Below are 224,713 nucleotides of genomic sequence, written 5' to 3'. Positions count from 1 at the left end.
TTTTGACCTTGTCAGCTCGGGGATTCAATCCAGCAACCTTTCGGTTACCGGCACAGCACTCTAACCACTAGGTTACCTGCTGCCCCCATATGCTATCTCATTCTAAAATAAGGAAGACACACATTGTCTATACCTGCCTGTGGGACAACACATTGAGAAAAACACTAATAGGACCCTATGAAATCCTTGTTCTATTTGTCCCAAATGCTGTTTTATTTTCCAGAATTCCGTGTTACCTAACGTGTTCAATCCATTTGGTTGATTTAAAAATACAGGATACATCTAATACCTATTATTCACACTAATGTTGGGGTACTGTAATACAAATATCCTGTGTATCCTGTCCGAGGGGTACCGTGTATTCTGTTTAAATTTCTGGATTCCGTCTTTGCATTGCAGAAATCATGGGGCCCTACAAGCACTTATGTGAGTTACAATGAAAACACACAGACATTTGAATATACTGACGTACCTTTCCAATGTATTCTGGAAAAAAATGGTCTGTCCGGTACTCAGGAACGTCTGAATACCTATACATAAAGAAGAGTTGTATTAAAATCTATAACAATGTCAGGAAAATTTAAAAATTGAATGACTTCAACTTTAGATAGCTAGCTAGCTAAAAAAAAACAGAAACATCGCAATCCAAGATGACTTGGAAGAGCTGCTTGTTATCTATCTTACAAGCCAGCCCAGTTATTTCATTCAGCTAGTTTGGCTGTTAGATATTGACTAGATTATTATATAGATTAGATAGATATTGACTGCACAAGGTCAATGTTTGCAGTGCTGCCTTTGAACGTGTTGCGAACACGTGCACAGCAAGAAGGTTTCTGCAAGGACAGGTGTTGCTAGATAACTAGGTGTAGTTAGCTAGCTAGCTACGCATTGTTCCTACCCGTCTCTGCCTGGGTAGCTTGCCTTGCAGGCAAACATTAAATTGCAGGGGCACCATGTGTTCAGTTCTACTGTAATGTTTGCAGAAGATGCTTTTTTTGTTGAGAAGCTAGGTAGCTAATATGTTACATAGCTATTTCGGTTAATATAAAAGTAACACAAAAATGGCAAAATGTTAAAAACAGCCCCGAAGCGAGTAAATGTACTGCTAGCTTACTAACTAGTAGCCTGCCCACCACTAGCTAACTAATACAGGCATCACGGCCGTGAACTAGTTTGCTTATCAACGTGCAAATATGTAACGTACTCTGGCAATATAGCTGGCTAAAGGCTTTTCGTACTTGAATAATGTTATTTAATGTTTTCCACAAATATTTTTGACATTTCGTCGAAAATAATGTGTAGAGAGATTCAAACTACATTCCAAGTTACAAAAAAAGGATTACGCCCGTTGAAATGTTCCCTTGGATTTTTATTTGCAAATGCCAGTCTTTTCCAACACATTTACATGAAGTACTATATTCAAAAATGTAAGTAAAACCAGAAACCTATTATTTTAAGTAAAAATCATTGATTTTCTTTTGCAATATGTACGAAGTCCGTGGGTAAATTTTTACAGTGTATATTTGCCTCACAGTTGGACCTTGTTGCTAGGGAGAGTGAGATAGGGGGGAGGGGTGAGAGACAGGGCTAGAGTGTTTCTCTTCAAGTTGAAGAGACAGAGAGGGAGTGAGAGAAAAAGAGCAGACATTGATCTGCATCAGTCTGTGGAGAATAGGCAGGCATTCACACACACACACACACACACACACACACACACACACACACACACACACACACACACACACACACACACACACACACACACACACACACACACCTGTCTCTGTTGTGGCACCCAGTCAGAAAGGCTCAGTCCCAAAGGAGATGAGAGAGACTGGCTGAGTGACCTGGCTCCTCCTATTGTCCTCTGTGACTGCCACAGTTACAGTTTGTCCTGAAGAACACCTGCTTTTATATCAAACCTTGAATCAATTATACTTGAATTAATTGTTTATTGACTAAATACGAAGAGGTCAAATAGTTTGACCATAGAGCACAGTGCATACAGTGAGGTCGTAAATTCCTGAGGAGAGGACAGTATAGAGAGAGAGTGAAGTTTCATAGAGAACAAAGGAATTTCTTCCACCTCACAGAACCTGAGGTCCGAACAACGTTTACCTTCCGGAGAAGGTATGAAAGATTGGTGAAGACTCCAGTTACGAACTGGTCCGTTTGTTACAACTTGGGGAAGCTCATGGGAGACGGTGTGGCCACATTACCATAACGCTGTTTATATAATAGCCTCAGATATGAGGTTTACATCTAATTGTTGTATAAGATGAATGAGTGAGTATGATACTGTTTGTAAAATTGTGTAATGTGATTTTGGACTGTTTAATGAAGGAAACTCCAATTCCCTTTTGAGTTGAACTAAATCAGAGGACCGCCCATGAGCCCAGTTAGGGCCAGGCATCCTGGGACAGCCCCTTTTCTGCAATTCTGAATAAAAACCCTATTTTGAGAAATTCTCACTAGACCATGTTTCTCTCAATCACGGGAGTACAAAGGTTGCAGACCATTGCTGAATCTTTTAACCATACCACGTGGTTAAACTCTTGGACTATCGATACCGACAGAATAAGAACAAGTCTTTGATATTAATTACTAGTCTGCAGAAGAACGACAACCCCCGAAACATCCATTCTACAACAACATGAATGAATGTCACTAACCATTATAACCACGACAGAGAGAGAGAGACGGACAACCTTATGGTGAAGCATGGTGGTGGCAGGATTATGCTGGCGGGATGTTTTTCAGCAGCAGGGACAGGGAAACTAGTCAGGATCGAGGGAAAGATGAACGGAGTAAAGTACAGATAGATCCTTGATGAAAACCTGCTCCAGAGCTCTCAGGACCTAAGACTGGGGGCGAAGATTCACCTTCCAACAGGACAACGACCCTAAGCACACAGCCACCACAACGCAGGAGTGGCTTCGAAACAAGTCTCTGAATGTCCTTGAGTGGCCCAGCCAGAGCCCGAAGTTGATCCTGATCAAACATCTCTGGAGAGACCTGAAAATAGCTGTGCAGCAACGCTCCCCATCCAACCTGACAGAGCTTGAGAGGATCTGCAGAGAAGAATGGGAAAAACTCCCCAAATACAGGTGTGTGAAGTTTGTAGCGTCATACACAAGAATAATCAAGGCTGTAATCGCTGCCAAAGGTGCTTCAACAAAGTACTGACTGAGTAAAGGGTCTGAATAATTATGTAAATGTAATATTTCAGTTTATATTTTTTATACTAAAAACTTGTTTTTGCTTCTTCATTATGGGGTACTGTGTGTAGATTGATGAGTGGGGGGGGCGAAAATGTAATACATTTTTGAATGAGGCTGTAACGTAACAAAATGTGAAAAAAGTCAAGGGTCTGAATACTTTCCGAATGCACTGTATCATAGGTTTTAAGATGAGATCTACTCAAAATAATGTTCCACTGTTGTTTGATACTTTCACTGGGCATGTGAACATTCCAACTTGTCTCAACATTCCTTTATCAGCCTGTGAACATTCCAACTTGTCTCAACATTCCTTTATCAGCCTGTGAACATTCCAACTTGTCTCAACATTCCTTTATCAGCCTGTGAACATTCCAACTTGTCTCAACATTCCTTTATCAGCCTGTGAACATTCCAACTTGTTTCAACATTACTTTATCAGCCTGTGAACATTCCAATATGTCTCAACATTCCTTTATCAGCCTGTGAACATATACACTACCAGTCAAGAGTTTGGACACACCTACAAATTCAAGGGTTTTTCTTTATTTTTACTATTTTCTACATTGTAGAATAATAGTGAAGACATCAAAACGATGAAATAACACCTATGGAATCATGTAGTAACTACAAGGTCGACCGATTATGATTTTTCAACGCCGATACCGATACCGATTATTGGAGGGTCAAAAAAACCGATACCGATTAATCGGCTGATTTAAAAAATATATATATTTGTAATAATGACAATTACAACAATACTGAATTAACACTTATTTTAACTTAATATAATACATCAATAAAAATCCATTTGGAGAAGTAAAAGTGCAATATGTGCCATGTAAAAATGCTAATATTTGACTTCCTTGCTTAGAACATGAGAACATATGAAAGTTGGTGGTTCCTTTTAACATGAGACTTCAATATTCCAAGGTAAGAGGTTTTAGGTTGTAGTTAATATAGTATTTATAGGACTATTTCTCTCTATACCATTTGTATTTCATATACCTTTGACTATTGGATGTTCTTATAGGCACTATAGTATTGCCAGTGTAACAGTATAGCTTCCGTCCCTCTCCTCGCCGCTACCTGGGCTCGAATCAGGAACACATCTACAACAACCACACTCGAAGCAGCATTACCCATCGCTCCACAAAAGCCGCGGCCCTTGTAGAGCAAGGGGAATAACTACTCCAAGTCTCAGAGCGAGTGACGTTTGAAACACTATTAGCGCACACCCAGCTAACTAGCTAGCCATTTCACATCGGTTACACCAGCCATTAGGCTGATAGGCTTGAAGTCATAAACAGCACTGTGCTTGCGAAGAGCTGCTGGCAAAACGCAGAAAGAGCTGTTTGAATGAATGCTTACGAGCCTGCTGCTGCCTGCCATCGCTCAGTCAGACTTCTCTATCAAATCATAGACTTAATTATAACATAATAACACACAGAAATACGAGCCTTTGGTAATTAATATGGTCGAATCCGGAAACTATCATTTAGAAAACAAAACGTTTATTATTTCAGTGAAATACGGAACCGTTCTGTATTTTATCTAACGGGTGGCATCCATAAGTCTAAATATTCTTGTTACATTGCACAACCTTCAATGTTATGTCATAATTACATAAAACTCTGGCAAACAAGTTCGCAATGAGCCAGGCTGCCCAAACTGTTGCATATACCCTGACTCTGCGTGCAATGAACGCAAGAGAAATAACACAATTTCACCTGGTTATTAATATTGCCTGCTAAACTGGATTTATTTTAGCTAAATATGCAGGTTTAAAAATATGTACTTATGTGTATGGATTTTAAGAAAGGCATTGGTGTTTAGTTAGTACAGTTGTCCAATGATTGTGCTTTTTCTCACAAATGCGGTTTTGTTAAATCATCCCCCAGGGTTGCATCGATTATATGCAACGCAGGACACGATAGATAAACTAGTAATATCATCAACCATGTGTAGTTATAACTAGTGATTATGATTGATTTATTGTTTTTTATAAGATAAGTTTAATGCTAGCTAGCAACGTACCTTGGCTTCTACTGCATTTGCGTAACAGGCAGGCTCCTCATGGGGTGCAATGAGAGGCAGGTGGTTAGAGCGTTGGACTAGTTAACTGTATGGTTGCAAGATTGGATCCCCCGAGCTGACAAGGTGAAAATCTGTCGTTCTGCCCCTGAACAAGGCAGTTAATCCACCGTTCCTAGGCCGCCATTGAAAATAAGAATGTGTTGTTAACTGACTTGCCTAGTTAAATAAAGGTATTAAAAAAATGTAATTCGTCAAAATCTGCGCCAAATAATACCGATTTCCGATTGTTATGAAAACTTGAAATCGGCCCTAATTAAATCGGCCATTTCGACCTCTAGTAGTAACAAAAAAGTGTTAAACAAATCAAAATACATTTTAGAATCTTCAAAGTAGCCTCCCTTTGCCTTGAAGACAGCATTGCACATTCTTGACATTCTCTCAACCAACTTCACCTGGAATACTTTTCCAACAGTCTTGAAGGAGTTCCCACATATGCTGAGCACTTGTTGGCTGCTTTTCCTTCACTCTGCGGTCCAACTCTTGCCAAACCAACTAAATTGGGTTGAGATCAGTTGATTGTGGGGCCAGGTCATCTGATGCAGCACTCAATCACTCTCCTTCTTGGTAAAATAGCCCTTACACAGTCTGGAAGTGTGTTGGGTCACTGTCCTGTTGAAAAACAAATGATAGTCCCATCAAGCGCAAAACAGATGGGATGGCGTATCACTGCAGAATGCTATGGCAGCCATGCTGGCTAAGTGTGCCTTGAATTCCAAATAAATCACTGACAGTGTCACAAGCAAAGCACCCCCATACCATCACACCTCCTCCTTCATGCATCATGGTGGGAACCACACATGCGGAGATAATTTGTTCACCTACTCTGCTTCTCACAAAGACATGGCAGTTGGAACCAAAATCGCACATTTGGACTCATCAGACCAAAGGACAGATGTCCACTGGTCTAATGTCAATTGCTTGTCCCAAGCAGGTTTCTTCTTCTTATTGGTGTCCTTTAGTAGTGGTTTCTTTGCAGCAATTTGACCATGAAGACCAGATTCACGCAGTCTCCTCTGAACAGTTGATGTTGAGATGTGTCTGTTACTTGAACTCTGTGAGGCATTTATTTGGGCTGCAATCTGAGGTACAGTTAAAGTAATGAGGGACTTATTCTTTGCTTCTTTGAAATGTTCTTGCCATAATATGGACTTGGTCTTTTACCAAATTGGGCTATCTTTTGTATACCTACCGTACCTGGGTCACAACACAACTGGTTTTCTCCAATGCATTAAATGAACTTTTAACAAGGCACACCTGTTAATTGAAATGCATTCCAGGTGACTACCTCATGAAGCTGGTTGAGAGAATGCCAAGAGTGTGCAAAGCTGTCATCATGGCAAAGGGTGGTTACTTTGAAGAATCTCAAATATAAAATAGATTTAGATTTGTTCAAAACTTTTTGGGTTACTACATGATTCCATATGTGTTATTTCATAGTTGTGATCTCTTCACTACTATTCTACAATGTAGAAAATAGTAAAAATAAAGAAAAACCTTTGAATGAGTAGGTGCGTCTGAACTTTTGACTGGTACTGTATATCTCATACAGCAAGACATTTAATGGTGTGAAAAACAAAGAAAGATAATTTTTTTGGAGAGGTTACCATACATTATATATAGTACATTTGATCAGGGGCTTGTGGGAACCATTTTAATACCATCAAACCTTTGTCACCCCAATGCGGACCAACTTTTGGTCTAGACCATGGACTAACTATCTAAAGTGCTAATTTAGAATTCTAAGAATATTTCAATTAGACTGTGATCCATTGACTTGGTTCCCTGATTTCCACAGTGTTAATTATGGGGTTTGGAGCACTTAAGTGTTCCTCCAGCACATTGATAGCTGAGTGATTAATGGCCGTTTATCTAGCAGGAAGCTTTGAAAGATCTGAGAGCTCTTGTCTCTTTTCACGTCTCTATTCTCTGCTGCCTCTCATCTGAGTCTTTGAGCTGCATACGATGATGTTTGTTGCTCATCTCTCACCCTCCTCTCTCATTTTATCTCTCTGCCTCTGTCTCTTTCACTCCCTCTTCCATTCTGCATCTTGGAGAAGGGAGGGAGCTGGCGGTGAAGAGAGTTCAAGGGTTCACATGTTAATGCCGCCTGCCAAAACCACCCTCTCTCTCACTCTCCCCTCTCTCTCGCTCTCTCTCTCCAGAATAGGAGGTTTCTATGGTTACCACAAATAGGGGAGATGTCTCCATGGCAACAGCCTTATGATAATCTCATTGTGCAGAGGTGGAGGGTGGAAACAGTGGGGGACCAGGAAGGCAGGATGGGCGGTGTTCCTTCCGTCTGACAATGGACTGTCAGAGTTCTCTCTCTCTCTCACACACACACACACACACACACACACACACACACACACACACACACACACACACACACACACACACACACACACACACACACAAACCTTTTCTCTCTCTTGTTGTCTACGTCAATGAGATGAGATGATTCCCCTGAACCCTCCTCCGATCACAGGTACACTGTCAAGACAAACTTCAGCTGCACTGACCCAGCACACCCTGTGTTCCAGAACAACACCAGACAAACATATAGAATCACAGACATCCTGGTCTGCACGCTTGGGAATAGCATCTCAACTCTCCCCAGAGCATTCACAAGGGGGTCCTAGCCTTCTTAATTTCTGCATTTTGTGTTATTTCAACTCTCTCAGCAACACAAACAAACAAACATACAAGCGAGGGGGAGGGGAGGGGGGAAAGAGTAGCCAGCAGCGTTTGGTCTGTAGAGTAGTGAATCGCTCCAGTTAATGAATATGGATATGCATTGTGGCAGAACTAACAGACCTCGAGCACTACTAGCAATAGACTGCTATACTAACAGGGGTCTCTGGTCTCTCTTCTACACGACTGTGATCTACTTATATGCCATCCACAAAGATAAATAGGAGCCAATTTAGTCCCACACAACATTATGATGAATACTAGGACTGGTTTTGAGAGAAGGAATGTTTTAAAAAAAGGTCCTGAGTGACTCCAACCCTTCAGCTCACTGCAAAAGAAAGAAAGAAGTGACTTAACCCTGAAAACGGAGTGAGGGAGATGAAGGAGTGCTGCTTAACCTGAAGTCAGGACGAGGTAAGCACTGGATGAGTGAAATGCAAAAAGCAGGCAAGGTTCTGCGCAGTGCATACTTAAATGACTGAAACACTTCATTTCATCATGGCTACCTCGCTGTCACTCCCACTCCGTTCAATGTAAGAGTTCATTGTTGCTTATTATGGCTTTTAACAGAGTATTTGGGACGTGAATGTATACCGTACCGGGTTGGAGTGTTTGGGTTTGAGGGATTGAGATGTAATGTTTCAGGGGTTAACGGTTTTGGGGTTTGTCATGTGGTGACAGCCAGCTCTCCTGCCGCAGTGACTCGTCAAGAACAACATCCTGCTGAGGGAAGCAAACAGGGTGGGTCGGAGACATGACCACAGCCAAGCAGACGTGGAGATGGATGTCTGTAATAAATCCACTCCGCAGCAACAACGCTTGCCAGGGACAAATACAGAGCGCCTAAGAGAGTGTGAGAGAGAGATAATGAAAGAGGGGCAGACAGGCATGGAAATTAAGTGACTGACGGTAAACTCACGCCGGGTCTGCGGAGAGGGAGCGGGCGAGGACAGCGTCAGTGTGTGCGGTGGGTGTGTGAAGGACGTGAAGCTCAGACAAAGAGCGTTACCATAAAGCCAATACAAATGGAGTGAGTGTGTGTTTCTGCAGCACTGATGAAAGTCGCAATGTGCACTTTTGATTTTAATAAAGCTCCATAAATATTCCTATGGAGTCTTGTCGTTCATCATATTGAACACGTAGAGTATTTCCCTACTCTGTAGCAAAGCAAGGTAGTGTTGCTGACTCACGGAGCTGGCAGTCACATCTGCCTCACAGTACGTGCCAGACAAACACCATGTCCCCATACTGCCCACACTACACAAAGCAGGCTACAGCAGCACAGCGCCGTCCATCTCTGATGACCAACCAACCGTCACGGTCACATTCACAGCCACACCGCAGAGGTGCTTTGTGTAGCCTGGCGTGTTTGTGTCGTCTCTTCCGCTCCAGGCTATGTGCCAGACTGTAGCTGGAGGGTCATAAGAGCGAGGGCACAGTGAACAGGGCACAAGAGAGGTCTTAAAAGGGCTGATTAGACCAAACAAAATGACTGCTGACGCTATATTGGCTGCAGTGGCCAGAGAGACTGGTCTAATGAGGAGTCCAGAGACGGCAGGCCTGAAGTTGATCAGATTTGACCATGAGTCCCCGTTCTCTATTCTCTCTCTCTCTCTCATATGTATAGCATAGTCTACTCTATAGAAGACATAACATGCTTTCCCACTGGGCACACACTGGTTGAATCAATGTTGTTTCCTCGCCATTTCAATGAAATTACGTCGAACCCAGGTGAAATAGACCTTGAATTGACGTCTGTGCCCAGTGGGTTCTCAGTGTTTCTTCATAGACCTAGATGATTTGGCTATAGATGCAAATCTGCCTACAACTGAAAAGCCCCTCCTTGCCTTGCACTGAGGAAAATGCGCAGGCTATGCGCCCCATGATGCAATGGGTGGACGACGCAACACACGCTTCTATCTCCCGGAAGCAACACTTTACAGTCACACACAAACAAACAGTTTACAGGTTGATAACACGCGTCTGCAATTCTGTATGTAATTTAGATACGCTTTATACCACCAGAATAACACGTTGCAACGCTGTTGTAGTGCACATTTAGTTGGAAGACCGTTTATCGCTCTCATCTGTTTCGTCCACATTGAGTCTTGCTGGCTCGCGCTGTGAGTGAAAGGCGCTATCTGCTGGAGAAACACAGCACACACGGACCTGGCAGGGATTATTCATTACGTCTTGCAACGGTGACCAAACGGAAGCAAACGATACGGGGATGGAACTATCTGAATTTGTTTTTCGCGTCTGCGTGCAGAACGTATTCTGTTTGGAGTAAACTGTGTCTGGTCCAAAACGTAATGAATAAGGCCAAACGGGGGGGGGGGGGGGGTTATAATGCGGTTATATTGCCTTCGTCTACAACCAATTCAAATACTAAGGCTAATCATTGGGTCAACTACAGTCGGTGCCTTCATTTATTCGATGTGTGCAGTTCTAAAATGACTCTCTGCATGCCGCTGTGTAGCATCAGCCACGAGCTACTTTCAATGAATTGCGCAGGCGTGTCTCTTTCCCTCCCTCCCAATCCCCTCAGGACAGCCGACAGTAAATACTATAATGCGAGCGCAGCAATTGTGAACTGCAAGTGTGTTAGCCTACACATCGTGTACAACAGGTCCGTGTCCGGCTTTTTCCCGTCAGTTAATTTGGTTGACATGCAATATCTTTATAGGTTGGGATTTAGCTCGTTTTAATCCACCATCTCTCTGTCACTACATTGGGCCTGGAATGGCAGCATTCTGTGGTATTCAGTGTCCAGGTTGGAAAACGAGGTTATTTGCTGACATGGGGACGAGAAGAGGAAGCGTGAGAGTATTTCTAGCGCTTCCCTTTGTGACCAATGTCCATGGTGCTGAAACATGCTGAAACATGTTGCTCTGTGTAAACAATGGCTTTGTTAATACAGATAAAGGCTTAGCAGATACGAAAAATATTTATCTGGCTTAAAGAGAAGGACTATAATATATATTGTTTACAGGAAACTCATTCAACAATTTTAGATGAAGTAGTGTGGGAAAAAGGACTGTGGGGTGGGGGATATACTTATCCCATGGGCAAAAAAACTCAAAAGGGGTGATGATATTAATTAACAGTATTTAAAAAAAAAATGTTATTATTATTTCATCTTTATTTAACCAGGTAGGCTAGTTGAGAATAAGTTCTCATTTATAACTGCGACCTGGCCAAGATAAAGCAAAGCAAACAACAACACAGAGTTACACATGGAATAAACAAGCGTACAGTCGATAACACAATATAAAAAAAGGAAGTCTATATACAGTGTATGAAAATGGCAGGAAGGTAAGGCAATAAATAGGCCATAGTAGCGAAGTAATTACAATTTAGCAAATTAACACTGGAATGATAGATGAGCAGATGATGATGTGCAAGTAGAAATACTGGTGTGCAAAAGCGCAGAAAAGTAAATAAAAACAATATGGGGATGATGTAGGTAGATTGGATGGGCTATTTACAGATGGGCTATGTACAGCTGCAGCGATTGTTTAGCTGCTCTGATAGCTGATGTTTAAAGTTAGCGAGGGAAATATAAGTCTCCAGCTTCAGCGATTTTTGCAATTCGTTCCAGTCATTGGCAGCAGAGAACTGGAAGGAAAGGCGGCCAAAGGAGGTGTTGGCTTTGGGGATGACCAGTGAGATATACCTGCTGGAGCGCGTGCTACAGGTGTGTGTTGTTATCGTGACCAGTGAGCTGATATAAGGCGGAGCTTTACCTAGCATAGACTTATAGATGACCTGGAGCCAGTGGGTCTGGCAATGAATATGTAGCGAGGGCCAGCCGACTAGAGCATACAGGTCAGAGTGGTGGGTGGTATATGGGGCTTTGGTGACAAAACCCGATGGCACTGTGATAGACTGCATCCAGTTTGCTGAGTAGAGTATTGGAAGCTATTTTGTAAATGACATCGCCGAAGTCGAGGATCGGTAGAATATTACCAGGGTATGTTTGGCGGCGTGGGTGATCCAAATGTGCAAATTATCCAAACATATCCGCAAGGTAGATGGATGATTTTAAATATGTTATTGGACCATTAGCAGATATGGTTCCTTAACCTTTACGGACCAAATAATGATGATCCACGATTCTTAGAAAATATATATAATAAATGATCAACCCTACAAGCAATACAAGACTCTATTATTATGGTGTGATATTATAATACTGTTTAAAATACCTCAATGGACCTCAAAGAAAATCACACTACAAACTATCACCCTCCATGCTCTTAAGGAAAACACAAATGTCATGGATATATTGGAACTAGTGGATATATGGAGGCTTAAATATCCTTACCTAGTGGGATACACATGGCGGAGGCTCAATCAAGCTAGTTTTGACTACTTTCTTATGTCATTCTCGTTGGCACCAAAAGTGTAAAAAGTGTTGATATGGGACGGTCGGACAATCAGATAATTAGCATATACATTGCTCGTACTGAATTTCCATGTGGGTGAGGATATAGGAAATGTAATCGATGACTAGGACAGAGAAATGTATAAACTTAGTGTTAGAGAATCCTTTGGAGCTGCAACGATTAGTCTTCATGCTCAATGTATTAATGATAACTCTCCACAATTTAATGAGCAGTTGATTCAATTTGAAATAGCAGGATCGGCAGATGTTTCAATTGGAAATAACATTGCATTTGCTATGGGTCATAAAACTGGAGAAATACGAGATTGAGTCAGTTGATTATGAAGAGGAGTCGTCATATGAAATGCAGGATAGAGAGACTCTTATTGTCATCCTGGCCGCAGGGGAAAGCCCCGACTTTTGTTTGATGGAGTGGTCACCATTCCCAGCGCATATCTCCGGAACTCTCCGCACCGCCTACCATTGATAACGCGTACCTGACGACGGAGCCACGCACAAGTCACTTCTATGTCCACTGACAACATGCTGCCCGCAGATCAGACTCTGAGAAAAACTCCAGCAGACTTTTCTGAAGAACTTGATGACACTGATGGGTCCCCGAAGGTAGGCCTTTATTGTAAATAAAAAATAAACTACATTTGTTTTCATAACTGAATGGAATAGAGCTATATTGTTATACAATTACAGGTAAGATGCTTTACAACATTTTCCTGGATAAAATCACCGTTCCCCGTGACTATGTCAATGCAGATTGTCTATTTAGCTGACTAGTTTGTTCCCCAGGTTCGATGTAATGTGGTTTGATTTGTGACGGCCTTTGTACTGTTTGGGATTGATTTATTGGATTTTTCACCTTCACGCAGGCAGTTTTGATTTCACAGGAAATGTGTTGATATAAGAGTTTTTGGCACTGTTGGAGTCTAAGCTTATTTGAAATGAGATTAGAAAAGAGTGAAATCAAAAGTATGTGGACACCTGCTTGTCAAACATCATTCCAAAATCTTGGGCATTGATATGGAGTTGGTCCCCCCTTTGCTGCTAAAACAGAAATAACTATTCTGGGAAGGCTTTCCGCTAGATGTTGGAACATTGCTGCAGGAACTTGCTTCCATTCAGCCACAAGAGCATTAGTGAGGTTGGACACTGGTGTTTGATGATTAGGCCTGGCTCGCAGTCTGTGTTCCAACTCATCCAAGGGGTGTTCGATGGGGTTGAGGTAAGGGCTCTGTGCAGGCCAGTCAAGTTCTTCCACACCTATCTCGACAAACCATTTCTGTATGGACATCACTTTGTACATGGGGGCATTATCATGCTGAAACAGGAAAGGGCCTTCCCCAAACTATTGCCACAAAGTTGGAAGCACATAATCGTCTAGAATGTCATTGTATGCTGTAGCATTAAGATTTCTCTTCACTGCAACTAAGAGGCCTATCCCGAACCATGAAAAACATTCCTCTTACACCAAACTTTACAGTAGGCATTGGGGCAGGTAGTGTTCAAATGGCATATGCCAAACTCAGATTTATCGGTCGGACTGCCAGATGGTGAAGCATGATTCATCACTCCAGAGAACGCGTTTCCACTGATCCAGAGTCCAATGGCGGCAAGTATTTACACCACTCTAGCCGATGCTTGGCATTCCGCATGGTGATCTTAGGCTTGTGTGCGCGGCTGCTCGGCCAAGGAAAACCATTTAATGAAGCTCGAGACGAACAGTTCTTGTGCTGTTGTTGCTTCCAGAGGCAGTTTGGAACTTGGTAGTGAGTGTTGCAACCGAGGACAGACGATTTTTACGTGCTACACACTTCAGCACTCTGCGGTCCCTTTCTGTGAGCTTGTGTGGCCTACCAATTCGCGGCTGAGCTGTTGTTACTCCTAGAAGTTTCTACTTCACAATAACAGCACTTACTGTTGACAGCGGCAGCTCTAGCAGGTCAGAAATTTGACGAACTGACTTGTTGGAAAGGTAGTGTCCTGTGACTGTGCCACACTGAAAGTCACTGAGCTCTTCAGTAAGGTCATTCTACTGCCAATGTTTGTCTATGGAGATTGCATGGCTGTTTGCTCGACTTTTTACACCTGTCAGCAACGGGTGTGCCTGAAATAGCCGAATCCACTCATTTGAAGGTGTGTCCACATACTTTTGTATATATAGTGTATTTACACCGCGTAGGCCTAATTAGCGATACAATGTGATGCTTCGAACACACCGACAATGCATTTTGCGCAAAATAGTACGCAGCATCATCTGGCTATGTATGCAACAAAAGTTCAACATTCACCTTCTGCTACCATTTCTGTCAAGCCGTCTACGCATACAGTTTAACGCATACGTTCGATAAATCCAACGTATGCACCACACCGAACGCACTGCAACGCAATGCTACAAGGCAAACGCAGCGTTTAATTGGAAATGAATGTAATTTTGGTGTACCAAAATGCCTACCCTTTCGGTGTGTTCGAAGCGTGAGAGTTTCTGGCGTGCAGCGGCCTCGCTATGTCCCTGTCCATGATGTTCAAATCTCATACAATCCATTTTTAAGCCAGTGGGGTTTACTCAATGATTCTGGACTCTTAGGACTTTTTTTTCCCACATTCTCTGCTTTTGTGTATGAGATTGTACTCGCTGAAGGACCTGCACTATAAATAGCATAAATCTAATATTTGCATCGTAGCTCATATTAAATGTCCGATCGCAGATGCGTTCCATTTTGTAAATGCATTAATTCTGCCTGATCCTAACTCATATCAACATAGTCCGGTTGATTAACAATTATGGATGTTTTTGTGGTTTTATATGCTGTTCTTTTCTTTGGTCATTTCCAATAGTTTCCCGATCAATTCAGCCAAGGCTATAGGCATTTTTGAACGATAATATGTGTAATATCTGAAGGGTACTCACTGTGTCGCTATTCACCAGCCATGGTTTTTATAGATCCAGTTCTCCACCCACTTGTGTTGTTACAAGGCTCGGGTGCCATTCAGCCGCGGAAGAGGTTGGAAACGGTCAGATTGCGTGCACATTTTGAGAATGTCATTTTGATCAAACTGTATGTTTTTTTTTGTGGAATACTATTTGTTAAAAGTGTACTATCTTAATTATATGGTGTGTTCACGTTTTAATCCCGTGATGGGATACAAAGGATTTTCGGTGGCACTGGTCGGCTGCGTTGCTTTCTTTCTTATGACGTTGCAGTCCGCCTATGGAGACGTGAGCTATTCTTTTCCGGAGGAGATGAAACGCGGGTCTGTGATTGGAAATCTAGCCAAAGATCTCGGGCTGGAGGCGAGCAGACTGTCCGCTCGCAAGGCCCGTATTGATACCGAAGGGAACCGTAAACGTTATTGTGACATTAATCTGACCACCGGAGATCTTATTGTTGCGGAAAGGATTGACAGAGAGGGGCTTTGTGGCAAGAAGGCTTCGTGCGTTTTAAATCAGGAACTTGTGTTAGAAAATCCTTTGGAGCTGCAACGTATTAGTCTTCATGTTCAAGATATTAATGATAATTCCCCACAATTTAACGAGCACATGATAGATATGGAAATAAGCGAATCGGCATCTAAAGGCGCTCGTTTCTTATTAGGGGAGGCCCATGACGCAGACATAGGACACAACTCAGTCCAAACATACACGCTAGAAAGGAATGAGAATTTCGTGTTGATTGTTGACAGTAACAATGTTGAGCTTGTTCTAGAGAAAGAGCTCGATCGAGAACAAAAGAAGGATCTCAAATTATTACTCACGGCGATGGATGGCGGCACTCCGCAGAGATCAGGTACTGTGGTCATACACGTCACTGTACTGGATGCTAACGATAACGCCCCAGTGTTTAGCCAGGCCGTCTATAAAGCCAGTCTCCAGGAAAACGCTCCTTTAGATACTGTAGTGGTAACAGTGAGTGCTACAGATGCAGACGAGGGCGTGAATTGAGAGATGGCTTATGATTTCGATCACATTTCAGATGAGGATAAGACAGTATTTTCCATGGACCGTAAGACAGGAATAATTCAAATTATCGGCGCTGTTGACTTTGAAGACGTTCCTTCGTTTGAACTGCGCATTAAAGCGAAGGATGGTTTAGGCTTAGCCTCATATGCCAAAGTGATAATAGAAATCACTGACATAAATGACAACGCCCCTGTAATATATCTCAAATCTCTGACCAACCCCATACCTGAGAACGCGTCACCTGGCACAGAGGTGGGCATCATTAACGTGCAGGATAGAGACTCTGAGAATAACCGACAGGTCCGTTGCTCCTTTCAGCAAAACGTTCCTTTTAAACTGGTACCATCCATCAAAAACTACTATTCTCTGGTGACCACGGGCGAACTGGACCGTGAACTAGTGTCTGATTACAACATTACAATCATTGCCACCGACGAGGGCTCTCCGCCCCTGTCCTCCTCTAAAACCGTTCAGTTATCTGTAGCTGACGTGAACGACAACCCACCTGTGTTTGAGGAACAGTCCTATAGTGCCCACGTGACTGAAAATAACCAACCTGGTTCCTCCGTGTGTTCCGTTACTGCACGAGACCCAGACTGGAGACAGAATGGCACAGTTATTTATTCCCTTTTACCCGGCGAGATGAACGGTGTCCCGGTGTCCTCATTGTTATCTGTTAACGGAGACACTGGGATGATCCACGCTGTGAGGTCGTTTGATTATGAACAGTTCAGGAGCTTTAAAGTCCACGTTGTGGCCAGAGACAATGGTTCTCCTCCGCTCAGCAGCAACGTCACCGTCAGTGTGTTCATAACAGATGTGAATGACAACTCTCCCCAGATACTATACCCCGCCCCTGAGGGGAACTCTTTCATGACAGAGCTGGTCCTCAAAGCTGCTCACGGGGGCTCTCTGATTTCCAAGGTGATAGCGGTGGACGCGGACTCCGGCCAGAACGCCTGGCTGTCCTATCATATAGTAAAATCCACGGATCCAGGACTTTTCACTATTGGTCTCTACAGCGGAGAGATCAGGACACAGCGGGACATTTCTGAATCTGACAGCATGAAACAGAACCTTATTGTGTCAGTAAAAGATAACGGAAAGCCCTCTCTCTCTGCGACCTGTGCAATGTATTTAATGATTTCTGACAACTTGGCTGAAGTGCCAGAACTGAAAGATATATCTTATGATGATAGCAATTCCAAACTCACCTCTTATCTGATCATCGCGCTGGTGTCCGTCTCCACCTTTTTCCTTACCTTCATTATTGTCATCATGGTCGTGAGTTTTTGCCGCAGGAGAAAGCCCAGACTGTTGTTTGACGGAGCGGTCACCATCCCAAGTGCGTATCTCCCTCCAAACTACTCAGATGTGGATGGCGCGGGAACTCTCCGCAGCACCTACAATTATGACGCCTACCTGACGACGGGTTCACGCACAAGTGACTTCAAGTTTGTCACATCTTACTTTGACAACACCCTGCCCGCGGATCAGACTTTGAGAAAAACTCCAACAGACTTTGCTGAAGAACTTCATGATTCTGATGGGTCCTCACAGGTAGGCTTGAACTGTAAATAAATATCAACTATAGATTTGATTGTATTTATCATAGAATAGATGCCCATCTTTTTGTACAATTACAGTTAACCAGCTTTGTACAATAACGCTTTTTTTTATGGAGAAAATTATGTAGCCTATTGAACGGGAGTGTGGGAATACCACAGCTTGTCTATAAGGCAACCTGTTCATGCTTTACGTTTGATGCAATTTGATTTGTATTTATGATGATTGAAATCCCCTCACAGTTGAAAGGGAAAATATTGATGCTACTGGTTTGAGTTGTGTGGGTTTGAGTATGCGGTTTGATTTGTGATTGGTTATGTTTGTGATTGTTCTTTGACATACACGCTGCACATGTTTTGAGGTTAAATGTGTTACGATTAGGAGTTTGGCCTGTTGGAGTGGAGGCCATTTTGGGAAGGGGTAACAAAAAACAAATACTTTATGTACAGAGCTATTAAGACAGTGACGAGGGAGTTGGCGTGATAGGGTCTGAAGGGCAGCAGAATTGCTGTGCCACTATCCATGGTGCTGAAATCCCATTTGTAGCTAGCAGGGTATACTTTTAGCTTTATCACTGTAATTGCTTTAATTCATTGCCATGCTCTCCGTTTTTTTATACATTGCATTGATGAGTGTTCACCAAAATACCAGCGTTAAACATCTAATGGTTGCAACGTACAGCTATAGCCAACCTAAACGCAGATGCCTTCCCCTCTGTAACGTATTTCTTCTAGCTAATCTTAACTCATGAAAATAGTATGCTGATGCTTGTATTGCCCTAATTCATGCTGTAGGTGTTTTTATTTCCGTTTCCTGTGTTTCCTTTTGGTTATTTCCATAAGCTTCCGGTGATTTCCCCCGGAATATTTACAGTAATCAATCATTCAGACGGCTATTTATCCAAACACAGCTGGTGAACAACGACAGAGTGAGTAGGTCTACTGTTTACACATTACACATGAACAAACATTATTCTAGATCTATATTTGGTGACATGTAGAATCTACATTTCGTGAAATATAGATTTAGAAGAATGTTAATATGTGTAATATCTAACGAGTACTCGCTGTGTCGCTGTTCACCAGCTGCGTTTGGGTAGAGCCAGTTCTCCACCCACTGGTGGTGTTACAAGACTCGGATCCCATTTAGCTGCGGAAAAGATTGGAGACGGTCAGACTTCTGGCACATTTTGTGGATATTGTTAAGATCATACTGAATATTTTGTGGAATACGATTTCTTTACATTGTAATATTTAGACTTGATGGTATTTCAACGTTTTTAATGCCAGGATGGGGCACAAAGGAATATTGGTGACAGGCCTGGTCTACTGCGTTGCTCTCTTTCTTCTTACTCTGCATTCCGTGTATGGAGCCGTGAGCTATTCTTTTCCGGAGGAGATGGAACGCGGATCTGTGATTGGGAATATAGCCAAGGATCTCGGCATCGATGTTCACAGACTGTCCGCCCGTAAGGCTCGTGTAGATCCAGAAGGGAACCGTAAACGTTATTGTGACATAAATCTGAGTACCGGGGAATTTATTGTTGCCGAGAGGAATGACAGAGAGGGGCTTTGTGGAGAGAAGGTTTCGTGTGCTCTAAAATTCGAATTTGTGCTTGAAGATCCACTTGAGTTGCACCGAGTCACATTGCAAATTCAGGATGTTAACGATAACACACCTATCTTCCCAAAGGAGTCTATCAAGCTCGAAATTAGTGAGTTGGCTGTCAAAGGCGCTCGCTTTCGTGTGAATGCTGCCCACGACGCAGATATAGGACAAAACGCAGTGCAAAACTACATGTTACAAAGGAATGACCATTTTCTGCTGAATGTTCAAACCAATACGGTCGGCAGTAAATACGGTGAGTTGGTACTAGATAAAGAATTAGACCGCGAGGAGCAGCGGGAGTTAAAATTATTGCTAACAGCAATAGATGGCGGCACTCCGCAGAGATCAGGTACTGTAGTCATACACGTCACTGTACTGGATGCTAACGATAACGCCCCAGTATTTAGCCAGGCCGTCTATAAAGCCAGTCTGCCTGAAAACTCTCCTTTAGATACTGTAGTGGTTACAGTAAGTGCTACAGATGCAGACGAGGGAGTGAATGGGGAAGTGACGTATGAATTCAGTCGCATATCTGACATAGCCAGAAAAATATTTGCATTAGATCAGACAACTGGAGAAATTAGACTAATAGGAGAAATAGATTACGAAGAAGAAGCTAAACATGAAATCATTATTGAAGGGAAAGATGGTTACGGTCTTTCATCTGACACTAAAGTGATTATAGATATCACGGATGTAAATGACAATGCCCCTGTAATATATCTGAAATCTCTGAGTAACCCCATACCTGAGAACGCGTCACCTGGCACAGAGGTGGGCATCATTAACGTGCAGGATAGAGACTCTGAGAATAACCGACAGGTCCACTGCTCCATTCAGCAACACGTTCCTTTTAATCTGGTGCCATCCATCAAAAACTACTATTCTCTGGTGACCACGGGCGAACTGGACCGTGAACTAGTGTCTGATTACAACATTACAATCATTGCCACCGACGAGGGCTCTCCACCTCTGTCCTCCTCTAAAACCGTTCAGTTATCTGTAGCTGACGTGAACGACAACCCACCTGTGTTTGAGGAACAGTCCTATAGCGCACACGTGACTGAAAATAACAAACCCGGCTCCTCCGTGTGTTCTGTTACTGCTCGAGACCCAGACTGGGGACAGAATGGCACAGTGATTTACTCTCTCTTACCTGGTGAGGCGAACGGTGTCCCGGTGTCCTCGTTCTTATCCGTTAACGGAGACACTGGGATGATCCACGCTGTGAGGTCGTTTGATTATGAACAGTTCAGGAGCTTTAAAGTCCACGTGATGGCCAGAGACAATGGTTCTCCTCCGCTCAGCAGCAACGTCACCGTCAGTGTGTTCATAACAGATGTGAATGACAACTCTCCTCAGATACTATATCCCGCTCCGGAGGGGAACTCCTTCATGACCGAGCTGGTCCCCAAAGCTGCACACGGGAGCTCTCTTGTTTCCAAGGTGATAGCGGTGGACGCGGACTCCGGCCAGAACGCCTGGCTGTCCTATCATATAGTCAAATCCACTGATCCGGGACTTTTCACTATTGGTCTTCACAGCGGAGAGATCAGGACACAGCGGGACATTTCTGAATCTGACAACATGAAACAGAACCTTATTGTGGCAGTGAAAGATAACGGACAGCCCTCTCTCTCTGCGACCTGTGCAATGTATTTGGTGATTTCTGATAACTTGGCTGAAGTGCCAGAATTGAAAGATATATTTATGATGATAGCAATTCCAAACTCACCTTTTATCTGATCATCGCGTTGGTGTCCGTCTCCACTTTTTTCCTCACCTTCATTATTGTCATCCTGGCGGTGAGATTTTGCCACCATAAAAAGCCTAGACTGTTGTTTGACGGAGCGGTCGCTATTCCCAGTGCTTATCTCCCTCCAAACTACGCAGATGTGGATGGAGCTGGAACTCTCCGCAGCACTTACAATTACGACGCCTACCTGACGACCGGGTCACGCACTAGTGACTTCAAGTTCGTCAGATCCTACAATGACCACACGCTGCCCGCGGACCAGACTCTGAGAAAAACTCCAACAGACTTTTTTGAAGAACATGACGATTCTGAGGGATCAGCCGAGGTAGGCCTTTCCTGCAAATAGAAATTGAAGAGATTTGCTTTGATGTGTTTAGAATATTATTTCATAGCAAGTTCTTTACAAAGAGAGATGAAATGCAAGGATTTAATGTCTTTCATTTCAAAGAAAACATCTTATTGATGTTGAAATGTTTGTGTTGTGACCGATTTATTGTGATTGATAGATTGGCTGGACACTTGTGCAACATGTACGCTGGTTGGTAGTTAGGTAGCCTATTGTGGTACAGTTTACACGTAGAACTGTTTGTATATAATCATTTAGCAAACAGTGATGAGTGATGAGATAATCAGCTATAACTCATCAGTTAAAAACAGCAGCAACTCTGAACGAGTAGCGCTATCCGAGATCCTTGGGGCGTCCCTAACCATTACCCTTATCTAACCCTAACCCTTATCTAACCCAAACCCAAACCCTAACCATAACTATAACACTTATCTAACCCTAACCTTAACCCTTACCGCAAACACTTTAAACGTGAACTTCAATGTGGTAGTGACGTCCCAAAGAATCTACATATCAAGGACCAACTCTGAACTAAGTGTGGCTGTCCGAGGTGCTGAAATCATGTATTCAAAAAGCGGTAAGACTAACTAGTCATTATTGATTGAAAGTTATCACTTTGTTTACGTCACTATTTTTTCAGATTTTACAGTCCTGAAATGCTACGTTGCGTTCTATCTTCTCATGCTGCACTCTGCCTATGGAAGTGTGAGTTATTCTTACCTGGAGGAGATTAAACGCTGACCTGGCGAGCAGACTGTCTGGTCGTATGGCCCGTGTTGATACCGAAGGGAACCAAAAACGTTATTGTGACATTAATGTGGCAATCAGCAGTTGCTAAATACATTTTTGACTGCTACGTTAATGATGTGTACCCATTGATTCTTGAAGAATATATCTTAAAAATGCCTCATGATCTTAGTTCAACTATCGTTCCCCAGTCAGAACCCCAAATATAAGACATTTGTTTACTCTATTGTTTGTAAACAAAGAACATGTAAACAAGCGCTATACAGCCTCAAAACATGGTTCAAATTATAATGTTGTACCTTGGATGATTAGTCCTTGCATCCATAGCTCTGTCTGGAATTGAGAGGGGTTAGATTTCCCCAGCTCCATCCCTCAGCATTTTACCGAGCCAGGGACGTGCGTACGCTACGTTATTGTTTATACTTCTTATTTCCGCTTTAATCTGAGTACCGTGGAATTGATTGTTGCCGACAGGCTTGACAGAGATGGACTTTGTGGCAAGCAGGGTTCGCTCGTTTTTAAAACAGGATGTTGAAGATATGAATGATAATTGTCCACAATTGAAAAACGACATAATTACAATTTAGATTATAGTTGCGCATTTTTCATTAGATGAGGCCCACGATGCAGATATCGAATAGAACGGGGTCCAGAGCTATACAATGCAAGCAAATGGCCATTTTGTTTTGAGCATTAATGCGACAAGTGGTGGACGCAAATACTGTGAGTTAATCTTAGACAAAGTGTTAGACCTTGAACAGCAGCAGGAGATACAATTATTATTGGCAGCTGTAGATGGTGGCATTCTGCAAAGATAAGGTACTGTTGTTCTACACGTCACTATACTGGATGCTAACGACAATGCCCCAGTGTTTATCCAGGCCGTCTATGAAGCCCGTCTGCCTGAAAACCCTCATTTAGATACTGTAGTTACAGTGAGTGCTATGTAGATGAGGGAGGAAATGGTGGAGAGACTTACGACTTTGACCAAGTTTTCAGAGGAGAATGTTGAACTACTCTCGTTTGATCCTAAGAAAGAGGAAATAAAGGTTGTTGGGTCAGTTGATTATGAAGAGGGGTCGTCATATGACATGCAAATTAGAGCCATGGATGGGCCTGGGTTAACTTCATGTTCTGTATTAATTATAAAAATAACCGACATAAATGACAACGCCCCTGTAAAATATCTAAAATATCTGAGTAACCCCATACCTGAGAACGCGTCACCTGGCACAGAGGTGGGCATCATTAACGTGCAGGATAGAGACTCTGAGAATAACCGACAGGTCCACTGCTCCATTCGGCAAAACGTTCCTTTTAATCTGGTACCATCCATCAAAAACTACTATTCTCTGGTGACCACGGGCGAACTGGACCGTGAACTAGTGCCTGATTACAACATTTCCAATCACTGCCACCGACGAGGGCTCTCCACCTCTGTCCTCCCAACCGACTTTGCTGAAGATATTGATGACTGATGGGTCTCCAAAGGAAGGCCTTACTGTAAATAGAAATAATTTACACTTGGTTTCATAATGTTATGGAATACGGCTATTGTTTTTTCATTGAATCACAGCTATAATGTTTTTTTTTTATTCCACTGAAGAAAATCATTCTCCCCACGGCCCCAGGGGAATGCGTAATTTAGCTTGTCTATTTAGGCAACTTGTTAGTTCTCCACGAGTGATGTAGTTTGTAACGCATTTCAATCCCCTTAAAGTTGTAGTGAGAAATCCAGGGATGCTAATATTATGTGGTTTGGTTTATCATGTGGGATACGTAGCCTCCTGTTTGTGATTTCATTTTTCACACACACACTGCATATTTTTTAGGTCACAGGAAAAGGGTTGATATAGGAGTATGGCTCCACACGAGTGAAGTGCTATGTAGCTCGTTTTAGGAAGAAGATAAATACTTTACATTGAGAGCTATTTTAGACAGAGTGATGAGAGTAGCGGCGTGAGTGTCTTGCGTGCAGCGGCCTCGCAATGTCACTCTCCATGGTGCTGAAAATGCATACAATCCGCTTTTACCCAAATGAGATCTACTTATTGTTTAGTGTCACAACTTTCATTTCTTGCCATACTCTGTTTTTTTTGTGTGTGAATTGCACTGATGCTTTTGTAATGGCTGAAGGAAACGCATTATAAATTACATCGCTTAAATCTGATATTTGCTTTGTAGCCTACTTCTCTTTTGTAGTATATTCATTCCACCTGATCTTAACTCATATCAATAGAATGCGGGTTCTTGGCAATCATTTATGTGTTTGGGGTTTTATATACTGTCGCTTGCTGTTCTTTTCTTTGGATATTTCCAATAGCTTATCAACCATTTCAGCCTAGGCTATTCATAGGCATGTTGAAATAGTTTGGCGAGATATAAACGAATGTGAGATAATATGTGTAATATCTGAAGGGTACTCACTGTGTCGCTATTCACCAGCTATGTTTTTTATACATCCAGTTCTCCACCCACTTGTGTTGGGACAAGGCTCGGGTGCCATTCAGCCGCGGAAAAGGTTGGAGACGGTCAGATTGCGTGCACATTTTGAGAATGTAATTTCGAGGAAACTGTATTTTTTTTGATGAAATACTATTTGTTTGCGTTGTATATTATTTTGGCTGTAAAGTGATTTTTGACGTTTTAATCCCACAATGGGGCACAAAGGATTTTCGGACGCAGTCCTGGTTTGCAGCGTTTCTTTCTTTCTTCTTCCACTGCACTCCGCCTATGGAGACGTGAGCTATTATTTTCCAGAGGAGATGAAACGCGGATCTGTTATTGGAAATATAGCCAAGGATCTGGGGTTGGAGGCGAGCAGACTCTCCGCTCGTAAGGCCCGAATTGATACCGAAGGGAACCGCAAACGTTATTGTGACATTAATCTGACTAGTGGTGATTTGATTGTTACCGAAAGAATTGACAGAGAGGAGCTTTGCGGAGAAAAGGTGTCATGCCTTCTGAGCTTTGAGTTAGTCCTAGAGAATCCTCTTGAGTTGCATCGCATATCACTTCAAATACAAGATATCAATGACAATTCACCCATATTTCCGAAGGATACAATTAAACTGGAAATCAGAGAATCAGCTGTCAAAGGAGCTCGCTATCGTGTGAACGCTGCTCATGACGCAGACATAGGGCAGAATGCAGTTCAAAGTTACGTGCTACAAATGAATAATCATTTTGTGTTGAGTGTTCAAACCACTTCTGCAGGTAGCAAATACGGTGAGTTAGTGCTTGACAAAGAATTAGACCGCGAGAAGCAGCAGGAATTACAATTATTGATCACAGCTGTGGACGGGGGCACTCCGCAGAGATCAGGTACTGTAGTCATACACGTCACTGTACTGGATGCTAACGATAACGCCCCAGTGTTTAGCCAGGTCGTCTATAAAGCCAGTCTGTCTGAAAACTCTCCTTTAGGGACACTAGTTGTTACTGTGAGCAGTACTGATGCAGATGAAGGAGTGAACGGCGAAGTAATGTATGAATTCAGTCGAATGTCTGATAAGGCAAGGAAAATGTTTACATTGGACCAGAAAACGGGGGACATTACAGTAATAGGGGAGTTAGACTATGAAGAGGAATCAAAATATGAAATGTTTGTAGAAGGAAAAGATGGCTATGGCCTTTCTTCAGACACTAAAGTGATAATAGACATTACAGATGTAAATGACAATGCCCCTGTAATATATCTCAAATCTCTGAGTAACCCCATACCTGAGAACGCGTCACCTGGCACAGAGGTGGGCATCATTAACGTGCAGGATAGAGACTCTGAGAATAACCGACAGGTCCACTGCTCCATTCAGCAACACGTTCCTTTTAATCTGGTGCCATCCATCAAAAACTACTATTCTCTGGTGACCACGGGCGAACTGGACCGTGAACTAGTGTCTGATTACAACATTACAATCATTGCCACCGACGAGGGCTCTCCACCTCTGTCCTCCTCTAAAACCGTTCAGATATCTGTAGCTGACGTGAACGACAACCCACCTGTGTTTGAGGAACAGTCCTATAAAGCCCACGTGACTGAAAATAACAAACCCGGCTCCTCCGTGTGTTCTGTTACTGCTCGAGACCCAGACTGGGGACAGAATGGCACAGTGATTTACTCTCTCTTACCCGGTGAGGCGAACGGTGTCCCGATGTCCTCGTTCTTATCCGTTAACGGAGACACTGGGATGATCCACGCTTTGAGGTCGTTTGATTATGAACAGTGCAGGAGCTTTAAAGTCCACGTGATGGCCAGAGACAATGGTTCTCCTCCGCTCAGCAGCAACGTCACCGTCAGTGTGTTCATAACAGATGTGAATGACAACTCTCCTCAGATACTATACCCCGCCCCCGAGGGGAACTCCTTCATGACCGAGCTGGTCCCCAAAGCTGCACACGGGGGCTCTCTTGTTTCCAAGGTGATAGCGGTGGACGCGGACTCCGGCCAGAACGCCTGGCTGTCCTATCATATAGTCAAATCCACTGATCCGGGACTTTTCACTATTGGTCTCTACAGCGGAGAGATCAGGACACAGCGGGACATTTCTGAATCTGACAACATGAAACAGAACCTTATTGTGGCAGTGAAAGATAACGGACAGCCCTCTCTCTCTGCGACCTGTGCCATGTATTTAGTGATTTCTGATAACTTGGCTGAAGTGCCAGAATTGAAAGATATATCTTATGATGATAGCAATTCCAAACTCACCTCTTATCTGATCATCGCGTTGGTGTCCGTCTCCACCTTTTTCCTCACCTTCATTATTGTCATCCTGGCGGTGAGATTTTGCCACCATAAAAAGCCTAGACTGTTGTTTGACGGAGCGGTCGCTATTCCCAGTGCTTATCTCCCGCCAAACTATGCAGATGTGGATGGAGCTGGAACTCTCCGCAGCACTTACAATTACGACGCCTACCTGACGACCGGGTCACGCACTAGTGACTTCAAGTTCGTCAGATCCAACAATGACCACACGCTGCCCGCGGACCAGACTCTGAGAAAAACTCCAACAGACTTTTTTGAAGAACATGACGATTCTGAGGGATCAGCCGAGGTAGGCCTTTCCTGCAAATAGAAATGTGCTTTGATGATTTGCTTTGATGTTTTAAGAATATTATATCACAGCAAGTTCTTTACAAAGAGAGATGAAATGCAACTATTTAATGTATTTCATTTCAAAGGGAAACATCTTATTGATGTTGAAATGTTTGTGTTGTGACCGATTTATTGTGATTGATAGATTGGCTGGACACTTGTGCAGCATGTACGCTGGTTGGTAGTTAGGTAGCCTATTGTGGTACAGTTTACGCATAGAGCTGTTTGTATATAATCATTTAGCGAACAAGAGTGATGAGAAAATCAGTTATAACTCAGCAGTAAAGACAGCAGCAACTCTGAACGAGTAGTGCTATCTGAGATCCTTGGGGCGTCCCTACCCTTAACCCTTACCGTCAGTCATCATTTTAAACGTGAACTTCAATGTGGTAGTTACGTCCCAATGCTTCCACATAGCAAGGACCAACTCTGAACTGAGTGTGGCTGTCCGAGGTGCTGAAATCATGTATTCAGAAAGCGGTAAGACTAACTAGTCATTATTGATTGAAAGTTATCACTTTGCCTACGTCACTCTTTTTATGCAGGCTGCTAACCTAAAGACCAACAGCAACATGCAATGGTTTATTTGTGGTGGTTTTATGTTGTAACCTGTCTTTCTATTTGGTTATTAATTGATCTAAAGAGATGAACGTATCGAATAGTTGATCAAGAATGCATGTAGCCTAGCACGTCTTTATTTGAAAAGCATTCAGGACGATGTCAGATGATTTGTGTAATATCTGAAGGGTCCTCACTGTGTCGCTAGATTTGGTGCCATTGCACTGCAGAAAGGAGTGGAGACGGTCAGATATCACACATATTTTGTTGATGACGTGGCATATTTTCATAATCTTTTGTGTAATACTAGACTTTTTACTAACATTGATTTATATATATTCATGGTGTTTCACCGTTCGTATTCACAGGATGGGAAACAAAGGATTTTCCGTGATAGTCCTGAAGTGCTAAATTACTTTCTTCCTTCTCATGCTGCACTCTGTCTATGTAGATGTCAACTATGTCAACAACTTACCGGAGGAGATGAAACGCTTATCTTTTATTGTAAATATAGCAAAGGATCTCGGTCTGATGGCGAGCAGACTGTCTGGTCATAAGGCCCGTATTGATACCGAAGCGAACCAAAAACGTTATTGAGACATTAAAGTAGAAACCAGCAGCTGCTAAATACATTTTTGACTGCTACCTTAATGATATGTACCCATTGATTCTTGAAGAAAATATCTTAAAAATGCCTCATGAGCTTAGTTCAACTGTCGTTCCCCATCAGAATTGATCTGACGAACTTGAAGTTCGTCAGATCTTACAATGACAACACGTTGCCCTCGGTACAGACTCCTACTTACTTTGCAGAAATTTTTGACGATTATGAGGGGTCCCCTGCGGAAGGGTTAATTTGATTATATACATATATGTGTATATATATATGTGTATATTATATTATACAGTGGGGCAAAAAAAGTATTTAGTCAGCCACCAATTGTGCAAGTTCTCCCACTTAAAAAGATGAGAGAGGCCTGTAATTTTCATCATAGGTACACTTCAACTATGACAGACAAATTGAGAAAAAAAATCCAGAAAAACACATTGTAGGATTTTTAATGAATTTATTTGCAAATTATGGTGGTAAAATATCGGTTGGAAAACCTTTAATCCTAGTGTTACGTGTAAATGAGTGAAGAGGTGTGGAGTCAGGCGCAGAGAGCAAAGGATGTGGGAAAAACAACACACTTTAATGTCCTGGAAACATAACATGTACAAAAGTGGAAACACAAATGAACAGAAATATAAACGGACAGTGTGAAACCCAAATGCCAACCAAAATACACTCAAACAAAGAAACAGGAGAACAAGCCCGCACGAAACAGAAGCGGGCTGAACAGACTATATATAACCCTATCCTAACAACCAAACAAGAAACAGGTGCTACCAATTAGACAGAACTAAACAAACACAGAACAACGGATCGGCGATAGCTAGTAGACCGGCGACGACGACCGCCGAGCGCCACCCGAACAAGAAGGGGAGTCACCTTCGGTAATATTCGTGACAGTACCCCCCTCCTGACGCGCAGCTCCCGCAGCGCCGACGCCGGCCTCGGGACGACCCGGGGCCGAGGCGCTGGGCGATCCGGACGGAGGCGATGGAATTCACTCAACATAGATGGGTCTAGAATATCCCTCACCGGGACCCAGCACCTCTCCTCCGGACCGTACCCCTCCCAGTCAACGAGGTACTGCAAGCCTCTCACCCGGCGTCTCGAGTCCAGAATAGCTTGTATCTTGTACGCCGGGGACCCCTCGATGTCCAGAGGGGGCGGAGGAACCTCCGGAACCTCATCTTCCTGCATAGGACCAGCTACCACCGGCCTGAGAAGAGACACATGAAATGAGGGGTTAATACGATAATACGAAGGAAGTAATAATCGATAACAAACCTCATTTATTCTCCTCAGGACTTTAAATGGCCCTATACACTGCGGACCCAGCTTCCGGCAGGGCAAGCGGAGAGGCAGATTTCGGGTCGAGAGCCAGACCCTGTCCCCAGGTGCAAACACGGGGGCCTCACTGCGGTGACGGTCAGCGCTCTTCTTCAGCCTTATACTCGCTTGGCGTAATGACTCTTGGACCGCCCTCCAGGTCTCCTTAGAGCGCTGTACCCACTCCTCCACCGCAGGAGCCTCAGTCTGGCTCTGATGCCACGGTGCCAGGACTGGCTGGTACCCCAACACACACTCAAATGGTGACATGTTGGTAGAGGAGTGGTTTAGTGAGTTCTGGGCTATTTCTGCCCAGGGAATATATCTCGCCCACTCCCCTGGCCGGTCATGGCAATACGACCGCAGAAACCTACCCACCTCCTGGTTAACTCTCTCCACCTGACCATTACTCTCCAGGTGATACCCTGAGGTCAGGCTGACCGAGACCCCCAGATGTTCCATAAATGCCCTCCAAACACGGGAGATAAATTGGGGGCCCCGATCAGAAACTATATCCTCGGGCACCCCGTAGTGCCGGAAGACATGGGTGAAAAGAGCTTCCGCAGTCTGTAGGGCCGTAGGGAGACCGGGCAATGGGATAAGACGGCAGGACTTAGAGAACCGATCCACAACAACCAGGATTGTAGTGTTACCCTGAGAGGGGGGGAGGTCAGTAAGAAAATCTACCGAAAGATGGGTCCACAGCCGTTGTGGAACGGGAAGAGGTTGTAATTTACCTCTTGGCAGGTGTCTAGGAGCCTTACTCTGGGCGCACACCGAACAGGAGGAAACATAGAATCGCACATCCCTCCTCAAAGTGGGCCACCAGTACTTCCTCTCAAGACCTCGCACTGTCCTATAAATACCTGGGTGACCCGCCGAGGGTAGACAATGAGCCCATCGAATCAATTGATCACGGACAGCCAGCGGCACGTACCTACGACCCTCCGGACACTGTGGAGGCGCAGGTTCCCCCCTTAGCGCCCGCTCGATGTCTGCGTCCACATCCCATACTACTGGTGCCACCAGTTTAGCTGCCGGAATGATGGGAGTAGGATCGATGGACCTGTCCTCAGTGTCATAGAGTCTTGACAGCGCGTCAGCCTTAGTGTTGAGGGAACCTGGTCTATACGATATAGTGAAACGAAATCTGGTGAAAAACATGGCCCACCTTGCCTGACGAGGATTCATTCTCCTAGCTGATCGGATATACTCCAGGTTACGATGGTCAGTCCAGATAAGGAAAGGGTGCTTAGCCCCCTCAAGCCAGTGTCTCCACACCTTCAGGGCCTCAACCATAGCCAACAACTCCCTATCCCCCACATCATAATTCCGCTCCGCTGGCCCGAGTTTCTTTGAAAAAAGGCACAGGGGCGGAGTTTCGGAGGCACACCCGAACGCTGTGAGAGCACCGCTCCAACCCCAGCCTCGGATGCGTCCACCTCTACTATAAACGCCAAAGAAGGGTCCGGATGTGCCAACACCGGCGCCTCAGTAAACATCGCCTTCAACTTATGAAAAGCTCCGTTCGCCGCTGCTGACCACTGCAAACGCGCCGGCCCCCCCTTCAGCAGTGAGGTAATAGGGGCAGCTACCTGACCAAAACCCCGGATAAACCTCCGGTAGTAATTGGCAAATCCCAAGAACCGCTGCACCTCCTTTACCGTGGTCGGAGTCGGCCAATTACGCACGGCCTTTATGCGGTCACCCTCCATTACCAAACCAGAGCTGGAAATGCGATAACCCAGGAAGGAAACTGATTGTTTGGAAAACTCACATTTCTCCGCCTTCACATACAGGTCATGCTCCAGCAGTCGTCTAAGAACCTTGCGCACAAGAGATACATGCTCAGTGCGTGTAGCAGAGTAGATCAAAATATCGTCAATATACACCACTACACCCTGTCCGTGCAGGTCTCTGAGTATTTCATCCACAAAGGATTGAAATATAGCTGGAGCATTCTTTAAACCGTATGGCATGACTAGGTACTCATAATGGCCCGACGTAGTGCTAAATGCAGTTTTCCACTCATCTCCCTCCCGAATACGCACCAAATTATAAGCACTCCTGAGATCCAGTTTAGTGAAGAACTGCGCTCCGTGAAATGATTCCACTGCCGTAGCAATGAGAGGTAGTGGGTAACTAAAACCCACTGTGATGGAATTTAGACCTCTATAATCAATACACGGACGTAAACCACCATCTTTTTTATTCACAAAAAAGAAACTTGAGGAGACAGGTGACATGGAGGGCTGAATGTACCCCTGTCCCAGAGCCTCGGTGATATAAGTTTCCATAGCCACCTTCTCCTCCTGGGACAAAGGATACACATGACTCCTGGGGAGTGCAGCGTTACCCTGGAGATTTATCACGCAATCCCCTGCCTATGGGGTGGTAATTGGGTCGCTTTCTTTTTACTGAAAACGATAGCCAAATCGTCATACTCAGCTGGAATGCGCACGGTGGAAACCTGGTCTGGACTCTCCACCGTTGTCGCACCGATGGAAACCCCTACACACCTGCCTGAACACTCATCAGACCACCCCTGTAGAGTTCCCTGTTTCCACGAAATCGTAGGATTATGAATAGCTAGCCAGGGAATCCCCAGAACAACTGGAAACGCAGGTGAATCGATAAGGAACAAACTAATTCGCTCCTTGTGATTCCCCTGCGTAATCATCTCCAACGAAATTGTGGCTTTCTTTACCAGCCCTGACCCTAATGGTCGACTATCTAAAGAGTGCACGGGAAAAGGGGGGTCTACTTTTACTAACGGAATCCTCAACCTCTGAGCGAGTCCGCAATCTATAAAGTTTCCAGCTGCGCCTGAATCTACCAGTGCCTTATGCTGGAGAGAAGGAGAATAATTAAGGAAACAAATTAATAGGAACATGTGACCAACAGGAAACTCTGGGAGAGTGTGGTGCTTACTCACCTGGGGTGACCGATGAGTGTTCTGCCTGCCCTCACGATTCCCAGATGAATTCCTCCAGCACCGACCAGACGTGTGCCCTCTCCGGCCACAACTGGTACAGGAGGAGCTTCCTCCTCCGATCTCCCTTGACGCAGTCCCTCCTAGCTCCATCGGGATAGGGGCAGGATGATCAGGAGGTAGAACTGACAGGACCCTTTCAGAACGTCCACGAGCAGCTAGCAGATGGTCCAACCGGATCGACAGGTCTATCAGTCCATCCAGGCTAAGCGTAGTATCCCGACAGGCCAGCTCCCTACGGACGTCCTCTCTCAGGCTACACCTGTAATGGTCTATCAGGGCCCTGTCGTTCCACCCTGCTCCCGCAGCCAAGGTCCGGAACTCCAGCGCGAAGTCCTGCGCGCTCTTCGTCCCCCTGTCTAAGATGGAACAATCTCTCACCCGCCGCTCGACCTTCTGGAGGGTGATCGAACACGGCCCTGAAACGGCGGATGAACTCCGGGTAGTTGTCCTTCGCTGAGTCGGGCCCGTTCCAGACCGCATTAGCCCACTCCAGGGCTCTACCGGTCAGGCAGGTGATGAGGACCCCTACTCTCTCCTCCTCCGAGGGGGCCGGCCGAACGGTGGCCAGGTAGAGGTCTAATTGCAGCAGGAATCCCTGGCACCCCATCGCTGCTCCATCGTAATTCCTCGGAGGCGTCATGTGCAGAGCGCTGGAACCGTATCCAGATGGGGGAGATGGTAGAGTTGCTGGTAGGAGGGTCGGTGGGGTAGTAGTAGGGAAACCATTCCTCTCCCAACGATCCATCCTCTCCATCATCTGATCCATCGCTGATCCTAGGCGATGGAGGATGGACGTGTGATGTTGAACTCGCTCTTCCATAGTGGGAAGAGGAGTGGTCGCTGCTCCTGCTGACTCCATAGAAGGTGCGGGCTTCTGTTACGTGTAAATGAGTGAAGAGGTGTGGAGTCAGGCGCAGAGAGCAAAGGATGTGGGAAAAACAACACGCTTTAATGTCCTGTAAACATAACATGTACAAAAGTGGAAACACAAATGAACAGAAATATAAACGGACAGCGTGAAACCCAAATGCCAACCAAAATACACTCAAACAAAGAAACAGGAGAACAAGCCCGCACGAAACAGAAGCGGGCTGAACAGACTATATATAACCCTATCCTAACAACCAAACAAGAAACAGGTGCTACCAATTAGACAGAACTAAACAAACACAGAACAACGGATCGGCGATAGCTAGTAGACCGGCGACGACGACCACCGAGCGCCACCCGAACAAGAAGGGGAGTCACCTTCGGTAATATTCGTGACACCTAGTACAAATTCCCTTTCTTAGGTCAATTAGGATCACCACTTTATTTTAAGAATGTAAAATGTCAGAATAATAGTGGAGTGAATGATTTATTTCAGCTTTTATTTCTTTCATCACATTCCCAGTGGGTAAGAAGTTTACATACACTCAATTAGTCTTTGGTAGCATTGCCTTTGTAACAGTATAGACTTTACGTCCGTCCCCTCGCCCCGATCTGGGTGTGAACCAGGGTCGCTCTGCACACATCAACAGTCACCTCAAAGCATCGTTACCCATCACTCCACAAAAGCCACGGCCCTTGCAGAGCAAGGGGAACCGCTACTTCAAGGTCTCAAAGCGAGTGACGTCACCGATTGAAATGCTATTAGCGCGCACCACCGCTAACTAGCTAGCCATTTCACATCCGTTTCACCTTTAATTTTTTAACTTGGGGCAAACGTTTCGGGTATTCTTCCACAAGCTGAATTTTGGCCCATTCCTCCTGACAGAGCTGGTTTGTAGGCCTCCTTGCTCACACACGCTTTTTCAGTTCTGCCCACAAATTTTCTATATGATAGAGGTCAAGGCTTTGTGATGGCCACTCCAATACCTTGACTTTGTTGTCCTTAAGCCATTTTGCCACAACTTTGGAGGTATGCTTGGGGTCATTGTTAATTTGGAAGACCCATTTGCGACCAAGCTTTAACTTCCTGACTGATGTCTTGAGATGCTTCAATATATCCACATAATATTCCTTCCTCGATATGCCATCTATTTTGTGAAGTGCACCAGTCCCTCCTACAGCAAAGCACCCCCACAACATGATGCTGCCACCCCCATACTTCACGGTTGGAATGGTGTTCTTTGGCTTGCAAGCCTCCCCTTTTTACATAACATAACTATGGTCATTATGGCCAAACAGTTCTATTTTTGTTTCATCAGATCAGAGGACATTCCCACCAAAAAGCACAATCTTTGTCCCCATGTGCAGTTGCAAACCGTAGTCTGGCTTTTTATGGCGGTTTTGGAGCAGTGGCTTCTTCCTCGCTAAGCGGTCTTTCAGGTTATGTCGATGTAGAACTCGTTTTACTGTGGATATACTGTAGATACGTTTGTACCTGTTTCCTCCAGCATCTTCACAAGGTCCTTTGCTGTAGTTCTGGGATTGATTTGCACTTTTCGCACCAAAGTACTTTCATCTCTAGGAGACCGAACGCGTCTCCTTCCTGAGCAGTGTGATGGCTGCGTGGTCCCATGGTGTTTATACTTGCGTACTATTGTTTGTACAGACGAACGTGGTACCTTCAGGCATTTGGAAATTGCTCCCAAGGATGAACCAGACTTGTGGAGGTTTACAATTTTCTTTCTCAGGTCTTGGCTGATTTCTTTTGATTTTCCCATGATGTCAAGGAAAGAGGCACTGAGTTTGAAGGTAGGCCTTGAAATACCTCCACATGTACACCTCCAATTGACTCAAATGATGTCAATTAGCCTATCAGAAGCTTCTAAAGCCATGACATCATTTTTTTGAATTTTCCAAGCTGTTTAAAGGCACAGTCAACTAAGTGTATGTAAACTTCACTGGAATTGTGATACTGTGAATAATAAGTTAAATAATCTGTCTGTAAACAATTGTTGGAAAAATTACTTGTGTCATGCACAAAGTAGATGTCCTAATCGACTTGCCAAAACTATAGTTTGTTTACAACAAATTTGTGGAGTAGTTGAAAAACGAGTTTAGGACCCTGCCTTTCAAAGGTGATTCATAAAAATCCAAATAACTTCACAGATCGTCATTGTAAAGTGTTTAAACACTGTTTGCCATGCTTGTTCAATGAACCATAAACAATTAATAAACATGCACCTGTGGAACGGTCGTTAAGACACTAACAGCTTACAGACGGTAGGCAATTAAGGTCACAGAAAACTTAGGACACTAAAGAGGCCTGTCTACTGACTCTGAAAAACAAAAAGAAAGATGCCCAGGGTCCGTAATCATCTGCGTGAATGTGCCTTAGGCATGCACATTCTACCATTCCAGTGTTTAATTGCTATATTTTAATTACTTTGCCACCATGGCCTATTTATTGCCTTACCTCTCTTATCCTACCTTATTTGCACATGCTGTATATAGATTTTTCTACTGTATTATTGATTGTATGTTTGTTTATTCCATGTGTAACTCTGTGTTGTTGTATGTGTCGAACTGCTTTGCTTTATCTTGGCCAGGTCGCAGTTGCAAATGAGAACTTGTTCTCAACTAGCCTACCTGGTAAAATAAAGTTGAAATAAGAAAACATTTCAAAATGCTGCAAGGAGGCATGAGGACTGCAGATGTGGCCAGGGAAATAAATTGCAACGTCTGTACTGTGAGACGCCTAAGACGGCGCTACAAGGAAACAGAAGCGACAGATGATAGTCCTCGCAGTGGCAGACCACAGGTAACAACACCTGCACAGGATCAGTACATCCGAACATTACACCTGCGGGACAGGTACAGGATGGCAACAACACCTGCCCGAGTTACACCAGGAATGCACAATCCCTCCATCAGTGCTCAGACTGTCTGCAACAACGTTGCCTATGGGCACAAACCCGCCGTTGCTGGACCAGACAGTACTGGCAAAAAGTGCTCTTCACTGACGAGTCACGGTTTTGTCTGACCAGGAGTGATGGTCGGATTGGCGTTTATCATCGAAGGAATGAGCGTCACACCGAGGCCTGTACTCTGGAGCGGGATCGATTTGAGGTGGAGGGTCCGTCATGGTCTGGGGCGGTGTGTCACAGCAGCATCGGACTGAGCTTGCTGTCATTGCAGGCAATCTCAATGCTCAATGCTGTGTTACAAGGAAAACAGCCTCCTCCTTCATGTGGTACCCTTCCTGCAGGCTCATCCTGACATAACCCTCCAGCATGAAAATGCTGTGCGTAATTCTGCGCGTAATTTCCTGCAAGACAGGAATGTCAGTGTTCTGCCATGGCCAGCGAAGAGCCCGGATCTCAATCCCATTGAGCACATCTGGGACCTGTTTGATCAGAGGGTGAGGGCTAGGGCCATTCCCCGCAGAAATGTCTGGGAACTTGCATGTGCCTTGGTGGAAGTGTGGAGTAACATCTCACAGCAAGAACTGGCAAATCTGGTGAAGTTCATGAGTAGGAGATGCACTGCAGTACTTAATGCAGCTGGTGGCCACACCAGATCTTGATTGTTACTTTTGATTTTGATCCCCCCCTTTGTTCAGAGACACATTATTCCATTTCTGTTAGTCACATGTCTGTGAAACTTGTTCAGTTTATGTCTCAGTTGTTGAATTTTGTTATGTTCCTACAAATATTTACACATTTTAATTAAGTTTGCTGAAATTAAATGCAGTTGACATTTAGAGGATGTTTCTTTTTTTGCTGAGTTCTTATTCTTATTCCATCCCTTTAGATTTGTGTGTATTAGGTAGTTGTTGTGGAATTGTTAGATTACTTGTTAGATATTACTGCACTGTCGGAACTAGAAGCACAAGCATTCCGCTACACTCGCATTAATCTGCTAACCATGTGTATGTGACCAATAATATTTGATTTGATTTGTACAATAACCTTTTTTTCCCCTGGATTAATTCAGTATTCTCACAGGAGTAACCTAAGTCAATGTCCCAGTTTGCCCTTTTCAAGACAACTTGGAACTTGGAAAATTCGCACATTACCTACTTGGAAACTCATTGTAGAAAGATGAGCTCAGAGTTTCCCACTTCGAAAGTATCAGAATCAACCAATAGGAAGCTCTACGCAAAAAACATACCCACATTTTTATTCAGAGGATCAGAGTTTCCGAGTTGTCTTGAAAGCCGCCATATTGGTTAACTTGTTTATGCTTTAGGTTTGATTATATTGATGATAATGTGTATATACCCTCAAAATTGAAGTAAAAATGTTTTATGCTAATCTATCTGTTTTTGTATATTGCACCTCAAATATGATACCTGCAACGTAGACCTATACCTTTTTGGATATATATATATATATTTTTTTTTACCTTTATTTTACTAGGCAAGTCAGTTAAGAACAAATTCTTATTTTCAATGACGGCCTAGGAACAGTGGGTCAACTGGTTACTAGTCCAACGCTCTAACCACTAGGCTACCCTGCCGCCCCAATGTGTTCACTTTGCAACGTATTTCTTTCAATCTATATCTTAACTCGTGAAAATAGTCTGATATGGATTGTAATGCCTGGTAAATCCATTTGAACTCAATCACTTTTTGACGTCACCCGTTTTGATTTGAACGAAACCTTCCATACATATTTGCCTGTTGTAGAGGTGTTCGGTAAGTGACTTTTTGGACAGGAATTCCAAAATATTCAAGAGATAAATGTGCTCAAAGTTGACTGATGTTACATACCACACCACACCATGAGACAACAATGTCTTCATCGCTGGAAAAGATCAACAAACGGTTTAGATTTATATCATATATAAAAAGCTTACAAACAGGATTGTTAAACTATATTGGGGGGGAGTAAAAAAAAATATATTTTTTCTTAAGCCTTTAACATTAATTATCTAAAAAACGCGTAAATTCAGAGTTTTTTCATGTTCACTTTTGTTGTATCTTAGACCCTATTTTGAATGTGGGTGTCATGTTTTGGCTGATAAATGTACAAAAAAAATTGCAATAACATTTACATTTCAACTTTGAAATAGTACCACAAAGATGGTTGGAGGCCCACACATCAGAGAATGTTGACTTGAATGGGAATTATCTGTTGTTTTAAATTATACTGCCAATTCTCAATATACTGTAAACCTATTGATATCATAGAAATATAGTTCATAGAATAAGACATGACCATTCAAGTTGACATTTGACAGTGGTTGATACAAGCTAAATTACTGTGGTCTGAAGGGATAGGTCAGTTCTATTAAATGTATGTCTATGATTGAAATGACACCCACCCAGTATTCAAGAGCATGTTGTATCTCAACCGATAGCGGGCACAGCGCAGAATAGGGTCTGAGCTACAACATATGCAAATATTAAAATAAAAAAATCACATTTGACACATGGTTAGATACTTGATGTTAAAGGTTTATATCTAACAACATCGAACAACTAAAGGCTATCCAAAACAAATATTATGGGTTATATTCTAGTCACTCAAAAATGCTATTTTACATGGGAATCAGAATGATTTAAAAGTATATATATATATATCTTTTTTAAATAATAACGTGGTTTGACAACACTGTTTGTAAGCGTTTAAATGATTTCCAACTCAACCGTTTGTATCTTCCAGTTAGGAACACATGGAACATGAGTCAACTTTGAGTATCTCCTGGATGTTATGGCATTCAGGTCCAAAAAGACACTTTCTGACCTCTTCTCCACGGGAAAACATGAATAGAAAGTTTTGTTTCAGGGATGCTGTCAAAAAAGGGATTGAAATCGAATGGATTTACCCTTCCGTGATTGATGTGTTGTGCGTTTTACTGCCGTTGACTGTTTTCCTATATATTTGTCTTATTTACGTAATTACAGTAGTAGTCTACCTATTCAATCATGCAGCCCACTTATATAGGCTACAGATTACTATGATGACTTTTCGTGAAATATACTGTAGATTTAGAAGGTTTGTTACCATATGTCATGTCTAAAGAGTACTCACTGTGTCGCTATTCACCAGCTGTGTTTTTATAGACCCAGTTCTCCACCCACTTCGTTCTGTTTCCAGGCCAGTGTGCTCTGGTGCCATTTAGCTGAGGAAAAGATTTAGAAACGGTCAGATTTCTGCCACATTCGGTGGATATTATTTTAATCAGACTCCATATTTTTGTGGAACACTATTTCTTTACATTCCAGTATCTAATCATATGCTAGTTTGCAGTTTATATTCCAAGGATGGGTCACAAAGGAATATCGGTGACAGGCCTGGTCTGCAGCTTTGCGTTCTTTCTTCAAACGCTGCACACCGCCTTTGGAGACGTGAGCTATTCTTTTCCGGAGGAGATGAAACTCAGATCTGTAATTGGAAATATAGCCAAAGATCTCGGTTTGAAAGCCAGCAGACTGTCCGCTCGTAAGGCCCGAATTGATACCGAGGGGAACTATGAACGTTATTGTGATATTAATCAGAGTACCGGGGATTTGATTGTTGCGGAAAGGATTGACAGAGAGGAGCTATGTGGAGATACGGTTTCGTGTATGCTTACATTCGAGTTGGTTCTAGAAGGTCCTTTGGAATTGCATCGTGTATCACTACTGATTGAGGATGTCAATGATAATTCACCCATTTTCCCGAAGGACACAATCAAATTGGAAATTAGTGAGTTGGCAGTCAAAGGGGCTCGCTATCGTGTTAACGAGGCACATGACGCAGACATGGGACAGAACACAGTGCAAAGGTATACATTACAAAGTAATGAACATTTTGTGCTGTCTGTTCACGATTCCACAGATGGAAGAAAGAACGTAGAGTTGGTTTTAGATAAAGAACTAGATCGTGAAGAAAAACAGGACATGAGTTTACTGCTAACAGCAATAGATGGCGGCACTCCGCAGAGATCAGGTACTGTAGTCATACACGTCACTGTACTGGATGCTAACGATAACGCCCCAGTGTTTAGCCAGGCCGTCTATAAAGCCAGTCTGCCTGAAAACTCTCCTTTAGGTACTGTAGTGGTTACAGTAAGTGCTACAGATGCAGACGAGGGAGTGAATGGGGAAGTGACGTATGAATTCAGTCGCATATCTGACAAAGCAATAAAGGTGTTTTCTTTGGGCCACAATACTGGAGAAATTAAGGTGATAGGTCCGATAGATTTCGAAGGCGACCCAAAATATGAAATGCGCATAGAGGGTAAAGATGGCTATGGCCTTTCATCTGATTCAAGAGTGATTATAGATATCATGGATGTAAATGACAACGCCCCTGTAATATATCTGAAATCTCTGAGTAACCCCATACCTGAGAACGCGTCACCTGGCACAGAGGTGGGCATCATTAACGTGCAGGATAGAGACTCTGAGAATAACCGACAGGTCCACTGCTCCATTCGGCAAAACGTTCCTTTTAATCTGGTGCCATCCATCAAAAACTACTATTCTCTGGTGACCACGGGCGAACTGGACCGTGAACTAGTGTCTGATTACAACATAACCATCACCGCCACCGACAAGGGCTCTCCGCCGCTGTCCTCCTCTAAAACCGTGCAGTTATCTGTAGCTGACGTCAACGACAACCCACCTGTGTTTGAGGAACAGTCCTATAGCGCCCACGTGACTGAAAATAACAAACCAGACTCATCATTGTGTTCCGTTACTGCAAGAGATCCAGACTGGAGACAGAATGGTACAGTGATTTACTCTATCTTACCCGGTGATGTGAACGGTGTCTCGGTGTCCTCGTTTTTATCCGTTAACGGAGACACTGGGGTGATCCACGCTGTGAGGTCGTTTGATTATGAACAGTTCAGGAGCTTTAAAGTCCACGTTGTGGCCAGGGACAACGGTTCTCCTCCGCTCAGCAGAAACGTCACCGTCAGTGTGTTCATAACGGATGTGAATGACAACTCTCCTCAGATACTATATCCCGCTCCGGAGGGGAACTCCTTCATGACCGAGCTGGTCCCCAAAGCTGCACACGTTGGCTCTCTTGTTTCCAAGGTGATAGCGGTGGACGCGGACTCCGGCCAGAACGCCTGGCTGTCCTATCATATAGTAAAATCCACTGATCCAGGACTTTTCACTATTGGTCTCCACAGCGGAGAGATCAGGACACAGCGGGACATTTCTGAATCTGACAGCATGAAACAGAACCTTATTGTGTCAGTAAAAGATAACGGAAAGCCCTCTCTCTCTGCGACCTGTGCCATGTATTTAGTGATTTCTGACAACTTGGCTGAAGTGCCAGAACTGAAAGATATAATATCTTATGATGAGAGCAATTCCAAACTCACCTCTTATCTGATCATCGCGCTGGTGTCCGTCTCCACCTTTTTCCTTACCTTCATTATTGTCATCCTGGTCGTGAGTTTTTGCCGCAGGAGAAAGCCTAGACTGATGTTTGACGGAGCGGTCACCATCCCAAGTGCGTATCTCCCTCCAAACTACGCAGATGTGGATGGCGCGGGAACTCTCCGCAGCACCTACAATTATGACACCTACCTGACGACGGGTTCGCGCTCCAGTGACTTCAAGTTTGTCAGATCTTACAATGACAACACGCTGCCTACCGACCAGACTCTGAGAAAAACTCCTACTGACTTTGCTGAAGCGTTTGATGACTCTGATAGGTCCCCAGAGGTAGGTAAATAATAATACATTACATTTGTTTTTGGCCTACATATGATAGAATAAAGGCTATACTTTCAATATAATAATTTAATTTCAGCTAAAATGCCTTGTACAATCACTTTTCCCCCTGGAGAAATTACAAGGCTACACCCACGAATTTACTCATTCCCTATTAGGTATCGATTATACATGCTCCAGGTTTCATACAATTTGTGATGTTTTAGATAATTATTTCTGCCCCATGCAATATAAATGATAACCTACAGCTTGATTTGATATTACATGTGTATTTTTTAATATTTGTTTTATTTCTGATGTGGTAGGCCTATGTTTGTGATTGATACACTACGTGACCAAATGTATGTGGACACCTGCTCGTGGAACATCTCGTTCCAAAATCATGGGCATTAATATGGAGTTGGTCCTCCCTTTGCTGCTATAACAGCCTCCACTCTTCCGTGAAGGCTTTTCACTAGATGTTAAACATTACTGATGGGAATTGCTTCCATTTAGCCACAAGAGCATTAGTGAGGTCGCAGTCGGCATTCCAAATTATCCGAAAGGTCTTCAATGGTGTTGAGGTCAGTGCTCTTTGCAGGCCAGTTAAGTTCTTCCACACCGATCTCGACAGACCATTTCTGTATGGACCTTGCTTTGTGTACAGGGGCATTGTCATTCTGAAACAGGAAAGGGCCTTCCACAAACTGTTGCCACAAAGCTGGAAGGAGAGAATTGTCTAGTATGTCATTGTATGCTGTAGCGTTAAGATTTCCCTTCACTGGAACTAAGGGGCCTGGCCCGAACCATGAAAAACAGCCCAAAGCCATTATTCCTCCCCCACCAAACTTTACAGTTGGCACTATGCATTCAGACAGGTAGCTTTCTCCTGGCATCCGCCAAACCCAGATTCCACCGTCTGACTGCCAGATGGTGAAGCATGATTCATCACTCCAGAGAACCACGTTTCCACTGCCCCAGAGTCCAAAGCCGGTGAGCTTCACACCACTCCACCCGACGCTTGGCATTCTGCATGGTGATCTTAGGCTGCTCGGACATGGAAACACATTTAATGAAGCTCCCAACGAAAAAGTTATTATGCTGACATTGCTTCCAGAGGTAGTTTTGAACTCTGTAGTGAGTGTTGCAACAGAGGACGGACGGTTGTTACACGCAATGCGCTTCAGCACTCGGCGGTCCCATTCTGTGAGCTTGTGCGGCCGAGCCGTTGTGGCTCCTAGATGTTCATAACAACACCTACAGTTGACCAGAGCAGCTGTAGCAGGGCAGAAGTTTGATGAACTGACTTGTTGGAAAGGTGGCATCCTAAGACTGTGCCATGTTGAAAGTCACTGAGCTCTTCAGTAAGGCCATGCTACTGCCAATGTTTGTCTTTGGAAATTGCATGGCTGTTTGCTCGATTTTATACACCTGTCGGCAACGGGTGTGGCTGAATAAGACGAATCCACTCATTTGAAGGGGTGTCCACATGCTTTTGTATGTATATTGTATATTCGGTGGATATTTCACTCATGCTTCACATATTTGAGGTTACAGAAAATGAGTTGATAATCGGAATTTGGTACTTTTTGAGTGAATGTTTGTTTGGAAAGGGTTTACAAAAGAGAATTGCTGTGTCTGGCGAGCTTTTTGTAGAATTATGAGCGAATTAGTGTGCGAGTTTTTAAAGTGCAGTGCCGCTGAAGGCCTCTCATTGTTTCTTGTCCATGGTGCTGAAATGTGAAAAATGTCTATAAACCAGTAGGAATCATTCATCATTGATTGACTGACGTGTCAACACTTCCCTTTCATGCCATCTTCTCTGTTTTTGTAGATTACATTGGGTGTGCTGGCTGTAAAACCAGGATCATACATCTTATTTGCCTTGCACCTTATATTTCAGTTGTGTGGTCCTAAACGACTCTTTTGTAATGAATGTATTTTTCTGCCTGAGTATGCGGAATCTATTCGTGCGACGATTTATATGTTGTGGATATACATAGTGGCATTTCCTATCCGTCTATTTGGTTATGCTTATTTCGATAAACGCAGGGTAAAAGTTATTCCAAAAAGCTATAAAGCAGGCTATAGGTATTATTCACGTTTTGTAAATCATTTTGAAAAATAGTTGCTGTGTGTCATTTTGAAAGGTATACTCAAAGTGTCGCTGTTCACCAGCAGTGTTTTAATAGATCCAGTTCTCCACCCATTGGTGTCGTCATAAAACTCGGGTGCCGTTGAGCTGACGTGTCTTAGCACTCAGCACATCGTATGCGATCCGACAACCTATTTGGTGCAGTTTGTCTGGCAAATGTGTGTCATGTTCACATGTGTAGGCTACATGTCTGTTGTTGAAGTGACAGTATAGACTTTTACAACAACTTGTTGACAACCTTACTTGTCGAACTACTTTGACATTCTCTTAGGACACAGTAATCAGAGGACATGACCTATCAGTAACATGCAAACACGATAGACATTTCTAATGCAACGTATTTTGTAGATCAAGTCACATCAGCAGATATTATATAATGCAATTATTATCTAGGTCTCTGGGTGACGCTATTTTATCGCGTTGGATTGGAATATGGCTTAATACAATCCAATGCTCTCCCTCCCCATCCGTGTAATTGTGTGTGTGTGTGTGTGTGTGTGTGTGAGTGTGTGTGTGTGTGAGAGAGAGAGAGAGAAAGAGAGAGGAAGAGAGAGCAAGACAGCGAGAACTTTGGTAGCCCAGTCATAGTCATAGTGAGAGTGAGTGCACGCGATTGGGGCAGGAGGAGAGAAATCCAAACTGACACGAGCAGGCTCCGGAGTAGGGCATGCTCTACTCGGCTCGAGACGAGTATAAGAAGGTCACTGCGTAGCTTTGATGCTATATTTATTTTCAACCAAACTATATATTTTATAACTAATCTTAGTCGTGTTTAAACATGGTTTTACTACTAATAAATCGTATTATCAACAAGGGATTTACCATAGAACAACTGTGCGTAAAACGGAGTAGCTGGCTGCGATTTTGGGGGATTGTGCTTCTCTTCGGCGCGTCGTTTGGAGATGTGCGCTACTCCGTACCAGAGGAGATGGAGCGCGGCTCGGTCATTGGGAACCTGGCTCTGGATCTGGGGCTGAAATTAGTTGAGATTGGTGCACGTCGAGCCCGCATCGTGGCGGAGGGCACTCGGCAGCTTTGTGAGCTTGACTATGGTTCGGGCTCTCTGTTGGTCAGCGAGAGGATAGATAGAGAGGAGTTGTGCGCGCAGGCAGCTGTCTGCGTCCTACAGTATCAGCTGCTGCTGGAGGATCCGCTCAAAGTGTACAGTCTTGTTTTGGACATTCAGGATATGAATGACAATAGCCCTGCTTTTGCTACTGGGTTAATTGACCTGGACCTGGTCGAGTCGACGGTGCCGGGGAGACGCTTCCCTCTGGAGAGTGCGCATGACCCTGATTTGGGAACCAACTCGGTTCGTGATTATAGACTGAGTCACAATGATCATTTTGCCTTAGAAATGAATACTCAAGTGAATGGAATAGCATACCCAGAGCTGGTTCTGAAAAAAACGTTGGACCGGGAGAACCAGGCCGAATACACTCTGACCATCCGTGGGGTTGACGGGGGGAATCCTGCCAGGTCAGGTACCGCGTCCGTTCACATCCATGTTCTGGATGCCAATGACAACGTCCCCGTTTTCAGCCAGAGGACTTACAGAGCCTCTCTGATAGAGAATTCTGCCACGGGCGTTTTGGTGACGACGCTGAACGCCACTGATTTAGATGACGGTGCATATGGGGAGATAACCTACTATTTCAGCCACGTGTCTGACAAAACTAGAGGCATCGTTGAAATTGACCCTGTGAGTGGGGAGGTGAGGGTGGCGGGTCAAGTGGACTATGAGGAGGCGAGTGCGCATGAACTTGATGTCCAGGCTAAAGATGGCGGGGGTCAGGCATCACACTGTAAACTCATCATTGAAGTGATTGATGTGAACGACAATGAACCAGTTATTGCAGTGAAATCAACCACGGCTATCATTTCTGAGGATTCTAAACCCGGCACCATGGTTGCTCTGCTTAACGTGTATGACCTGGACACTGGAAACAGTGGTCGGGTCAAGTGTGCCATCTCAAACGACATACCTTTCAAGTTGATATCAGAGGTTAAGAATTACTATATGTTGGTGACTGATGGTATATTAGATAGAGAGATGAACCCACACTATAACATCACGGTGACAGCTATCGACTCTGGTTCTCCCGAACTGTTCAGTAGAAACGTGATATCCATCACAGTGGGTGACGTGAATGACAACCCCCCTATTTTTACGCAGAGCGAGTACACCGCCAACGTTTGGGAAAACCAACACAGAGGCACGTTGGTGATAAGGGTGAGAGCCGAGGATCTAGACGCAGGACCCAATGCGAAAATACTGTACTCTTTATCAAAAGGCATGACCCCAGAAACATTCTCTTCCCTCTCCATTAACGCGGAGACCGGAGAGCTCTTCACCTCGCGCCCTTTTGATTATGAGCAGGCCAGTCACTATCAGGTAGGAGTGACAGCTCAAGACGGTGGTGACCCTCCTCTTTCCAGTACTTGCACTGTGAGGGTGTTCGTCGGTGACCATAACGACAACACACCTGTTGTTCTGTATCCTGTCCAATCATCTGGCTTCATCGCTGAGGACCTGGTGCCACTGGAGGCACCTAAAGGTTACCTGGTTACCAAAGTGCTTGCTGTAGATGCTGACTCTGGCAATAACGCGTGGCTCTCCTACCATGTGGTCAAAGCGTCACAGCCCAACCTCTTCACTGTGGGCCTGCACAGCGGGGAAATCAGGACTGTGAGGCCATTTGTAGAGCAGGACGAGCCTAAACAAACTCTTGTCATCATGGTAAGGGACAACGGGCCTCAGTCTCTCTCAGCCACTGCCACAGTCAATGTAGTCATTGGCGATGACATGCCTGTTTTAAACGAGCTTTTTGAGAACACGGACGATGACTCACAGGCGAGCTATAACTTGACGCTTTATTTGAAAATCGCCCTGGCGACCGTGTCTTCTCTCCTCCTTGTTCTGATCAGTGCGGTCGTGTACTTCAAGATGTGTCGACGCGGGTTTGTGTACCGTGCGTCTAGCCTTCCAGTCTTCCCCGCGGCCTACGGCCCCCCGAGATACGCTGACGTCAGCCGGTGTGGAACTGTCCTGAAAGATGACCAATACGACTCCTTTCTGACCACTGGCTCGTGGAAAGGTGACTTCCGTTTCGGGCCCTCCATAGACACTGACCCATTGAGGAAAAGCGGCATGGCCTATCAAAAAGGCACACTCAGACGCACAAGTCTCAAGGTGAGCCTTTGGGAATGGACTTCTGATGACGTAGTTCATTAAGTGTCAGCTATGGCAAAGCATTGCATCGGTTGAATGCGTTCAGTTGTGCAACTAACTGGGTATCCCCTTTCCCTTATATCTTATCTGAACTAAGCTCTGCTCATCTACCAGCAACTGTCTGGTTCAGTTGGTAGAGCATGGTGCTTGCATCACCAGGGATGTGGGTTTGATTCCCATGGGGGAACAGTATGCAAATGTATACACTCAAGTCGCTCTAGATAAGAGCGCCTGCTAAATGACTAAAATGTAAATGTGAGAGTGTCATCATCTCTTATGCAGCCTATCATTCTACTGCCCTGCCTGTCCTTTCTGTGTACTCTGTTTCTCTGTGTGTGGTTGTCTAGCAGGCTGATCTCTATGTTAGTTGGTTTGTTTTGGGAGCTAAAACCAGTTTGCAAGCTGCTATTTCTTTTATCTTGATATCATCACGTGGTTATGTCACACCTACAGTGGTTATGTCACACCTACAGTAGTTATGTCACACCTACAGTGGTTATGTCACACCTGCAGTGGTTATGTCACACCTACAGTGGTTATGTCACACCTACAGTGGTTATGTCACACCTGCAGTGGTTATTTTACACCTACAGTGGTTATGTCACACCTACAGTGGTTATGTCACACCTACAGTGGTTATGTCACACCTACAGGGGTTATGTTACACATACAGTGGTTATGTCACACCTACAGTGGTTATGTCACACCTACAGTGGTTATGTCACACCTACAGTGGTTATGTCACACCTACAGGGGTTATGTCACACCTACAGTGGTTATGCTACACCTACAGTGGTTATGTCACACCTACAGTAGTTATGTCACACCTACAGTGGTTATGTCACACCTACAGTGGTTATGTCACACCTACAGTGGTTATGTCACACCTACAGTAGTTATGTCACACCTACAGTGGTTATGTCACACCTACAGGGGTTATGTTACAACTACAGTGGTTATGCTACACCTACAGTGGTTATGTCACACCTGCAGTGGTTATGTCACACCTACAGTGGTTATGTCACACCTACAGTGGTTATGTCACACCTACAGGGGTTATGTTACACCTACAGTGGTTATGCTACACCTACAGTGGCTATGTCACACCTACAGTAGTTATGTCACACCTGCAGTGGTTATGTTACACCTACAGTGGTTATGTCACACCTACACTGGTTATGTCACACCTGCAGTGGTTATGTCACACCTACAGTGGTTATGTCACACCTAGAGTGGTTATGTCACACCTACAGTGGTTATGTCACACCTACAGTGGTTATGTCACACCTGCAGTGGTTATGTTACACCTACAGTGGTTATGTCACACCTACAGTGGTTATGTCACACCTACAGGGGTTATGTTACACCTACAGTGGTTATGTCACACCTACAGGGGTTATGTTACACCTACAGTGGTTATGTCACACCTACAGTGGTTATGTCACACCTGCAGTGGTTATGTCACACCTACAGTGGTTATGTCACACCTACAGGGGTTATGTTACACCTACAGTGGTTATGTCACACCTACAGTGGTTATGTCACACCTACAGTGGTTATGTCACACCTACAGTGGTTATGTCACACCTACAGTGGTTATGTTACACCTACAGTGGTTATGTCACACCTACAGGGGTTATGTTACACTATGTCACCTCATATGACCTCTCATTGAAACGGTGACAAGGTCAGAGGTTGCTACTCTGATGGCGTCTGATAGAGCTTCACTGTTGCTGTGTTCAGTTGTCCTGGTCAGTAGTGATCTGGCTGTACTCAGGTCAGAGGTTAAACGTTGTCATGGTTATCGTGTGTGTGTGTGTGTGTGTGTGTGTGTGTGTGTGTGTGTGTGTGTGTGTGTGTGTGTGTGTGTGTGTGTGTGTGTGTGTGTGTGTGTGTGTATGTGTGTGACTATGAGTCCTCAACGCAGAGCGGAGAGCTTGTCACATTGGTTAGATTTCCATGTGAACCCATGTGTGCTCATGTTATGGCTTCAGGCTCTGTAATGGTCCACATTTCAGTCATGGGAGAAGAAGATAAAATGTGAAGCATAAACAGCATTATGGAATCCCAATTTGTCTGCTATGCTGTGTTATACTGTAGCCATGGTCCAGCCAATGGGTTATGCAGTGCGTTACAGGGATTTAACTAGTGCCTAAGCCTTTTCCTGCTCAGGTCATCAGGAAACACTCCTGGGCCTAAGTGTGTGCATTGTGTTGAGTTGTGTGGTACATTTCTGTTTACTTGCTTTTGATATCTCCACACTCTGGTTTAGTGATCACATTCAGAAATAGTCCTATTAGATGTTGCATTGATCAGGAATCGACTGTAGTTCTGTTGAGAGCCTGTACCTGTGAATAAGGCCCCACTGTAGTGTTGGGGTCGTACAGATGCCCTGGTACAGAGACTATGATAATTCCTTCACAGAACACTGCTTTCCAATTTGTCTGGTCCAATTTTGTGTCGGTCAACAATATCAAATATCAAACGATCATAGGAATGTCTTCCTAACGGTTTGCTTTCCCCCCTCTCTTTCTCTCTCTCTCTTTCCCTCTCTCTCTTTCCCCCCTCTCTTTCCCCCCTCTCGTTCCCTCTCTCTCTTTCCCCCTCTCTTTCCCCCTCTCTTTCCCTCTCTCTTTCCCTCTCTCTCTTTCCCCCTCTCTTTCCCCTCTCTCTCTTTCCCCCTCTCTTTCCCTCTCTCTTTCCCTCTCTCTCTTTCCCTCTCTCTCTTTCCCCCTTTCTTTCCTCTCTCTCTTTCCCCCTCTCTTTCCCCCTCTCTTTCCTCTCTCTCTTTCCCCCTCTCTTTCCCTCTCTCTCTTTCCCCCTCTCTTTCCCTCTCTCTTTCCCTCTCTCTCTTTCCCTCTCTCTTTCCCTCTCTCTCTTTCTCTCTCTCTCTTTCCCTCTCTCTCTTTCCCTCTCTCTCTTTCCCTCTCTCTTTCCCTCTCTCTCTTTCCCTCTCTCTTTCCCTCTCTCTCTTTCCCCCCTCTCTTTCCCTCTCTCTCTTTGGCCTCCCTCTCCCTCTGAATGGACCTCCTCTACATATATGACAGGTGAGAAACGTTCACTTTTCTAATTCTACTTGCAACGCTCACACACAATGAGCAACACACACGGGCTCAGAAACAATGACAGTAAGTAAGACACCGTAGGTCGCAGGTCTCGCATATATTCACAACTAGGCAACGCTCTCTAAAAAAAAAGAGCCACTGTGACATTTTGGGGACATCTCTCTCTCTCCCCCCCATGTCTTTTCTCTCTCCACTTGTCTGTCACTTATCTGCCTTCAAAACGGCAACTACATTGTATTTTCTAAGTGGCTTTGTACTCAAAACAAAGCACGTAAGGTCATTTTATTTAACCTTCAATTATCCAGGGTAGTCTCACTGAGATAAAAATCTGTTTTTCAAGAGAGACCTGGTCCAACCGAGACTGCTACAGGGGGGGGGAACAATAACAACTTACAGACAGAGACACACCATGAACTACATGTTGATGTAGACACATACAATACAATTACAGAAACATACAAGCGTTGTAGTTTTTTAAAATTGATCATATGTACCACTGCATCAAGTCCTACTGACAATCACATTCCTCAGTAACATGTGAGTCAACCAACAAGACCCTGGAGTATCCAGCTGGTCTGGAGAGAATTCCAAGACCACGGAGCTGAGTAGCTAAAACACTATTTGCCATGATCTGATTTTAGGAACCGTTGAATGTAAGTAAGAGTGAGACCGTGACTGGTATTTATTTTTAAGACCTTATCAAAGAAGAACAGAGATAAAGCTGCAGTTTTCCCAAAATGGCCTAATAGATCATAGTAGACCAATGTTTAAGCCTAAGTAGAGTCAACGAAGACCAGCCAACAGCACTTTAGAGATCACAGTGGTGTGTCAGATGCTTTTGGTTGGTAGTAAACTTACGTGCTGCATGATACATGGAATCAAGTGTCTTCAGGGTAGTGCTTGGGGTCTGCCCATAAACAACATCATTTCTTTAGCGTTGTAAAATACCATGCACTTTGTTTTTGAGGAATTCGGAACAAGCTTCAACTCGTACAGATTCTGTTGAATGATGGTAAAAGCTACAGTATGTTGAGCTTTTTCAAAAGCCAAAGTAAAACTGCTGCCACTTGAGTAGAAAACAGTGTCATCAGCAAGACAGTGTGGTCCACAGCGTCAAATGCCTTTGACAAGTCTATGAACACAGATGCACAATGCAAACTTCTTATCCAGGCCACGGTGAATATCACCCAAAACATTCAACGTTGCTGTAACAGTGTTGTGGCTTGACCTGAAAGCTGATTGCATACCACTCAATATATTGTTTTCCTGGTGGTAGGCTTTAAGCTGCTTATTGACTAGGGACTCCAATACTTTTGCCAAAGCAGACCATTTAGATATGGGCCAATAGTTGCTCATTAGTGTGGGATCACCTCTGTTCAAAATAGGTAGGTCAAATTCTGTTTTGCACAACTTGGGGATGACATGACATTCTAGGGTGAGGTTGAAGATGCATGTTCAAGGTTGTCTAGATCATCAGGGCCAGGGAATATATATATATACAGTATATATATATATATATATTTTTTTTGTACATAAATTGCTTTCATGGCTCTATGCACCTCTGATACAGAGAAGGTGAGAATGAGAACCTGGAGAAGAAGTGCTCAGGAGTGTCAGGTAATTTCACGGGGGATCATTTAGACCTTTAAACCCTATTAAATAACCTGCCTGCAGCAAGAAAATGCTGATTTAAAGAGTTAAGAATAGAGGTTCTCTCAGTTGCCACATGTGAGTCCAGTAGTAGATGTTAAGGAAGCTGTGCATCTTTTTGTTGCACTTACCAACCTTTCAGTACTTGCCAAAATGTATAAGGATAATTCAGATGATCAAAAGTAGATTTGAGGTAGTGTTCTGCTTTCAGTTTTCAGGTCATAGCCACACCCTGATTCTGATTTGTGTTTAAAATGGGGAGGAGTGTCGGTTCAAATCCATCAAAAGGGATTTCCGAGGATACTTTATATTCAACTGTGTTACACTGTTAACAATCTGAGTAAGATTTCCGGTGTTACGTAGACTCTTGAGTTGATCAGACTTGGATGTCAACCAGTCGAGGTTCACCCATAAGCACAAATTCAGATTTGACATACTGTGATAATAATTGAAAAATACAATCCACAGAGCCAGCAATAGCAGATTGGGGTCTTTATCAACAGGAGACAACACGATTCGAGGACGCGCAGAGATGTTTTCTAAGACAGATCTGCTCGGGTTTGGTAACTGAAGTCAGAATGACCGCTGGGAACTTGTCTTTTCTGTACATAACAACACCACCGCCAATGAACAGCTCCGGTGGTTGTCTTACAAACAGTGTTCTTGTTTCAGTGCAGTTCTAGACCTACTTTCCTCTGGCATGAATATTTATCCTGCTGCCTCCCGATGTGGCCAACTGAATAATACACCGTCGTAATGTGGGGAGTGTTGTGGTTTGCGGCTACATAACATGCTAATGCTTTGCTCTGTGCCACAGCAGAGCACAGCAGGACTGGTGCAGTCAGCTGATTTAATGCTGACAGCATTAATGCTAAAAGCACACTCTCCTAAATGTAGTTCTGTCCTTGAGTTGATAGTGAAGTATGTACAAATGTGTGACTGGTGGATGCTGCTGGGTGTGAATGTGGTTTTGGGGAATGAAGGTGGAAATGCACGGCCCGTTGCAGAGGTGGAAACCAGTAAGTTGAAACGTTAGCGGCAGGAAACTCCACGATTCAAGGTCGCTGCGTTCACGTCTGTTTGACCCTGCTGGTCATCTATCAACGTTTGAACGTCTTAGAAGAACAATCTGGCCTTAATTGCTTCTACATCTGCATTCCTTGCTGTTTGGGGTTTTAGGCTGAGTTTCTGTACAGCACTTTGTGACATCTGATGTTGGAAAAAGGGATTTATAAATACATTTGATTGATTGATTGATTGAGGTGAAAGCCTCAGCTGGAGCCAAGGACCTTAGGTGAAACTCCCATCTGATTCTGGAGTGTAAAACCTCCATCTGATTTCATGAGCAGGTCCAAATCCTGCAACCCGTTACACTATACCTTACCTAACCCGTTATGCATTCAGTAGCCTCTATGAATCACATGACTATGAAGGCATAAATGTAGGAAAGTGTGTATTCTGAATTGAAATGCATTTGCCTTTTGCTGTACTTGTCTGTTAATGTTCTGTATTATGTCATGTTTTATGTGGACCCAAGAAGAGTAGCTAAATACACATTAAGCTGATCAACCTTGTGGATACACACACATCTCTGTGGTAGCTTTGAGATTAGAAGGCAGTATTAGTGTGATTTCTGTGTCAAAAGGGCAGTGTTGAACTGGCCCTCTTTCTGCTGAATGCTTGTTCTCCCATCTCAGATGTAGGTCACTGGACTTATCAGATTGGATCATGAATCATATTTCAGATTCATACAGGGATGACTACAGAGAGAGAGAGAGAGAGAGAGAGAGAGAGAGAGAGAGAGAGAGAGAGAGAGAGAGAGAGAGAGAGAGAGAGAGAGAGAGAGAGAGAGAGAGAGAGAGAGACAAACAAGCAAGCCATTTCTGAGGGAGGGAGGGTGGAGTGTGTGTGCTCACTGTAATTTTGTAGTGCACACAATGGCTTTGTGACTGTGCTATAAATGGAACCTGTCTTAACAGGATTTGTTTTGCTGGTTTATTTGCTCTGCCCGTACATACATTGAGTGTACAAAACATTAGGAACACCTTACTAATATTGACTTGCACCTCCTTTCCCCTCAGAACAGCCTCAGTTTGTCGGGCCAAGGTGTCGCAACCGTTCCACACTGATGGATACACACAGGAAACTGTTGAGCGCAAAAAACCCAGCAGAGTTGCAGTTCTTGTCAGACTCAAACGGGTGCGCCTGGCACTTACACATACCACGTTCAAAGGCACTTCAATATGTTGTCACCCTGAATGACACACACACAATCCATGCCACAATTGTCTCAAGGCTAAAAATCTCCTCCCCTTCATCTACACTGATTGAAGTCATTTAACAAATGACATCAATAAGGGATTGTAGCTGTCACCTGGTCAGTCTGTTCCTAATATTTTGTCCACTCAGTCAGTGTACATAGTGTCAGTGTACATAGTGTCAGTGTAATATACATCAGTAGTCTATACTATGGCTGTTTATTGCCCTCCTGTGGTGGTTATTTACTATTAAACAAGCATTACCATGTCGTGGCTCAGTGGTATCCAATCTCTAACCCACTTGACAAATGACTTCATTAGCTGCTGTTTTCCTACCAACAAGTCAATGTAAAATGTTTGAAATGTGTTGGTAACAGACATATCTGATAGCTCCCATTAGTGTCCCATTAGACACATTCAGGGCTGTGTGTACCTAGGTTTTGAGACAGCACTCACTTCTGAACTTAACCCTGAGGTGCTGCTCCCTTGACTCGAGACGTTCTGTTTAATGATGTATGAGACAACATTTGGTGGGGTAATCATTCATTGGTTAATCATTTCAATAGAGGGTTCATAGGCCTATGATGTCGTTCTGCACACTCACTCTGAGTGGTGCTGTTGTCCAAGAGACCTATCTCGTCACAGGCGCATATAACTGCTGCTCCAAGGCAACTATGCGTCAGTGACAAGACCAAGGAAGGATTATTGCGCACAGAACCATCGAAGCAGTTTTAACGGAGTACAACAATATCTTCTTGAGATTTTCTGTTGTATGTGAGTTTTGGATTGCATTATATATTTCCCAGTTTTGGGTAACGTTATGGATATTTTTAGGAGGATGAGCGCTGGAGAGGCTGTGAATAGAGCAGTCTGGGGTTTGAGATGGAAAGTGCGAGTCTCCATGTTGCTTGTCTGCGTACTGAGTGCGGTGAATGGACAAATTCGATATTCTGTACCAGAGGAAATGAGAAAGGGCTTGTTTGTCGGAGATGTGGCGAAAGACCTGGGTTTGGACGTGAAGAGGCTGATTTCAGGCCGGGCGCGGTTAGTTATAGACGGTAATAACCAATATGTAGAGCTGAATCAGAACAAAGGACATCTGGTTGTTAAGGAAAGGATTGACAGGGAGAAATTATGCGGTCAGAAATCTCCGTGTAGCTTCAGTTTAGAGATGATTCTTGAAAGCCCACTTGAATTATATTCGATTACCATCGAAATTGAAGACATAAACGACAACGCCCCGGTGTTTTCAAAAAAGGACATTCATCTGGAAATTGGGGAGTCTTCGCCGATAGGGACTGTTTTCTTATTAGATGGAGCCGCTGACCCTGACGTGGGTATGAACTCACTGCAAAGCTACACAGTTAAACCAACCGATCATTTTGTGCTCAAGCAACACAGTAGAGCTGATGGAAGTAAATACGCAGAAATGGTGTTGCAGTCTGGACTTGACCGTGAAAAACAGAGCGAACACTCCCTGATATTAACTGCAGTCGATGGCGGGGACCCACAAAGGTCTGGAACTGTTAAGATACATATCACTGTTCTGGATGCAAATGACAATGCGCCTGTGTTCACAGAGTCTTTGTACAAAGTCACTGTTGTAGAAAACGCGTTGGGAAGCACAGTTGTAGCCCAAGTAAGTGCCATCGATGCAGACCAAGGGTATAATGGAAATGTGACGTATTCATTTACGCATATGGAGGAGGGTACACCACCTTTGTTCCATATAGATCCACATACTGGGGAGATAAAGCTCACTGGTGACCTAGATTACGAAACTGTTCAGAATTACGAAATTAACCTTCAAGCTAAAGACCCGTGGGGTCTGACGGGCGCGAGTAAACTAGTCATTGAGATTCTAGACGTTAATGACAATAGTCCGATCATAACCATGACATCATTTTCTGGTAAAATCCCAGAGGATAGTATTCCTGGCACAGTCGTGGCATTGATAAGTGTCCAGGATGTAGATGCTGGGCAAAATGGACAAGTGCGTTTAAGAATCGACGAAAACCTCCCATTTAAGATAAAGACCTCTCTTAGAAACTACTACACGTTGGTAACTGAGAAGAGCTTAGACCGAGAGAAAGTGTCTCGCTACAACATCACCCTCACTGCCACTGATGAAGGTTTGCCGCCGATATCAAGCATGACAACTATTGTTTTAGACATCAGTGATGTTAATGATAACGCACCAGCCTTTAGTCAAAATGTGTATAGTACGCACGTTGTGGAAAACAATTCTCCCGGAGTTTCTGTGCTTGCGATCCAAGCAACGGATCCAGATAGGGGCCAAAACGCACGCATCTCTTATTATCTAATTGACAGTGAGCTAAACGGAAACCCAATTTCCACCTACTTTTCAATTAACTCAGAGAAAGGTGTCATTCACTCAGTGCGTTCACTTGACTATGAGCAGGTTAAAGAGTTCAACATACTAATCAAAGCGCAAGATGGAGGCTCCCCACCCCTTAGTAGTAATACTACTGTTCTCATTTACGTACAAGATCAGAACGACAACGCGCCTCAGGTTCTGTATCCAGTCCAGACTAGCAGCTCTCTGGTAGCTGAAATGGTGCCTCGTTCAGCAGATGTGGGCTATCTTGTAACTAAAGTGGTGGCTGTTGATGTGGACTCGGGACAGAATGCCTGGCTCTCGTATAAACTGCAGAAAGCGACAGACAGGGCGCTGTTTGAAGTGGGATTACAGAATGGAGAAATAAGAACTATACGCCAAGTCAATGATAAAGATGCTGTGAAACAAAGGCTCACTGTTGTAGTGGAGGACAACGGGCAGCCCTCTCGTTCAGCTACAGTCAATGTTAACGTGGCGGTGGCGGACAGCTTCCCTGAAGTGCTCTCGGAGTTCACTGACTTTACGCACGACAAGGAATACAATGACAACCTGACTTTTTACCTAGTCTTGGCTTTGGCTGTAGTCTCATTTCTGTTCATCACATGTTTAGTGGTTATTATATCAGTGAAAATATACAGATGGAGACAGTCTCGCATCCTCTATCATTCCAATCTCCCGGTTATTCCGTATTATCCACCGCGTTACGCAGACACTTTGGGGACAGGAACTCTACAGCACGTGTACAATTACGAGGTGTGTAGGACGACTGACTCCAGAAAGAGTGACTGTCAGTTCGCCAGACCCTGTAGTCAGAACGTACTGATAATGGACCCCAGTTCTACAGGGACGATGCAGCGGATGCAGAACGAACAGAACATCCTGGATGAACCAGACTCTCCATTAGAGGTGAGTTTATTTGCAGTTTAAATACCATTTTCAACTATCTTCGCCTGGAGCCTCGGGGCTCATTTTCTCAGTATCTTTAACCTTTTATGTGGCATTTTTAAAGATGATGTGTTTTTAGTACCGTAAAAAATAGCTTTAGGTTTGCTTTTTCCAATTATTTCCAACCGAGCAAAGGCTAAGTGCTGTAGTTGTTTCAGCACCACACCGTGTGGGCTGCGCCTATTTTTGTCTTGACAGCGACAAGTGGCCTGCTCCGCTCACTCATACAGTGTATACTTTGCCTCTTTTCAGCTGTCTATTGAGCAAGTGTTCTTTTTGAGTGATGTAGGCCTACTTCATGCGTAAGACTGGCTACCCTACATAGCATGCCGTTTTCAAGCGTCTATGTAGTAGATAAAGACTTGCATTGGTAGTTAGCGATTGAAATGAAAGCCGACGTACTAATACAGTTTTTACAAGTTATATTTTTCTTGTACAAGGTACACAATCAGTCAACAACAACAAAAAATATTGGTCTTCCATTTTTACATTACAATCGCCATTGCACGTATAATTATTTTTACCTTACAAACAAAAAATAAAAACAGACCAGGTATTTATGAGGAAACGGTATGTGGAGGTTATTTTATATATGTGACTTGGAAACGAAAATATTTTCGTTGAGCTGGGGTTGCTCTGACACTTTTGACCAGTCGTCCTGTCGCTGTCCACCGCACTTGTGCTGGACCAGTGGTGCTTATAGTGCATTTACAATAACCCTACATAATCTGAGATGATATGATTCGGGGTTTTTTCCCAATTCATTATTTTGTCTTTTTCCTGAAGCACTGTGGAAATACTGTAGTTTCCAATACTTTGTTTTTTTTAATCAATTCTTAATTTCCCTGGGCGGGGTTATTGAACACCTATTGACGTTTTGGTGCATGTGAAACGTGGATTTGTGTGTTTCTGCATTGCGTTTGCCATGTTTGGACTCCGAGTGCCGCTGTTGATCAGTGATACACTCGATACGTTAATTACTTCTCTGAGTAGCGCAGTGGGGCCCTCCTATATTCTCTCTCTCTCACTGACAGACGCAGATAGACCTTCTGAAACGGACAGAGAGCTCTTGGCATAGACATCCCACGGATTATTTTCATTCGTTTCTTTCGGAAATACAGTCGTTTTTTTCTTCACTTCTGGATATACAGACGAGCCATATTGTATAAGTAAAGGAGTAAATATATCAGTTATCTGTTTTCTTCGGTGGAATGGGTGATTGGTGGTCGACAGGCCGTGGAGGCGGGTGGCAAGTACTGTTTTTCATTCTTTGTCTATGCGCCATAGATTCCGTGACTGGGCAGGCACGGTATACCATACCCGAGGAGCAGGCAGAGGGGTCGATCGTTGGAAACATTGGTAGAGATTTAGGCTTGGAGGTGAAGAGGCTAGTGTCCGGTAAAGCTCGTATTATAACCAGAGGAACTCGACAGTATGTAGAGCTTAACCGAGACAAAGGGATTCTCGTTGTTAAAGAGCGAATCGACCGAGAGGATCTATGCGGACAGACTACCCCGTGTAGCTTCAGCTTTGAGCTTATTATAGAAAATCCCATTCAGTTATATCGGGTTACAGTCGAGGTTCGCGACATTAATGATAATACACCATCATTTCCAAAGGAAGAAATCAGTTTGGAAATCAGTGAATCTGCGGTGTCAGCTACGCGCTTTTCCCTGGAGAGCGCCGTCGACCCAGACGTTGGTGTTAACGGTATACAAAATTACTATCTCAAACCGACAGATCATTTCCAATTAGAGGTACACAGCCTATCCAACGGTGGTAAATACATCGAGATGATTTTACAACACCCCCTGGACCGAGAGAAGCAGGAGACCCTCTCGTTGGTGCTTATAGCTACAGACGGAGGCGAGCCTCAGAGGTCTGGTACTGTCCGCATCCATATTACAGTGCTGGATGCTAACGACAATGCACCAGTGTGTGGCCAACCAGTTTATAAAGCAGACGTCAAAGAGAGCTCTCCGAAGGGGACTTTGATAACCACCGTCAGTGCAAATGATGCAGATAAAGGAATAAACGGAGAAGTAACTTTTGCTATGGCTCATGTCTCCAAAGAAGCTAAAGAACTGTTTGAGCTGAACGTTAGCACCGGAGAAATTAAATTGGTAGCTAAAGTAGATTTTGAAAAGACAAACAATTATCAATTAAATGTACAGGCAAAAGACCACTGGGGTCTTGCCGATACTTGTAAAGTAGTTATACAAATTACTGACGAAAACGACAATGTCCCCACAATACAGCTCATGTCATTTTCTCATTCGATTTCCGAGGATTCTCCCCTCGGTACCACTGTAGCAGTTATTAACGTAGAGGATGCAGACTCGGATGGGAACGGTATCGTTCTGTGCTCTATTAATGCAGATATTCCATTCAAGATAGAGTCATCGTTAACTGATTATTATACAATAGTCACCGAAAGTCCTTTGGATAGAGAAACGGTGTCGGAGTACCACATCACTATTAACGTTTCAGATGAAGGCTCTCCGCCTCTCTCTAGCAGTAAGAACATAACAGTTAAAGTATCAGATGTCAATGACAACCCACCCAAGTTTGTTCAACCTGAATATAGTAAATCTATTCAGGAAAACAACTCGCCAGGGTTTTCGATATTTTCAGTGAGGGCAAGTGATGCTGATTGGGGCCAAAATGCTCGTGTCTCCTACTTTCTTGATGATAAACAGGTTAACGGGTTGGCTGTGTCCTCTTTCGTCTCAGTAAACTCAGAAAATGGTGCCATCCATGCTGTTAGGTCATTCGACTACGAACAAATCAAGTCGTTTGACTTCAACGTCACTGCACGTGATGGGGGGTCTCCCCCTCTCAGTTCAGTGGTGGCTGTTAGAATTTTGGTCCAGGACCAGAACGACAACGCGCCTCAGGTTCTGTACCCAGTCCAGACTAGCAGCTCTCTGGTGGCTGAAATGGTGCCTCGTTCAGCAGATGTGGGCTATCTTGTGACTAAAGTGGTGGCTGTTGATGTGGACTCTGGACAGAATGCCTGGCTCTCGTACAAACTGCAGAAAGCGACAGACAGGGCGCTGTTTGAAGTGGGATTACAGAATGGAGAAATAAGAACTATACGCCAAGTCAATGATAAAGATGCTGTGAAACAAAGGCTCACTGTTGTAGTGGAGGACAACGGGCAGCCCTCTCGTTCAGCTACAGTCAATGTTAACGTGGCGGTGGCGGACAGCTTCCCTGAAGTGCTCTCGGAGTTCACTGACTTTACGCACGACAAGGAATACAATGACAACCTGACTTTTTACTTAGTCTTGGCTTTGGCTGTAGTCTCATTTCTATTCATCACATGTTTAGTGGTTATTATATCAGTAAAAATATACAGATGGAGACAGTCTCGCGTCCTCTATCATTCCAACCTCCCGGTTATTCCGTATTATCCACCGCGTTACGCAGACACTTTGGGGACAGGAACTCTACAGCACGTGTACAATTACGAGGTGTGCAGGACGACTGACTCCAGAAAGAGTGACTGTCAGTTCGCCAGACCCTGTAGTCAGAACGTACTGATAATGGACCCCAGTTCTACAGGGACGATGCAGCGGATGCAGAACGAACAGAACATCCTGGATGAACCAGACTCCCCACTAGAGGTGAGTTAAACTAGTTTAAATTATAGCAAATTGCGTTTGAATACATCTCAATATGTCCAATTGTGTCCTAGGAAAACATCAGTGAGTGTTGAAATGTCACTAAAATTCCTTTGGTCATCGGTGTCATCTGGCATTTTGTGCCTCCGGTTTGTAGGAACATTTGAGAAGTGGTGTAGGCTTTTTTTTTTACATCATCTATCCCTTTGTGTTCTTTCTCCTCATGCAAATAACCTTTTTTTTATTTGTAATATTTGAAAAGTCGGTTTCTGATTCATAACTTTGAGAAAATATGCATGCGTTTCTCACGTCTTCACATTGAGTGACGACCAGCTAGCTATTCCTATTGTGGGCTCCGAGGGCCGCTGTTGGTCTTTAAAAGCAAACTTTAGTCGATTTAAATACTGCTATACTTCCTCTGTACCGCCCATATTCTCTCATTTTGTCAGTGATTGAGGGACCATCACGAATGCACTCTTGGATCTCCTTTTTTCAGTATTCTGTTTTGTCGACGCCAGCTTTTTACATTGATGGATTCTAAGACCCTCAACATTGACCAGCAGTGTTTCATCGCATTTGTTTACAGCTTGTGTGGACTTATTGTATAATGTGGATTTCGATGCGTTGGTTCGACGTCACGGCTTCTGCCAGAAATGAGCGCTGTATCAAACGGCAAGTACAGGCCTTTATTCTTGTTAGCCTTTTCCAGATGATGCTCGGGCAGATTCGTTATTCTATTCAAGAGGAGATGAGAAAAGGCTCGTTTGTTGGAAATGTGGCGGAGGATTTAGGAATGAATGCTAAACAAATGAAATCGGGAGGTGCTCGCATTGTTAGTGGTGATAGCAGCGAGTATATCAGGTTGGATGTAGACAAAGGGACCTTGGTCGTGGGAGAGAGGATAGACAGGGAGCAGCTTTGCGGGCAGACATCGCCCTGCAGCTTGAGCTTCGAGATGATTATGATGAATCCGATGCAGTTGCATAGTATTCTAGTAGAAATACTAGATGTTAACGATAATGCCCCCTTTTTTAACGAAAAGGAAATCAAATTAGATATCTCTGAGGCTGCTCTGCCGGGGACACAGATATTGCAGGAGAGTGCGACAGATCCTGACGTTGGTATCAACGCGCTTCAAGGCTACACATTGCACCCTACAGATAATTTCAACATTAAAATCCAGACTGGTCCCGACGGCAGTAAATATGTGGAGATGTATCTGTATGCGCCTTTAGACCGAGAGAAAAATGATAACCTGCCTCTGACATTGACTGCTGTGGATGGCGGTGAACCACAGAGATCTGGGGCACTTAAAATACAAATATCAGTACTTGATGCCAATGATAATGTCCCCGTTTTTACACAACCTAATTTCAAGGCAACGGTAACAGAAAATGCACCCAAAGGAACTTTAGTGACAACCATCCGCGCAACAGACAGAGACGAAGGCTTATATGGTCAAGTTACTTACTATTTTACTCGCATGTCTAATAATTTTGCTGAGCTTTTTGCATTGCATGAATATACAGGCGCCATAACAGTCAGTGGACCAATTGATTATGAAAAGAATAAACACTACGAACTTGGCGTACAAGCCAAAGACCAAGGAGGACAAAGTGCGTCCACAAAAGTAATAATTGACGTTATTGATGTGAACGACAATGTCCCCTTGATTACACTGACGTCATTCTCTAGTCCAGTATCCGAGGATGCGGTTAGTGGCACTACCGTGGCTATAATAAATGTCAAAGACATCGATTCTGATAAAAACGGAAAGGTAGATTGTTCGATAAATACTAAGATCCCGTTTGCCATCCAGTCGTCTTTAAAGAGCTATTACACCCTTGTCACAGATGGTGTTTTAGACAGAGAGCGCAATGTCCAATATAACATCACATTCACAGCCGTAGATGAGGGTACCCCGCCCCTCTCGGCGAGTAAAACCATCACATTGAGAATCTCAGATGTTAATGACAATGCGCCCGTTTTTGAGCTGAGTTTATACACTGCTAATGTGATGGAAAACAACTCTCCGGGGGTCTCAGTGTTTTCTGTGAGGGCCCACGACTTAGATTGGGGTCAAAATGCACGCGTGTCCTACCTGCTCATAGAATCTCAATTAAATGGAAATCCAATATCGTCTTACATCTCCGTTAATGCAGAGACAGGTGTCATCCAGGCGGTGCGCTCCTTCGATTATGAGCAAACTAAATCATTTGAGATGTATATCAAAGCTCAAGATGGAGGCTCTCCTCCTCTTAGCAACAATGCAACAGTCAAAATTAGTATCCATGATCAGAATGACAACGCGCCTCAGGTTCTGTATCCAGTCCAGACTAGCAGCTCTCTGGTGGCTGAAATGGTGCCCCGTTCAGCAGATGTGGGCTATCTTGTAACTAAAGTGGTGGCTGTTGATGTGGACTCTGGACAGAATGCTTGGCTCTCGTATAAACTGCAGAAAGCGACAGACAGGGCGCTGTTTGAAGTGGGCTTACAGAATGGGGAAATAAGAACTATACGCCAAGTCAATGATAAAGATGCTGTGAAACAAAGGCTCACTGTTGTAGTGGAGGACAACGGGCAGCCCTCTCGTTCAGCTACAGTCAATGTTAACGTGGCGGTGGCGGACAGCTTCCCTGAAGTGCTCTCGGAGTTCACTGACTTTACGCACGACAAGGAGTACAATGACAACCTGACTTTTTACTTAGTATTGGCTTTGGCTGTAGTCTCATTTCTGTTCATCACATGTTTAGTGGTTATTATATCAGTAAAAATATACAGATGGAGACAGTCTCGCATCCTCTTTCATTCCAATCTCCCGGTTATTCCGTATTATCCACCGCGTTACGCAGACACTTTGGGGACAGGAACTCTACAGCACGTGTACAATTACGAGGTGTGCAGGACGACTGACTCCAGAAAGAGTGACTGTCAGTTCGCCAGACCTTGTAGTCAGAACGTACTGATAATGGACCCCAGTTCTACAGGGACGATGCAGCGGATGCAGAACGAACAGAACATCCTGGATGAACCAGACTCTCCACTAGAGGTGAGTTTATTGGAATTCAAACGAAGTAGCTCATGTTGTTTGAGTAGGTCTTTACAATATGCCTTCATTTACACGTTGAACTATTTCCCCCGGTGTTCTTACTCTTTTTAGCGGTAACGCAGAGATTGGGTTACTCTCTCTTTGTCATTTTATAGGGGTAAAGCAAGGGTTATGTATTTTTTTTGCTAACATATATAAAGTTTTAGGTTTCTGTTGTATGTGTGCCGAGAGGTATATCTGGTGAGTTTTAATAAATGTAACCTATTTCGAACAGAGCATAAGTACTTGTGTGATATTGATAATTCTGTAGCGCTGTCATGCCGTTTCACCACCTCCCTGTATGGACAAGAACACGTGTCTTTATTGCAGCAGACCGCTGCTTCACTCTCTCACACTGTGTTATCCCTGGATCTTACCTTAGTCTATGATGTCGCTATAGATCTGAGCATTTACCAAGCATATTACAGTCAACATACATAGGTATTGGTTTGTTGTATTGAGTCATGGTTTGGACGGGCGTTCCATTGACTTGTTTTTACGCACGATCCAATCTGAAGTTAATGAGTTAGTATACTTTTCCCCCCTAGGTTATAAAATGGCAGTTTCTTTCCTTCGTTGGTCAAAGCTTTGGAGTTGATGAACCTTCATGTATTTATATTGAACAAGTCAAGTGTTTAGTGATTTGTATATAGATACTTTGGGAAAGAAAATCATTCTGTCCAGTCTTTAATCAGTTCGGGAAAGTTTTAGATGTCCAAGTGTCTTATGATGTTCATGTTTTGGACTCTGAGGGCCGCTGTTGATCAGTGAAATAATTTATGTCCAGTGTTGTCAGTCAGTGGAGTCCACTCCCCCCCCTATTACTGCGCTTCACCAGAGGAGACGGAGAGACTACGCTTAATACCAGGCGCGGAGAGACAGACACACACTCGTTTTGATCCATAGATAAGAAAAGGACAGTGAAAATAGTCTTGATTGAAACGAACCATCGAATAGTATTTGCTCACCATTCTTGAGGATATCATATAAGAAATATTCGTGTGGATGTTATTCTTTGTTGGCTATGGAATTTAAAGGATTCCTTCAACCTACAACATGGCGTTTGTGTGGGCTGCAGTGGCAAGTACTCATTTTTATCCTGTATCTAAGTCATATTATCAGTGGCCAAATCCGGTATTCCATTCCGGAGGAGATGAAGAAAGGCTCTCTTATCGGTAACGTGGCTCAAGACCTGGGGTTAGATTTGAAACGGCTCCGAGCGGGCAGGGCCCGTATCGTGACCGGAGAAAGCATTCAGTACACAGAGCTGAAGACAGACAAAGGGATTCTAGTCGTGAGTGAGAGAATAGACCGAGAGCAGCTTTGTGGCGAAGTCACACCGTGTAGCTTCAGCTTCGAAATGATTCTAGAAAATCCAATGGAGCTCCATCGTGTGACTGTAGAAATAATAGATGTAAATGATCATGCCCCTGCTTTTCCAAATAAAGGCATACATTTTGAAATCAGCGAATCGGCTACCGTTGGATCACGATTTCTATTAGAAAGTGCAGAGGACAATGATGTAGGCCTCAACGCTCTACAGAATTACATTTTGACTCCGAACGATAATTTCATTATCAAGCAACATGCGAATCCTGACGGTAGTAAATATGCTGAGATGTTCCTCCAGAAATCATTAGACAGAGAGGAGCACCCGTTTCTCTCTTTAAAGCTAATCGCTGTAGACGGTGGAGATCCGCAGAGATCTGGCTCAGTAAATATAGAAATCACTGTCCTGGATGCCAATGACAATGCGCCTGTGTTTAACCAGTCAGTGTACAGGGCTGCTGTGATGGAAAACGGTCCAAAAGGCACCTATATTACAACCGTGAATGCCAGCGACGCAGACCGCGACACAAACGGACAAATAACTTACAGTTTTTCGAAGTTGAAGGGTAGTATAGCGGACACATTTGTCATAGATCAAAACTCAGGAATCATATCTGTTTCGGGTCAGATAGATTTCGAGAAAGATAAGAAATATGAAGTTAGAGTAGAGGCTAAAGATCAGGGAGGTTTAACAGACTCTAGTAAAGTTGTCATTGAAGTTATTGATGTTAATGACAATTCACCAGTTATAAACGTCATGTCTTTCTCCAGCCCTGTGTCTGAAGATGCTCCTCCGGGCACAACTATTGCTATTATAAATGTTAAAGATGCTGATTCTGAGAGAAACGGACAGATTACATGCTCTATAGATACTAACCTTCCATTTAAGATCAAATCCTCATTGACTAATTACTACAATTTGATAACCGATTCGATTTTTGACAGAGAAGCGGTGCCCGAATACAACATAACAATTACAGCAACAGATTCTGGTTCGCTTCCACTCTCTAGCGCCCGGACATTACACCTTAGAATCTCTGACGTAAATGACAATGCCCCATTGTTCGATAAAGGACCCTACTTTGCCTTCGTCACAGAGAATAACTCTCCTGGAATGTCCATATTTACTGTCAGCGCCCGGGACTCTGACTGGAATCAAAACGCGAGAATATCGTACCTCTTGGAGGACACGCAGATCAGTGGAAGTCCAGTCTCTAGTTATATATCAATTAACTCCGAAAACGGAGTATTACATGCGTTGCGCTCCTTTGATTATGAACAAATAAAACAGCTTAAACTCGTGGTTAAGGCGCAAGACGGAGGCTCTCCTCCACTCAGTAGCAATGTTAGCATCAACATCTTCATCCAGGACCAGAATGACAACTCGCCTCAGGTTCTGTACCCTGTCCAGACTAGCAGCTCCCTGGTGGCTGAAATGGTGCCTCGTTCAGCAGATGTGGGCTATCTTGTGACTAAAGTGGTGGCTGTTGATATGGACTCTGGACAGAATGCTTGGCTCTCGTACAAACTGCAGAAAGCGACAGACAGGGCGCTATTTGAAGTGGGCTTGCAGAATGGGGAAATTAGAACTACACGCCAAGTCAATGATAAAGATGCTGTGAAACAAAGGCTCACTGTTGTAGTGGAGGACAACGGGCAGCCCTCTCGTTCAGCTACAGTCAATGTTAACGTGGCGGTGGCGGACAGCTTCCCTGAAGTGCTCTCGGAGTTCACTGACTTTACGCACGACAAGGAATACAATGACAACCTGACTTTTTACTTAGTCTTGGCTTTGGCTGTAGTCTCATTTCTGTTCATCACGTGTTTAGTGGTTATTATATCAGTGAAAATATACAGATGGAGACAGTCTCGCATCCTCTTTCATTCCAATCTCCCGGTTATTCCGTATTATCCACCGCGTTACGCAGACACTTTGGGGACAGGAACTCTACAGCACGTGTACAATTACGAGGTGTGCAGGACGACTGACTCCAGAAAGAGTGACTGTCAGTTCGCCAGACCCTGTAGTCAGAACGTACTGATAATGGACCCCAGTTGTACAGGGACGATGCAGCGGATGCAGAACGAGAAGAACATCCTGGATGAACCAGACTCCCCATTAGAGGTGAGTTTATTGCCGTTTAAATAATGAAGTACGTTTTGTTTGAGTAGTTACATATTTACAATTTGATTTTTTAAATTATGAACTATTTCCCCGGGGGGTCTTACTCTTTTTCATCGGTATCTCATAGGTTGGGTTGCTCTCTCTCTGTAATTTTATTGCGGTAAATCATGCATTATGTAATTTTTTGTTTCCTATGAAAAGGTTTTGGCTCGTGTTGTATGTCTGCTGAGTTGTATGTCTGCTGAGCTTGTAGAAATGTATTTCGAACAGAGCAGAAGTGCTTGTGATTTTTTGGTCATATTCGGTAGCGCTGTCATGCCGTTTCAGCACCACCCTTTATGGACAGTGATACTTCTGTCTTCATAGCAGCAGCAGAGTGCGGCTTCGCTCTCTCACACTGTGTACAGTGTATTATCCCTGGTTCTTACCTCGTTCTATAATGTCTACACTTCTACACTTTGTAGCATTTAACGATCATTTCACTGTCAACATGCATAGGTTATGGTTTGTGGTGTTGAGTCATGGTTTGGAAGGCTGTTATATTGACTTTTTTTTTTTTACCACTATCCAATATGAGGTTGATGGTATAGTGTCATTTTTTAGTAGGCATTGCAATTGTAGTCCCCCCCCCCCCTCCCTTTGTTGGTCATAGCATTGTAATGATGAAACTTGCATTGATTTCGATTGCAGAAAGTGAAGTGTTTAGCTAGTGATTCGACTATAGATTATTTTGGAAAGAAAATAATGCTGCTCGGTGTTTAATCACTTCAGAACGTTTTTATATGTTCAAGTGTCTTATGATGTTCATGTTTTGGACTCTGCGGGCCGCTGTTGATCAGTGAAATAATTTATGTCCGTTGTTGTCAATAAGTGTAGTCCCCTCCCTTGGCACTGCGCTTTACCACCGGAGACGGAGAGACTCTGCGCTTCATACGAAGCGGGGCGCGACCGAGATACACACTCGTTTTGATTCATAGATTTTAAAAAAGGGCAGCGAATATAGTCTGGATTGAAACGTAACATCGAATAGTATTTGCTCACCATTTTTGAGAATACACAATAAGAAATTTACTTGTGGATTTTATTATTTGTTTGCTATGGAATTTAAAGGACTTCTTCAACCTAAAACATGGCGTTTGTGTGGACTGGGGTGGCAAGTACTTATTTTTCTCCTGAATCTCAGTCATATTGTCAGTGGCCAAATCCGCTATTCCATTCCGGAGGAGATGAAGAAAGGCTCTCTTATCGGTAACGTAGCTCATGACCTGGGGTTAGATTTGAAACGGCTCCGAGCGGGCCGGGCCCGTATCGTGACCGGAGAAAGCATTCAGTACACAGAGCTGAAGACAGACAAAGGGATCCTAGTCGTGAGTGAGAGAATAGACCGAGAGCAGCTTTGTGGCGACGTCACACCGTGTAGCTTCAGCTTCGAAATGATTCTAGAAACCCCTATTGAACTGCATCGTGTTGTTGTGGAGATTCTTGATGTGAATGATCATGCTCCCACCTTCCAAAATAGTGACGTAAAATTGGAAATAAGTGAGTCAGCCACTATAGGTGCGCGCTTTATATTAGAGAGCGCAGAAGACCCCGACGTAGGCGTTAATGATTTACAGAAATATGTATTAACACCAAATGACAATTTTGTTTTAAAACAACTTGCCAATCCAGATGGTAGTAAATACGCTGAGATGATTCTTCAGAAACCGTTAGACAGAGAGGAGCATCCTCGTCTCTCTTTAAAGCTAATCGCTGTAGACGGTGGGAATCCGCAGAGATCTGGCACAGTAAATATAGAGATCACTGTCCTGGATGTAAATGACAATGCGCCTGTGTTTAACCAGTCAGTGTACAGGGCTACTGTGATGGAAAATGCACCGAAAGGAACCTATATTACAACCGTTAATGCCAGCGATGCAGACAGTGGATCAAATGGACAAATAACATACAGTTTTTCAAAATTGAAGGGGAGCATAGCGGATATATTTGTCATAGATAAGGATATAGGAATCATATCCGTTTTGGGGCAAATCGATTTTGAAAAAGATAAGAAATATGAAATTAGAGTAGAAGCTAAAGACCAGGGAGGATTCACAGACACCAGCCAAATTGTCATTGAAGTTATTGATGTTAATGACAACGCACCAGTCATAAACGTCATGTCTTTCTCCAGCCCTGTGTCTGAAGATGCTCCTCCAGGAACTACGATAGCCGTTATAAATGTAAAAGACGGAGATTCCGAGAGGAACGGACAGATTTCGTGCACTACAGATAAAGACCTCCCGTTCAAGATAAAATCGTCGATAACAAGTTATTACAATTTGATCTCTGATAAAGGTTTTGATCGAGAAACGACTCCAGAATACAACATAACTATAACAGCTACAGATTCTGGTTCACCTCCTCTCTCTAGCGCCAGGACATTACAACTTAGAATCTCTGACGTAAATGACAATGCTCCATTGTTTCATCAGAGCTCATACTCTGCTTACGTCACAGAGAATAACTCTCCTGGAATGTCTATATTTACTGTCAGCGCGCGGGACTCTGACTGGAATCAGAACGCGAGAATCTCGTACATCCTGGAGGACACGAAGATCAGTGGTACTCCAGTATCCACTTACATATCCATTAACTCTGAAACCGGAGTTTTACATGCTGTGCGCTCCTTTGATTATGAACAAATCAAACAGCTCACACTAGTGGTTAAGGCGCAAGATGGAGGCTCTCCTCCACTCGGTAGCAATGTGAGTGTCAACATATTAATTCAAGACCAGAACGACAACTCGCCTCAGGTTCTGTACCCAGTCCAGACTAGCAGCTCCCTGATGACTGAAATGGTGCCTCGTTCAGCAGATGTTGGCTATCTTGTGACTAAAGTGGTGGCTGTTGATGTGGACTCTGGACAGAATGCCTGGCTCTCGTACAAACTGCAGAAAGCGACAGACAGGGCGCTGTTTGAAGTGGGCTTACAGAATGGGGAAATAAGAACTATACGCCAAGTCAATGATAAAGATGTTGTGAAACAAAGGCTCACTGTTGTAGTGGAGGACAACGGGCAGCCCTCTCGTTCAGCTACAGTCAATGTTAACGTGGCGGTGGCGGACAGCTTCCCTGAAGTGCTCTCGGAGTTCACTGACTTTACGCACGACAAGGAGTACAATGACAACCTGACTTTTTACTTAGTCTTGGCTTTGGCTGTAGTCTCATTTCTGTTCATCACATGTTTAGTGGTTATTTTATCAGTGAAAATATACAGATGGAGACAGTCTCGCATCCTCTATCATTCCAACCTCCCGGTTATTCCGTATTATCCACCGCGTTACGCAGACACTTTGGGGACAGGAACTCTACAGCACGTGTACAATTACGAGGTGTGCAGGACGACTGACTCCAGAAAGAGTGACTGTCAGTTCACCAGACCCTGTAGTCAGAACGTACTGATCATGGAACCCAGTTCTACAGGGACGATGCAGCGGATAAAGAACGAACAGAACATCCTGGATGAACCAGACTCCCCAATAGAGGTGAGTTAATTGGAGGTTAAACAAAGTAGATCATTTTTTTGGAGTACATCTCTACAACATCATTTATTTTATATTTGCAGCTATTTTAATCTGGTGCCTGACTCTCTTTTTGTCGGTGTCTCAGAGGTTGGGGGTTGCTCTCTCTCTTTTCGCAATATTACAGCGTTAATTCAAGGATAATGTATTTATTTATTTTTCCCATGCAAATGATTAGGCTCGTGTTGTATGTCTGCTGAGTTGTATGTCTGCTGAGCTTGTAGAAATGTATTTCGAACTGAGCAGAAGTGCTTGTGATATCTTGGTCGTTCTGTAGCGCTGTCATGCCGTTTCAGCACCACCCTGTGAGGACAGCGGCCCTTCTGTCTTTATTGCAGAAGGGGGCTGCTTCTCTCTCTCTCAGGCATTGTATTATTCCAGGTTCTTACATCAGTCTGTTGGACAAATGTCGCTATAGATTTGAGCATTTACGAATCATATTACTTTCAACATAGGCCCTATCAGTTTTGGTTTGTTGTGTTCTGTCGTAGTTCGGACGGTTGTGGAATCCTCTTTTTCGCACGATCCATTCTGAAGTTGGTGGGGTGGTGGAATTTTTTAGTAGGCTATAAAATTGTAGGTATTTATTTTTTTGTTCATATAATTGTAGAGATGAAACTTGCATTTATTTCGATTGCAGAAAGTGAAGTGTTAATAAGACAGTATGATTTATATACATTATTTTTGGGGGAAAATACTGTACTTGTTTAATCATTTCTGAACGGTTTTACATGTTCAAGTGTCATGTGGTGTTCATGTTTTATACTCTGAGGGCCGCTGTTGATCAGTGAAATAAATTCTGTCCAGTGTTGTCAGTCAGTGGCGTCCCCTCCCCTATATCATTGCGCTCTACCAGAGGAGACGGAAAAACTCTCTGCGCTTCATACGAGGCGGGGCAAGACACAGACACAGACACACTCGCTCTGATCAATATGAATTATTACGTAAAAACAGGCTAGGTTAAAGCGAAACATCTACTTATTTCCTCACCTTTTCTCTGGATCCAGTAAAAATAATATTCGTGTTGGATTTATTATTTGTTAGCGATGGCATTTGAAGGATTCCTTCAATCTAAATGCCTAAAATGGCGTTTGTGTGGACTGCGGTGGCAAGTACTGGTTTTTATTCTGTATTTTATTCATATTACCAGTTGCCAAATCCGGTATTCCATTCCGGAGGAGATGAAGACAGGCTCTCTTATCGGTAACGTGGCTCAAGACCTGGGGTTAGATTTGAAACGGCTCCGGGTGGGCCGGGCCCGTATCGTGACTGGAGAAAGCATTCAGTACACAGAGCTGAAGACAGACAAAGGGATTCTAGTCGTGAGTGAGAGAATAGACCGAGAGCAGCTTTGTGGCGACGTCACACCGTGTAGCTTCAGCTTCGAAATTATTCTAGAAAATCCCATCGAGCTGCATCGTATTACAGTGGAAATTCTAGATGTAAATGACCATGCTCCTGCATTTCCCATAAAAGACGTACAATTTGAAATTAGCGAGTCAGCTACTGTCGGCGCGAGATTTCTACTAGAGAGTGCAGTGGATCCCGATGTAACACTTAACGCCCTACAAAATTACATGTTAACTCCCAACCATAATTTTGTTCTAAAGCAACATACGAATCCAGACGGCAGTAAATATGCAGAGATGGTCCTCCAGAAACCGTTAGACAGAGAGGAGCATCCTCATCTCTCTTTAAAGCTAGTCGCTGTAGACGGTGGAAATCCACAGAAATCTGGCACAGTAAATATAGAGATCAATGTCCTAGATGCCAATGACAATGCTCCCGTGTTTAACCAGTCAGTGTACAGGGCTGCTGTGATGGAAAAAGCTCCAACGGGCACTTATATTACAACCGTGAATGCAAGCGATGCAGATAGTGGATCGAACGGACATATTTCCTACTATTTTTCAAAGTTGAAAGGGAATATAGTTGATATATTTACCATTGATATGTCGACCGGTTCTATTTCTGTTTCAGGCCAGATAGATTATGAGAAAGATAAGAAATACGAGGTCAGAGTAGAGGCTAAAGATCAGGGTGGTTTAACAGACTCTAGTAAAGTTGTAATTGAAGTTCTTGACATAAATGACAACGCACCAGTTATAAACGTCATGTCTTTCTCCAGCCCTGTGTCTGAAGATGCTCCTCCTGGAACCACGGTAGCCGTTATAAATGTAAAAGACGCTGATTCAGAGAGAAACGGACAGATTACATGCTCTATAGATACTAACCTCCCGTTCAAGATCAAATCTTCTTTAAGTAGTTATTATACGTTGATGTCAGATATTGGTTTTGACAGAGAAACAACACCAGAATACAACATAACCATAACAGCGACCGATTCTGGTTCACCTCCTCTCTCTAGCGCCAGGACACTACACCTTAGAATCTCTGACGTAAATGACAATGCCCCATTGTTCGATAAAGGCACCTACTCTGCTTATGTCACAGAGAATAACTCTCCTGGAATGTCCATATTTACTGTCAGCGCGCGGGACTCTGACTGGAATCAGAACGCGAGAATCTCGTACCTCTTGGAGGACACGCAGATCAGTGGAACTCCAGTCTCTACTTACATATCCATTAACTCTGAAACCGGAGTTTTACATGCTGTGCGCTCCTTTGATTATGAACAAATAAAACAGCTCACGCTAGTGGTTAAGGCGCAAGATGGAGGCTCTCCTCCACTTAGTAGCAACGTAAGTGTCAACTTCTTCATCCAAGACCAGAACGACAACGCTCCTCAGGTTCTGTATCCAGTCCAGACTAGCAGCTCTCTGGTGGCTGAAATGGTGCCTCGTTCAGCAGATGTGGGCTATCTTGTGACTAAAGTGGTGGCTGTTGATATGGACTCTGGACAAAATTCCTGGCTCTCGTACAAACTGCAGAAAGCGACAGACAGGGCGCTGTTTGAAGTGGGTTTACAGAATGGGGAAATAAGAACTATACGCCAAGTCAATGATAAAGATGCTGTGAAACAAAGGCTCACTGTGGTAGTGGAGGACAACGGGCAGCCCTCTCGTTCAGCTACAGTCAATGTTAACGTGGCGGTGGCGGACAGCTTCCCTGAAGTGCTCTCGGAGTTCACTGACTTTACGAATGACAAGGAATACAATGACAACCTGACTTTTTACTTAGTCTTGGCTTTGGCTGTAGTCTCATTTCTATTCATCACATGTTTAGTGGTTATTATATCAGTGAAAATATACAGATGGAGACAGTCTCGCATCCTCTATCATTCCAATCTCCCGGTTATTCCGTATTATCCACCGCGTTACGCAGACACTTTGGGGACAGGAACTCTACAGCACGTGTACAATTACGAGGTGTGCAGGACGACTGACTCAAGAAAGAGTGACTGTCAATTCGCCAGACCCTGTAGTCAGAACGTACTGATAATGGACCCCAGTTCTACAGGGACGATGCATCGGATGCAGAGTGAACAGAACATCCTGGATGAACCAGACTCCCCACTAGAGGTGAGTCTTTTTGGATTTTAAATAACGTAGCACATTTTGTTGGAGTACATCTTATTAACAATGTGCCCATTTTCAATTTCCAACTATTCTCCTCTGCTGCTTGAATCTTTCTATCTGTATCTCAGAGGTTGCGGTTGCTCTCTCTCTTTGCAATATTATAGCGGTAAATCAAGGATTGTACATTTTTTTTCACCTATGAAAAGCTTTAGGTTCGTGTTGTATGTGTGCTGAGTTGTATGTCTGCTGACCTTCTAGAAATGTATTTCGAACTGAACAAATTTGCCTGTGATATAGGCCTATTCGTTACTCTGTTGCGCATTCATCTCGTTTCAGCACCGCCCTTTGTGGACAGGTACTTTATACAGCGGCTGCCTCGCTCTCACGCGCTGTGCTCTTCCCTCCCTTGTTCTTTTACCTCTGTCTATTGAACAACTGTCTCTATAGATTTGAGCCTTTACGATGCATGTTACTTTCAACCTACATCGATGTTGGTTTGTTGTGTTCAGTCGTGGTTTGTACGGTTGTGGAATACACTTTTACGCATGATCCAATTAGATGTCGATGGGATAGTGACATTTTTAGTAGGCTATAAAACAGTAATTTGCTTACTTTTTTGGTCATTGTAATGTAGAGATGAAAACTGCATTTATTTCGATTCCAGAAACAGGAAGTGTTAAGACAATATGATTTGGATTATTTTGGAAATCAAATAATACTGTCCAGTGTTTAAAATAATCTATGAACGGTTTTGCATGTTCAAATTTCATCTGGTGTTCATGTTTGATACTCTGAGGGCCGCTGTTGATCAGTGAAATAAATTCTGTCCAGTGTTGTCAGTCAGTGGAGTCCCCTCTCCTAATCACTGCGCTCGACCAGAGGAGACGGAAAAACTCTCTGCGCTTCATACCAGGCGGGGCACGAGACAGACACACTCGCTCTGATCAGTATATAAGAAAGATATAGTGAAAATTGGCCGGGTTAAAGCGAAACATCTACTTATTTCCTCACCTTTACTCTGGATCCAGTATAAGCAATATTCGTGTTGGATTTATTATTTGTTAGCGATGGCATTTGAAGGATTCCTTCAATCTAAATGCCTACAATGGTGTTTGTGTGGACTGCGGTGGCAAGTATTGATTTTTGTTCTGTATTTTAGTCATGTTGTCAGTGGCCAAATCCGTTATTCAATTCCGGAGGAGATGAAGAAAGGCTCTCTTATCGGTAACGTGGCTCAAGACCTGGGGTTAGATTTGAAACGGCTCCGAGCGGGCCGGGCCCGTATCGTGACGGGAGAAAGCATTCATTACACAGAGCTGAAGACAGACAAAGGGATTCTAGTCGTGAGTGAGAGAATAGACCGAGAGCAGCTTTGTGGCGACGTCACACCGTGTAGCTTCAGCTTCGAAATGATTCTAGAGAATCCTATTGAGCTGCATCGTATTACTGTGGAGATTCTAGATGTAAATGATCATGCTCCTGCTTTCCCAAATAAATATATACATTTTGAAATCAGCGAATCGGCTACAGTTGGGTCGCGATTTCTGCTGGAAAGTGCAGAGGACCCAGATGTAGGGCTCAACGCCCTACAAAATTATGTTTTAACTCACAATGATAACTTCATTCTAAAACAGCATGCGAATCCAGGCGGTAGTAAATATGCTGAGATGGTTCTCCAGAAACCATTGGATAGAGAGGAGCATCCTCGTCTCTCTTTAAAGCTAATCGCTGTAGACGGTGGAAATCCGCAGAGATCTGGCACAGTAAATATAGAGATCACTGTCCTGGATGTGAATGACAATGCGCCTGTGTTTAACCAGTCAGTGTACAGGGCTGCTGTGATGGAAAACGCACTGAAAGGCACCTATATCACAACCGTGAATGCAAGTGATGCAGACAGTGGCACAAATGGACAAATCACATATAGCTTTTCGAAGTTGAAGGGGAGCATTGCTGATATTTTCATAATAGACGAGAAAACAGGAATCATATCTGTTTCGGGACAGGTAGATTACGAGAAAGATAAGAAATACGAGGTTAGAGTAGAGGCTAAAGATCAGGGTGGTTTAACAGACTCTAGTGAAGTTGTCATTGAAGTTCTTGACATTAATGACAACGCACCAGTTATAAACGTCATGTCTTTCTCCAGCCCTGTGTCTGAAGATGCTCCTCCTGGAACCACGGTAGCCGTTATAAACGTCAAAGACGCTGATTCAGAGAAAAATGGGCAGATTACATGCTCTATAGATGATAACCTCCCATTCAAGATAAAATCATCCTTAACTAGTTATTACAATTTGATCTCTGATAAAGGGTTTGACAGAGAAACAACACCGGAATACAACATAACTATAACAGCGACAGATTCTGGTTCGCCTCCTCTCTCTAGCGCCAGGATTTTACACCTGAGAATCTCTGACGTAAATGACAATGCCCCATTGTTCGATAAAGGCACCTACTCTGCTTACGTCACAGAGAATAACTCTCCTGGAATGTCCATATTTACTGTCAGCGCGCGGGACTCTGACTGGAACCAGAACGCGAGAATATCGTACCTGTTGGAAGACACGCAGATCAGCGGAACTCCAGTCTCTACTTATATATCCATTAACTCTGAAACCGGAGTTTTACATGCTGTGCGCTCCTTTGATTATGAACAAATAAAACAACTTAAACTCGTGGTTAAGGCACAAGATGGAGGCTCTCCTCCACTCGGTAGCAATGTGAGTGTCAACATCTTCATCCAAGATCAGAATGACAACGCGCCTCAGGTTCTGTACCCAGTCCAGACTAGCAGCTCCCTGGTGGCTGAAATGGTTCCTCGTTCAGCAGATGTGGGCTATCTTGTGACTAAAGTGGTGGCTGTTGATGTGGACTCTGGACAGAATGCCTGGCTCTCGTACAAACTTCAGAAAGCGACAGACAGGGCGCTGTTTGAAGTGGGTTTACAGAATGGAGAAATAAGAACTATACGCCAAGTCAATGATAAAGATGTTGTGAAACAAAGGCTCACTGTTGTAGTGGAGGACAACGGGCAGCCCTCTCGTTCAGCTACAGTCAATGTTAACGTGGCGGTGGCGGACAGCTTCCCTGAAGTGCTCTCGGAGTTCACTGACTTTACGCACGACAAGGAATACAATGACAACCTGACTTTTTACTTAGTCTTGGCTTTGGCTGTAGTCTCATTTCTATTCATCACATGTTTAGTGGTTATTTTATCAGTAAAAATATACAGATGGAGACAGTCTCGCATCCTCTATCATTCCAACCTCCCGGTTATTCCGTATTATCCACCGCGTTACGCAGACACTTTGGGGACAGGAACTCTACAGCACGTGTACAATTACGAGGTGTGCAGGACGACTGACTCCAGAAAGAGTGACTGTCAGTTCGCCAGACCCTGTAGTCAGAACGTACTGATAATGGACCCCAGTTCAACAGGGACGATGCAGCGGATGCAGAACGAACAGAACATCCTGCATGAACCAGACTCCCCACTAGAGGTGAGTTAATTGGACATTTTATAATTTAGCACATTGTTTTGGAATAGATTTCTGGAATGTGTCTTTTTTCAACTATTGTGCTCTGGTGCTTGGCTAATTTACTTGGTTGGCTCCCTTTCTGCTCATCTCTGTAGGGTTACACTTATATCAGCTACTCCGCGTTTTACTGTTAGATTTGACTTGTGAATGTATGCCTGCTGAGTTGGTAGGAACTGACTTCGAACTGAACAAGAATACCAAGTGCTACAATAATAAGGATGTAGCGTTGAAATGCCTATTCAGAACCACACTGTATGGACAGCGACACTTATTTCATATGGTGTATGCTATACCTTTTCCAACTGCTGTCTAAATTGATCAAGAGTCACTAAACATTTTCATCCGTGTTTACGGTTAGTCCTATACCAACCAAACATCTCTCAATACAGATATTATACTGTATTTTTCAGTAGTGGTTTGTACGTCTGTTCCATGGAAAAGTTTTATGCACGATCAAATCTAGGGCTTAGAAGATATAGTCTCATGTTCCAGTATCAAATGATTAGGCTATGTTCCCTGTTGGTGTTATTTTAGCAATTGGACATGGCATGTTTTTAGATAGTTCATGCACGTACCACATCGCTTTTAATTGTGACATTTTGGAAAGAAAATAGTGATGGACAATGTTGAATAATTTCTACACAGCTGTACATTTTTTTTCTACATGTTTTGGACTCTGAGGGCCGCTGTTGATCAGTGAAATAATTTCTGTCCAGTGTTGTCAATCACTGGAGCCCCCTCCCCTATCACTGCGTTCCACCAGAGGAAAGGGAGAGACTCTGCGCTTCATACGAGGCGGAGCTCGACAGAATGATTTTCGCTCTGATCCATTGTTAACATAGATCAGAAAAGGACAGTGAAAATAGGCTCAATTGAATCGAAGCGTCAACTAGTATTTGCTCACTGTTTCTGAGGATACCCTTTACGGAATATTCTTGTGGATTGTATTATTTGTTGGCTATGGAATTTGAAGGATTCATTCAACCCAAATGCGTAAGATGGCGTTTTAGTGGACTACGGTGGCAGGTACTCATTTTTCTCCTCTATCTCAGTCATACTGTCAGTGGACAAATCCGGTATTCCATTCCGGAGGAGATGAAGAAAGGCTCTCTTATCGGTAACGTAGCTCAAGACCTGGGGTTAGATTTGAAACGGCTCCGAGCGGGCCGGGCCCGTATCGTGACCGGAGAAAGCATTCAGTACACAGAGCTGAAGACGGACAAAGGGATTCTAGTCGTGAGTGAGAGAATAGACCGAGAGCAGCTTTGTGGCGACGTCACACCGTGTAGCTTCAGCTTCGAAATGATTCTAGAGAATCCTATTGAGCTGCATCGTATTACTGTGGAGATTCTAGATGTAAATGATCATGCTCCTGCTTTCCCAAATAAATATATACATTTTGAAATCAGCGAATCGGCTACGGTTGGGTCGCGATTTCTGTTGGAAAGTGCAGAGGACCCAGATGTAGGGCTCAACGCCCTACAGAATTATGTTTTAACTCACAATGATAATTTCATTCTAAAACAGCATGCGAATCCAGACGGTAGTAAATATGCAGAGATGTTCCTCCAGAAACAATTAGATAGAGAGGAGTATCCTCGTCTCTCTTTAAAGCTAATCGCTGTAGACGGTGGAAATCCGCAGAGATCTGGCACAGTAAATATCGAGATCACTGTCCTAGATGCCAATGACAATTCGCCTGTGTTTAACCAATCGGTGTACAGGGCTGCTGTGATGGAAAACGCACTGAAAGGCACCTATATTACAACCGTGAATGCAAGTGACGCAGACAGTGGCACAAATGGACAAATCACATATAGCTTTTCGAAGTTGAAGGGGAGCATTGCTGATATTTTCATAATAGACGAGAAAACAGGAATCATATCTGTTTCGGGACAGGTAGACTATGAGAAAGATAAGAAATACGAGGTTAGAGTAGAGGCTAAAGATCAGGGTGGTTTAACAGACTCTAGTAAAGTTGTAATTGAAGTTCTTGACATAAATGACAACGCACCAGTTATAAACGTCATGTCTTTCTCCAGCCCTGTGTCTGAAGATGCTCATCCTGGAACCACGGTAGCCGTTATAAATGTAAAAGACGCTGATTCAGAGAGAAATGGGCAGATTACATGCTCTATAGATGATAACCTCCCATTCAAGATAAAATCATCCTTAACTAGTTATTACAATTTGATCTCTGATAAAGGGTTTGACAGAGAAACAACACCGGAATACAACATAACTATAACAGCGACAGATTCGGGTTCGCCTCCTCTCTCTAGCGCCAGGACTTTACTCCTGAGAATCTCTGACGTAAATGACAATGCCCCATTGTTCGATAAAGGCACCTACTCTGCTTACGTCACAGAGAATAACTCTCCTGGAATGTCCATATTTACTGTCAGCGCGCGGGACTCTGACTGGAACCAGAACGCGAGAATATCGTACCTGTTGGAGGACACGCAGATCAGCGGAACTCCAGTCTCTACTTATATATCAATTAACTCTGAAACCGGAGTTTTACATGCTGTGCGCTCCTTTGATTATGAACAAATAAAACAGCTGAAACTCGAGGTTAAGGCGCAAGATGGAGGCTCTCCTCCACTCGGTAGCAATGTGAGTGTCAACATCTTCATTCAAGATCAGAATGACAACGCGCCTCAGGTTCTGTACCCTGTCCAGACTAGCAGCTCCCTGGTGGCTGAAATGGTTCCTCGTTCAGCAGATGTGGGCTATCTTGTGACTAAAGTGGTGGCTGTTGATGTGGACTCTGGACAGAATGCCTGGCTCTCTTACAAAGTGCTGAAAGCGACAGACAGGGCGCTGTTTGAAGTGGGCTTGCAGAATGGGGAAATAAGAACTATACGCCAAGTCAGTGATAAAGATGCTGTGAAACAAAGGCTCACTGTTGTAGTGGAGGACAACGGGCAGCCCTCTCGTTCAGCTACAGTCAATGTTAACGTGGCGGTGGCGGACAGCTTCCCTGAAGTGCTCTCGGAGTTCACTGACTTTACGCACGACAAGGAGTACAACGACAACCTGACTTTTTACTTAGTCTTGGCTTTGGCTGTAGTCTCATTTCTGTTCATCACGTGTTTAGTGGTTATTATATCAGTGAAAATATACAGATGGAGACAGTCTCGCATCCTCTATCATTCCAACCTCCCGGTTATTCCGTATTATCCACCGCGTTACGCAGACACTTTGGGGACAGGAACTCTACAGCACGTGTACAATTACGAGGTGTGCAGGACGACTGACTCCAGAAAGAGTGGCTGTCAGTTCGCCAGACCCTGTAGTCAGAACGTACTGATAATGGACCCCAGTTCTACAGGGACGATGCAGCGGATGCAGAGTGAACAGAACATCCTGGATGAACCAGACTCCCCACTAGAGGTGAGTCTTTTGGACATTTTTTAACTTAGTCCATTATTTTGGAATACATTTCTGGAATGTGTAATTTTTCAACTATTGTTCTCTGGTGCTTGGCTAATTTACTCGGTTGGCTCCCTTTCTGCTCATCTCTGTAGGATTAAATTTATATCAGCTACTACGTGTTTTACTGTTTAGATTTGGCTTGTGAATGTATGCCTGCTGAGTTGGTAGGAACTGACTTCGAACTGAACAAGAATACCAAGTGCTACAATAGTAAGGATGTAGCGTTGAAATGCCATTTCAGAACCACACTGTATGGACAGCGACACTTCTTAAATCAAATCAAATCAAATTGTATTTGTCATATACACATGGTTAGCAGATGTTAATGCGAGTGTAGCGAAATGCTTGTGCTTCTAGTTCCGACAATGCAGTAATAACCAACGAGTAATCTAACCTAACAATTCCACAACTACTACCTTATACGTACAGGTGTAAAGAGATAAAGAATATCATATATGCTATACTGTATGCTATACCTTTTCCAATTTGTGTCTAAATTGATCAAGAGTCACTAAACATTTTCATCCGTGTTTACGGTTAGTCCTATACCAACCAAACATCTCTCAATACAGATATTTTACTGTATTTTCAGTAGTGGTTTGTACGTCTGTTCCATGGAAAAGTTTTATGCACGATCAAATCTAGGGCTTAGGAGATTTAGTCTCATGTTCCAGTATCAAATGATTAGGCTATGTTCCCTGTTGGTGTTATTTTAGCAATTGACATGGCATGTACTTTGATTGGTCATGCACATAACACAGTCCTCCTAATTGTGACATTTTGGAAAGAAAATGGTGCTGGACAATGTTGAATCATTACTACACCGTTGCACATTTAAAAAAAAATGTTTTGGACTCTGAGGGCCGCTGTTGATCAGTGAAATAATTTCTGTCCAGTGTTGTCAATCACTGGAGCCCCCTCCCCTATCACTGCGTTCCACCAGAGGAAAGGGAGAGACTCTGCGCTTCATACGAGGCGGGGCTCGACAGAAATATTTTCGCTCTGATCCATTATTTACATAGATCAGAAAAGGACAGTGAAAATAGGCTCGATTGAATCGAAGCGTCAACTAGTATTTGCTCACTGTTTCTGAGGATACCCTTTACGGAATATTCTTGTGGATTGTATTATTTGTTGGCTATGGAATTTGAAGGATTCCTTCAACCTAAATGTGTAAGATGGCGTTTGTGTGGACAACGGTGGCAGGTACTCATTTTTATCCTGTATCTCAGTCATATTGTCAGTGGACAAATCCGTTATTCCATTCCGGAGGAGATGAAGACAGGCTCTCTTATCGGTAACGTGGCTCAAGACCTGGGGTTAGATTTGAAACGGCTCCGAGCGGGCCGGGCCCGTATCGTGACCGGAGAAAGCATGCAGTACACAGAGCTGAAGACAGACAAAGGGATTCTAGTCGTGAGTGAGAGAATAGACCGAGAGCAGCTTTGTGGCGACGTCACACCGTGTAGCTTCAGCTTTGAAATTATTCTGGAGAATCCAATCGAATTACATCGTGTTACAGTTGAAATTGTGGATGTAAATGACCATTCACCTATTTTTAAGAATAATCATATCAAATTTGAAATCAGCGAATCTGCTACTCTTGGCTCTCGTTTTGTGCTGGAGAGTGCAAAGGATCCCGATGTGGGAGTTAATGGTCTACAGGAGTATGTTTTAACTCAAAATGACAATTTCGTTCTGAAACAACATTCGAATCCTGATGGAAGTAAATTTGCAGAAATGATTTTACAAAAGCCTTTGGATAGAGAAGAGAATCCTCATCTCTCTTTAAAGCTAATCGCTGTAGACGGTGGGAATCCGCAGAGATCTGGCACAGTAAATATAGAGATCACTGTCCTAGATGCCAATGATAATGCCCCTGTGTTTAACCAGTCAGTGTACAGGGCTACTGTGATGGAAAATGCACCGAAAGGAACCTATATTACAACCGTTAATGCTAGTGATGCAGACAGTGGTTCCTATGGTATAGTGATGTATTATTTTTCGAATTTGAAAGAAAACTTGGCAGATATATTTGACATTGATGAGACAACTGGCAAGATATCTGTTGTTGGACAAATCGATTTTGAAAAAGACAAGAAATATGACATTAGAGTTGAGGCCAAAGACCAAGGTGGTTTGACAGACCTAGCAAAGTTGTCATAGAAATAGTTGACATAAATGACAATGCCCCAGTTATAAACATCATGTCTTTCACTAGCCCTGTGTCTGAAGATGCTGCTGCTGGAACCACGATTGCCGTTGTAAACGTTAAAGATGCCGATTCAGAGAGAAACGGACAGATTACATGCTCTGTAGATAGATGAACTCGTTCAAGATAAAATCGTCGTTAACTAGTTATTATACGTTGATATCAGATAAAGGGTTTGACAGAGAAACAACACCAGAATACAACATAACTATTACAGCGACAGATTCTGGCTCGCCTCCTCTCTCTAGCGCCAGGACTTTACACCTTAGAATCTCTGACGTAAATGACAATGCTCCATTGTTTCATCAGAGCTCATACTCTGCTTACGTCACAGAGAATAACTCTCCTGGAATGTCCATATTTACTGTCAGCGCGCGGGACTCTGACTGGAATCAGAACGCGAGAATCGTACCTCCTGGAGGACACGCAGATCAGTGGAACTCCAGTATCCACTTACATATCCATTAACTCTGAAACCGGAGTTTTACATGCTGTGCGCTCCTTTGATTATGAACAAATCAAACAGCTAAACTCGTGGTTAAGGCACAAGACGGAGGCTCTCCTCCTCTCAGTAGCAATGTGACGGTGAAAATAATGATCCAAGACCAGAACGACAACGCGCCTCAGGTTCTGTATCCAGTCCAGACTAGCAGCTCTCTGGTCGCTGAAATGGTGCCTCGTTCAGCAGATGTGGGCTATCTTGTGACTAAAGTGGTGGCTGTTGATGTGGACTCTGGACAGAATGCTTGGCTCTCATATAAACTTCAGAAAGCGACAGACAGGGCGCTGTTTGAAGTGGGCTTACAGAATGGCGAAATAAGAACACTACGCCAAGTCAATGATAAAGATGCTGTGAAACAAAGGCTCACTGTTGTAGTGGAGGACAATGGGCAGCCCTCTCGTTCAGCTACAGTCAATGTTAACGTGGCTGTGGCGGACAGCTTCCCTGAAGTGCTCTCGGAGTTCACTGACTTTACGCACGACAAGGAATACAATGACAACCTGACTTTTTACTTAGTCTTGGCTTTGGCTGTAGTCTCATTTCTGTTCATCACATGTTTAGTGGTTATTATATCAGTGAAAATATACAGATGGAGACAGTCTCGCATCCTCTATCATTCCAACCTCCCGGTTATTCCGTATTATCCACCGCGTTACGCAGACACTTTGGGGACAGGAACTCTACAGCACGTGTACAATTACGAGGTGTGCAGGACGACTGACTCCAGAAAGAGTGACTGTCAGTTCGACAGACCCTGTAGTCAGAACGTACTGATAATGGACCCCAGTTCTACAGGGACGATGCAGCGGATGCAGAACGAACAGAACATCCTGGATGAACCAGACTCCCCACTAGAGGTGAGTTTATTGGAGTTTAAATTATATTGCACATTGGCTTGGAATACATCTTTATCTACATTGCCCTTTGTGAAAATGTCAACTATTTTGTTCTGGTGAATTTAGGTTAATTAATTATGTCTAGTCAACAGTGTTCAGTTTAGGGCTGTAGTATCGTTTCTGATTAGCTGCGGATTTTGTACTATGCCTAGTGATTTTCTTTCTTTTAAATGATTTTGAATTTACAATTCTAAGTTCTATGGTGTAATTTTAACACTCCTGGGCTTTATGAGCATTTCAGCACCTCTGTGTGCTGACAGCGCTTCTTCTGTCATGAGCAGCAGAGGTCTGCTCCGCTCTCAGGCAGCGTATACGAACTCTCGTTCAAACTACTGTCTTTAGCTCAATAGTCATTATAGAGCCAGTGTAGCCGTTTTTATAGCTAGTTCTGTACCAAGCAAAATACTCTCAACCAGTGCGACATACTGTATGCATGTTACCGTACTGTTCAATAATGGTTTTGTGCGACGTATCCATGGAACATCTTTACCCACGATCTAAACTAAGGTTTAGATGATATGGTGGCATGTTTTACAATCAAGTGATTACCGTTCACCCTGATGGTCATCGTTATTTTAGTAATTGTACGGGGCGTTTTTTGTATCATTATAGATAGCAGTACAGTGCTGTACAATTATTAATCATTTCTACCCAGTTGTATATGTCCACGTATCTGGTGTTCATGATTTTGACTCTGAGTGCCGCTGTTGATCAGTGAAATAATTTCTGTCCAATGTTGTCAGTCAGTAGAGTCCCGCCCCCCCCTCTCCTATCACTGCGCTCCAGAGTAGAAAAAGAGACTGCGCTCCATACGAGGCGGGGCACTACAGAGAATCACTCGCTCAAACAGATACGTTAAGAAATAGCCTGCATTAAAATAGCACTTTCACTATCAGTAATCTCTTTTCTCACCGTTTGAGGATACAGTAGGCTATAAGGAATATTCGTGTTGGATTTATCTTTATTGGCTATGGCATCTGAAGGATTCCTTCAACCTAGATGCGTAAAATGGAGTTTGTGCTGCGGACTGCGATGGCAAGTACTTATTTTTCTCCTGTATCTCAGTCATATTGTCAGTGGTCAAATCCGTTATTCTATTCCGGAGGAGATGAAGAAAGGCTCTCTTATCGGTAACGTGGCTCAAGACCTGGGGTTAGATTTAAAACGGCTCCGAGCGGGCCGGGCACGTATCGTGACCGGGGAAAGCGTTCAGTACACAGAGCTGAAGACAGACAAAGGGATTCTAGTCGTGAGTGAGAGAATAGACCGAGAGCAGCTTTGTGGCGACGTCACACCGTGTAGCTTCAGCTTTGAAATTATTCTGGAAAATCCAATCGAATTACATCGTGTTACAGTTGAAATTGTGGATGTAAATGACCATTCACCTATTTTTAAGAATAATCATATCAAATTTGAAATCAGCGAATCTGCTACTCTTGGCTCTCGTTTTGTGCTGGAGAGTGCAAAGGATCCCGATGTGGGAGTTAATGGTCTACAGGAGTATGTTTTAACTCAAAATGACAATTTCGTTCTGAAACAACATTCGAATCCTGATGGAAGTAAATTTGCAGAAATGATTTTACAAAAGCCTTTGGATAGAGAAGAGAATCCTCATCTCTCTTTAAAGCTAATCGCTGTAGACGGTGGGAATCCGCAGAGATCTGGCACAGTAAATATAGAGATCACTGTCCTAGATGTCAATGACAATGCGCCTGTGTTTAACCAGTCAGTGTACAGGGCTACTGTGATGGAAAACGCACCGAAAGGAACCTATGTAACAACCGTTAATGCTAGTGATGCAGATAGTGGTTCCAATGGTATAGTGATGTATTATTTTTCGAATTTGAAAGAAAACTTGGCAGATATATTTGACATTGATGAGACAACTGGCAAGATATCTGTTGTTGGACAAATCGATTTTGAAAAAGATAAGAAATATGACATTAGAGTTGAGGCCAAAGACCAAGGTGGTTTGACAGACCTCGTCAAAGTTGTCATAGAAATAGTTGACATAAATGACAATTCCCCAGTTATAAACATCATGTCTTTCACTAGCCCTGTGTCTGAAGATGCTGCTGCTGGAACCACGATTGCCGTTGTAAACGTTAAAGATGCCGATTCAGAGAGAAACGGACAGATTACATGCTCTGTAGATACGAACTCGTTCAAGATAAAATCGTCGTTAAGCAGTTATTATACGTTGATCTCAGATGTAGCTTTTGACAGAGAAACAACACCAGAATACAACATAACTATTACAGCGACAGATTCTGGCTCGCCTCCTCTCTCAAGCGCCAGGACACTACACCTTAGAATCTCTGACGTAAATGACAATGCTCCATTGTTTCATCAGAGCTCATACTCTGCTTACGTCACAGAGAATAACTCTCCTGGAATGTCCATATTTACTGTCAGCGCGCGGGACTCTGACTGGAATCAGAACGCGAGAATCTCGTACCTCCTGGAGGACACGCAGATCAGTGGAACTCCAGTATCCACTTACATATCCATTAACTCTGAAACCGGAGTTTTACATGCTGTGCGCTCCTTTGATTATGAACAAATCAAACAGCTCACACTAGTGGTTAAGGCACAAGACGGAGGCTCTCCTCCTCTCAGTAGCAATGTGACGGTGAAAATAATGATCCAAGACCAGAACGACAACGCGCCTCAGGTTCTGTATCCAGTCCAGACTAGCAGCTCTCTGGTCGCTGAAATGGTGCCTCGTTCAGCAGATGTGGGCTATCTTGTGACTAAAGTGGTGGCTGTTGATGTGGACTCTGGACAGAATGCTTGGCTCTCATATAAACTTCAGAAAGCGACAGACAGGGCACTGTTTGAAGTGGGTTTACAGAATGGCGAAATAAGAACACTACGCCAAGTCAATGATAAAGATGCTGTGAAACAAAGGCTCACTGTTGTAGTGGAGGACAACGGGCAGCCCTCTCGTTCAGCTACAGTCAATGTTAACGTGGCGGTGGCGGACAGCTTCCCTGAAGTGCTCTCGGAGTTCACTGACTTTACCCACGACAAGGAATACAATGACAACCTGACTTTTTACTTAGTCTTGGCTTTGGCTGTAGTCTCATTTCTGTTCATCACATGTTTAGTGGTTATTATATCAGTGAAAATATACAGATGGAGACAGTCTCGCATTCTCTATCATTCCAATCTCCCGGTTATTCCGTATTATCCACCGCGTTACGCAGACACTTTGGGGACAGGAACTCTACAGCACGTGTACAATTACGAGGTGTGCAGGACGACTGACTCCAGAAAGAGTGACTGTCAGTTCGCCAGACCATGTAGTCAGAACGTACTGATAATGGATACCAGTTCTACAGGGACGATGCAGCGGATGCAGAACGAACAGAACATCCTGGATGAACCAGACTCCCCAATAGAGGTGAGTTTATTGGAGTTTAAATTATATTGCACATTGGCTTGGAATATATCTTTATCTACATTGCCCTTTGTGAAAATGTAAACTCTTTTGTTCTGGTGAATTTAGGTTCATTAATTATGTCTAGTCAACAGTGTTCATTTTAGGGCTGTAGTATCGTTTCTGATTAGCTGCGGATTTTGTACTATGCCTGCTGATTTTCTTTTTTTCTTTAAAAAAAAAAGTACAATTCTAAGTTCTAAGGTGTAATTTTAACACTCCTGCGCTTTATGAGCATTTCAGCACCTCTGTGTGCTGACAGGGCTACTTCTGTCATGAGCAGCAGAGGTCTGCTCCGCTCTCAGGCAGCGTATACGAACTCTCGTTCAAACTACTGTCTTTAGCTCAATAGTCATTAATAGAGCCAGTGTAGACGTTTTTATAGCTAGTTCTGTACCAAGCAAAATACTCTCAACCAGTGCGACATACTGTATGCATGTTGCCGTACTGTTCAATAATGGTTTTGTGCGCCGTATCCATGGAACATCTTTACCCACGATCTAAACTAAGGTTTAGATGATATGGTGGCATGTTTTACAATCAAGTGATTACCGTTCACCCTGATGGTCATCGTTATTTTAGTAATTGTACGGGGCGTTTTTTGTATTATTTTAGTACAGTGCTGTACACTTATGAATCATTTCTACCCAGTTGTATATGTCCACGTATCTGGTGTTCATGTTTTTGACTCTGAGTGCCGCTGTTGATCAGTGAAATAATTTCTGTCCAATGTTGTCAGTCAGTAGAGTCCCGTCCCCCCCTCTCCTATCACTGCGCTCCAGAGTAGAAAGAGAGACTGCGCTCCATACGAGGCGGGGCACTACAGAGAATCACTCGCTCAAACAGATATGTTAAGAAATAGCCTGCATTAAAATAGCACTTTCACTATCAGTAATCTCTTTTCTCACCGTTTGAGGATACAGTAGGCTATAAGGAATATTCGTGTTGGATTTATCTTTGTTGGCTATGGCATCTGAAGGATTCCTTCAACCTAGATGCGTAAAGTGGAGTTTATGCTGCGGACTGCGATGGCAAGTACTTTTTTTTCTCCTGTATTTCAGTCATATTGTCAGTGGTCAAATCCGTTATTCTATTCCGGAGGAGATGAAGAAAGGCTCTATTATCGGTAACGTGGCTCAAGACCTGGGGTTAGATTTAAAACGGCTCCGAGCGGGCCGGGCCCGTATCGTGACCGGGGAAAGCGTTCAGTACACAGAGCTGAAGACAGACAAAGGGATTCTAGTCGTGAGTGAGAGAATAGACCGAGAGCAGCTTTGTGGCCACGTAACTCCGTGTAGCTTCAGCTTTGAAATTATTCTAGAAAATCCAATCGAATTACATCGTGTTACAGTTGAAATTGTGGATGTAAATGACCATTCACCTATTTTTAAGAATAATCATATTAAATTTGAAATCAGCGAATCTGCTACTCTTGGCTCTCGTTTTGTGCTGGAGAGTGCAAAGGATCCCGATGTGGGAGTTAATGGTCTACAGGAGTATGTTTTAACTCAAAATGACAATTTCGTTCTGAAACAACATTCGAATCCTGATGGAAGTAAATTTGCAGAAATGATTTTACAAAAGCCTTTGGATAGAGAAGAGAATCCTCATCTCTCTTTAAAGCTAATCGCTGTAGACGGTGGGAATCCGCAGAGATCTGGCACAGTAAATATAGAGATCACTGTCCTAGATGCCAATGATAATGCCCCTGTGTTTAACCAGTCAGTGTACAGGGCTACTGTGATGGAAAACGCACCGAAAGGAACCTATATTACAACCGTTAATGCTAGTGATGCAGATAGTGGTTCCAATGGTATAGTGATGTATTATTTTTCGAATTTGAATGAAATCTTGGCAGATATATTTGACATTGATGAGACAACTGGCAAGATATCTGTTGTTGGACAAATCGATTTTGAAAAAGATAAGAAATATGAAATTAGAGTTGAGGCCAAAGACCAAGGTGGTTTGACAGACCTCGGCAAAGTTGTCATAGAAATAGTTGACATAAATGACAATGCCCCAGTTATAAACATCATGTCTTTCACTAGCCCTGTGTCTGAAGATGCTGCTGCTGGAACCACGATTGCCGTTGTAAACGTTAAAGATGCCGATTCAGAGAGAAACGGACAGATTACATGCTCTGTAGATACGAACTCGTTCAAGATAAAATCGTCGTTAAGCAGTTATTATACGTTGATCTCAGATGTAGCTTTTGACAGAGAAACAACACCAGAATACAACATAACTATTACAGCGACAGATTCTGGCTCGCCTCCTCTCTCTAGCGCCAGGACACTACACCTTAGAATCTCTGACGTAAATGACAATGCTCCATTTTTTCATCAGAGCTCCTACTCTGCTTACGTCACAGAGAATAACTCTCCTGGAATGTCCATATTTACTGTCAGCGCGCGGGACTCTGACTGGAATCAGAACGCGAGAATCTCGTACCTCCTGGAGGACACGCAGATCAGTGGAACTCCAGTATCCACTTACATATCAATTAACTCTGAAACCGGAGTTTTACATGCTGTACGCTCCTTTGATTACGAACAAATCAAGCAACTTAAACTCGTGGTAAAGGCACAAGACGGAGGCTCTCCTCCACTCAGTAGCAATGTGACGGTGAAAATAATGATCCAAGACCAGAACGACAACGCGCCTCAGGTTCTGTATCCAGTCCAGACTAGCAGCTCTCTGGTCGCTGAAATGGTGCCTCGTTCAGCAGATGTGGGCTATCTTGTAACCAAAGTGGTGGCTGTTGATGTGGACTCTGGACAGAATGCTTGGCTCTCATATAAACTTCAGAAAGCGACAGACAGGGCGCTGTTTGAAGTGAGTTTACAGAATGGAGAAATAAGAACACTACGCCAAGTCAATGATAAAGATGCTGTGAAACAAAGGCTTGTTGTTGTAGTGGAGGACAACGGGCAGCCCTCTCGTTCAGCTACAGTCAATGTTAACGTGGCGGTGGCGGACAGCTTCCCTGAAGTGCTCTCGGAGTTCACTGACTTTACGCACGACAAGGAATACAATGACAACCTGACTTTTTACTTAGTCTTGGCTTTGGCTGTAGTCTCATTTCTGTTCATCACATGTTTAGTGGTTATTATATCAGTGAAAATATACAGATGGAGACAGTCTCGCATTCTCTATCATTCCAATCTCCCGGTTATTCCGTATTATCCACCGCGTTACGCAGACACTTTGGGGACAGGAACTCTACAGCACGTGTACAATTACGAGGTGTGCAGGACGACTGACTCCAGAAAGAGTGACTGTCAGTTCGCCAGACCATGTAGTCAGAACGTACTGATAATGGACCCCAGTTCTACAGGGACGATGCAGCGGATGCAGAACGAACAGAACATCCTGGATGAACCAGACTCCCCACTAGAGGTGAGTTTATTGGAGTTTAAATTATATTGCACATTGGCTTGGAATATATCTTTATCTACATTGCCCTTTGTGAAAATGTCAACTCTTTTGTTCTGGTGAATTTAGGTTAATTAATTATGTCTAGTCAACAGTGTTCATTTTAGGGCTGTAGTATCGTTTCTGATTAGCTGCGGATTTTGTACTATGCCTGCTGATTTTCTTTTTTTCTTTAAAAAAAAAAGTACAATTCTAAGTTCTAAGGTGTAATTTTAACACTCCTGCGCTTTATGAGCATTTCAGCACCTCTGTGTGCTGACAGCGCTACTTCTGTCATGAGCAGCAGAGGTCTGCTCCGCTCTCAGGCAGCGTATACGAACTCTCGTTCAAACTACTGTCTTTAGCTCAATAGTCATTATAGAGCCAGTGTAGACGTTTTTATAGCTAGTTCTGTACCAAGCAAAATACTCTCAACCAGTGCGACATACTGTATGCATGTTGCCGTACTGTTCAATAATGGTTTTGTGCGCCGTATCCATGGAACATCTTTACCCACGATCTAAACTAAGGTTTAGATGATATGGTGGCATGTTTTACAATCAAGTGATTACCGTTCACCCTGATGGTCATCGTTATTTTAGTAATTGTACGGGGCGTTTTTTGTATTATTTTAGTACAGTGCTGTACACTTATGAATCATTTCTACCCAGTTGTATATGTCCACGTATCTGGTGTTCATGTTTTTGACTCTGAGTGCCGCTGTTGATCAGTGAAATAATTTCTGTCCAATGTTGTCAGTCAGTAGAGTCCCGTCCCCCCCTCTCCTATCACTGCGCTCCAGAGTAGAAAGAGAGACTGCGCTCCATACGAGGCGGGGCACTACAGAGAATCACTCGCTCAAACAGATATGTTAAGAAATAGCCTGCATTAAAATAGCACTTCCACTATCAGTAATCTCTTTTCTCACCGTGTGAGGATACAGTAGGCTATAAGGAATATTCGTGTTGGATTTATATTTCTTGGCTATGGCATCTGAAGGATTCCTTCGACCTAGATGCGTAAAATGGAGTTTGTGCTGCGGACTGCGGTGGCAAGTACTTATTTTTCTCCTGTATTTCACTCATATCGTCAGTGGTCAAATCCGTTATTCTATTCCGGAGGAGATGAAGAAAGGCTCTCTTATCGGTAACGTGGCTCAAGACCTGGGGTTAGATTTGAAACGGCTCCAAGCGGGCCGGGCCCGTATCGTGACCGGAGAAAGCATTCAGTACACTGAGCTGAAGACGGACAAAGGGATTCTAGTCGTGAGTGAGAGAATAGACCGAGAGCAGCTTTGTGGCGACGTCACGCCGTGTAGTTTCAGCTTCGAAATGATTCTAGAGAATCCGATGGAGCTACACCGTGTAACTGTTGAAATCCTTGATATTAATGATAATGCACCTATTTTTCGAAAGAATGAAATCAAATTTGAGATAAGTGAGTCGGGTATACTCGGGTCGCGTTTTATGTTGGCCAGTGCCGAGGACGCAGATGTAGGTAACAATGGTCTGCAGAAATATATTTTAATGCCGAATGATAATTTCGTTCTGAAACAACATTCAAATCCAGATGGAGGAAAATATGCTGAAATAATTCTTCAGAAACCGTTAGACAGAGAGGAGCATCCTCGTCTCTCTTTAAAGCTAATCGCTGTAGACGGTGGAAATCCGCAGAGATCTGGCACAGTAAATATAGAGATCACTGTCCTAGATGCCAATGATAATGCCCCTGTGTTTAACCAGTCCGTGTACAGGGCTACTGTGATGGAAAACGCTCCAAAAGACACCTATATTACAACGGTGAATGCCAGCGACGCAGACAGTGGATCGAACGGCCTCATTACATATTATTTTTCCAACTTGAAAGAGCACCAATCAGATATATTTCACATGGATGAGACAACTGGCACAATTACACTTGTAGGGAAAATAGATTATGAAAAAGACAAGAAATATGAAATGATGATTGAGGCTATGGACCAGGGAGGTTTAACCGACTCCAGTAAAGTTTTCATCGAGATTGTTGACGTCAACGATAATTCTCCCGTTATAAACGTCATGTCTTTCTCCAGCCCTGTTTCTGAAGATTCCCTGCTGGGAACAACCATAGCGATAATCAATGTTAAAGACGCTGACTCAGAGAGTAATGGTCACGTTATGTGTTCAATAGACAACAACCTCCCATTTAAGATCAAATCCTCATTGACTAATTATTATACTGTAATCACAGATTCAGCTTTCGACCGAGAGACTATGCCAGAATATAATATAACCATAAAGGCGACAGACTCGGGTTCGCCTCCTCTCTCTAGCGCCAGGACAATACACCTTAAAATCTCTGACGTGAACGATAATTCCCCATTGTTCGACAAAGGAACCTACTCTGCCTACGTCTCAGAGAATAACTCTCCTGGAATGTCCATATTTACTATCAGCGCGCTGGACTCTGACTGGAATCAAAACGCGAGAATCTCGTACCTCTTGGAGGACACGAAGATCAGTGGAACTCCAGTCTCTAGTTATATATCAATTAACTCTGAAACCGGGGTTTTACATGCGGTGCGTTCCTTTGATTATGAACAAATAAAACAGCTTAAACTCGTGGTTAAGGCGCAAGATGGAGGCTCTCCTCCACTCAGTAGCAATGTGAGTGTCAACATTATTATCCAAGATCAGAACGACAACGCGCCTCAGGTTCTGTATCCAGTCCAGACTAGCAGCTCCCTGGTGGCTGAAATGGTACCTCGTTCAGCAGATGTTGGCTATCTTGTGACTAAAGTGGTGGCTGTTGATGTGGACTCTGGACAGAATGCTTGGCTCTCGTACAAACTGCAGAAAGCGACAGACAGGGCGCTGTTTGAAGTGGGATTACAGAATGGAGAAATAAGAACTATACGCCAAGTCAATGATAAAGATGCTGTGAAACAAAGGCTCACTGTTGTAGTGGAGGACAACGGGCAGCCCTCTCGTTCAGCTACAGTCAATGTTAACGTGGCGGTGGCGGACAGCTTCCCTGAAGTGCTCTCGGAGTTCACTGACTTTACGCACGACAAGGAATACAATGACAACCTGACTCTTTACTTAGTCTTGGCTTTGGCTGTAGTCTCATTTCTGTTCATCACATGTTTAGTGGTTATTATATCAGTGAAAATATACAGATGGAGACAGTCTCGCATCCTCTATCATTCCAATCTCCCGGTTATTCCGTATTATCCACCGCGTTACGCAGACACTTTGGGGACAGGAACTCTACAGCACGTGTACAATTACGAGGTGTGCAGGACGACTGACTCCAGAAAGAGTGACTGTCAGTTCGCCAGACCCTGTAGCCAGAACGTACTGATAATGGACCCCAGTTCTCCAGGGACGATGCAGCGGATGCAGACTGAAAATAACATATTGGATGAACCTGACTCCCCGCTAGAGGTGAGTTAATTGCAGTTAAAATTAGGTAGCTCATTTTGTTGGAGTTAATCTCTGCCATCTGTTCTCTGTATCTATTCGTTTTCAATTGTGCTCTGGTGCGGATTTATTCGGTTTACTCCCTCTGTGACTAACTAATTTGTTGGGCTAATTCAGCTACTGCGCATTCTTTATGGGCTTTCTTTTGGCTTTTTTGATCATGAATGCTGAGCGCCACTATAGTAAGTAAGGCTGTATCGCTGTAAGACTATGAAGGGCACCCCTCCGTGTGTACCGCGACACTTTTAGTGCGCAACAGTATGCTCTCCTCTCTCTCACTCTCTATGCCGAGCCTGGTTACAACTTCCCTATATGGATCAAGAGTAACTGTACATTTGACCCATGTTTACAGTTAGTCATGTAACAAACAAAATCACTTTTAATATAAGTATTTTGCTGTATTTATCAGTGATGCTTTGGAGCGCTGTTTCGTTGGCATGTTTACGCACGATTCAAACTGGGGCTGAGAAGATAGGCTGGCGTGTTTTACTATTACATGGGAGGCTACTATTTTAGTAATTGAACTGTGCATTTATTTCGATTGCACTGACCACAGTGTTTTTATTTGTGACATTTTAATAAGAAAATAGTTCTGTAAAGTGTCGAATCATTTCTGTGCAGATCTATATTTTTACATAACATCTGGTGTTCATGTTTTGGGCTCTGAGGGCCGCTATTGGTCAGTGAAATGATTTCTGTCCGGTGTCGTCAGTCAGTGGAGTGCCCTCCCCTAAACACTGCGCTCTACCAGAGGAGCTGGAGAGACTGCGCTTCACACTAGGCGGGGCGACAGAGAGACAATCGTTCTGGTTCTTACATGTAGTTTACAAGTACGAGAACGGTTAAAGTAGACTGGATTAAGATAATACGTCGACTCCTACTGTTCTCTTTGCTCCCCATTTACGGATACAGTATAAGGAATTTTCGTGTTGGATTTGTTTTGTTGGCTATGGAATTTGACAGTTTCCTTCAACCTATATGCATAAGATGGCGTATGCGTTGTGGACTGCGATGGCAAGTACTGGTTTCTCTTCTGTATCTCAGTCATACTGTGAGTTCCCAAATCCGGTATTCCATTCCGGAGGAGATGAAGAAAGGCTCTCTTATCGGTAACGTGGCTCAAGATCTGGGGTTAGATTTGAAAAGGCTAAGTGCGGGCCGGGCCCGTATCGTGACCGGAGAAAACATTCAGTACACAGAGCTGAAGACAGACAAAGGGATTCTAGTCGTGAGTGAGAGAATAGACCGAGAGCAGCTTTGTGGCGACGTCACGCCTTGTAGCTTCAGCTTCGAAATGATTCTAGAGAATCCGATGGAACTACACCTAGTCACTGTAGAAATATTAGACGTTAATGATAATGCACCCGTGTTTCAACAGAATGATATACAATTGAAAATCAGCGAATCTGCTTCTGCAGGGGCGCGCTTTGTCTTAGCAACTGCAGATGACCCTGATGTAGGCCTTAACGCCTTACAAAATTACATTCTAACACCGAATGATAATTTTGTCCTAAAACAACATACAAATCCTGACGCTAGTAAATATGCCGAGATGGTTCTCCAGAAACCGTTAGACAGAGAGGAACATCCTCTTCTCTCTCTAAAGCTAATCGCTGTAGACGGTGGAAATCCGCAGAGATCTGGCACAGTAAATATAGAGATCACTGTCCTAGATGCCAATGACAATGCGCCTGTGTTCAACCAGTCAGTGTACAGGGCTGCTGTGGTGGAAAACGCACTGAAAAGCACCTATATTACCACAGTGAACGCAAGTGATGCAGACAGTGGCTCCAATGGCTATATATCGTACATGTTTTCTAATTTAAAAGGCACAGTTTCCGAAACATTCACTATTGATGCAAAGACTGGTGTCATTTCCGTGTTAGGGGAAATAGATTATGAAAAATATAAGAAATACGAAATTCGAATAGATGCCACAGACCAAGGTGGCTTGACTGATTCGAGCAAAGTCATTGTTGAGGTAATTGATGTAAACGACAATGAGCCTGTAATAAGTGTCATGTCATTCACTAGTCCAATCTCTGAAGATTCACCTCACGGTACAACCATCGGAATTATCAATGTTAAAGACCTCGACTCGGGTGAAAACGGACAGGTGAGCTGTAGCATAGACCAACACATTCCTTTCAATATAAAATCCAATCTAAGAAATTACTACACCTTGCTAACAGGCGCTGTTTTAGATCGCGAGAAGGTGTCAGAATATAACATCACTGTAGTCGCCACTGACGCAGGGTCGCCTCCTCTCTCAAGTAAGAAAACCTTTCATCTGAAGGTGTCCGACGTCAACGACAATGCCCCAGTGTTTCCACGTGGCGTGTACAACTCTTATATCGCAGAAAATAACTCTCCAGGTGTTTCTATATTTACTGTTAGAGCTAAAGACTCTGATTCCAATCAAAATGCCCGTATTTCCTATATTCTAGAGGATACTGATGTCAGCGGGACTCCTGTGTCTGGTTATGTTTCCGTGAACGCAGAGAGCGGGGTCATAAACGCAGTGCGCTCCTTTGATTATGAACAAATTAAGCAACTAAGACTCGTGGTTAAGGCGCAAGATGGCGGCTCTCCTCCATACAGTAGCAATGTGAGTGTCAACATCTTTATCCAAGATCAGAACGACAACGCGCCCCAGGTTCTGTACCCAGTCCAGACAAGCAGCTCTCTGGTGGCTGAAATGGTGCCTCGTTCGGCAGATGTGGGTTATCTTGTGACTAAAGTGGTGGCTGTTGATGTGGATTCTGGACAGAATGCCTGGCTCTCGTATAAACTGCAGAAAGCGACAGACAGGGCGCTGTTTGAAGTTGGCTTACAGAATGGAGAAATAAGAACTATACGCCAAGTCAATGATAAAGATGCTGTGAAACAAAGGCTCACCGTTGTAGTGGAGGACAACGGGCAGCCCTCTCGTTCAGCTACAGTCAATGTTAACGTGGCGGTGGCGGACAGCTTCCCTGAAGTGCTCTCGGAGTTCACTGACTTTACGCACGACAAGGAGTACAATGACAACCTGACTCTTTACTTAGTCTTGGCTTTGGCTGTAGTCTCATTTCTGTTCATCACATGTTTAGTGGTTATTATATCAGTGAAAATATACAGATGGAGACAGTCTCGCGTCCTCTATCATTCCAATCTCCCGGTTATTCCATATTATCCACCGCGTTACGCAGACACTTTGGGGACAGGAACTCTACAGCACGTGTACAATTACGAGGTGTGCAGGACGACTGACTCCAGAAAGAGTGACTGTCAGTTCGGCAGACCCTGTAGTCAGAATGTACTGATAATGGACCCCAGTTCTACAGGGACGATGCAGCGGATGCAGAGTGAAAATATCATTTTGGATGAACCAGACTCGCCGCTGGAGGTGAGTCTGTGGAGTTTAATTAAATGGTATTTTGCTCATTCGGTTGGAAAACAACTTTACAACATGTCCTTTGTAACAATTTTAGCTGCAGATGTAGGATCTTCATTTGATATGATCACACTGTTGGAGGACAACTTTCGTGTAGTGTAATTGAGGTTTAAGACGTCTTCTGAAGTTTGTGATTTACTTCTTTTTTTAAAGTGTATCAACTCAAAAACATGTTTTATGAATCATAACCCACATAATACTTCAAATGTCCTGTTTCTGCAGGATTTCTTTCCTGCTGTAGCAAATTGGCTCAAATGAAGATCCTACATCTATGTTGCCTTAAGGCTAATTTAGTCAGTATTTGTCTAGTTAAAAGTATGGGCATAACAGCTGTTACATATTGTTGTGGTTAGCTATGTTTTTTAAAATTGAATGCCATTGTCAGCTGACTGTGGTTTCGAATGCAGCTTACTCAGTGCTGCAGCAGAAGCAATTACTTGTTTTCTGGTTAGGTTTGGCTTTCATATTATGCCTGATGATTTTTTTTTTAATGTAGCGCTCCAAGGCCATTTCAGCACCACTCTATATGGATAGCGCAGCTTCTGTCATGATAGCAGCAGAGGACGGCTCTCCCTTCTTCCAACTGCTGTGTTTTGATTAAGTCAATATAGAGTCACTAAAGAGTGGCTTAAGCAGTGTTAACTGCTTGTCATACGTCAAATAATTATCAACATTAATATGTTGCTGTGTTGTTCAATAGTGATTTAGAGTGAGTAACCATGGGCATGCTTTTACGCACGTTCAAATCCATGGCTGAGAGGCTAAGGTGCCATGTTTTAGTATCAAATTATTGCTCTTTGCCTTGCTGGTCGATTATAATATTATAGTGATTGAACGTTGCATTTATTTATATTTGACCTTGCACAGTGTTCACCTACCTGCTATATGGGAAGACAGAAGTGCTCTAAAGTATTGAAATATTTCTACCCTTTAATGAATTCAAATTTCATCTGGTGTTCACGTTATGGACTCTGAGGGCCGCTGTTGATCAGTGAAATGATTTCTGTCCAGTGTTGTCAGTCAGTGAAGTCCCCTACTTTATCACTGCGCTCTACCAGAGGAGAGGGAGAGACTATCTGCATTTCATACGAAGCGGGGCTCGACAGAGAAACACTCGGCTCTGATCGATGTTACAGATAACAAAAGGAGACGCTGGAAATAGCCAGGATTGAAAGAATAGGTCGAATATCAGTCTCAGATTTTTTTCATGGTTTCTGAGGATACAGTATAATACATTTTTGTATTGGATTTATTCTTTGTTGGCTATGGCACTGGAAGGATTCCTTAAACCTAAATGCGTAAAATGGCGTTTGTGTTGTGGACTGCGGTGGCAAGTACTTATTTTTCTCCTGTATTTCAGTCATGTTGTCAGTGGCCAAATCCGTTATTCCATTCCGGAGGAGATGAAGACAGGCTCTCTTATCGGTAACTTGGCTCAAGACCTGGGGTTAGATTTGAAACGGCTCCGGGTGGGCCGGGCCCGTATCGTGACCGGAGAAAGCATTCAGTACACAGAGCTGAAGACGGACAAAGGGATTCTAGTCGTGAGTGAGAGAATAGACCGAGAGCAGCTTTGTGGCGACGTCACGCCGTGTAGCTTCAGCTTCGAAATCATTATAGAAAATCCAATGGAGCTCCATCACATAACTATAGAAGTCTTAGATGTTAACGATCATCCTCCGATATTTAAGAAAACGGATGTTAAATTGGAAATAAGCGAGTCTGCTATCCTCGGTGCGCGCTTTGTGCTAGAAAATGCAGAAGATCCTGATGTGGGAGTTCACAGTCTACAAAATTATATTTTAACCCCGAATGATAACTTTGCCCTCAAGCAACATGCGAATCCAGACGGTAGTAAATACGCTGAAATGATTATTCAGAAACAATTAGATAGAGAGGAGCATCCTCGTCTCTCTTTAAAGCTAATCGCTGTAGACGGTGGGAATCCGCAGAGATCTGGCACAGTAAATATCGAGATCACTGTCCTGGATGTAAATGACAACGCACCTGTGTTTAACCAGTCAGTGTACAGGGCTACTGTGATGGAAAACGCACCGAAAGGAACCTATATTACAAATGTAAACGCGTCTGATGCAGACAGTGGTTCTAATGGTTATATAACATATTCGCTGTCTAACCTGAAGGGAAATCTGGCAGATATGTTGACTATAAATGAAAACACTGGGATACTGTCAGTTGCAGGCCTGATAGATTATGAAAAAGACAAAAAATATGAATTACGGATTGAAGCTAAAGATCAGGGAGGTTTAACAGATTCGAGTAAAGTTATTGTTGAGGTCATTGACGTTAACGACAATGCACCTGTCATTAGTGTGATGTCATTCACTAGTCCAATATCTGAAGACTCTCCTCCCGGTACAACCATTGGTATTATCAACGTTAAAGATGTCGATTCAGGTGAAAATGGACAGGTTAGCTGTAACCTGGACCAAAACATTCCGTTCAAGATCAAATCAAATTTAAGAAATTACTACACCTTGGTAACAGACGCTGTTTTAGACCGTGAGAGCGTGTTAGAATATAATATCACTGTAGTCGCCACGGACGCTGGGTCGCCTCCTCTCTCGAGTAGGAGAACCTTTCACCTGAAGGTGTCTGATGTCAATGACAACGCCCCATTGTTTCCACAGGTAGTGTACAACTCCTTTGTCGCAGAGAATAACTCTCCAGGCGTCTCTATTTTTACTGTTACAGCTAAAGACACTGATTCCAATCAAAATGCCCGTATTTCCTATATTCTAGAGGATGGTGATGTCAGCGGGACTCCTATGTCTGCTTATGTTTCCGTAAACGCAGAGAGCGGGGTCATAAACGCATTGCGCTCCTTTGATTATGAACAAATTAAACAACTGATACTCGTGGTTAAGGCGCAAGATGGCGGCTCTCCTCCACTCAGTAGCAATGTGAGTATCAACATCTTTATCCAAGATCAGAACGACAACGCGCCTCAGGTTCTATATCCAGTCCAGACTAGCCACTCTCTGGTGGCTGAAATGGTGCCTCGTTCAGCAGATGTGGGCTATCTTGTGACTAAAGTGGTGGCTGTTGATGTGGACTCTGGACAGAATGCCTGGCTCTCGTATAAACTGCAGAAAGCGACAGACAGAGCGCTGTTTGAAGTGGGTTTACAGAATGGAGAAATAAGAACTATACGCCAAGTCAATGATAAAGATGTTGTGAAACAAAGGCTCACTGTTGTAGTGGAGGACAATGGGCAGCCCTCTCGTTCAGCTACAGTCAATGTTAACGTGGCGGTGGCGGACAGCTTCCCTGAAGTGCTCTCGGAGTTCACTGACTTTACGCACGACAAGGAATACAATGACCACCTGACTTTTTACTTAGTCTTGGCTTTGGCTGTAGTCTCATTTCTGTTCATCACGTGTTTAGTGGTTATTATATCAGTAAAAATATACAGATGGAGACAGTCTCGCATCCTCTTTCATTCCAATCTCCCGGTTATTCCGTATTATCCACCGCGTTACGCAGACACTATGGGGACAGGAACTCTACAGCACGTGTACAATTACGAGGTGTGCAGGACGACTGACTCCAGAAAGAGTGACTGTCAGTTCGCCAGACCCTGTAGTCAGAACGTGCTGATAATGGACCCCAGTTCTACAGGGACGATGCAGCGGATGCAGAGTGAAAATAATATCATGGATGAATCAGACTCGCCGCTAGAGGTGAGTCTATTGGAGTTTACATGGTATTGTTTATTGGGTTGGAATACATCTTCACAGTATATCCTTTGTAACTATTTTAACTTTTTTGCCATAAGGTTCATTTACTTAATATTTCTCTAGTCAACAGTATGGGCACGTCAGTGTTACGTATTGTTGGGCTTTTATTGAATATCATTTCCATCTGAGTTCTTAGAATTGTGGTTCCGAAGTTAGCGCATAAGTGCTACAATACAAGCAGCTACTTATTTTCTGGTTAGTTTTGACTTTCATAGTATGCCTGATTTTTAAAAAAAATCATGTGTACTACACGTGCAATAAAGTAGCACTGTAAGGCCGTTTCAGTACCACTATGTGTGGACAGCGCCTCGTCTGTCATGATAGCAGCAGAGGCACTGCTCCTTCTTCTTCCAACTGCTATGTTTTGATTAAGTCAATATAGAGCCACTAAAGAGTCGCTTAAGCAGTGTTAACTGCTTGTCATATGTCAAATAATTATCAACATAAATACTTTGCTGTGTCGTTCAATAATGGTTTAGATTGGCGATCCATGGAAATGTTTTACGCGCGTTCAAATCCATGGCTGAGAGGATAAGGTGCCATGTTTTAGTATTAAATTATTTCTGTTTGCCTTGCTGGTCATCGTAGTATTATAGTGATTGAACGTTGCATTTATTTAGATTTTACCCTGCACAGTGTTCATCTACTTGCTACTATATGGGAAGACAGTTGTGCTCTAAAGTGTTGAATTATTTCTACATTTTTATGAATTTCAAATTTCATCTGGTATTCATGTTTTATACTCTGAGGGCCGCTGTTGATCAGTAACATGATTTCTGTCCAGTGTTGTCAGTCAGTGGAGTCCCCTCCCCTATCACTGCGCTCTACCAGAGGAGAGGGAGAGACTATCTGCACTTCATTCAAGGCGGGGCACGACTGAGACAAGCTCACTCTCCACATGTGTATGTAGATTACAGATACCACAAGAGGACGGTTAAAATATGCTTATTTAATATTATACATCGACTAACACTCTTGTATTTCCCGTTTGAGGATACAATATAAGGAATATTCGTGTGGGATTAATTCATTGTTGGCTATGGCGTCCGATGGATTCCTTCAACATAAATGCGTAAGATGGCGTTCGTGTTGCGGACTGCCATGGCAAGTTCTTGTTTTTCTCCTGTATTTCAGTCATATTATCAGTGGCCAAATCCGGTATTCTATTCCGGAGGAGATGAAGAAAGGCTCTCTTATCGGTAACGTGGCTCAAGACCTGGGGTTAGATTTGAAACGGCTCCGAGCGGGCCGGGCCCGTATCGTGACCGGAGAAAGCATTCAGTACACAGAGCTGAAGACAGACAAAGGGATTCTAGTCGTGAGTGAGAGAATAGACCGAGAGCAGCTTTGTGGCGACGTCACACCGTGTAGCTTCAGCTTCGAAATGATTCTAGAGAATCCGATGGAACTACACTTAGTCACTGTAGAAATATTAGACGTTAATGATAATGCACCCAGGTTTCAACAGAACGATTTAGAAATGAAAATCAGTGAATCGGCTTCTGTGGGGGCGCGCTTTACCCTAGCAACTGCGGATGATCCGGATGTTGGCTCTAACGCTTTACAAAATTACATTCTAAACCCAAATGATAATTTCGTTGTAAAACAACATTCAAATGCACATGGAAAAAGATACGCAGAAATGGTGCTCCAGAAGTCTTTAGACAGAGAGGAACATCCTCGTCTCTCTCTAAAGCTAATCGCTGTAGACGGTGGAAATCCGCAGAGATCTGGCACAGTAAATATAGAGATCACTGTCCTAGATGCCAATGACAATGCGCCTGTGTTTAACCAGTCAGTGTACAGGGCTACTGTGATGGAAAATGTACCGAAAGGCACCTATATCATAACGGTAAATGCCACTGACACGGACAGTGGATTGAATGGTTTAGTACATTATTCTATTTCAAAAATGCAAAATAATGTGGACAATGTGTTTGATATTGACAAGAACACTGGCTTTATATCGCTTGTGGGACAGTTCGATTATGAAAAAGACAGGAAATACGAAGTGAGTATCGAAGCCACAGACCAAGGTGGATTGACTGACTCCAGTAAAGTTGTTGTCGATGTAATAGATGTCAACGATAATGCCCCTGTAATCAGCGTCATGTCGTTCAATAGTCCGGTCTCTGAAGATTCGCCACTCGGTACAACCATTGGTATTATTCATGTGAAAGATCTTGATTCACGTGAAAATGGACAGGTGAGCTGCAGCCTGGCCCAAAACATTCCTTTCAATATCAAATCTAATTTAAGAAATTACTACACTTTGGTAACCGACGCTGTTTTAGATCGTGAGAGTGTGTCAGAATATAACATCACTGTAGTCGCCACTGACGCAGGGTCGCCTCCTCTCTCAAGTAAGAAAACCTTTCATCTGAAGGTGTCCGACGTCAACGACAATGCCCCAGTGTTTCCACGTGGCGTGTACAACTCGTATATCGCAGAGAATAACTCTCCAGGTGTTTCTATATTTACTGTTAGAGCTAAAGACACCGACTCCAATCAAAATGCCCGTATTTCCTATATTCTAGAGGATACTGATGTCAGCGGGACTCCTGTGTCTGTTTATGTTTCCGTAAACGCAGAGAGCGGGGTCATAAACGCAGTGCGCTCCTTTGATTATGAACAAATCAAACAGTTTAAACTCGTGGTTAAGGCGCAAGATGGCGGCTCTCCTCCACTCAGTAGCAATGTGAGTGGTACCATCTTCATCCAAGATCAGAACGACAACGCGCCTCAGGTTCTGTACCCAGTCCAGACAAGCAGCTCTCTGGTGGCTGAAATGGTGCCTCGTTCGGCAGATGTGGGTTATCTTGTCACTAAAGTGGTGGCTGTTGATGTGGACTCTGGACAGAATGCCTGGCTCTCATATAAACTGCAGAAAGCGACAGACAGGGCGCTGTTTGAAGTGGGCTTACAGAATGGGGAAATAAGAACTGTACGCCAAGTCAATGATAAAGATGCTGTGAAACAAAGGCTCACTGTCGTAGTGGAGGACAATGGGCAGCCCTCTCGTTCAGCTACAGTCAATGTTAACGTGGCGGTGGCGGACAGCTTCCCTGAAGTGCTCTCGGAGTTCACTGACTTTACGCACGACAAGGAATACAATGACAACCTGACTTTTTACTTAGTCTTGGCTTTGGCTGTAGTCTCATTTCTGTTCATCACATGTTTAGTGGTTATTATATCAGTGAAAATATACAGATGGAGACAGTCTCGTATTCTCTATCATTCCAACCTCCCGGTTATTCCGTATTATCCACCGCGTTACGCAGACACTTTGGGGACAGGAACTCTACAGCACGTGTACAATTACGAGGTGTGCAGGACGACTGACTCCAGAAAGAGTGACTGTCAGTTCGCCAGACCCTGTAGTCAGAATGTACTGATAATGGACCCCAGTTCTACAGGGATGATGCAGCGGATGCAGAACGAACAGAACATCCTGGACGAACCAGACTCGCCGCTGGAGGTGAGTCTGTTGGAGTTTTAATGGTATTGTTCATTGGGTTGGAATACATCTTCACAGTATATTCTTCGTAACTCTTTGAACTTTTGTGCCCTAAGGTTAATTTGCTCTGTATTTCTCTTGCCATCACAGTATATGGGTCAATCAGTTAAGCGTTGTTGCGGTTCGTTTGGGTTTTATAGAATTCCATTGCCAGCGGTTTTGGACAGTGGGTAGAAATACCAAGTGCTACAATAGAAGCACTAACTATTTTTCTTACCATTTGGGTTTTTTATAGTATTCCCACTTTTTTCCCTCGTAACTCGGCCGTTTCAGTACCACTCTGTGTGGACACCGCAAATTCTGTCATGATTGCAACCGAGTTCTGATACGTTCTCTTACACTTTTCTCCCTAATTCCAACTACTCTTTATTTACTAAGTCACTATGGGGTGGCTTTTAATGTTGACTGCTTTTCATTTCAAATAACTCTCAACATAGGTATTTTACCGTATTGTTCAATAATGGTTTGGATGGTGGATCCATGGAAAATGTTTACGCACGTTCCAATCTAGCGCTGGCTGGATAGTGTGACATGTTTTAGTACGCTATCAAATTATTGCTACTTGCCTCGCTGGTCGTAGTATCATAGTGATTGAACGATGCATTCGCGTATATTGCACCACAGTGTTCAACTACCTGTTTGGAACGGGAGTAGTTCTGTAACGTGTTGAATAATTTATACGTTTAAATGAAATCAAATATAATCTGGTGTTCATGTTTTAGACTCTGAGGGCCGCTGTTGATCAGTGAAATAAATGCTGTCCAGTGTTGTCAGTCAGTGGAGTTAACTCCCCTATCACTGCGCTCTACCAGAGGAGAGGGAGAGATTGCGCTTCATACGATGCGGGGCGCGACAGAGAAACACTCTGATCCATGTTTATTACTGTGAAGTGAAAGGGACGGTGAAAATAGCCTGGATTGAAACAAAACATTACATATTACTCCTCTCTTTGCTCAACGTTTCTGAAGATATAGTGTAAGGAATTTTCCTGAGGGATTTATTCTTCGTTGGCTATGGCAACTGAAGGATTGCTTCAACCAAAATGCGTAAGATGGCGTTCAAGTTGTGGACTGCGGTGGCAAGTACTTATTTTTCTCCTGTATCTCAATCATATTGTCAGTGGACAAATCCGCTATTCCATTCCGGAGGAGATGAAGAAAGGCTCTCTCATCGGTAACGTGGCTCAAGACCTGGGGTTAGATTTGAAACGGCTCCGAGCGGGCAGGGCTCGTATCGTGACCGGAGAAAGCATTCAGTACACAGAGCTGAAGACAGACAAAGGGATTCTAGTCGTGAGTGAGAGAATAGACCGAGAGCAGCTTTGTACTGACATCACGCCGTGTAGCTTCAGCTTCGAAATCATTCTAGAGAATCCGATGGAACTGCACTTAGTCACTGTAGAAATATTAGATGTAAACGATCATGCGCCCGTTTTTCCAAATAAAGATATTAATTTTGAAATTAGCGAATCGGCCACAGTTGGAGCTAGGTTTCCACTAGAGAGTGCAGAGGATCCCGATGTAGGTCTCAACGCCCTACAAAATTACATTTTAACTCCCAATGATAATTTCATTCTAAAACAGCATGCGAATCCAGACGGTAGTAAATATGCAGAGATGTTCCTCCAGAAACCATTAGATAGAGAGGAGCTTCCTCGTCTCTCTTTAAAGCTAATCGCCGTAGACGGTGGAAATCCGCAGAGATCTGGCACAGTAAATATAGAGATCACCGTCCTAGATGCCAATGACAATGCGCCTGTGTTTAACCAATCGGTGTACAGGGCTGCTGTGATGGAAAACGCTCCAAAGGGGACATATATCACAACCGTGAATGCCAGCGATGCAGACGGTGGATCGAACGGAGAAATAGCATACAGTTTATCAAAGTTAAAGGGCAGCATAGCAGACATATTTATCATTAATGAGAACACCGGAATCATATCTGTTTCGGGTCAGATAGATTATGAGAAAAATAAGAAATACGAAGTTAGAGTAGAGGCTAAAGATCAGGGAGGTTTAACAGACACAAGTAAAGTTGCCATTGAAGTTATTGATGTTAATGACAATTCACCAGTTATAAACGTCATGTCTTTCTCCAGCCCTGTGTCTGAAGATGCTCCTCCGGGCACAACTATTGCTATTATAAATGTTAAAGATACTGATTCTGAGAGAAATGGACAGATTACATGCTCTATAGATACTAACCTCCCATTTAAGATCAAATCCTCAATGACTAATTACTATAATGTGATAACAGATTCGATTTTTGACCGAGAAACGGTGTCCGAATACAACATAACAATTACAGCAACAGATTCTGGTTCGCCTCCACTCTCTAGCGCCAGGACATTACACCTTAGAATCTCTGACGTAAATGACAATGCCCCATTGTTCGATAAAGGTCCCTACTCTGCTTACATCACAGAGAATAACTCTCCTGGAATGTCCATATTTACTGTCAGCGCGCGGGACTCTGACTGGAATCAGAACGCGAGAATATCGTACCTGTTGGAAGACACGCAGATCAGCGGAACTCCAGTCTCTACTTATATATCCATTAACTCTGAAACCGGAGTTTTACATGCTGTGCGCTCCTTTGATTATGAACAAATAAAACAGCTTACGGTCTTAGTTAAGGCGCAAGATGGAGGCTCCCCTCCTCTCAGTAGCAATGTGACGGTGAAAATAATGATCCAGGACCAGAATGACAACGCGCCTCAGGTTCTGTATCCAGTACAGACTAGCAGCTCCCTGGTGGCTGAAATGGTACCTCGTTCAGCAGATGTTGGCTATCTTGTAACTAAAGTGGTGGCTGTTGATGTGGACTCTGGACAGAATGCTTGGCTCTCTTATAAACTGCAGAAAGCGACAGACAGGGCGCTGTTTGAAGTGGGTTTACAGAATGGGGAAATAAGAACTATACGCCAAGTCAATGATAAAGATGTTGTGAAACAAAGGCTCACTGTTGTAGTGGAGGACAACGGGCAGCCCTCTCGTTCAGCTACAGTCAATGTTAACGTGGCGGTGGCGGACAGCTTCCCTGAAGTGCTCTCGGAGTTCACTGACTTTACGCACGACAAGGAATACAATGACCACCTGACTTTTTACTTAGTCTTGGCTTTGGCTGTAGTCTCATTTCTGTTCATCACGTGTTTAGTGGTTATTATATCAGTGAAAATATACAGATGGAGACAGTCTCGCGTCCTCTATCATTCCAACCTCCCGGTTATTCCGTATTATCCACCGCGTTACGCAGACACTTTGGGGACAGGAACTCTACAGCACGTGTACAATTACGAGGTGTGCAGGACGACTGACTCCAGAAAGAGTGACTGTCAGTTCGCCAGACCCTGCAGTCAGAACGTACTGATAATGGACCCCAGTTCTACAGGGACGATGCAGCCGATACAGAGTGAACAGAACATCTTGGATGAACCAGACTCGCCGTTAGAGGTCTGTTGTATTTGAATAATTATCTTGTCCCTAAAACTATGATTTCCGTGTGTATGTTTTAGGACTGTGATTTGAACTATTAGAAATTGAACTTGCATACCTGGTAAGTTTCAATGGTCAGAAATGTTGTTTATTTCAATAATATGAGGCCATTTCTGCACCAAGGCCACGGACAGCTTTATTTCAATATGTTTATTTATTTTTATTTTACCTTTATTTTACTAGGCAAGTCAGTTTAAGAAACAACTGAACTGCCTGTTCAGGGGCAGAACGACAGATTTGTACCTTGTCAGCTCGGGGATTCGAACTTGCAACCTTTCGGTTACTAGTACAACGCTCTAACTACTAGGCTACCCTGCCTGTAAATACATCTGTTTCACTCTTATAGTAGCGGTTATACTCAACGCGTATTTTTGTTTGATCTTGTTTGTCCACATCTCACTTACATATTAGTTTCCGTTTGTCATTAATACATTGGCTTATTTTTTGATGATAGCATAACATTATTTCCCAAATATGTTTAATCTTTTTTCTTATGAATATCAGTAGTTCAGTGGATTGAACTCAGAGGGACGCTGTTGGTCAGTGTCTTACAATTCTAGAGCGTTTTTGTAGCAGTACCTCCCCCATTATGTCGATGTATTTAGAGAGAGAAACTGCTGCACGCAGAGCGCAAAGTCCAGGTCACAGAGGATACCAAGCACGGAGACAACGAGCTGCGATTCTTTTGTTCCAGAATTTTTTTCAGGATTGTTGAGGCATTTACCTTTGATTTTTTTTTTAACTAAAAACGAATGGAATATTACTGACTTCATAACGGACTATATGGTTTGTATTATTTGATATAATACGGAAAATGTCGGACAGAACAATGACACGGCAAGTACTGTTGTTTATCTCGGTCCTCTCTCTCAGTTCAGTGAACGGGCAGGTCAGTTACTCCATTCCAGAGGAAATGGCGACAGGCTCTTTAGTCGGTAACATAGCGCAGGATTTGGGTTTAGATATCAAAAGACTCAAATCAGGTAAAGCTCGTATTTATACTGGAGACAGTGCAGAATACATCGAGTTGAATAAAGAAAGGGGAGTTCTCCTTATCAAAGAGAGAATAGACCGTGAAGCGCTCTGCAGACAGACGACGCCTTGCGCATTGCATTTGCAAATCATTTTAGAGAATCCCATGGAATTTTACAGCATAACAATTGAGTTAAACGATGTAAATGATAATTCGCCTATTTTTGAAAAGAGTGAAATGAAATATGAAATAGGCGAGTCCGCTTTAACGGGAACCAGGATTGTCTTAGAAAGAGCAATTGATGACGACGTTGGCGTTAACGGCCTTCATAGCTATTCTCTGAAACCGTCCGATAATTTCATTTTAAAAACCCACATTTTGCCAGACGGTGGTAAAAATGTTGAAATGGTTTTGCAGAAAGCTTTAGATCGAGAGAAACAGGAGCAAATATCGCTGATATTGACAGCAGTAGATGGAGGAGAGCCTCAGCTTTCAGGAACAATGCAGATCATCATCACCGTGCTTGACGCCAATGATAACGCACCTGTCTGTTCCCAAGCGGTTTACAAGGCCAGTGTATTGGAGAACGCAACTCAAGGCACTGTTTTAACCACAGTCACTGCATTTGACGCTGATCAAGGTTCATATGGCACAGTTACCTATCACGTTCCAAAATCTGGAGCAGCCCAACTATTTGAGATTGGTAAAGAGGATGGCGTAGTCAAATTAAACCTGAATGTTGATTACGAAAGAACTAAACATTATCAAATTGACGTTCAAGCCAGAGACCAAGGAGGTAACAGCGATTCTTGTAAAGTAATTATTGACGTAATCGATATAAATGACAACAGACCTTCCATTAACATTATGTCAAAAACAAATATCATATCTGAGGATGCTAAACCTGGCACAGTCGTAACAATGATGAATATTCAAGACCCAGATTCTGATGGAAATGGTAAAGTGCAGTGCTCTATTGAGGACAATATTCCCTTTGTGATGAGATCGACCTCAAACAATTTCTATAGTCTTGTAACTGATAGTGACTTGGACCGAGAGAGAGCCTCTGAGTACAACATCAGTGTGACGTGCTCTGATGAGGGCGTGCCCTCGCTCTCCAGCAGCGTCACTCTCACCTTACAGATATCAGATGTGAATGACAACGCTCCTGTCTTTGAGAGGAGCTCATATGAGGCCTACATTATAGAAAACAACACACCGGGCCTCTCTATATTCACAGTGAAAGCCAGAGACGATGACTGGAACCAGAATGCCCGTGTTTCTTACATACTGGAGGACTCCTCGGTTAACGGAGTGCCCATCTCCTCATATGTGTCCGTTAGTGCTGATAGTGGAGTCATACATGCAGTGCGCTCTTTTGACTACGAGCAGATCAAGGATTTCCAGTTCCGCGTAAAAGCGCAGGATGGAGGCTCCCCTCCTCTCAGTAGCAATGTGACTGTGAAAATAATGATCCAGGACCAGAATGACAACGCGCCTCAGGTTCTGTACCCAGTCCAGACTAGCAGCTCTCTGGTGGCTGAAATGGTACCTCGTTCAGCGGATGTGGGCTATCTTGTCACTAAAGTGGTGGCTGTTGATGTGGACTCTGGACAGAATGCCTGGCTCTCTTATAAACTGCAGAAAGCGACAGACAGGGCATTATTTGAAGTCGGCTTACAGAATGGGGAAATAAGAACTGTACGCCAAGTCAACGATAAAGATGTTGTGAAACAAAGGCTCACTGTCATAGTAGAGGACAACGGGCAGCCCGCTCGTTCAGCTACAGTCAATGTTAACGTGGCGGTGGCGGACAGCTTCCCTGAAGTGCTCTCGGAGTTCACTGACTTTACGCACGACAAGGAATACAACGACAACCTGACTTTTTACTTAGTCTTGGCTTTGGCTGTAGTCTCATTTCTGTTCATCACATGTTTAGTGGTTATTATATCGGTGAAAATATACAGATGGAGACAGTCTCGTGTCCTCTATCATTCCAACCTCCCGGTTATTCCGTATTATCCACCGCGTTACGCAGACACTTTGGGGACAGGAACTCTACAGCACGTGTACAATTACGAGGTGTGCAGGACGACTGACTCCAGAAAGAGTGACTGTCAGTTCGCCAGACCCTGTAGTCAGAACGTACTGATAATGGACCCCAGTTCTACAGGGACGATGCAGCGGATGCAGAACGAACAGAACATCCTGGATGAACCAGACTCCCCACTAGAGGTCTGTTATCTATTACCATTTTTATCCATTTACATCTTTAAATGCATCGTCCGAGTTGATTTCATTCTCACTGTCCGAAGAGCTCTTCTTTCCATTGTTATTGCACTTTCAGCACCACAGTCATGGACAGCGGCGCTTTGCAAATGGGGTGACTTGCATTGTAGCTGAATCATCGCTGAGGGTAAAGATAATACCGTCCTTATGAATATCAAGCAAGCATATAGTTTGTAGGTCATAACATTCTATGATAGGCTACTTGTATTTCATCCACAACATTCCATTCATTTCCGGTTTTACCTGCAGCCTAACATTGTGTTCTGTTGTATTGTAATTCCATGTGTGAGGGGAAAGGCTCAGACTTTCTTTCTCCACATCTTTCCGGGATCTTGGTGTACATTTGGCCTACATTCATTGACCAAGATAATTAATTGACGTAGTCTATATGGTTACCTTAGTACTCTCTCTGATGTGGGGCCCTTAACATCCCCAAGTCTCCTGGGGTGTTTCTCTTTCTTAGTTCAATTCTGTAATTTAATAGTCTGAACTCTGAGGGACGCTGTTGGTCAGTGTGTTGCCGTTTTAGAGCAGATTTGCAGCAGTACCTCCCCCATCATCTCGATATATAAGAGAGAGAAAGAGTCGCATGCAGAGCGCACAGTCCAAGTTACGGAGAACACTAAGTACGGAGACACGGAGCTGCGATTCTTTTGTTCTGGTGACACGATCTTTTGGACACGTTGCGCTTTGTTTATCAGCACTGATACCAAACTGAATATTACAGACTGTTTTACGGATTATAACGTGATTGATTCTTCATGTGCAGGGGAAAATGTCGGACAGAACAATGGCACGGCAAGTATTGTTGTTTATCTCGGTCCTCTCTCTCAGTTCAGTGCACGGGCAGGTCAGTTACTCAATTCCCGAGGAAATGGAAAAAGGCTCTCTAGTCGGTAACATCGCGCAGGATTTGGGTTTAGATATCAAAAGACTGAAATCAGGTAAAGCTCGTATTTATACAGGAGACAGCGCAGAATACATCGAGTTGAATAAAGAAAGGGGAGTTCTCCTTATCAGAGAGAAAATAGACCGTGAGGCGCTCTGCGGACAGACTACACCTTGCGCGCTACATTTTCAGATTATTCTGGAGAATCCAATGGAATTTTACAGCATCACAGTTGAAATAACGGATACAAATGACAATGCTCCGGTTTTTAAAAGGAATGCAATGACATTTGAAATAAGCGAGTCTGCTTTAACGGGTGCTAGATTCGTCTTGGAGAGAGCGATTGATAATGACGTAGGTATAAATGGCCTTCAAAGCTACTACATTAGACCCACTGATCATTTTATTTTAAAACCGAATAGTAAAATTGGTAGTAGTAAAAACGTAGAGATGGTTTTACAGAAACCTCTAGACCGAGAGGAACAGGAGCATATTTCTCTGACATTAACAGGGTTAGATGGAGGAGAGCCTCAGTTATCAGGAACAATGCAGATAGTCATCACTGTACTTGACGCCAATGATAACGCTCCTGTTTGTGCTGAGGCAGAGTATACGGCCAGTATATCAGAAGGTGCTCCTAAAGGCACCGTTTTAACCACAATCAGTGCATCTGATGCTGATCAAGGTCCTAACGGAAGGGTTACATACTCTATATCGAATACTGCTGAGGGTGCTGCTGAATTATTTGAGGTAGACGAAAAATATGGCGTTGTGAGATTAGTTGGGAATGTTGATTATGAAAAAATTAAACATTATGAGATAGACGTTCAGGCTACAGACCAGGGAGGACACTCTGACGCGTGCAAAGTGATTATTGAAGTAATGGATACAAATGATAACAAACCATCCATTAATACCATGTCAAAGACAAATAGTATATCTGAGGATGCTACACCTGGGACTGTAGTAACAATGATGAATATCCAAGACCCTGATTCTGGGGAAAATGGCAGGGTGCAGTGCACTATGAACGAACACATTCCTTTTGCGATGAAATCAACATCGAATAATTTCTATACTGTAGTAACTGACAGTGACTTGGACCGAGAGAGAGCCTCTGAGTATAACATCAGTGTGACCTGCTCTGATGAGGGAGTGCCCTCGCTCTCCAGCAGCGTCACTCTCACCTTACAGATATCAGATGTGAATGACAACGCTCCTGTCTTTGAGAGGAGCTCATATGAGGCCTACATTATAGAAAACAACACACCGGGCCTCTCTATATTCACAGTGAAAGCCAGAGACGCTGACTGGAACCATAATGCCCGTGTTTCTTACATACTGGAGAACTCCTCGGTTAACGGAGTGCCTGTCTCCTCATATGTGTCTGTTAGTGCTGATAGTGGAGTCATACATGCAGTGCGCTCTTTTGACTACGAGCAGATCAAGGATTTCCAGTTCCGTGTAAAAGCGCAGGATGGAGGCTCCCCTCCACTCAGTAGCAATGTGACTGTGAAAATAATGATCCAGGACCAGAATGACAACGCGCCTCAGGTTCTGTACCCAGTCCAGACTAGCAGCTCTCTGGTGGCTGAAATGGTACCTCGTTCAGCGGATGTGGGCTATCTTGTCACTAAAGTGGTGGCTGTTGATGTGGACTCTGGACAGAATGCCTGGCTCTCTTATAAACTGCAGAAAGCGACAGACAGGGCACTATTTGAAGTGGGCTTACAGAATGGAGAAATAAGAACTATACGACAAGTCAATGATAAAGATGTTGTGAAACAAAGGCTCACTGTTGTAGTGGAGGACAACGGGCAGCCCTCTCGTTCAGCTACAGTCAATGTTAACGTGGCGGTGGCGGACAGCTTCCCTGAAGTGCTCTTGGAGTTCACTGACTTTACGCACGACAAGGAGTACAATGACAACCTGACTTTTTACTTAGTCTTGGCTTTGGCTGTAGTCTCATTTCTGTTCATCACGTGTTTAGTGGTTATTATATCAGTGAAAATATACAGATGGAGACAGTCTCGCATCCTCTATCATTCCAACCTCCCGGTTATTCCGTATTATCCACCGCGTTACGCAGACACTTTGGGGACAGGAACTCTACAGCACGTGTACAATTACGAGGTGTGCAGGACGACTGACTCCAGAAAGAGTGACTGTCAGTTCGCCAGACCATGTAGTCAGAACGTACTGATCATGGACCCCAGTTCTACAGGGACGATGCAGCGGATGCAGAACGAACAGAACATCCTGGATGAACCAGACTCCCCAATAGAGGTCTGTTGTATTTGAGTCATTATCTTTTCGCCAATACCACTTTTCTAATGTGCATCCTATGTCTAAATGTGTTGTGCGATTTTTGTATGAAATTGAATCCGTCAAAAATGCTCTTCATTCCACCAATAAGTGGCTATTTCAGCACCAAGGTCATGGACATCAACAGTTTCAAAGACGCTCTATTTCAATAGGTAGCCTGTAGCTTCCTATATTAACGTAATATCACTGAATGTGTCTTTCGTTAGACATTCTTTCTCCACACCCCTCAGGCATGTTGATTTGCTGTTGTAATTCATTCACGAGGCTACGTGTGTTGATAACATCACAGTTGTTATCACAGTTTGATCCCACGGACAATCAAACCCTCTCAAATATGTTGGAATATTTCTCGTTTTCTGTAGTTCATTCCATTGCACTCAGAGGGACGCTGTTGGTTTAGTGTGTTGCCGTTTTAGATTTACAGCTGTACCTCCCCCATCATCTCGATGTATTAGAGAGGGAAAGAGCCGCACGCAGAACGGGCAGTCCGGGTTACAGAGAACAGTAAGCACCCAGACACCGAGCTGCGATTCTTTTGTTCCAGAGATACGGATTATTGGTGGAAGATTGTGTGATTTTCTGGATTTACGTGAAACTGAATATTGAAAATTGTTTAACGGACCTTTACGGTATTTGTGATTTAATTCTGCAGTGGGAACTGTCGGACAGAACAATGACACGGCAAGTACTGTTGTTTATCTCGGTCCTCTCTCTCAGTTCAGTGCACGGGCAGGTCAGTTACTCCATTCCGGAAGAAATGGCGAAAGGCTCTTTAGTCGGTAACATCGCGCAGGATTTGGGTTTAGATATCAAAAGACTGACGTCGGGTAGAGCTCGTGTTCACGTTGGAAACAGCGCAGAATGCATCGAGTTGAATAAAGAAAGGGGGGTTCTCCTTATCAAAGAGAGAATAGACCGTGAAGCGCTCTGCGAACAGACAACGCCTTGTGCTTTACACTTTCAAATGATTATGGAGAACCCAATAGAATTTTATCGAATCACTATTGAGATAATCGATATCAATGATAATGCTCCAGTTTTCCAAAAAGATTCAATAAAATTCGAAATAAGCGAATCAGCTGTGACCGGAGCTAAATTTGTACTAGAAAGAGCTTTTGATTCTGATATTGGAATAAATGGACTTCAAAGCTACTCCCTTAACCCAACTGATCATTTCGTTCTGAAATTACATGGGCAAGATGATGGAAGTAAAAAGGTAGAGATGGTTTTGCAGAAGCCTCTCGACCGAGAGAAAAGGGAGCAGATATCTTTAATGTTAACAGCTATCGATGGAGGTGAGCCTACGATGTCTGGAACAGTGCAGATACACGTCACAGTTTTGGATGCAAACGACAACGCTCCGGTTTTTACACAGGCAATATATAAGGCGGGTGTCGTCGAGAACTCGAAGAGGGGTACTTTATTAACGACAGTTCGTGCAACTGATATAGACAACGGATCAAATGGTTTAGTCACTTACTCAATATCAAGTAGCAAAGTTGGTATTTTGGACTTATTTCAAATAAACGAGAGTAATGGCGAGGTGCGTTTGATAGGCAAGGTCGACTATGAAACAGCTAAACATTACCAGATTGACATAGAAGCAAAAGATCAAGGCGGTCTTTCAGATTCCAGTAAATTAGTAGTGGACATTGCAGACGTTAACGACAACAACCCTTTAATTGACATGATGTCCACTTCTAAATCAATAGCAGAAAATTCCCCTTCCCAGACTATTATCGCTGTAATGAGTGTCCACGACCCAGACTCTGATAATAACGGAGTCGTGAATTGTGTTTTAAGTGAAAACATTCCTTTCACCATTAAATCTACATCGAACGGCTTCTATAGCCTAGTAACAGACAGTGATTTGGACCGAGAGAGAGCCTCTGAGTATAACATCAGTGTGACGTGCTCTGATGAGGGCGTGCCCTCGCTCTCCAGCAGCGTCACTCTCACCTTACAGATATCAGATGTGAATGACAACGCGCCTGTCTTTGAGAGGAGCTCATATGAGGCCTACATTATAGAAAACAACACACCGGGCCTCTCTATATTCACGGTGAAAGCCAGAGACGCTGACTGGAACCAAAATGCCCGTGTTTCTTACATACTGGAGGACTCCTCGGTTAACGGAGTGCCCGTCTCCTCATATGTGTCCGTTAGTGCTGATAGTGGAGTCATACATGCAGTGCGCACTTTTGATTACGAGCAGATCAAGGATTTCCAGTTCCGCGTAAAAGCGCAGGATGGAGGCTCCCCTCCTCTCAGTAGCAATGTGACTGTGAAAATAATGATCCAGGACCAGAATGACAACGCGCCTCAGGTTCTGTACCCAGTCCAGACTAGCAGCTCTCTGGTAGCTGAAATGGTTCCTCGTTCAGCAGATGTGGGCTATCTTGTAACCAAAGTGGTGGCTGTTGATGTGGACTCTGGACAGAATGCCTGGCTCTCATATAAACTGCAGAAAGCGACAGACAGGGCACTGTTTGAAGTGGGCTTACAGAATGGGGAAATAAGAACTATACGCCAAGTCAATGATAAAGATGTTGTGAAACAAAGGCTTGTTGTTGTAGTGGAGGACAACGGGCAGCCCTCTCGTTCAGCTACAGTCAATGTTAACGTGGCGGTGGCGGACAGCTTCCCTGAAGTGCTTTCGGAGTTCACTGACTTTACGCACGACAAGGAATACAATGACAACCTGACTCTTTACTTAGTCTTGGCTTTGGCTGTAGTCTCATGTCTGTTCATCACGTGTTTAGTGGTTATTATATCAGTGAAAATATACAGATGGAGACAGTCTCGCATCCTCTTTCATTCCAATCTCCCGGTTATTCCGTATTATCCACCGCGTTATGCAGACACTTTGGGGACAGGAACTCTACAGCACGTGTACAATTACGAGGTGTGCAGGACGACTGACTCCAGAAAGAGTGACTGTCAGTTCGCCAGACCCTGTAGTCAGAACGTACTGATAATGGACCCCAGTTCTACAGGGACGATGCAGCGGATGCAGACTAAACAGAACAACCCGGATGAGCCAGACTCGCCATTGGAGGTCTGTTATATTTAAATAATGAATTTCCCCTAAAATATATTTTTATGTGTAATGCATTCTATAATTGTCTTTGACTGTTTTTAAATCGAGTCTTTACTTTTGGAAGCTTTCCGTGGACAGAAATGCTGTTCATTCCCTTGATGTGGCCAAATCAGCACCACTGAGATGGACCGCGGTGCTTTGCAAACAGGGAGCTTTGACATAGGAAATGGTGAATTGTATTGACGTCTTCAGCATTGTCAAGATCATGCAAACATTTAATATAATAAGAATTAATTTCATAAATCTATATAAGTAATTGTTTATTTGTATAAAAAACCACGCTACCATGCGTCCAGTTTTCTGAAGTCGTGTTCGGTTGTGATGTAGGCCTATAGTTTCATAAACGTTTATCTTGTTTGAGATTACTTGTCCACATCCTTTTGTATCTATGTTTACAGTTGTACATGTGTTAATATTGCCCACATGACTGGGTTGTGTAAAACATGATTGGGCTGTACATTCTTATTTGGAGACTCAACCCTTCCCAAACATTTTAGAATTGTTTATTTTTTAAGAATAGCTGAAGTTCAGTGCATTGAACTCAGAGGGACGCTGTTGGTCAGTCAGTGTGTTGCAGTTTTAGAACAGATTGGCAGCAGTACCTCCCCGTCATCTCGATATTTTACAGAGAGAAAGAGCCGCACGCAGAGCGCGCAGTCCGTGTTATAGAGAACACCAAGCTGTGATTCTTTTGTTCCAGCGATAAGGATTATTGGAAGACATTATTGTTATTTTCTGGATTTGTATATAACAAAACATTTAAAATTGCTTAACGGATTGAATGGTGGTTGTGGTTTAATGGTGAAGGGAAAATGTCGGACAGAACAATGACACGGCAAGTACTGTTGTTTATCTCGATCCTCTCTCTCAGTTCAGTGAACGGGCAGGTCAGTTACTCCATTCCAGAGGAAATGGCGAAAGGCTCTTTAGTCGGTAACATAGCGCAGGATTTGGGGTTGGATATAAAACGACTAAAATCAGGTAATGCTCGTATTCACGTTGGAAACAGTGCAGAATGTATTGAGTTGAATAAAGAAAGGGGAGTTATCCTTATCAAAGAGAGAATAGACCGTGAGGTGATGTGCAGACAGACGACGCCTTGCGCACTACATTTTCAGATTATTATGGAGAACCCAATAGAATTTTATCAAATCACAATTGAGATTACCGATATCAATGATAATGCTCCTGTTTTCAAAAAAGATGCAATGAAATTCGAAATAAGTGAATCAGCTGTGATCGGTGCTAAATTTGTATTGGAAAGAGCTTTTGATTCTGATATAGGAGCGAATGGACTACAAAGCTACTCCCTTAATCCAACCGAACATTTTATTTTAAAATTACAAGGTCAGGCTGATGGAAGTAAAAAGGTAGAGATGGTTTTGCAGAAGCCTTTAGATCGAGAGAAACAGGAGCAGATATCTTTAGTGTTAACCGCCCTCGATGGAGGTGAGCCTAAGATGTCTGGAACAGTGCAGATACACGTCACTGTGTTGGATGTAAATGACAATGCTCCGGTTTTTACGCAGGCAATATATAAGGCCAGTTTGGTGGAAAATTCACAGAGGGGTACATTATTAACTACAGTTCGTGCAACTGATATAGACAACGGATCAAACGGTTTAGTCACTTACTCAATATCAAGTAGTATCGATGGTATTTTGGATCTATTTGAAATAGATGAAAGCAATGGCGAGGTGCGTTTGATAGGCAAGGTCGACTATGAAACAGCTAAACATTACCAGATTGACATAGAAGCAAAGGATCAAGGCGGTCTTTCAGATTCCAGTAAATTAGTAGTGGACATTGCAGACGTTAACGACAACAACCCTTTGATTGACATGATGTCCACTTCTAAATCAATACCAGAAAATTCCCCTTCCCAGACTATTATCGCTGTAATGAGTGTCCACGACCCAGACTCTGATAATAACGGAGTCGTGAATTGTGTTTTATGCGAAAACATTCCTTTCACCATTAAATCTACATCGAACGGCTTCTATAGCCTAGTAACATACAGTGATTTGGACCGAGAGAGAGCCTCTGAGTATAACATCAGTGTGACCTGCTCTGATGAGGGCGTGCCCTCGCTCTCCAGCAGCGTCACTCTCACCTTACAGATATCAGATGTGAATGACAACGCGCCTGTCTTTGAGAGGAGCTCATATGAGGCCTACATTATAGAAAACAACACACCGGGCCTCTCTATATTCACAGTGAAAGCCAGAGACGCTGACTGGAACCAGAATGCCCGTGTTTCTTACATACTGGAGGACTCCTCGGTTAACGGGGTGCCTGTCTCCTCATATGTGTCCGTTAGTGCTGATAGTGGAGTCATCCATGCAGTGCGCTCTTTTGACTACGAGCAGATCAAGGATTTCCAGTTCCGCGTAAAAGCGCAGGATGGAGGCTCCCCTCCACTCAGTAGCAATGTGACTGTGAAAATAATGATCCAAGATCAGAATGACAACGTGCCTCAGGTTCTGTACCCAGTCCAGACTAGCAGCTCTCTGGTAGCTGAAATGGTACCTCGTTCAGCAGATGTTGGCTATCTTGTGACAAAAGTGGTGGCTGTTGATGTGGACTCTGGACAGAATGCCTGGCTCTCGTATAAACTGCAGAAAGCGACAGACAGGGCGCTGTTTGAAGTGGGATTACAGAATGGAGAAATAAGAACTATACGCCAAGTCATTGATAAAGATGTTGTGAAACAAAGGCTCACTGTTGTAGTGGAGGACAACGGGCAGCCCTCTCGTTCAGCTACAGTCAACGTTAACGTGGCGGTGGCGGACAGCTTCCCTGAAGTGCTCTCAGAGTTCACTGACTTTACGCACGACAAGGAATACAATGACAACCTGACTTTTTACTTAGTCTTGGCTTTGGCTGTAGTCTCATTTCTGTTCATCACGTGTTTAGTGGTTATTATATCAGTGAAAATATACAGATGGAGACAGTCTCGCGTCCTCTATCATTCCAACCTCCCGGTTATTCCGTATTATCCACCGCGTTACGCAGACACTTTGGGGACAGGAACTCTACAGCACGTGTACAATTACGAGGTGTGCAGGACGACTGACTCCAGAAAGAGTGACTGTCAGTTCGCCAGACCCTGTAGTCAGAACGTACTGATAATGGACCCCAGTTCTACAGGGACGATGCAGCGGATGCAGAACGAACAGAACATCCTGGATGAACCAGACTCGCCATTGGAGGTCTGTTACGTCTAAATAATTCATTTCCCCCTCAACGCTGTATTTGTATGTCTAATTTATTGTTTAATCGTGTTTAACTGTTTACAATCGAGTCTTTTATTTTGTAAACTGTCCATGTACATAAATTCTATTCATTCCACTGATGTTGTAAATTCATCACCAACTGACATGGATTGTTCGCTGTTATAAGAATTAAATTCCTAAATCTACATCAGTCATGTGTATAGATTGTATAGAAAGCACACTAGCGTCCATACATCCGGTTTTCTTTTCTGTCGTTTCTGCAACGTGTATCTTGTTGGAGATTGCTTGTCCACATCCTCTGGGATCTATGTTTACAGTTGTTCTAAATGTGTTAATATATTCCACATGACAGGGTTGGGTTAAACTTGATAGGACTATACTTTTGATTACGAGCAGATCAAGGATTTCCAGTTCCGCGCACGATTCCCCAATATAAATCTGTTATGTTTTAGTCATTAGATTTTCCGTAAAACTATATTTTTTCATCTGTATCCTATGTTTACATTTTATTTTGTATCGAGTCTGTCAGAAATGCTTTTCATTCCACTGATATGTGGCCATTTCAGAAGCACTATCATGGACAGAGTTGCTTTGCAAAGAGTGTGAATTTCAAAGGGGTGCTTGTTGTCTCCCACAGTAGTCTAATTTCACGCAACGTGCTTTTCGTTATACATTATTTGCCCACATCCCCCTGACATATTGGTTTACATTTGTCATCATGCATTGGCCTATGTGTGTTGATTTCACCTGATAGTATTCTGTATTCTATCCTTCGGATACTCAAACCTTCTCATATACAATATGTTTCGATTCGTTTATTGTTTTAAAGTCATCTGTAGTTCAGTGGATTGAACTCAGAGGGACGCTGTTGGTTAGTGTGTTGCAGTTTTAGAGCAGATTTGCAGCAGTACTTCCCCCATCATCTCGATATATTAAGAGAAAGAGAGAGCCGCACGCAGAGCGTGCAGTCCGGTTACAGAGAACACCGAGCACGGAGACTCCGATATTGGATTCTTTTGTTCCAGAGAGACTGATTATTGGCAGAGAATTGTGCTATTTTCTGAACTTACTTTTAACGGAACACTGCAAATTGTTTAATGGATTATATGGTGTTTATGGTTTCATTGTGAAAAGGATATGTCGAACAGAACAATGATACGGCAAGTACTGTTGTTTATCTCGGTCCTCTCTCTCAGTTCAGTGAACGGGCAGGTCAGTTACTCCATTCCGGAAGAAATGGCGAAAGGCTCTTTAGTCGGTAACATAGCTCAGGATTTGGGTTTAGATATCAAAAGACTGAAATCGGGTAAAGCTCGCATTTATACTGGAGACAGTGCAGAATACATCGAGCTGAATACAGAAAGGGGAGTTCTCTTTATCAAGGAAAGAATAGACCGTGAAGCGTTGTGTGGAGAGACGACGCCATGCGCTTTACACCATCAAATTCTACTTGAAAACCCATTGGAATTTTACAGCTTAACGATTGAGATCACAGACATCAATGATAATTCACCGGGTTTCAAAAAGAATGAAATGGAATTCGAAATAAGTGAGTCATCACAGCCCGGAGCTAGGTTCGTTTTGGATAGAGCAGTTGATAATGACGTTGGTGTGAATGACCTGCAGAGCTACACCCTAAAATCAACCGATAATTTCTTATTAAAATCACACATTTTACCTGACGGTAGTAAAAATGTGGAAATGGTCTTGCAGACGCCTCTAGACCGAGAGAAACAGGAGCAGATATCGCTGATTTTGACAGCAGTAGATGGAGGAGAGCCTCAGCTATCAGGAACAATGCGGATAATCATCACTGTACTAGACGCCAATGATAACGCACCTGTCTGTTCCCAAGCCGTTTACAAGGCCAGTGTAACCGAGAACGCGCCTAAAGGCACCATTGTAGCTACAGTAAGCGCGACTGACGCTGATCAAGACTCATACGGAAAAGTGACATATTCTATGTCAAACATCGTCGAAGGCGGTGCTGAATTATTTGAAGTTGATGATGATGACGGTGTAGTGAGTCTATTAGGAAATATTGATTACGAAAGAATGAAAAAATATCAAATTGACATTCAAGCAAGAGACGCTGGAGGACTCATCGATTCTTGCAAAGTAATCGTCGATGTTTCTGATTTAAATGATAACAAACCAATCATTAATATTATGTCTAAGACAAATGCAATATTCGAAGATTCTGTGTCTGGCACAGTTGTAACAATTATCAATGTTCAAGACTCAGACTCGGGTGATAATGGTAAAGTAGAGTGTTCCATAAATGAAAACATTCCATTTACAATTAAATCAACGTCGAATAATTTCTATAGCTTAGTAACTGACAGCGACATGGACCGAGAGAGAGCCTCTGAGTATAACATCAGTGTGACGTGCTCTGATGAGGGCGTGCCCTCGCTATCCAGCAGCGTCACTCTCACCTTACAGATATCAGATGTGAATGACAACGCGCCTGTCTTTGAGAGGAGCTCATATGAGGCCTACATTATAGAAAACAACACACCGGGCCTCTCTATATTCACGGTGAAAGCCAGAGACGCTGACTGGAACCAGAATGCCCGTGTTTCTTACATACTGGAGGACTCCTCGGTTAACGGAGTGCCCGTCTCCTCATATGTGTCCGTTAGTGCTGATAGTGGAGTCATCCATGCAGTGCGCTCTTTCGATTACGAGCAGATCAAGGATTTCCAGTTCCGCGTAAAAGCGCAGGATGGAGGCTCCCCTCCCCTCAGTGGCAATGTGACTGTGAAAATAATGATCCAGGACCAGAATGACAACGCGCCTCAGGTTTTGTACCCAGTCCAGACTAGCAGCTCTCTGGTGGCTGAAATCGTGCCTCGTTCAGCAGATGTTGGCTATCTTGTTACTAAAGTGGTGGCTGTTGATGTGGACTCTGGACAGAATGCTTGGCTCTCGTATAAACTGCAGAAAGCGACAGACAGGGCGCTATTTGAAGTGGGCTTACAGAATGGGGAAATGAGAACTGTACGCCAAGTCAATGATAAAGATGCTGTGAAACAAAGGCTCACTGTTGTTGTGGAGGACAATGGGCAGCCCTCTCGTTCAGCTACAGTCAATGTTAACGTGGCGGTGGCGGACAGCTTCCCTGAAGTGCTCTCGGAGTTCACTGACTTTACGCACGACAAGGAATACAACGACAACCTGACTTTTTACTTAGTCTTGGCTTTGGCGGTAGTCTCATTTTTGTTTATTACGTGTTTAGTGGTTATCATATCAGTGAAAATATACAGATGGAAACAGTCTCGTGTCCTCTATCATTCCAACCTCCCGGTTATTCCGTATTATCCACCGCGTTACGCAGACACTTTGGGGACAGGAACTCTACAGCACGTGTACAATTACGAGGTGTGCAGGACGACTGACTCCAGAAAGAGTGACTGTCAGTTCGCCAGACCCTGTAGTCAGAACGTACTGATAATGGACCCCAGTTCTACAGGGACGATGCAGCGGATTCAGAACGAACAGAACATCCTGGATGAACCAGACTCCCCAATAGAGGTCTGTTATATTTGAGTCATTATATTTTCCACAAAACCATATGTTTCATGTGTCTGTCTAAATGTATCGGCGATTTTATCCGTTTAAAATCTAGTATGTGTCGTACCTGTGGACTTTCCACGGTCAGAAATGCTCTTCCTTCTACAGTACATGTGGGGCCATTTCAGCACCATGGTCATGGACAGCGGCTCTTGGCAAATAGCGTTTATTTCAATGCTTAGCAAATAGTTTCCTATTGTAGAATATTTTCATGCAACGTGTATTTTACTAGACCTTGTCGTTAATATCTCACTGACTTTGTTTTGTCATATTTACATTGGCTTAGTTGTTGATCTAAGAACAATACGGTAGTTTATCGTTTGTAAACTGAAACCTTAAGTATGTTGTACTGTTTTTATTTCATGTAGTTTAGTGCATTGAACTCAGAGGGACGCTGTTGGTCAGTGTGTTACAATTTTAGAGCAGATTTGCAGCAGTACCTCCCCCATCATCTCGATATATTAGAGAGAGAAAGACCCACACAGGGCGCGCAGTCCGGTTTGCAGGGAACACTAACACGGTGACTCAGGGCTGCGATTCTTTTGTTCAACCTTGGTGGATTTTGGGACCATTTTTGTACGTTTTGCACTGGAAACCAGTGGAATATTACAGACTTCTATACGGATTATAACGTTTGTGTTGTTTGATATCGCAGAGAAAATGTCGGACAGAACAATGACACGGCAAGTACTGTTGTTTATCTCGGTCCTCTCTCTCAGTTCAGTGAACGGGCAGGTCAGTTACTCCATTCCAGAGGAAATGGCGAAAGGCTCTTTAGTCGGTAACATGGCGCAGGATTTGGGTTTAGATATAAAAAGACTGAAATCAGGTAAAGCTCGTATTTATACTGGAAACAGCGCAGAATACATCGAGTTGAATAAAGAAAGGGGAGTTCTCCTTATCAGAGAGAGAATAGACCGTGAAGTGCTCTGCGGACAGACGACGCCTTGCGCACTGGATTTTCAGATTTCTCTTGAAAACCCGATGGAATTGTACCCGGTAACTGTTGAGATCACAGATAAAAACGATAATGCTCCCAGTTTTAAAAAGGCTGAAAGAAGAGTGGAAATCAGTGAGTCGGCGGTGATTGGCTCTAAATTTGTGTTAGAGAAAGCAGTAGACCCAGACATTGGTTTAAACGGTCTCCAAACCTACTCGCTGAAACCCACAGACAATTTTATTCTGAAATTACATAGTCAGGCCGACGGAAGTAAAAAGGTAGAGATGGTTTTACAGAAACCTTTAGATAGAGAGAAACAGGAGCATATGTCGCTGTTGTTAACTGCTTTGGATGGAGGCGAGCCTCAAATGTCTGGGACAATGCAGATACACGTAACCGTGTTAGATGCAAACGACAATGCGCCGGTTTTTACCAAAACAGTTTATACGGCAACAATAACAGAGAATTCACAAAAAGGAACTGTTGTCACTACAGTTAGTGCTTCTGATGCAGACAAAGGCACAAATGGTGAAGTGTCCTATCTAATTTCGAATGGTATGGACAGTGGTTCAGAATTGTTTCATATAAATGCAGATGGGGCTTTGATATTAGATGGCCCAATTGATTATGAAAAAGCCAGAAATTATCAGATTGATATAGAAGCAATAGACAGTGGAGGCCTTTCAGACTCAAGTAAAATAATAATTGATGTTATTGACGTGAATGACAATAGTGCTCTTATTAATTTGATTTCCAAGTCCGGTTCAATACCAGAGGATTCCCGTCTGAACACAGTAATAGCTATGATGAGCGTGAACGACCCTGATTCAGAAAATAATGGTAAAGTTCACTGTGGCATAAATGAGAACGTCCCATTCACTATTAAATCAACATCTAACGCCTTTTACAGTCTAATAACGGATAGCGACTTGGACCGAGAGAGAGCCTCTGAGTATAACATCAGTGTGACGTGCTCTGATGAGGGCGTGCCCTCGCTATCCAGCAGCGTCACTCTCACCTTACAGATATCAGATGTGAATGACAACGCGCCTGTCTTTGAGAGGAGCTCATATGAGGCCTACATTATAGAAAACAACACACCGGGCCTCTCTATATTCACAGTGAAAGCAAGAGACGCTGACTGGAACCAGAATGCCCGTGTTTCTTACATACTGGAGGACTCCTCGGTTAACGGGGTGCCTGTTTCCTCATATGTGTCCGTTAGTGCTGATAGTGGAGTCATCCATGCAGTGCGCACTTTTGACTACGAGCAGATCAAGGATTTTCAGTTCCACGTAAAAGCGCAGGATGGAGGCTCCCCTCCTCTCAGTAGCAATGTGACTGTGAAAATAATGATCCATGACCAGAACGACAACGCGCCTCAGGTTTTGTACCCAGTCCAGACTAGCAGCTCTCTGGTGGCTGAAATGGTGCCTCGTTCAGCAGATGTTGGCTATCTTGTCACTAAAGTGGTGGCTGTTGATGTGGACTCTGGACAGAATGCCTGGCTCTCGTATAAACTGCAGAAAGCGACAGACAGGGCGCTGTTTGAAGTGGGCTTACAGAATGGGGAAATAAGAACTGTACGCCAAGTCAATGATAAAGATGCTGTGAAACAAAGGCTTGTTGTTGTAGTGGAGGACAACGGGCAGCCCTCTCGTTCAGCTACAGTCAATGTTAACGTGGCGGTGGCGGACAGCTTCCCTGAAGTGCTCTCGGAGTTCACTGACTTTACGCACGACAAGGAATACAATGACAACCTGACTTTTTACTTAGTCTTGGCTTTGGCTGTAGTCTCATTTCTGTTCATCACGTGTTTAGTGGTTATTATATCAGTGAAAATATACAGATGGAGACAGTCTCGCGTCCTCTATCATTCCAATCTCCCGGTTATTCCGTATTATCCACCGCGTTACGCAGACACTTTGGGGACAGGAACTCTACAGCACGTGTACAATTACGAGGTGTGCAGGACGACTGACTCCAGAAAGAGTGACTGTCAGTTCGCCAGACCCTATAGTCAGAATGTACTGATAATGGACCCCAGTTCTACAGGGACGATGCAGCGGATGCAGAACGAACAGAACATCCTGGATGAACCAGACTCCCCAATAGAGGTCTGTTATATTTAAATAATTTTTATTTTCCCTGAAACTGTATGTTTCATATACACTGCTCAAAAAAATAAAGGGAACACTAAAATAACACACCCTAGATCTGAATGAATAAAATATTCTTAATTAAATACTTTTTTCTTTACATAGTTGAATGTGCTGACAACAACATCACACAAAAATTATCAATGGAAATCAAATGTATCAACCCATGGAGGTCTGGATTTGGAGTCACACTCAAAATTAAAGTGGAAAACCACACTACAGGCTGATCCAGCTTTGATGTAATGTCCTTAAAACAAGTCAAAATTAGGCTCAGTAGTGTGTGTGGCCTCCACGTGCCTGTATGACCTCCTTACAACGCCTGGGCATGCTCCTGATGAGGTGGTGGATGGTCTCCTGAGGGATCTCCTCTCAGACCTGGACTAAAGCATCCGCCAACTCCTGGACAGTCTGTGGTGCAACGTGGCGTTGGTGGATGGAGCGAGACATGATGTTCCAGATGTGCTCAATTGGATTCAGGTCTGGGGAATGGGCGGGCCAGTCCATAGCATCAATGCCTTCCTCTTGCAGGAACTGCTGACACACTCCAGCCACATGAGGTCTAGCATTGTCTTGCATTAGGATGGGTCTGAGGATCTCATCTCGGTACCTAATGACAGTCAGGCTACCTCTGGCGAGCACATGGGGGGCTGTGTGGCCCCCCAAAGAAATGCCACCCCACACCATGACTGACCCACCGCCAAACCGGTCATGCTGGAGGATGTTGCAGGCAGCAGAACGTTCTCCACGGCGTCTCCAGACTCTGTCACGTCTGTCACATGTGCTCAGTGTGAACCTGCTTTCATCTGTGAAGAGCACATGGCGCCAGTGACGAATTTGCCAATCTTGGTGTTCTCTGGCAAATGCCAAACATCCTGCACGGTGTTGGGATGTAAGCACAACCTCCACCTGTGGACATCGGGCCCACATACCACCCTCATAAAGTCTGTTTCTGACCGTTTGAGCAGACACATGCACATTTGTGGCCTGCTGGAGGTCATTTTGCAGGGCTCTGGCAGTGCTCCTCCTTGCACAAAGGCGGAGGTAGCGGTCCTGCTGTTGCCCTCCTACGGCCTCCTCCACGTCTCCTGATGTACTGGCTGGCCTGTCTCCTGGTAGGGCCTCCATGCTCTGGACACTACGCTGACAGACACAGCAAACCTTCTTGCCACATCTCTCATTGATGTTCCATCCTGGATGAGCTGCACTACCTGAGCCACTTGTGTGGGTTGTAGACTCCGTCTCATGCTACCACTAGAGTGAAAGCACCGCCAGCATTCCAAAGTGACCAAAACATCAGCCAGGAAGTATAGGAACTGAGAAGTGGTCTTTGGTCCCCACCTGCAGAACCACTCCTTTATTGGGTGTGTCTTGCTAATTGCCTATAATTTCCACCTGTTGTCTATTCCATTTGCACAACAGCATGTGAAATTGATTGTCAATCAGTGTTGCTTCCTAAGTGGACAGTTTGATTTCACAGAAGTGTGATTGACTTGGAGTTAAATTGTGTTGTTTTTAAAAAAATTTTTTTACCTTTATTTAACCAGGCAAGTCAGTTAAGAACAATTCTTATTTTCAATGACGGCCTGGGAACAGTGGGTTAACTGCCTGTTCAGGAGCAGACTGACAGATTTGTACTTGTCAGCTCGGGGATTTGAACTTGCAACCTTTCGGTTACTAGTCCAACGCTCTAACCACTAGGCTACCCTGCCGCACCCAGGTGTTCCCTTTGTTTTTTTGAGCAGTGTATGTCTATATGTAGGCTATCGGTGATTTCACCTGTTTGAAATCAAGTCTGTGTACCTGGCAAGTTTCCATGGTCATAAATGCTCCATATTCCACTAATATGTGGTCATTTCAGCACCACGGCCATGGACAGCGGTGGTTTGCAAATAATCTGTATTTCAATCAGTGAGCCTGCAGTTTTCTAAAGTAGCAGTTTCACTCAACGTGTATTATCTTTAGACCATGTTTGTTCACATCTCATTGACATATTGGTTTTAATTTATCATTAATACATTGGCCTGTTTGTGTTGTTAGCATAGTTGTACTGTGTTTTATAGTTTGGAGACTCAAACTTTCCCAAGTGTGTTCGAATATATATATATTTTTCAATATATCTGTAGTTCAGTGGTTTGAACTCAGAGGGACGCTGTTGGTTAGTGTGTTGCAGCTTCATAGGAAATGTGTCGCAGTACTTCCCCCATCATCTCGATATATTAGACAGAGACAGAGCGGCACACAGAGCACACAGTCCGGTTTACAGAGAACACTAATACTAAGATACAGAGCTGCCATTCTCTTGTTCCAAAATGGTTTATTGTTGAGTCGTTTACCTTTGATGTTTTGAACTAGAAACGAATGCAATATTACTGACTTCTTTACGGATTATAACCTGCTTGTTGTTTCATGGTGAAGGGAAAATATCGGATAGAACAATGACACGGCAAGTACTGTTGTTTATCTCAGTTCTCTCTCTCAGTTCAGTGCACGGGCAGGTCAGTTACTCCATTCCGGAGGAAATGGCGACAGGCTCTTTAATCGGTAACATCGCGCAGGATTTGGGTTTAGATATCAAAAGACTGAAATCAGGTAAAGCTCGTATTTATACAGGAGACAGCGCAGAATACATCGAGTTGAATAAAGAAAGGGGAGTTCTCCTTATCAAAGAGAGAGTAGACCGTGAAGCTCTCTGCGGACAGACGACGCCTTGCGCACTGCATTTTCAAATTATTTTAGAAAATCCCATGGAATTCTTTCGAGTAACTGTTGAGATTACAGATGTAAACGATAATGCTCCTAGTTTTAAAAAGAACGAGAGACGTTTTGAAATTAGTGAATCCGCTGTTACTGGCTCTACGTTTATGCTGGAGAGGGCGATGGATCCTGACGTTGATGTTAACGGTCTCCAGAGCTACATCCTTAAACCCACTGCTAATTTTCAGTTAAAACTAAAAAATCAACCTGACGGGAGTAAAAAAGTAGAGATGGTTTTACAGAAACCTTTAGATCGAGAGAAACAGGAGCAGATATCTTTAGTCTTAACCGCACTCGATGGAGGTGAGCCTCAGTTGTCTGGAACAGTGCAGATACACGTCATTGTATTAGATGCGAACGACAATGCCCCGATTTTTACGCAGGAGATATACAAAGCAACCGTTGTTGAAAATTCGCCGAAAGGAACCTTGATGACAAAAGTCAGCGCATCTGACGCGGATAAAGGATCAAATAGTGTCGTTAGCTATTCTTTGTCCAGCAGTACTGATCTGTTTGAGTTAGACAGCGAGAGTGGTGAACTTAGACTCATTGGTCAAATCGATTATGAAAAAGCTAAACATTATCAAATGTTTATTGAGGCAATGGATGAGGGAGGACTATCCGATTCTAGTAAAATAATCATCGATATTATTGATGTCAACGACAACAGTCCCGTTATTAATATAATGTCAAAGTCTAGTTCAATAGCTGAGGACTCAAGCCCAAATATGGTTATAGCTATGATCAACGTTAACGATCCGGACTCTGACCACAACGGTCAAGTAAACTGTGGGATAAGTGAAAATATTCCCTTCACCATTAAATCTACATCCAATAAATTCTATAGCCTTGTAACTGACAGTGACTTGGACCGAGAGAGAGTCTCTGAGTATAACATCAGTGTGACGTGCTCTGATGAGGGCGTGCCCTCGCTCTCCAGCAGCGTCACTCTCACCTTACAGATATCAGATGTGAATGACAACGCGCCTGTCTTTGAGAGGAGCTCATATGAGGCCTACATTATAGAAAACAACACACCGGGCCTCTCTATATTCACAGTGAAAGCTAGAGACGTTGACTGGAACCAAAATGCCCGTGTTTCTTACATACTGGAGGACTCCTCGGCTAACGGAGTGCCCCTTTCCTCATATGTGTCCATTAGTGCTGATAGTGGAGTCATCCATGCAGTGCGCTCTTTTGACTACGAGCACATCAAGGATTTCCAGTTCCGCGTAAAAGCGCAGGATGGAGGCTCCCCTCCACTCAGTAGCAATGTGACTGTGAAAATAATGATCCAGGACCAGAATGACAACGCGCCTCAGGTTCTGTACCCAGTCCAGACTAGCAGCTCTCTGGTGGCTGAAATGGTGCCTCGTTCAGCAGATGTGGGCTATCTTGTTACTAAAGTGGTGGCTGTTGATGTGGACTCTGGACAGAATGCCTGGCTCTCGTACAAACTGCAGAAAGCGACAGACAGGGCGCTGTTTGAAGTGGGCTTACAGAATGGAGAAATAAGAACTACACGCCAAGTCAATGACAAAGATGCTGTGAAACAAAGGCTCACTGTTGTAGTGGAGGACAATGGGCAGCCCTCTCGTTCAGCTACAGTCAATGTTAACGTGGCGGTGGCGGACAGCTTCCCTGAAGTGCTCTCGGAGTTCACTGACTTTACTCACGACAAGGAATACAATGACAACCTGACTTTTTACTTAGTCTTGGCTTTGGCTGTAGTCTCATTTCTGTTCATCACGTGTTTAGTGGTTATTATATCAGTGAAAATATACAGATGGAGACAGTCTCGCATCCTCTATCATTCCAACCTCCCGGTTATTCCGTATTATCCACCGCGTTACGCAGACACTTTGGGGACAGGAACTCTACAGCACGTGTACAATTACGAGGTGTGCAGGACGACTGACTCCAGAAAGAGTGACTGTCAGTTCGCCAGACCCTGTAGTCAGAACGTACTGATAATGGACCCCAGTTCTACAGGGACGATGCAGCGGATGCAGAACGAGAAGAACATCCTGGATGAACCAGACTCCCCACTAGAGGTTGGTGTTAATGAAAATGATTTGTACTATTTACTCAAGTGTTCTTGGAAACAGCCTTTTCGATGGTCTGAAATTCGTCATATGCCGGTTGCATTTTCAGATCGCCGACTCGTGTCCTTCTCAGCACCAGGGCTGTGGACAGCGCCGTTTTTCTTTCATTGCGCTCCAGTGAGAGTTTCATTCCCATGTCAAAGTGTGATGTAGAACTAAAGTCAGAGAAGGTTCCCACTGCATAATTCACATCTACACGAGTGTGTCAATATTTTCCCGCTTGTCTAGAACAATTTAAATCTTTTTGAGCAACGACTGATAGGCCTATGTACTTTCAGTGTGTTATGTTGGTGACATGATTCAAGTGAAGACGTGTTGCTATTTGACTCCGTGGTAACGTTCAATCGGCCTACCTCACTCACATTCATCTCATCATACTCCTCTGATGTAGTGTGTTATCATTTATTTTAGATTCTGCATTAGCTTCTTGTTTAATATTTCATGCAATTTGCTTGCCATAGGATATGCTTTGTGATGTTACTTTAACTTCATAGAAAGCTGAAGCATTTCAGAGAATATATGGCATTCTATTTCAATTGACAGTGATGAGAATTAAGGTCGTGTAATGTTTGATATTTTCTGTCAGTGGGCTAATTTAAACTTGAAATTGCCATTGTTGACTGGAAATACCTCTATACGTGTTCTTGAATTGATTTTGTGTAGTTCCTTGCATTGAACTCAAAGGGCCGCTGTTGGTCAGTGTGTTGCAGTTTTAGAGCAGATTTGCAGCAGTACCTCCCCCATCATCTCGATATGTTAGAGAGAGAAAGAGCCGCACGCAGAGCGCACAGTCCGGGTTGTAGAGAACACTAAGCACGGAGACAGCAGCCTGAGATTCTTTTGTTCCAGAATTGTGCATTTCTTTGTCAATTACCTTTGATGTTTTCAACTGGAAAACTAATGGAATATTGCAGTCTGTTTTACGGATTATAACCTTCTTGTGGTTTCATGGTGAAGGGAAAATGTCGGACAGAACAATGACACGGCAAGTACTGTTGTTTATCTCGGTCCTCTCTCTCAGTTCAGTGCACGGGCAGGTCAGTTACTCCATTCCGGAGGAAATGGCGACAGGCTCTTTAGTCGGTAACATCGCGCAGGATTTGGGTTTAGATATCAAAAGACTGAAATCAGGTAAAGCTCGTATTTATACAGGAGACAGCGCTGAATACATCGAGCTGAATAAAGAAAGGGGAGTTCTCCTTATCAGAGAGAGAATAGACCGTGAAGCGCTCTGCAGAGAGACGACGCCTTGCGCCCTTGATTTTCAAATGATTTTAGAGAATCCAATGGAATTATATACAATAACGATTGAGATCACAGATATAAACGATAACGCTCCCAGTTTTGGAAAAAGTGAAATGAAATTTGAGATTAGTGAAATTGCAGGTACCGGAGCTAGATTTATGCTGGAGAGGGCAGTGGATTCTGATGTTGGTGTTAACGGTCTTCAAACCTACGCCCTTAAACCCACTGATCACTTTAAATTACAACTGAAACACCAGCCAGACGGTAGTAAAAAGGTAGAGATGGTTTTACAGAAGCCAATAGATCGAGAGGAACAAGAAAATATTAAATTAGTGCTAACAGCAATGGATGGAGGCGAGCCTAAAATGACTGGAACGATGCAAATCCATGTCACAGTACAAGACGCGAATGACAATGCTCCGGTTTTTACCCAGGAGATTTACAAAGCCACGGTTGTGGAGAATTCTCCCAAAGGAGCCGTGTTAACTACTGTCAGTGCATCTGATGCGGACAAGTGGTCTAATAGTCTTGTTACCTACTCTTCATCAAGTGGCACCGCCGATGTATCGGATTTGTTTGAGTTAGACCATGACAGCGGCGAATTGAAATTGATTGGTCATATAGATTATGAAAAACAAAAACATTATCAAATATTTATTGAGGCAAAAGATCAGGGAGGTCTGTCAGACTCAAGTAAAATAATTATAGATGTTAGTGATATGAATGATAATAGTCCTGTTATCAATTTGATTTCCAAATCAAGTTCAATACCAGAGGATTCCAGTCCGAACACAGTAATAGCTATGATGAGCGTGAACGACCCTGATTCAGAAAGTAATGGTAAAGTTCACTGTGGCATGAATGAGAACGTCCCATTCACTATTAAATCAACATCTAACGCCTTTTACAGTCTAGTAACGGATAGCGACTTGGACCGAGAGAGAGCCTCTGAGTATAACATCAGTGTGACGTGCTCTGATGAGGGCGTGCCCTCGCTCTCCAGCAGCGTCACTCTCACCTTACAGATATCAGATGTGAATGACAACGCGCCTGTTTTTGAGAGGAGCTCATATGAGGCCTACATTATAGAAAACAACACACCGGGCCTCTCTATATTCACAGTGAAAGCCAGTGACGTTGACTGGAACCAGAATGCCCGTGTTTCTTACATACTGGAGGACTCCTCGGTTAACGGAGTGCCCGTTTCCTCATATGTGTCCGTTAGTGCTGATAGTGGAGTCATCCATGCAGTGCGCTCTTTTGACTACGAGCACATCAAGGATTTCCAGTTCCACGTAAAAGCGCAGGATGGAGGCTCCCCTCCTCTCAGTTGCAATGTGACTGTGAAAATAATGATCCAGGACCAGAATGACAACGCGCCTCAGGTTCTGTACCCAGTCCAGACTAGCAGCTCTCTGGTGGCTGAAATGGTGCCTCGTTCAGCAGATGTTGGCTATCTTGTGACTAAAGTGGTGGCTGTTGATGTGGACTCTGGACAGAATGCCTGGCTCTCTTATAAACTGCAGAAAGCGACAGACAGGGCGCTGTTTGAAGTGGGCTTACAGAATGGAGAAATAAGAACCATACGCCAAGTCACTGATAAAGATGTTGTGAAACAAAGGCTCACTGTCGTAGTGGAGGACAACGGGCAGCCCGCTCGTTCAGCTACAGTCAATGTTAACGTGGCGGTGGCGGACAGCTTCCCTGAAGTGCTCTCGGAGTTCACTGACTTTACGCACGACAAGGAATACAATGACAACCTGACTTTGTACTTAGTCTTGGCTCTGGCTGTAGTCTCTTTTTTCTTTATTGTGTCCATCATAGCCATCCTGTCAGTGAAATGCTACAGATGGAGACGAGAGCGCATGTTTTACAACTCCAACGGGAATCTCCCAGTTATTCCGTATTACCCGCCCCTTTACGCTGACGTAGGTGGCACTGGGACACTGCGACACGTATACAATTACGAGGTATGTGGAACTACTGACTCCAGAAAGAGTGATATGAAATACGTCAGACCTTGCAGTCAGAGCATCATTAGTCTGGACGGAACTCAGACACTCCCCCACGCGCAGAGGGACACACTGATCAATGATAATGAGGATAACCAGGTGAGCATGATCAACAATGAATATGAAGGATGTCACTGATTCTCATTTCATAACCTTACACTTCAATGATTTCAAATATATATTCAATAATTGGCTGCAAAGAGATCTTTCTATACTTGGGAGAGTACTTCTGTCCAAGGCAGAGGGACTGTCTCGTTTTGTGTACCCATTCATTATCGTTATGTGTATATCCTGCTACTTGTAAAGAGATCAATAAGACCTTTCTTGACTTCATCTGGAAAAATAAGTCTCACAGCCTAAAAAAGTCCTAGAAGTGTTGGATTTTGTTGACATAAATAACACTTTCAAGATAAACTGGTTGAAAAGATGTTTGATCAATACTGATTCAATATGGTATTTCATTCCAATTTCATTCTAATGTGTTTAATAAATTGGGAGGTCTTCAATTTTTACTGAAATGTAATTATATTCCTGAAAGAGTACCTGCTAAATTGGCTAGGTTTCACCAACAATCTTTAGTGGCCTGAAAAATATGTGTCCTGCACAATTTTTCCCCACATAAAGCTCTTTTGTGGAATAATTAAGACATAACTGTAAGGAATAAGTCATTGTTCTACCCCAGCTGGCATGAGAGGAATATTGACTTTGTTCTTGATGTTTTCAACAACAAGGGCAATATTCTCACATATGAACAGTTTATAACAATGAAAGAGTTTCCCAATACCTTTCAGAGAGTTTATTTACGTGATCAAGGCCGTTCCCAGTGGCCTAACTACACTAATGAAAACTCATCTTAGCTTTGGTAATGATCACAAAGTTGATCCAGAACTCAGATTGGAAGGTGTGGGCTTACTTGAGAAATCTCATTGTAATAAATATATAAGACAAATGATTCATTCACAAAAAGAAGAAAAAAAAACACTTCAATGATTTCACAAGCAAATGTTACTATGATTCTGTTGCCCTGTGGTTATATTTCAAATATTGAGCAGTGGGCTTCGCTCTAGAATGTCTGAACTGTGTTTCCTATGGATTTGTTTTAGTTCAACTCTCTGACAGCTTTCCGTTATGATCATGCCAGTATTGCGAATTCAGTGATGGTGTATAATGGCCTAATTGTAACCAGCATACAGTTCATGCTCAATAACCACCAGTTACTGTGTTGTGCATAACAGCTCATACATAAAAGTAAATGGTCACTGTCATCATGCCTTTATAATAGTGCATACGTATTTGGTTTTTGGATATGCGTATATTACGCATGGTTGGCGAGCATATGTGCTTTGCATATTCTGTGTGTACGTTACACTCCTGAACTCAGAGGGCCGCTGTTGGTCAATGTGTTGCAGATTTGCAGTAGTACCTCCCCCATCATCTCAATATATTGGAGAGAGAAAGCGCTGAGAAAGCGAGATTTAATTTTTAGCGCGGAAACTAATGGAATAATACAAGAGTTCTTTACGGATTATAATATGTGTGTTGTTTGATATCGTAGAGAAAACGTCGGACAGAACAATGACATGGCAAGTACTGTTGTTTATCTCAGTCCTCTCTCTCAGTTCAGTGAACGGGCAGGTCAGTTACTCCATTCCAGAGGAAATGGCGAAAGGCTCTTTAATCCGTAACATGGCACAGGATTTGGGTTCAGATGTTAAACTACATAAATCAGGTATAGCTCGTATTCATACTGGAGAGAGCGTAGAATACACAGAGTTAAAGAAAGAAAGAGGAGTTCTCCTTATCAAAGAGAGACTAGACGGTGAAGCGCTCTGTGGACAGATAACGCCTTCACACATCGATGGGGAGCAGTGGTGATTTGAGCATGTGTATCTTGGTGGGGCAAAACTCCCCAACATTTTTTTAGACTCATGCCAGCAAAGCCACCACACAACAAAATACTAAACAATACATTATTTGCACTGTAGCGGTGACAAACGGTGCCTACAATCTGTTGGGGTCTACATAAAGCTGTCCCAACAGCAGGGCTTTCTTTTCAGCACCATGTTTTGAAACCTTACCGCTGTTACACCTGGCTATCAGCGGAGCCTTGTCTGGCAGCGAAACAGTTCATTCTGCCTCATTTACTGCCTTTAAAAAAAACATAGCTGATATGTCTGACTTGCTCAAACAAACGTGGTTTCTACTGACAACTGAGATGTACAAACTATGGCATAAGGGGACGACAAGCGGATAAGAGCCAATCTGTAATTTCGATGAAGACATTAATGAGCGAGCAAGGATAGACATAGTCAATATAACTATTTGTTATGCACTTTGGAAATGTACAGCGACAGAATTCAGAACATGGGCCGTTCGTACAGTGTTCTACCTGTACACCAATTCAGAACCGTAGGATAAATAACAGGCGCATGTAAGCAGACAATGAAAGCTAATACAATATTCGATGATGACATTTCTCTAAAACAGGCGATAGGCTACATGTGCACCACCAACAGCTAACAGCGTACTACACAACATACACTTAGTATTACTTTCGTAGCTACAGTACACACATCTCCCTGGCATATTACATCATTTATACAGCAACATTCAAAACATTTTTGGACTCACCTTGTTGTGCTGTGCTCACTTGAACAGGAAGGTGGCGCGGCGGTCCTTCGTGGGCAAATTTTGTTATCAAACTTTATCATCAAGTCTGGCATTCTCTGGATTTATGGTGCTTTCAAGACAACTGGGTACTCTGAAAATACTAGTTTGAATCACGACGTCAGTGATCTTCAGGTCGGAGCTCTAGAAAGAGGCCCCAGTTCCCAACGTGGAATTCAGAGATTAGATGACCGTTCAAAACGCATTTTTCTTCGAGTTCCCAGTTGTCTTGAACTAACTGATGTCAGATATTTCCCAGTTCCGAGTTTCCACTTGTTTTTAACGCGGCAGAAGTCATGCTGGATTGACAGCATGGCCAATGTTGAATGTTTATCCTTTTAAGCTTGGAAAAGAGACACATTTAAACCCATACTTGGACCACACACCCACTCCACGCTTACAGTTACCCACTGACTCATTCCAAACCACTCATTGTTGAATTTGCGATTTCCAACTTGTTGTGTAATGTTTATGTCCAATGGCCAAAGAGCACCGATATGTTTATCTATTTTTCTTCATAATTTCTCTTCATATAACAACGATTGAAAAGGATTTGCAAGTAGATTGTCGACTTGATTCATAATAATGACTCTTAGCTTGCTAGCTAAGATTTTGAAAGTATGATGTTGACATGATCAGTCCTTTCAAATCTACGATAGATATGTGATTTGACGTCATTTTATCTGTGGCCAATGACCTTGAGCCTTGTTGTATTTAACTTCTAATGTAACTCTATGGCAGCATTCAAGGGGCTTACATTTTCCAACTCTCCCGGTTGATTTTGCAGTGACATAGTGTCCCCATGAGTGACAGAACACTGAGCCAATCACGGCTCAACTAGAGAGCATTACTAACCCATATGCTCCGTATTTTCCACTGGCTACCCCACCACCACAGAAAGCACTGAGCTAGGCTGAAAGACCTGCATTTTGGAGGTGCCTTACTCACGAAAGCAAAAAAGAGAATATGTTTGTATGTGGCTTTGTTAACTCAATTATTATTTTTTTACATTGTTTGCAAACTGATATGTGACACATATTAATGCCAAAATAACATGCAAAACAGGCAACCAAGAAAAAACAGATGGGGCTCGCTGAATGATGGGTTGCCACTGTTCTGGAGAACCCAATGGAGTTGTTTTGAATAACTGTAGATATCACAGATATCAATGACACTGCTTCCAGTTTAAACATGAATGAGAAACCTTTTGAAATCAGCTGTGATTTAATCTAAATTCGTGTGTAAGAAAGCAGGGTATCCAGACAGGTTTAAATGGTCTTCAAAGCTACTCGCTGAAACCCACAGACAATTTTGTCTTGAAACTCGAAAAATCAGGTCGACGGGTGTAAAAAAAACAGAAACCTTTAGATCGAGAGGAACAGGTATCTTTAGTCTTAACTTCTATAGATGGATGAGAGCCTCGGCTGTTTGCTACTGGGCAGATACACGTCACTGTTCTAGATGCAAACAACAATGCTCCGGTTTTTAGCAACCGGATTTTAAGGCAACTATTACAGAGAATTCCCCCAAAGCACATATGTCAGAGTCAAGGCCCGCGGGCCACATCCGGCCCGCAAGAAGGTTTTTTACGGCCCCTGGGATGATCTTGATTTATTATTAGAACCGGCCCGCAGCAAGCCGGCAGCCCGCAGATCTTTTACACGCACCAATACTACATTTCCCACAATGCAAAGGTGACGCACCGAGCAGTAGGCTGCTTCATTTCAATATTTATTGGCACAGCAGTCGTCAGCATCACAGTAAAATTAACTTTCAGATACCCATCAAAAATGGCAAAACGGAAGGTGGATACTGAGAACCGGGGGTTTCAAACAAGGTGGGAGTCGGAGTATATGTTCACGAAGGTAGCTGGAAAACCTGTGTGTCTTCTGTGTGGAGAAAGTGTGGCGGTACTGAAAGAGTATAATCTGAGACGACATTATGAAACGAAACACGCGGACAAAAACAAGAATATGGACATGGAACAAAGGCTACAAAAGGCAGAGGAATTAAAACGAGGCCTCAAATCTCGACAGGCTCTGTTCAAAAAAGCCAAATCACAAGGCCAGGCTGCTGTCAAGGCCAGTTTTATTTTGGCAGAAGAGATCGCTAAATCAGCCCGGCCATTTACGGAGGGGATTTCATCAAAAACTGCATGATTAAAGTTTGTGACGAAGTTTGCCCAGAAAAAGGCAACTCTTTTTAAATGTGAGTCTGAGCAGAAACACCATTGCCGAGAGAGTAGACCAGTTGTCCATCAATCTAAAAGAGCAGCTTGTGAAAAAGGGAAAAGATTTTATTGCATATTCCTTGGCTGTGGATGAGAGCACCGACATTTCTGACATTGCCCAGTTGTCAATTTTCATCCGCGGAGTGGACTCCAACCTAAGCGTGACAGAGGAGTTTTTGGCTTTACGTCCTATGCATGGCACAACTACGGGGCATGATTTGTATGAAGAGGTGTCAAGATGTGTAAATGAGATGGAGCTGCCTTGGGAAAAACTCGTGGGTTTGACAACCGACGGAGCACCTGCGATGTGTGGACACAGGAGCGGACTGGTGGCGAAGATACGGGAAAAGATGCAAGAGGAAAACGCGACAGGTGAGCTGACAGCTTATCATTGTATCATACACCAGGAAGCGTTGTGCGGTAAAGCCTTGAAAATGGAGCATGTAATGAGCATCATCACGCGCACAGTTAACTTTATCAGAGCCAAAGGTTTGAATCACCGCCAGTTCAAGGCATTTCTGACGGAGTTAGAAACGGAGCATGGTGATTTGCCTTATCACACAGAGGTGCGATGGCTAAGCCAGGGAAAGGTGCTTCAAAGATGTTTCGAGCTTCGTGAGGAGATTTGTCTGTTCTTGGACAGCAAAGGGAAAGACACAACACAACTCCGAGACGAAATGTTTCTGTGTGAAATGGCTTTTCTGTGTGACATTACGAGTCATCTGAATGCAATAAACTTGCAGCTGCAGGGTCGGGATCGTGTCATCTCTGATATGTACAGTACAGTGAAGGCATTTAAAACCAAACTGACTCTGTGGGAGACGCAGATGCGGAAAGAAAATTTGAGCCACTTTCCCAGCTGCCAGACCATGAAAGAGAAGCTCTCTACCAGTGCGTTCCCGAGCACACAGTTGGCTGATAAAATAGGTATGCTTGCCGCTGACTTTCGACGCCGATTTGCTGACTTTGAAGCACAAAAAGCAGGTTGGAACTGCTCGGTAACCCATTTGCTGTTGACGTGGAAAGCTCACCACCAAACCTCCAAATGGAGTTGATTGACCTCCAATGCAATGATGCACTGAGGGCAAAATATGCGGCAGTGGGTGCTGCGGAGTTCGCCCGTTTCCTCCCCGGCACAATGCCCCAGCTGCGCATCCAGGCTGCTCAAACGTTGTCTATGTTTGGCAGCACATACCTGTGTGAACAACTGTTTTCTTTGATGAACCTGAACAAAACATCACACAGAAGTCGACTTACTGCTGAACACCTCCACTCAATTCTGAGGATTTCTTCAGCTCAGAGCCTTACCCCGAACATTGATGAACTTGTGGAAAAGATGGGACACCACCAAGTATCACCTCAACCTCAAACAAGTGAACATTACTGTGCAATCACATATTTAGAGTTTTTACTCAGTTCAAGTTTAAAAGTTAAAATTTAATATTTGTTTTCACTGCATGTTACTTCTCCTTAAACAAAGTGTTGTTTTTGATTAATAGATTTTTGCACTTTATTTTTTTGTATTTCAATCCAATTATATTTTAAAAATATTTCAGTTGAGTGGATGATAGAAAATTGCTATTATTGTTTTTTCTTTGAAGTAAATTTAGCCCACTTTTGCTAAAATAGAAAATATAGTCTACTGATGGTGCCTTGAATACCGGTTTCTTTCATTTAATGTTCATGTTATGGGGATATTTATATAAAGGAAATTTGTCTTTTGTGTCTGTTGAAAATTAAAGATTACTGACAGAGCCATAAGAAAATATTGCTTTATTTATCTGATCATATTGTAATATATTTGTTAGGTTTTCAGTAGGTTCAATTAGGTTCACTAGACTATATGCGTCATTTAAAATTTTTTCAATGAACATTCGAACAGTCCGGCCCTCGTCTTGTAGCTGATTTTTTTATTTGGCCCTCCGTCCATTTGACTTTGACACCCCTGCCCCAAAGGAACCTATTTGACGACAACTAATACATCGATTGCAGACAAAGGCTCAAATGGTGAAGTGTCTTATTCCATATCGAATAATATGGATAGTGTATCAGACATTTTTCATATACATGCAAATGGAGAGGTGATATTAGTAGGCAAGGTTGACTTTGAAAAAGCCAAACATTACCAAATAGATATCGAAGCAATAGACAATGGTGGTCCATCAGATTCCAGTAAGGTAATAGTTGATGTTATAGATATCAATGACAATGCTCCAGTAACCAGTGCACTTTAGAAATCTAGTTCAATACCAGAGGACTCAATTCAAAATACGGTTGTAGCTATGTTCAGCGTCCAGGATCCTGACTCTGATAGTTACGGTCAGGTGCACTGTGGTATAAATGAAAATATCCCAGTTACTATTAAATCTACATCAAATGTTTTTTTACAGCCTATAAAGACACAGTGACTTGGACACTAAGCCTCGCTCTCCAGCAGCGTCACTCTCACCTTACAGATATCCGATGTGAATGACAACGCGCCTGTCTTTGAGAGGAGCTCATGTGAGGCCTACATTATAGAAAATAACACACCGGGCCTCTCTATATTCACAGTGAAAGCCATAGACGCTGACTGGAACCAGAATGCCCGTGTTTCTTACATACTGGAGGACTCCTCGGTTAACAGAGTGCCCGTCTCCTCATATGTGTCCGTTAGTGCTGATAGTGGAGTCATCCATGCGCGGACTGTTTTGACTATGAGCAGATCAAATAGTAAAAGCGCAGGATGGAGGCTCCCCTCCTCTCAGTAGCAATGTGACTGTGAAAATAATGATCCAGGACCAGATAACGCGCCTCAGGTTCTGTACCCAGTCCAGACTAGCAGCTCTCTGGTGGCTGAAATGGTACCTCGTTCAGCGGATGTGGGCTATCTTGTCACTAAAGTAGTGGCTGTTGATGTGGACTCTGGGCATAATTCCTGGCTCTCGTATAAACTGCAGAAAGCGACAGACAGGGCGCTGTTTGAAGTGGGCTTACAGAATGGGGAAATAAGAACTATACGCCAAGTCAATGATAAAGATGCTGTGAAACAAAGGCTCACTGTTGTAGTGGATGACAACGGGCAGCCCTCTCGTTCAGCTACAGTCAATGTTAACGTAGCGTTGGCGGACAGCTTTCCTGAAGTGCTCTCGGAGTTCACTGACTTTACGCACGACAAGGAGTACAATGACAACCTGCCTTTTCGCTTAGTCTTGGCTCTGGCTGTAGTCTCATTTCTGTTCATCACATGTTTAGTGGTTATTATATCAGTGAAAATATACAGATGGAGACAGTCTCGCATCCTCTTTCATTCCAATCTCCCGGTTATTCCGTATTATCCACCGCGTTACGCAGACACTTTGGGGACAGGAACTATACAGCACGTGTACAATTACGAGGTGTGCAGGACGACTGACTCCAGAAAGAGTGACTGTCAGTTCGCCAGACCCTGTAGTCAGAACGTACTGATCATGGACCCCAGTTCTACAGGGACGATGCAGCAGAACGAACAGAACATCCTGGATGAACCAGACTCCCCAATAGAGGTCTGTTATATTTGAGTCATTATATTTTCCATAAAACTATATGTTTCATGTGTCTGTCTAAATGTATCGGCGATTTTATCTGTTTAAAATCTAGTATGTGTCATACCTGGGGACTTTCCATTTTCAGAGATCCTCTTCCATTTCAGCACCATGGTCATGGACGGCGGCTCTTGGCAAATAGGTAGCCAGTACTTTCCTACGGTAGACTATGTTCATGCAACGTGTATTTCATTAGAACTTGTTTGTAAACATCTCACTGACATTATTTTGTCATTGGCTTATATGTTGATATAATAGTAGTACGGCATTTTATTGTTTGTAAACTCAAACCTTCCCAAGTATGTTGTACTGTTTTTATTTTATGTAGTTTAGTGCATTGAACTCAGAGGGACGCTGTTGGTCAGTGTGTTGCTGTTTTAGAGCAGATTTGCAACAGTACCTCCCCCATCATCTCGATATATTAGAGAGAGAAAGATAGGCACGCAGATCCGCACGCAGAGCGCTGTAGTCCGGGCTATAGAGAACATTGTGACACTGAGCTGCGATTCTTTTGTTACACGGTGGTGGAGTTTGGGCACGTTTTGTTTGGATGTTTTTCACTGGAATCTAATGGAACATCTTTGCGGATTATAGCGTTTGTATTGTTTCATGGTGAAGGGAAAATGTCGCATAGAACAATGACACGGCAAGTACTGTTGTTTATCTCGGTCCTCTCTCTCAGTTCAGTGAACGGGCAGGCCAGTTACTCCATTCCAGAGGAAATGGCGAAAGGCTCTTTAGTCGGTAACATAGCGCAGGATTTGGGTTTAGATATCAAAAGACTGAAATCAGGTAAAGCTCGTATTTATACAGGAGACAGCGCAGAATACATCGAGTTGAATAAAGAAAGGGGAGTTCTCCTTATCAGAGAGAAAATAGACCGTGAAGCTCTCTGCGGACAGACGACGCCTTGTGCACTGCATTTCCAGCTTATTCTGGTGGACCCGATGGAATTTTACAGCATTATCATTGAGGTAACAGATGTAAACGATAATGCTCCGGTTTTCAAAAAGAGAGAAATGAAATTCAGAATCAGTGAGTCGTCCGTTACTGGAGCGAAATTCGTGTTAGAGAGGGCGATGGATCTGGATGTTGATTATAATGGCCTCCAAAGCTATTCATTGAATCCCACCGATAATTTCATATTGAAATTACAAACCCAACCTAATGGCGGAAAGACAGTAGAAATGGTTTTACAGAAACCTTTAGATCGAGAGAAAAATGAGCATTTGTCTTTGATATTAACCGCAATAGATGGAGGTGAGCCTCAGATGTCTGGAACAGTGCAGATTCATATTACTGTACTAGACGCCAATGATAATGCACCTGTTTTTACACAGGGAATCTACAAGGCTACCCTAAGAGAGAACTCACCAAAGGGCACAGTTTTAATTTCTGTCAGTGCGTCTGATTCTGATCAAGGTTCTTATGGTAAAGTAACCTATTCGATTTCCAATTCCCTCGACGATGTGTCTGAATTGTTTGAAATGAATGGGGACAATGGTGAAGTTAGACTAATAGGAAATATTGATTATGAAAAGGCACGACAATATCAGATACATGTACAGGCCAGTGATGACGGAGGGCTCACCGAATCGTGTAAAATCATGGTCGAAGTCCTTGATACAAATGACAATATACCAGCCATTAATGTGATGTCGAAGTCTAGTGCCATATCGGAAGACATGAAACTTGGTACGGTTGTGACTATGATGAACATACAAGACCCAGACTTCGGTGAAAACGGCAAAGTTCAGTGCTCAATAAACGAGAACATTCCCTTTGCGATGAAATCAACATCGAATAATTTCTTTAGTGTAGTAACTGACAGTGACTTGGACCGAGAGAGAGCCTCTGAGTATAACATCAGTGTGACGTGCTCTGATGAGGGCGTGCCCTCGCTCTCCAGCAGCGTCACTCTCACCTTACAGATATCAGATGTGAATGACAACGCGCCTGTCTTTGAGAGGAGCTCATATGAGGCCTACACTATAGAAAACAACACACCGGGCCTCTCTATATTCACAGTGAAAGCCAGAGACGTTGACTGGAACCAGAATGCCCGTGTTTCTTACATACTGGAGGACTCCTCGATTAACGGAGTGCCCATCTCCTCATATGTGTCCGTTAGTGCTGATAGTGGAGTCATCCATGCAGTCCGCTCTTTTGACTACGAGCAGATCAAGTATTTCCAGTTCCGCGTAAAAGCCCAGGATGGAGGCTCCCCTCCTCTCAGTAGCAATGTGACTGTGAAAATAATGATCCAGGACCAGAATGACAACGCGCCTCAGGTTCTGTACCCAGTCCAGACTAGCAGCTCTCTGGTGGCTGAAATGGTACCTCGTTCAGCGGATGTGGGCTATCTTGTTACTAAAGTGGTGGCTGTTGATGTGGACTCTGGACAGAATGCCTGGCTCTCTTATAAACTGTACACAGTGACGGACAGAGCGCTGTTTGAAGTGGGCTTACAGAATGGGGAAATAAGAACTATACGCCAAGTCAATGATAAAGATGCTGTGAAACAAAGGCTCACTGTTGTAGTCGAGGACAACGGGCAGCCCTCTCGTTCAGCTACAGTCAATGTTAACGTGGCGGTGGCGGACAGCTTCCCTGAAGTGCTCTCGGAGTTCACTGACTTTACGCACGACAAGGAATACAATGACAACCTGACTTTTTATTTAGTCTTGGCTCTGGCTGTAGTCTCATTTCTATTCATCACATGTTTAGTGGTTATTATATCAGTGAAAATATACAGATGGAGACAGTCTCGCATCCTCTATCATTCCAACCTCCCGGTTATTCCGTATTATCCACCGCGTTACGCAGACACTTTGGGGACAGGAACTCTACAGCACGTGTACAATTACGAGGTGTGCAGGACGACTGACTCCAGAAAGAGTGACTGTCAGTTCGCCAGACCCTGTAGTCAGAATGTACTGATAATGGACCCCAGTTTTACAGGGACGATGCAGCGGATGCAGAACGAACAGAACATCCTGGATGAGCCAGACTCCCCAATAAAGGTCTGTTATATTTAAATAATTTTTATTTTCCCTGAAACTGTATGTTTCATATATGTCTATATGTAGGCTATCGGTGATTTCACCTGTTTGAAATCAAGTCTGTATACCTGCCAAGTTTCCATGGTCATAAATGCTCTATATTCCACTAATATGTGGTCATTTCAGCACCACGGCCATGGATAGCGGTGGTTTGCAAATAATCTGTATTTCAATCATTGAGCCTGCGGTTCTCTAAAGTCGCAGTTTCACTCAACGTGTATTATCTTTAGACCTTGTTTGTTCACATCTCATTGACATATTGGTTTTCATTTATCATTAATACATTGGCATGTTTGTGTTGTTAGCATAGTTGTACTGTGTTTTATAGTTTGGAGACTCAAACTTTCCCAAGTGTGTTGGAAAGTTTTTTTTATTTTTTAAGTGTATCAGTAGTTCAGTGGTTTGAACTCAGAGGGACGCTGTTGGTTAGTGTGTTGCAGCTTCATTGCAAATTTGTCGCAGTACCTCCCCCATCATCTCGATATATTAGACAGAGACAGAGCGCCACACAGAGCGCACAGTCCGGTTCACAGAGAACACTAATACTAAGATACAGAGCTGCCATTCTCTTGTTCCAAAATGGTTTATTGTTGAATCGTTTACCTTTGATGTTTTGAACTAGAAACGAATGCAATATTACTGACTTCTTTACGGATTATAACCTGCTTGTTGTTTCATGGTGAAGGGAAAATATCGGACAGAACAATGACACGGCAAGTACTGTTGTTTATCTCAGTTCTCTCTCTCAGTTCAGTGAACGGGCAGGTCAGTTACTCCATTCCGGAGGAAATGGCGAAAGGCTCTTTAGTCGGTAACATAGCGCAGGATTTGGGTTTAGATATAAAAAGACTGAAATCAGGTAAAGCTCGTATTTATACAGGAGACAGCGCAGAATACATCGAGTTGAATAAAGAAAGGGGAGTTCTCCTTATCAGAGAGAAAATAGACCGCGAAGCTCTCTGCGGACAGACTACACCTTGTGCACTAGATTTCCAGATCATTCTGGAGAAGCCGATGGAATTTTATAGCATCACAATTGAGGTAACCGATGTAAACGATAATGCACCTGTTTTCATAAAGAGTGAAATGAAATTCAGAATTAGTGAGTCGGCCGTTACTGGTGCAAAATTTGCGCTAGAGAGGGCGATGGATCTGGATGTTGATTATAATGGCCTCCAAAGCTATTCACTTAAACCGACCGATAATTTCATCCTGAAACTACAAAACCAACCTGATGGCGGAAAGACAGTGGAAATGGTTTTACAGAAACCTTTAGATCGAGAGAAACAGGAGCATTTGTCTTTGATATTAACCGCAATAGATGGAGGTGAGCCTCAGATGTCTGGAACAGTGCAGATTCATATTACTGTACTAGACGCCAATGATAATGCACCTGTTTTTACACAGGGAATCTACAAGGCTACCCTAAGAGAGAACTCACCAAAGGGCACAGTTTTAATTTCTGTCAGCGCGTCTGATTCTGATCAAGGTTCCAATAGTAAAATACGTTACTCGATTTCGAATTCACAGGATGGTAATCACGAATTGTTTGAAATAAATGAGGATGACGGTGGGGTGAGATTAGTAGGAAATATTGATTATGAAAAGGCACGACAATATCAGATACATGTACAGGCCAGTGATGATGGAGGCCTCACCGATTCTTGTAAAATCATGGTCGACGTCGTTGATGAAAATGATAACAAACCAGCTATTAATGTGATGTCGAAGTCTAGTGTTATATCAGAGGACATTAAAGCTGGTACTGTTGTGACAATGATAAACATTCAAGATCCAGACTCAGGTGAAAATGGCAATGTCCAGTGCGCGATAAACGAAAACATTCCCTTTATAATGAAATCGACATCTGTTAATTTCTTTACTGTAGTAACAGACGGTGAATTGGACCGAGAGAGAGCTTCTGAGTATAACATCAGTGTGACGTGCTCTGATGAGGGAGTGCCCTCGCTCTCCAGCAGCGTCACTCTCACCTTACAGATATCAGATGTGAATGACAACACCCCTGTCTTTGAGAGGAGCTCATATGAGGCCTACATTATAGAAAACAACACACCGGGCCTCTCTATATTCACAGTGAAGGCAAGAGACGCTGACTGGAACCAGAATGCCCGTGTTTCTTACATACTGGAGGACTCCTCGGTTAACGGAGTGCCCGTTTCCTCATATGTGTCCGTTAGTGCTGATAGTGGAGTCATCCAAGCATTGCGCTCTTTTGACTACGAGCAGATCAAGGATTTCCAGTTCCGCGTAAAAGCGCAGGATGGAGGCTCCCCTCCTCTCAGTAGCAATGTGACTGTGAAAATAATGATCCAGGACCAGAATGACAACGCGCCTCAGGTTCTGTACCCAGTCCAGACTAGCAGCTCTCTGGTGGCTGAAATGGTGCCTCGTTCAGCAGATGTGGGCTATCTTGTCACTAAAGTGGTGGCTGTTGATATGGACTCTGGACAGAATGCCTGGCTCTCGTATAAACTGCAGAAAGCGACAGACAGGGCGCTGTTTGAAGTGGGTTTACATAATGGAGAAATAAGAACTATACGACAAGTCAATGATAAAGACACTGTGAAACAAAGGCTCACTGTTGTAGTGGAGGACAAGGGGCAGCCCTCTCGTTCAGCTACAGTCAATGTTAACGTGGCGGTGGCGGACAGCTTCCCTGAAGTGCTCTCGGAGTTCACTGACTTTACGCACGACAAGGAATACAATGACAACCTGACTTTTTACTTAGTCTTGGCTCTGGCTGTAGTCTCTTTTTTCTTTATTGTGTCCATCATAGCCATCATGTCAGTGAAATGCTACAGATGGAGACGTGAGCGCATGTTTTACAAATCCAACGGGAATCTCCCAGTTATTCCGTATTACCCGCCCCTTTACGCTGACGTAGGTGGCACTGGGACACCGAGACACGTGTATAATTACGAGGTATGTGGAACAGCTGACTCCGGAAAGAGTGATATGAAATACCTCAGACCTTACAGTCAGAGCATCATTAGTCTGGACGGAACTCAGACTCTCCCCCACGCGCAGTGGAACACACTGATCAATGATAATGGGGATAACCAGGTGAGCATGAACAATCGGCTCTCATAACCTCAGAATATTAATGATGTCACTGTTTTTCGTTTCATAATCTTACACTTCAATGATTTCACAAGCAAATAGTTTTATGGTTCGTTGCACTGATTATTTTCCAAATATTGTGTATTTGGCTTCACACTTGAACGTCTGAATTGTGATTCCTATGGATTGCTTTACGCCAATTATCTTAATTGCCACTTTCCGTTATGATCATGTCTGTATTGCGAATTCGGTGATCGTGTATAATGGCCTAATTGTAACCAGCAAATATTTCACGCTCATCAGTTACTGTGTTGTGTATAAAAGCTCGAATCCAATGGTGTAAAGTACTCAAGTAAAAATACTTTAAAGTATTACTTAAGTAGTTTGGAGGTATCTGTACTTTACGATAAATATTTTGGACTACTTTTACGTCACTACATTCCTAAGGAAAATAATGTTATTTTTACTCCATACATTTTCCCTGACACCAAAAAGTACTCCTTACAGTTTGAATGCTTAACAGGGCAGAAAAACGGTCCAATTCACACGCGTATCAAGGAAACAACCCTGGTCATCCCTAATGTCTCTGATCTGGCGGACTCACATGCTTCGTTTGTAAAGGATTTCTGAGAGTTGATGCCTGACCCTGGCTATCCATGGAAAAAAGAATAACGAGAGAATGATGCCTTTTGCTTAATATAAGGAATTTAAAATGATGTATACTTTTACTTTTGATACTTAAGTAAATGTAAAACATACTACTTTTAGACCTTTGCGCAAGTGGTATTGTACTGGGTGACTCACTTTTACTTGAGTCATTTTCTATTCAGATATCTTTACTTTCACTCAAGTATGACAATTGAGTACGTTTTCCGCCACTGCTGAAATATAAGGTAAATGGTCACTGTTATCATGCCTTTTTAATAGTGCATATGTATTGGGGTGTGGATATGCTTATATTACGCATGGTTGGAGAGCATATGTGTTTTGCATATTCTGTGTGTTCTTTACACTCCTAAACTCAGAGGGCCGCTGTTGGTCAGTGTGTTGCAGTTTTAGAGCCGATTTGCAGCAGTACTTCCCCCATCATCTCGATATATTAGAGAGAGAGAGAAAGAGCCGCACGCAGAGCGCGCAGTCTGGGTTACAGCGAACGTTAATCACGGATACCCCGAGCTGCGATTCTTTTGTTACAAAGTGGTGGACTTGGGGCACATCTTCCTTTCAATTTTTTTATACCACGAAAGCTAATGGAATTTGACAGAATTACTTACGGATTATAACGTGTGCAATCTTTGAGAAAATGTCGGACAAAACAATGACACGGCAAGTACTGTTGTTTATCTCGGTCCTCTCTCTCAGTTCAGTGCACGGGCAAGTCAGTTACTCCATTCCAGAGGAAATGGCGAAAGGCTCTTTAATCGGTAACATGGCGCAGGATTTGGGTTTAGATATAAAACGACTGAAATCAGGTAAAGCTCGTATTTATACAGGAAACAGCGCAGAATACATCGAGTTGAATAAAGAAAGGGGAGTTCTCCTTATCAAAGAGAGAATAGACCGTGAAGCGCTCTGTGGACAGACTACGCCTTGCGCACTGCATTCACAAATCATTTTGGAGAACCCCATGGAGTTGTTTCAAATAACTATAGAGATCACAGACATCAATGACAATGCTCCGAGCTTTAAAAAGAATGAGAAACGTTTTGAGATCAGTGAATCAGCTGTGATTGGATCTAAATTTGTGTTAGAGAAAGCCGGGGATGCAGACATAGGTTTAAATGGTCTCCAAAGCTACTCGCTGAAACCCACAGACAATTTCGCCTTGAAACTCGAAAATCAGGTCGACGGGAGTAAAAAAGTAGAAATGGTTTTACAGAAACCTTTAGATCGAGAGAAGCAGGAGCAGGTATCTTTAGTCTTAACTGCTATAGATGGAGGAGAGCCTCGGCTATCTGGTACTGTGCAGATACACGTCATTGTGTTAGACGCTAACGACAATGCTCCAGTTTTTACGCAGCCGGTTTATAAGGCAACTATAACAGAGAATTCCCCCAAAGGCACCTTTTTGACGAAAGTCAGTGCATCTGATGCAGACACAGGCTCAAATGGTGAAGTGTCTTATTCCATATCGAATGATATGGATAGTGTATCAGACATGTTTCATATACATGCAAATGGAGAGGTGATATTAGTCGGCAAGGTTGACTTTGAAAAAGCCAAACATTACCAAATAGATATCGAAGCAATAGACAATGGTGGTCTATCAGATTCCAGTAAGGTAATAGTTGATGTTATCGATATTAATGACAATGCTCCAGTAACCAGTGTACTTTCGAAATCTAGTTCAATACCAGAGGACTCAATTCAAAATACGGTTGTAGCTATGTTCAGCGTCCACGATCCTGACTCTGATAGTAACGGTCAGGTACACTGTGGTATAAATGAAAATATCCCATTTACTATTAAATCTACATCAAATGGTTTTTACAGCCTAGTAACTGACAGTGAATTGGACCGAGAGAGAGCCTCTGAGTATAACATCAGTGTGACGTGCTCTGATGAGGGCGTGCACTCGCTCTCCAGCAGCGTCACTCTCACCTTACAGATATCAGATGTGAATGACAACGCGCCTGTCTTTGGGAGAAGCTCATATGAGGCCTACATTATAGAAAACAACACACCGGGCCTCTCTATATTCACAGTGAACGCAAGAGACGCTGACTGGAACCAGAACGCCCGTGTTTCTTACATACTGGAGGACTCCTCGGTTAACGGAGTCCCTGTCTCCTCATATGTGTCCATTAGTGCTGATAGTGGAGTCATCCATGCAGTGCGCTCTTTTGACTATGAGCATATCAAATATTTCCAGTTCCGCGTAAAAGCGCAGGATGGAGGCTCCCCTCCTCTCAGTAGCAATGTGACTGTGAAAATAATGATCCAGGACCAGAATGACAACGCGCCTCAGGTTCTGTACCCAGTCCAGACTAGCAGCTCTCTGGTGGCTGAAATGGTGCCTCGTTCAGCAGATGTTGGCTATCTTGTCACTAAAGTGGTGGCTGTTGATGTGGACTCTGGACAGAATGCCTGGCTCTCGTATAAACTGCAGAAATCGACAGACAGGGCGCTGTTTGAAGTGGGCTTACAGAATGGGGAAATAAGAACTATACGCCAAGTCAACGATAAAGATGCTGTGAAACAAAGGCTCACTGTTGTTGTGGAGGACAATGGGCAGCCCTCTCGTTCAGCTACAGTCAATGTTAACGTGGCGGTGGCGGACAGCTTCCCCGAAGTGCTCTCGGAGTTCACTGACTTTACGCACGACAAGGAGTACAATGACAATCTGACTTTTTACTTAGTCTTGGCTCTGGCTGTAGTCTCATTTTTCTTTATTGTGTCCATCATAGCCATCCTGTCAGTGAAATGCTACAGATGGAGACGAGAGCGCATGTTTTACAAATCCAACGGGAATCTCCCAGTTATTCCGTATTACCCGCCCCTTTACGCAGACGTTGGAGGAACAGGCACCCTGAGACACGTGTATAATTACGAGGTGTGTGGAACAGCTGACTCCAGAAAAAGTGATATGAAATACGTCAGACCTTACAGTCAGAGCGTCATTAGTCTGGACGGAACACAGACACTCCCCAACGCGCAGAGGGACACACTGATCAATGATGATGGGGATAACCAGGTGAGAACCTCATCACCATATATTTTATTTTCCATGCGCGCTACGGTTTGAGTCATCAATGGCGTTTGATTTCAATCAAAGGTTTAAGCCTCCCTGTGCGGATATCAACAACAACAAACATGTATCTGATGAAGGCAAGGGGTTTTTGACGTTTGCACGGGTTTGGACATTTCACATTTGATCATTTTCATTTCTGCCTTTTATATATAATCTCAAACATCGTTTACAATTGATTTCATCCTGATATTCATTTGTGCAGATATCTATGCAATATATATTCAGCGCTCTAAGGGTCGCTGTTGGTTAATGTGAGGATATAAGGCTCAGGCATAGGTAGACCCTCCCTCTCATATTTCAATCAAAAACACTGCAGCGGACTCCCCTTCTATAATATAAGAACTAACCTCTTAAAAGAGCGCACACAGTCGTTGGGGACGTGTGAGTGACACAATATTCTTTATTGTGAAAACGTGTTTTTTTTAATCGTATTGTTTTCAGCCGGAAGGGTATGATGATGGACGTTCTTTGTTGTCACGGCGCAGGGAGAACCAGCTCGCGTACATGGAAATGGCAGACATGGCTCGTGCTTTTTATCTGTCTCTGTGGCGTAGGGGTAGCGCGCGCCCAGGTCCGTTATTCCATCCCAGAAGAGATGGCGAAGGGCTCGCTCGTGGGAAATATCATGCAGGATCTGGGTTTGGATGTTAAAAGGTTGAAATCTGGTCGAGCTCGGATCTTTACTGAGGACGGCAGTGAGTACATCGGTCTGAATGCGGATAAAGGGACGCTGGTGGTGAAAGAACGGATAGATAGAGAGGAGCTGTGCGCCAAAGTGTCTCCCTGCTCTCTGCATTTCCAGATCATCGTTGAAAATCCGATGGAGCTTCATCGAATTGATGTGGAAATATTAGATATCAACGACAATGCTCCTGCTTTCGAGAGGAAGGAAATCAGATTCGAGATAAGTGAATCTGCTCCTCCCGGTGCTCGGTTCTCGTTAGATAGTGCTAAAGACCCCGATGTAGCCATAAATACTCTCCAAACATACCAACTGAATCCCACCGATCATTTTAAATTGAATACCCTATCTCGTCCTGATGGAACAAAATATGTCGAAATGGTTCTTCAGATCGCACTTGATAGAGAAAAGCAGGAAGAGCATAAATTAATCTTAACTGCTTATGATGGCGGGACCCCCCAGAAATCCGGCTCAGTCAAAATCAACGTAATTGTCTTAGATGCAAACGACAATTCTCCAGTATTCAGTCAGTCTGTATACAGGGTAACCTTACCAGAGAATGCATCAAAAGGCACCATTGTCTTGAGAGTCAGTGCAACTGATGCAGATCAAGGAGCAAATGGTGAGGTGACGTATTCGTTTTCTCGAAGTACTGGTAGCAGCGCGTCAAGCTTGTTTAATATTGACACCGTTTCAGGCGATATTACAGTTAATGGTATGCTTGACTATGAAAAAGTAAAACATTATGAGATAGATGTGGAGGCTACAGACAAATGGGGTTTAACAGACACTAGTAAAGTGCTTATTGAAATGACTGACGTCAACGACAATGCACCAGTGATTAGCGTAATTTCCTTCTCCAACCCTATTCCCGAGGACTCTGCCCCGGAGACGGTCATAGCCATGCTCAATATCAAAGACTTAGACTCAGGTAAAAACGGTCAGGTGAAGTGTTCTATTAGTCCTGGTTTACCGTTCGGCATAAAGTCAACCTCTACTAATTTCTACAGTTTAGTTTCTGATCAGGCATTGGACCGTGAAACTGTGTCCGAATATAACATAACAATAACAGCCGCTGATGAAGGGTCTCCACCTTTTTCCACTAATAAGACAGTAACACTGAAAATATCAGATGTGAATGACAACGCCCCCCTGTTTCCACGACAGTCGTACACAGCTTACGTTGTTGAGAATAACTCACCTGGAATGTCAATATTTTCTGTCAAGGCCAGCGACAAAGACTCTGGCAACAACGCGCATATTTCATATCTGCTCGATGATTATCAAGTAAATGGATTGTCGGTGTCTGCGTGCGTTTCAGTGAATGCAGAGAGTGGGGTGATTCTTGCTGTGCGTTCTTTCGATTATGAGCAAATGAAAGAGTTCAAAATTCGCGTAAAAGCGCGGGATGGAGGCTCCCCTCCACTCAGTAGCAATGTGACTGTGAAAATAATGATTCAGGACCAGAATGACAACGCGCCTCAGGTTCTGTACCCAGTCCAGACTAGCAGCTCTCTGGTGGCTGAAATGGTGCCCCGTTCAGCAGATGTGGGCTATCTTGTGACTAAAGTGGTGGCTGTTGATGTGGACTCTGGGCAGAATGCCTGGCTCTCATATAAAGTGCAGAAAGCGACAGACAGGGCGCTGTTTGAAGTGGGCTTACATAATGGGGAAATAAGAACTATACGCCAAGTCAATGACAAAGATGCTGTGAAACAAAGGCTCACTGTTGTAGTGGAGGACAACGGGCAGCCCTCTCGTTCAGCTACAGTCAATGTTAACGTGGCGGTGGCGGACAGCTTCCCTGAAGTGCTCTCGGAGTTCACTGACTTTACGCACGACAAGGAATACAATGACAACCTGACTTTTTACTTAGTCTTGGCTCTGGCTGTAGTCTCCTTTTTCTTTATTGTGTCCATCATAGCCATCCTGTCAGTGAAATGCTGCAGATGGAGACGAGAGCGCATGTTTTACAAATCCAACGGGAATCTCCCAGTTATTCCGTATTACCCGCCCCTTTACGCAGACGTTGGAGGAACAGGTACTTTGAAGCACGTGTTCAATTACGAGGTGTGTGGAACCACCGACCCCAGAAAGAGTGATATGAAATATGCCAGACCTTACAGTCAGAGCATCATTAGTCTGGACGGAACACAAACACTCCCCCATGCGCAGAGGGACACACTGATCAGTGACATTTCAGAAAGTCAGGTGAGCATTGTTACTTACCAGTGGAAAAAAACGAATATCCTTGTAACATGCTTACAAGAACAAGTCGTTAGCTATGCTGTACATGTACCTACTAATTTTACACGGATTTTTGTGTGTCAACTTTGATAACAGAATGGTGCCTGTACCAGGTATTAGGTCATCACAATCCTCTAAACTCACCCTGAAATAATACCTCATGTAATGTAGTGGTGGAAAAAAAATGTCAATTGTCATAGTGAGGTAAAAGTAAAGATACCTAAATAGAAAATGACTCAAGTAAAAGTGAAAGTCACCCAGTAAAATACTACTTGAGTAAAAGTCTAAAAGTATCTGGTTTTATACATACTTAAGTATCAAAAGTAAAAGTATAAATCATTTAAATTCCTTATATTAAGCAAACCAGACAGCGTCATTTTCTTGTTTTTGATTTATTTACGGATAGCCAGGGGCACACTCCGACACTCAGCCATAATTGACCAATCAAGCATGTATGTTTAGGGAGTCCGACCAGATCAAAGGCAGTAAGAATAACCAGGGATGTTCTTTTGATAAGTGTGTGGATTTTACAATTTTTCTGTCCTGCTAAGCATTCAAAAGGTAACGAGTACTTTTGGGTGTCAGGGAAAATGTGTGGAGTAAAACTTACATAATTTCCTTCAGAAATGTAGTGAAGTAAAAGTAAAAGTTGTCACAAATATAAATAGTAAAGTAAAGTACAGATATCCCCAAAAGCTACTTAAGTAGTACTTTAAAGTATTTTTATTTAAGTACTTTACACCACTGAATATAGGCTAACGTAGTGTTGCCAAAGACTGCCTTGTGAACCAAAGCAGCAAACCTATTTTTACCGGTATAGAGACATAATCTTATGGAATACGGCAGGTAGCCTAGTGTTTAGAGAGTTGGACTAGTAACCGGAAGGTTGCAAGATCGAATCCCTGAGCTGACATGCTAAAAATCTGTCTTTCTGCCCCTGAACAAGGCAGTTAAACCACTGTTCCTAGGCCTTCATTGAAAATAAGAATTTGTTCTTAACTGACTTGCCAAGTTAAATAAAGGTTAAATAAAGACATAGAGGGCAGTGCTGGTGGAGGGGCCACACACAGTAGACAAATAAAGAACTATACTGGACTGTGGCTGGACTGGGTTGGGGTTGTGGAGAAGCATCACTGCAGAGTTTTTTTTCTCTCTCTCTCACACACATGGCACTATTTTTCACTGACCTAGTTTCCTCTCTCTCACACGCTGCTGTTATATTCCTGTCTTTGAACTGTGCAGAGGACGAGAGAGGGATGAAGGGAGGGAGAGGAGAACATATTGAGGAGCGGTAGGGAAGGAGAGAGGAAAGGGATTTAGAGGTGGAAAACGTGATGATAGAAGGATTTATGATGGAGAGAGGCAGTAGCAGGGAGCCAGAGAGAGGGAGAATGCGGGGGAGGGGAGGAGGAGACGTGTTGTAGTTTACCTCACCCGCCGTTCATGCGCAGCAGCACCCGCGTTAGTGATGTACGGCAGCCATTTTGCACCACAAGCTGCAGTGTTTGCAGAGGAAGAGGTTATGAGAGCATAAGGTGGGAAGGGGTTGGCTTAAATGACTATACATAATTGAAAGGGTTGAGCTTATACATAATGAGGCAGATAGAAAATGATATATGGGGGAACGATGGAAAGATGGAAGAAGTGAGGGAAAGAAAGCTATATGAGAGCTCAGCAAAGGCAAGAGGAGGAGAAAGAATGAGGTGAGGCGCTGAAAGGAAAGAGCGAAGAAGAGAGGAGGAGGGAGATGGAGAGACAGGATGATAAGAAGACATTGCTCTATTCCTGAATATGGTGCAGGTCACATGTTTGCATCACTGAGGAGAGCTTTTTATTCATTTTCTTCCACCCCTCCTTCCCCCCTCTCACTGCAGACAGCGTCATAAAGGGCTTATAATAGCCCGTGCCTTATTGCTGTTATAAACTGGTTACCAACGTAATGAGAGCAGTAAAAATACATGTTTTGTCATACCTGTGGTATACGGTCTGATATACCACAACTGTCAGCCAATCAGCATTCAGGGCTTGAGCCACCCAGTTTATACGGTATAGGTTCAGCAAGTGTGTGTGTTCACTGTTTATGTGTAGAAGAGTAGCACATGGCTCTCATAAACATCTGGCACGACACAGAAATGCCTGAGGTTTTATTGAGGAAACCTCTGTCCCTCTGGAAACAGTCTATCATCATTATCATCCCACATCTGTGTCCACTTTATCCATTTTAACCACATTTTACCGCTAAACCCTGGTTCTCAGGCTCATTAGCGAGGAAGGCTTTACTATGGACCGTAAATCCGGGAACTCACTGTGTCTCTGTGTGGGTCAGACCCCACCGACCCATACACCCCTACGTCCAGTCTGGTTCAGTTCAGTCCAGTGTATACATGTGGGAGACCTTAGGGTATGATTTCTTGCTTCTGGTTCTGATCCCCACTTGGATGAACTCTGAAATGTAGAACAGTGGTTTTCCCTCTGAGGAAGGATTTAGCAAACCGCTACCTTGACAGCCATTTTGGATCCCACCCTGAGCCAAGGGCCTGTAGTTTCCTGACCTTGTGATCATCCACACTGCCATGGGAAGAAGCTGCTTCCCCACAGCCCCAAGCTGTTGCTCATACTGTACTTCCTTCCTCACCGGCCCAGCCGTCTGGTGTGCAGCTGTTTCTGCAGCAGTGCGTTGCTGTGTCTGATGATTAACGTTGGATGTTGGATTTTTGAGCAGTGTTTATGATTGGTGTGTATGGTGATCAGGATGCACTGAGCTGTGTGTGTGTGTTTCTTAACTAGTATTCTGGAAAGTGGGGTTGGAAGATCTAATCTGCTTTCCCAGCTTCGCCTGCCCCATTACAAGATCCTTGATTACATATCAGGGATGTCTGGTAGATTTGTGATTGACCTCATCCCCTATCACACACGTCTGCTCACACTCAAACACTCTCACTCACTTCACTGGGAATCTGCTAAGGGGAGTTAAAACAGCACTGCTGGTTTTTTATCAATTCTAGCCATAAGTCTGTATGTTTGTGTGATCTGATGTAAGTAAAGAGAAGAGGGGAACAGGGAGTGTACATTCTCATTTTAGAGAAAGTGAATCCATCCATTATCCATCCCTTACACCCTCTGCAACTTTTATGGACTCGCTCAAACAGTATCACGTCATCTCAGTTCAGCTTTGGATGATGGAGTCCATTAGAGGGAGGCAACTCTGCCTGTACTGTTCTGTACCCCTGAATCTTAACATCTTTTCGCTCAGTCTATTTCAGTCATTACAGTAAACCCCCATACTCTTCGCCCTGGCCTGGTAGTAGAAGTGTCCTGTTTCCCTGCAGTGTCCTTGGATGTGTCCTACCGGCCCAGGCTGTTTCTCCAAAGTCCGGAGCAGCTTCCTCTCATTTGTCTGTCTGCACTAATGTGAAAGAGAGGGTCAGGTGGAAGCAAATAGCTGAGATATGATATACTGCTTTCACCTATCCTATGTTTTCAGGTCACTGAGGGCGAAGGAGAGCGGCAGATAGCCTAGTGGTTAAGAGCGTTGGGCCAGTAACCGAACGGTCGCTGGTTTGAATCCCCGAGCCAGCTAGGGGAAATATCTGTTGATGTGCCCTTGAGCAAAGGCACTTAACCCGAATTGCTCTTGTAAGTTGCATCTGCTAAACGTAAGGAGAGAAAGCTACTTCAGACCTTTGCGGTACTCATAGGGATGTAATGACTGGTGGTATATCATGCTAAATATTTCCTCTGTGTGCAGGCCTGAAGAGAAGCGAGGCAGTTTTGGCTAACGCCCGATGTCCACCAGATGCGTATGTGTTTATTTTTTCTGGATGTCTAGCCCGCATTGTTTTTGTACTTGATGCACATGTGCTTCCCTAGCCAGTTGTAGTGTGTGTGTGTGTGTGTGTGTGTGTGTGTGTGTGTGTGTGTGTGTGTGTGTGTGTGTGTGTGTGTGTGTGTGTGTGTGTGTGTGTGTGTGTGTGTGTGTGTGTGTGTGTGTGTGTGTGTGTGTGTACTTCCGTTTGTGCCACCGCACATTAAAGCAACGCATGAGTTGCACATTTTTAACGAATGCTGTACACAGAACGCACCGCAGCCGAGTGTGGCATCCTCAATTTAAAAGTGTGGACTACGCCATAGAACGAATGACTTCCGCGGGAACGCAAAGAGATTGACGCATCTGGAACACATGAGACCTAACATGCTGACCAGACTGGACACGTCGCGTGCGCGAGTGTCACAAAATAAATTTAGAAATCCATGTTATTCAATTATTGCACCCACACTGCTTGCACGCGCCAACGGTTAAAATAGAAGTCGTTCCTATTTCTGTCGCAGATTGCGCTGAAAGTCATCTCCTCATTGGTTATACCCACGTGGGTGATTGAAAGACGAACTTTGTTTCCGGTTGTCGTGGTAATACAATGAAAGTTTAGATGCGATCACCATATAAGTTAAAAAATGAAAAAGCCTGGAAGGAGGAGAGATGACTAGAAACGATTCGGTTGGCCATTTTATGTGTGGATTAATTGTCGGAGTAGAGGACCTTGTGCATTTCAGGTAAAATAAACACTCAATGTTTATATCCCAGGACAAATTAGCTAGCAACAGCAAGCTAGCTAAATAGGACAAATTAACGTTAGCTAGCAAGTGCAAGCTAGCTAGCTAAATTGCCATACATGGTTAATGCTTTTCGACCTGTCCCCAAATTAATGTTATTGGTTCAGAGTTTTGATATTTGAACCTGCGTGTTGTGATCGCGTTTGGTGTGTGAGGGGGAGGGGGGGGGGGGGCAAAATAAATGTATGCACGATAGTGCACGCGAGCAGCCGGTTTGGGTTCCGTGTAAGGGCTCTAATCAGGTCGCATTGCTGAAGGTCAGTGTTACAGCGTGAACTTCCGCGTCAGCCGAGACTGCCTTTCACGGTAAACGTCGCATATGTCGGCTCAATCAGGAATGACCTTTTAAATTCTAGCGTGCAATCTGTACCGCTTCAGCCTGACCTATTGAGCAATGTACATGCAGCTGGACAGGCCTACATACTTCATCCAAACACATATTATATTGTCGTAGGTCAGTGGTTCCCAAACTTTTTCAAACGGGCCGTTCCAAACATACATGGGGTGGAGAGAACATATTGCAGTTGAAAGCTCATCTGTGTGTTCAGGTGATATCTGATTGACACAAACGTTACAACAAAATCCATGGGTTAGAAAACCTAGCTAAGAAACGTTAGTGGACATGGGCTAGTTGACCTGGACATTTCCGACAAGTTGTAAAGAGCTCTCGAAGGTCTACAATGACTGATATAAGAAGAGACCTGCTGATGCGTTACCCAATTTCAAATTGCAACTTGTGTGTTGTACTCTTACAACTTTCAAGAGTAAAATGACTGCCCAAATGAGTTAACACACCCCTCCCTCCTATTGATATCTACACACTGATTGTTTGTGTGTGGGTATATGGTTGTTGCTTTTCCAGTAGTGCATGAAGCCTAGTGAGTTTGTACAGGCTGATCCTCTGGAAAGGATTACACCGGGGATTATACAGGGCAGTGGAACAGTGGGGCACAGTCAGACTTGTCTTATACGTCACACACACACACACACACACACACACACACACACACACACACACACACACACACACACACACACACACACACACACACACACGCACACACGCCGTCTGAGTCCCACACCAATACAAACTGCGACGCAACGCACGCCTTTGCACAGTAGCGGCACGCGCACAGCACACACACGCAAAAACACACTGTGTGTGTGTGCGTAGCTGTGTATGACGCTGTTCTGATCTGTCAGGCTGGGTAGACGCACCACTGCCATTTTTCTGTGGTCTGAAAACCAGGTCGAGTGATTCATTCAGTCAGACCCTGAGGCTGAGCCCTAACAACCACCAGCAGGAAATAGGAGTTACTGTGGGGTCATGAACTAAATGCTTATTGTGTATGTAATCAAAATGACTATTATGGTGGTCACAAGATGGTCATTGATGCCAGTATTAACAGTGGCCGTGTCAATGATGCCAGTATTAACAGTGGCCGTGTCAATGATGCCAGTGTTGTCATGATCATCAGTGATGATGTCTATGGAGAAAGGTCATAACAATAGTGATGATTTTGATTCAACATGTACACTGAATATACAAACATTAGGAACACCTTCCTAATGAGTTGGCCCTCAGAACGGCCTCAATTCTTCGGGGCGTGGACTCTACAAAGTGTTGAAAGCGTGCCACAGGGATGCTGGCCCATGTTGTCTCCAATGCTTCCTATAGTTGTGTCAAGTTGGCTGGATGTCCTTTGTGTGGTGGACCATTCTTGATACACACAGCAAACTGCTGAGTTTGGAAAACCCAGCAGTGTTGCAGTTCTTGACACAAACCAGTGTGCCTGGCACCACCTACTACCATACCCCGTTCAAAGGCACTTCAATATTTTGTCTTGCCCATTCACCTTCTGAATTGCACACATACACAATCCATGTCTCAGTTGTCTCAAGGCTTAAAAATCATTATTTAACCCGTAACCTCCCCTTCATCTACACTGATTGAAGTGGATTTAACAAGTGACATCAATAAGGGATCATAGCTTTCCCCTGGATTCACCTGGTCAGTCTATGTCATGGAAAGAGGGGGTTTAATGTGCTCAGTGTATGTTCGTAGCAAGGAATGTTTGTTGGCGAACTGTATCCTTCATAAGGCATTGTGGATTTGTGTGTCCTCTTCCCTCCTCTTTCTTTCTGTTCTCGTTTTTTGTCTCTGCTTCCTTCCCCTCCCCCTCGCCAGCTGCACCATTCTGCTGCAGTGAGTGAGAGAGCGATGGAGGAGAGAGCGAAAGAGCTCTCCTCTGTTCTGTGTATAAACCCATGATGCGTTCAGGCGTCCAAAGTCGCATCTGTGTTTCACTGCGTTGTTTTAATCAGAAGAAGATGCTCTTTCTTCTTATGAACAGGACTCTTTATGTAACTAGTCAATATGGTAAAACACCGCTTTCCACAAGCCTGTACATTCTTCTGTTAGACATTCCACTAACTTTCTTGGTATCTTTGTGAGTGATACATTATTATAAGACAGGACAGGAAAGGTTCATGAGTAAATCTGTTCATTTTCTCTTCCTCCCTCCATGCTGTTTTTCTTAGAGCTCCTTTTTTTTCATGGCTCTCTGGAAGAGAGGTGGGATGCGTTGCCGTAGCAACCAGCTGACTCACTGTCAGGACCGTACCATTATGGTTTGGTCCACAGGGGGGCAGCAGCAGATGCAGGGTCTGGTGTCTGATAGGATACAGGCAGCTGTTGGTTTAAAGGGGGCAGACACACCCCTGTTTAGGACACAGAGGTGCAGTGTCCTCGGGCTCTGGCCTGAATTGGTAGGGGAGGGGGGAGAGAGAGGGTGTATGACGGGGTGGGTCTACCTCTCTGTTTCCGTAAAATGGATGCTGCCCTGGCCTGATTGCCTCTCACTGTTTCACCTCCCCTTTGCTCTGACTGGGACTGTGAAAACACTGTCTAAAATAAGCCCACAAGACTCCGTGGAGGTTGTGCTGTTTTATTATAGGGTGTACAGTTATTTCTTATTGACTGATACATGTGTATTATTGTGTGTGTGTGTGTGTGTGTGTGTGTGTGGCTGTGCACAAGAACTCACATGTACACATTGTGTATCTAACATAGTGGTTTTCTGTGTTATTATAATGATCACATTCATATAACTCCTATTCATACTTTCATATTCACTGTGACATTCCAGCTATAGGGTGTGTTGACCGCACGCACGCACACACACACACACACACACACACACACACACACACACACAGCGTGAAAGCATCTCCTTAATTAAGCATACAGCATCCCTGGGCATCGCCTCGAGTCCCTCTGCTGTTGCTGTGTAGGAGCTGCTCCTCTGCAGCGTGGCAGTGTGCTGTACTGCAGTGTAGCGATGCTATCCTGCCGTTCTGGGAGCGAACACACCTCTCCTATGGTCTTACTGCGTCTGAAATGACAACTTATTCTCTATATAGCGTATTACTTTCAACCAGCTAACCATAGGGCTTTGGTTAAAAAAAAGTAGTGCACTATGTAGGGAAGAGGGTACCATTTGGGGGACACCCTTAGTCTCCTTCAAAATGGTGCTATCATCATCCTGGCTGGGACATGCAGATGAGATAGTACACTGCTCATGCTCCTGTTACAGAGGAACTGGGCCAATTGTTGTATTTCTCTTTTATTAAGTATTCTTCTCCCTCCCTCCTCTCTCTCTCTCTCTCTCTCTCTCTCTCTCTCTCTCTCTCTCTCTCTCTCTCTCCCTCCCCTCCCCTCCTCTCTCTCTCTCTCCCCTCCCCCCTCTCTCTCTCTCTCTCTCTCCCTCCCCTCTCACTCTCTCTCTCTCTCTCTCCCCTCCCCTCTCTCTCTTTCTCTGCTCCTCTATCCCTATGTGTCACGCCCTATGCTCTCTACTTCCCTTTCTCTCCACAAATAAACAAGCACACCTCACACAATGCAACAGCAGACACAAGCGAAGACACACCGTGATATCGGGGATTTGCCTGAATAACTGTGTTGTTGTTTGCTGTTGCGTTTACGTTCGACCCACCTTTCTGTGCCACACACGCAAACAGACACCTGACGAGACACACCTATGACACATAACGAGCTCCGGCGACAGCCATTCTGGGACGTCATCATTAGGGCACATATCACAGGTATCCCAACGCAAATCAACACAGTCCCTACCTCCGGAACCAATCAAGGCTACATTATCAATGCAAGGTGAACGGTGAGTATCGGGGATGTCTCTGTCCCAAGACTCTCTTTTGTCTGCTGATCATCCCTCTAAACCCGTGTCTCGTTTGTCTCTCTGTTCTTCTCTTCCATGTCTTCCCTTCGCTGCTGTTGCTGACGTGTCTCCTGTCGTCCTCCGTCTCTCCAAATAAGGTAAGAAATACTTTCCGTAATAATGACTCCACCATCACAAGACAATAGACTGTAAACACATCCATGACCTTACTGATTCTGACTGGATGTAAGACCATAAAAAAGGCCACCGCTGTGATCCGTAGACACAAGCACTCAGCACTGAGTGACTGAGTGTTATTCCACTCACATTTGGGGGATGCATCTGACTTAACCCTCCTGTTGTGTTTGTTTCATGTTAATTAATTCTGTGTTCCCGGTCCAAAATGACCGCCCCATTATAGCTGATTATGAATCCATAATACATATATTATCACCTAATGTTGTGTTAGATCTTTTTATCAACTTAAGTTCTTGTCAACATTACAAGTTTTGAACTTCTATTTGCTATTTATGGCCTGTAGGCCTCATTGACCTGAGCTCATACAACTCATTTTTGAATAAAAAAAAAAGCATAATGTATGGATTATTTTGACTGTAACAAATACTCAGATGAAGCATATTGTGCTATTTATCACAGACTACTTTGTGTCACAGTTTAAAAGGACTCTCCTCCTCACCAGTCACGATCAAAGGTATGATCAAGAGCCTCACATACAGTATATCATTTGGTCATTGTGCTGCCACAGAAGGAATTGTGAGCAAGGCCTCAAAAAAACTTTATATACCAGAATAGAAGAAAAGTTGAAACAATGTTGCAATTGTTTGTGAGACTGCCAAGAAGTGTGGTTCCCGTGGGGAAAAGATTCTATTGGGGAAAGGTTCCCGTGGGGGTTGCCATGGAAGCCAAGAAGGGGAGTGAGGTGTGTGTGTGTGTGTGTGTGTGTGTGTGTGTGTGTGTGTGTGTGTGTGTGTGTGTGTGCGCGCGCTGGGAGAAGAAGTGTGTCCATCTGATGAATGGGCATGTGCCTGAACTCAATTTTATACACTAACTGTAGTCTCACCCATTCATTTCTAATGACCGGTCATGACCGGGAACACCACAGGTGTACAAAAGTTAAATAAAACACCCAAAATGTAATGAAAATCATCAAATGTATGTTGTGTGTTCAGATGCCCTGTGTGAACAAAGTCATGGAACCTTATGACAATCAGATTACATGAACTTGTAAATCGGTTCAATTCGACCAGAACACAGCAGGAGGGTTAACATCATATGCATATGGACATAATAAACTATGTATTTTGACGTCACACACAGTCAAGAAACAGAATATAAGGCTGGAGCTCTTAATGAATCTGGGTAACATTTTGTTTGTGGATGAGGTTTGATATGTGGGCTGATGGTAGAGTTGACTGTAGAGTTGACTGTAATAAATAAAACGAGAGAGAGCGAGAGAGAGCGAGAGCGAGAGCGAGAGATGTGAGTTATTGTTTAGCAGCCACCACGCGGTCGCTGCTCATTCCACCAGTATGCAGCAGCACGAGCTGGCCGCCTGTGTGGCGCTGTCCACCCGCGTGGTTCTGAAACATGCTCTAGAGCTCAGTGGCAGCGTGCCCACCCCCCCTCTCCCCATCTACATCCGTAGCCTTGACGAGCACGGATTTTATTTATTCTTTCACCTTTATCAACCAATATCAAAGCTGATGCATTATTGTTCTCATATTCGTTGTAGTATTGGGATATGATGTAGGTTACAGCTTGTGATTGTGTATAATGGAAAATGGTATCGAGTTTATTTATATATGTAATCTCGATTCAGCTCTCAGGTAATTAGTTCATGTCATGGACATATTACAGTGGAGTGAGTGAGTTCCAGGGTCCCAGGGTCTAACACAACTAACATATCAGATATGATTTACCAGTTCCAGGGTCCCAGGGTCTGTCTGTGTGTGTGTGTGTGAGAGAGAGAGAGAGAGAGAGAGAGAGGGAGAGAGGGAGAGAGGGAGAGGGAGAGGGAGAGGGAGAGGGAGAGGAGCATGTCATCAGAGCAACCCTTTTCCTTTGCTCTCCAGACCTCCATACGGGTATTTTTTAAGCTGGCTCTGCGATGTATTATTATTCTGAGCCACGTGGGTTGCTTTGACGACATACTCCTGCTGCGCTTGCTTTCTTTTACCACCGGACGGCAACGGAGAGCCTTTGTCACCCACACAGATATCAGGAAGAATTGAAACGGTGGGAATGGATATAGAATACTTCGAGAATAATGTTGTGTTGTGTGTATGTTGTGTGTTTGTCCTTACAGTCCCCGCGGTTCCATTAGTTGTTGCTTAATCCGTTTTTAAAAGGTAATTTTGCTGTTTGCTAGAGGAATCGTAGATGGAAGGAAGTTCCGTGTGGCTCTGTATAAATCTGTGCGTTGCCGTGAATTCGTTTTGGACTTGGGGACTCTGACGAGACCCCTGGTGGCATGTATTGTGGGGTATAGATGGGTGTCTGAAAGGCTACTAATACTAAGTGATGTGAATAGTATAGTAGCAGTACTCATAGTATTACACATTAAATGGAGTACTGTTTTTCTCTCGTGTTGAATTGTTATGGTGCTTCATATGTTTCCCAAGAGCTCGTATTTTCACTGTATAGCTTTAAATGACTGGTAAATCCTGATTGGTCGCTTGTGTTAGGCGCTGTGCACCAATAGCATGCAGAACTGTACAAAGAGATCTACTCCCTCCCTCCCCCCAGCCTCAGCACCGTAACCCTTACAATGCTCCGAGCTGGAGGAGAAAGAGGGATGTGCCGAGACACAAAGCGTCTCCATCACTGTAAAATATGAGCGACGTTGACATTCGATTACAGATTGAGTATCACCACTCCTGCGAAAGGGCGAATTTTGGGTGAAATAATATATTCGTTTTGATGTGTCGTGGAACAATGTGGAATAAACTGCCCGTGTGGCAGGTTCTGCTATGGTGGCATCATTTCTTTCTCTTGTGGACTACAATAGACGGACAGACTCGATACACCATCCCGGAGGAACTGAAACAGGGCTCTGTGGTAGGAAATCTAGCCAAAGATCTGGTTTTGGGACTATCTGAGATTTATCGTCGTAAATTACGAATAACCTCGGAAGCTGGTAAGCAGTATTTCAGTGTGGATCTGGGGAAAGGAGAGCTGGTCGTCAGTGAAAGGATAGACAGAGAGGAACTGTGTGGACAAAGAGTTCCGTGTATTTTGCCTTTGGAGGTAGTGATTGAAAAGCCTTTGCAGCTTCACCGAGTTGATATTGAAATACAGGATATCAATGATAATTCTCCCAGCTTTCTCACCAAAGAAAAAGTATTAAAGATTGCAGAGTCAATAAACCCAGGCGCAAGATTTCCACTCGAATGCGCACTGGATCCCGATGTCGCTGCGAACACTATACGCTCATACAGCATTAACAAAAACGACCATTTCAAATTGAATGTCAAAAATCACAAGGATGGTAGCAAAACTCCAGAACTGGTCCTTGAAAGGTCTCTCGACCGGGAGAAGCAACCTGTTCATAAGCTTATTCTCACCGCTGTAGATGGGGGTGATCCAGTGCGTTCAGGAACCTCTGAGATTAGTATCATGGTACTTGATATTAATGATAACGCACCGCAGTTTGAGAGACAACTTTATGAGGCTAATGTTAACGAAAATGCTGCACCTGGCACTCAGATTTTACGAGTAAAAGCGACAGACCCGGACGAGGGATTAAATGGGGAGATAGAGTATGTATTTGGAGAACAGACGCCAGACTCAGTGACTGCATTGTTTGATATAGATTCTTCGACAGGAGTGATTGTAATAAAAAGACAACTCAACTATGAGCAGACGAGCTTATATAAATTTGACATAGTCGCTAAAGATAAAGGCAACCCGGAGATGGACGGACATTGTGATGTTGAATTTAAAATGATTGACGTCAATGACAACATCCCAGAGATAATTGTGACGTCTCTAACGACACCTGTTCCAGAAGATTCGCCTATCGGAACCGTGATAGCTTTGATAGGCGCCAAAGACTCCGACTCCGGGGACAATGGGAAGGTGCGGTTAAGCGTGTCACCAAAGTCTCCGTTCAAGTTGAACCCGTCGGTATCCAAGCATTACACCCTGGTAACTAATGCTCCTCTTGACCGCGAGCGTTACTCTCAGTATAGTATAGATATCAGTGCCAGTGATTCAGGGAAACCCCCTTTGTCCAGCAAGAAAACAATCATTGTTGATGTGTTGGATGTGAATGACAATCCACCGCTATTCTCTCAGCCCTCGTACACGGTGTACGTCAAAGAGAATTACGCAGCAGGGAAACTACTGTGTTCAGTCTCCGCCACGGATTCAGACCTGGGGGACAACGCAAAAACCTCCTTCTCCATCTTAGACTCCAAAGTGCAGGACGTCTCTGTATCCTCATATGTGTACATGAACTCTGATAACGGCAGTATCTACAGCATGCACTCATACGACTTTGAGAAACTAAAGGTGTTTCAGATTCTGGTGCAGGCCAAGGACCACGGCTCTCCCTCTCTGAGCAGCAACGTCACTGTCCACGTTTTTATCCTGGACCAGAACGACAACGCCCCCGCTGTTATTTACCCCTCCGCTGCCCTGGGCTCGCTCTCTCACCAGAAGATGCCCCGCTCCGCTAAAGCAGGCCACTTGGTTACTAAGGTAACGGCTGTGGATGCAGACTCGGGCCATAACGCCTGGATCTCATATAAACTGGTGGAGGCCACAGACGCGTCTCTGTTCAGTGTCAATCTTTACACGGGGGAGGTGAGGACTAAACGTGCTGTGTCCGAACAGGACGACTCCTCTCAGAGGCTGCTTATAGAGATACAGGATGACGGGGTGCCGGTCCAGTCCACCACGGTCACACTGACCATACTGGTAGAGGACGGGCTCCACGAACCCATCTCGGATCTCCGGCAGAAAACTCCAGAACCCAGTAAGAAAAGCGGGAGAATCACCCTGTATTTGATTCTCTCTCTGGCCTCGGTGTCCGTGCTGTCTCTGGTGACTTTTGTCATCTTAGCAGTCAAGTGCGTTAGAAACAGCAGGAGCAGCGGTAGTTGCTGCATGAGACGGGACGACTTGGACGGCTACAAGAACCCCAACAGAAACCTGCAGATTCAGCTCAACACTGACGGGCCGATTAAGTACGTGGAGGTCCTGGGAGGGGACATGTTGTCTCAGAGTCAGTCCTTCAGGTCATGTCTCTCTCCCATGTCAGAGTTCAGTGATTTCACCTTCGTTAAACCCAGCAGCACCACTGACTTTAAGGAGATGATCAACGTCCTAGACGCGTCTTTACCCGACAGCGCCTGGACCTTTGAGAGCCAGCAGGTGAGAAGTGACGTATGATTTATTGTGATGATTAAGATTATCGAATGTAGGCTGTTTTATGACGTCAACATACAGTTTTGTGTTGTAACATTGCACAAATCAAAGCTAGATGTTTTGGCGGTATTTTCATGACTCGGTATTTAACAGACTCCAATCTGTGAATAAATGTGCCACTGACGTTTGTGTTCAGTTGTTATCATTTAAGCAATAGGTTATTTATTCAATTTAAAATAATGAATTGTCAGTATTCATCAAAATGGTGCATTGTACAAATCAGTACAAATCATATTATCTTGTAATAATGTATCATTCAACATAGGCTACTGGTAATTACTAAAACTTATACTCGTGCGGTTTGAATGATTTCAAAAATATTCTGTGATGTATTTGAACCTGTTGGTTGTAATCCTCAGATACCTTGTAATCTCTATTGTTACTGTAGTGGGTCTTTTTGTGTGATTCTGTGACTATCTGACTGGCTAGTGGACGCCTGAGGGTTTTAGCACCATTGACAACAACACTCTGAATCAACTGTGTGGTTATGTGTGCGCGATGACAGACAGCATATTTGACCTTTGCTGCAATATATATGCACAGTACCAGTCAAAGGTTTGGACATATCTACTCAAGGCTTTTTCTTTATTTGTACTATTTTCTATATTGTGGAATAATAGCAAAGACATCAAAACTATGAAAAAACACATATGGAATCATGTAGTAACCAAAAAAGTGTTAAACAAGTCAAAATATGTTTTAGATTTTAGATTTATTCAAAGTAGCCACCCTTTGCCTTGATGACAACTTTGCACGCGCTTGGCATTCTCTCAACCAGCTTCATGAGGTAGTCACCTGGAATGCATGTCAATTAACAGGTGTATCTTGTTAAAAGTTCATTTGTGGAATTTCTTTCCTTCTTACTTAATGTGTTTGAGCCAATCAGTTGTGTTTTGGGGAGGTATACAGAAGATAGCCTTATTTGGTATTAGACCAAGTCCCTATTATGGCAAGAACCACTGAAATACGCAAAGATAAATGACAGTCCATTATTACATTAAGACATGAACGTCAGTCAATCCGAAAAATGTCAAGAATGTTGAAAGTTTCTTCAAGTGCTGTAGCAAAAACCATCAAGCGCTATGATGAAACTGGCTCTTATGAGGACCGCCACTCTGCAGCAGGTATCCTCTGCTGCAGCAGGTATCCTCTGCTGCAGAGGATACATTAATTAGAGTTAACTGCACCTCAGATTGCAGCTGAAATAAATGCTTCACAGAGTTCGAGTAACAGCTATCTCAACATCAACTGTTCAGAAGAGACTGCATGAATCAGGCCTTCGTAGTCGAATTGCTGCAAAGAAACCACTACTAAAGGACATCGATAAGAAGAAGAGACTTGCTTGGGCAAAGAAACAAGAGCAATGGACATTAGAACGGTGGAAATCTGTCCTTTGGTCTGATGAGTCCAATTTTTTAATTTTTGGTTCCAACCACCGTGTCTTTGTGAGACCCAGAGTAGGTGAACGAGGGGCCCCCCGAGTGGCGCAGTGCCACTAGAGATCCTGGAGACCCATGGAGCGGCGCACAATCGGCCCAGCGTCATCCGGGATAAGGGAGGGTTTGGCCAGCAGGGATGTTCTTGTCCCTAACTATCAATTGGATACCACAAACGAAATTGGGGGGGAGAGTAGGTGAACGGATGTATGGTTCCCACGTGAAGCATGGAGGAGGAGGTGTGATGGTTTGGGGATGTTTTTCTGATGACACTGTCAGTGATTTATTTAGAATTCAATGCACACTTAACCAGCAGGGCTACCACAGCATTCTGCAGCGATAAGCCATCCCATCTGTTTTGCGCAAGTGGGACTATCATTTGTTTTTAAACAGGTCAATGACCCAAAACACACCTCCAGGCTGTGTAAGGGCTATTTGACCAAGGAGAGTGATGGAGTGCAGCATCAGATGACCTGGCCTCCACAATCATCCGACCTCAACCCAATTGAGATGGTTTGGGATGAGTTGGACTGCAGAGTGAAGGAAAAGCAGCCAACAAGTGCTCAGCATATGTGGGAACTCCTTCAAGACGGTTGGAAAAGCATTCCTCATGAAGCTGGCTCAGAGAATGGCAAGAGGGTGCCAAGCTGTCATCAAGGCAAAGGGTGGCTACTTTGAAGAATCTAAAATGTCAAATATATTTTGATTGGTTTCACACTTTTATTATACAATGTAGAAAATAGTAAAAAAAAATAAAGGAAAACCCTTGAATGAATAGGTGTGTCAACTTTTGGCTGGGACTGTGTATATATATATATATATATATATATATATATCAGACTAATTGAAGCTCATTCAATATTTAATGTGAAGCAAAACATGTATAAATGCATAAATATATAGTGTCTCGATCCACGGGGCTCTATTAGAATTGAAATGTTTTGAATGTTAGAATGTCTATATGCAATGGAAGAATAGGCTTATATATATTTTTATCCTCGTTTACGCATAATTCTCTACACTTCTGGCTGCCGTTAATATATTTTCACATCAAAATGGACAGTATGATATATTGGAAAATACAGTTACATTCTCCCCTCTCCCTGTTTTTTTTTGTGAGAGATAGAGTGCTTATAGGGGCAGGCTGCTGTGGCTTTAAGGAGTCTGTTCTGTTGGTCTGTTATTGGATGGTAGATATGTGCTCTGTGCACCAATAGCATGCAGAACTGTACAAAGAGATCTACTCCCTCCCCCCAGCCTCAGCACCGTAACCCTTAGAATACTCAGAGCTGGAGCAGAGAGAGGGATGCGCTCACATTCACGGAGATACACTAGAATCTAAAAACAACATACTTTCTGCTATACAAAGTTAAACGAAAATGTTAAATGGAATATACATTCTAGAGATGTATTTTGGTATGAAGCTCTTTTTTATGGACAATATTTCAAACGGAATTGTGTTGTAACGGATCAGGGATGACAAAGAGAATGGGATACCGAGACTGGAGATGGCTGGCCCTTTGGTGGCATCATTTCTTTCTCTTGTGGAGTACAGTAGACAGCCAGACTCGCTACACCATCCCGGAGGAATTGAAACAGGGCTCTGTGGTGGGAAATCTAGCCAAAGATCTGGGTTTGGGACTCTCTGAGATTTTTGACCGTAAACTGCATGTCGCCTCTGAGGCTGGTAAACAGTATTTCAATGTGGATGCGGGGAAGGGCGAGCTGGTCGTCAATGAGAGAATAGACAGAGAGACTTTATGCGGACAAAGCGCCAGCTGCGTTTTACCTCTGCAGGTTGTCATTGAGAACCCGTTACAGTTGCACCGTATTGAGGTGGAAATACGAGACATAAATGACAATTCTCCTAATTTCTTAACAAAAGATCGGGTTCTGAAAATGGCTGAATTGACAGCTGTAGGCGCGCGTTTTCCGTTGGAAAGTGCAGAGGACCCCGATGTGGGAAGCAATGCACTTAAATCCTACATTCTTAGTAAAGACGAATGTTTCAGTGTAAAAGTTAAAGACATTGAAGGAGGACGAAAAATCCCAGAGCTAGTGTTAGAGAAGCCACTGGACAGAGAGAAAAAAGCTGTCCATGAGCTATTATTGACGGCTCTCGATGGAGGCACTCCGGCTAGGTCTGGAACTTCACAGATCACGGTCACTGTCCTTGATAATAATGACAACAATCCCGTATTTCAGAAAGCTGTATATAATGTAAGGGTTAATGAAAATAGCGAAAAGGGCACTTCCTTGATTAAGCTTGAGGCTACTGACTCAGACGAGGGTGTCAACGGGGAGATAGAATATTCATTCGGCGAGCATACACTAGAGTCAGTGTTATCTGTGTTTGATATTGATGCAGTTACGGGGGAAATGTTTCTAAGAGGGGAATTAGATTATGAGAGTGCAGCTTATTATCGTATAGACATTACTGCTGTAGATAACGGCATCCCAGAAATGGAGGGACACTGTCGGGTACAGGTCGAAGTAACAGACGTTAATGACAATGCTCCCGAAATTGTCCTCACCTCCAAACCTAGTCCAGTGCGCGAGGACGCACCGAGTGGCACGGTAGTGGCTTTGATCAGTGCCCGTGACCTAGACTCCGGGAATAACGGTAAAGTAACGTTACAACTTACAAAAGGCCATCCTTTCAGTCTGAAACCGTCATTTTCTGATAATTATGCACTGGTCACCAGTGGTGTTTTAGACAGAGAGAGTTTCTCAGAGTATAATATTGAGATAACAGCCACTGATTCGGGCTCCCCTCCCCTGACTACCAAGAAAACTATACCAGTCACTATCATTGATGTCAACGACAACCCCCCTAAATTCTCTCAGCCCTTCTATAATGTCTATTTAAAAGAGAATGGACTACCAGGATCCATGCTATCCTCAGTATCTGCATCAGACCTGGATTTCGGAGATAATGCCAAGATCTCCTACTCCATCCTAAACTCCAAAGCGCAGGACGTTTCTGTATCCTCCTATGTGTACATGAACACTGATAACGGCAGTATCTACAGCATGCACTCATTTGACTATGAGAAACTAAAGGTGTTTCAGATTCTGGTGCAGGCCAAGGACCACGGCTCTCCCTCTCTGAGCAGCAACGTCACTGTCCATGTTTTTATCCTGGACCAGAACGACAATGCCCCCGCTGTTATTTACCCCTCCGCTGCCCTGGGCTCGCTCTCTCACCAGAAGATGCCCCGCTTCGCTAAAGCAGGCCACTTGGTTACTAAGGTAACGGCTGTGGACGCAGACTCGGGCCATAACGCCTGGATTTCATATAAACTGGTGGAGGCCACAGACGCGTCTCTGTTCAGTGTCAATCTTTACACAGGGGAGGTGAGGACTAAACGTGCTGTGTCCGAACAGGACGACTCCTCTCAGAGGCTGCTTATAGAGATACAGGATGACGGGGTGCCGGTCCAGTCCGCCACGGTCACACTGACCATACTGGTAGAGGACGGGCTCCACGAACTCATCTCGGACCTTCGGCAGAAAGCGCCAGAGCCTAGCAAGAAAAGCGGGAGAATCACCCTGTATTTGATTCTCTCTCTGGCCTCGGTGTCCGTGCTGTCTCTGGTGACTTTTGTCATCTTAGCAGTCAAGTGCGTTAGAAACAGCAGGAGCAGCGGTAGTTGCTGCATGAGACGGGACGACTTGGACGGCTACAAGAACCCCAACAGAAACCTGCAGATTCAGCTCAACACTGACGGACCGATTAAGTACGTGGAGGTCCTGGGAGGGGACGTGTTGTCTCAGAGTCAGTCCTTCAGGTCATGTCTCTCTCCCATGTCAGAGTTCAGTGATTTCACCTTCGTTAAACCCAGCAGCACCACTGACTTTAAGGAGATGATCAACGTCCTAGACGCGTCTTTACCCGACAGCGCCTGGACCTTTGAGAGCCAGCAGGTGAGAAGTGACGTATGATTTATTGTGATGATTAAGATTATCGAATGTAGGCTGTTTTATGACGTCAACATACAGTTTTGTGTTGTAACATTGCACAAATCAAAGCTAGATGTTTTGGCAGTATTTTCATGACTCGGTATTTAACAGACTCCAATCTGTGAATAAATGTGCCACTGACGTTTGTGTTCAGTTGTTATCATTTAAGCAATAGGTTATTTATTCAATTTAAAATAATGAATTGTCAGTATTCATCAAAATGGTGCATTGCGCCTGGACCTTTGAGAGCCAGCAGGTGAGAAGTGACGTCGGTCTATAATTTACTGTGGACTGTTCTGTGATGTAGAGTATCAACATACAGGCCTACCAAACATCCTGCTTGGAACACACTGCTTGAATCAACGTCGATTCCACATCATTTCAATGAAATGATGTTGAACCAACGTGGATTAGACGTTGAATTGTATGTCTGTGCCCAGTGGGATGCGTGTTTTGGGCTTCAACGTTCAACGAATGGAAACTTGTCCTTTTGGCAGTATTTTTCATTGATGCATTATGAAATAGGAATATTACTGCAGGTTAATGTTGAGACTCAGTATGTGACATACTATAGCCTGTAAATAAATAGACTAGCGATTAACGATATGCAACTGACGTTGAAGTGCAATTTATAATTCAAGCAGTATTTTGTCAAATTGAAATAGGGTCGCAAAATAATGGTAATTTTCCCCATTGTCTTCCAAAAAGATCCTGGTTGAATGATTCTCACATTCCCTGCGTATTCCCTCTTAATTCCGGCAATCTTCCAACTGGGATTTCTGGAAAACCAAGGAATTTTGGAAAATATACTGGAATTTTGCAACCTTAGGTTAAAATGATTTCAGCATTCAACAAAACGATGCAACGGTGCTTCCATTCAGATTTATGAAAAATGATCGTAACGCTTCATTTTAAGGGGTCCTAAGTACAGTGTAGTAACATGTGTAGTTTACAACTAACAAGGATTGTCGTGAACTAACATCGCATAGTCACAGTGTAATAACAACATGTAGCTGGCAGTAATTGCGCTATGCTATTACAGAGGTGAAACAATGAGTGCTTGTTACCATGCTTGTTACAAACGGGCAGGTTTCCACTAAATTCACCGACTTTGTGTTTTGCTTCTTCTCAGCAGCATACAGTTACAACTGTCACCGAGGTTGTGATCCCTCGTGGATGCACTGGGCGCCTGAGGCATTATAGCCTGTGCTCAATGGGCTCTCATGACTTACCCTTGAATGTGCACTGTTCAAACGTTCTCTCTCTGGGTTGTTGCTTGTGCTTGCTCCCAAAATCAAGTGAAGCATCTGGGTTGACTCGGTTGAGCAGGTAAAAACAGATCAGTAGGTCAACCTCACTGACCGGGGATCTAATATGGGTGGCATCCTAGATTTGGAAAAATGCACTTTTTCAAAGCACAGTGCATGCATTGTTTGCCTAAGTGCAATGTAATTACTCGTTGTTACACTAGATTTAGCTCATTAAAACGAAGTGTGTCACGAGGAGTACTTATTTGTAACTCATGTGGCCCTCATTTTAAAGCTTCAGGACGTTTCACTTCATTTCCCAATAAGGTACAGAAAGGAAGTGAAACGTCCAGAAGCTTTGCAATAAGGGCCAGGTTTTCGGGATGGGTAATGAACTGTATAAATACATATGAGTTCAAAGTAAGTACCCCTCAATATACACTTCCTTTTAACTAGCTAGATCCAGTGTAACAACAAGCAATTGCGTGGCACTTAAGCAAACATTACAATGTGCTTTGGAACAGTGTCTTATTCCTCAGCTGGGATGACCAAGTTAACCCAGATGGAACACTTTATTTTGGTGGCCAAGTGCTAGAAATAACGTTGGGTGGAGATGTATTTTCCAATTTGCACAATAATGGGCAAGCATGGTAACAAGCATTCAGTGTTACACCTTTGTAATTACACAAAGCAATTACTACCAGTTACATGTTGTTATTACACTAACCCTGAGTTGTTACAGTTAACTACAGTACTTGTTACAGTGTAGTTACACATGTAACTACAATGTAATAAGGAACCCTTAAAATGAAGTGTTACCAAATGATCTTGGAATCATTTCAGCAGTGGACATATTGCCAATACTTGAATGATGTCAAAATATCACATGAATGATTTTGCTCTGTTGGTTGTAATCCACAGTCACAGATACAGTGTAATATATATTATTACTGTATTGGGTGATTTCCGTGATTCTGTTTCTATTTGGCCATAGGCCTGAGAGTTTCAGCACCGTGGATAGCGACACTACCGCGGAATCAACTGTGTTTCTTGTGGTCGCTATTGCAGACAGAATCTGCGTCCCAAATTGGCACCCTATGCCCTATACAGTGCCCTTCTTTTGACCAGGGCCCATAGGATGGCCTGTAAGATTTTCAAATAGATTGCAGCTCAATCGATATTTAATGTATAATAGGGAAAACAGGTGTGTCCTCCCAGTGGGCTCTTTGAGAATAGCAGTGTTTTGGATGATGCCTGTGCGTAATGGGAGATTATATTTCTGATCCTTGTTTACACTTTCACGCAGTCCTATCTGTTGGCTATCGGCTGCCATGTCCATAATATATTTCCCATTATTATTGTTGTGTAATCGAAAATAGTCATTTTATCATATCTCTCTCTCTCTCTCTCCCTCTGGTCTCTCTCTCTCTCTCTGTCTCTCTCTCTATGTGTGCGCTGTGTCACAGTGCCTATAGGCCTAGCTACTGTGGCTTTAAGAAAGAAGACTGTTCTGTTGGCCCCTCATTGGATGTTACATGCAGACTGTGCACCAATAGTGTGCAGAACTGTACAAAGAGATCTACTCCCTCCCCCCAACCTCAGCATCGTAACCCTCACAATACTCAGAGCTGGAGGAGAGAGAGGGAGGCGTTCACACAGACGAATATATAATGTCATTTAAACACAGTATCCTTTCCGATATCCAAACTTTAGAAACATGCTAAATGGAATATGCGTTCTGGAGATGCATTTTGATATAAAGCTCTTCGTTCTGGAAAGTATTTTTGGAATTGTATTATAACGGATCAGGGATGACAAAGAGAATGGGATACAGAGACTGGAGATGGCTGGCTCTTTGGTGGCATCATTTCTTTCTCTTGTGGAGTACAATAGACGGCCAGACTCGCTACACCATCTCGGAGGAACTGAAACAGGGCTCTGTGGTAGGAAATCTAGCCAAAGATCTGGGTTTGGGACTATCTGATTTTTTTGACCGTAAGCTGCGTGTCGCTTCTGAGGCTGGTAAACAGTATTTCAATGTGGATGCGGGGAAGGGCGAGCTGGTCGTCAATGAGAGAATAGACAGAGAGACGTTATGCAGACAAAGCGCCAGCTGCGTTTTACCTCTGCAGGTTGTCATTGAAAACCCGTTACAGTTGCACCGTATTGAGGTGGAAATACGAGACATAAATGACAATTCGCCTAGTTTTCTTACAAAGGAGCTCACAGTGAAAATAGTCGAATTGACTGTTGCAGGCGCACGTTTTCCTTTGGAGAGTGCAGAGGACCCCGACGTGGGCAGTAATTCCCTTAAATCCTATACTATTAGTAAAGATGAGTGTTTTACGTTGAAGGTAAAGGAGCTTGGTAATGGAAAGAAAATACCAGAACTAGTTTTAGAGAAGCCCTTAGACCGAGAGAAAAAATCTGTCCATAAACTACTGTTAACAGCTCTAGATGGAGGCAATCCTGTCAGATCCGGGACGGCAGAGATAACTATTACTGTGCTTGACGTAAACGATAATTTTCCAGTATTTGAAAAGTCTGTGTACAAAGTTTCTATCCACGAAAATAGTGCAAAGGGGACATTTATGATTCAACTTAAAGCGACAGATATTGACGAGGGTCAAAATGGGGAGATAAACTATTCGTTTGGTGAGCGCACCCCTGAGTCTGTGCTTTCTACATTTAATATGGATCCAGATACAGGGGATATTTTTTTGAAGGGGGATTTAGATTTCGAAAGAGCTACAACATATGACATTGACATCACGGCGAGAGATGAAGGCACTCCTGAAATGGAAGGACACTGTCGCGTGCAGGTAGAGGTAATAGACGTTAACGACAATTCGCCTGAAATTGTCCTCACTTCCCAACCAAACCCGGTGCGCGAGAACGCGCCCAGTGGCACGGTAGTAGCTTTGATCAGTGCCCGTGACCTTGACTCTGGTAATAACGGTAAAGTGACGTTACAGCTCCCACGAGGTTATCCTTTTAGTCTGAAACCGTCCTTTTCTAATAATTACGCACTGGTCACCAGCGGTGTTTTAGACCGAGAGAGCTTCTCAGAGTATAATATTGAGATAACAGCCACGGATTCAGGCTCCCCTCCCCTGACTACCAAGAAAACTATACCAGTCACTATCATTGATGTCAACGACAACCCCCCTAAATTCTCTCAGCCCTTCTATAATGTCTATTTAAAAGAGAATGGACTACCAGGATCCATGCTATCCTCAGTATCTGCATCTGACCTGGATTTCGGAGATAATGCCAAGATCTCCTACTCCATCCTAGACTCCAAAGCGCAGGACGTTTCTGTATCCTCCTATGTGTACATGAACACTGATAACGGCAGTATCTACAGCATGCACTCGTTTGACTATGAGAAACTAAAGGTGTTTCAGATTCTGGTGCAGGCCAAGGACCACGGCTCTCCCTCTCTGAGCAGCAACGTCACTGTCCATGTTTTTATCCTGGACCAGAACGACAATGCCCCCGCTGTTATTTACCCCTCCGCTGCCCTGGGCTCGCTCTCTCACCAGAAGATGCCCAGCTCCGCTAAAGCAGGCCACTTGGTTACTAAGGTAACGGCTGTGGACGCAGACTCGGGCCATAACGCCTGGATCTCATATAAACTGGTGGAGGCCACAGACACGTCTCTGTTCAGTGTCAATCTTTACACGGGGGAGGTGAGGACTAAACGCGCTGTGTCTGAACAGGACGACTCCTCTCAGAGGCTGCTTATAGAGATACAGGATGACGGGGTGCCGGTCCAGTCCGCCACGGTCACACTGACCATACTGGTAGAGGACGGGCTCCACGAACTCATCTCGGACCTTCGGCAGAAAGCGCCAGAGCCTAGCAAGAAAAGCGGGAGAATCACCCTGTATTTGATTCTCTCTCTGGCCTCGGTGTCCGTGTTGTCTCTGGTGACTTTTGTCATCTTAGCAGTCAAGTGCGTTAGAAACAGCAGGAGCAGCGGTAGTTGCTGCATGAGACGGGACGACTTGGACGGCTACAAGAACCCCAACAGAAACCTGCAGATTCAGCTCAACACTGACGGGCCGATTAAGTACGTGGAGGTCCTGGGAGGGGACATGTTGTCTCAGAGTCAGTCCTTCAGGTCCTGTCTCTCTCCCATGTCAGAGTTCAGTGATTTCACCTTCGTTAAGCCCAGCAGCACCACTGACTTTAAGGAGATGATCAACGTCCTAGACGCGTCTTTACCCGACAGCGCCTGGACCTTTGAGAGCCAGCAGGTGAGCACTGTAGTGACGTGTAGTTTAATTGTGACACTAGGCTATTGATAACAACCTATTTTCTGTATTCTGCTCTGTGATGCTTGTTAATTTGTGACGGATAGGCTATCAGCCTTAAAATTAGGAATTAGAAAACTAGGATATCTTTACTGAAGCCATAGTATTGTCATTTAAATCGGATCTCTGTGCTTTCCAACCATGAAAAGTTTTCTATTTCATAAGTCGAAGTTTGCCTTTCCCGTGATATTTGGTTCTGGTCTTTCTGATTTATACAAATTATATCTTGGCAGTAATTGGCTACAAGGTTATAATTGAAAACATGTATTTATTGTAGTATCATGAGCTCAGCACAGAAGACAAAATGCTCAAATGGTGTGTTTTTTTAGACAAATCCAAGTTCGCATGTGTATTATTTAGCAGCTGACATATGGCCGAGTTTATATTGGGCCTATTGGGTACATACAAAATATCAAACTACTTATGTGTTGTGCATGACGTTTGCTCTATCAGTCATCCGTTATCTACAAGGCTCAGCATTTCAGCACCATTGTTGTGGACAGCGACACACTCTGGTTGCTGAATCAGCTGTGCGGTTTTGTGGAAGCAATTGCAAAGAGTTTGAGAGGTAGAAACAGAGAAGGTAGACAGGGACATTTCTTTTTTCAGAATAAGTGCTGCTCAGTTAATATTTATATAAACTCTGCATATATAATGTTCAGGTAAATATTTGTTGTATATTTGTTTTATCCTGTTTTACATGTTTACTCATTCTTTAGGCCGAACTAAATTCTGTCCTTACTAATGTATTTATTTTACCACCAATATTGACAGTAGGGGAGAGTGGGGTAAATCGAGCCATTTTTTATATTTCAGCATCACTCCGTAAATAAATAAAAATAAAAAAGGGAAATATAGTATTATTTCTAACGACGATACGGTATCTACATATATTTCAGGATGTTGTGTATCGCTGGAAATCATCAGCATTCATGTAAATATTACAGCTTTTAAAACATAGCTTGTCCAAAAATGTTGGTCTCTTGGCAAAACTTAGTTGTGTTAGTTGAGCAGCTGGACAGGGTATGTTAAGGCGCCGATACACATTTCTGTACTGAATGAAATATTACCACTACCTTTTTAAAACCAAATCCACAGACGATGCATTCGCCATCACCATGCACACTGCCCTATTCCATCTGGACAAGAGGAATACCTACGTAAGAATGCTGTTCATTGACTGTAGCTCAGCATTCAACACCATAGTACCCTCCAAGCTCATCATTAAGCTTGAGGCCCTGGGTCTCAGCAATGCCCTGTGCTATTGGGTCCTGGACTTCCTGACGGGCCACCCCCGGGTGGTGAAGGTAGCAAACAACATGGACAAACTGAAATAGTCCACCCACACAGACAGTGTGGTGAAGAAGGCGCAACAGCGCCTCTTCAACCTCAGGAGGCTGAAGAAATGTGGCTTTTCACCTAAAACCCTCACAAATATTAACAGATGCATAATTGAGAGCATCCTGTCTGGCTGTATCACCGCCTTGTATGGCAACTGCACCGCCCACAACCGCAGGGCTCTCAGAGGGTGGTGTGGTCTGCACAAAGCATCACCGGGGGAAAACTACCTGCCCTCCAGGAGACCTACAGCACCCGATGTCACAGGAAGGCCAAAAAGATCCTCAAGGACAACAACCACCTGAGCCACTGCCTGTTCACCCCGCTACCACCCAGAAGTCGAGGTCAGTACAGGTACATCAAAGCTGGGACCGAGAGACTGAAAAATAGCTTCTATCTCAAGGCTATCAGACTGTTAAACGGCCATCACTAACACAGAGAAGCTGGTGCCTCCATACAGACTTGATATCATTGGCCACTCTAACAAATGGATCACTAGTCACTTTATTAATTCCACTTTAATAATGATGTTTACATATCTTGCATTACTCATCCCAATTGTATATACTGTATTTTATACCATTTACTGCATCTTGCCTATGCTGCTCGGTCATTGCTCATCCATATATTTATATATACATATTCTTATTCAATCCCTTTACTTAGATTTGTGTGTATTAGGTAGTTGTTGTGGAATTGTTAGATTACTTGTTGATATGGCTGCACTGTCGGAACTAAAAGCACAAGCATTTCACTACACTCGCAATAACATCTGCTAACAACCATGTGTATGTGACCAACAAAATGTGATTTGGTTAGATTTTTTTTTCTTCCCAAAACACAATTCAATAAAATCACAATAGCTTTTTGTTGTCTTTTGAACATTTTTAAGCATCTTTTAACGCAGACGCAACACCTAATAAACACTTTGTACTTTTGTTTTTGTTTTTGCGTAGGCCAGGGGCCTCGTTTATAAAAATGTTCTTAGATTTATACTTGAACTTAGTCGTAATGTCATTTCCGACGGTGTGCTTGCGTTCGATTCATAAAAGATACTGATCTATAAATCTCAAATGAACTTCAAATTGACGGCACATGAACGCGCCTTACAATCAGCGATTTCCCCTAATAGAATGCCAGCACAAATGAGGGTTTAGTCAGGAATAGCCATGGATCATAATGCGCAAAAAAAAGTCATTCCGGTCTCTGAAAACTCTCTCCCTTCTAAAAGCAGTTTTCGATGTCTTCCAATAACACAAGAACAGCCACGGTTACTTTTTTTTCTAATTTGACACGCTATTTATAGAACACCGCATCCTGTTTTTAATTCAAAACACCTTGTGTCTGTTTATTGTTTATAAAGCTAATGCAAAGTTGACCACAGGCTTGGAGGCATATGTGTCCCAAGCTGCAATCCCCCTACATAACCAGCAGGAAAATCACTTACGGCAAGTCCAGACTTTGAGATCCTTTCCACGTCAAAGTAAGGTTTTATAAATAACTACTTATATGTGGTTTTCTGCGTAAGTCATACTTAAGATCAAAATGGATCGTAAGTCCGTTTTAAAAATGAGGCCCCAGGCCCTGTTGTTACCTCATACCCCAGCAATAATGCTGTGCATTACCCCTCAACTTACCCCAAGGCAAATATTTTGGACTATATTAGCCCACACAGCTACTGTAAAAGGATGCACTTTCATGTTAAGTTTAGGACCTCAAATTGCAGCGTATAGAGACCCAACTGATGTATAGAACCATTTTTAAAGTATCTACTTTTGTTTAGATACAAGTATCATGAACCTCTAACACAACAAATGAATTTGAATTTGTGAAAATCCATTTATTGGACATAAAATGCTTACCACTTTATCTATGTGGTTTCTTCTTCACAGACTCCTTGAAATGATGACCTTTTCTTAAGCATTTGGTCGAATTATGCATTTTGTGTATGGTTTCCTAGAAACAAGGGCAGCTCAACTTACCCCACTCTCCCCTATGCTATATTGTATATTATCAACTGGGTGGTTCGACCCCTCAATGCTGATTGGCTGACAGCCGTGGTATATCAGACCATGGACCATGGATATGACAAAACATTTATTTTTACTGCTCTAGTTACGTTGGTAAGCAGTTTATAATAGCACTAAGGCTTCTCAGGGGGTTGTGATATATGGCCAATATGCCACGGCTAAGACCTGTGTCCAGGTACTCTCCTTTGCGTCGTACATAAGAACTATTCTTAGCCATGGTATATTGGCCATATACCACACCAACTCGGGCCTTATTTGTTTAAATGAAAAATACAGTCACTTTATCCACTCCCTCTCTCTATGCCAGTTAACGTGCTTTAAGCAGAGCCTGGCTGCTGTGGCTTTAAGAAGTCTATTCTGTTGGCCCCTTATTGGATGCTAGAGCTGCACGCTGTGCACCAATAGTGCGCAGAACTGTACAAAGAGATCTACTCCCTCCCCCCAGCCTCAGCACAGTTACCCTTACAATACTCAGAGCTGGAGAAGAGAAAGGGATGCGCTCACACACACGGAGACACAATATCATCTAAACACTTTAACATTACCGTGATACAACATTTATACAAACATGCTAAATGGAATATGCGTTCTGGAGATTCATTTTGATATGAACGTCTTTGTTCTGGACAGTAGTTTTGGAATTGTATTATAACGGATCAGGGATGACAAAGAGAATGGGATACAGAGACTGGAGATGGTTGGCTCTTTGGTGGCATAATTTATTTCTCTTGTGGAGTACAATAGACGGACAGACTCGCTACACCATCTCGGAGGAACTGAAACAGGGCTCTGTGGTAGGAAATCTAGCCAAAGATCTGGGTTTGGGACTATCTGAGTTTTTTGACCGTAAGCTGCGTGTCGCCTCTGAGGCTGGTAAGCAGTATTTTAGCGTGGATGCGGGGAAGGGCGAGCTGATCGTGAATGAGAGAATAGACAGAGAGACGTTATGCGGACAAAGCGCCAGCTGCGTTTTACCTCTGCAGGTTGTCATTGAGAACCCGTTACAACTGTATCGTGTTGAGGTTGAAATACAAGATATAAATGATAATTCTCCAAGTTTCCCTTCCAAACAACACCCGTTAGAGATAGCTGAAACAACTGCGGCAGGTGTACGTTTTCCCTTGGAAAGCGCACAAGACCCAGATGTGGGGAGTAATTCTCTAAAGTCATACATTCTTAGTAAAGATGAATGTTTTACTTTAAAGGTAAAAGAACTCTCTGGCGGCAGAAAGGTACCAGAACTAGTCTTGACCAAAGCTCTGGACCGAGAGAAAAAAACTGTCCATCATCTATTGTTGACAGTTGTAGACGGGGGCAACCCAGTGAGATCCGGAACCTCGCAGATAACTATTACAGTTCTCGATGTGAATGATAATGTGCCCGTTTTTGAAAATGCAGTGTATAAAGTTTCTGTAAGTGAAAAAAGCGCAGAGGGCACTTTCATAGTTAATCCTAGAGCAACAGACGCCGATGACGGACAGAATGGACAGATAGAATATTCGTTCGGTGTCCATACGTCAGACTCGGTGCTATCTGTTTTTGAGATTGATTTTCTAACAGGAAAAATCATTTTAAAAGGGCAATTAGATTTTGAGAGCGCTGCAAATTATGAAATTGACATCAGTGCGAAAGACAAAGGTAGCCCTAGAATGGAGGGACATTGTAGTGTGCAGGTAGATGTAGCAGATGTAAATGACAACTCTCCCGAAATCATTTTAACCTCCAAACCAAGTCCTCTGCGTGAGGATGCACCGAGTGGCACGGTAGTAGCTTTGATCAGTGCCCGGGACCTAGACTCCGGTAATAACGGTAAAGTGACGTTACAGCTCCCACGAGGTTATCCTTTTAGTCTGAAACCTTCCTTTTCTAATAATTACGCACTGGTCACAAGTGGTGTTTTAGACAGAGAGAGTTTCTCAGAGTATAATATTGAGATAACAGCCACTGATTCGGGCTCCCCTCCCCTGACTACCAAGAAAACTATAACAGTCAGTATCATTGATGTCAACGACAACCCCCCTAAATTCAGCCAGTCCTCATATAATGTATATTTAAAAGAGAATGGACTACCAGGATCCATGCTATCCTCAGTATCTGCATCTGACCTGGATTTCGGGGATAATGCCAAGATCTCCTACTCCATCCTAGACTCCAAAGCGCAGGACGTTTCTGTATCCTCCTATGTGTACATGAACACTGATAACGGCAGTATCTACAGCATGCACTCGTTTGACTATGAGAAACTAAAGGTGTTTCAGATTCTGGTGCAGGCCAAGGACCACGGCTCTCCCTCTCTGAGCAGCAACGTCACTGTCCATGTTTTTATCCTGGACCAGAACGACAATGCCCCCGCTGTTATTTACCCCTCCGCTGCCCTGGGCTCGCTCTCTCACCAGAAGATGCCCCGCTTCGCTAAAGCAGGCTACCTGGTTACTAAGGTAACCGCAGTGGACGCAGACTCGGGCCATAACGCCTGGATCTCATATAAACTGGTGGAGGCCACAGACACGTCTCTGTTCAGTGTCAATCTTTACACGGGGGAGGTGAGGACTAAACGCGCTGTGTCCGAACAGGACGACTCCTCTCAGAGGCTGCTTATAGAGATGCAAGATGACGGGGTGCCGGTCCAGTCCGCCATAGTCACATTGGCCATACAGGTAGAGGACGGGCTCCATGAACCCATCTTGGACCTTCGTCAGAAAGCGCCAGAGCCTAGCAAGAAAAGCGGGAGAATCACCCTGTATTTGATTCTCTCTCTGGCCTCGGTGTCCGTGCTGTCTCTGGTGACTTTTGTCGTCTTAGCAGTCAAGTGCGTTAGAAACAGCAGGAGCAGCGGTAGTTGCTGCATGAGATGGGACGACTTTGACGGCAACAAGAACCCCAACAGAAACCTGCAGATTCAGCTCAACACTGACGGGCCGATTAAGTACGTGGAGGTCCTGGGGGGGGACATGTTGTCTCAGAGTCAGTCCTTCAGGTCATGTCTCTCTCCCATGTCAGAGTTCAGTGATTTCACCTTCGTTAAGCCCAGCAGCACCACTGACTTTAAGGAGATGATCAACGTCCTAGACGCGTCTTTACCCGACAACGCCTGGACCTTTGAGAGCCAGCAGGTGAGAAGTGAACTGTAGCATTGTGACGAATTGGATTGTTGGATGGAAACGGTTTTATGACGTTTGATATTAACACACAAACAACATGCGTGTATTTTTGTGTTTCAACATTCCACAACTCTATACTTTGTTCTTTTGGCAGTGGTTTCACTTACTGAAGATATTAATATTATGGTAGCTTATCCTTTAGACTATGTCTGATACAATAGTCTGTAAATAAATAATGAATATTTTTACCATTGAAGTCGCAGTGAAACTTTGAATTCAAACGGTACTTTTTCCGATTCTAATATTTTCCCTATTTAACCAAATGCTGCAATGTTGCTTCCCTTCAGATTTATAAAAATTCTATAATATTCGAAATATTTAATTCATTATTCTCCCCTGATGATTGTAACCATTAGAGAGCTATTGTGTAATCTATATTGTTACTATAGTTGCTGTGTAGCGTCATTCTGTGTCTTTCTGACTGGCTCGTGGACGTGTATGGTTTTCAGCACCATGGACAGGGACCCGGCTGAATGAACTGTGTGGTTTTTGTGTGTAGGAGGGCAGACAGAGATTATTATACAATTGCTGTAAAATACATATTTTTTCAGATCGCCTGAAGCTCAATCGATATTTTATGCAAACTATAATCGTCAAAAATGTGTTTCTTCCACAGCCTCTTCTAGAATGGCAGTATGTTGCATGATATCTGTGCGCAATGGGAGACTATATTTTGAAACATGTCTTACACTTTTACCTATTTTTAACTACAGGATATGGGCTGCCCATAATATATTTCCAACGAGACAATGTTAACAGAGTGATTGTATATTGGAAAACAGTCTTTTTAGCCGCTCTCTGTGTTATGGTGCATCAGAAAGACCTCTGCGTTTAGTCTGGCTGCTGTGGCTTTAAGAGAACTATTCTGTGAGCCCCTTATTGGTTGCTAGAGACACACGCTGTGCACCAATAGCATACAGAAATGTACAAAGAGATCTACTCCCCCCCAGCCTCAGCACCTAACACTTACAATACTCAGAGCTGCGAGAGAGAGAGAGAGAGAGTGACGCGCTCACATACACGGAGATAGAATACAATCTCAACACAACATTATTTTTGTAATACAAAATGTATGGAAACATGCTAAATGGAATATACACACTGGGGATGTCTTTTGATATGAAGCTCTTCGTTCTGGACAGTATTTCAATGGGAATTGTGTTATAACGGATCAGGGATGACAAAGAGAATGGGATACAGAGACTGGAGATGGCTGGCTCTTTGGTGGCATAATGTCATTCTCTTGTGGAGTACAGTAGACAGCCAGACTCGCTACACCATCTCGGAGGAACTGAAACAGGGCTCTGTGGTGGGAAAACTAGCTAAAGATCTGGGTTTGGGACTCTCTGAGGTTTTTGACCGTAAGCTGCGTGTCGCCTCTGAGGCTGGTAAACAGTATTTCAGTGTGGATGCGGGGAAGGGCGAGCTGATCGTGAATGAGAGAATAGACAGAGAGACGTTATGCGGACAAAGCGCCAGCTGCGTTTTACCTCTGCAGGTTGTCATTGAAAACCCGTTACAGTTGCACCGTATTGAGGTGGAAATACGCGACATAAATGACAATTCACCTAGTTTCTTAACAACGGAGCTCACATTGAAAATAGCAGAATCGACAGTTGCGGGCGTGCGTTTTCCTCTGGAGAGCGCAGATGACCCAGACGTTGGAAGCAATTCGCTCAAAACCTATACTATTAGTAAAGATGACTGTTTTAGTTTAAAAGTAAACGAGCTTCGTAATGGAAGAAAACTCCCCGAACTGGTCATAGAGAGAGCACTTGATAGAGAGAAAAAAGCTGTCCATCAGCTGCTGTTAACAGCGTTAGACGGAGGCAATCCCGTCAGATCCGGGACTTCACAGATAACTATCATAGTACTTGACAACAACGACAACGTTCCCCTATTTGAAAACAATGTATATAAAGTGTCCATTAACGAAAATAGTCCAACGGGTACCTTCATGGTTAAACTTAAAGCAACAGATAATGACGAAGGACAAAATGGTGAGGTAAAATATACATTTGGTGAGCGTACACCCGAGTCCGTGCTTTCCACATTTGATATTAATCCAGATACGGGGGAAATGTTTTTGAAAGGTGAATTAGATTCTGAAAGCGCTGCAAATTATGAAATTGATATAGCTGCTAAAGATAAAGGTATTCCGGAGATGGAAGGACACTGTAGCGTGCTGGTGGAAGTAATAGACCTAAACGACAACCCTCCAGAAATTGTCCTCACCTCCAAACCGAGCCCGGTGCGCGAGGACGCTCCTAGTGGCACGGTAGTGGCTTTGATCGGTGCCCGGGACCTAGACTCCGGGAATAACGGTAAAGTAACGTTACAACTTACAAAAGGCCATCCTTTCAGTCTCAAACCGTCATTTTCTAATAATTACGCCCTTGTCACCAGCGGTGTTTTAGACCGAGAGAGCTTCTCAGAGTATAATATTGAGATAACAGCCACGGATTCAGGCTCCCCTCCCCTGACTACCAAGAAAACTATAACAGTCACTATCATTGATGTCAACGACAACCCCCCTAAATTCAGCCAGTCCTCATATAATGTATATTTAAAAGAGAATGGACTACCAGGATCCATGCTATCCTCAGTATCTGCATCTGACCTGGATTTCGGAGATAATGCCAAGATCTCCTACTCCATCCTAGACTCCAAAGCGCAGGACGTTTCTGTATCCTCCTATGTGTACATGAACACTGATAACGGCAGTATCTACAGCATGCACTCGTTTGACTATGAGAAACTAAAGGTGTTTCAGATTCTGGTGCAGGCCAAGGACCACGGCTCTCCCTCTCTGAGCAGCAACGTCACTGTCCATGTTTTTATCCTGGACCAGAACGACAATGCCCCCGCTGTTATTTACCCCTCCGCTGCCCTGGGCTCGCTCTCTCACCAGAAGATGCCCCGCTCCGCTAAAGCAGGCCACTTGGTTACTAAGGTAACGGCTGTGGACGCAGACTCGGGCCATAACGCCTGGATCTCATATAAACTGGTGGAGGCCACAGACACGTCTCTGTTCAGTGTCAATCTTTACACGGGGGAGGTGAGGACTAAACGCGCTGTGTCCGAACAGGACGACTCCTCTCAGAGGCTGCTTATAGAGATACAGGATGACGGGGTGCCGGTCCAGTCCGCCACAGTCACATTGGCCATACTGGTAGAGGACGGGCTCCACGAACTCATCTCGGACCTTCGGCAGAAAGCGCCAGAGCCTAGCAAGAAAAGCGGGAGAATCACCCTGTATTTGATTCTCTCTCTGGCCTCGGTGTCCGTGCTGTCTCTGGTGACTTTTGTCATCTTAGCAGTCAAGTGCGTTAGAAACAGCAGGAGCAGCGGTAGTTGCTGCATGAGACGGGACGACTTGGACGGCTACAAGAACCCCAACAGAAACCTGCAGATTCAGCTCAACACTGACGGGCCGATTAAGTATGTGGAGGTCCTGGGAGGGGACATGTTGTCTCAGAGTCAGTCCTTCAGGTCATGTCTCTCTCCCATGTCAGAGTTCAGTGATTTCACCTTCGTTAAGCCCAGCAGCACCACTGACTTTAAGGAGATGATCAACGTCCTAGACGCGTCTTTACCCGACAGCGCCTGGACCTTTGAGAGCCAGCAGGTGAGCGGTGAGCTGTACCATTGTCACAATTATGATTCCTGACTCTAGTGCCTTTAATATGACGTCCTATCATGAGGATTCAGAGTTTAGTTTTGCTATAGGCTATGTCATCATCAGTGAGTGGAGACCAACCCACCTCGAGACGTTTAAAGTATCAGGGTGCAGCTTATGTACAAGATAAACGCTCTGTAGCCTATACTGCCTTGGAAATAATTGCTGGCGCAGCAGGACGAGGCGGAGCATATCAAACAAAAGGCTACAAGCTATAAATACACTGAACAAAAATAGAAACGCAACGTGCAACAATTTCAAAGATTTTACTGACGGACAGTTCATATATATAAAGAAATCAGTCAATTTAAATAAATAAATTCAGCTCTAATCTATGGATTTCAGATGACTGGGAATACAGATATGCATCTGTTGGTCACAGATACCTTAACAAAAAGGTAGGGGCGTGGATCAGAAAACCAGTCAGTATCTGGGGTGACCACCATTTGACCCATCCAGCGTGACACATCTCCTTCACATAGAGTTGATCAGGCTGTTGATTGTGGCCTGTGGAGTGTTGTCCCACTCCTCTTCAATGTCTGTGTGAAGCTGCTGGATATTGGCGGGAACTGGAACACGCTGTCGAACATGTCAATCCAGAGCATCCCAAACATGCTCAATGGGTGACAAATCTGGTGAGTATGCAGGCCATGGAAGAAGTGGGACATAATCAGCTACTAGGAAATGTGTACAGATCCTTGCGACATGGGGCCGTGCATCATCATGCTGAAACATGAGGTTACTGCGGCATATGAATGGCATGACACTGAGCCTTACACTGTAAAAATCAAACGTTTTTGGAGAAATTTACACTGTGGGGGATCCCCTATAAGTTCTTTGAATAACCCCTTTTAATGGTTCCTCAAAGAACCTTTTGAATAAGCGAAATGTTTTAACTACCCCCCCAATATTATTATACGCATAACAATAACAACAATGACCCAATATTTTAGTTGTCAGTGTTTATTATGATTTTAGTGGCAAAGCAGAATTAAAACATCCAAATATGAGAAACTCCCAGCAGAGCCCCAAGTATAATGGGTATATCCTCTGGCGTGTTGGTGTTAGTGTTCTCCGTATCTGTGACGATTCTCGTCCTCGTCTGATGAGGAATATGATGGATCGGACCAAAATGCAGCGTGGTACGTGTCCATGTTAACTTTATTAACCTGAACACAAAATAACAAAGGTGAAAAAACGAAACAGTCCTATCAGGTGACAAAACACAAAACAGGAAACAACTACCCACAAACACAGGTTACCTAAGTATGGTTCTCAATCAGAGACAATGATAGACAGCTGCCTCTGATTGGGAACCATACCAGGCCAAACACAGAAATACAAAACATAGAACAAAAACATAGAATGCCCACCCCAACACACGCCCTGACCAAACCAAAAAATAGAGACATTAAAAAAGGAACTAAGGTCAGAACGTGACAGTATCCATTGCCAGAATGATTTTTCCAGTGAATGGTGATCGAACAGGGTTTCCTGTTATATTCATCAGTGTAGAGAGGGTCAAGTCTGTGAATCTCCAAAATAGTCATTATACTGATGACTAACAAAACATGCACACGACAGTATTCTTACACATACCTTGTCCATAATGTAGAAGCCTATGGGGTATTCATTGAAGAGGTAAGGGAGGCGGGTGGTAAGTGGGCTCTGCATAACACACCAATAGCAATTGCTATACCTTTGTATGCCTCCTCGTCGGTATACCTGTAGACACAAAAGTGAGCCGTTCAGCCACCTGCACCCAATACAGCTAGTCTTCAACATTATTTTTGAAGCCTACATATTCTCACCTCTTTGTTGATTGATATCCAATGAATTGTGTCCATTTTCAGTTTTTTTTAGAAAGATTTGCACAAATATGAAACGATAGACGGTATCATCATAAAACAATATCGATTGATTTCACACAAGGGACCAAAACTTACCTTTAATTGAGGGGATCTTTAAATTTTTTTGGTTAATTGCCTGCACCTGCTGTCCTTTCAAATTCAAATCCAAATGTTTCAGTTGGGCAGTTAGGTTCTTGCAAGAAACCCCACCAACTAAAGAGATTCCTCGATGAGCCCCACCTCCCATGGTGGTCTTGGAATACATTTTTTGGGGGCTATTTTCTGTGCCAAGTACTGAAAATAGGTTATTCAAAGAACTTTGAGGATCTTAGAAGAACCCTTGTTGAATCCTTCATTTGTAGAGTACAGGATCTCGTCACAGTAGCTCTGTGCATTCAAATTGCCACCAATAAAATACAATTGTGTTCATTGTCAATAGCTTATGCTTGCCCATTCCATAACCCCACCGGCACCATGGGGTATTCTGTTCACAACATTGACATCAGCAAACTGCTCACCTATTGAACCTGGGTTTTATTCCGTGAAGAGCACACATCTCCAGCATGCCATCGGAGGTGAGCATTTACCCACTGAAGCCGGTTACAACGCCGAACTGCAGTCTGGTTAAGACCCTGGTGAGAATGACGAGTATTCAGATGAGCTTCCCTGAGACGGTTTCTGACCGTTTGTGCAGAAGTTCTTCAGTTGTGCAAACCCACAGTTTCATCAGCTGTCAGGGTGGCGGGTCTCAGATGATCCCGCAGGTGGATGTGGAAGTCCTGGTTGGCGTGGTTACACGGGGTCTGAGGTTGTGAGACCCGGTTGGATGTACTGCCAAATTCTCTATAACAACATTAGAGGTGATTATTGGATTATGGTAGAGAAATGAACATTCAATTCTCTGGCAACATCTCTGGTGGACATTCCTGCAGTCAGCATGCCAATTACACACTACCCTCAACACTTCAGATATCTGTGGCAGGGGGCCGGAGAAATTCATGTTCATCACTCACCACATTAGTTCATCAGATGTACCAAAACATATTTTTTTCTGCAGAAAACAAATCAATGCTATTTAACTACCTACATATTTCCTTGTTGGACCTGGGTTTTACAATGTATCCAATTTCGGTTTGTGTTGTTGTCACTTTGTAGCAAGAACGTTTGACACGTGTCGGCACATATTGCGTCATGATTGCAAGGTGTCCCGATATATTTTCCAACTGTCCAGATATCTTTTCCACAACTGTCCCGTTGTCTGGTTATAATGTCCATTCTGGAATGCCCTTCTAGCCAATCAGAAATGAGTATTCAACAATGCTGTGGTATTAGATAGAATGTCAGCCTAATATTAGCACCAAAACATTCTTACCCGTATCTACATTCACCTTAATGTTGTAGCCTATGAGAATGGATGATATCTGGATCTGCAGGTTAATAAATGTTTTCAAAGTAGTTCAGAAAAAGGATTAACGGTTCACACTTATCAACAGCTCATCATTTTTTTTATGTGAAGTATATTTGGCTATTCATAACAGTAATCACATGTAGGTTTATCCAAATATATGAAATTTACATCAGTCAAACGCTTACTTCGTTAGCGTACCAGTGAACAATACGGATTTCTTTAGGCCTATATCATAGCTTTATACTTTCTCATTAACGTATTTTGTCAATAGGTCGAAATTGCACGGGATCAAACGTGATAAGTTCACATGTCATTCATTATCTGTGTAAGCAGGCCTAATACATACAAAGAGATGTAAGTAGGCCAAAGGTTGTTATGTTGGTTATCAATGGCATTGCTGCCTCCTTGCCAAGACCCAATCTGTGGTTTACATCCTGGCACATTGTTCAAGCGTTATCAACACCTCTGGAAAGTCAATCATTTGATAACCATGCCGCCTTGCGGCTACGTCCATCATTGCAATTTGATCATGAGTCCATCAGTTACTTTGCGTAACTTTGCTTATATTCAATGTAAGTAGTTCTGTTCATTGACAAAACATAGTAACAAGTTCATACTTACTCTTGTGGTTTTATACCCACCCTTTGTGCCGGTCTGTGCATTAAGCGCTTGGAAATGGCATAAGTCGCTTTTTAAAAAGGATATTATTTTATAAGTTCCATGGCCTCGTCGTCGTGAATTCTGAGTTGTTTTGCTCTAAAGGTAATGTCTTTAGCGTGTAACATGTCTCTACCTTGATGGTAAATCCAAAATGAGTGCCTCTAAGTTTTCACTCACTCTCTGCTTTGTGAGAGAGTTCTGTGTGGGGAGCGAGTCCCGGCTTCTCGGCCAATAGGAAACGGGTGTCTGTGTCCCCGCCCCAGAGAGGAGCAGAGCAGAGGAGACGAGTGTGGAGAGTTTTAGCCGATCCTTCATGGAGTTTTACTTTTCCTCTTTTTTTTATTTTCCGTATAGAATTAGGGCGTCATGATAACTTCTAAACTTCCCACCGCACTTTTTCTTAAACGGAAGTGTTTACGGACAGCCTGGTAGCGTCGTTTTCCCGAGACTATAGATGAGTTACGGTAAAATATTAACTTTGAACATTTTCCATCCCCCGGACCCCGCGGATCCCTCATAATGGAATCCAGACAGAGGAAAGGCTACGGAGGGTGGCCAGTGCTGAGTCTATGGTTTTCTCTAGCGTGCTTTACAGGCGCGACGGCGCAACTCAGCTACTCTATTTTGGAGGAGCTAAGACCCGGGGCTGTGGTCGGGAATATCGCTAAAGATTTGGGCCTCACGGCTCAGAGGATAATTCAGAGAAAATTGCGGGTGATCTCGGAATCTAACGCGCAGTACTTCGAGGTAAACCATGCGACTGGGGATTTGGTTATTAGACAGACAATTGACAGGGAACACATGTGCGAATTAAGTTCAACGTGTTCACTACATCTTGAGATTGTACTTGAGAACCCTTTAGCAATACATCGGGTTCTTGTGGATATTGTGGATGCGAATGACAATGCGCCGCAGTTTTCCACTAAGAATATTTCTTTGGAGATATCAGAGGCGGCCGCGCCGGGCACCCGGTTCCGACTGGAGAGTGCGCACGACCCAGATGTGGGTATCAACTCTCTGCGCACTTATCACCTCGCACCCAACGACTGCTTTGTTTTGAATGTGGAAACGAAAAGTGACGGGAGTAAATTCCCGGAATTAGTTTTAGAGAAGGCTTTGGATAGGGAGACGCAGGCCTCGTTTCGCCTGTTGCTCACCGCGGTAGACGGGGGAAAGCCGGAGAAGTCTGGATCCACTCTTTTACTCATAAAAATTCTGGATGTCAATGACAATGCGCCCGTCTTTGAAGACCCGGTGAAAAAAGTTAGCATTTTGGAGAATGTTGAACCGGGCACTTTAGTAACGAAACTGAACGCGACCGATGCGGATTACGGTCAGAATGGGCAGATGTCCTTCCTGTTTAGTAAATACACGCAGGACCGGGTGCTCAAGCTATTCAGCGTGGATTCTAAAACCGGGGAGATCCGTGTAAATGGCCAGGTGGACTATGAGACAGCGAATGAATATCACATCACCGTGCAGGCCAGGGATGGGGGAACCCCCGCCATGGAGGGTTCCTGTAACATTATAGTTGAGGTCACTGATGTGAATGACAATTCTCCAGAGGTAACGTTGACGTCACTGACCAGCCCCATCAGAGAGGACGCAGCTCCTGGTACAGTCATCGCCCTCATCAGTGCAAGGGACCTGGACTCTGGTAAGAATGGGGAGGTGACATTAAAGGTCCAGTCCGGCCTGCCCTTCAAACTCAACTCTGCCTTTGGTGAGCACTACAATCTCGTCACGGATGGCAACCTGGACCGAGAGACCATGGCAGAGTACACTGTGGTCATCATGGCGACCGATGCGGGCTCCCCTCCCCTGTCGTCGCGGACGACCTTCGTGGTCAAGCTATCAGATGTGAACGACAACGCTCCTTCATTCTCCCAGCCCTCCTATTCAGTGGACGTCCCAGAGAACAACGATATCAGCACCCCCATCACCATGGTGACGGCCTCTGACCCGGACACAGGGGACAATGCCCATGTCTCCTTCTCCATCCTGCCCAGCATGGTTCAGGGCTCCCTCATTTCCTCCTATGTCTACATCAACCCAGAGACTGGACATATCTACAGCATGCGTTCCCTAGACCATGAGACCCTCAATGCCTTCCGTATCGAGGTGCAGGCCCGAGATGCCGGGGCGCCACCCCGGACTGCCAACGTCACCGTGCATGTGTTCGTAGTGGATCTTAACGACAACGCGCCCCTCATCATATATCCGCCCTTCCCCCAGGACATGGGGCTGCTGCTGAGTGTACCCCAGTCGGCTGGGCCGGGTCATCTCATTAATAAACTAGTAGGGGTGGACCCTGATAGTGGACATAACGCTTGGCTGTTCTACTCCATCGCCCCAGGGCCACACGCTGGTCTCTTCCGCATCGGCCCCCACACTGGGGAGCTCCGCACCGCCCGCAAACTAGCCGAGGAGGAGGGCGGCTCCGCCTATGACATCATCGTGGTCGTCCAGGACAACGGCGAGCCCACTCTCTCCACCACTGTGGCCATCACAGTAACCGTGGAGGAGAAGGGCACCAGCGACGCCGCCACGGACAACCGGAAGACGTCCGTGATGCGTCGCACCGGCATGCCTGACATCACCCTGTACCTCATCATCTCGCTGGCCTGTGTCTCGGCCGTGTTTTTCCTCACCTTCCTCATCCTCATGGTGCGATGCCTCCGCCACCGCAGCGACCTCGGAGGGACAGGCTGCTGCTACAGCCACCACCGGCCCAGCAGGGCCCACCATCAGAGACCCAGCAAGGACCTCCACCTGCAGCTCAACACAGACGGACCCATCCGTTACATGGAGGTGGTGGGAGGAGCTCAGGACCCCCCAGGAACACGGACCTACAGACCCTGCTACTCCACCATCTCCAGCCGAAGTGACTTTGTGTTTGTCAAGACGCCCATGATGAGTCACAACAACACCCTCAGCATGACACTCAACAGGAAGCACCTAATTAACTCAGCCATTGAGGTGAGGGCGCTGGGGGGAGGCGGCGGGATACTGGCCAATCGAGTATTGTGAAAATCACTTGACCAATGACATAGGTCTGTAAGTACTAGGTTATAAGCATTGACATTGAAGGTTTTATCCTAAGATCCTGGTTTTTATTGACTTAGCTTACCCAATTGAGCCTGCTGACCTAGACTGACTAAGTCACGTAGCAATGCAGTATTTATCCTAAAGCCTAGTGTTGTTGACCCTCAACCCTCTCTTCATGATGTGTGTGGTATAGTAGATAGCTCATATAACTGTGTCGCCCTGCTAGCCAGTGAGGGGAGGAAATGAAGGAGAGGAGAATTGCTTTAATATTTCATAGGAGATGAAGTCTCCCTCGCTCTCTCGGACTTCCAATTACTAAACGAGATCAGCAGGGAAGCAATGTTCTACAAGAGAAAGAGGGAGAGAGGGAATGGATGGATAGGAGTGCAGAGAGGGGTAGAGGGGAAGAGGGAATGGGGTGGTTTTGACAGATGGAGAGGAGGAGAGTAACGACAGATGAAAAAAGATACCAGAGCTTAGAGTAATAGCATAGTGAGATAGGAAGTGGAGGGGGACCGGATGACAGAGAGCGAGGAAGAGAGAGGGGGGTGGAAAAGAGGAGGGGGTGTGAGGAAGGGGGAGGATGGAACAGAGGGAAGGAAAGAGAGAAAAGGGGGAATGGGTCAAAGAGTAAAGCGGTGGCTGAAAAAAAAAAAGGAATTCCAGGGGTCAGCACGCGACCTCACTTCCTGTTGTCCTCTGAACCTTGATTGGTTCCATGCCATGTCTGAGTCACATGGCCAACCGTGACCTCACCCTGTGTGGCTGTCTGTGTGCCTGTGGCTGCAGCTCTAGTCAAACATTCCCAAACCTCATTCCCAGAGCACTTGTTAGGAAATACCATTTCGCTCTGTGTTCCGGGGTGTGGATGAAAAGTTATGTTCTGACTGTCCACATGCAGTACATGCAGAGGACCCCTCCCTGTTCACTGACTAACTGTGTATATCTTCATTTCCAAGATCCAAGATTCCATAGCCAGTGCTCTAGTTTTGATGATTCATGTGGAGAGACTCAGTGGCCTCTTTCTCCTTTTTCATTTGTTGAATCCCTTTTTCATTTAGCCTAGCTAGTGATTATAGTTTTGGTAAAGTCCCTACAGGAAGAGGGCAGTGGGTAGTGGGTAGTGTGCTGGTTTAGTTTGTCATAATGCCTCTTGTCTAGGCTATGCGTCTCTGGTGAATTACACAGCTTATATCTCATGATGGGAGAGCACGGGTGTTTTCCTGGTTATCTGATTTTCTATTGGTCTGTTTTTCCTTTCGTGACGGTCATCATGACTCTCTCTCTGTCTATCTCTCTCTCTCTGTGTCTCTCTCTCTCTCTCTCTCTCTCTCTCTCTCTCTCTCACTGTGTCTCTTTCTTTCTCTCTCTCTCTCTCTATCTCTCTCTCTGTGTCTCTTTCTTTCCCTCTCTCTCTCTCTCTGCACACCATGGTCGTAAGGGTACCATCTGTCTCCCTGCTCCAGTGACACGTGTAGTACAGCAACGATAGAGGGAGGGCGAGAAGGATGGAGGGAAAGAGAGAAAGACAGTGAGGGAATCACATTACGCACGTGTGCCGCAGTGACAGACAGATTGGCCTCTAATGGACTAGCGCCACAGAGGGGATACAATCAGCGTGTGTGTATACAGTGTATAGTCAGGCGCTCCAAGCCCTACAGCAAGATGTAATCTTAGCAAGGCCCTATGTCCCCAGGGTCCCATTGTGGCAAACAGAGTGACTTCTTCTCTCATTTCAATAGCAGTGTGTAGTTCCTCCTCAAAGGCCTTTTGTATATGGAACCGTCGGAGTGTGTAGTTGTGAGCGTGTAGTACTGAGTGTGTAGTACAAACCCCCACATTGAGGGTATGTGTGTGCGGTCGCATTTACATTACGTGGCTAGATCTGTATGTCAGGGTCTGCGCACACGCTGGTCGCAAGAAAGAGACGGCGATTTTGGACGTTTGTAAAGGTCCTGAGGACGTCGACAGGTGCCTTCGTCGGGCACTCCCCAAAAACAAAAGATGGCACAAGCACTTGGCTCAAACTCGGCAGGCTCAGAGCCAGAGCGCGCTGCTTTGCACCACCGCGCCGCGGCAGTTCAGTTCTGGAGCGAGCAAGGAGAGTACTGGAATGATATTTAATGGAAGCCGTGTATTGTTTTGTTTTAAGCCTTTGCCAAGCCATAGCCCTTTACCTTAACCACTTGGAGTGAATTCCCAAACTTAACCCTTTGAGTCGTTTCTGTCTGAACCCTGTAACCTTTCGGAGTTAACCCATTCATTCTGTGTGGTTACAGAGTTATCATCCAATTGCGGCAAATTCCCGAAATGAAACTATGAAATCAGGTTACATGGCGCGTGGTCACGTGCAACAACTAGATGTGGGAGCGTTTTGTAAATACTCTGTTCTCGCGGATGAAGAATCGGCCAGCGTGGCTCGGTGAACCCGTCCCGCAGTCATCTACAGGATCATATGGCGTGTGACTGTGACTCAGTGTGGTCCAGTGTGTCAGTATAAATCTCACCAAAAGCCTTTCCCCTTGTTTTCGTCTCTCATTTTGTCTCCAGTCCTGGACTTATCCTCCTTGCGGGTCCTGCATTGTCAACTCTGTCTCTAGGATCCGTATAGCTTTCAGTATTAGGATTCATGATAATCTGTTCCCCCCCCAGTGTCATCATCTGAATGGCTTAGGAGGACAATGGAACTGAAAAGCATTTATTGTGATAGCCGGGAGAATATTGTGTGGGAGTTGGTGTGTGGGGATGTGGGTTGGGAGACTGTTAGGACTTCCTCTTTCAGACAGAGCACCAGGTGCAGTCTAGCCGCAGTTCTGTCAATGCCAAGAGGTGTGGGTGTGAGCGTGTGTATTTTTGGTGTGTATGGGTGTGTGTTTGCGTTTGGAAACCGTAACTTCCTCACACGACACACAGCACCAGGTGGGGCCCGGCCTGTGTGAGAACCATGCCAGTGGAAGGTTTGTGTGTGAAGTGTGTGTGTGTGTGTGTGTTTTTTTTCAGCGGGAAGAATCCTGCCGATGAATGTCCTCCCATTCATCAGATTATGGCCAGTGCTCAAAGAGTTATCCTCTCATTCATCCACTGAACCAGATGTGCTTTCTTTTCCGGGTCGGACTCGGGACGCACACTGGGATGGAGCCCAGATGTTCATGTCCCAGCGATTAGCGCCTTTTCCTCTTGTGTGTGTCCAGAGCTTTGACTCTGTGATCGTCCTTCTTTATCAGATAAAGATCAGATATGGACTGAGATAAATCCTCAGTCCATACAATTCTCTGCCGTTGTCTGTACAAATAATACTGTTTTCATGTAACCTGAACAAAAATATAAAGGCGACATGTATACTGAGTTATTAAAAAAAATATATATATATATTTAACCTTTATTTAACCAGGAAAAGCTCATTGAGTCCCAGAGTCTCTTTTTCAAGGGAGACCTGGCCAGGAAGGTCAGTATACATGACCAAGTAAATTAGTCAACTGTAATACATTAATTAGGCCCTAATCTATGGATTTCACATGACTAGGATACAGATATGCATCTGTTGGTCAGAGACACCTTTTTTTTAAAGGTAGGGGCTTGGATCAGGAAACCAGTCAGTATCTGGTGTGACCACCATTTGTCTCATGCAGCATGACACATCTCCTTCACATAGAGTTGATCAGGCTGTTGATTGTGGCCAGTGGAACATTGTCCCACTCCTCTTCGATGGCTCTGCAAAGTTGCTGGTTATTGGTGGGAACTGGAACACGCTGTCGTACATATCAATCCAGAGCATCCCAAACATGCTCAATGGGTGATATGTCTGGGGAATATGCTGGCCATGCAAGAACTGGGACATTTTCAGCTTCCAGGAATTGTGTAGAGATCCTTGTGACATGGGGCCAGTGCATTATCATGCTGAAACATGAGGTGATGGCGGCAGATGAATGGCACGACAATGGGCCTTAGGACCTTGTTGCGGTATCTCTGTGCATTCAAATTGCCAACGATAAAATGCAATGGTGTTCGTTGTCCGTAGCTTATGCCTGCTCATATCGTAACCCCACCGCCACCATGTTGACATCGGCAAACTGCTTGCCCACACAACGCCATACACGTGGTCTGCGGTTGTGAGGCTGGTTGGACGTACTGCGGAATTCTCTAAAACAACATTGGAGGTGGCTTATGGTAGAGAATTAACATTCAATTCTCTGGCAACAGCTTTGGTGGACATTCCTGCAGTCAGCATGCCAATTGCACGCTCCCTCAAAAGTTGAGACATTTGTGGCATTGTGCTGTGTGACCAAACTGCACATTTTAGAGTGGCCTTTTATTTTCCCCAGCACAAGGTGTACATGTGTACTCAATGAAACGTGGGACCAACACTTTACATGTTGCGTGTATATTTCTGTTTAGTGTAGTAGTAGCTTAGGGACATGAACAGTTTGTAAGGCAGTAGGTTCTCTACCTATTAGTGTAACTCTGTCCAGTGATAGTGGTAACTGTGTTAGAAGCAGTCAGTCTGGTAAGTCTCTATGGATCAGAACAGGAGAACCATAATCCCTATCTGACCTCAGAGCAGACGGAGCTTCTCACTGAGGGAGTTCAGTGGGTTTTTCATCTACTCTGGTCACTTTCTGGTTTCTACCCTTAATAACTGACTCTGGATCATCTATCTGGAGCACTGCACTGATCCCTATCGGGAGTATTATGGGTGGATTTTTAAGGGCAGAAAGTAAGAACACATTTACTTGAGAACTGTTGATGTTCTAACAGAAGGTTGTGCTCTTGTAACTTGACCCTTTTCATGTGTGATCTGTGAACACACCTCAGTAACAGTAACAGTATAGGACATGCTTACTCAGATCTCATAGCGTTCCGGTGGCGGTGGAACGTCAGCCGAGCCGCGAGTCTGTTTCCTTTTGTTCCCTACATGCCTGTGGCGGGACCTGACCTTGGGAATGACCTCTGTGAGTGAGACAGGTTTTTTTATTTATTTTTAAATGTGGCTGCAGTGAGCGTCACACAGCTGGAATGCTGGGTCCCCTACTCGTTTTCAGATGAAAAATCACTTGTTCTCTTTTTCCCCTTTACTGCCATGGTGACTGCCGCCACACCAGCAGAGTGAAAGGGGGAAATATACATCTGTCAGTCTGTCTCTCAGATTGAGACAAAATACCCACTGGACAAGCGGAGAAGATTAGATTACACATCCACCCACCTGTTTCTTCCCTCCCAGTCATCATTCTCTAATTTAGAGGCCTATTCATAGTTCAAAGACCTGGGTGTTCCTGTTTTATTTACATTCTTGCAAATAATATGTAACCAGATAGCCAACCATTAAAGATGGCTGCCTCGAGTCCATCTGCTCGTCTGAATCCATCTACAGAATCCTTAACAGGATAGAATTTGCACAAAGAGCGAGTGATGTGCGTTATTGTGTTACATGCGATGAAATCCGAGACACTGGAGTAGACAGAAATGTAAACCCGTAGTGGGTCATTTTGGCGCAGCTTGTAAATGACACGTTGGTGGTGAAGGTGTTATTGAAATTGGATAGCGTGTTTCTCGCTCTCCCCATACCCTCTTCTTCTCTCTCTTCCGCCCTCTCCCTCTCTGGTCTCTCTGTGGTAGAACACTTGTGTTAATAATGCACGGGAGGCGGGCTGGCTAGTTTGTCTGGGGAGCCTCTCTCTTCTCTCCTGTTCTCTCCTCCATTGTCGATTAGGAGACAGAGTCTGGAACACAGCCAAGGGTCTATTCACCGCCTCACTGCCAAACCACAGAGGGAGGGAGAGAGAGGAAGGGAGAGGGGAAGGGAAAGAGAGGAGAGAGAGGGGATGGGACAAGAGGTAGAGACGGAAGAGAAATGGATGTGGGTTGGGACTTTAGGAATAAAGAGAAGGGGGTCAGAGATAGGCTTTTATCTCTTCTAAAAAACGAATCTTCCCTCTCTGGTCAATTTCGCACACTGTATCTGTTCATATTAAAACAACAAACAGCTGCTATATTCAGCTGATGCTTATTTTCTATGACTGCTCTCTCCAATCTCTCTCTCTCTCTCTCTCTCTCTCTCTCTCTCTCTCTCTTTCACTCTCTTTCACTCCCCCCCTCTCTTTCTCTCCCCCTCCCTCCCTCCCTCCCTCTCTCACTCTCTCCCCCTCTCTCTCTCTTCTCCCCCTCTCTCTTTCTCTCCTTCTCTTTCCCCCTCTCTCTCTGGTTTCTGTTGAAAAACACAATCAGGTCTTTATGAGTGGGCTGTGAATTACACAGGCAGAGCGTGAGGAGTCCTTGGGGCACTCAGTCATGGCCCTGGGGATCTTAATGATTCTAGTATCATGTCAGAGTTCTTATCGCTGTGAATCAGCCAAGACCACATTTTAGACCAGCACTGTTTATGTGTCACCTATTTGTATTGACCCTGGTGAATCAATGTTAGGGAGCTTCTCATCAATGAAGCCCTCTTGTCTTGTCTGAATCTGATAAACAAAGACATTGATCATGTAAAAGCTTCAGTGGAGGCTTTATGAAGTTAGATGCACCGTATTGAGGATAGAATCATCAACCAGGACCGATCTCTACTCCATATCTTGTGGAATCCCATACATTTAGTTGAGTTTTTGTTTTGTGCCTGTAATTGGGAGCGGAGTCCCTGTGTGTGTCCCTGTGTGTGTCTGTGCGCTTCACTGACGTTTTCTGCTCCATGGATTTCAGAACAAAATGGCCACCCATCTAGGCTGAGAGATGTATGCCTTTTATTCAGCCCCCCGACCACAGGCGAAAAGACTACATGCCAGAGGCGGCTGGCCGGAGGAGCTATAGGAGGACAGGCTCATCGTAATGGAATGGAGTTAATGGAACGGAGTCAAACATTTGGTTTCCATATGTTTGATACTGTTACAGTGATTCCATCCCAGCCATTACAATGAGACAGTCCTCCTATAGCTCCTCCGGCCAGCCTCCTCTGGTAAACACACACACACACACACGGATGGACAGAGACAATACACACATAAGACAGGCAGTCCCATGGTCCTGTTGGTGTGTAGAAACAGAGATTTGACATTGTATTTTGTGTTCTCTTCACAGCAAAAGCCTCCGAACGCTGACTGGCGCTTCACACAAGGACAGAGACCTGGACCCAGTGGGTGAGTACATAGACTCTTCTACACACACACACACACACACACACACACACACACACACACACACACACACACACACACACACACACACACACACACACACACACACACGAGATGGGGAGACATAGATTGAGCGATGGCTAGGAAAGAGAGGGAGAGATAGAGAGATGGGATTAAGGAGAAGCTGTGGTCCTGTGAGGCTCAGTCGGTAGAGCATATGGGCCAGCCATACATAAAATGGATGCACGCATTTACTGTCAGCCATTTTGGATTATTTAGCATCTGCTGAATGGCATTGGGCTCCTGAGTGGCGGAGCTGTCTAAGGCGCTGCGCCACTCTGGAGTGCAAGAGGCAGTCACTGCAGTCCCTGGGTCGAATCTAGGCTGCATCGCATCCGGCCGTGATCGGGAGTCCCATAGGGCGGCGCACAATTGGGCCAGCAATCGTCCAGGCTTGGAAGGGGTAGACCGTCATTGTAAATAAGAATTTGTTCTTAACTGACTGGCCTAGTTAAATAAAGGTTAAATAATACAATTTTAAAAAGACATTATATTAGGAAGCAGTAGGAACATACTTTGCTTATGGGCCCATTGTGCGCAGCGGAGGTGATATCAGCAACTGAGGCACAGAGACTTTGTGTAGATGAGAATCTGGAGCTCCTGAGATTCCATCTGAGCCCTGACTCCTCTGAGTGAACAGGCTGCTCTCTGCCTCACACACAAAATGGCCGCCATTCCTCTCCCTCCCTCTACTCTCACAGAGTCTGTGTGCCATCACTCAGTACTGCTGAAGAGAGTAGGGGAGCAGAGTGAGGGGGGGGAGGGAGAACATAAGTGCACTAACATATACACATTCTAGCTCATTGATCGCGTTTGTGTTTCCATCTGGGTGATAGCATCTGATTGATCACTTGTGATATACTGTTTGGACATCAGTGATTGGCTGTTTCATGGTGGTAGAGGGGAAACTACATCTACTGACATAAATCAGTTTGTGTGTGTGACTGTTTCTCCATCGGTTATTTGGCCTACATTGTGTGCCAAACTGCTGATCACGCCGCAACAGTTTCCACAACATAACTTTTACACAACACATTCCATGAGTCAAGAACCATCTGAGTGGGTGCGGGGTGGGCTCTCCAGTCCTAGCTTGCTTCTCCTACCACTTGGGACACGCACGCACGCACGCGCGCACACACACACACACACACACACACACACACACACACACACACACACACACACACACACACACACACACACACACACACACACACACACACACACACACACACACACACACACACACACACACACACACACACACACACACACACACACACACACACACAGAGTTTTAACAAGGAACAAAAACATGAGAGCTTTCCATGTTGGAAGCCACTGAGGTTATGGGTACATTGGGAACGATCCATTTGGAGAACCTGACTTCTTCTTTGAACCATTATGTGGATGTCACAGGCTCAACACTTCCCACAGAAACGCGGAGCTCCGCTGAGTTGATGTTGCCTGATCTTTGCCTGGCCTGTAGATCCAGATGGAATAGTGTAACACTCCTCTTGTGTTTCCCAGTCTCTACAACCACAATGGTGCTCACATAAGATGGACGCCGAAGCGAGGCACAAGGTATCAACGTGTGTATTAGTATAGAGAGTGTGGTCACTTTATGGCCTCGACAACTTGTTCTGGATCGGGTTTTTGTTTGTTGTTGAGGCACCCGTAAATGGGTCATGTTGAAACTGTTGTAAGGGAAACTGATCTAAAACCAGTTGTTAAGGGCAGAGAGTAGCTACAGTGGTTCTTCCTGTAGGTAGGTAGAGCTCTGCAGCGCTGTGTGTAGATACCCCCTGACCCTTTAGCTATAGCGCAGATTCACTGATCTAAAACCAGTTGTTAAGGGCAGAGAGTAGCTACAGTGGTTCTTCCTGTAGGTAGGTAGAGCTCTGCAGCGCTGTGTGTAGATACCCCCTGACCCTTTAGCTATAGCGCAGATTCACTAGCCTGTGCCGAGCTGGGCTATTGGTCTCTCTGTGAAAGTCAGACTTTGATGAGGATCTCCGATTGGTTCACTTCGGTGCAGTGTGGTTTTTAGTTTGTGCGCTGTGTGTATTTCGTGGTAGTTTTACTCAGCGTGGTGTGGCTGTGGAATCAAAGACTGTCGAATATTTGTCCTTTTTTTAGTTTTGTGTAAAATGTGTTTTATCCCAAGTAGAGAGTGTGCGTTGAGTTTGCTGTGTTTCCCAGACACAATGCCACTTGTAGATCTCCTATAGCTCTATGTGGTCTTCTTCTCATATGCCTTTTCCTGGTGGCCAGAAAAGGAGGGCTTTGAAACAACTGTCCGATGAGAGATTGGACCCAGCTGGCTGTGAGGGCATTGAACAGGAACGTCTAAAGAAGGACTGGAATGCATTCGACTTTATAGAAGGATTGGACAAGAGTTCCCATAGTTGAAGTGGACAGTAGAGTTTAGGAAGCGGTATGAAAGGCTTCCTCCTAGATAAGATGCCTGTTTCATGCATGGTTACAGATGCAGCTCTGACTGACCAGTTAGATTGAACCCTCTGGACATGACCAGTCATCATCTCAGCCACAGGAAGAGATAGTCCTGAATGCAGGAAGTGATTATTCGGACCACAGGAAGTCATAGAGCAGGGAGATGCTAATTTGTGATAAACAAGGCGTCCTCTTTGTCTCTCTAGTCCACAAAAGGAAACCAATCAAAATGGCGGTTCTGCTGGCTCCACTTACCACGCTTTAACCTGGTCTGGTTCTCGTTTGGGATGCTGGCACTGGTCAACGACTCCTTCGCACTTTGGCACATAAGTAATACCCCTTTAAAAAAATGTGGCTGAACATTTTGGCAAGCTGGACCGCACCACTTCTTAAAAACAAAAATCTCTCTCTCTCTCTCTCCCCCCCCCCCCCCCCCCCCCAGCCTGGTTACTTTCCCAGTCCATATGCCTTTGTCCAGTGGGTTTTTAATTGGTTTCAAGCAGAGACCAAAGGAAGGGCAGTCGCTTATTATTTTTTTTTTTTACTGCAGCCAATAACACACACACACATTCTTTTTTACTGCTGCTCATAGAAGGCAGTAAGCTGGATGTGAGACACTCACGTCCTTTTAACCCCTCGCGTGCCATTCTGTTTCTTCTCTGGCTCTTCAAACAGGGGCACAGCCTTTACCCACAACCCCCTGGTGCTATTGCTTTAGGCCATCAAACAGCTACTGAAATGGTCCAATCACTGAGGGACTGATGTGGATCAAAACCATCAGTAGAAATGCCAGACCTATAAGTGTGTGTGTGTGTGTGTGTGTCTAAGAGGTATGGAAGTTAGTGAGTGTAATCAAGAGCAGGTCTACTCCTTTTCTTCCTCTGCATGCAAAATTAGACTTTAAACAAAACAACCCTTTGAAGATTTACGCTGCCCATATGGAAATGTTCAACGCTCCGTGTGTGTGTGTGTGTGTGTGTGTGTGTGTGTTGTTGTGTAGCCAGCTGTTCCCTTTTACTGTGGTGCCATTATGTTTCATCACATTTACTACATTGTGTTGTGCTGATGGCCATTGTTTAAATAGTGAGCCAATGTGTTTCAGGCACTTTTATTTCCATTTCCAGCAGACATTTTGAGCAAAATGTTTGTAACATAAAATCGCAGTATCGAATGACAATACATTTCGTATCGGCACCTACAGAACCAGTCAAAAGTTTGGACACACACACTCCTTCCAGGGTTTTTCTTTATTTTGGCTATTTTCTACATTGTAGAATAATAGTGGATACATCGACACTATGAAATAACACATACAGTTGAAGTGAGAAGTTTACATACACCGTAGCCAAATGCATTTAAACTCAGTTTTTCACAATCCCTGACATTTAATCCAAGTAAAAAATGAGTTTAGATCACCACTTTATTTTAAGAATGTGAAATGTCAGAATAATAGTAGAGAGAATTATTTATTTCAGCATTTGTTTCTTTCATCACATTCCCAGTGGGTCAGAAGTTTACATACACTCAATTAGTATTTGGTAGCATCGCCTTTAAATTGTTTAACTTGGGTCAAACGTTTTGGGTAGCCTTCCACAAGCTTCCCACAATAAGTTGGGTGAATTGTGGCCCATCCCTCCCTGCTGGTGTAACTGAGTCAGGTTTGTAGGCCTCCTTGCTCGCAAACACTTTCAGTTCTGCCCACAAATGTTCTATGGGATTGAGGTCTGGGCTTTGTGATGCCAACTCCAATATCTTTACCTTAAGCAATTTTGCCACAACATTGGAAGTATGCTTGGGGTCATTGTTCATTTGGAAGACCCGTTCCAAAAAGTATACCAAGCTTTAACTTCCTGACTGATGTCTTGAGATGTTGCTTCAATATATCCACATAATTCCCCTTCCTCATGCTGCCATCTATTTTGTGAAGTGCACCAGTCCCTCCTGCAGCAAAGCACCCCCACAACATGATGCTGCCACCCCCGTGCTACACGGTTGGGATGGTGTTCTTCGGCTTGCAAGCCTCCCCCTTTTTCCTCCAAACATAACTATCGTCATTATGGCCAAACAGTTCTATTTTTGTTTCATCAGACCAGAGGACATTTCTCCAAAAAGTATGATCTTTGTCCCCATGTGCAGTTGCAAACAGTAAACAATTGTTGGAAAAATGACATTTGTCATGCATAAAGTAGATGTCCTAACCGACTTGCCAAAACTATAGTTTTTTAACAAGACATTTGTGGAGTGGTTAAAAAACGAGTTTTAATGACTCCAACCTAAGTGTATGTAAACTTCCGACTTCAACTGTATGGAATCGCGTAGTAACCAAAAAAGTGTTAAACAAATCAAAATACATTTTATATTTGATATTCTTCAAGGTAGCCACCCTTTGCCTTGATGATAGTTTTGCACACACTTGGCATTCTCTCAACCAGCTTCATGAGGTAGTCACCTAGAATGTATTTCAATTAACAGGTGTGCCTTGTTCATTCATGGAATTTCTTTCATTTTTAAATTTACCAGCCTCAGAAATTGCAGCCCAAATAAATGCTTCACAGAGTTCAAGTAACAGACACATCTCAACATAAACTGTCCAGAGGAGACTGCGTGAATCAGGCCTTCATGGTCGAAATGCTGCACAGGAACCATTACTAAAGGACACCAATAATAAGAATCGACTTGATTGGGCCAAGGAAACACGAGCAATGTACATTAGACCGGTGGAGTCCAAATGTGAGATTTTTGGTTCCAACTGCCGTGTCTTTGTGAAAAGCAGAGTAGGTGAACGGATGATCTCTGCATGTGTGATTCCCACCGTGAAGCATGGAGGAGGTGGTGTGATGGTGCTTTGCTGGTGACCCTGTCTGTAATCTATTTAGAATTCAAGGCATACTTAACCAGCATGGCTACCACAGCATTCTGCAGTGATACACCATCCCATCTGGTTTGCACTTAGTGGGACAATCATTTGTTTTTCAACAGGACAATGACCCTAAACACACCTCCAGGCTGTGTAAGGACTATTTGACCAAGAAGGAGAGTGATGGAGTACTGCATCAGATGACCTGGCCTCCACAATCACCCGACCTCATCCCAATTGAGATGGTTTGGGATGAATTGGACACCAGAGTAAAAGAAAAGCAGCCAACAAGTGCTCAGCATATGTGGGAACTCATTCAAGACTGCTGGAAAAGCATTCCTCATGAAGCTGGTTGAGAGAATGGCAAGAGTGTGCAAAGCTGTTATCAAGGCAAATGGTGGTTACTTTGAAGAATCTAAAATATATTTAGTTTTGTTTAACACTTTGTTTGGTTACTGCATTATTCCATACGATTCATTTCATAGTGTTGATGTCTTCACTATTCTACTACAATGTAGAAAATAGTAAAAATGTTTTAAAAAACTTGAATGAGTAGGTGTGTCCAAACTGTTGAGTGGTCCTGTAGGTATCAGCATAATATTATAGGTCCCCTGGACCGTGTGTGTGTGTGTGTGTGTGTGTACACGCCATCTTCGTTTCTCTGCGTTGCCTGCGGGCTGTGTCTGCTAATCATCAGACCCTGTATCAAAGACCACCCACCGTCACACCAGGGACCAGCAACACACAATAACACAAGCAGTACAGTTCTAAAATGGCCGCTGGTTGTTGATGTATGTATCCCCTCTCTCTCTCTCCCTGCAGGGCTGGAGGTCCCCCTGAGATGGCCATGGGAACAGGACCCTGGCCCAACCCCCCCACTGAGGCCGAGCAGCTCCAAGCCCTGATGGCCGCAGCCAACGGTGAGTCCAACACTTCTCCATTCATCTCTCTGTTTTTCTATCACTTGTTCCCATCCTCTACCACTCTCTCAAGCCCTCTTTTTTATGGTCTACCTGCAGACCCATATCACACTCTATCCCTCTCTTTTCGTCATCACCACATGCCTCTGACATTCAATAATTTCCTCTCTCTCTCGCTCTCTCTCTCTGTGGTGTTGTATAATGGGGGGACAGGGGAAGGTAGGGAGGGGTCAGGGTTTGTTCCTGTTTGGTTAGAGGGCATGAAGCCAGACTCATTGATAAAGCCCTCTCTATCCTCATTGATGTTTCTATGGCCCATTGTACTCACACACACACACACACCAGTTCAAAGACTATATCAAATGCTACCAGCAGTACTCCAGATATATACAGTAACTACAGAAACCTGTTTAATGCAATAATATTACAGTCCTGAGTGTTTGCACTGTATACAGTTCCCACACCTGCCAACATATATTGGCAAACAGAACGCAGCACACAGTGTTAGCACACACACGTGACACAGACACACACAGTGTTAGCACACACACATGACAGACACAGTGTTAGCACACACACGTGACACAGACACACGCAGTGTTAGCACACACACATGACACAGACACAGTGTTAGCACACACACATGACACAGACACAAGCAGTGTTAGCACACACACATGACACAGACACACACAGTGTTAGCACACACACGTGACACAGACACACACAGTGTTAGCACACACACGTGACACAGACACACACAGTGTTAGCACACACACGTGACACAGACACACACAGTGTTAGCACACACACGTGACACAGACACACGCAGTGTTAGCACACACACCCGACACAGACACACACAGTGTTAGCACACACACGTGACACAGACACACGCAGTGTTAGCACACACACCCAACACAGACACACACAGTGTTAGCACACACACACAACACAGACACACACACAGTGTTAGCACACACACATGACACAGACAGTGTTAGCACACACACGTGACACAGACACACACAGTGTTAGCACACACATGACACAGACACACACAGTGTTAGCACACACGTGACACAGACACAGTGTTAGCACACACACATGACACAGACACACAGTGTTAGCACACACACATGACACAGACAGTGTTAGCACACACACATGACACAGACACACGCAGTGTTAGCACACACACACACAACACAGACACACGCAGTGTTAGCACAAACACGTGACACAGACACACACAGTGTTAGCACACACACACACAACACAGACACACACAGTGTTAGCACACACACGTGACACAGACACACAGTGTTAGCACACACACCCAATACAGACACACACAGTGTTAGCACACACACACAACACAGACACACACAACACAGACACACACAGTGTTAGCACACACACGCAGCACAGACACACACAGTGTTAGCACACACACACATGACACAGACACACACAGTGTTAGCACACACACACACACAACACAGACACACACAGTGTTAGCACACACACACACACAACACAGACACACGCAGTGTTAGCACACACACGTGACAGACACACACAGTGTTAGCACAAACACACACAACACAGACACACGCAGTGTTAGCACAAACACGTGATACAGACACACACCGTGTTAGCACACACACACAAGACACACACAGTGTTAGCACACACACAACAGACACACACAGTGTTAGCACACACACACAACACAGACACACACAGTGTTAGCACACACACACACACAGTGTTAGCACACACACACAGTGTTAGCACACACACACAACACAGACACACACAGTGTTAACACACACCCAACACAGACACACACAGTGTTAGCACACACACACAACACAGACACACAGTGTTAACACACACCCAACACAGATACACACAGTGTTAGCACACACACACAGTGTTAGCACACACACACAACACAGACACACACAGTGTTAACACACACCCAACACAGACACACACAGTGTTAGCACACACACACAGTGTTAGCACACACACACAACACAGACACACACACAGTGTTAGCACACACACACAACACAGACACACACAGTGTTAACACACACCCAACACAGACACACACAGTGTTAGCACACACACACAGTGTTAGCACACACACAACACAGACACACACAGTGTTAGCACACACACACAGTGTTAGCACACACACACAACACAGACACACACAGTGTTAGCACACACACACAACACAGACACACAGTGTTAGCACACACACACAGTGTTAGCACACACACACAACACAGACACACACAGTGTTAGCACACACACACATGTTCTCTTGCCCGTGCAGAGCAAACGATTCAGAGCTCTATGACATCACAGCCCTTCCCTTCCCCCTATGCTTTTTCTGCCGCAGTTACTGCTCACACACACACACACACACACACACACACACACACACACACACACACACACACACACACACACACAGAGAGAGAGTGAGTGACTCATTCTTGGGCTGTTGCTGCAGATTGCCTTCTAATCGCTCTAGCACAGAAACACATCAGGTTGGCCTTGAGAGCAAGGCCCACCAACACACACACACACACATACACCTCTGTGTGGTAAGACCTCATACCACACAGACTCCTGTCATTGTTTCCATTGTTATTATTACCATTGACACATCAAATGAAATCTATTTTTATTTGTCACATGCTTCCTAAAACAACAGGTGTAGACTAGCAGTGGAATGTTTAATTCCGGGTCATTTTCCAACAATGCAGAGTTTAACTTAATGAGAAAAAAATAACAATAGAAGAATATGGAATAAATACACAGTGAATAACTATAATGAATAACAATAACATGGCTATATCCAAGGAGTACCAGTACCGAGTCCATGTGCAGTGGTACGAGGTAATTAAGTAGCAGTCTTTGGGGGTAGAAGCTGTTCAGGGTCCTGTTGGTTCCAGACTTGGTACACTGGTACCGCTTGCCGTGCTGTAGCAGAGAGAACGGTCTGTGGCTTGGGGTGGCTGAAGTCTTTGACAACTTCTTGGGCCTTCCCCTGACACCACCTGGTATAAAGGTCCTGGATGGCAGGGAGCTAGGCCCCAGTGATGTAGTGGGCTGTACCCACCACCCTCGGTGGCGCCTCTTGCGGTCGGATACCTTGCAGTTGCCGTACCAGGCGGTGATGCAGCCAGTCCAAATGAACTTCTTGAGGATCTGAGGGCACATGCTAAGGGGGAAAAGGCATTTCGTTCCCTCTTCACAACTGTGGACCATGTTAATTCCTTAGTGATGTTGACACCGAGGAACTTGAAGCTCTTGACCCGCTCCACTATCACCCCGTCAATGTGGGTGGGGGCGTGCTCGCCCCTCCATTTCCTGTGGTCCACGAACAGCTCCTTTGTCTTGCTGATATTGAGGAAGAAATTGATGTCCTGGCACCACACTGCCAGGTCACTGACCTCCTCCCTATAGGCTGCCTCATCATCATCGGTTATCAGTCCTACCACCGTTTTGTAGTCAGCATACTTGATGAAGGTGTTGGAGTCGTGCGTGTCCATGCAGTCCTGGGCGAACTGGGAGTACAGCAGGGGACTAAGCACGCACCCCTGAAGTGCGGCCCACTTGTTGATGGTCAGCGTGAAGGATGTGTTGTTGCCTACCCTCACCGTCCGAGGGCGGTCCGTTAGTAGGTCCAGGATCCAGTTGCAGAGGGAGGTGTTCAGTCGCAGGGTCCTGAGCTTAGTAATAAGCTTGAAGGACACTATGGTGTTGAACACAGAGCTGTAGTCCATGAATAGCAATCTCACATAGGTGTTCCTCTTGTCCAGGTGGGGGAGGGCAGTGTGGAGTCCAATAGAGATTGCGGCATCTGTGGATCTGTTTTGTCGGTATGTCAATCAGAGTGGGTCCAGAGTGTCTGGGATGATGCTGTTGATGTGAGCCATGACCAGCCTTTCAAAGCATTTCATGGCAATAGATGTGAGTGCTGCGGGGGATGAGTGCTAAAGATGTGAGTGCTACCTTCTCCCTCAGACACACACACACTCCTTCCTCCTAGACGCTGCTCACACACACACACACCGGACATGAGCCTGAGGTTTCCATTCGGAGAGTGATAGAACGTTCTGTCTCTGGCTGGATGATGTCTATTGGTCATCACAATGAGGTAGAGGAAACACTCCCTTTCAGACAGAGCCGGAGCAGACGAGTCACGATGACAACTGGAAACAGAGGGATCAGAATGTTATTCAAGGCAGCTAGATGTTTATGCAGTAGTGCCATCGGTGCCTGCTGTTCCTTGACACTACCAAACAGTGGTTGCACAACCAGGAAAGCACAGGCAGTTAAAAAGCAGAAACAACGTTGTGGAAGAAGCTATTGTCCCAGATTTTTTTCCTCTGAAGTCTAATTATACTAGCGTGTGTGTGTGTGTGTGTGTGTGTGAGCTTGTGTGTGAGCTTGTGTGTGTGTGTACGTGTGTGTGTGTGTGTGTGAGTGAGCTTGTGTGTGTATAAGCATGTGTAAGTGTATGTGTGTTTACGGCTGCCTGCGCTGTGTGTTGCAGAGCCAGAGAGCAGGGAATAGCGGAGGGGACGTGTGTGTGTGTGTCTCTGTAGCTCTGCAATGCAGGGGCTGGGAGAGAATTACGAGCTAGAAGCTACGTCACCCGCACACAGCCAGAGCACACATAATGGAAAAACACACACACACATTCAGCAATGAACACAGACGCACACCATAAATGCAAAATGTTCTCCACCTCGACAAAATGTCAGCACACATTCACCATTTTGTAACACCAGTCTCTCTCTCTCTGCCTTTCTCTCTTTTTTTTCTCACTCACACTCTTGCAGTCTCTCTCAACTCTCTTATTTTCAGTCCAATTAGCTTTACATAAGCATGCCAACAGTTTTACCAGAGCAATGAGTGCTGTAGCATATATACAAGTCATAATGGATATGTAACAAACCTATACTGCAAGTCATCACTGCAATGTCAGAACACCTTATTCATATGTTCCATCTCTCCCCTCCTCTCCTCCTCCCCGCTCTGCCCCTCTTTCCCCCAGAAGTGAGCGAGGCGACCGCAACCCTGGGGCCGGGCACCATGGGACTAAGCACCCGTTACAGCCCCCAGTTCACCCTGCAGCACGTGCCCGACTACCGCCAGAACGTCTACATCCCTGGCAGCACCGCCACCTTGACCTCCAACCCCCAGCAGCAGCAGCAGCAGCAGATGGCAGCCCAACATCAGGCCCTGCAGGCCCAGCCTTCTGAGGCCGCCCCTCAGCCTGAACCCCCCAAGGCTGCCCAGACCCCCGCCTCCAAGAAGAAGTCCACCAAGAAGGAGAAGAAGTAGGATGGGTGGAGGATGGATAGATATGGAAAATACGATGAGAAAAGAGAAAACCGAACCGATGAGGACTGAAATCCCCCCCCCACCCCACCCCCTACGTTTCCTCTCAATGCGTTTACTCTAACCAGGGTCTGGATTCTATTGGTCACGCTCATATGATAACACGAAATATGGAGATGTTTGCGAATGTTTGTCTTTGGGCTCTTGAATCTGGAATGCGTTGACATTTTGTTTTTGTTTTCTTGATGAAAGCTATCTAGAAACAGTTGTTTTCTTGCTGAAAGCTATCTAGAAACAGTTGTTTTCTTGCTGAAAGCTATCTAGAAACAGTTGTTTTCTTGCTGAAAGCTATCTAGAAACAGTTGTTTTCTTGCTGAAAGCTATCTAGAAACAGTTGTTTTCTTGCTGAAAGCTATCTAGAAACAGTTGTTTTCTTTGGAAAGTCTATATGTTCTAAAAAAACAAAAGAAGTATTATCAGTATTTGCAGATACGGAAGACTGGGGATTCAGGGGGGATTGTGTTTTGGTTAAATCAATACATTTGGATGCACTTCAGACACAACAGAGTGTAAACAACTTTGCTCAGATAACAAGGATTTGCCCAGTGATGTATTCACGTATTCATGTTGGATTATAATTATAATTCCTTATTTTCCTGAGACTGAAAGTAGATCCTTGTTTGACTATAGTAGATTGCCATGATAAGATTCCTATATAGGATCAGCCTTATAGGATCCTACACCACAGCTCTTTGGGACACGGGAATGGGCATTCCATTGTACTGGTACAGTAGTATTCCGATCTGCATGTCCCTATGTGTTCAAACCACAGACCTTCCAGAAGATTCAACTATGCATTGAATTAGTGTTGCAACGAGGACGACCACCTTAAAAAAAAAATACAGGTCGACAAATGCCCTCGTAGCGTTTACCTGATGTGGTATCTAAAAACTATAAATATTATTTTGTAAGCGTAGTTAAATGGTAAGATTTGAATCTTTCACTGTTTATATGACCTGAGCATGAACTCTATTAGAAAAGTAGCACCGAGGATGAGGGGCATGTTATAGTACTATCAGCCCTATTTTCTGGCTTGTTGGCATAGTAGGCGCTGCCCCCCTTTTAAAACTACCCAGATGGGTATAGAGACCCTCCTGCTGCCCACCCATGCACCTCTATCCCCTCCTCAACCAGATGATGTGCCCTCCCCTCACTGGCTGTCCCACTTTGAGAGCCAGACCATAGAGATGCACTGTTCATACTATAAAGATGAGACGCAGGGTCAAAATAACTTCAAAGTAGAGATCTTTCACGGCGTGCTTAGGAGTTAGACAATTCTTAGGCCGCTAGAGTCTAGATTGAGTGTTCATCCCTTGCTACCTACCCTGAAGTGCTGATGACTATATTTCTTGACGTGGGAAGTGTTTTTTTGATGACTCAGCAGTATAAGATAAGTATGAAGTCTTTTCTTTGCCGCCAGTCTGTCCGGCAACTAGCTGGACACCACTGCATGAAGAGGGCAGCTTACAGGCTGGGTTCAAGGGGGAGTGGAGAGCGGTGGGCTGAGTGGTACGACGTCTGGCTTTGTACAATCAGATTGCCGGGGAGGGGGGGCAATGACCTTGTCTCTACTCACTGAATGTACACAGGCCCCACTGTTGACCCTCCCTCCTAGTCCACCCCGAAACGTCCTCGAATGCACTGACCCAGGTTAGAGGTCAACAGAGCCAAGCACATCCCTCCATGTCACAGAGGAGATACCACTTCAGAAGCAGGGAGGAGGGACAGAGTTAGCTCTTCGCTGTATCTATCCCCTCTGTAAATGCATTCTGGCAACGCTAACCTCAGACTCTCCCCTTGCTTCCATCCCTCCACCCCCTGGTCCTGTGAAGGCTCTCCCCTTGCTTCCATCCCTCCACCCCCTGGTCCTGTGAAGGCTCTCCCCTTGCTTCTATCCCTCCACCCCCTGGTCCTGTGAAGGCTCTCCCCTTGCTTCCATCCCTCCACCCCCTGGTCCTGTGAGGGCTCTTCCCCTCTGTAAATAAACACTAGTCCTGTCGATGGTATGAGCCAATTGTTTGTATAGTACGGACCACATCCAGAATTTTCAAACTAAAAGTCCTCTCTCCTCAAGGCGTGGCTTACTGGAATGTGTTGTATTTGTTTTTCAAGAAAAATAAGAAAACTACAACGGGGGAAAAAAAATGTTCTTCAACAGTTTGTGTTGCAATGTAGTAACTAAGCACCATGAAGGCCAACTAACTAACTCTTCAGTGTAAATATAAAGAAAGTTGCTAATACCTTTAGACGATAAGTAAACAGAGTGACACACACGTAGACTAGTTAACTTGTGATATGTGTTGCGCATATTATTGTGTTCATTTTCTCTCTCTCTATTTTACTACCCTGTAAAAGAAACGAAACAAAAAAAATTATATTGAAAAAAAATGTTTCTATCCTTCTGTAACTTTTTTTCCCGTGCTTTATCTTGTGCATTTGCGCAAGAATGCCTCTCTGTCCATATGAGCAAATGATTATAAATATTATGTGTGTGTGTACGTCCGTCCGCTGCTGAATTAATCCTCTCTCGTGCTGTAATATCTCTCTTATGAAATGCTTAGACCTCCTACGCTCCTCCCGGTGTTTAGTCTCTTCATTTTTATGCTAATATTTATATTACTGTTTTACTTTCTCTTGAACACTGACATTTCAAATAAAAGGCTCTGAAATCATTAAACGCTCACCTTCCGTCTTTTCTAAACATCCGCCTTGGTTTGTACGGTAACTAAAATACAATCACTTTATTTTTCCCAAGGGAACTTAAAGATGGGGTCTTTTGTTTTGTATAGAATCACAATGCAAAAAGTCAACACAATTCACAGTGCAGAACGATACAGTATTCAAGACGAACACAAAGTCCCTATGAATATAATTGGGTTCCTTGAGTGGTGCAGCAGTCTAAGGCACTGCATCTCAGTGCTAGAGATGTCACCACAGACTCTGGTTTGAGCCCGGGCTGTATCACAACCAACCGTGATCAGGAGTCCCATAGGGCGGCACACAATTGGCCCAGTGTCGTCCGGGTTAGGGCGGGGTTTGGGCGGGGTAGGCCGTCACTGTAAACATGAATTTCCAGATCTTAAATTGTAGCATAATCACGTATCATGACTATAGATGGGCCTAGCCAAGAAATTACAGCACATCAAATAAGTAAGAATTCCAGTCTTTTGTTTGCTAGGCGTTTTAAGTGGCAGTAGTTCTGCATGGGTTCACTGAGGGGTTGTAGTGTTGCTTCGTTTTAACTGAGGCACACATCCACCAAGCTTCATCAGCACCACGCTCTCCCACAATCCTCTGCTCCCAGCAGACTCCGCTCCCTCCCACGCCCGTTTGAAGTATCTTCTGAATACGGAGGGAAATGGGATGAGGGGAGGGTGAAAGAGACGATGTTTCCTCAGCAGAACTGCATTATTCTCCTACAGCCTTCCAAGTGGATGTGGACACACATTATGCAATACATATCTGTAGACTCATTTGGGGATTTAAATGAATCACATTCCATACGTATGTAGGGCAATCTATGGAACTATGCAGAACAGTATACAGAAATGTTTGGGGAAAAGGTCAAATGTTGAGCTTTTAAGTACATTAGCCCAGTGCTATATAACCACTACACTTTTACACTAGGCTACACAATTCTACGTAATTGTTGAACTACTTTAGTATCACAGTGATATAATTTAGCAATAAGGCACGAGGGGGTGGGGTATATGGACAATATACCACAGCTAAAGGCTGTTCTTAGATACATCCCGTAGCCCTGTCCTTGAGCTGTTCTTGTCTATTGATGTTCTGTATTATGTTTCATGTTTTGTGTTGGACCCCAGGAAAAGTAGCTGCTGCTTTTGCAACAGCTAAAGGGGATCCTAATAAAGTACCAAATACTGGAAATATAACACAAACCCGCGAGGTGCCTTACTGCGACTATTAACTGTTCACCAACGTATTTAGAGCAGCAACAATAACCGTTTTGTCAGCCAATCAGCATTCAAGGCTCGAACCACCCAGTTTATAATACAGAATCAGTCACACGACAACACATCACGGCTTCTTCTTGACCAGCATCAGTGGGATCCTAGGGGCTTCAATCAAAC

At 44.0% G+C, this 224,713-nt stretch overlaps 25 protein-coding genes, 1 long non-coding RNA gene and 2 pseudogenes across 42 annotated transcripts; 27 read left to right on the top strand and 1 right to left on the bottom strand.

The window, feature by feature from the left end:
• Positions 1–15,425: 15,425 nt before the first annotated feature.
• Positions 15,426–17,950, top strand: LOC115130041 (protocadherin beta-16-like; annotated as a pseudogene).
• Positions 17,951–19,114: 1,164 nt separating this feature from the next.
• Positions 19,115–21,645, top strand: LOC115130040 (protocadherin beta-15-like; annotated as a pseudogene).
• A 3,270-nt stretch (positions 21,646–24,915) lies between these two features.
• LOC115130030 (protocadherin gamma-A11-like) lies at positions 24,916–223,296 on the top strand. Of its 14 annotated transcripts, none has more exons than XM_065019632.1 (4): positions 24,916–27,449; positions 208,837–208,895; positions 215,086–215,183; positions 220,273–223,296. In XM_065019632.1, the coding sequence occupies exons 1-4, from the start codon at positions 25,050–25,052 to the stop codon at positions 220,560–220,562; spliced, it is 2,847 nt and encodes a 948-aa protein (XP_064875704.1). In that variant the 5' UTR covers positions 24,916–25,049; the 3' UTR covers positions 220,563–223,296. The 14 variants fall into 14 exon arrangements, with proteins under 14 accessions (XP_064875704.1, XP_064875703.1, XP_064875707.1 ...); XM_065019631.1 differs by lacking the exon at positions 24,916–27,449 and adding an exon at positions 93,673–96,259; XM_065019635.1 differs by lacking the exon at positions 24,916–27,449 and adding an exon at positions 111,318–113,711.
• LOC135572114 (protocadherin gamma-A11-like) lies at positions 40,002–42,535 on the top strand. The gene has a single exon (XM_065019138.1). The coding sequence runs from the start codon at positions 40,121–40,123 to the stop codon at positions 42,533–42,535; it is 2,415 nt and encodes an 804-aa protein (XP_064875210.1). The 5' UTR covers positions 40,002–40,120.
• Positions 45,283–49,901, top strand: LOC115130038 (protocadherin beta-15). The gene is made up of 2 exons (XM_065019171.1): positions 45,283–47,859; positions 49,893–49,901. The coding sequence occupies exons 1-2, from the start codon at positions 45,445–45,447 to the stop codon at positions 49,899–49,901; spliced, it is 2,424 nt and encodes an 807-aa protein (XP_064875243.1). The 5' UTR covers positions 45,283–45,444.
• Positions 55,572–58,157, top strand: LOC135572141 (protocadherin gamma-A8-like). Its single transcript, XM_065019170.1, has one exon. The coding sequence runs from the start codon at positions 55,692–55,694 to the stop codon at positions 58,155–58,157; it is 2,466 nt and encodes an 821-aa protein (XP_064875242.1). The 5' UTR covers positions 55,572–55,691.
• Positions 59,387–61,813, top strand: LOC115130037 (protocadherin beta-16-like). Its single transcript, XM_029660815.2, has one exon. It carries the CDS (start codon positions 59,387–59,389, stop codon positions 61,811–61,813), a length of 2,427 nt encoding a protein of 808 aa, XP_029516675.2.
• On the top strand, positions 62,263–64,961 carry LOC115130036 (protocadherin beta-16-like). The gene has a single exon (XM_029660814.2). The coding sequence runs from the start codon at positions 62,409–62,411 to the stop codon at positions 64,959–64,961; it is 2,553 nt and encodes an 850-aa protein (XP_029516674.2). The 5' UTR covers positions 62,263–62,408.
• Positions 65,838–68,367, top strand: LOC115130035 (protocadherin gamma-A3-like). The gene has a single exon (XM_029660812.2). It carries the CDS (start codon positions 65,914–65,916, stop codon positions 68,365–68,367), a length of 2,454 nt encoding a protein of 817 aa, XP_029516672.1. The 5' UTR covers positions 65,838–65,913.
• LOC115130570 (protocadherin gamma-A11-like) lies at positions 69,344–72,691 on the top strand. Its single transcript, XM_029661845.2, has one exon. It carries the CDS (start codon positions 69,441–69,443, stop codon positions 71,877–71,879), a length of 2,439 nt encoding a protein of 812 aa, XP_029517705.2. The 5' UTR covers positions 69,344–69,440; the 3' UTR covers positions 71,880–72,691.
• LOC115130034 (protocadherin gamma-A10-like) lies at positions 72,808–75,409 on the top strand. The gene has a single exon (XM_029660811.2). The coding sequence runs from the start codon at positions 72,953–72,955 to the stop codon at positions 75,407–75,409; it is 2,457 nt and encodes an 818-aa protein (XP_029516671.2). The 5' UTR covers positions 72,808–72,952.
• On the top strand, positions 76,322–78,897 carry LOC115120995 (protocadherin gamma-A3-like). Its single transcript, XM_065019137.1, has one exon. It carries the CDS (start codon positions 76,453–76,455, stop codon positions 78,895–78,897), a length of 2,445 nt encoding a protein of 814 aa, XP_064875209.1. The 5' UTR covers positions 76,322–76,452.
• Positions 79,743–82,347, top strand: LOC135572140 (protocadherin gamma-A3-like). Its single transcript, XM_065019169.1, has one exon. The coding sequence runs from the start codon at positions 79,888–79,890 to the stop codon at positions 82,345–82,347; it is 2,460 nt and encodes an 819-aa protein (XP_064875241.1). The 5' UTR covers positions 79,743–79,887.
• LOC135572139 (protocadherin gamma-A6-like) lies at positions 83,269–86,325 on the top strand. Its single transcript, XM_065019168.1, has 3 exons — positions 83,269–83,878; positions 85,161–85,936; positions 86,236–86,325. Exons 1-3 carry the CDS (start codon positions 83,506–83,508, stop codon positions 86,323–86,325), a joined length of 1,239 nt encoding a protein of 412 aa, XP_064875240.1. The 5' UTR covers positions 83,269–83,505.
• Positions 86,812–89,769, top strand: LOC135572138 (protocadherin beta-4-like). The gene is made up of 3 exons (XM_065019167.1): positions 86,812–87,321; positions 88,606–89,381; positions 89,680–89,769. Exons 1-3 carry the CDS (start codon positions 86,946–86,948, stop codon positions 89,767–89,769), a joined length of 1,242 nt encoding a protein of 413 aa, XP_064875239.1. The 5' UTR covers positions 86,812–86,945.
• On the top strand, positions 90,237–93,207 carry LOC135572137 (protocadherin beta-4-like). Its single transcript, XM_065019165.1, has 3 exons — positions 90,237–90,759; positions 92,044–92,819; positions 93,118–93,207. Exons 1-3 carry the CDS (start codon positions 90,384–90,386, stop codon positions 93,205–93,207), a joined length of 1,242 nt encoding a protein of 413 aa, XP_064875237.1. The 5' UTR covers positions 90,237–90,383.
• LOC115130033 (protocadherin gamma-A8-like) lies at positions 97,097–99,989 on the top strand. The gene is made up of 3 exons (XM_065019164.1): positions 97,097–97,627; positions 98,915–99,683; positions 99,954–99,989. Exons 1-3 carry the CDS (start codon positions 97,245–97,247, stop codon positions 99,987–99,989), a joined length of 1,188 nt encoding a protein of 395 aa, XP_064875236.1. The 5' UTR covers positions 97,097–97,244.
• On the top strand, positions 100,849–103,648 carry LOC135572136 (protocadherin gamma-A11-like). Its single transcript, XM_065019163.1, has 2 exons — positions 100,849–103,458; positions 103,645–103,648. Exons 1-2 carry the CDS (start codon positions 100,997–100,999, stop codon positions 103,646–103,648), a joined length of 2,466 nt encoding a protein of 821 aa, XP_064875235.1. The 5' UTR covers positions 100,849–100,996.
• LOC135572135 (protocadherin gamma-A8-like) lies at positions 104,374–106,991 on the top strand. The gene is made up of 2 exons (XM_065019162.1): positions 104,374–104,911; positions 106,199–106,991. The coding sequence occupies exons 1-2, from the start codon at positions 104,532–104,534 to the stop codon at positions 106,989–106,991; spliced, it is 1,173 nt and encodes a 390-aa protein (XP_064875234.1). The 5' UTR covers positions 104,374–104,531.
• LOC135572192 (protocadherin gamma-A3-like) lies at positions 108,023–110,476 on the top strand. Its single transcript, XM_065019641.1, has one exon. It carries the CDS (start codon positions 108,023–108,025, stop codon positions 110,474–110,476), a length of 2,454 nt encoding a protein of 817 aa, XP_064875713.1.
• On the top strand, positions 114,346–117,130 carry LOC115130571 (protocadherin beta-16-like). The gene has a single exon (XM_029661846.2). It carries the CDS (start codon positions 114,541–114,543, stop codon positions 116,953–116,955), a length of 2,415 nt encoding a protein of 804 aa, XP_029517706.1. The 5' UTR covers positions 114,346–114,540; the 3' UTR covers positions 116,956–117,130.
• Positions 117,536–120,052, top strand: LOC135572113 (protocadherin gamma-A11-like). The gene has a single exon (XM_065019136.1). It carries the CDS (start codon positions 117,653–117,655, stop codon positions 120,050–120,052), a length of 2,400 nt encoding a protein of 799 aa, XP_064875208.1. The 5' UTR covers positions 117,536–117,652.
• Positions 124,225–126,867, top strand: LOC115130572 (protocadherin gamma-A2-like). The gene has a single exon (XM_029661848.2). The coding sequence runs from the start codon at positions 124,453–124,455 to the stop codon at positions 126,865–126,867; it is 2,415 nt and encodes an 804-aa protein (XP_029517708.1). The 5' UTR covers positions 124,225–124,452.
• LOC135572134 (protocadherin gamma-C5-like) lies at positions 170,936–173,593 on the top strand. The gene has a single exon (XM_065019161.1). The coding sequence runs from the start codon at positions 171,119–171,121 to the stop codon at positions 173,591–173,593; it is 2,475 nt and encodes an 824-aa protein (XP_064875233.1). The 5' UTR covers positions 170,936–171,118.
• LOC135572133 (protocadherin gamma-C5-like) lies at positions 176,338–179,010 on the top strand. Its single transcript, XM_065019160.1, has one exon. The coding sequence runs from the start codon at positions 176,542–176,544 to the stop codon at positions 179,008–179,010; it is 2,469 nt and encodes an 822-aa protein (XP_064875232.1). The 5' UTR covers positions 176,338–176,541.
• LOC135572132 (protocadherin gamma-C5-like) lies at positions 181,865–185,931 on the top strand. The gene is made up of 3 exons (XM_065019159.1): positions 181,865–184,537; positions 185,048–185,162; positions 185,693–185,931. Exons 1-3 carry the CDS (start codon positions 182,087–182,089, stop codon positions 185,929–185,931), a joined length of 2,805 nt encoding a protein of 934 aa, XP_064875231.1. The 5' UTR covers positions 181,865–182,086.
• Positions 188,610–191,093, top strand: LOC115117522 (protocadherin gamma-C5-like). Its single transcript, XM_065019158.1, has one exon. The coding sequence runs from the start codon at positions 188,625–188,627 to the stop codon at positions 191,091–191,093; it is 2,469 nt and encodes an 822-aa protein (XP_064875230.1). The 5' UTR covers positions 188,610–188,624.
• Positions 195,750–199,019, bottom strand: LOC115130573 (uncharacterized). 4 transcript variants are annotated; one of them, XR_010464108.1, is made up of 4 exons: positions 198,025–199,019; positions 197,171–197,495; positions 196,402–196,527; positions 195,750–195,971 (listed from the first exon to the last, which is right to left on the bottom strand). It is a non-coding gene; the product is annotated as an uncharacterized LOC115130573 (long non-coding RNA). The 4 variants fall into 4 exon arrangements; XR_010464109.1 differs by having other exon boundaries at positions 198,682–199,019; XR_010464107.1 differs by having other exon boundaries at positions 198,702–199,019.
• Positions 223,297–224,713: the final 1,417 nt, after the last annotated feature.

The sequence above is a fragment of the Oncorhynchus nerka genome, linkage group LG6 (assembly GCF_034236695.1).
Source record: "Oncorhynchus nerka isolate Pitt River linkage group LG6, Oner_Uvic_2.0, whole genome shotgun sequence".
NCBI classification, from domain to species: Eukaryota; Metazoa; Chordata; class Actinopteri; order Salmoniformes; family Salmonidae; genus Oncorhynchus; species Oncorhynchus nerka.
This window is presented reverse-complemented; position numbering and strand designations above follow the sequence as displayed.

What these genes read in the sequence shown, in the direction of transcription:
- LOC135572133 (XM_065019160.1), top strand. Translation starts at nt 176,542, where the DNA reads ATGACAAAGAGAATGGGATACCGAGACTGGAGATGGCTGGCCCTTTGG.
- LOC115130572 (XM_029661848.2), top strand. Translation starts at nt 124,453, where the DNA reads ATGTCGAACAGAACAATGATACGGCAAGTACTGTTGTTTATCTCGGTC.
- LOC115130036 (XM_029660814.2), top strand. Translation starts at nt 62,409, where the DNA reads ATGTGGATTTCGATGCGTTGGTTCGACGTCACGGCTTCTGCCAGAAAT.
- LOC135572140 (XM_065019169.1), top strand. Translation starts at nt 79,888, where the DNA reads ATGGAATTTGAAGGATTCATTCAACCCAAATGCGTAAGATGGCGTTTT.
- LOC135572135 (XM_065019162.1), top strand. Translation starts at nt 104,532, where the DNA reads ATGGCGTCCGATGGATTCCTTCAACATAAATGCGTAAGATGGCGTTCG. An exon ending in CCGATGGAACTACACTTAGT is followed by an intron (nt 104,912 to 106,198) that starts CACTGTAGAAAT and finishes CAATGTGAGTGG; the next exon opens with TACCATCTTCATCCAAGATC.
- LOC135572132 (XM_065019159.1), top strand. Translation starts at nt 182,087, where the DNA reads ATGACAAAGAGAATGGGATACAGAGACTGGAGATGGCTGGCTCTTTGG. An exon ending in GGACCTTTGAGAGCCAGCAG is followed by an intron (nt 184,538 to 185,047) that starts GTGAGCACTGTA and finishes TTGCTCTATCAG; the next exon opens with TCATCCGTTATCTACAAGGC. An exon ending in AATTGCAAAGAGTTTGAGAG is followed by an intron (nt 185,163 to 185,692) that starts GTAGAAACAGAG and finishes CCAAATCCACAG; the next exon opens with ACGATGCATTCGCCATCACC.
- LOC135572139 (XM_065019168.1), top strand. Translation starts at nt 83,506, where the DNA reads ATGGAATTTGAAGGATTCCTTCAACCTAAATGTGTAAGATGGCGTTTG. An exon ending in GAATCCAATCGAATTACATC is followed by an intron (nt 83,879 to 85,160) that starts GTGTTACAGTTG and finishes GTAGCAATGTGA; the next exon opens with CGGTGAAAATAATGATCCAA. An exon ending in AACCAGACTCCCCACTAGAG is followed by an intron (nt 85,937 to 86,235) that starts GTGAGTTTATTG and finishes GTGTGCTGACAG; the next exon opens with CGCTTCTTCTGTCATGAGCA.
- LOC115130035 (XM_029660812.2), top strand. Translation starts at nt 65,914, where the DNA reads ATGGAATTTAAAGGATTCCTTCAACCTACAACATGGCGTTTGTGTGGG.
- LOC115130038 (XM_065019171.1), top strand. Translation starts at nt 45,445, where the DNA reads ATGGTTTTACTACTAATAAATCGTATTATCAACAAGGGATTTACCATA.
- LOC135572137 (XM_065019165.1), top strand. Translation starts at nt 90,384, where the DNA reads ATGGCATCTGAAGGATTCCTTCAACCTAGATGCGTAAAGTGGAGTTTA. An exon ending in AAATCCAATCGAATTACATC is followed by an intron (nt 90,760 to 92,043) that starts GTGTTACAGTTG and finishes GTAGCAATGTGA; the next exon opens with CGGTGAAAATAATGATCCAA. An exon ending in AACCAGACTCCCCACTAGAG is followed by an intron (nt 92,820 to 93,117) that starts GTGAGTTTATTG and finishes GTGTGCTGACAG; the next exon opens with CGCTACTTCTGTCATGAGCA.
- LOC115130571 (XM_029661846.2), top strand. Translation starts at nt 114,541, where the DNA reads ATGTCGGACAGAACAATGGCACGGCAAGTATTGTTGTTTATCTCGGTC.
- LOC115117522 (XM_065019158.1), top strand. Translation starts at nt 188,625, where the DNA reads ATGACAAAGAGAATGGGATACAGAGACTGGAGATGGTTGGCTCTTTGG.
- LOC135572141 (XM_065019170.1), top strand. Translation starts at nt 55,692, where the DNA reads ATGGATATTTTTAGGAGGATGAGCGCTGGAGAGGCTGTGAATAGAGCA.
- LOC135572113 (XM_065019136.1), top strand. Translation starts at nt 117,653, where the DNA reads ATGACACGGCAAGTACTGTTGTTTATCTCGGTCCTCTCTCTCAGTTCA.
- LOC135572192 (XM_065019641.1), top strand. Translation starts at nt 108,023, where the DNA reads ATGGCAACTGAAGGATTGCTTCAACCAAAATGCGTAAGATGGCGTTCA.
- LOC135572136 (XM_065019163.1), top strand. Translation starts at nt 100,997, where the DNA reads ATGGCACTGGAAGGATTCCTTAAACCTAAATGCGTAAAATGGCGTTTG.
- LOC115130570 (XM_029661845.2), top strand. Translation starts at nt 69,441, where the DNA reads ATGGAATTTAAAGGACTTCTTCAACCTAAAACATGGCGTTTGTGTGGA.
- LOC115120995 (XM_065019137.1), top strand. Translation starts at nt 76,453, where the DNA reads ATGGCATTTGAAGGATTCCTTCAATCTAAATGCCTACAATGGTGTTTG.
- LOC115130030 (XM_065019626.1), top strand. Translation starts at nt 199,240, where the DNA reads ATGGAATCCAGACAGAGGAAAGGCTACGGAGGGTGGCCAGTGCTGAGT. An exon ending in TAATTAACTCAGCCATTGAG is followed by an intron (nt 201,700 to 208,836) that starts GTGAGGGCGCTG and finishes TTCTCTTCACAG; the next exon opens with CAAAAGCCTCCGAACGCTGA. An exon ending in CAGAGACCTGGACCCAGTGG is followed by an intron (nt 208,896 to 215,085) that starts GTGAGTACATAG and finishes CTCTCCCTGCAG; the next exon opens with GGCTGGAGGTCCCCCTGAGA.
- LOC115130034 (XM_029660811.2), top strand. Translation starts at nt 72,953, where the DNA reads ATGGCATTTGAAGGATTCCTTCAATCTAAATGCCTAAAATGGCGTTTG.
- LOC115130037 (XM_029660815.2), top strand. Translation starts at nt 59,387, where the DNA reads ATGGGTGATTGGTGGTCGACAGGCCGTGGAGGCGGGTGGCAAGTACTG.
- LOC135572138 (XM_065019167.1), top strand. Translation starts at nt 86,946, where the DNA reads ATGGCATCTGAAGGATTCCTTCAACCTAGATGCGTAAAATGGAGTTTG. An exon ending in AAATCCAATCGAATTACATC is followed by an intron (nt 87,322 to 88,605) that starts GTGTTACAGTTG and finishes GTAGCAATGTGA; the next exon opens with CGGTGAAAATAATGATCCAA. An exon ending in AACCAGACTCCCCAATAGAG is followed by an intron (nt 89,382 to 89,679) that starts GTGAGTTTATTG and finishes GTGTGCTGACAG; the next exon opens with GGCTACTTCTGTCATGAGCA.
- LOC135572114 (XM_065019138.1), top strand. Translation starts at nt 40,121, where the DNA reads ATGGGTCACAAAGGAATATCGGTGACAGGCCTGGTCTGCAGCTTTGCG.
- LOC135572134 (XM_065019161.1), top strand. Translation starts at nt 171,119, where the DNA reads ATGTGTCGTGGAACAATGTGGAATAAACTGCCCGTGTGGCAGGTTCTG.
- LOC115130033 (XM_065019164.1), top strand. Translation starts at nt 97,245, where the DNA reads ATGGAATTTGACAGTTTCCTTCAACCTATATGCATAAGATGGCGTATG. An exon ending in ATGGAACTACACCTAGTCAC is followed by an intron (nt 97,628 to 98,914) that starts TGTAGAAATATT and finishes TGTGAGTGTCAA; the next exon opens with CATCTTTATCCAAGATCAGA. An exon ending in AACCAGACTCGCCGCTGGAG is followed by an intron (nt 99,684 to 99,953) that starts GTGAGTCTGTGG and finishes CTGTTTCTGCAG; the next exon opens with GATTTCTTTCCTGCTGTAGC.